The sequence below is a fragment of the Hippoglossus hippoglossus genome, chromosome 6 (assembly GCF_009819705.1).
Source record: "Hippoglossus hippoglossus isolate fHipHip1 chromosome 6, fHipHip1.pri, whole genome shotgun sequence".
In the NCBI taxonomy this organism is placed as follows: Eukaryota; Metazoa; Chordata; class Actinopteri; order Pleuronectiformes; family Pleuronectidae; genus Hippoglossus; species Hippoglossus hippoglossus.
Window position 1 is genome coordinate 21,029,092 of NC_047156.1, and position 245,359 is coordinate 21,274,450.

Below are 245,359 nucleotides of genomic sequence, written 5' to 3' on the forward strand. Positions count from 1 at the left end.
AATACAAATCTGGATCCTGTGATTTTGATTGTGGTTTCATAAGGGGACTGTTGGGCATTGTTACTTGTTCCTAATGATTGAATTAACAAATTCTGGATTCACAGTGTGACAGCAACACACAGACCCACAGCCCACAATCTGACACACAAACATTTCACAACTAATAAGACATTTCTGAAGTGAATTAAAGATTTTTTCAAATATGTAAGACCTTTTTTTCCCTAACACCTGCAGTTCAAGGAAGAGGTAGAAGTGACACAGAAAGAACTAAAGCCTCTGGCAGTGTTGTCTGACCGGGTGGTGGGAGGTAAAAAAGTAGCTCTGGTATGACCTTCCTGTTATTATTTGCTAAGTGGAGACAATTAAAAAAGGCCCCTTTAAAATCTTTAGCCCTCGATTTCCACAATTTGGGTCCAACATGTGAACATACACACACATGACACGTTTGTGTTGACTCTGGACATTATCTCTGGAGGCGACAGCAGAACTTGTGTGCGCATAATCACGAACTATTAGTCATTAGTCCATCCAATAACAGGGGCTGCTGATGGGGAACTATTTTCCACAATGTAAACAAATATAATGTCATATTATTAGAACATTAGCCGTGAGTAGAATGTGTCAGAATGTGAGGAAACATGATAACTGAAGTCAGTCCTGTTACTGGTGTTAGTGGTCTTACCCAGTCCAGTCGTCTCCAGGTCAAAGAAAACCACAGACTGTGACTCCTGCATCACGACACACTTTATAACACCTGCCTCTCACATGCTGTCCATACATAAGGCAGAGGTACTGACAGCTTGTATAAACAGAATGTGTATAGCTTATATACAGCGACGTGACGCTACGTGTGTTTCATCATGAAAACTCTCCCTCCATGTTTTAAACACCAGCGACGGCCCCGACCGGAAATCCCAACATTTTCAAAATAAAAGATTAATTGCAACGCAATGCAGAACCGCAATGACTTACTATCTCAGAAGCATCACATACGATCTCATAATCATCACTGACTTTCTCATAATCATCACTTATTTGCTCATTATCATCAATTACTTTCTCATCATTTCATAATTTCAATCTCATAATTTTGATTTAGCATTCACCAAATTTTTCTTTCATTGGAAGAAATGAGCAATACTGACAAAATAAACCAGTTGAAATTATAATTTAAGTTATTGCTTAAATGGTGAAATAAGTCCATAATATGTATGTTGATGTATCAATCATTATTGGAGCTAAATCTTATTATATATGCATTTACGCACTCACGCGCGCACGCACACGCACACACACACACACACACACACACACACACACACACACACACACACCAAGGGCATGGGTAAATCTCATATGTTGTCATTTAAACCCCTGCAGTACGCAGACATATTCAAACTGAGCATAAAGTGTAGAATAAGAATAAAATTGACCACTTGTCTGTAAATACACTGAGATAATATCAATATAAAAAAATTTGTATAAATCCAGCAAAACATCTGTATACATTTCACTTAAAGACAACATATTTACCTGCTGTGCATGATACTAACTGATGTGCACACTGTGTTTATTCCACAGAGCTTCACTGAAGGTCATCCTGGGAAACTACATTCTACATTTAAAGACTCAGACTCACTTCTTAGTAATGGATGTAAAAAACTATCAGAAGCATAGGAGGCTACTGAATATTTTTGGGTATTTGAAATTATTATTCTGACACAAACACAGAGCGAGTCATTATTACACAAATCAGCATAAAAACCTACAGTTACACAACCTGCAGTACGAGATGAAATTGTCTCTGCTCATTCCTGACAGAGGTTTCCTACATTTCACAGAATGCATTGCAATTTCCCTTGGAAAAAAGACTTTTTTTATGGATCAATGTCATGAACACAACTGGTCAGCAGGTAATAGAAATAATGGCAGTCAGGGAAAAATGTGACCATCAGGGTCCTTAAACAAAACACAGCATGTTCTATGGAGGCGACTGTGGAGTTAACCCCCATGTATGATTGTTGAAATTCAAAAAATACAAACATGACAAGGAAGGTTTAACAGAAATGGTTTAATGACTCTTGTAGAAACACAATCTTGGAATAGGCTCCACACCTGAGAGTATAAAACATGATACTTAGTATCATTTAGTACAAAACTAAAAGAAGAAACAACACACACAAAGTACCTTTGATTTAGAGATGTAATATGCATTATTTGTCTGCCATGACAGAAATCTTACTTGCCTGTCATTTTCTATCAATCAGATTTTTTCGGGGTGTGTTTTTTATAACATTAGGGATGCAGTAAAAAATAAGCTCTTTTGATCAGGATTCCATATCTTGTACAGCTCCTGTAGCATCCTGGCATCCTCCACAGCATTATGAGCGTCGTAGGACCGTCCAAGGAAGTGACTGACCATAAACTGCTGGGAGTGTCTGGGCAGATTAGGATAGAGCCACTTGCTCAGCAGTAAGGTGTCCAAATACCCAGACACCACCTGCTGGAACTCCTGCAGGAGGTGGTTCTGCAGCAGCACTCTGGTGAGAATAGGGGCATCAAAGCCCTTCGCATTGTGGGCCGCCAGCAGTACGGGACGGTGAAAGGATTGAAGGAAGGCTATGAAAGAGGTGAGAGCCTCGTAGACAGGGGTGGTGTACAGAAGATTCCCACGGAGAAACAGGCCCCCATTGCTAACGGTGAAGCCATTAACCCGTGTGGTGTCCTCGCTGATAGCGCGGAAGGGGAGGGTGTAGACGTTAAAGAGCCTCTCTCCACAGACAGCAGACAACTGGATGATGTCACACACGTTGGTGTCTGAAATTAGAGGAGGGTCTGATTAATGGGGGATATAGGAAAAATAAAATATAAATACAAATATTTTTTTTTTCTGCTTGTTGTGGCTGCATTTAGAGTTCTTCTCAAATGTGTGATACAAGTATTACAGGAATACTAATAAAGTATTTCAATAATTATTGATTAATTGAACTACAAAAATAAGCATGGATGCATTTGTTATCAAATTATATGTTGATCTATAAATACATTTTAAAGTAATTAATTTAAAGATTTTAAATGGGTAATAAAGAAAGCATAAAATATTTACGAATGAAATATTAATCATAAAATTATTATTATTACAGACTTGTATTCAAAATCAACATTAAACAGCCAATACGTTTTAGAACCACATAACTTTATTCATGTCTAAATAATGAAATTTGAAAATCTATTTGAAATTGCAGTTTAAAAAAAGAAACAAATCAATGGCTCCACAAACTGAGTTGAGAATATAGATTTTAATCAAACAGTTAAAAGGGCAACCTCCATTCCAATTTTCCGTTTCCCTGCTGATCTTCCGTTCGCTCGCTATTTGATCGGCTGAGTCATTTAGCTTCTCTGTGACACTGAGTCATACTGAGGCAAAACAATGCAAACTAATTTGCCCAGTTTCCTAATGAAGCAAAACATTTTTTAAGATTAGAGATCTGCCCTGTTTTTTTAACTGTCCGCGGACATTGCACTGATGTCATTGTTTCTTTCTTGTTTTGACTTGTTTTGACCTGCTCTATGTGCCTTTGAATTGCCCTGCAAATAAAGGTGTTTGCTGCATTATTAAGCTGAGTACAGGTTTCATTCTTAAGTCAGTCTACCAGTCACTGGGAATCTGTTGCACATGAGAGCGACCTTGATGCACGTGTACCACTGCTACTACCAAAGATTTAAACACTAACACAGTGACATCAGGCACATCTGTATTCTCAGACTAGGTCAAAACAACATCATTTGGACTTCAGAAAAATGCAATCAAAACATGTCTGGGAAACTCAAGATCTTCTTGTTTTGAACTATATTTCCTTTTTTTCATCAAGATTCACGTGACAACTCGAAATCATTGGATCACTGGATGATGCTGTATTCTTAGAAAAATGTTTTACATAGGAAAGTTAGCAGGGTCTCAACAAAACTCCTGCCTAAAGGTGAGGGGCCATATATGCCATATATGCAGATGCCAAGTTAATGATTTACGAGGGTATAAGTTAAAAAAACTGAAGAAATGTTAGGTGTCTGTTAGAGACATAAACCACACATTTGATTTACTTTCCACACTTTTTTTAAAGGGAAGTCAGCTCAATTTTCAGTTTGTCACTCAAAACCGGCTCCTATTAAATATTGCAACAGGCATTATCTGCCTGTTGCACACTAGGGGCGTTGTAGAGTTTCACTCGAAGTTCTGACCAGAATATTCTAGGTCTTTCCATAACTGTTTTTTTTCTTTTTTTTAAGTTGAAGCGACACAAACACCGTTTCAACTTGTATAACAGAATATACATGAGAAGAATAACATTTACCACATAGGACTGTGCTGTAGAAAATATCAATAATTATTGCAATAGAATTTTTATCACCAGCAATATTACAAAGGTTCTATATATATATATATAGAACCTTTGTAATATATATATCTATATCTATATATACACACACACACACACACACACACATCCACAACAGTGGTTGAACATTACAACAATCTGTTGCTCTTATTAGATTATTTTTTTAAAGCTTTGAAAATTACTGAAAACTTCCAGTAAGTGGACTAAGCTTCAAAGATCAAGTATAAACCTCAAACCGGAAAAATGAAAGGTTACTTTAAAAAACACAAAAAATAATGGGCACATATTATAGCACTAAGTGTTCTAATGACATAATGAAAAGGTCATTTTGAGTTTAATAGGTGATATGATGACCGATGAGGAGTAAGAAACTTTTACCTAATCCAGTTGTCTCCAGGTCGAAGAAGACGATGGTAGAGTTGGAAGACATCTGCAGGAGGGACAGAAAAGAACATCAGTGTTGAATACAAATTAACTCACAGTAAGATATCTGTTGAAAGTAGATTTGGAAGCTCCCCGGGTCACAGCAGAGAGCAGGACAGTCAGTCAGCTGAATAAACTCACTTTCTAGAATTATTTCCCTTTGCTCTAGTCGCTGCTTCTCCGTGCCTGTCTTTCGTGAACTGAAACTAACTCCTCTTTTCAGTGAAATGGAATTTACTCCCGTTTTCGTTTGGTTTCGGTCCCCCCCCCCCCCCAGGTGCAGGATGGGAAGTGGAGTCTTTTGGTGGTAACTCGGCAGCAGAGTGGCTAACTTGAAACTATTGGTTTTAAATGAATGTAGTGAAATCAAAAGATAGTGAATGAATAAACACATATTGTTGAGGAATTTTTGACCATCCTCACACATTACTGTATATGCCCCTATAACATAGAGAGTGACAGCAATTCTAGCCATTCATGTATGATGTGCTGTTAGAATGGGTGACACAAGTAGAGGGAGATATACTGGGATGCTGTGGGAGACATCTTCAGACTGGGGGGGGGGGGGGGGGGGGGGGGGTGACAATTGCTCATGTTACTCTGTTGGCGTTTGTATATTGTTCCACCTTCTGGTCTCCGTGATGCATCAAGTCTACATTAAACTCTTCTGCATAAGACATCAGCTGATGCTGGAGTTCTCCTTTCACCAGCTTCCAGAAAACTTCCATAACAATATACAATACAAACTAGGGCTACGATGTAGCACTGAACGGGCCCGAGCACACGCAACTCGGGACCTGTCGCGGTTGGTGGAGAGAGCGATCGGCGAGCGGGCACACGGCTTTGCGTTGCATGCGTTTTGAGGTTGAGGTTGCTTCCCCTCTGCGTGTTGGCTGATCCTGTTGCAATGTTAGCATTGGAGCTGTTTTCCTTCTTCCCAGAGTGAGTCAAGTACTCACTGGTGTTGGACTTTGTTCTTGACATACTGCACCTAAACCAGACGAGTGCTTTGATGTGTTGATCAAAAACATTCTGCAACATTCTATTGAGTTCAGTTGACTTTGATCTTAACTACGTTCTTGACATAACTGCAACTAAACCAGACAAATGCTTTGATGTGTTTTTCAACAACATTCTACAACACTATTCTGTTTTACAAAGTTGTTGACATTATACCATTTCTACTGGAAACACTTTAAAAAGAACAATTACACCCATATCATTCAACATGACTCGTTCGATACCCCCCCCCCACACACACACACAGCACCACATAGATGTACTTGTCCATATAGGTGGATATAAACCTATACTTTAATGTAGTTTTATGTGGGTGATTGTGAAAGGCTGCTTCTATGTACCACAGGCATGGATCATGCACACACTATTCAGGGTCAGGGTAGGGAGGCATCAAGATTGGGTGGGCAGGGGTGTGTTTGGTTTAACATGTCACTGCCAACTGCCTCTAAAATCCCACATGGAGATATAGAGAATCTGTTTTAGCATATAAATGGACGCAGTGGAGCTGTGGTCTGGTTAATTTGATACCGGCTCACTCTGTCTCCTCCCAAATCACGACCCGACATACATGTCATTGGCCAATGCTGCACTTTTTCTGTCTCTCTTGCACCAACAGTTTATATCCGTGTATGTACAAAACTTCCTCTGAGATTGTATTGAATTTGTTAATAACAGTGTAGTTTGGGGATTTAGTTATCTCCACATCCACTTTGTTTGTTTGTTTGTTTGTTTGTTTCTTTAGCTATTGTTTTGTTTGTAATTAAAATCCTGTCCAATTTTCTGCATTAGGCCATAGCTGAAGAAAAAAAAATAGTCAGTTATTTTGCCAAGCCCATTTCAAATTACTCCAGAATACAAAAATATCCGTGGTTCTTGAATTTCCTGCAAAGTTTCATTATTTTTTGAGCATGTCTAGGCCCTGAAAAAGCCCCCCAAAGGGAAATAATAATAATAAGAAAAATCCTTCGAAATTCAATAGGGCCTCCCACCATCGGTGCTCGGGCCATAATAATAAATTATCATTTATCATTCGGTAGTCTCCCCACCTTTCGAACTCAAAGACAAATGTTATCATCTTTGAAATTAAGTCCTTCAGTCAGTCAAACTTTATGAGCTCCACCACAGAGGTTTGTTTGTTTGTTTGCTTTCATGATTACACAAAAACTACTTAACCAATTTCCACAAAGGAACCCTTTCAATTTGGGTGTGAATTCGGATCAGGGGGCAGGATCCAGGGTATATTGTGTGGGGGCGTTTTCCACATGTTTATACCATTGGGAACTGACATTATGTGAACTTGTAGTTGATGTTTCTTTTACCTTTCAGTCATTTTCTAGATGTTAAATTAAGAAAATATTCAGACTAATTACTGCGCCTTTCAAGTCACATTTAACGACAACAATCAGTAACTGATCCAACTTGTAGTAATTAACAGGGTTTCTGCAAATCATATTCATGACTTTTAAAAGACATTTAAAAGTCTGTTTCACAATAAAACTGGACACTTCAGTCAAGACTCTCCAGCACCATATTACAATAATTGCCTCTGCCAAAGAGGTAATGTTTTTATCTGCATTTGAATGTTTTTTTTTAAGCGGGATTACGCAAATACTACTCCAACTTCTTCCCTGAAATCTTATGGAGGAGAGGGGGTGACTTTAAGAAGAACCCATTAAATATTGATGTAGATCGGATCAAGGGTCGGATCCAGAGAACCATTAATTTAGTGAATTTAAATGTGGTTTCATAAGGGGACTGTGGGTCTTGGTGGAGGTATGCACTATAAAAGGTACGGCCCGGTCACACATATGAGAATGTATTGTTTGCAAACCTTCGCCAAATAAAACATTTGCTTCCTGTCGCAAGGCAAATCACCAGATTCGAAGACATTCCCTAAAGCTGGTATTAAGATATCACGTCCAAGAAAAACATTTTGTGAGGCCATGTGACCTTGAACTTTGAACACTGGCTACAAAAATCTAAACAGTTCATCCTTGAGTCCAAAAGAATGTTTGTAACTAATTTGCGTATGGTGATGGAGGGTAATAACAATACATCATTTAAAAATCATCTGTCTAAATGTTTGCTCGAGAAGGATGTTGCACCCAATATGTTTTTTAACGCCTCAAGGATGCACACAATGTTTTTCAGTAAGTAGCAGTGAATGCAAATATAACTTTGTTTATGAAAAAAAATACACAAAAAGTATTATACAAATTTCATTTACGCAAATATTACACAACTCAAGTGTGTTTGGCAGCAGTTTTGCTTTTTTAATAAGCAGATGAAATTTCCCCCATAAAGTCTTTTTTTTTTCTTACAACCATAGACATGTTTGTATAATTAAAAAAGGAAATATAACACAAATTGCACCGTATACATAACCGTGTCCAGAGTGGCGCAGACAATGAGACACAACGCTTTTCTTTTTTTCTGCTTCGTATAGCACAAACATGACAGACCCATCGTGGCCTGATAAAATGTTGCCATGATTAATAGTAGATAATGAACCGTACATAGGATAATATATCCTTTTATAACACCTTATATAACAGATTCTTTTAAATCAATGTACACCCCAAAAGCATGATCATAAATAGTACATACACTGTGTATAAAAGAGGAACAAAAACAACCAGAGAAAGCACAGCATGCCTTCCAGTGACAGGTACATTCACTTTTTTTTCTTTTCTTTTTGTTTTTTGCAGAATGCCATATAGACAGCATGGACATGTCCAAATACCCTCGCTTCAAATACCATCTTCGATATTTGACCAGGAATCAGCTTTGTCTTCTCATCTCACCTTCGAAACAGTTGGTTTTTTAGAGCTAATGTTATAAAAAGACAACACATTGCAAGTCTCCACACCTGCATCTCACACCTGAGATCAGCACAGTCTTCACGGAGACTTCCAGCTTCAAGGAAAAGTCGATTAACACGGATTGTGTTGGTGAGATCGGAACGAGAGTCGCCCACGGGGATCTGATCACAGACGCAGCAAGCGAGGAGGGATATTGCAGCTTTAGTACAGAGACATCATCGCTGTTAAGATACTGAGTATGTCCGTTAAACTGAAGATTACACTGACACTGCATGGACAGAGACAGAGAGAGATTAGGATTATGCAGAAACACAAGGACAGTCTGAGTTAGATGCTACTTCTTTGTCTGCAGGTTAAATGCTACTTTTCACAGCCAGAGCCGGGAGACAGGAGGATGGAAGAGCTACGCTTGTGTTTGAGAAGAAGAAGAACGTATTGCGGACGGCTCAGAGGACGACATGGACGGAGTGAGTATGTGAGTGCAGAAGTTTCCCCCCAAGGTGCAATGAAAATCAGAACCAATATTTGGTAAATCTGGGTTAGTTTTAGTGTGACATGATGGTTTGACAGATTTCCCACCCTTATAGGAATAATAGGGGAAACGTATAAGTGTGTATAGAGACGACTATACATGCACCGAGAGGGAGCTGATACAGTGGCATGAATTATTCATTCATTCAGGCACACACACACACGCACAGTCAGGCGTTCATCTGAACAAAAATAAACCATGAAACAATATTGACAGCAAAAACATGACATCTTTGATATCAGTAACAACACCAATGTATAATACAGCAATAGTATATATTAAAAAAATATTCAAGTCCTGACAAAAGTAACACTGATGCTTCTGAATGAAACAGAAAACAGAGAGCTTGCAGGGACAGGCAGATACAAAACACCCAACACGTAGCACAGACTGACGGCTTTTCCTTCTGTTATTTCTGAAGAGTACAACCCGAGGTCACCCAAAACTGGCTCTGATCACTGTGATATAGGAAAAGAGAAAAAGGCAAAGGGAAGGAAACTGGATGAAACCAGCACAGAAACAAAAAGTGGAACCTGAATTCCAGACACTTCCCTTTGCAAAACGAGAGAAGAGGAAATCAGGCAAATTAACAATGAACGGCCCAGGAGCAGCACTGGAGTTTCGTTCTATGTTCACCTTTTTCCTCTGTAACATAATAATAATAATAATAATAATAATAATAATAATAATAATAATACATAACATAGAGCTGTGACATATTTCTGTACAGTTTCTTCAGATTGACGTAGGAAAAAGTGTGATGGAGAAGCATGCAGCCTCTTGGCTGGTATGTCCTGTGTAAACGTGAAAAGCTTGGTGCTGGTTACAGACAAAATGTCCGCCAGTTCAGTCAGTATGGCTACATTTCTTCGGGGTTGGCTTTACCACCTGACCACATGCTAAAAAAATGAAGACAGGGCACTATCAGATTTGGCTTTGCAGGAGTGTTTTTTTTTTCTGTGTCTCTCCACCCGTCCTTCCCTTATTCTGCTTCTTCTTCTCTCCCTTAACTGACCCCTGGTGCTCCAGCAGGGGTCAAACAGCACTGAGATCAGAGGGTCAAAAACCGTTTCACTTCACTCCCTCTATTCACATTAGTCGTCAGTCTTTGACCATCTTAGTTGTCTTGTCCCTCTGTGTAGTACGTCCAGTCTTCTGTAATTCTCACAGCTTTCTGCTTTGACTGGACCAGGGGAGGAGGGGGGTGAGAACAGAGGAGGGGCAGCAGTCGACATTTGGCATGAACCTTGCCCCATGACCAGCCTCATCCATCCCTGGACTCTCCCTCCTCCCACTTCGCGCACACCCTCCTGTGCTCCAACAGGCGGTGGCCGGCGTTCCTTCCCTCCTTGGCATCACACCATGAACTCGTTGCTGCCATACAGAACCAGCTGCTGTGGCCCCGAGCTGAATTCAGACTCCCTCCGGTGGGTTCCCGAGGGCTCGCGTGGTGAGCTGCGGCTCAGCCGGAGCCTGTGCGGGGTCTTGCCACCTCTGTGACCTGCCTCTGCCTCGCCCAACGGGGTGGTCCCCAAACCGCAGGAGGTGAGCAGCGGCCCGGACGAGGATGAGCGAAACCGGTAGTGAGGGGACGGAGAGCCGGAGGCGTTGGAGGAGAGAGAAGAGGAGGGGTGGTAGGATGAGGAGATCGTGGAGGTGGAGTCTGCTGAGTCCTGGGAATCCGGCTGGCGATGCAGAACTCGTCTGCTCTTTGCCTCCGACTTTCTGGAGCGATAAATGCCGTGCTCTGTGTCGAGAGACAGAACAAGAGAGGGAGAGAGGGATTAGAAAACACACACTCTAACAATGTTGGGAATACACTGTTTAGACACAGATATTCCAATAAAACTGAATAGGTATCAGCAAAAGAGCAAATGTAACAAAAGTGAGCTAAGAACAAATCTGTGCATTTACATGACAGCTAGTCCGTGGTGTAGAGGGTGAAGAGAAAGGGAGAGAGGACTGTCCCCTGTGGAGCCCCGGTGTTGCTGACCACTCTGTCAGACACACAGTGCTGTGGTCTGCCAGTCAGGTAGTTCACAATCCAGGACACACGACGGGGGCATCCACGTGCATCGCTGTGAGTTTCTCGCCCAGTAAAACTGGCCTGATGGTGTTGAAAGCACTGGACAAGTAAAAAAAACATGACCCTCACAGAGCTAGCCGGCTTGTCCCGGTGGGCGTAGACTCGATTCAGCAGGTAGATGATGGTGGGGCTGGTAGGATAACTGGAGGGGATCCAATTCTGGCCTGACCATGGGCCTGAGCTGATCCAGGACGAGTCTCTCCGGGGTCTTCATGATGTGGGACGTCAGTCTGTAGTCCTTGGAGCCACTAGGACACGGCGTCTTTGGCACAGAAACGAGGCAGGACGTCTTCCACAGCTATGGGACCCTCTGAAGACTCAGGCTCATGTTGAAGACACGGTGAAGCACTCCACAGAGCTGGGGGGCACAGGCTTTGAGCGTCTTTTAGCTGTCTTCTAACATGGTGAGGTGTGAAGGACACTTTATGGTTTTCATTCCACACCAGACCCCCCTCATGTTGTTCTGCTGGAGTTTCCCCACCTGCTTCCTCCTGTAGCTGTCTTTGTCTCCTTGATCTGGATTTTTAGGTCCCTCTGAATAGTCCTCAGCTCCTCCCTGTTGTCACCTCTGGAAGCCCTCTTCTTCTCATTAAGGATGGCTTTGATGTCTTTTGTTACCCACGGCTTGTTATTTGGGTAACAGCAGACACTCCTTGTTGGGACAGTACAGTCCACACAGAAGTTTGTGTAATCCGTGATGCACTCTGTAAGCCCATCAATGTCCTGTCCGTGCAGCAAACAGAGTGCACTCCCAGTCAGTCACCTCACAACAGGCCTGCAGTGTCTCATAGGCCTCCTCTGATCATCTCCTCACTGTCTTTGTGATCAAAGAGGCCCATAGCAGGAGGTGAGATGCACCAAGTTGTGATCTGGTTCAGGTTCCTTCCCCTCTGGTTTTGCAGGTGACGTACTGGGTGAATTTTGTGTTTTATCCATGCAAACATGACTGAAGTCACCCAAGATTATTATGAGGGCATTCGGGTGTTCAGTTTGCAGTCCAGATATGGCAGTATGGCAATCCCATGTAGGTGTTTGCATTGTATTTGGTAGTTACGCCTAAAGTATGCATTCCTAAATCACATTGTGTCCTTACGTCTTGCCACTGGTGACATTTAGAAAAGAGTACGAGTTGGTGCCTCTCTTTCTGGGGCATCTGAGTTGGAGTGGGAGTTCCTAAGCGTAGACACTACAATGTACTGTTGGTTTATGGGCTTAATTCTAAGTGACGAGTGGAAACACTGTCTAATACAAAGTAAAAAAGGAAAAATTTCCATACATTCAGAAATACACACACACGCATGCACACAAACATCGAAAAGCACACACAATTACCCGAGGGGTCGGACGTAGCTCCTTTGGTCTCCATGGTAATATTTTCAGAGCTGTCTGCTGTGCCAATGGAGGCTTCAGATTCAGGAGTCTCATCATCAGACACCCGCGGCTCCAAGATCAACATCTCATACGTCAGCTCCTCCCTGCAGAGACACACACAAACCTGAACTTTAGGGCGTTTATCATGGTAAGTGTGTGTGCCCATGTAATCCATATAAAACATATAAAGCAAAGTAAAGACTTGAAAGCAACAGGGGACAAACAGACAAGTATTAACTCAGCGCTACCACATGTTATTGGAGTAGTTTTGTACTATTTACAGAACGGTGCATCTGCTAAAATCTATAGAAAATGGTCTCGTAAGTGATATTGTAATTATTATCTGGCTGGCAGAATTATTGATTGAGATTTGTTTGATTTAATGGATGTTTGTCCAAATATCATGTTCTTTCAACTAAGCTTTGGGTTATGCTTTTCATATCTTGTTGGGGCTTTGGCAGCCTGTGCAAAAGATGTATCCCACTTAAGAGTTTCAAGAAAAAACCCTTTCAGCCTCATCTGATGTGAATAATCCGTGCAGAGAGACGTCATACTTCTCTTTCTGCAGACTCTCAATCTGCTCAGTGAGGATCCGCTCCTCCTGCTGCATCGCCAGCTGCTGCGGCTCGTTCAGCCCAGCCTCTGCTGCATCCTCTCCTCCTTCTCCTTCTACTCCTCCTCCTCCTGCACTGTCTCCATCCAGCTCAGAAGACGCTCGGGGGCTGAGAGGAGGTGAGGGCGTGTGGGTGCTGCTCTGTCGAACACGGCCTATGCTCTGCAGATTCACACACAGAGAGTTACACAGCATGAGAATGTATTCGCCCAGGGTGACCAACAACAATAATCAGTCTGCTGTTGACAGTGACAGTGATGAAGCACAGACAGTGGACTCGCTCTAAGGACAGCTGGTTGTTTTGACCAAATACTAACTACACACACACACCTACACACACACACCCACACACAGGTGGGCATTACCTTAAGTTTAGCTGTGTTAGGCTGCATGTTAATAGGTCGTGAGGCAGAAACAGAAGGCAAAGAGTTGTCAGTGTCGACAGTGGAGCTACAGCCTGAGTGCTGTACGTGCCTGAGCGCTCAACACGAACAAACATCAACCAAACATAAAACTATGACGAGTATAAGGGCCACTTAAAGGAAATAAAGTCATAATATTACGAAAATAAAGTTGTTATTTTAGGTTACGTGGGATTTTACATGGGGAATATTGGAGGATCAGCTGATCAGATTAGCATCTTGCTAAATTATACTTTAGTCCAGATTTCACAAATAACAAAATACTTTATCGTTTGGCTCATCAGCACCACATCATCACAAGTATCAGGACTTTTTAAAGATTGTTTAAGAAACTGTGTCTGTTCTAAAGAAACTGCCTCTTTTGAAGAGGAGGAAATGATTGGTAGTGGTACTATTTCTGTGGGACAAAATATTCTTTGTTGTCTCAATTTGTTAAATTAAGCAAATTCTGGATTCATAAGAATCACTTAAATCACTTGATACTCAATTGTGTTGCTATTTGTAAGTTATTAATAAACTAGCAATGTGTTTTCACTAAATACTTTAAAGTGAAAGCCCAAAGTATTTTTTGCGAAGTAAAAATACATATTTTTCCACCACAACTCACAGATTTGCGTCAGGTCGGTCATAAAAAACAAACATCCCCATACTAGGTGAAATATTAGGGAGGTTTGCTGAAACAGACAGGTTTTAAAATCAGTCTGTGAAAATGCCATCAAATATCCACATTATCCTCACTAAACATTCGGACAGCTCAAGAGTGGAGTACACAGACAGAGTCAGACGGCTAAAAGAGAACGAGTTTACAGACAGAAGTGATGAGTACATTGACTGGACGCTACAGACGGTAGATGAGTGGACGAGGTAAATAGACTGACGGATAGGACGGGACGGACGGTGGGCGGCCACATGGAGTGAGAGGGGGCATACATACCGGGGTGGCAGTGCGGGTAATGCTCATAAACCTAACAGCAATTAGTACTGGTTTCTGGAGGGAGGGGAGGGGAGGGGGTGGAGGAAGGAAGGAAGGACAGATTAGGGTTTGTGGAGCGGTGAAGGTAATTTAATTAGATTCGATGTCCTGATGTTCAGGTAAAACTGAGCTGAATTTGGTTGGTTCACTCCATATCAGTATCCATATCCCAAATAATGGGATTAATAGGAAGTTATGGTATAAAGTAAAGTTGACCCCAGAGGGATGCTCTCTGCTCTCTCCATGTACACGTGGAGCTACCGTTTGTCCCTAGTTTGATTTTTCTTCCAAATAATTTCCTAACATAAAATAATTTCCTTACCAGCAGTAATGTAAGTTATATTACACATTGTACATTGTGTTATTGCACTGTGATGACAGTGTTTCTGCTGCTGCTGTGTTGCATTATAGCTACAATAGTTTTTTTCCTTTTAATTACTCTATTCCTAACTCAGTGCCAACTTGTCTAGTCTTAACTCATATTATTTCCTCTTACCTATATTTCTAATGTATGCATTTAAATGACCAATATGTGCAACACTGCCATCTACTTACGGTTTATGCTCACAGTTGGCAGATTACTGAGTTGCCTGAGGTTAGTTTTTCTTTTGTATACGGAAATTGCTTTTTGTCAATGCATTTTTAGCTGCTCCTGAGAATCCGCTGTAACTTTAAGTGAGTGAGAGGAAGAACGTGTATTAATGATGAAGAGGTTTTATTCAGCCAAGTTAGATAAAAGAGAGGGTTGTTGCACATGTTTAGGCAAATTGTGAAGAATTTTAACATCTGTATTTTACATTTGTGGAACAAATACACAAGAGGATCTGTTGATGAAAGATGTAAATCGACACAGAGGAATGAACTCCTGCCATGGCTGTGACTGTGAAATCCATGGCAGCTGCTCGTAGAGCTGAACACTGTCACTGTTTCAGTGATGAGTGAGAGGAACAAGAACCACCTCAGTTACAGGCGATAAGGATTATTCATGCTATCATAGAAGCTTGTTGTCATGGCGACTGACGGCAGCTGGCGTCTGGTCTTACCATGGATTTCCTGATGTGGGTCAGTCTGCTCTTGGCTTTGCTTTCTGCAAATTCCAGACTGCTGATGTCCTTCAGTCGAGCTCTGTACTTTCTCATCTGCTCGTTGATGATGAGCTCCACACATCTGAGGGAGGAGAGATGTATTAAGTAGAGAATAGAAGGGTGGGCTGCACAAGTTATTAGTAAATAGATCATTAATTATTTCCTCAGTTCTCAGTTGTACACTAGTGATTTACTAAATCACTTTTTAATTGAGTCAACACATAAACCGTGTCTTAATGTCTTAAGTAAATGAGTGGTCCTCATCTTTAAACACAACTCCCTTTAATATTTTTTTACCTCCACCAACAAGGTAATGTTTTCCCCCGTCCATTTGTTTGATGGTTTGTTTGTAAGCAAAATTTCTCAATAACTAACTGATAGATTACTACGATACTTGGTGGAAGGATGCGGTTTGGATCAGAGAAGAACCAAATCGATTTGGGTGCAGATCCGGATCAGGGAATTAGATCTTCACAAAAACAATCAGACAAGTATAAGGTATGTACTCTACTCAGGGCCATTTAGTTGTTGTTTATGTTTCGATTATCTGACATCTAAGGTAAAACTCAATGTTTGAACCTAGTTTTCCATAAATGCCTTTTTATTTTAGGAAGTTATGTGAAAATATCAATAAACAAATTGGCTGAAATAAAGGTAATGTCTTTACTTGTGTGCATAAATTGGCTGAAACTGCAAATAATGTAATTAGAAATTCACTGTAGCATCATAAGCTTTAGAATAGCTTCCAAAAGGGAGGAAATCCATTTAGGACAATGATTTGCAAACATCCTTCTTTGTTTAGTTATTTATGCATGCATTAAGAAGTATGTGAGTTTGTATTCATGCAGTTTAGAGCCCATTGTGCTGATGACACCAATTGTATCTGGTCATTCAGTCACTATTGTCAGAATGTTCTGTAATTTGACTTAAGTTGTGTTACTTTTTGTGAAATGTAATTATTTTTTTATAATTACATTTCTTAAACAGCATTTGAATCAGGTTGCAGGACAGATTTGAGTCGTTTCATGTATTAGCATTCAGTTGGTTCACTGGGCTACGCTGCAGTGTAACCTGCAGTATGGGCATATGGGCCACAATTATGGAGTTTAGATCTTTGCAGGTTTGCAAATATTGTCCCTACAGGCCTCCATACAAGTCTCTTTGAGCCAATCAAAAAAGGACTGCACTTAGCACAAATTAGTAACTATAAAGCATCAATACGTTTATATTTCGAGGGCCTGGATGATTAACTTTGTTATTTTTTTGTAGCATCACACTGTTGAATGAGACCACCAAAACAAAATAATATGGAGCAAAATAATCCACATACAAAAAAAGGGTAAAATAGGATTGCTATATACACTAATTTGATCAGTAAAACTGGCCGGTTGTTCTTATTAAAAGCCCTGTTTGATGGTTGGGACTGTTAATCTGAGGTCAGTGGACGTACGCAGTGGTTTTGCTGATGTCTTGGACGCTCTGGAGAGGGTCGATCGAGTCGGGGCAGCGGAGGATGCAGGGAGCAAACACGATGGCGAGGGCGTTGGCTGACATCCTGTTAGTCTCCTCCTGCAGGGCGACCCTGTAACACACCACAATATAACGTCAGTCAATCCTGATGTTGATCCTTAGAGCAGAGGTCTTCAACAGGGGCTCCGCGAAATTTTTGGTTGATTAGACAATTTCAAATTTTTTTTATTTCAATTTTTTATGTCTTTTAAATGTCTTTAAATACACATGAACATGAATCTGTGAATTATTTTAATAGCTCAGTGTTGTATGCAAGATGTATGTATATAAATGGCAGTGGCACGGCCACCCTGTACCTTGCACATGTTTAAAATAAAAACATGAATATATGAACCTGTGTATTATTTGAATAGCTTAGTATTGAATGTACAATAAGAGGGTAGCTATGTTTATACATGGCACTAGGCCCAGTTTAATATAAAACACAATTTTATACAATATACATAGTAGGGGGTCCCTGCTCCATCTCTCCATCAGTTTGGGGGTCCTTGGCCTGAAAAACGTTGTTGACCCCTGCCTTAGAGAATATAACGCCCATTCCCCAAAAATACTGAGAGGATGGCATGTGACCAAGACGACGAGTTCTACAGTGTTTGATACTGAGTGAGAAAAAGACAAAGGGAACCTGAGACCTCTGCAGCCAAGAGTAAAAAAGCTGAGTGCACAGACATTTGGCTCACAGGGCAAATCATCCTTCAGATCTTGTTTCAAAACCTAATTTTCCGACTCTGGCTTTCTCGTCTGAGGCGCCACTGCTGATGTTGACTCTTTTCTCACATCTCACCTAACCAGATGGAAGATGAGACGCTCCAGTGTGCTCAGGTGTGTCCTGCTGAGCTGGTCGATCACCGAATACACCCCTTGGATTACCTCCCGCTTGTCTGGCTGACCTGAGCAGGAAAAAAAATCACGCACAAATCATGAGCTGGAGGAGCCTCTGGAGAAACATAAAAAAAAAAAAAAAACAGCGTCTGAGGGGACTGAAAAAGAACTCACCCATGGCCCTGAGGAACTCCTCGTACAGTTCAAAGGTCATGAGAGGGCTGGGCAGGTCACGCAGCCACTGTTTGAGAACACTGGCAATGACGTGGATGTTGTAGTCATCCAGGTTCACACTGTTCACGTCTGGAACAGAGAGACACAAGAAAATCAACATTCATTCGTGGTTCTTTCTTGTAGCCGTACAGTATGTTCAAAAAAAGTGATGTGGAGTAAAAGCAGTACTAGTAGAGGTTAAATAAATGCAAGCAGCAGCAGGAGCAGTAGGAGTAGAAGTAGCAGTTGTAGTAGTTGTAGCAGTAGATCTGCAATTGGCTCTAGAAGTAGGAGTAGCAGAATGATAGTGGTAGAGATTGAAGCAGAAGTATACATGGTAGTAGTCCTGGTAGTAATAGTGGTAGTAGCAGTAGTAACAGTAATTTATTGTTTGAACAGCCTGAACAGACTTCAGGTAAATATGAACTACAAGCAGCTGCATGTCATACTTCTACAGAAATGGTGTCATTGTGTGTTCATGTGGTGTCAAATAATCTGAAAAATAAGTTCCCTACTAAGAAAACTCACCCCATCTCCGCAAAATTCGAAAGACATATTAAGGGGTTTTCTAAATGTCCCAAAAACATAAACACAACACATTTTGTTTACAGCGTTCATGTTTTTATCCACATTCCAACATCAAAGCACATGAACACACTGAAGTTGTTCGTTGTGAGAGTAGGACCTTCCGAGGAGCAGGTGAATGCACAGTGAGTCTCACCTGTGTCCAGCCCCAGACGGAGTTCTTTGATCTTATTGGTGGAGCCCGACTTCCTGTAGATCCCCTCTGTGTAGAGGCCGTGCATCTCGATGTAGTTGATGAGCTTCTCCACCAGATGCGGCACCGTCCGCTCCTCGCTGGTCAGACGAGACAACTCCACGCCAAACTGCCGCGATGACAACTCTGGATCGTACTGGATTGTAAGTGAGCACAGGAGCATGTCAGTCCACCCCTGCACCTCCTTTTCATACTGAATGTGACCTAATGATCGTCATGTGTTCTCATTGATGCTGCTCACTACCCATGAAGGCCCATGACAGAGTAGGGAGGTCCCAGAATAGAGCCAGACAAATAGAACTTCTTGCAATTACTGAAATTAAATACATTTTGATGAAGGTGGTCTTGATTGATCAGCCAATATTGAACTTTTTTTTCTTGAAGTTGCGTTGTTTGAGTTTTTATTGTCCAATTTATCTTACACTGAAAACCTATTACACCTCATATCACATTTACAGAAATATTCAGACACCTAATTCAGTACTTTGTGGAAGTTACAGCTTTAAGTCTTTATACACTTTGCATACCTGGATCTGTTTTTAAATAAATTTAAAAAGATTTTCTTTCACTTTGTCATTATGGGTTTCTCTTGTGTGGCAATTTTACATTTAAATAATATAATAATAATTTTTCATTCGGTTTGACAATATTGCATCACAAAGTTAATTAAGAAGTCATAAAACCTGAATCGTCTGGATTATGTTATGTTCTGCGATGTCACCATGAAGATAGTGAACAAAAAGACCTCTACCTACCTTTTTACTGCACTTGGTCGTCATTCTCGTGCAGCACTTCCTGTGGCAGGCGTAGCGACACACTGCAGACAACAAGACAACGCAATCAGACTGATGACATTTCTCCAGCATCCTCACACAACAACCACTGCAACAACAGCAGCAGTCAGTCACGACTCCAAACACTCGGTCAGGTGAATGTAAGAGAGAGAGTTTGGACATGATGTCCGACCTCTCAACGTGCAGATGGAGCTTTGGAACAAGACAGAGTAAAGATTCATGAAAGGAGCAGGAGGTTTAATCAAATTTTGTGTGTGAGTTCTGTGAGTATGAATGTGCAGTGTGTGTGTGTGTGTGTGTGTGTGTGTGTGTGTGTGTGTGTGTGACAAGACTAGGAGGGGCTGTAATGTGCTGTGTGAGTGGAAAAAATAAATACTGGTGGTGTGCGTGTATGTGTGCGTTAGTGCGTGTGTGTCATTGGGCAGACTTCTAGATCTTCTTTTACGCTAAATACATAAAGTGGAAATCAAAATAAATCAAAACTAATAATACATAATAATAATAAAATGTAAATAAAATCATAAAAACTAAAAATCCTTCATACAAATACTTTGTGTCCATAAATGTCTTTACCAAAGAATATGACATCATCATGATTTTTGTGTTGTTGCAATAGCCTTGTGGAGAATTTGGCTTCCACAACATGTAAATCTACACATCTTATTCGAACAATGTCTGACACAATTTGAAACACACACAATGTGATATTTTAAAGTGAAACATTATATATATCATGACTATTTTATAGAATCGTATTTCAACCTCTTTACGTTCTATATTCCATGACTACATCAAACATAGTAAACCACAATTGCAGCTAAAAACCTTAAAAAAAATATTTAGTTTAGAGGCTTGTTGAAGTAACAACAATTATTTGTTGTTACTTCAATTATGTGTTCAGAATGCTGTTTAACACCATAAATGGTTTGATGGGGATAAAAATGTTGAATTTAGTGGCTTGACTCTAATTTGTTCAGTCCAACTCTACCACACAGAAGAAAACCTGGGCCCTTTCAAGGTAAACTGCCAATTAAAAAATCTCTACATTGTGGGACTACTAATAAATACACACATACATAAATGAGGAAGTTGTGTAGTTCTATGAACAGTATATTGCACTTAACCAAGATATTGCACAGTATCTTTTTTTTAATCTTATCTTATCTTAATTTGTGGATCAATCACAGGGCTGTGTTATAAATGTAACAATGCAAAAATAAAATGATACATGTGCTGGTTGCAGGACCAAAAATAAAATGTTGACAACACGCATATCTGTATATGCATCATTAGCGGATATCATTAATGCTTTTAAGTAGTGTGCAAAGTATACAGATCCTGAAGTGACCAGAATATTTTTATGTATCTATATTTCTAAGTTTGTGTGTGTGTGTGTGTGAGTGAGTGAGTGTGTGTGTGTGTGTGTGTGTGTGTGTGTGTGTGTGTGTGTGTGTGTGTGTGTGTTTTTCCAATCCTCACGTTTGCAGACGCAGGCTCGGTCCATCATCCAGATGAGGGAGGAGCAGTACTCGCAGTAGGTGGGGATGCTGTACTGGGTGGACTTGAAGATGTGGCCATTGTGTTCTTCCACCTGCAGGGGGCAGTAGAGTCACTAGTCAGATCAGATGAATTTACAAATTAATTGTATTTATTCCAAACAATTTAATTTAAGTGTTGCTAAACTCACAATGTCAGTTTCCTTCTTCCTCGACTTCTTGCGCTCACGTTTAGGAGCCTGGAAAGATACATTTGTTAATTTGGTTTTGTTTCATATAAATAATAAGAAAATAAATAAACAGTCCTATAATTTATTATTTACAGTGATGGTAAATGATAACTCTAAAACTCTAAGAGATAGATAAACCTGTTCAAATCCCACCAGATGAAGATGTAGCCCTGTATTTGTACATCAATAAAAAGTATTTCCCAGTTTTCTTTTCATCCATCCATCTGGTTTTTTTGGCCTCTTACCCTGCCGATGGTTCCCTCCATGGGCTTGTACTCAGTCATGAATTCATCCAGGAAGACCTTAAAGGTGTTGACCCACACCTTCACCGGTGACTCGCTCCAGTCTCTCTGCTCCAGACGCATGGTCTTCTCCAGGATGTGCTCGAACAAGGCGTAAAGATCCTTGTAACGGATGCTCTTCCCATCATCCATCTGGGTGGGAGGGCAAAGGAAAGGAAAGAAGAAGACAGAAGTTATAGTTTGCATGAAGGTCAGCAAAGCATCAGATACATTTGCCATCCAAGAGTTTTCTTTTATGATTTAGATTTTTCAGTTATCTCACTGATCCTGTTGTGTTTGAAGCAGGTGAGAACAGACAAAGAAAAAAGAGCAGTGAGGACTTACAGCCAGAGCAGTGGAGTACGAGTTGAAGATGTTGATCCTGAACTCCTTCAGCGCCTTCTTGAACACGACATCCACCATGGTGTCCTTCTTACCATCCTCAGAATCCAGGTCAGCGATCTGGAGAGACAAATACATTCCAGGTAAACTGATGATTTCAGATTTTCATCAAAATAACAAGCTGCTACAATTCTCAAACTTTGGAAACAACATCTAGGACTTGATAAGCTCCCTGATTGGATCAGGGTACTCAACGGCACCTACAAACCCACACATTTACTGTTTACATATGTCTTGAGATAATTACCTCCGCCAAGGAGGATATGCTCACACCTCTGTCCATTTGTTTGTTTTTTAGCTGGAAAAGTACAAAAACTACTCAACCAATTTCCATGAACTTCTGTGGAGGGCTGGGACATGAACCAAGTAAGATCCAAATAAATTGGATGTGGATCCAGATCTTCCTTTAAAATTGTGATGTTCGGTTTTTTCCCAGAGAATAATTCATGGTTCTTGATTTTGGGGGCTCACTGCACTGAGAAATTACCAGAAATATTGTCCCTGGTTATCTGGTTCATCCCTGGCCACACTGTAATTGTTTATTCTGGATTTGATGATTGATGCTGGAAGCTCAACAAACCCAATTCTCTTAACCTCCACTGTATTGAGGAGGTGGAAAAATCTGAAAATATGGAAAATTTAAACAAAAACTGTGATTAGCAAATTGTGAGGCACAGACCCTTTAAGAAAAAAAAAAGGAATAAATTATTGTAATAAAAATAAAAGTGAATTTATATTGCGCCTTTCAAAGTACCCAAGGCCACGATGAAGAGTTAGGAAAACAAAAATCAGAATAATCATGATAATCATAACAGATGACCGGAGGAACAGTCCCTATTGTGTGATTGTGTGTGTGTGTGTGTGTGTACTCCTGTATGTGCGTATGCTTGAAGGCTTAGCCTCTCACCTTCTTCATTAGGAAGTCGTTCATGCTGCGGTAGTCGTGGGCCGACGTGAGGATGTGCAGGGCGTCGTTCTGCCACTGGGCGGGCTCCAGGGTGATGCTGCTGATCTTCACACTGCGACGTCGTCTCATTTTAGGAGACAGCTCCTTGTTCTCCTTACTGTCCCGGACCCCTGTTGCAGAAGCCGCCTCCAGGTCCGGACTGTGCGGGAGAGAGGGGCCTTCTGGGGGACAAAGATGGAGGAAAAATAATTTGACGAAAATGTATGTAGTCTTTTAGTGATTCACTCTGTTTTCTGTCTCTCCTCATGACGTCTGGAGAAGGGCCACCAAAACTGTGCAAATTTGTGGTTGTTGCTCTAGAACAATTTGTGTTTGTGTATTTGAGTGTACTGTGTATGTGTGTCTCTGGATCTCAAACCTATAGACAGCAGTTGTTTTTTTACCATGTGTCTCTCCTGCTTCACTCCTGCTCGCCTGCTTCTCTCTTGACAGTTTTTTCTCTCCGTGCTTCGTCTTACTCCAGAATCGCATCTTCCCTCTCATCCTGCTGAAGGACAAACACAGATGATGTTCACCAAAAGAAAAAAATTCTGAAGTAAGTGCAATTCAAACATATCGTGTCACATTGCAAGGTCACATTGATCGTTCAGTGTTTTTATTCCTCCAAGCCAGTGACAGACAGTAGCCAGAGACATTCTTTTTTCAGTCTGTTCCTTTCTTTTTAACACAATATCTCAAGAACAGCCTGAGGTTTTTTAAATTTGGTACAAACAATTACTTGGACTCGTAGATGAACTGGTTAGATTGCAGTGTTCAAAGGTTAAAGGTCATGTTGAGTCTGGAAAAATAATGTTCCATGAACAAAAAACTGTGTGAGACAAATGTATATGTTCAATTTTCTTCTGCTACCATATTGGAGAGGACTGAAGTTATCAGGAGGAGGAGGGTTTTCAGTGTAAATGTATCTTTATCTATTTATTATCTACCTTCCATCGTGACTGGAGGTTTTCCTCAGGACCTCAACCTTGCCCAGGTCTCCTGATGACATGGTCTTATGGATCTTCTTCTGGTCTTTATGAGAAGACTGGAGAGCAGAGAACAACAACCGAGTGAAATACAAATTACAAATCATTTCATTTAGCTGAGGAGGCTCAGGCAGGTTTCAAACTTGTCCAGGATGCTGCAGTTTTGATGATAGCTTTATCAACATTTAGCTGTTTAACACAGACTGGTTGGAGTATGTGAACCACAGCGATACGATGCATTATGAACAGTGACTTTAGAGACTAATGTGTTACTGAAATGCATTACCCCACATCACTACACCTAATATTCTGGTCCTAGTAATTCTACGTAATCTGAAGAGATTGAAGAAATCAGCGACATCACAGAGAATGATGCTGAGTGAGCGAGCGAGACGAACAGAAGTCATGCTCTAGGATCCTGTTAGAAAATGGCATCGTTAGTGAGAGGTTTGAACGACTCCAGCATGCAAATACATAGTGATAATGCTTGTTTGGTTTGTGTTTTTACTGAAGGAAAATATGAAATTAAACTGCAAAATATTGTATCCCTTTAAAAACAGATGCATTCTTGAGACAGAGAGGGAAATGAAGCTGAGAGTTGACAGCTGGGCCGATTTTAAAAACAACAGCTTTCAGAGTGACGTGCTAAACTTTTCACTATGGACCGAGAACGGTGACGGCCTGTTGGAGTGAAGCAAAGAGACATGAGTCTGCTCATCAGCAGTGAAAAGATCCAGTAAAAGTGGAGTTAGCAGTGTTAAAAAGCTCCTCCTCAGCTGCTCGGCCAGGTCCACCTGAGAAGAAGGTGGGAGGGGGGCGGGTGCACGGCGGAGTGGACAGGAAACTTGTTTGGAGGTCATGGGACCTCTGGAAATCCGGTGTTTTACCATCTCTGAGTCACTGTGACAGTCCGTCTCAGGGTGGGCGTGTGGGAGGGACAGGGAGGGGGGAAGCGTGTGGGAGAGGGCGGGGACGTAGTACTCGTCGTCGTCGTCCGACTGGGTTGCCCCCTCAGAGTTACAGCGGGTGAGGAAGTCGGAGCGTGTCCGGGACATTCTAGCTTTCTTTTTGGGGCCTGGACGGCCAACCTGCTACCAGGCAACCACAGGAACATCAGGTCAGCTGCCACTTTGTGTGTGTGTGCGCATGTGTAAATACGTGTGTATTCATGGGCGTGCTCACACACATTTGTGCGTCCTACCTCTCTGTTTCTGGACCCAGCAGATTTGGAGTCGTCTCTGAACATGGCAAGAGATCTTTCCTGGTTCACCAAGTCCTTATCTGACCTGCAACATAGGACTTGATGTTAATACATTTACAATACATAAAGACTCCAACACACACACACACACACACACACACACACACACACACACACACACACACACACACACACACACACACACACACACACACACACACACACACACACACACACACACACACACCCGTGCTAGCAGTGTCTTATCTCTGCCTCCAAGCACTGTGTTCTAAAGGCCTTTTTTTGAATTTCCAGTCAAAAGTGAAGGGTGAAGTTACACTTTAAACAGCCACAATGCACTTTGATAAATAAATGACTTACATCCTTCAGGATGATGGTGGACTTACTTGGAGAATGGTAGTTTGCGTCTGGGTGGAGAGAACACTGTGGCAGACGGTTTCTCCAGCATGTTCACAATCACAGTCTGGGCTGAGCTCTTCTTCTGGGCTTTGGGAGGTTTGGTGTCCAGGATCGTGCTGGGAGCCTCCTGCGCCGGCTGTACCACACTCCTTTCCTGCTGACCAGGGAGAACGGCGGGCTTGGGCTCCAGGACGATCTGGATGTCCACCTCTGAGGAACAAAGCCCTGCTACGTCTTGACTCGACCCAAGAGCAGTTGAAGAGGGGACTTTAAAGGACTTATCCACCCCGTTTACATCTGTTGTAGCCAGGGGAGCAGTCCCAGGAGCCGGCTCGATTTCTGATCCCACCTCCAGGCCTACAATGGGAGTCATTTGAGAAGTGGATGATGCCGCTCCTGTTTGAGGAGCTGTTTCTGGGATTTGGGCTGCCAGCAGCACCTCCTCATCCACAGGGCTTTCCTTCTGCATACTGATTAAAACCACAACTGGCCTTCGAGACGTAGACTCCCTTCTCTCTTTGTAAGATTTGCTGGGGCTTTCGAATTTTGGTTCATGAACTGGACTTTGGTCAGAAGCGATATAAAATGTTGCCCTGGGACCCTCAGACAGAGGTTTTTCATTATGGTTTGAATCTCTCTGCCCCTCTTGTAGTTGTATATCTCGAGCTTGGGATTGGTCTTGGGCTGCAGAGCCTTCAGACTCCATGTCTTCTACGCTGAGGAATTCAAAGCTTCCTTGACTAGCTGGGGATCCTCGGGGAGAATGTCTGTGATGCTCCTCCAGCTGAGAGGTGCCGCTGTCAGGGACTGAGTCCTCCTGAGCAGGACCTCCTACACTAGTGCGGCCCTTCAGAAGCTTCAGGCTGAACTGAGCCTGCTCCAACTCTCTCATCCGTCTGCTCTCTCGTTTCGACCGGTTCTTGTGACTCATCTCATCCATGCTCCTGCTCCGCTCCGAGTCCTCTCCTCTCTCTGTCTCTCCCACACCGGACAGAACAGTCTTGTGGTCTTCAGAGAGTTCTGCAGAGACGTCCTGGACATTACTCTCCTGTCCCGATGTGGTTAGCTCCTCCGTGGTTCCTGCATCCATCTCTGCAGATGAACAGCCACTGAGTCGCTGTCTTTCCTGCTGCTTCTTCAATTCTCTGAACCTGAAGACAGAAAAGTGTCATTAAAATAAACAGGAAACAGAACATTTCATACACCAACAGGGTTTTATAATTAATTCTGAAAACATACACCCACAGTTTTTATTACATCTGCCAAGGAGGTTAGGTAGAAGGATGCATTATGGGTCAGGGAAGAACCCTTTACATTTGGTGTGGATCCGGATCAGGGGGCTGATCCAGTATCTATGAGGTATGTGCTCCACTGAGCGACATTCTGGTTTTTCAAGTTTTTGTCACCACCGTCAGATATGGGTCAACTCCGTCAGATTCATATTTTAATAATATTTCAGTTTGACATTTCATATTTTTTGAGGATATGTTGCTCATATGTGAAAATGTAATCCGTCTCCTAACATGAGAATGTGTTTTTAAATCTTAAAAATATTTGATAGCTGTTTAAGGTACATTTTATTAAACAGTCCAATAAAAATAAAATCTTTATAATGTAAAAATATATACATATTGAAAGTAATTTTCTTGAGGTCCCCCCTAACCCCTAACCCTTTGTTTTTGTTTTTGTTTTATAGGTCTAGCATAAAGTGAGTGAAAATGTATCTGTGTTTTTGGTGTCTGAAGGTGTAACAATTGAAGGAAATAATTGATGGCAAGGCAAAACGCACATTTAGTTAAAAAAGAGAAAAGTTGGGGGGTTGTATCAAAGCCCAGTAGCTTCATACATGGTAGATACAAACATGTAGTTTAATTTGTCTGATCTTCAGGTTTGATTCTTTCAACATTGGATCTTGTTTTGTTCCACTTCTCAAGAATCAGTGCTACATGTCAAAAACTAGATAAGAGAGGGAATTAATGAATAAGTCACAGGAACTTATAGGTTCTGTTTAAACAGGGCGATCCAGATCTTTCCATGCTTCTATGTTTGTTTTCTTTGGACGTATGTTTGTATGTGTGATCTTTCTGTATTAGAAAAGCAATTAAAAATAAAACCAACAAAAGCCACTTGTGCTCGGCCATTCACCTGAGTCGAGCCAGGTATCCTCTGCCCGTCGTCTGCAGCTGCGTCACGGTCCTGTACGCCCGACAGTAGCGGCTCCTCTCTCTGAATCCCCTCCAGGCTGTTTGAACCATTACAGCTGCCAAAGTTCTGTGGTGGCGGCAGTTTCTCCAGCTCCTCTGAATGATGACGGCGGCCTCTCGCCACTGCAGGAACCTCCTGCGCTCCGTGTAGCTCCTCCAGGCTGCCTGCAGACAAACCGCCGCCCCCTCCTCAATACTGGAGTCCATGGTGGATTGTTTGAGGAGGCAGTGTCGCCACCATCGCTGCAGAAGAAAAGAAGAGGAGAGAATTTTTTTCGTTACTGTTAGTGGAAGTACAAGCTGCCTCTAGACAGAAATCCCAGTTTTACAACTTTCACCCGCTCATAGAAATGAGTGATTTTATGCATTTTGGGTAGGAAATATAAATGTTGTTTAAAAGTGTAATTTCCAACTCTCCTACCAAGATCTCACCTCCTGCTGGGGGGGGGGGAGACACACGACACCAACTTTAGGGAAGACCCAAAAAAGTTGAAGTGAAGTTTGTGAAATTTGATATTTTTGTTATTTGTGGAAAGTGATTGTCAGGACATCGTGACGCAGTACGACTGCCTTATCTGGCACCTGCATCTGGTTCAATTTACAGGAAGGTTTTAAAAAAATTGAAACAAGCTCAGGAGACCTTGTGCAATTTTAATTTGACCTTTAAATAGCTTCATTTCTTTCCAATTCAAAAACTTATCTTCATAATCAAACTTTCCAAAATAAAGCAGTTTTTTGTAAAATATTAGTTATTTACGACCTTCGACAGCTGACAGTTTATATGTGCTTCACTAAATTATCCTGCTGCTAAATGCTATCTGTGCTTCACTGGCTCCTGCTCAGCGTTTTACGGTTTCTGGACGGACTGGGTTTATTTTCTTTCAGCCTGACAAAGATTTGGACAGCTCCCCTCCGAGTGCTCGTCCAGAAAAAACATACCAGCAGAGATTTTTTTCCCTCTGTCAGCCCTTCAACCATTTCATTTCTCTCCCTGTGTCTTCTCAACTAGCTTGACTTGACTTAAATTAAATATCTCTATTCTGAATTCTGTATATCCAGATACAGAAAATATAATTGCTCTTTAATGTAATTGTTTAAATTGTTATAAATCATTTTGTCGACAAATATATTCATTCATGCCTGAAGAATACATTTTGGTAATGCCATATTTTATGGGTCCCATGTTTTCCAGCTAATTTACATGAAACTTTCTTCATTATTTCCTAAAGTTAGCAGATATTTAGCTGTTGATCTTTGCATCACTTTGAAACATACATTTCCTGTGCAGCTGAAAACTACAGGCACAGAAACTACAGAATTTCAACCAATCTGCAACTGATCACCAGTCAGATCTAAAATGTGTTGCAGTTAAAAGTCATGAAGAATTTATATTGATCTTTATAGAAACCTGATGGATATAAGTTTTGATGATATAATTATTAGAACTTAGAATTAGTATCAATATAATTGACCTTTCTTGGGGGAAAAAAAGATAATTTACTGGAGCCGTAAATCAAGGCAAGTTTTCTTTTCCAGGTTTTTGCTGCCCACTGTTGTTTCAAGTTTCACTGCAGCAAGGTGAGAAGTTAAACTGCTGCAGAGGTTAGAGCAGTTAAAGCTGGAGCAATATGTAGAAACTAAGTGGTATCTAATCACCACATTTAAAGAGAGTGAAGACCTATTAATCCCTGGATGCCGATGGCTTAGTCTTCCTTATGGACTCCTGAAATGTTGAGTAGAGGAAACTTTGCTGTGCAGAATTGTTCAGTTGATTCATGGAGCACTTACAGTAGTAAACTCAAGCTCACCTGGATGGCAGAAGCTGCTCGTCTCATGTCGACAAAGTGCTTCCGCTCCAGCACGGCCCTGAAGCGGCGCTGCAGCATGACGATTCGCCGCAGCACCTCCTGATGGAGGAGGGTTTGAAGTCGCTGACGCTCCACCTCCCGCAGGAACACCTGCATCATGAAGGAACATTTTAATTTTGCACAGTCTCAAACACAAAGTGTTTCACTCCAACATTTAAGACAGTACAACAAAGAAAAGTGATGAAGTGGTTTCCATTATTCATACCATTGTGTTGCCCACTTGATACCCAGACGGCAGCAGGTGGATCTGTCTGAAAAACTCCCTGATACCTGACTTGGTTGGGTTCGTGCCTCGAGGCAGCAGCACGTGGAAGTGACGCACAAAGTCCTGCAACGTGGTTTAGATACAGTGAGGCCACATTTCATTATATTCATAAATCATAAATAAATAAATGTTTCTAAAATAAAATAAAATATCCTATTCTCAGTAGATTTATAACTGTGAATCTCAACATCTTGTCAAATAACTAAGATGAATCATTATGCCCAAAGTAAGTTAAGGCATACTAAGAGTTTGACTCATGTTTTCAGTGGCACTAAGAGCACTTACACACAGTGCTAAGACCAAATGTACTGTACAAAATCTAAAGCCCAAGAAAGCTGCACAATGATAAGCAAACACAAACATATCAGCACGAGAAATTGCAGAGTACTGTATCTTCATTCATTAGCCATCCTCATCACTGCATGATGACACAATGCTACCATTAAATAATACAGCAACACTGACTTGGCACTGACTGCAGATCTGTTTAATGGTACACTGCAGAAGGACAGGGTTACCTGGAAGGTGTACTTGATGCTGTATCCTGATTGGCGGATGCGGACAGTTTCCAGCATCCCTGTGTATCTGAGTTGTCTGAGCACCAGAGTGTCATTGAAACGCAACGGCAGCTGAGAGAGAGACAGAGAGAGAGAGTCAATTTGAGGAGGAAGAAGAATCAACCATTACTCATTACCAGAAGCTCTGTTCCTCTGCAGCAGAATTTACCTTCTCAGCGTTGGATCGAATACACTTGACGAAATACGGCTCAGACTGATCAAGCGTCTCCATCAGCTTATTGAGGGAAGCCTGCAAACACAAACAACTGATGTCACATCCTCAACCAAATAACAACAATGAAGTTAATTGATGTTATAGGTTAATATGATAAAACGTTTGTCTTGTAAAAAATGAATGTCCTTATTTTAGGAGTGTGTTAAATAACTTCTATGTGTACAATATTCATGAACATTTTTGTATTCTTGCAAATACTGCATTTGCCGTGTCACAGATGTTGTTGTAATCCTCTGATTCTCCAGCAGAGGGCGACAGCAGCACTGACCTGGAACTGTGCACTGATGCTGGGCGGCTTCTTCTTCTTGTGCAGGTGAAGCAGAGACTTGGTGATGCGGTCGTGCAGCGTCACGCTGCTCAGGTAGCGCAGGGACTTGACGTCCAACAAGTGCTGCACATGGAAAAGCGACATATTCAATGGATCAGTTTATTGATGTATTGATTTGTGTATTGATAGAGTTTATAGATAGTGTCTGTAAAAATGCTGCATTGTTTTGCCAGGTCTGTGTCTTACCTTGGGAAGGGCCGGCTTGCTTTTGCAGTTTTTGTTTCTCCTAAAGGTGAGACATGTTTTCTTCATTAGCAGATATTAAATATAAACTTCACGGAATAGTTAACAGTCTGCACATAACTGTCCAATTTAAAAGATAATTACAATGTGACATTCTTTCATTTGACAGACTCTGGGTATCCTTGTGATTTTCTCCTGTGAATTTCCCTTAAACACACTCCCTCTTTCTCTGTCAGCTAAGCGCATATTATAAAAACTCCGGGCTCATATTAAAGATATCAGCACATATATTAGACACTGCAGCTGAGAGTCCACGTGTCCATTAGCTCAGACCCCCAGAGTAATTGGATATTTTAATTATCTGATATACATCCTGTACCTGTGTTGGAATTAGGGCTTCAGCAATTACTCAAGTAACTCGAATAATTAAATTACAAAAAATCCTTAATACAAATTCTCTGTTAATTTCATATAACTATGTACTGCTAAGTGGTCACTGTGTCTTGGTACCAGCTTTGTAGACATGTACTCTTTGTGTGTTTTTTAGCATGCTGATTTATTTGCTTAGTGTTTGGTTTAGGTGAGAATGGTGACCATGGGCATTCAGACGAGCCTCTACCTGTTCTAACAAGGTACAGCATGTCCACATTGACAAAACTATATTTCCCACAGAGTTGCCGGATAAAAGGCAAAGGTAATTTTTTATCCAATTACTCGATTAATCAGTGGAACAGTTGATAGAATACTCTAGTATTAAAATAACCGATAGCTGCAGCTCTAATTGGAATCAATATAAACAGTAAAACACTGGTGTGACGTGTGTGTGTCTCACTCACATTAGGATACCCTGAGCTCTCTCCAGGAGCTTGCTGCTGGTCGAGTTGAGGAAGATCCCGTCCTCCTCCAGGGCGGGACTTCCTGTTGAGGAGAGACGACTCGATCTGGAGCTGCGACCGTTGCAGCCAACGCCATAGCCATCCCTGCAGGAGGGAGAAACCGTTATTTGTCTCACAAGGTCACTTGATTCAATGTTCACATCAAAATCCAGGTTGTCCACGTCCACTAACTCAAGCAGGCAGCAAGACAATCTAGTCTGTCCAGACAGTCTCTTTGATGCATCAGAGATAGTAAATGTTGGATGTCTTAAAACTTTCCACAATATAAAAAAACCTGAGGTTGTAGTCTAGCTATTTAAAGAATGAAGCAGAGTGATAGAAATGTTGCAGAGCATTTTCTGCAGGTCCCTGTTTAAGGCTCAAGTGAATGAATGTTGTCATTCTTCTTGATGTTATGTGTTTATGTAAAAGAAAAAACTAACTCGGTGATATAATCAGTTTCTGATCTTTTAAACTCTAATGTTAATATCAGTCTTGTCTGAAAATCGTTTGTATTGTCTCTGACTCACCAGCTAGCTTTCTCATTCAGGGCGTTGGTGCCTTGAAGATCTGATAGAGGAGTGCGGGGATTCTTTCTTGTGATACCTGGATGGAAGGAGACAAGGAGAGAGAAAAAAAAAGAAATAAAGGAAGAGAAACGATCACTGCATGATGGATTGGTCAAGGCATTATGACCTGGAGAAGCTATTTTAGTAGGTAGTCCAAAGAGGGTCTTAAACTCTGACAACTCAAGTAGGTTTTTTGTTTGTTTGTTTTAGGTCGAGATGGTTACGATTAGGGTTAGGCATTTGGTTGCGATGGTTAGGGTAAGAGGTGAGGGTTTGCATTATGCTAATGAACGCCCTCACTAAGATAGAACGTTGTGTGTGTGTGTGTGTTCTTTACCTCAGTGGTTTTGAAGTGGAACATTAATTCACATGGAGACATTACATATAAAAACAAGCAGCTAATGAGCTGGGTGTTCTCTTGTTAAAGTTTAAACTCACTGCTTTTTCTATGCAATAACTTATTGCTAGAGCACACGCGCACTCACTCACTCACACACTCACACAATTACATTTCTAAATACACTTATTTACTCCTGAGTTAATGCAGCAGCTTAGCTTAGCATAGAAACTGGAAGACTATAAATATAACAAAACCTACATACTACCACCTCTAAATCACACTAAACACTATACCTTATTTCTTGTTAGATTAAAACAGTTAATGCTGTTTTATGAGGGGATATGTGCCAGACTATGTCTTGGCTGGGAGCAGCTACTTCCTGGAGTCTGGCAACTTTGGTGGTATCAATCTCCTCGTCCTACTTTTGGCAGGAAATAATTCCCAAAACTACAACTGTATTTTTTTAAACCAATCCAATGTATTGATCTAACTGGGCAAGTTGTGATTGTTGCTTTGTCTACTGACTGAGTGATTAATCAGTGCAGTGTTACATTTCCATAATGTTGGAGGTTTTCATTTACAAAAAAATCCCTGGATGACTGATATTGATGCTGAAGAGGTTATATACCAATGTGTAGTCCCTATAATAATAATAATAATAGCAGGGTGTCTTTTTTATCAGAATCTACAAGTCTGGTGAATGCCCACATCTTTCTAGCCCCATGTCATCAGTTTGTAAGGATTCCATTTGCATCTCAAAACTGCTCCTCCAGAGCCACAACACACATCATACAGCTGTTTATACAGGCTGAGTCGAACTAACCATGACTAAAACTCTGACGCCAGTGTGTGAAATCAGTGACGTCTCCCTTTAACACAGGAAAATCTCCAGAGAATTCCCTTGAAAATCAGTTTCAATGGCGACAGCTGTTATAATTCAGTGGAGTTATGTGCGTGAAAGCAAACGGCTGCTTTACAAACACAATGACGCACAACATGTATACACGTACTCGGAAGTGTAGGCGCATGGTGACAAACTCAAGCACACAAACACATGGTTATCAGTAATACATGATCGAGAATGAGCATAAAATCGAGATAATCCAGGGGCTTCATTAAACCCTGCTGGTCCACATGGGGCTGATTCATTTGTCTGATCGCTCACCCGTGCTGATAAGTCTGCTTATAAGCTTTGCTCCTCAGTCTGAGCAGCGCACAGAAAGGCCAAGATGTCTGATTACCACTGTCCTATTAACAGCTGTGAACACCAGAAGAGATCTATTATTCAAAACTTGACCACAAATAGCTTTTTCCAACACAAAGTGGAATTCATTTCTTTGATTGGATTGAGCTCCGTGAAAAGCTTCTGATCGGGATTTTAGAAATGGGGAATGGGAGTGTTTTTTTTCAGATATTTATCGACAGGCAACAAATCCATTTTAAAGCCCCTTTTCAAAAAATGCATGTGTGAGGATTTTTACTCACAATGGATTCATGAGCTCAGTCAAAAACACAGATAAATTAATCTTGAAGAAGTATTAAATTGTTTTAAGAGCAGGTGAAAGACAACAGGAAAGTATTTGTTACTACCAGCAAACACAAAGAAGGTCAGTATTCTGATTGATCTTGATCCTAAAAACACACCGCGATCATTTGAAATAAAATGTCATTTAAAAAAACACACACTCACACAATTTTGGATAATACATATCTGACATGCACCCTCACTTGAAAAATAAACTAATCAGGGTGAAGGAGATGTTATAAAAATAGAAAACAATAACCGTTGTGTTTTATTTATTTTAAATAAAAAACTAAAGGTTATTCAAATAAATGTATTTATCCCTGTGACTGAACAGTGATTAAGCAGAAGCACTTTTTTGCTTTCTCTCCGTTTTGTCCTCCACCTCCTGTTTGCAGAAACATATTATGATGTGCTTTCACCTTGAGTGGACCCTGTTAACTAGAAGGTGAAAACGTTTTCCTACCATGATACATGGGGCCATAAATAGTCCAAATAATAATGAGTTTTACTATTCGATGTGGCCAAGGGGCTTGTGATTTTTGGAAGAACTTACTGTATTTCTCATCTTTGCATCTTTGAAGGATCGCAAGGCTCCTCTGGTGAACCGGGTGGTGGAGGAAACTGAAGCTGTCGACAGTTTTGACAACAGTACAGGGAACTGCTGCATCGTTTGCTAAAATAATGAGAGAGGGACAGAGAAAGAAAGAGAGAGAGAGAGAGAGAGAGAGAGAGAGAGAGAGAGAGAGAGAGAGAGAGAGAGAGAGAGAGAGAGAGAGAGAGAGAAAGAGACAAGGAGACTTAATGTTTGAAATTAAGCAACTGCATTTTCATGTAGGACAAATGGATTTAAATTCCATAAACATTAAAAAAGGGAAATAGAATGAGGAGAGATAAGGCAAATGAAGGTGATGGGGGAAGAAAAGCAGCAGATGAGCAGAAACAAAAAGAGGGATGAAGCTGACAAGAGGTAAAGAAAAGACACAAAACCCTCTGAGATAAGTCAGTGGTGACATTTTCAAACACTGCACTCCAACGTTTTTTCCTCATCAACAGTAGTAGCACAACTCCAAACACCTCCCTAAACACACCCTGTTGTTCTTGGCCCTGTTAAAACAGGAATTTGGACCTCACAGTATAGAGCGTAGCTTTCTCTACAGTAATGAATTGTATCTCAGTTAGTTTACAGCAAGAGGGTGTTTAGTGGTTCAGTTCAGATCGTCTATTGGGAAACGCTCACACTAAAGCATTTGATGGGACAAAACAAGAAAAAACAAGTCATTCATATTTCTAACAAAATATAAGAGGAATAATGTGTGTATTTTGTGTTTAAAATCATGGAACAGTAAATAGGGCCAGAGTTCATGAATTATTAACCTTTTTTTATAAATTGAAAAAAAAAGAAAGGTGCCTCTGAAAGTTTCTGGAGCGAAAAGCAGTCTCCTCAAATTAAATTACTTTTTTGTGAAAACACCAAACTATTCCACCAACCATGATATAAAACATAGAGAAAAAGTAAATCCACTCACATTAAAAGTCATGATGAACAGGCGTTGAGCCTTTTTACTTAACTAATGAATGGACTAATTGTTTAAGCACAAAATATAATGAAACAAAGCTGTATAATAATAATAATAATACTAGTAATAATAACAATAATACATATTTGAAGGTTTTTGCCTAATACAATATAATTTTGATGGAATTATTTAAAATGAATAAAAAAAATATTTATCATGTAAAATAAATGCATGAACTGTAATCGAAAATAGTGATTTAATGTAGGAGCCCTTTTCCCTTGGTTGACTGAGGATTTTTCCTGTAGGCTGCTGCCACATCCTGGGTTTATCGACCTTTGCTCACCTGTTTTTTTGTGGGTGTGTCTGCGGCCGGCCTCCCTGAAACCCACAAGGGCTCTGAAGTAAGCTCGCAGCACGGCCCAGCGGAAAGTCGCCACGGGGTCGATTCCCATCAGACCACAGATGAAGGCGTTCTTGCTACTCTTTAGCAAGGCCACGACGTCGGGTCGCATGTGGTCGGTGTTCTTCTCCCTGAAGTCCTGAGTAAAGGGGAGACACGTGCATCCTGTGAAGTTTGTATCATCATAATGAAGTAAAGATGTCTCTTCGTCCTCTCATTGATATCGTGCGTATCACAACATCATAGACAGAAACATCATCCACAGACAGACGGCCACATTTGTTTCACTAATGAGTTACTCAAATCAAGTCAAATCATATAACTCACGTATCATAACAAACAAAAGCTAAACATTTCACAAGGAATAGGAGCGTCTTCTCTTTTTCCCCCCAGTGTTGTGACACAAAAAGCAACAAATAACAAACAGAGCAAGAAAGGAAGAGGGTAAACGCCCCGACTGCTCTCTCTCCTCCACAATGACCAATAACAGATGGAAGTGAATGTCAGGTCATCAGGAAGTTACACAAATGGTCAGACGAGGGCATATCCCTTCAACTCAACATCCATGTTTCCCGAATGTGTCTGTGCTGACTGTTGGATAAATGCCACATGCAAAAGAAAGAAAGAAAAAAGAAGCAGAAGCAGGACCCAGACCTCCTTCATCGGAGAGGTGAAGAAGGAGGGAGGTTTCTGATACTATTCAACGTACAGTTCAGAGGGAGTATAAAATCCACCTTAAAGCTCACCAACTACTTCAATGTAGCCCAGCCCATAACCCCCATGCCCCTTAAAACCACAACTTTTAATTAAAACTGTGCAAGTTTTCCACACTATTTTATAGCACCGACATACTCCAGAAATCTCTGTGTGTATGTGGCTCACCTATCTCGAGAACCGAGAATCGTATCGGCTTCACACTTGGCATGTGTATAGTTAACGGCCAAAGAAAGTGCAGTATTGAATTTGGTGGAATTCGTTCAGTATTAATAACATTTTAATAAACAGGCAACCAGTGCTCTGTAGCAGCGGCAGCTGGGACTCATCAGTGTAAGTGATATTATCGAGCAAGACAACAACAGGCAGGTTTACAGTCGGCACCGCACTAACTCTAATTCCCAAAATGTTGAACTGTTCCTTTAATATCTATGATTGGCACAAGAGATGAGTCTTTCACTTCTTTACATTCAATATTAGGTGAAGAAATGTTTCTCTCCCACACATATGACTGCGGAAACCATCACCTCTTCTTCTGCCCCAGTAACTGGATCTTCGGACCAAAGCTGTGCTATGATAACAAACTCTAAACCCTAGAAGGTCTTCTCTCTCCATGTGATGCCAGTCAGCTGTGTGCTCACCACCGAGCCAACGTCTAACACATTTCACGACTGCGCCTCTCGCTACACTTTTCACACCAAACAACTCCTTGGCTCTCAGTCGATATGGGATACAGTGCCTCTCCACATCCACAACCACTGACTGTTACAGATTTACATTATAGAGTCAAACAACAATACGCTGGGCCCATTCCCGCACATGTGCTTCTTATCAAAACGCAGCTGGGGGGTGAACAGAGAATTAGATTTGGCTGGAAAAATAGGTCGACAGAACAACAGGTAGGTCGGCTACAGAGTCCAAGGGCCGTGTGCTAAAACCGGCTCTGTGAGATTTTTTCGTCAAATCACACCAGTGGTAAATGAAAGAGTTGTGGTTTCAGTTGTGTGTACACATTAATAAATGTCTCTTTATAGAAATAGGATGTCCACCAAAGCGTCCACCACGAGGCTGTTTGCAGTACCACTTGGTGAATCTGTAAATGCAACACACACATTAAACCGATGGACATTCTCACCAGAACTTGTGTCTCACCTTGACTCTGTACTTGACTTTACCAGCGTAGTGTCTGATGATGAAGGCAGGCTCCATGACAGCAGGGAACTCGATGTAGCTGTTTCCTTCATGCTGACGCTTGAACTTGTCCAGCAAGGTCTGATTGGAAGCCTGAGGGAAACTGGACCAACAGGGATTTTTTTAGGCTCAGGTTCAAACCACAAAGAATCAGAATGACATCAGAAGGATTGAAAAATGTATTTAGGACTTAAGACGTTATGCAAAACAACACCAACTATAAAGTCTTTTGATTCATGCAAACTGTTGTATAGAACATATGCCAGTTTTGTTTTGAAATTAAGTGTTTTTTGTTGTGGACCTGCACATCAAGTCTGTACTTGATGTGCAGGTCCACAACAAAAACCACTTACCCAGATCTACATGCCAATATTCTGTCATAGTGCCACCTACTGGCAACAGGAAGGACGCCTCATGTCACAATCATCATTCCATTTACATCAAATTCTCATGGTCTGGTCCACATGCTCAAACAGGCTATACAAAATACAGGCTCTCTACCGCCACAGAGCAGACACGGCAATTGATACACAATGTGCATTTTATCATGTCTGTCGCCAACCAAGAAATTACACCTTACTCATTTGTGCAGTGTCCTATGGTAGCGACAGTAAACGGCTGTGTCAACCAGCATCCTGCCTGCACCCCCGACATGCACAAAGGGGTAGGAGGGGCTGTTCAGCGCTGCTTGTAGCTTTAATTCTTTTATGTGTTTTTACTTGAATTTTTTATTATGGTGAAGTACTTTTGTAATTTTGTCTTGAGCAGTTCTCGATAAATAAATAGAACTTATACAAAACACTTTCTCTACAGTGTCTCCCCAAGAATTATTTAAAATGGGGGAGTTGTCTCTTATGTTACTTAGATTTTCTGATGACCTTCCTTTTTTCAAGAGCACCTTGTGTGAATTACAGGTCCAATTCTCCAGCTCTGTTTCCCAAATCCTCATTTAAATTCAAGCTCTGTCACAACCTCAGTGTTACACCACATGTACGGTGCCTCTGTACTTGCACATTCGTTTTGTTGTTTCCACCTTTGGTGCAAGGTTATTTCACCTATTCACCGTTGACCTCGGCTGCATGGAACATTCCTAAGTGTCTGTTTCATGTCATCAAAACCTCTCCTCCCTACAACTACTGAAACACATTTCTGCCTCAAGTGTATCCACAGGGGGGGGATCATAGCTTGGTGCTGTTACTGTACAAATGAACCCCCCACACTCGCCTCCTATCCTGCAGTAACTTAATCCACTTCTCCAGAGGCCCTGGAGCCCAGTGAGCTCCGCTAACTGTGAATGATGAGATCTCTGAGCGTCTTTCTTTCTTTTCTTGTGTCATCGTTTAGTATGATGATCTTTCCTGTGGCAGCACAAACCCCAAGAGAGTTCCTGCTCCCTCTCATTTTTTTTCTTTAGAGATCTCCTTTGACCCTAATTCTACAAAAGTGGTTTCCCCCCCCCCTCCACACACACACACAAACATACTGTACACACCATTTCTTCCATTCCAGGCGTTATTAGATCCAGATGAACCAGTTATGCTAAGTGGCAAGTATGATGACAGCTAACGCAGATAAATATGGCTGCGTGTGTACTGCTTGATGTGTTTTTACGCAAGGGGAGTGGGAGAGCACTGGAATTGATTTATGGAGGAGAGAGACAAAGAAGCAGCGTGCTGACCTGCAGGAGGAGAGCGTTTCACAATAGATAGAGAAGGGAGAAAAATAATTTAAACAGATTTCAGAGATGCTGATGGAGGAATCGGCATGTTCTTTATGTTAAAGTTTAGTCCTGGTAGAAATCCAAGCTTTGGTATCAACCATACTAATGATCATAAGGAATGCAGAGGGAGAAGTTTGTCTCTTAGATTCACCAGTGAGGTGAAAAAATGCTATTTGTGCATTGGTGATTAAATTGAAACAAAGTTTTCTAAAAGTTTTCTTTCTTACGGTACAATGTCAGGCAGAAATGAAAACTGTGTTTTTAGTTGTCATTCACAGGTGCTGATGTGTAGGAATAAAAAATAAATTGCTACACTCAAGGTCAGACTAAGTTGGTTTCAAGTTGAAGTTTGATTTCATTTGATTTACAAATTCTGTTTAAGTTAAGTAACCAGGTCAGCAAATCATCTTGCGATGGATTTACCCTCAGTCCAACCGTAGGCTCTGGCACAATTACAATGGAGTATTGTGGCCATAATAATAAAAATTCTTGAGATTTCGAGAATAATGTCGTGATATTAGGAGAATATAGTCGTAATTGAGAAGAAAGTCATAATATTAAATATTAAATAGAATAAAAAAATCCCCCTTGAATATCACACAGATCGAACCAATGAGAGCCTTGCAGTCGACCTCTACCCAACATTTCCTGATAATCCTCCCTAAAACGACAAGGTTTTTCGTGACAAATTACAACGTATTTTCATACAAAATTACAAATTTAATGTTAAAATTTCTCAGCCAGGTGACTGCTCTTCCCAACAACTCCTAAATGTGTATTAAGTGTATATAATCCTAATGAGAAATATACAACTCCCATTCAGACCAAGTGTGTGTGGTGAACTGGTGCTTCTTAAAGCATCAGCTGCAGTAGATGGCGTACTTGCACTCCTCATCCAGCAGGTGGAACAGAGCTGTCGGTTTCTTGCTGATGAGATTGATGCAGCCACTGTTGTCGATGTAGTCGATGTTGTGCCAGGTGATGCCCTCTGACCTGTACTCCTCCTGCAGGGGAAACACAGAGAGAGGAGTCAGTTAAGACACCAAACATGAATGAATCAGAACTGCTGTGGAAGCTGTTAGAGTAGGAAAAAAGCCACAGTTGACCCTATTGACTATTTTTAATCTTTCCCTAAATAAGATTGACTCAACAGCATGTGATTTTCACAAACACACATACAACTGGAGCACAAAAGTCTATTGTTTGTCACCAAGCAGTAACACAGGGACAGACAGGAAGTCAAGGGCAAGTTCTAAGTTACAGTGAGAAGAGACGGATGGGACTGATGCCTGGGCTGCTAAATGAGGTTTCTGGTGTATTTACACGCACTGCTCACACATCCAGTGTGGCCCGGACGTTACAGATTCAAAAATGTTCAAGTGAGAACCTCCTGTTAACTTGACAACAAAGCATGATGTGAGCCATGTAAAGAGGATTTATTCTTTCAGGCAACCTGAATCCCCACTATGAACACACCTGGCTGTTTGTTGGTTGTCAGTTAAAACACTGTCAGATGGTAACGTCTATGTGCCCCCGGGGGCCAATGATCACAAGGAACCCACTACCCCTTAGGGAGAAACCAGTGAGAGACACTAGTTGTAATACCCTGCCAGCTGGGATGGAAAGTAAAATAAATAATGTGGAAGGGGTGGTACATGTTTAACGTTCTCCTCTCCCTGGAAAGCTACTGTTTGAAAAAGGTATGTAAGCAGTTCCTGCTCCAGTAGCTTTGCAGGTCACAGTGTGTCTTACTGGTGGCCGGTTAAAAATGAGCATGCACACACAGCAAAGCTCCCTCTGAGGGTCAGCACCAGCAATCCACTGAGCCGAGCTGAACACAAGGAGGGAGGTGCATCAGGCCAATACATAACAAAACTGATTAAAGAATAATAATAATTCTTTAGAATAAGATACTGCTCATTGTTTTATAATGAGAGCCTCTCCAGTTGTTTACAGTAGATGAAAAATACTGAGAGTAATTGGAAACAAAATGATTTATCTCTCTGAGAAGCTTCAGTGTGCTAAAAAAAATGTTATCGCAATCTGCCTCTCAGATGATGTCATATCTTGTGTGCAACACTGTCAAAATGCTCCGCTGAGGATCATAAACATTTTCACTGCCTTTGATAGAAGTGAATATGTTATGCTGTTGGTCACGCTGAAGCAAAGAGGGATTACAAAAAAAACCCATAAGGCCAAACCTCTGGGGGTCACAGCTGTCTACAGAAAATGTTATGGATATCCAGCCAGAATTCATATTCCTTTGTTTTAAACAGCATCAACAGCATTTACAATAGCAACATATGCACATTAGCACATGAGGTCATGATTTCTATCAATACATTTAACAATCAGATAGAAAGGCAGAAAAAAAGAGAGAGGATCTAATGTGTCAGCTTCTGTAACTGAAATATTTCTGGTTCTGGTGTATCCAGCCAAATCGTATGTGTTTCCATTGAGTTTGAAAAGTTGAATTACACCAAAGTTACTGCCGATGTCATACCTCCCCACTTCTGTGGCTGCTGCAGGGTAGAGTATCTTACTCACTATCTTACACCAAGGCAAAAAGGGAGGCCGAGTGCAACACAAGTGTCTCTGACAGCTTCAGACACAGTTGTCATTTTCCCGTCCACATTGTTTAAATAGCCAACACACTTGCACCCACGGGTTTGTTGATCTTACAATGAGGGGCGGTCAGGTGCATTTGTTAGTGCATATTTGCTAATAGGCGGGTGCACAACACGTGTACACACACACACACACACACACACACACACACACACACACACACACACACACACACACACACACACACACACACACACACACACACACACACACACACACACACACACACACACACACACACACACACACACACACACACACACACAGAGAGGCTTTGCTCACATGTTGAGTGAAACCGAGAAGTGTTCTCTAATACGACCTGGTTTCCAGGGAACTTGGTGGAAGGATGTGGTATGGGTCAGGGAAGAACCCATTACATCTTGGTGCAGTGCCGGATCAGGGGCGGATCCAGGATTTTCTTTTTTTCCCCCACTTACTTTAACATTTGAAGACAAGTACAAACAATATGCCCCTGGTGCAGCCACCTTCTATATAGCTGCTAAAGTAGCTAAAGTGGATTTGGACACTTGGACACACCATGAACACCATGTGCTTTACATCATTCAAATACAATTTTTGTTCCATATTAGCCTATGAATGTGTTTATTGAGTTGGGAGGGGAAAAGTGTTGTTCTTTAAATAGTTTTAAAAAGGGACCTCTACAGACAGAGCTATGCGAAGGATTCAGATTCCCAATATACCATATCAAATGTTTCATAGCAAACTGTCTCTGAAGGTTAACGTTAACGAAAACGTTTTTTAAAGACGTGCACTTTGGGATCCTTCTCTGGGAACCATAAATACTCGTTCACAATTTCAGTGCAGACCACATTGCCACCCTTTAGATGTTAGTGTGCCTCAAACAAACGTCTTGCCAGAGTCTGAAACCAGTTCTCCTCCACACCTTCCTAGAAACTGAATCTCACAATTTCTGTGACGTTTCAAAACAAACACTCCGACAGGAGCTCCCATCATGCCATGCAGAGGCCAGGTTTTCAGAGGTGAGACACTTCTTCAAGTTTAAGTTACAAAACAATCTCCATGAACAGGAATGTGTAAAATGACTGGAACTGACCCAGCTGTAGATAGGACTGTGCATGTGTGCATGCCGTTTATAAATGCATGAAATTACTACTATGAGACAGGGGTAAAGAATTCAAAGCAGCAACTAGAGCACTCTTTTATATGTGACTTAGCATAATAAGTGACAAGGCGTTCAGAACATGTGGCATGTTTGGTTTCATTCAGTGCTCAGAGATGATGAGGCAGAACCGAGAACCGGGCTGTGAAAAAGTTTGATACGTTTGCTTTTGTCTAACTCTCCACAGACTGATGACTGACTCAGCTCATCTGGCTCACTTTGTTGTGTCTGAGAGAGAGTTTGTGGCGACATGTTGAGTCGAAGAAAGACAATAAGATGCAGACACAAGGTTAAAGAGAGAGGCGCACAAACACATCAGCGATTTTCCTGCACACACATGCATATTTATGGAAACAGGTCGACCCAGCAGACAGAGCCGCTACAAAGCTTTGACTCAATATGTGAAGCATTCACAGATGCTGGTTCAGTTACGCTCCAGTCAAACAGCACAATGACTGTGAGACTGTCCACCACCTACGAAACAGCTGATTCACATTATTTTAATTTGACCCCTGATCACACTAGCTGCTGCGACTGAGCTGAACAAATTATTTAACATTTGATATGTAAAACAGATAAGACCAGAGTAAGACAACAGCAAGAGCACAACAGTGCAGGTTGTATAACTACGTTGTAGCCGAAAGCCTTAGAGCTCAATTTGGAGCTCAGATTTTTGGAACCTTTGGAATGAGGTGGGACTGGATGTCAGGATTCAACAGGGAATCATGAGCTGGTTCGTTGGTTGGTTTTGTTTCAACTCCATATCATAAACATCAAATCAAAGCTCTATAACTGCTTTCAGGTTTGCACTGAACTCCAGAGATCCTCCAGACTTTCTCCAGAGGTGTGTGTGAACACAAATGTGAGAGCCTCTGCGGACTTTCTCTGTCTGGCCCTCTAGCAGGGGCGGTTCCTGTCATAGGCGGCTGCCTAGGGCGCAAAATGCCGAGAGGGCGCCACAAGAGGCTGATTTATCATGACGTGATACATGCAATGTTAACCAATGCAGTAACGTCACACATTCATCCTCCAACCCCGGGGACACACCGGGCCGCGAAACGCCACGAAAAGCTGTCCGCCTCCTCTCCGCGCCCATGTTAATCAATTGGGCTGTTCACACCGGCAGCGAAGCGCCGGGAAGCGCTGTGTAAAGGCAAACTGAGGAAAAAGTCCGGACCCATCTCTGTAATTCCTGTTGAGGTCATGCCTGAATACGGCTGATGACATCTGTGTGGGGGCAGAAGGTTTAGGCCTTGGCAAATAAATCCCAAACTATCTGCATGGCTAGATATCACTAAGAAGTAACTTGGGTGAATTGACCTTTTAAAGTGTGCAAAGAGAACATAAAGATCCATATGTTAAACAGATATTGGGGCATACAATAGACAGCCACAGATGGACAAAGCCAAGGTCTAAATCCAATCTGTGAGCAATAAAAGCCTCTGAAGAAAGCAGGGAGTTCTGTTACAGTCGATGAGGTTGGTCAGGATTTGTGGCCACCCCTCTGTCCATTAGTCAACTCTGCGTCTGTTCTCTGCTGCGTAATGCAGTGCAGCATTTAACTGGCCTGAGCTGTGTTTGGCTCGACGCCCTGGTGTGGAGGTGTGAGGGAGGTTTGTGTAGTTCTCCATCTCTCCTGCTATCTCTGTATTCCTTCTTTCTTTTTATCTACTGCTGGGATAAACTCAGTCACATTAGGCAACAGGAATCTCCCACTTCTATCTTATGAAAGTAAACCTGGCCGCATGTTTTGATGATATCTCCTGAGTTGAATATGATACAGTCTTTGCCTAAGGTGGTGGCTGCCGTGCATTGTCTCCCTTTCATAAACCACACTCACGCAGGAGAGAAATCAAGCACCATTGGACAAGTACAGTGTAAATAGTCCTCACACAGACTCCTCCATCCAGATGAGGGCTGTAGCTGTAGTGATCCTGTAGTGATCCTGTTTGCTTTGGCTGCTGTTCTGAAGGTAAACACACACTGCTGATAAGACCACCTGATTGGCTGGAGGCAACGGTGACGGGTTCTAAGTTAGACTGACTTAATTAATGTTCATTGATTTTGATTTCTGCTTTGAGTCCTGGAGACCACACAACGTCTTTAACAGCTCAAAAAAACATACTTAAAGGTTATATACGCACAAGAGTTTAAACAATAATATAGCAGCCAACTATTTTCTATGTAAAGATACAGTGGAGTAATAGTGTACTGTGCAGAGAATGAAGTCATCTGAGCCTCTCTGTTCTTCTTTGGTAGCCAGTGTGGGAGTGTACCAGAGACTATGATGTCTTAGCCCGTTTTATATCTTAAAATAACTATTTAAAGGAAACTTATCAGAAACATGAACGTTATTGTTGCTACAACAAATTTCATTATAAATGTACGAGACCAGTTTGTGGCAAAGGAAAAGGATACCACTTGTGCAGGTTGTTAAAGAAAGATTATTATTTTTACATATAGAGCTTCAGCAGTTCCTTCATTCAAACAATTTAGAGTCAAAAGACCCCATGTTAGAAAATCTTGTGTGTAAAGTGAACTGAATATTAAAACCAGACATTCTAAAATGAAACTCAACATTGTTTACATGTACATATTTGTATGTCATATTTATATGTTACACATGAGCACTGGAGGAGCCCAGCAGGTTTAACAGCTACCAGTACATTAACGGGATAGTAGAAACTATGAATATACCTGTATGGTGTTTAAGTGTTTCTCATTAAGCCAACATGGTCAAGAGGTCCAGATTAAATAAGTTGATCTTGCATTTTGTAAACAGCAACAATTCTGAGATCAAGAATCAACTATAAAGGTAAAACTTACTGCGTGGTAATTCTCATTTGATTTGATAGTCTTTCGCAGATTGGGAACGTTTTTAAGGTAACTGATCGCTGGCTGATCTGAGGTCAGCAGTTGAAGACTCAACACAATGCAACAGACAAGGTGTGGAGAGCTTTCTCTCCTTCTGACGTCAAAGTGAGGGCACAGGGGGCCTGTAGCATGAACCGACAACCTTATTCAAACAAACACAAATCAGCAGAGATCTGGCAGTCCTCGATTAGGAGGCTACAGCGAACTGCCTCACAGGGGCTCCTCGAGCTCAACTCCATCTCAACTGTTGTCTTGTCAAACAAACTCACCAGCGGCAGAGAGCCAAAGATTTGGATGACCCCAGTGATTCAAGGATAATAAACGTGAACTCCGCTGATACATTATTGGGCATGGCCCTGTGAGGGCGAGCGTCACATCAGCACTTTGGGCACTTATTAGCTGAACAAAACATTGGAACAAATCTTTAAGAGGTCCGATCAAAACAGAGACATCCATCAAGGAGCACCTGCTGATGCAAAATGACAGACAAGGCTAAAATAAAACTGTTTACAAAACTGCCTGTTTGGAATGCATGGACTGTTTGCCTGGCCTGTGCCTTGTCATTAGTGAGTCCTCCCCAAACTGTTCTACGATGTACTGTCACTTTTTATTGTCTGTGTGCTGGACGTTAATATAAAGTAAAATACAAAATAAAAGCTCTGAAATTCAGCTCGATATAAAGTATTGTTGCAACAAAATGAACATGTGCTTTTACTTTGGAGACAAATTGCTAAGGGTTTAACAGGTCCACCACTTCCAAACTATCTCTAGACGGGTTCCTGAGTAGACCAATCCCCTGTGGAGGTTGCTGGTGATGTCACAATGTTTTTGCTATCAACTGCTGCTGTTGTCCCTGCCCGACCTGTTCCATGTCTGTTGCTCAGTACACCAGTAGTTTCCTCCTTTGTCAGGATATTGTACATGGCTTTAATTCATCTTCCATCTTTTCTCTATTCCAAAATGGCTTTCTATGCTCCTGTAGACAATACACTGGTCTACATGTTTGTTTATCCTGACAACAAGTGTAGTCTTCACAGGTGAATCCCAAGGCTTTAACCAGGAGTAGACATTCAGAGCTATTTAATGTTTAAACAACAGACAAGAAACACCCATCAGTCACAGATTTTAATATTTTTGCTGACTTGTGCTCAAACAGTAGGTGCTATGCCATCTAGATCTAAATATGAGAAAATAAAAGCTGATATTCTGAGCTCTTGTCTCATATTTGTCTTTTCATATCAGACTCCAATAACAGTGTACAACAAAAACAAAGGAATTGGCCACAGAGTGTTTGAACGTACATGTTTACAGTCACAACCTGCAGGAGTACATGCTACAACGTGCAGTGTGTGTGAGTGTGTTTCTTTGTGTGTGTGTGTGTGTGTGTGTGTGTGTGTGTGTGTGTGTGTGTGTGTGTGTGTGTGTGTGTGTGTGTGTGTGTGTGTAAGGCCTGAGGGCTGACTGTCAGAAACAGATAACAAAACCATTAGTGTGGGCAGATCGGCTGTTTGTGATCTCCATCGAGGTTTTAAGGCCCATCACTGCACTCGTTTACTGAAACGTTGTTTTCTTTTTTTCACACTGGTTAGCCCTCAGCTACAGGCCCGCCTTGCTGGGTTGCCACGACCTATCAGGGGTCTGTTAGAGGGAGATGAGAGGTGACAGCTACTGTGACACAGTCCAACTGATAGAGATTCATTATCTCCCCCCAAAAATGCCTCCCTCTCTCTCTTTCCAAGCTCCCTCGCTTGTTCTATGGATTATGAGAAAAAAATAAAACACGCATGCAGAATATTAAGTGGTTTGGCAGTTGGTATCTGAATAAATGAGCATAATGAATACAAAATATAGCTGGTCAGGGATTAGTGGTTCAGTAATAGGCCTTTTGAGTGGAGGGGGTGATGGTGGTGGTTATGATGCAGGAGCTGACGTCTCTCTTATCAGCACATGTGATTGTGAGAGCAATGGGGAAGAAATTAAATGAAAAGAAGACAGAGCAAGGCCATTCAGTCACAATTAGTCCGATTAGTGCGTGTGCTAACTTAACCAAGCTACATAATTACCGCTGTTTGCACTATAATGTCAGGGGGACGTGGCGATCCAGCACAAAGTACTCAAGGGAATGATCAACCTGCAGATTGGTTGCTTGCAAATGGTCTGAAGTCTGGTACTACTGAAGTAAAGAATAAAGTGTTGTCAGTCATAATATGCTTCTCCTCCACATGGTGTGTGGAGCTTACAGCCAAGCACCGAAGTGATGTGTATGTTTCTCATATCCAAAATTGCCATAATCATTGATTATAGGGTTGGCCTCTCAGAATGAAGTTATTGAGGCTTGGTGAAGCTAACATTATGCTAAAATAAGAGATTACAATAAATTAGCGTCAAGTAAATAAGGAAGGTTGGGTAATGTACAGTGGGGCATGTTCCATGCTGACAGAACACAGACCACAGACTCTGGTGGGATGAGGCAAACAAGGCTTTAAGCAGTGGAGGTGGATGGACAGATGATTAGTTCAATGTTTAAAGTACAAATTGAGAGGCGGGCCTACACACACGCACACACACGACATACCAATTGGCGCTAAAGGTATCTATCCAGTAGCAGTACACAGACTTTTGAAACAAGACTGTCGCCCACGCAGTTTCCTGATGGCCCAGACCATGACTATCCTCAACGGTTTAAACTGCCAGCACAGAAGGCCAGTGCTAAGGTGGTTATACCATAGTTGTTCCGAGCCATTCGAACCACCGGCACGTGGTCACGGCCGAGGTCTTGGCTGCCAGGAAACTCTGGTGTCCAGAAGCCCTCCACTTCACGTGACTTCTGTCCCAAAAGTGTGTGTGTAATACAGCCAGGGCCGAAGCAGCAGGAAGGATGTGGACGTCTCTGAATGGTAGACGAAGTGCTGGTTTAGAGGTTTAGTTGCAGCATAGATTTGAAAATGAGTGCAGCTATCCAGATTCACATTTAAAATGTATCGCTGGTGTCAGGGGGAAGCCAACCTTTGATAAGAGGATGTTAGGTATTTCATATATATGTATAAATGTCATGACTAGAAGACGCCCAGGCAGGGGTTAGGGACGTTATGAGTTATTTTCAACTCATAAAGGTAGATTTGTTTTCATAAATTTGGTGTTAAATGGGATATTAAAACCAGTGTTAACAAATTTCTATAGCAGTAATGTAATTTAGTTTACAGCTCAAAACTGTAATGTAAGTGTGCAGTATATCTTCAATGTTGAGATGTTGACCATATTATCTGCCAAGAGAAATCAAAGTGTGTTTGTTACTGCTGTTCACATTCCTCTAGATGCAGGTCATTACCAGTCATTAGTATCTTTTGTTATATTTAGTGAGTAGAATAGAGTAGAAAGTTCAATTTTCAAGTTTCAATTAAAATTCACTATTGATTCCAGAATGCGACATGCTGTCTAAAGTCACACACTTATTTGAAGTTATTTTGTTTAACTTAATTACATGAGAATTAAACAGACATGAGCAGAACAGCAGCGCTTCAACAGCGAAGCACTAAAATTTATTTCTAATTCCCTCCTGAGCTCTAATTTGATTTGATTTTCCAACATCTCTCTCGTATTGTTCCACTGTAATGGAAGTAGGCCTTGGTGCTTGTACTCATTAGCACTGGTTGCACATAAGCAGCTTTCCGGATTGCAGTGAACTCCACAGATACTTTCAGATACAGGTATTTTCTCTGGAGGGGGTGCATGCGCGAACGCAAAAGTCAGAGTGAGAGGCTCTGGGTTATCTGCAGACCTTCTCTGACTGACGTCCTAGTACGGCTGGACAATATGTCTAAAATGTAACGTCAAGGCGATATCAACATGCGCGATATACGCATCGCAAAAGACGGCTCAACTGCGATAAATGGTGTTCCACTTGCCATGTATTCAGGCTCTGCTTGCCAATATATTAGGCCAATCAGATGGAGCCCTAGTGCCCTAGTTAATAAACTAAAGATATTCAGATCATTTACGGGCCTGTCCAGGGTTTTTCCTGCATAGAGAAGTGCGAGCCGCCTCTGTCAAATTTCCTCCCGACAAAATTCTAGTACAGCAGAAACTGCTAGTGATCACATTTGTCCCGGGCCAAATTGATGTCTGTAAACGGTTGATTACTATAAAAGAATTGCGTAGCTTCTTTATTATAATCCCAGAACCTGAGGGAAAGGTAACAACAACAAAATTTTGTAGACAAGGTATGCAGATCCGGAGGAGATGGCAGGGCGCACTCAGTTTGGCTCGATGCGGTTGGCAGTGTGCAACGCGAATGATAGAGACACAGAGAGGAGCAGTAAATTACTGACAGAGCCGCTAAAACTGTAAAACATAACTTTTTTACGGTCCAAACATCGATGAAAACAACCCAAATGATCACTGTAAACGAACTTAGTGGAGCTGGGCATGGCTCCCTGGGTGTCTGCCCCGGACTTGGTGGCGCTGGCCGGGCTGTGGAGCTGTCTCTGGTCCCTGCGTCCATAGCCAGGGAGAATCTTTTCAATAAAACCATTTCGTTGGAATGGAAATAATGCATTTCATTTTCAGTGTCTGCATCGGCTACTCACTGTATAGGGTCTATGTAAGCAGTGGACCCAAAGCAGGAAGACTTTAACACCGTATACTTAAGCATTTGTATATTTATCGCTAGTCAACATTCAACAACTTTATGACATTTTCCAAATATCATGCAGCCCTACCTCCTATTATAAAGTCCATAGCAATTAAGGAGAATTTGATGTGAAAACACAGAAGGGTATCCCCCACTGTATTCCCTGAGAGCAAAAGCGAAGAAATCAAATATATCCAGGTGAAAAGCGCAGCCATACACGTAGAAGACACCTGCGAAGACGTCAAGAGAGTTTATGGAGAAAAGAGCTGATGCTGGTGTCTTATCCCCAAGAAACGTGATCTCCGCAGTGGAATTAATGTATCACTTCCTGCCTCTGCCTGCTGCACCCGACTGCTCCACCTCTCACCCCAATAATGCGGAGGATTTGATGCTGTTGTGAACGCATCTGTGCAGAAAACCTCCTGCTGAGTTGTGAAAGGCAAACTGTGGTTAAACTCTGTAGCCAATTCTCCGGATAATACCTGATTGAGATAAAACTTTAGCATTGAATGAACGTAGGAAAGAAAACATCAAACTAGCAGGATAAAAGAGTAAGGAGCAGAGTCGGGGAGGGAGAGGAAGGCTCTTTGTAAAATGGAGCGTTTCAAGGTGAAAGCAGGTGGTTGTGCTTCAGAGAGGATAAAGTGACGACAATGGAAAGGACTGTGGAGGTGCAGATCATCACACAAAGTGATGGCCAATTTAACCTTATGTTGCAAGTCATGGCCTGTGTTGTTAACAGCAAGACTACTGCTAGAACAAGACTAAAGCTTTCTGCAAACTGCTTAGCTTTGTTCTGATAGGGTTGGGAAAATGGAAGAATAAATCTTCTATCAGCGATTTGCTGGGCCCATAGTTGGTTGTTTTTTGGGGGCGCTTTTTGCGACAATTTGTCGTTTTATTTTGCTAATGTAATGGTCTACCTCCTTGAGAATCCATTCAGTCGGTCCAGCCTGACTCCACTCGCTGACACGCAGACAAACCCACTGACACCGGCTCATCTAAGGTCCATACGCTTCTGAGTGTCCATGCGTTGATGTGATTGTTGCCACTGCCACAATATCAGTACTGATGACCACAAAATGATTGATACTTTTCTTTAATGGGTCAAATGCGTATTCATTCATTCAGCCCATCCTGACTCTGCTCCCTCCCTTTCTCTCTCTCTCTCGCTCTGTCATGCAGAAAAACACCAACACACGCACATCGACACACAAACACATCGGATGCTTCTGTAAGCTCAGCCTGGGTAAAAACAACATCATCGTCTTAATTACTTGCATGCAGCACGAGGAATTATTTGTGGTGCTAGAATGTTGTAAATATGATTTAAAATTCAGAACAAAGATGACAAACTACCACGTTCAGGTCCTTCAGCTTCCAGATTTAAACCTAAAATAACCCAAATAGTTGATTTTGTATTCTTCGTTACAAGGAGCTCTTCCACGCATTCGCTGATACTGCATATCTTCTAACCCTATCTTCTAACTTACTTTTTACAAGGTTTTTAGACTGCAAGTGTAAAAAGACCATCCATGCCTGCTCACCCGACATCAGTTCACTTGTGTGTGAGTATAAACTGTTGCTGTGCACACTTGCACACAATGTAAATCTTCTGCTTCTCAAACCAACTGGGGAGTTATTGTTTCCTCCATTTGAAAAGGAAGCTCTCAGCACCAATTCTTTACTCCATCAAGGAAATCAAACAAAAGCATCGAGGCATTTTTAAGAAAATGTGGCTGCCAAAATAATGTGACGACAGTGCATCAACTGACGTCATCACACACCAAGGCACAGTGCAGCACTTCATGTATGAATGTCTGCGTGTTGATAACATTGTCACACTGGCTGCGAAACACAAAATGCAATGATGTGTTATCAGCTAGTGCACAATAATCATTGTCTGGAAGGAGAAGATAGGAAAGGAAAGGAAAGGGATAAAAGGAAAGTGGATATAGAAATATCACTCTACCTGTTCTAATTTGAAGATGTGCTGGTTGAAGTAGTGCTGGAGTCGCTCGTTGGCGAAGTTGATGCAGAACTGTTCAAAGCTGTTGCTCTCATAATCCTCAAAACCAAAGATGTCGAGGACTCCTATGGACAGGATCTATAAAGAAAACCACAAAGCTCATTTTTTTGTCCATATTTGAAATATGTATGTTGTTATTCATCATAAACATTATGGTGAGTTTTACACTGTAAACATCACTGATCCTTTATCATCATTAATTCTATTTTGTTTCTTATAAAATCTCATCCTTTAGAGCTCCAGTGACACAGTTGACCTCTGGGTGTCAGTAAGATTCATGTCATCATAAATCATTTTAACATGCACCATCTAAAGGAGGCAAAGACAGCCTTTAATTATGAAATGGACTGTTAAAGTGGTGTCCAATTTCATTTACATATATTCAGCAGTGTTTTATTTCTCTCTCAAGGGCTATTTTTTATTCAGGCATTAAAACATACAAAACATGAACACACACTGCGTGCATCCACTGTGATGTGCGCATAAGAACAATGACCTTGACAGAAAGTAAAACCTCATCGACCCCCTGACAAGCACACACAGATGACATCAACACACATGCACGTGTGTCCAGGCACACGCACAGACACACACTGCACAGGGACAGAAAAGGGCCACAGGGAGTAAACTGAGCTGAGGGGAACCTGATGCCATCTGCCCAATATTCCTGTCATGCGCACACACACAAACCACACTCTGCATACACACACGCACAAACACACAATAAATGATCAGTTTTCTAATCCTTACGATGCCCCCACTGGGTATGACTTGCCAGCTGCCACTTCCAACATGCACAGGCAGGCACACACACACACACACACACACACACACACACACACACACACACACACACACACACACACACACACACACACACACACACACACACACACACACACACACACACACACACAGTGGTATTCCATATCACAACACGTCCAGCCTGTCAGCCTCTGGGAGTAAAGGAAGCAAGCCAGACAGACAGACAGACAGACAGACAGACAGACAGACAGACAGACAGACAGACAGACAGACAGACAGCAGGATAGGGAGCCCAGTTTGTACAAATAAACACTAAGAAGGGCAGAAAGAACACAGGGACATGAGTGAGGATGAATGGAAAATGTCTGTTTTTCCATCAGGAGCTAAATATTTCTCTTTTAGTATAACAGACTTTTTTTTTTTTAAGAGCAGACATGTTTCAAAAGCACAATGTTATTGATTATATTATTGTACCAGCTTACAGCCGGATGTCAAACAAATACAACTAAATGCTCTTAGACCTTTTAATATCCTTCATAAAACTAGTTTCTGAATTTTATATCATATTTACAAATGTAATTAATTTGTGGGGAAACAATTCAATATGGACAGAAACCTGTATAAATTCTGTGAGATTTATATTAAAACACTGGAAAATTCATATTTCATATATCAGATGTTTTGGAAATCATTTTAAACTAGGATATAAAATGAAGGGGCCCCTGATCTTGAGTGTTGCTCTCATCATCTCATGCACAGAAAATGTTCAAATGTTTGAAGGTTATGTAAGTGAGAGAAGACTAGAAACTTGAGGTGATTATTTTTATGTTCAGAGTTAAGGTCACTGATGTTTATGATAAATCAATCGTTGCAATTGGTTAAATTTTCCTTTTATGATACAGCTACACTTTTGAAGAGAATTGAAGAGTCTGCCATTCGAGAAAATTGTGTTTGGTCCAACGGAAAGTTCATTTTAACAAACATAGCACAAGACATAATAACACTGTCACTATAAATCATATACTATATTAGCATATAACTATTGAGCTCGTACACTGTATCTTACCATGACAATAATGATGTTTTAACACACTTAATTCACATCTATCGTACCAGGGCACTTATAAATAAATAGTTAAATAAATAGACGAATAGATAAATAAATACATAAATAGAACGTGAGACTGGCACAGTACAATTAACAAATACAAAAACAAACACTGAGTGGGATATGTAGAGCACTGGTACTATGAGAGTCATTCCAACATTTACTTCCCATTACTGACAACAAAGTCTGTCCAAATATGACAGATAAATTAAGTACCCTTTATTTGCGACCCCAGTATTATTGCCAATGTGCTTTTTTTTAATTCAATAACTTGAAGGAGGCAGAGCATGTTCCTTATACATGAAAAAAGCATACTAAAACATATGAAGTTTTCAAAATGTGATGAACAAGGTTTTTCCAGTATGTTACAACGATTTTTGTGAAAACATGAGAGAGCTCCCACCTTTGAACTGTCCTCCAGGTCCTTGTTGTTGAGCAGGGCGTGGTTGGTCCTGAACACAATCCAGTCAAACAGCGCACTGTACAGTGACTTGGCCATGGAGTCCCTCACAGTGCCCGCCTGCATACACGCACACACACACACAGACACACACACACGCACACACAGACAGAGCATGTCAGCTTATTTCTGATCATTAGCATAGAGGTTTCCTTTGTCAAAAACAGGGGCTAATACTTTTTAATTTCTCAGAGGGAAAAGTGTTCTCCGCAGCAGAATGAATGAATGTGTCCTGCCTCTGCCTGCTGCTCCACCCCTCACCTGAATCCACCAGATTTCTGCGTTGTTGCGTCTGAGCGGAGAATCTCCTGCTGCATTGTTCACGTGTGAAAGGCAGAGAAAATCCAGTCCCAATTTTGTGGGCATTCTCCGGAGTTTATGCCTGAAAATGGCTATACAAACCCAGACGAAAACTAAAGCTCCTTGGCGAAGGTAAAAGTTTTAGCTCAAGTAATCTGCCTAGCAGCTAAATGACTGTACTACTGTAATTTAGAGAAGGGATTTGGGAAATACCAGGGATATAACAACATGCACTGTATTTAGAGCATGTGTTAAAGCTCCCACTCTGCTCACAACTGTTTTTATGTTTGGTGGTCTTGCTGTGTGCCGTTCTGTAATACTGTAGGTTTTCCAGTCAGGAGCCAGAGCCCTGTCTGCCTCCAGACGTGCAGATCACGACTTGGACAACTTTTTCATGGATCACTTTTGGATCCATAAAAAAACAACACTGCCAAGACAGGCTATTATGTCTCAACAAGCCAAAGAGCGACTGTGGTCACACAATGAAAGCTTTGCTAAGCTGATATAAGAGTTGAGGGGTTAAACAGAGACTTGGACACAAGAGCACGTTCTTTGGCAGCTGGAGGTGTTATGATTGAATTGGCCCCCATTATGACTGGTTTCTTTTGTCTTGTTCAACATTTTCATAGCAAGAACCCCAAATAGTCTAATCCAATCAGAGGAGATGTAATACAGCAGAGGATGTCAACTTTTGTCAACACAAATCACACCCTTCTTTATAAATACTACTAACCCAATGAAACCACAACAAGCCACCTTTAGATTTTACTAATCTGCCTTACCAAACACATGAATGGTAAATCACAGGTTATATATACAACAACAACCAGTTAAGTTCTGCTGGTTGTCATGAACATTTGTAAATAGAGCATTAGGATCCTAACACTAAAGATGAATCCCTAAACTCTCACTGAAGACCAGCTGCAGGTGTAACATTGCGTCGCACTTCTTCACAAATTCAACCATTTAATACAATAATACAAAAATTAACTTCTTAACTTTTCTCCATGGTGAACGACATGAAGACATGTGTAGCAGACACATTGGACCTGTACAGTTCTACAATTTGTTTGGTGTCTGACATTGTTGTGTCCATTGAAAGCAATCCGTAACAGTAAGACAAACCAATCAGACCTTAGTAGGCCAAATTAAACACAGAGGTGTCATCTTTCTATATAGACAGCTCGGTAACATTTATGAAATATATATGGTCAAGTCAAGTTTATATATATATAGCTTATTACATATGACAAGCATAGACTCAATGTGATTCAAGATCAGAAGTCACAGAAAAAACATGAATTGTAAAAAAATATATAAAATAGGGGGGTACTACTGTCAGGGGTAATGAAAAAACTAAATAAAGCAACAGACCAAAATATCTAGAAGCATGAAGGGGTCAGTCTGATTATGAGGCTGGAGTCAAAAGTCAGGACCTGGTAATAACCTGGTAATTATTAAATTAAATTCAGTGTAATTATGATATTTATTGAACAACAAACACCATTTTATCACCATAAGGAAAGCAACCAGAGGAAGTCAGTGTGACCATTCCTGAAGCAAGAAATAAAAGCAGGCGCATACTCAGTCTACAAGAACATAATGACTGAAAAACAAAATGTCCTAAATCAGTTATATAATGATAAAAAATAAATAAAAAACTCTTTGTGGGACACTGTGAACCTGATCAAGCCCCACTGCGGATGCACTCTCTGCGAAGGACTGTTCCAAACACCGCCTGCTGAGGCCACATGCAGCCAAGAGCCGTGATGAAGCATTTTAAAAGCTGCCTCTCTGCTCTTGCATTATTGATTGTGTATGATATTTTTAGCGAGCAGGCCTGTGACGTCTGTCTTCCCACAAAGTTATGTAAAAATCTTACGAAGAAGACAAGGTTAAAAAAAGAACCACGATTTAAATGCTTCTCCAGGAACCTGGGGGTGGGGGGGGTGGGGGTGGGGGTGGTTTGCAGATCCTTATACAAACACTTGACATGCTCACTGAGCACTTATTGTCGCTGTGTTTGCCATGTAATTCAATTATTCACCACAATGGGACCAGTTGGGAGGGAGGGAGTGTCGCCGGGAGCAAATGGGTCGAAAAATGTTTTTCTGGAGGGCCACCCAAGAATCTGACAAAATGATTAGCAGGACTTCATCAGAGACTTTTGTAAAGTGTAACGGTGTGGGTTGTTAAAGCAGCTCTTCGCTGGTGTTTGTGATTATAAGGTTCTGCTGAGGGGAAGTTGTTTTTCTCTTTCCATCTCTTTCTCTCTTTCTTTCTACTGAAATACCACAGGAGGTGTGAAACATCAGCGTGAGGTCACACAGCACGTGGCCGGCTGGCTTCCTCGCTGCAGGATGTTTTGTGTGTTTCACCACAATATGCCTATTTGCATATGTTTTTAATTAGTATACGTGTGTGTGTGTATTTATATAGTGTATGTTAACTGATACATTTTACAATCCCCCTGCACTGGGTAAGTACCTCTGCTCTCTCCGTGTGACGCTTCAACCGCTTTGAAACAGTTGCTATATGAAGCAGCACCCGCCCCCCCATCACTTCACCTGATCCATGTCTGTCTCTCACACAGGAAGGAGGAAATGATGGTGTCAGATTATCTGGAGCCACATCAAAAACAGGACACCTGATCTTAAAAGACATGGGTTAACGTATATGTGCCTGTCACTGACTTCACACATGCACACGCTTCCAGCCCAGACCTGAAATACATTTCGAGTCCAAACCAGAGCTCAACCACAATGTTTGAGATTATTTGCACCATGGCCGGCTGAAGGATGGAACTGCACCGCCCCCACTGACTGTTTATTACATTTTTAGGAATACTGAAGGTATCGTGGGTCAAAATCCAACCAAATTCTGCACTGCACTTCCCTAGGCCACTGAGAATATACGTGCCATGTGTGAAGCTACTAAATTCGTGAGATAGGGGTTCCACATGCCGACAGACGTTTGTGGAATTAGTAGGCAGGTAAATAATAATGGCCTTGAAGTTGATGCATTGTTATTGTCCTTATCGCTTTCTTCAAATTTAGTGGGAAATAAAAAGTTGTTTTTTCTTTCTCGATCCCAGAATCAGACTTTTTTCTTTAAGCACTGGAACACTGACCTCCCTAAATACACATTCTGTTGCAAGGCTGCTGTTGAAAATGTTCGCATATTTTGCTTTTGAAATCCTTTTTCTGTGCTGAATGTGTGATGTAAGGCCTGTTGAGGGAGTGGAGAAAAGAGAGAAAACCTGTCACAAACATTTACATTTTTGTGTGGATATTGAGAACATGAGCCTTTATGTTTTTCTGCCTATTCTGAGTTGAACAGTGCCAAAACACAATCCTCAAAACAGATGCAGTTAAGTGCGTTACTCAATGGAAATGTCTGTGAACCTGTTTGAAGTGTGATGTATTGACTCGCTGAGCTTGTGAGAAGCAGAAGGACAACATTAACGCCCTGTCCACACTAATGCAGATAACTGCAAAACAAACTGTTTCCTCTGTGTTTAGGCCTCTTGTCCACACGCAAACGCAATTTAAGCCACGAAAAACAGATTTTTACAAACGCCTTCCAAATTGTAGATTCTCAAAAACCCTAGCGTCACTCTAGCACTGGGAGATCTAATCACACACTTGCAGCCCAATGTAACATCATTGCACCACAGCCGTCTGCCTCACCCAATATTACCTGGATCACAGCTTTCTTCTCTGATGTTTAATGGATCATTGATGTAGACTGTATCGCCACCTACTGGCCTGGCATGCTTTTTTTGCTTTTGTATTGGATTTTGCGTTCTCACATGCAGATATTTTGTAAAATGAAGGTCTTGTGGATGGATATTTTTTTTAGTAATAGTGTAGCCAAGGCCTAAGTTTTAAAAAGATCACAGATCCAACCAGATCCGAAATCTAAAAGGTCCAGTGCGTAAGATTTAGGTGAAAGGGATCTGTTGGCAGGAATTGAATATAAAATAATCCTAGTGATGCTTTCACTAGTGTGTTTCATCTAAGTTTTACAAATTGTTGTTTTCTTACCCTAGAATATATATTATATTATTATATTATATTATATTTAAATACTTTATATTTACATCAGGAGCGGGTCCTCTCTACGGATGTCGCCATGTTTTTTACAGTTGCCCAGACTGGACAAACTAAACCTTTTGAGTTTTTATGACAACTGGAGGCTACGTGCAACTTCACCACTAGATGTCACTAAATTATACATACTGAACCTTTAAATGTTACCAAAACTAAATTAAACATTTTACTGGTACTTTAAACTAACTAATAAAAATATATATTTAGAGGCAGGGTAGAGACATTAGCCCACTGAACACAGTTTCCCTTCATGAACAATAATTACTTTTACTCTCACAATCACGCTGGAACAAATCAACCAGGGATCATTCAGTTAATTCAGGTGACCCGAATTCAACAGGTCAGATGCTTCATCCAACTCTCCCCATCTCCACCTCCACTGTGGTTGGAGGTTGAGGATATTTTTTTCAGCCTTCCTCATTCAAGTAGGAAGAAATAATTTCAGAGAAAAAAAGAAACATTCACCAGGTTCTATTTTTTTTCTCCACGTTTATATGAAAACAGGCGTGTTATGGATTCCACAGGAGGCCTCAACTCGCTCCCATGGCCCTCGGTCAGATCAGGCCAGGGCTTAACTATTGCTATTCTTGTGGTGAGTGTGTGTGTGTGTGTGCTGTTGTACTTCTGTCTTTGTGGGGACCAATTTCAATGAGGACATTTGTCAAAAGTAAGGACATTTTGGTCAGTCTTCACTTCTTTATACGACTCATTGGTAGTTAAGTAAAGACATCGAAATAGAAAAGAATGCAATTTAAAGCTACATCAACGAAAGCATGGCCAAAAGTTACTTGAAAATTGCAAATATTTACTGACTTTGTATCTATTCTGTCAGTTAATTGTTATTGTTAGTTTTTTCTTTTAATGGTATTGATTCATTTTTTATCTTGTCTCCTCCGCTAAATGTCACTCTTTCTGGGATTTGAAAGTCGTTTTTTATTTGGATGTGTACCGCTCTGTCTCTGTTTCACTCTCTCCATTAATGTCTCAGTCCTTTCAAGATAAGGCCAGCTCGAAAAGGACAGAAGAGTACTTTCATAACATGACACCAGGAGCTGCAGGACAGGATTTATCATAGCTGCAGACCCCCACCACTCAGGTTTAAGTTTCTAATCAGCCTAACTTATAGAGCTCATGCAGAAAAAAAGTTGATGTACTGTATGTGTTAGAGAGAGAGAGAGAGAGAGAGAGAGAGAGAGAGAGAGAGAGAGAGAGAGAGAGAGAGAGAGATATGTAGGATCTGGTTTCTGGCCTATGTCCTGTATATTCCAGTGGAGGTTGCACATTCCTGAGAAAAGACCACATGACTGTAGGGATGGGGGTGTGGGGGAGCGGGAGCTACCATTGTTGGGCTTAACTAACCCATAGATCAGATGGGGAGGGTGGAGCTGAGTAGAGTAACAGACTATCTAAGTGTAGCATTTCCTTCCTCAGACACAAGACCCTGCAGCAACAAGCAGAGAGACGGAGGGATAAACAGAGCCCACCGAATATTAAGGACAGATATTATGATACACATCACAGGAGCCTCTGCAGAGGCATCCGGGAGGTACATTTCAGCAGACTGTAATTCCACAGGGCTGAGTGGACAGGGTTAAATCGTGTTGCTGCTGCTCGACTCGACAGGAAACAGGAAGCTGCAGAGGAAGAGACCCCTATCAAAAGAGCCTCAGACAGACGAGGTGGAGGCCGGGAGAGTGCCACAACAAACTCCCCAGACAGGCTCCAAAGCTTGTACACACACACAAACACTCGCAGAATCTCCCCTGCAGCTGACGCACTTCGTAACAAAACGTTCAGCTCCACAATGCTTTCCAAAGACAGCTTGGAATTTACTCCAGCCCCACCTCCACAACACACACCATTGTTAGCAAGGAAGACAATTATAATTTTTTTTATTTTTTTATTTTTTAAATGAGCTTCAGTGTAAAACTGGGCATACACTGTGCAACTTTAGTAATGTTGTTAAATTCTATCTCACAGTGTGCGAGTAAATCGTCTGAGACGTGAAGCCAAAACTCACAATTTACGTGCTCACACTGTACGGTCTGATTGTCTGACACGACCTGACTGCTCACACTGACCGTGACGTCGGCTCCTCTGGACCAGCTCCTCCACACTAAGCTTCAGTCTGTTTATTCCCTGTTCTAACGGAATCTAGTCAACAGGAGTTTCCTTTTAAATTAGCAAGGACATCATGTCACGCTGTTGTTCTGACATGTCAGAAATTCATCACATGCCCCTGTACATTGCACGACAAACGATGCACGACGAAGCTGAAAATCAGTCCGACTCTAAAATTTGTCACGCAATTCAGTAAACGCATTTAAATCGGGCTCCAATCACACAGTGTATTGCTGCCTTAAAGCATCATCTAGGTTTTGTATGGTTATACCCATCCTGACACAGAGGAATAACCAGCAGTTGATCATTGGTTGAAGAACACAGTCAGATTAAGTCTGTGTGTGGGATTCAGATGGGTGTCATATCTTGTTGCTGTGTGTGGATGGTGTGTTTACAAAATGGTCACCTCAGCAAGTTTGTAGGGCACGATGAGCCGTTCTCCGACAGTGACAGTTTTCCTGGTTGTCAGCGCTTCGAGCAGCATCTCCTCCTTTACCTGAAGAAAAAAAACAAACAATTGAGACAAGGTCAGGGACGAGAGGGATCAGGGTCACTGGAACCAGAGACACACCCGTGTTAGAGAGTCACCAGCAGCTCATCACGCTGTTGGAGGGATACATACCTATATGTGAGAACCCTGCCGCTACATTTATAAATTATATCTTGTACCTTTATTTTGACAGTTTGATGGCATAACGTGCAGCAACAGTCTGGTACAACCATTGATGAGAGGGCCACACTGCGAGAAGCAGATGTCACTGCACACGTCTCCTCCAGCTACAGGGATTATGGGAGTGGGCCGAACAGCTGCTGCTGAGACCACGTATTTTGTGGGTGTGTGTGTGTGTGTGTGTGAGTGCATGTAAGTCTCTTTGTGCGACTGCGTGAGGTCTTCATAAAGGTGAGGATGTTAATGTTACAGTTAATACCATTATGAATCTGTGTTTGTCAGTTGCCTACTTTGTCAAGGGTTTGACATAAACACAGATCAGGCGACAGAAAGAATGCTCTCTTTGTGTGTGTGTGTGTACGTGTAGTGAGTGGGATGGTGGGGGGGGGGTGGCATAATCAGACTTCATTTCACACTGCCTGGTAATCCGTCCACTAAGAGCAAAGCCTATTCTGCAGCCTGGTGATTGGTCTTTAGCCGCTACATTTTTATGTATTAGTCGCTTGGTAACAGGCTTTCCACTCCGTCTATGATCAAAGCACTAATACCATAATACACACATGTTGTTAAGCTCTGGTTTGAGATCAGTCATTCTGCTCATAAATCAACCTTTTAGTTTTTCGTGTAGAAGTCTTAATCTATATTAGCAAGTACAGTGTTAGTGTTAACAGTGCTGATTTCAAATCTTACAACAAATCAAGTTTGAAAATAAATCATCTGTTTATCTGATTAGAATCTCAACAGCCATTCATCTTATCGCCTTCACACTTGACAAGTGCGTTGTTAAGGGAAGCACTGTCGAATTTGATGTGATTTGGACACATCAATAACATTGGAATACACAGGTGACCAGCGCTCTGTAGCAACAGCAGCTGGGACTCACAACAACACTCACTGTCACAACAACAGCAACAACAACTGATTCTCCAGTGCTGGGTTCTGCCTACTGGGTCGAGCCTTGTGCCGTTGTTGATCACTGCAATGGCCTAGTCACCAAACTATCACCAAACAGCTCTTTGTTAGGGTGTCTTTATAACCAATTAAATTCAAGAGGTTTAAAGACCTTTTTAATACCGCTTGAAATCAAATTTAAGACCAAACTATCAGATTCCACTGCCTTACTCCCCATTGTCCCAATTTTCAAAAAACCTTTGACACAGCGCAGTTTGCTTCATAAGCATTTCCAGGAGTACTAGTCACCCTCGAACTACTTCCCGTTAAACTTGTATTTCCCCATTTCCATAAACTAGCCAGCAGACTGGGCAGTAACTTAACCAGAGAAGGACTAATGACACAGTGCATATCCTGGAAATGATGATTCTTCTTCTTCAGTCTGGCAGAGTGGAAACTCATCCACTTTGAATTTAAGATAACCGAATACTTCTAATCAGTGACAGTTGTTCAGTTTCCAAAGGTTATATAAAGTTATATAAAGTTGATAAAACAAGTCAATTGAGTAAGTATATTTCTACACTGCAGCTCAATGTCTTTTCCCTGAACAGCGGGAAAAAGGGGGAATTTTAAACGGGATATCTCCTTGATTTGATTAACTCAGAATGCTGAAGTCTAATTTTGACTTAAACTTTGGAACATGTTCTTGTATCTTTTACTGTAGAATGTGTGAGGGTTACAAACACTGTGCATTTTGAATACAGCCCAAATATTTATTACATTTCTGCATTTAATGACCAGGAAAGAATTAGGAATTGCTGGCAAAATACAGCACAGGAAACTCCTGCTGAAGAAAACTAAAACAAACCTGACAGGACCTATGACAAAACTTTTTGGCCCATGTCAGGTTGTGATGAATGAACTAAACGTTTGGACTGGACTGGCCTCAGTGTTTTTAGAGTTAAAATACCAAGAAATTCCGACTTTAGTGGGATTTGTGTTCACAGAGAGCTACTCTCTGTGGACTTGTGTCTGGTTTGCACAGGAATTTTTCTGGTTAGGGTCGAGTCACTCAGCTCCGCAGCTCAGAGGATCCAGCGTGTCAGCCGTCCATCAGCCCTTGCGAGCCCTACTTCCTCCTCCAGGTTCACGTCCACAGGAAACAGGAGGTCCAGTCTACTTTTCATTCCTATTCATGCATCAATCCACACTCGTGACGATCAGTTCTCCTTTAGCAGCGCGTCACACGAGTATGCCGCAGTTAGTGTAGTGAGAGCAGCGGTTCACATCACATCCTGTCTAAAATGTTTTACATTACGTTACGTATCAAAGTGAAACACGGACTGATTCCAGCATTGGATATTCATGCAGATTAAACTTTGGCTAAGCTTTGCCACAAAAAACTGCATTAAGCAAACCCAACAGCATATTATAGCCATTTAGTAGTCCTGCTTATTTAAAAGGTCTTAAAATAAAAACATACATCATGAATAAAACATAAAGGTGAAGAAATGTTGATGGAGCTTGTCTGGTCTATATGTGTGTATAATCCTAGCATCAAACAATTACATTTTTGGAATATTTTAATAGTAATTTAAAGGCATTTTAATTGTAAATTGATTGTAAATTTTATGTACCAAAACAATTACTTTATTTTCAATAGACCTCATGAAACTAACTTTGCTAACTCACCTCTATATCATCCTACAAAAACTATCTGATTCAGCAGTAGAGAGGTAACAACACCTGCTGTTTAATTTTGATTCTTTCTTTGTGGTTATTACATGAAGCTGCATTGTTTTCCTTCCCTTTCTTCTTCCTCTTTTAAAAAAATGTTTTATACGTCCCTCTGGACGAAGGGCCGCTGCCCCCACATGACACATATCCAAACAACTTGAACTTAAACAATAACCCCGGAGCATGTGGGCAGCATGTGGCTGCACGTCACTGCCACTCTGGACCTCTGCACAGTCAGAGCGACACCAGTCTGGATGTTACAGGCAGGCTTCACAGTCATAACATCCCCATAGTGCTGTTGACAGGAGTCTCTGGCGCACGTCGGACATTGTTTTGTCAGTGACTCAACAAGCACATCCGGTTAATCGTTGCAGTTTGTAGCAGGGGACTGGGAAGTAACAGCGTCCCTCAGTCCCAAGGTAAATCAGAACAGATTGAGTGTGTGGGTATGTGTGTATGGTCTGTATTTATATAGAGCTTTTCTAGTCCAGATGACAAGTCAAAGCACTTACAGTACAGTTTATTACCATTCACCCATTCACACACACATTCAAATGCATCTATGGGCAGGACTTTCTCTATGATGGGCAATTCGGGGCTCAGATGTAGAAGACTGGGATCAAACCACCGACCTTCTGGTTAGAGGACGACTGCTCTACACCCCCTCAGCCAGTGTGTGTGTGTGTGTGTCACTGTGTGCACATTTATAATGTGTGGCAAGTTAACCCATGTCAGAAGACGCTTTTCCACGTCTCTATTTGTCATGTGGACAATAAAGAGTCCAGAACAGTGAAAAACTTCAGGATAATTGTTGACTCGAATATGGTCAGAAAAAGTATTGGTGGAATATGATGAAGTACATTTACTCACAGTACTGTTTTGCAGCAACTGCCCTTCAATGGAGTATTGACATTTTCTGTGACTTCATGGTGTAACCGCAGTTCTATTTCATTTACTAATTACTTTGAAATTGTATAAATACAACACAACTTCAACCATGTTTATAAGAATAAAACTGTAAAATGATTGCCTACATAGTAATATTCAAGCAATAGTAATCCAGTAACATTCTACTGGGTTCATTCTGCCAGTAATTAGTGACTCAACTTTTTACACTATATATTCTTTTAACTTATTATAGGTTTAAAAACGTGCACGAGTGAAAGTTCTCAATATCTCCTTCTTGACTATTTGTAAAAAAATGTTCAGTTTTTGTTAGTGCAGTGATAAAACACAAGTCAGGTTGTAAAAGCACAATATTAAAATACATTTATATTAGAAGTAGAGCTCATACCTCTGCTAAGGCCCAACAGTCTACTTTTGAAACAACATTTTAATTCACTAGATCCAGATTTTTAATTGGGTCAGTGCACTAAATGTGACTGATTTCTAAAATCAAGATCTGTGAATTATTTTTCGGGAAAAATCAGATGTTGCTTAATTTAATTTGAATTGGACGAAGAGAGGCTAAATGCGGCCGCTGAGCAAACTAATCTGCTTTTAAAGTGTCTGAGCAAGGACATGACTGGACGAGCACTGACCAGACATCCTTCATATCCCCCAAAAAAGTGGTTTACAAAAGTATTTCACCTCAAAATCAAGGAGAAAAAAAGAAGCTGTTCACAAGTCATAGAATAAAAGACATTGTTCGAATCTGATTTGTTTCTGTTGTAATTTGAGTATGATGTATAAAAAAGAGAACACGTTCCTTTGTGGGAAACCTTGCCTACGCAACATGCACGCCAACACAAGGGCTCTGGAAATAGCTTCTACACAAACAGTACTTTGTGGCAGTAGGGGATGGTTGGACGGCTCTTTGGGACCTGAAGCACCTCTCACCTTCTGCCGTCACCACAAGCTGTGTTTGTGTGCTGAGAGCCCGCAGCTTGTCCAAAAGCCTTTTTGTCAAATCGACACATGGGAAGTAAACTTTGGAAATGGGAATCAAGATTTCTCACAGTGTTATTTACAAAGAGTACAAAGCATTGAAAAATAACCTTTGCTCAAATGAGGCGATTTGTTTTTTAAAGTTCAACAAGTCCGTGGAGTTTTAAGCCTCTCCAGTGGGCATGTATAATGGAACAACTTTGGGAGACAAAATAGCAAAGTGAGTATTTAGGAAGAAAAAATAAGCCCTGTGGTGAAACCCTGGTCCCATTTTTTATTATCCTTCAAAGTATTTAGAGTATTGCATGTCAGCATAAAGTCAGCAAGACAAAACGTCTCTCTGGGTTTTCTGACTCAAACATGTCAATGTGATGTTTCAACTGGATTTTCAATGAAACCTGGATTACAACTAAATAAAAGACTACTCCATGAACATATGAAAGATGTAGATTTGGACATTGTCCTGATCCACTTGATCTTAAATACTGTTGAGGTACTGTTGGTTATAAGGTGTAATAAGTCTGCTCACCTCTAGCAGCTCTGAGACGGTGGGCAGGACCTCTGGGTTGCAGATGTCGATAGAATCGTCCCTGTAGGTCTTCTTCTTGTAGCGGATGTTGCCCAGATGGAGGATCGCTGACAGCAGTGAGAAAATCCTGACGAAGAAGAAAGGCATTTATTGGTTATACATTCACATTACTGTGCAACTAACCCACTGCCTCACTGAGCAGGGCTTACAATGGATGAAAAGACAGTGATGTTTCTTTGTTACACCAAACACACACTGGAACAATTTGGTTGAAAGCTGTGTATTTCCCATAAGATGACTGATCCAATAACTACAAATATTGCGGTGGTTTGGCTCTGCCAACCAGTGAAGATTCATACAGACTTTTTTTCCTTTGACATCTGGTGTCTAATCAGTTCATTTTTGAGTCCATGTGAATGTTTGTACCAAATTTGAAGAAATTCCTCCAAGGTTAGGGTTTAGGGGTTAAGGTGTTAACAAGACTTGGACAAATAAACGGAAAAACCCAAGAACAGAAGTACACCTCTTTTATACAAAAATGTGCAGGTATACATAGGTTTTTAAACGTAGGTACACTTTCTAAATAAGGTAATTGACTCCTTTCCCATTGCAAGTAGTGGGGTTATTTTTTTTTTGGAATGATTGGTGATTGTATCCATCCCCATCGCAGACAAAAGTCAGATGATAGTGTTTTTTTTTTACCCGTGGAAAAGGGGCTATAATGACTCTGGCCACTGGCTGTCACCGGTGTGGAGACAGCTTCACTTCCTGACTGATGCCTGTTAACTTAATGACGTCAAAAGTTCAGTTCATCCCTGACACACAACATGATAAAATTCTAAATCTGAAGACAAGAAAAAAAAAAAGTAAACTAGAAATTCAAAATACTTTGAGCCGTTGACAAGTTGTGAGAGGCAGAAATCAAAGAAATGAAGATTTGTTGTAAGAACACCATATGAGGAGTGTGCAGACATCTTGACATTTCTCAGCCTGACTCTCACCCGCTGTGGGACTACGGCTCTGGAATCATTTAAAAGTTGTAAAAATCACGTAGCTCATCTTACTGTTTGCGTGTGGCGGGGAGGAAGCCGACCATCTCCATCGCCAGCTGCAGCCGCTCAAAGTCGTGTTTCAGATCCTCTCCTTCCACGGTGAAGCAGTCCTGCTGGTGTCAGGTGGAAACACACAAAACACAGAGGGGGAGAGGAAGAGAGAGACATCAGAATCACAGAGTAATGAAGGTAGAATGTATCACATTGACGTGACTAAAACCGGTTTGGTTTGGATCCATAAAGACCACTGCAGATGGTGAAGACTGTGAAACTGTTGGATGTAGAGTATTTACTGTACAAGTGTCCTGCAGAAGCTAAAAGAGTGTGTCTGGGTTTAAATGTACAGGGATTCACACATTATTGCAAACTAGTGCAGTATCTGTTCTAAACCTGCCTGTTTGGAATGATGTGTGTTTGGCCTGTGTTGATGCTGCTTTCAGTTTTCTTTCTGAAGATGTAAAAGTGACCTGCAATAGTTGAGCCACACCAAGTATAGACCAACTGCGGAACTAAGTTCACAGAACCCTGAAGCTGCACCCCCGCTGCTGCACATCAGAGGAAATTACAACATCTGATGATGAAATGTATTTGTAAAATATATAATATAGTAATTACAAGTAGTCATTTCTTTACAGGTCATAGTTGATTTAATGTGTTGAATATAATAAGTCCCATGTCTAGGTCATGACCATCAAGTCTTAAGTCAGGTCCAAAACAACTCATGACGGCCCTTTTATCAGATTATATGTCAATTTCATACAAAAAACTGAAATAACAAGTGCTTTTCCGTACATTTGTATTCACGACAAACAAATTTATGAACATTTAAAAACTCTTGATCCTGCGATGAAGTGCTTGTGTGCAACAGAAATGTCAAAAGTCCAAGTACCGTTACTTGAGTCCTCATGAGGAATAATCTTCAGAAGGAAAATGATCCTATATTTAATTTTATGGTTGGTAAGTTGTTATGAAGAACCTTTGATCTTTTTTATTGAAATAATCTTCATGTCTCGTTAGCCATCAATAACTAAATCCAGTGTCTTTCGCCCTTGAAGGACGGTAATTAACCCGACCTGACTGTCACTAACCGACCTGTCTGCTTACATGACCACCATCGTTAGCCGGACATACGCTGCTGATGCAGAGACGATAGCCAGAAGTTAGCGAGCGAGACACGGAAAAGTCGGCTTCTGGCAGTTGTCAGTTAGTGCACGTTCATGTATTTTGGGGGCTTAGCTTTCATACATTTTCTAGAGAATCTCCTGCTGTGAGCGCACATGTGCATTCCTCTATCTGATATCATACAGTGATTGTGAGTTTAAGAATGGATGAGTGCTTCCATGACTTAGATACTGACTGAGTAAGCACAGGTGTAATATGAGAAGTTAGAGAGCGAGGATGTGTACATATAACTCTGTGTGTGTGAGTGTGGGTTTTCTCAGGCCCTCCTCTGGCTGTATTTAGCACATACCACAGGGGCCGGCCAGCGAGAGAAGACACAGGAACCCATAATCCACACTCTGCCATTATCTGCCACTTCTACACTTGAACATTCTACACTCTTCTCTGCCGTCCCCATTGTTTTCCTTTGGCTGAGAGCTTGTCGGTAAGGGCCGAGCCAACAGGAGGTATATTTCTACAGCAAGCATTTCCAATTGCAACAAAGGGGTTTTGAGGCTTCTCGCGCTATGGAACGACCAATTTTCAAATTGCAAGGTATGTTCGGCCTCTGTGCCAATGCAGCACAATGTGATACATTGAAGGAAGTTGAGAAAATAAAGAGATCAATTTTGGCCAGTTGTAAGACAATAGTTTGGTCAAAACCAAAAATCTTAGCTAATGGTAGTGAGGAAAAAACAAACAAAGGATCCTTGAGAACAGTAAAGGGATGATTAAGAAACAATCTGTTCTCAAATAATGTGATATCAGAATTTGAAAAAGTAATTGAGTCAGGAGCCCAGCTGACTGCACACATGGAGCCCTTTAACACATCCCTCATGGATCCAGTTAAAAGTTATGTGCATCCAGTTGAGACTTTCCTGTTACTTACCATGACTTAATCATGATTCTGTGCCAAACACAGCATGCCATCCCGTCACTAGACATTCCACACAACCAGAAACCATAGACACCCAAACAGGCACAAAACACAAACCCACAACCACGAGGCGCAGAACCAAACACCCCACTGCGCACACCAAATGCAAACATCCAGAAAATGTTTGGTCTTTGGGATCTTCACTCAAATACTTCATCTCTTTTAAAATTCACATTTGTTTATTTTCTATTTTCAGCTGCAGACAGTGCATCTGGAATCTGTATAAACTCAGTCACTGTACAAAGTGCTGAGTGTCTCTCCTTACCGCAGTGTGCCCCACGCACATCTACCAAAGGCAGAGGTCAAATGTTAAATAGGCCGAAGGGGTTGGTCAGATGCTCAGACAGCTGTCAAGGGCTGCTGAGCTTTCTGTGTGTGTGTGTGTGTGTGTGTGTGTGTGTGTGTGTGTGTGTGTGTGTGTGTGTGTGTGTGTGTGTGTGTGTGTGTGTGTGTGTGTGTGTGTGTGTGTGTGTGTGTGTGTGTGTGTGTGTGTGTGTAGACGGTGACATCATATCCTTGGACGCTGGGGTCACAGACTGATGAGGTCATTGACTGACCCTTGAGAGAGACAGTGTGTCAGCAAACAGTGGGGGGTTGGGTTGTGTAAGGGAAAAAATGTGACAGAAGAGTCAGGGGAAAACGAAACATGCAGAGCGCTCCAAGTCATTGAGGTTAAAAGAATAGTTCAACATTTTGGGAAATTCATTACCGCTGCCAGGGAGGTAAGGCTTTTATTTTGTATGTTGTTTGAGATATCGCGTTCACGAGAAAGGGACTGACAACACAGGAACATAATGCCTCTGGCCACTGGCTGTTGTGGAGGCATAAAAATTTGACATGATGTAACTGTCTCTGAATAAACACCGGTGGATGGATCTGTCCAGTAGTAACAAGCACTGGTTTCCAAGCAACTGTTTAAATACCAATTTCACATTATGGATTATTGAATTTGGATGATAAATGCTTCAAAATAAATGAGTTCTTTATACTTCGAGTGTTGCTGGAGGTTTGACCTCCTCAGAAGCAGGTCAAGTGAATCCACACTTTATCTTGGCTTTGTTATATAGTCTTGTTATGTTTCTGTTTATATAGGAGTCACACAAACAAGATACTTTGTGTGAATAAAGGAGCTATCCAGGGGCTAGCAGGTGTAATCTTTCATTTCAGAGGCAGACTTGTGGTTCTATTTTCTGAGTTCAGTAAACATTGATATCAATCTTCTCCGGCCAAGTAATTAACACACTGATGTATATGTTACATTAATAATTGCCAGCAAAATGTTTGTCTTTTCAATTTCCACTGAATCTGAAAAGTTTGGATGTTACCAGTTCTCAGAGGAAAGTCATCAAAAGCATTAAAATAATCCATAAAAATCTGTCAAACCTGTCTGGAAGATAATACATTAAAAATAATATCACAATAAATGTCGAAAATTTTTATTTCTGTTAAACTAAGATATATTTTTTACTTCTCAGTGAAGGTTGTGGTTTTAAACTCGTTATGAGAAGAGAATGACAAATGTTTAGTTTTTTTTCCAAAAATCCTGATTTTCCTTACCATAATACTTTCAGTGGGACTATGAGGTGCAGGTTTTTCTGCAGAAATATCACTGTGAATCAAAGCCATGGCAGACTTTCAGAAACCTACAAGAGGGGAGTATACTGAGGGATGGATTCATGGGCCATTATTTCTTTAACTGTATACATGTGAAGGACTAAAGTGCTAAAAGAGTGTCCTCAGAAAGCCTTTCCTGGATCAGAGGAGGATTCAAAACGTAGGAGGCAAAGAGCCAAAGTCAAGAGGGAAATACGCTGAGTCTAAAAGAGTTAGATTTAGACAAATCAACTCTCATGTCAAGTGTTTGCTCATCGGCAAAGTCAAAGAAACATGAGCTTCTATTAGGAGATGCTGAATCCCAAAACCAATCCCACTGACCAAACATTACTTCACGCGATGGCTGGCAAGACAGTGGCAAGCTCAAAGAGCGGTGACACAGCAAACACACACAACACGGAGCAAACACTTAGGAGGGAAGTTGCAGGATGTGAAGCCTTTTGGTCACTAATAAAATGTTCTCATTGAATTAATAGTAAGTAGGATATTAAAATGTGTTCAAAACTAAATTTGCTGTTACTGACTTTCATAATAAAGTTTACTGTTAAAATGTCGTGCCTCAGTACATGCTTGTGGTTAACAGTTAACTTTTGATATAACCAGCCAATATGTTTTCAGTCAGGGAAGACCCCATTCAATTTCTGTGCGAATCTGGATCGGGGGCAGATCCAGGAATTTTTCTTTTCCTTATATTACATTGTGAGAAAGGACGTTTTATTTCTAGCGAATGGATGAAATACAAAATATTAGGGGTTGGTATTGACGAGTGTGTGAAATTTCGTGCAGATCCAAATTAAAATCTGAATCTAGTGGATTTTAATATGTTTTCATGAGGGTGGAAGCTTCCTTCAGCTGCTGTATCATAATAAGTAGAGCTAGAAACCTGTAGCTACTACCGACGTGTAGCTGAGAGACGTAATATGGCCTTAGCTATAAGACTTGCTATAATTTAAGGGGACTGTTGGGCCATGGCTCTCTACTAAGTGCAATTTGAGTTCATATCATTATGGCTAAAGAAGGTTGTTTCCGTTGCTGTCTGTTAGCAGGATTACGTAAAAACTACTGGACTGATTTGATTAAAATTCTCAAAATAGACCTTCTTATTTTTCATAAATAATAATTTTGGTTTAGCTCAAAACACAATCATTTCGATGTCTTCAAAAACTACATTAGATCATAAAGCTAATGTAGTTGTTTTTACAGTGTCTCTGCATTTCCTCTCCTCTCTGACCTTGAATTTATTAATGCTGGGACTGCAAAAACTATAAAAGTAAATTCATATCACCTAAATGATCTACTCTGTATTGTCCACACTGTGTGGTACATACTGTATGTGTCAAATAATAAATGTTATTGTCGTGTTGATGGTAACATCCTGAACCTTCCCTTTAAAGCTGGTTGTTCCCAGATTCGACAGCATCACCCATTTCCCAACAGCAAAGCATCCAAAGCCAAAAATAAGTTTAAAGGGATTCCATTTTCATGTGCCATGGTTTCAAAGAGAAAGGTGGAATGTAAGAACTCTACTTACTTTAGAAAGAAAGTAACAATGTCATCAAACCATAGTAAATTATCTGTTGGTCATTTGTCAGAGTCAAATTCTTCCAAAAGCTCACTTTAAAAGATGTTAATGACTTAAGTAAAAGCGAGTACACACTAGTACAAAATCTATTCATATCAAAATAATTAAATAAGTCAAATCATGACATTAAGGTATCCCTTTAAACACTTGACAGGCAGTTTTTTGTTCATGGAGCACGAGCGGGTGGTCAGTCCAGGCCGCCTCCATCTTCAGTCCATGTCAGTGGAAGCAGACGAGTGTGTGGAGCAGAGAGAGAGAACAAGACTGGCACCACACACCCAGAGTACCACGACACACCCATGAGACACAGACGCACACAGACAACTTGTCATCCACATGATACTGACCAGCTCGCTTTCATAGTAATTGTCCCAGTGGAGTTTGTGCGATTTCTTTGTCATCTGGAAGCAAGGCAGAGCGGGTTAAAGGAGGCAGTGATTATACACAAGAACACGCACATGTTCAAGTGACTGAGAAACATCACACACGCTGTTAAAACGTGAGGAAAATAAGCGCCAATACTCAAACACGCAAACACACACAAACATCTGCAGAGCTGCAATAAATGAATTCATGATCTTATAGAATTATTCAGCCACAGAACATATTTAAATCTATTACTCAAGTATCAGTAGTAAAAACTCCTCCATTACAAATACTACTCACGTACGTAAAAAAGTGTCACTGATGTGAAAGTGGAATTCTACAGTTGTAGCTGGTCAAGTTTATTTAACTTCATTATATTCTCTAATGCTGCATTAACACCGCACATGAAGAACAATTTGAAGACCTGCTAGCTCAGGACCTGCCACCAGTGAGTTTCATTCATTGGATTTGTGCAAAATCACATCAAGCAAATTTTTAGGGAGAATTAACATAAACAGAAAAGTTCAAACTGCAAATGAATGAGATAAAACTCACTGTAGCGCATGATAAAGCCAAACTGAGCTGCTTTCCCCTTGTCCTTAGATATAATGTTATTGTAAAAATATTGATCATAGTTGATTTAAGGATTAAAACGATTAGTACAACACTGAGTTATTGCTCTAATTTCCAGCACAGACACAGCGACAGACTAACACACAGACACAACAACATCCATCTTTGAGATGGAGAAAATCTAAATATGGATTATCATTTTGACACCATTTGTGTAAGGAGCACGTGCCAGAGAGAGAGTGTGTGTGTGTGTCTTTGTTTGTCAGGAACTCAACTACACAAACACACGCACACACACACACACTCAGACAAAAACACGCGACCATCGGCGCCCTCTGCACGAGAGGAAGCTGGTGCCAGATTAACTCCTGAGTCTTGCTGTTGCCATGGAAACAGAGCTGCATAGTAACAGGCAGTCGGCAGAGAAGGAGGCGGGGGTTTGTCGTGGGGATTAAGGAACGACGGAGAAAAAAACTGTTACTTTTTTGGGGAAACCAAAACAGATGAACAAAGAACAATTTCTTTTTCTTCTCGTTTTCGTGGCCTCCCTCGTGTGCTGGCGTAGCCAAGTGGGAATATGAATCCTGCAACACATCTGCTGCCGACTGCAAGAGATACATGGGGGCTTTGGGCATGTACACAACATGTAAACACACCCAGCCACACACAGATGAGACACACACAGATGAAGGGCTGGGGTTATTTGAGCTGATGCAATCAACACTTCACAGTGTGTTGGGAAGTGCTCTACTTATTATTAATGAATAAATAAGAACCAGCAGACAGAGAAGGATGGAGGGGAGACAGAGAAACTGTCAATCATCATCTTCAGAGTCTCCATCTCGCTATAAGGCGTCCTGGCTTTTCAAAAAATAATTCATCATTTTCTTAAGAAAATAAAATGATTGTTATTCATTCAAATCTGCTCTGAATTATTTGAAGCACACAACTAATCTGGACCTCAATGTTTCCTTCACGTAACAAATTAAGGCCTCGTCTACACTACTGCAGATATTACTTTGAACTGATATTTTCCCCTCCGGCCAGACGAGGACAGAAAACTACTAAAAATACTTAAACAAGCATGCCAGGGACAGTATTTGGCGATAAAGTCAACAATCAACGTTTCGTCAAATACCATAGAAGAACATTGCGAGCATGCTCAGTTAGCTTATTCTCCTTTGGCAGTCGATCTTCAAAACAAATAGTAGCTAGTAATCTTTTTATTTTTTTGTACTGGTCACAATATCATCTTGAAGATGAAACACCTTTGACTGCGGGTGAGTTTCTCTCCACTTGTTTTTATGTACATGTAAAAAATAAAGTAAACAGCAAACAATACAAAAAAGGTTTGATGTGTCAACTAAAGCACAATGTGAAACACAGGAAACACATTTAATGAATAAATCTAAACAAAAAAAATTCAATTAAAATATGTGCTACACATGAATGGACACAAAGTTAACGATTCTCATCTTGAGAAACAGATTGACATCATCTGTCTGGTATCACAATAGAGCAAAAATATCTAGATTTGGAATTTGCATAGAAATATTTGGTTAGTTGGTGTGTGTGTGTGCGCGGACCTGGTTGAGGTAGTGGTATTCCTCAGGTTTAAGCAGGTGAAAGGACTTCCTCTCATCTTCACTGGCTCCGGCCAACAGGTAGTAGAACACATGGTAGTTCCTTCAGACACACACAAACAACAAAGTTAGAGGTGATGATTCCACACCACAAAAACACGTTCCCTGTATTGACTTCTTATATGTCCTAAATTCTCTCAGAGGTGAACTGAGGACAGCAGCGTACAGGGACGACGTCAGAGGAGGAGAGTCTGCTGGAAGGTTTGAGGTAGAGTATCTTAAAGTTTAAATCTCTCTACCTGCAGCCGCTTTTACAAACCAAACCTGCATCATGTAACAAATAAGTCCCACCTCTGACCCGGCAGGCTCACCTTTCAGGTCAGACAAACAGCAGTGTGGTGTGTGGGCTGGAGCTGAGGGCCTCTGATTCGCCCTGACAAAAGGCTCGGGCTTTGGCCGATGCACTGAGATGTAATTCTATTACAGCTGGAAACCAGCTTCACTTCTCTGCACAGGGACACTTAATGCTTGATGGAGGGCTGGAAAGTTAGAAAGACCAGGGAGCATATTGAAGAATCCCAGAGTGTAACTGATATGCTGGCGTGGAGATGTGTGTTTTGAACTAAAACGTCTATACTGTACTTAGGAGATGTAGTAGTAGAGATGCTTTAATATAAATAACAAAAAATTGTTATTTGGAAGTTTAAAAAATATATGATATGAAATTATATATTGGGTTATGTTTTTTTTTAACATAAAATGTAATATAAACATCAATATGGATGCCTCAGATTATTTATTTTAAAGAACTGTGACTATATTTTGAGTATATAAATATAAAGCAACTTTAATATGGACAGGAGACATTGCCCAAAACGGCCGATGAGGTGATGAAAGTGTTGATTTTGTGCCAAAAATTGCATGAGAAGTGGAAAAAATGTATTATCTCTATAAGTATGATTATTTTACTCCTTTCATTATACAAGAGCATGGTCTTTCAGTCTGAGAGCAGGACTTATTGATTTCACTTTCAAATTTTGTAACTCACAAGTCTGTCAAAATTCACCAACCAATAGAAAACCAGACGTAGTGTTGAGAAATGAAACTGTCCCGTCCTCTATGTGCATGTGTTAGCTTTACTTCTTCAATCGTCCTGTACGGGTTCATAGTATATACAATAAATGTCATTTTATGCCAAAAGTACATAACATACACTAAAGCCATAGAGGGCGGAAGTGAATGAACCCAGTTAAATTACTGCTGGTAAGGTACTCTTAAAGAAGGAAAGCTAACACATCTCAACATGAAATCAATTCTGCTCTCAACCTGAAAGACTACTGTTGAGTAAAGAGAAACCTGTCTGTTAGCGCAGAGAGCAGAATTAGCTTTTGGCTGCAGGGATGTGGCTGCAGGGATGTGGTCAGAGCTGCAGCTTATATGAAAGATGTCGAGACTATGGCAGCCACACTGCAGGAATAAGCCCCAGTTTTACCAGTTTAAACTGATACAGTGTGTTCACGGCGGCTCAATGTATATTGCCAACGCTAGTCAGGCTGTGTTTGACATGTGTTTGGAGTTTCAGTTTGGCAGTGTGTGACAGCTGATAAAGAAGCAGATGGCTCTGGATGGAAAATGTGTCATGTTGTTATGTTCATAATTTTCCAGAGGAAAAAAAATTCATACAGGCATACCGAGTCTGTAATATTAATACTGATTAAATTCTGCAGTGACAGTTTTTCAGGAGTGAAGCTCTTCCTGTTTACACTGCAGTCATCTAATATGAGTTTTTTGAATAATTGCAAAATATCTGGCACATATTCAGTTCTTGGTAGCCTCTAATTTGGGGAAGAGGCATAAATGAGGGAACCAGTGAACTTACGTCGTCCAGTCAGCGAACAGTTGGACATTGTGTTTTTAATGGTAACGTTAACATGAAGGAGATTTTGTGCTTTTACTTTGTGCTGTTGGTTGATGTTTATTTTAATACTCACTTTCCATTTCTTTCTACTTGTAGAGTGGGCTGTGTTAGCAATGCTGCTTTCGCCCTGGACTCTGGATCATATTAGCTAACCATAACTAATGGATGTCTTCATTTATTAATTCTAAATAAATTAATAATAATAATCATAATAATAATAATAATAATAATAATGGTATAAATGCAAGGTTGTGTGTTACATACAAATTCACCACAAGTTTCAAGGAAGCTGTTTTTGTTATTACTTGCACTTTGTCTATCCTGTTTGCAGGATTACAAAAAAAATACATACAGATCTAGTGAATTTAAATGTGGTTCCACAAGTGTTATAAAACATTCTATTTCACAATGTTTAAGAAAGTGAGAAAAAAAAATTCTGGATCTGCCCCCTGATCCAGATCCACACCAAACTGTAACGTTGTTTTTGTTGGGTCATGCCCCACCCCTCAACAAAACTTTATGGAAATTGGATTAGTAGTTTTTTGTGTTATCCTGCTAACAATCAAACAAACAAACAGTCGAAAACATGACCTTCCTGAAGGGGGTAAATATGTTTGAATCCTGATGAAAGGCTGTCGATGTGTGTGTACAGGTGGTGTAGATCCAAATAAAAATCCTGATCTAGTGGATTTAAATGTAGGACTGTTGGGCCTTGGCGAAGGTTTGCACTCTACTAAATGCTATGCTAGTTTTCTAGTGGACTATTTTCATGGACTAAAAGTCCCATTATCTGACGTTCTCTACTGTCCCATCAAATTGCCGAGTCATAAACCCTGACAGCAACCATGGAAAGCTCAGCTCCTCCTCTCACTTCTATTTATTTTTCCGTCACTGGGGTCATACAGAGGCAACCTGTCACCGAACAGGCTTAAAGATTTAAGATAGTTTGTAGTATATCATCAGCAGCCTCCCCCTCCCACCACCTCACTGTTCCAGGTCTGAGCCGACTGGGAGGTCCAGTCTTGAGTTTCTACCCTATCAATATGGCCGCCAGGGCCTGTCATCAGGATGAAATGGAAACCTGAGTCCGATCAGGGTGAGAGGGATAAGATGACCAGTGGAGGGGTTTACATTGTTTTCTTTTCCCTAACAAAGACATTTTCTGTACTGTTTTTTCTTTACTGTGAGCTGGTGGAGAAAAGAAAAAGGTGTTTCTATTAAAAGAAAGATGATTTTAAAAATGTGTGTGCAGGTGGAGACTCCATGTGGAGAGGTGATTCAAACGTAGCTGGTTTATATACTGTGTTAAAGTGTGGAGAACGGAGTTGCTGTTAACATTAAATAAAGTCCGGTTTCCATAAATGACCGAACACAGACTGATGGCTGAGGAAAGGGCAGAAGGTTATTTCTGATGGGCACCTGATATATCTTCATGTTGCAGAGGAAGTGAAGGCTGCTTCAGGATTGAATTTCTTCGATAGAAAATCCTGACAGCGGAGATATGGATTTGACATTTTATCTTGGAAACTAGTGGGAATATTGATGTCAGTGATTCCAATTTCAGATGGAGATTATTTATGGCAGCATCACATCAGCACAGGTTTCTTAGAGTTTATTATTCTTATTTCTTAGAGAATTTTTATTGAAAAAGTAATTTCATGAGGTAGCAGAATTTTGTAGGTGTCAGGTTGATTTACATCCAAACACATCCCAATTTGGGTCCTCTTAAGATTAACACATGTAAAAAAGCAGGCAGACACTACAAATTAATTTTGACTATGTACTAGAGTCACTGTTGTCACCACTCACCTCTCATTGTGCTCCTGGTACACCAGGCGGGATTTCTCCAGCAGGTACTTCTCCACATAGGCTCTGAAAACACCACACACAGTAAGAAAAGGCTCCGCTCCCTATTAGGTTAACGCATTTCTGTACATGTGAATCATAAGCATATGTGTTTCTCACCCCCTGACAGTGCCACTTTCCTGGTAGTTGACCTGGATGAACTTTCCGAAGCGGCTGGAGTTGTTGTTGTGGGCCGTCTTGGCGTTCCCAAAGGCCTGAGGAGGAAAAAAATGGAAAGAGTCACCTCCGGGTCAACGCGTCAGCATGGACACAGGTGATGATTGGCAGGTACAGCAGCTTGACACTGAACTAAGACTCCAGGTGAAAATGTCTGTGGCACTGACACATGCATGGAAACTGTACATCTGTAATGGTTGTGTAGTTCACATACCATTCTCTTACACTAAAGCTGCTTTCAGACATGGACTGAACGCTGCATATTCCCCTGAACTGATCAAAAGGGACAGTATGTGAGAACACAACTGTCCAGGAAAAGCTCCAGAGGAAAACAAATTTAAAGAATACAAATATATCACGATGAAAAGGAAGTGTCATACACATTGAAGACCCCGAAAAAAGATCTCAACTTGAAGAAACAAAATTGGAGAGTTTGTGGTGATAAGAGCCAATGTTGGTGTCAATGTGCTGTACACAAAAACATGATCTCCTCAGTGGAATTTCTAAATGATGTTCTGCCTCCTGCATGCTTTACTGAGACGCCACCTCTGGCCTAAACGCTCCTGAGATTTTCCTGTTATAAATGCGTGTGACTCTGAGGATCTCCTCATTCTTCATATGTGCATTGACAATCGGGTGCAGAGTTTGTATGAAAACAGCTTTAAATGATTTTCCCAAATAGGACAATCAACAAGCAGTATCTCAGGCACACGTTTTAGTCTACAGGGTTTTAAAATACTGAACATGTGCAGGCATATTTAATGATGGGAACTGAACTCTGGACCAAAGTGAAAAAATGTGTTGGGAGAAGAAGGAAAAGTTCCCAATCTCTCACACATACACACACACGCACACACATACACACGCTCACACACACACACACACTCAGGCACGTCAACCATGCACTAGACTGCCAAATTCCTATGAAGGCAAACACTGCAGAGCTAAAAGCAGACACAGTCACAGCTCACACAGACAAACACTCACACACACACCCCCACACAGGGAGTCCATCATTAGAGGCCCCTGGAGGACTCATTCAACCTCTTATTAGGAGTCTGATACGCTCCATTGGAGAGGAGAGGAGAGGAGAGGAGAGGAGAGGAAAACCTTTGAGGAACTAAGATGCTGCAAGAGAAAGAAAAAGGAGGGAGGAGAGTCATTGAAGACTGAAGGGATGGAAGATCATCTAGGACAGAGTAGATGATGAAAGGAATGAGGAAAGAGTGAAGCAAAGATGAGAAGACAAGTCAAAGATGAGAGGAATGGAAAAAGGAATTCCACATGAGATTAGGAAGAGGGGGATGATTGGAAAAGAGAAGAAGAAGAAGAAGAAGAAGAAGAAGAAGAAGAAGAAGAAGAAATGCAAAGAGGCGTAAAGAGAGGAAAGAAGAGAAATGTGAGACATTAGAGAGGCAGAGAAAAATATTTTCATGTTTCAGCAGTTACAGTTCACAGAAGCAGGCGTGAAGTTTAAAGCTGATGCAGTCAGTATCTGGGAGTTATGATAAATGACTAATAAACAGCAGAGAGAAGGAGAAACCAAGGAGGGAGGGAGAGAATGAAGTGGGTGTCAGGTAATTGATTGTGGCTGCTGGGTAAACACTACAGCTCTGGAATAACACGCTTAATAAAAGCAAAAACCTGCTCCTGAACGAGGCTTTGATGATTGATTCAAAAACATCCTCCCACTACCAACACGGCCAACCTGACACTAATTCATCAGGCCCATCAGACAACAGGCTGAGGACAGAAAAGAGAGGGAGGAGAGGTTGATCTTTCTCTTTTTCTGGGTCTTTCCTCTGCCCATTTTCCATCCCTTCATTATCTCATTCTTCAAATCCATCCATCTTTCTTTCCTCTCCTCCACATCCTTAGGGGTTTTGAAAATAAAGGCTGAGACACATAAGTCAACCACAGAGAGAGAACGAGAGGACTAAATGTGAAGTTCTCCTTCAACTCCCTCCATCCAAAATGTAAATTGAAACTGCTATTCACATGATAATGACAGAGCTGTTATCCTCATATCATTTTTGGATAAATGCAGGAGAAGCCATTCAGTGGGACCATATTTCCACTTTGGAGTTTTTGGAGGAAAATCCACTTCCTGAAATGATTGAACTCATCAAAATGAGTCAGACTAATGGAAACTGTCAATGACAATCAAACCACTGCTGGTAGCACACACAGAGAATAGAGAGGGCCGTGTGTGTGTGTGTGTGTGTGTGTGTGTGTGTGTGTGTGTGTGTGTGTGTGTGTGTGTGTGTGTGTGTGTGTGTACACAGTGTTTAAGCTGATGATCTATGCACCTCTGTATGCATGTGTGCCATGTGTGGATGCAGACAGCATGCCATGTGCAGCTTGTGTATGTGCTTTCTGTGTGCATATCAGCGTGCGTGCGTGTGTGTGTTCCAGGTATTACTCATGTTGTGGGGACCTTCATCTGCTTTTAGTTATTAATCTGTTCAATTTTTGAGTGAATACATATTATAAGGTTATCTTAAAGTTGTGGTTTAGGTTAAGGTTAGAATGTGGTTTAGGTCTATGTTAGAATAGGCAAGGTTAAATCTAGAGAGAGAGAGCGAGAGCGAGAGCGAGATTAATGAGCAGGGCAGCAGTGTCTGGATGATTTAGCGTTGAACTCTGCTTCATGGTCAATGCCTGCTGTGACCACAGCACAGGAAAACACACACACACAGCCAGTATGTGACTCTTTGTGTGCAGAATGTGTGTATGTGAGTGTGAGTGTGTGCGTGTGCTAAACATGTAAATTTGTGTATAGACTCAAAAGTAAAAGAAAAGGATCAGGGTGAGCCTGAATAAAACAAAACATCCAGCGGTTTCAGCTTTATCTTACTCTCCTTTGTCTTTCCCCCACATTTGGACTATACTTTCTAATCAGGACAAAAATGAGACCTTCCTTCCAAGGAGAACAGCACATGGCCCCAAAACAGAGAAGGGTATATTTATGTTCAAGTGACACAGGCCCTGCAGCATGATGGGAGAGTAGGGGGGAGTCAGGTAACAAAACTGTAAAATCTAATGGTTTATATTTCCTGTTTCATATAGTAATACAGTGATTTTTCAAAGATTGAATGCAACCATTCAATAACTATCATTAAAACACTTTTGACACAATGCTTAGATTTTTGTTTGGAAACAAAGGAAACTTAGCTGGAGGTAACATATCAGTTTAACACATTTGCAGTTCCCACAGACTTCAAGGACTACATTTTCATTTGAATTTTAAATCTTACATCACTCAATACAAACTGAATTAACCCCAGCCCTCGGTGCATATATAGCCTGTTGTGCCATATGGAGTCCAGAAATCACCAACCTAAGTGTGTTAAAAACAGCTCACTACTGCATCCATTTACACAAATCAAAGAAACAGCGCTTAACAAGCCATATGTTAGTTTTTATGCTGAATGAGATGTGATGACCCTGAGGCTTAATCATGCTGTGACCGTGTGTGTGTGTGTGTGTGTGTGTGTGTGTGTGTGTGTGTGTGTGTGTGTGTGTGTGTGTGTGTGTGTGTGTGTGTGTGTGTGTGTGTGTCCTTATGTCCAAATGGCAGCATAGGCCTGATACTGACAGTATGCTAATTTATGCGTATGCACTATGTTAGCCCCCGTGGGCTCTTCCACGCTGTCACATTACGTTAGCCAGTTGTTTCCTCTGCCGCTGCACAAAACCCCAGCTCCTCAGAGGAAGCAAACAGTGGTGCTGCTATTTTAAAGAGGATTTAGCATGTTAAGTGTTGAGGGGAGGGGGTAGATCGAAGCCAGCCCGTTAATTAGCATGTCAAGACTCTCCTAAAGGCAGGGGCTAAAATCAGCTCAAATACTAATGCCCATAACCTGGTGCTCTCTCCCTCACTCTCACTTTCCTCCACTTTCTCCCCAGTACAGCTGCAGCATTTCCCTAAACACACTCAGAAACTGTTAGCTGACCTAGTTTATAAAAAACAAGAGTAGCCGTGCCAAAACGACGGCTCTCTTCCATTGGCTCGTTTTTTTGTTTCATGGACTGCTGAGTGGTTAAAATTATTGATGCTGGCTGCAGAGCGCTGGTGCCCAGCTGATGGAGACTGCTTGTTTCAGGAGTTTTTTTTTTTTTTTCTTTATATTTTTTGCCTGCCTGAATATCCAGGTCAGAGGAAGCTGACATTATGTGGGGGACCTGGGTAAGAGTTAAGGTGTTTTCACACCTGAAAGTCCAAGCCAAGGTTCATGTCTTTGTTACATTGTCTACATTTGATCGGGTTAGTTTGAGTTTCACATTGTAATATATGGAGCGCACGAAAATAACCTACGTGTGCTGCTGATTGGTTCGTAGAAAGGTGTCCGTCTGATGTCTGTGTGTTGTCAATTTGCCAATCATCATGTCAATTTGCCAATCATTTGCCAATCATCATCAAATGACCGAAGATCCAGACCAAACCAGGTAAACGTGATCCAGGCGTGTAGAGCTCACATTTTGAGACTGACTGTTCCCTTGTTAGTCAAATCCACAGTTGTCTTAAAATGTATGTTAAGATGGTTAACATACAGCATCGATTGAATGGGGGGAAAAAAATATTTGTCTACGAGAATTTACAAATATACTTAAATTAAATGTAGGCTTTCATGGGAGGAAATTCATATATTTCATGTTATTAGTACCAAATTATTGTTGCTAATTAAAGGGAAAATATTTCCAGAAGATTTTCTAAGATTCAACTTGTGTTTAGTCAGAGCACTTCCAAACAGTATAGGTTACTTAAAATATAAATATGCTGCTAGTAAATTTCACTTAGAAACCCAGCAGGTAGGAGGAAGTGCTTAAGTCTCTTCCACTGATTCATCCTGACAAACCTGAACCAGAAACCAGCACTCTGCATTCACCCTGTGGGCAGCACAGCTATCTGTGTGCACTGTGTCAGTCAAGCTTATGCACAGATTATCTGTACATGATAAACAAACATATTTGGACTTAAATTAATGTTTCAAGCTCGGAAATCCATTTATACTATGTTATTACTGACAAATTCTAAATAGTAATTACATGCCAACGTAAAAGCATAGACTCAACATTACAGCCTTGGTGGGAGACACCCAATTTACTGCCTATTTAACTACTATAATATTACAGAAGTAGCACTCCTTATACACACAAACAGCCACACACCCCACTTCTGACAGCTTGCTTCGTCGCTGCTAAAACAGCTGAAAATCCTCATCCACACAGGCCTCTAGAATCTTTAAGATATTTAAGAAGAACCAATGAGAGGCAGAAAAAGAAGACAAACATTTCTCATTTCTCAGATTAGCAAAAAATCTGAAGTGCTTCCAAAAGAATATTCGGAGGGGATTTACTACAAAGGCTGTTAAAGCCCCATCCTGTAATTTAAACGGTTCCCCTTTCAAAGACGTCCTCCATAGCTGGACAGCTTATCAGCAGTGAACTCTGGGGGTGGCTCCTTTCAGGCCTCTGGGTCATTATTAATGCATACGTCTGCTCCTTAGTGTTTCTCTGCCCGACAAGCATTTTATGAAAACACAGAAAGACACAGTGACAGAGGGCTGCAGGGGCAGACATTTGAATAAATACCCCTCTGACTTAGTTTTTCTGTCCTCTAACATCATCACAATTACAACAGGTAGATCTTAAAAAATGGCCCAGAATCGATGCATTACAAATAGAAATATCATTATTATTCAACAAATAATTTTTCCTTCTCAGAATCTGCGGCCTACATTACCCATAATGCAACTTGACTACCAACAAAGTGTTATGTGAGCGGTGGTTGATGTAGTTACAGAGTTCTGGTAAATTAATTTCTGTCTGCCTGCACACTGGCAGATTTTTGTTTAGCTCCAACTGACAGTGACTCATATGACATCACTTGAGGTCATTTCAACTTCTTCACACAGTCACGCTCTGGACATTTAACTGTGCTTTGTATGGTGCGCCATGGCGCACAAGGAATTTTCAACCGTTTCCTCCACAGTGTGGCCTCAATCAGAGTCAGTGTATGCTGCACGACCTATTCTCTAGTTCCAACACGATATTATTTCGTGCCCACGTAATAGTTTTTCACCCAAATGTCATCAGAATGGCTCCATAGCTTTCCAGACCGGCATTTTACACGTATGGTGTGAGCAGTCAGGCTGTAGCTGACTATCAGATCGTACAGTCTGAGCACATAAATCATGAACTTCGGCTTCACATCGCAGACGATTTACTCGTAGAGTATGAGTTGGAATTCAACAGCCTTTTTTAAAATTGTACAGTGTATCCTTAGCTTAAGGTGATGTGATGACAGCTCACTCAAGTGCAAGACTTGTTCTTTCTACACTGTATATACAAATCACATTGCTGATATACTTTCACAGGACTGTACAGTGTGACATATTAACTATTGTACGAATTCACAGCTGCATCACCTGTGCGATTCAGTGTTTTGTGTGTGTGTGTGTGTGTGTGTGTGTGTGTGTGTGTGTGTGTGTGTGTGTGTGTGTGTGTGTGTGTGTGTGTGTGTGTGTTTTAAACACAACCGCTTATGTGAGTGCACTGTGATCTGAGGGTTTGTGTACTTGCTAGAGTGTGAGGTGATTGTGATCTGTGGAGAGACCATACATCAAACACCAACTCCCACAACTCCTTCTGATCAATCCTTTTTCTTTCTCAGCGTGTTGAGCTAGCTAGCACGGACAGAGAAGTTAAAAATGTCATTACTGATCTATGATGAAAGAAAATAAAGAGATATGTTTGTATCATAAATCAAACATGCAACATGGAGCCATTGTGTGTTGTAGATCTCGGACTCCATGGACCATTTTACTATTATCATTTATCATTAATAAACAAGGGTTCCTCTCAAGTACCATGATCCAAAGCCTTTTCCAGTAATTTAATGTACATGCAGTAAATATTATATAAGTCACAGTATGCAATATAATCACAATCACAGGGACAAATTATGTCGACCTAAAAAAAACAGACAGGGAATGGCTAAAAAACTATGTGGGTGAAGAGATGTCAGGGCCACTCTTGTTGTACCTTTGGGTCCATCTCATCACCTCTGTCCGTCTATGTTTTATTCATGTTTCTCGTTGCATGTGGAGCAGCAGAACTGCCTTAAAAACAGTCTCTCAGAATGATTTCATGCTGTGTGGATTCTCCCTCGGGGTCATCGGAGTCTGTTTTTAGACCCAGAGATGTGTCAGGCTTTACTACTTCCATGTTCACAGAGGCGCTCGCAGCTCAGCAAGATGACATCACATTGCATTCCTTCGCTAACAGATGCAGCATAGCCTCACATGGCAAGCTGTGAAAACAGACCGGACTGTGTGTGTGTGTGTGTGTGTGTGTGCGGGTGTGTTTGTGTGGCTTCAACACCAGCTCTTTGCCTGGGTGTGTGGCCAGGCTCGAAAACACGCACTCGCAGGAGAGCAGGTGGTTGTGAAGAGCGCTGTCCTTCACAGCAGCAGGTTTTAACATTCATAAAATATACATGGCAACATCCTGTGTGTGTGTGTGTGTGTGTGTGTGTGTGTGTGTGTGTGTGTGTGTGTGTATTCAGTTCAGGTGCCCTACCTCCTTAATCCCTTAGAGACACACTCAATAATGAACTGGTAAACTACTATGACATGTAGGTGGACATTCACAAGCTCCATCCACACAACCTCTGTGTTACAAAATATATCTGTCCAGACGGGAACACAAAAACTACAAACGCTCAAACAAGCATGCCAGGTGCCGATAAAGTCTACATAAATGATCAATCAAATACCAGAGAAGAACACTGTGGTCCAAGTACCATGGGGTCAGGCAGATGCCTGTGAATGCCGATAACGTGGTGCAGTCATGCTAAATTTTACTGCAAACTTGTGGCAGTGCTGACCAAATAAAGAGGAACCAGTATGTAGCCGCAGTTGTTTTTGTTTCTGGCACATGGTCATTACACAAAGCAACAGTGGGGATGCATGAAATAGAATAAACTGTTACGTCATCATTCCCCATACTCTCTGTTTTACTTTTACACACAGAAACTCAGAAACCGGAGGTTTTGAAAATCTGCACTTTGGAAGGCGTTTGTAAATAGTAAATAGTAAGATCAGTTGATTTGAGAAATGCACATGTGTAAGTGAGTGTAAGCTCTAAAAAGGACTCTACATAATGTGGACACAGCTAATGAGGTCAAGTCCGTCAGAATGTCCTTTCTTTGCATCACATCTATTTATCTTTCTCTCTGTGCATCCCTGTAACATCTCACTCCCCGGACTATGTGTTTTCTCTCAGTTCCTTTCCTTCAGACACACGGGATGAGCTCTCCTTTCTAGGAAAAGAGGAAGGAAGGGAAGGGGAAGGAGGTGAGAACAGAGGAGGATGAGTACAGTTATGTAATCCTAACAGGTCACACACTGGAGGGGCCTCCTCATAACAGCAGGCGCAGAAAGGTTGGGATGTGTTCGGTTGACAGGGGAACAGAAAAATCTGTCGCATGGTGGTGTGGTGCATTGTATGGATTTGTTTAATCCATACAAACAATAAAGTGTAAAAATTAAGAATAAATATATTGTGGGAGTGGGGCTGGGCGATAAAACGATAGAGATAATTATCGGGATATAACTTTTCCTCGACAGAAATATAAGACATGGTCGATATAACGTCGATAGAAGTCATTACATCCATGTTTTGACAGACAACATGAACAGCCAATGATAATTAGAAAAGCGCAGGGCCGAACCAATCCAGCCACGTCAGGTTAGGTCGACGCACACAGCACCGAGTGTAGGAGCAGCAGCACATGTGCCAATGTTTGGGCTGATGCATCGATGTGGACGACGCAGTGACTGAACATAATCATGTTTTCCGTTACCTTCTTCGTTTCGCGGGTTTCCACCACTGCATAATTATAACCACCGCAGCTTCAAGACCAGGACAGACGCACATTAAATGTCCAGTTGTCCTGTTTCAGAGCCTCTGTTCCTCCTCACTTCCAGATTATGACTCAAAGCCATGTTTTAACATCATTCTTGCAGAAGAAGTGACGCTCCATTTACGCAGGAACATAAATATGAATTCAGCAGGTTTTTACAAAGATCAGTTCTAAGTGTGAGTGATTAGAAAAAAGCAGAGGAGCAGAGTCACTTGTTGACTTGCGCAAAGTAATGCGCCTCAGGGCAGTGGTGATGATTTGATTTCGCGATATACTGTATATCGACTGATGTGAAAAATATTATGGTGACAAGATTTTTTCGCCCTGCCCTATGTGGGAGAGCAAATCAGCAAACACACAAATATCATATCACATGTTGCAGTTATGGTTAAAAAACATTCACTTAATGAGTTTTTTCACACAGTATTAAGCTCTTTATCGCAATAATGGTGAATGCAGAGGGAGTTTACTGTGTTTTGACAGCATCTCTGTTCTAAAAAATATATGCAACTACATTTTTCCCTTAATCGACAATTAAAGTTGACTCGAAAGAAGGCATCAACGGTAAAACTGTCCTTTAAGTTAACTGTACGACTGGCTTCGGTTTCAGCTTTCTGAAGAGCCAGCTTCATCATGGCTCTCCATGTGGGTGTAGTTATTGGCTAATAGTGCCCTGCTATTAGATGACACACTGAGATGGAGTTTCGTTTCATGTGGTGAGCACAGGCAGTTAACGTCCCGGCCAAATGATTGGTGTTTGACATGCTCGGTGACGATCATCCAGTTGAAATATGCACACTGTTTATTGTCGAATTGAACCACAAGGAGGTTTATAACATGGGCAACGAGCTGATTTTGGCCTGTGGATCCACAGAAGGGTAGAACAGACACAGCTGTTAATATATCAAATGCTTATTATGAATATACTGTATGCGGTTGCACCCAAGCAAGTGTTAATATACTTTACAGTGGCGAGAAGTACAGCACTGACTGTAAGTGTGTATCAGTGAAGACATAAAATCGGTTAAAGAACAAATGTGAGAAAATATCCAGTGATCCTCATCCAAGCTCGTATGTCTGAGCCTAATGAGAAAAGAAAAAAGCAGTCCTCATTTGGCTTGGCTACTGTGTAAATACTGACACTTTATTTTGTCTTAAAATTCACGCACATAAAAACCACGCCTGCGTATATGACAGAAATGCATAGAACAGTATCCTGAAGCATTTCTGCTCTGTTTGCACAACAGCAGTTACGAGAGCATAGGGCTGAAAAAAAGTATGAACTCGCCCTTCCCAACGCGCTCACAATGCCGCCTGACATGTCACTCGCTCCTCAAGTTTAATTTTGAGACTTTGGAGGCGGGGACAGTGGCAGATGCTCCCCTCTTTTGATTGGTCTATGATCTTCTAACCACCTTCTGGGCAGCAAAATCATCGAGAATATGTCAGGGAAATGTTGGAGTTGGAGAAAATCGAGGTACATTTAGCCAATTCTCTAATTAACACAAGTAAATAGGGCAAAGGGGTTAGACAGGCTCGTCTAAATCCTGTGCTAACATACTATTCTGTTGCGCTAGCAAAGTAGAAATTGTCCCTAGCGAGAATGGTTTTGCGCTCGCAGATGCTGTTCTATGCACTCATATCATATATGCATGGTTTTTACGCGCCTGAATTTTGAGACTAAATAAATGGAGATTCAGAACAACATATTGTAGCGATTCAGCCGTATCTTCCTGCACCTACACATTCCTATTCATCCAGAAAGAGGCTGGAGTGGCCATCTGTACAGGATGTGCCTGCATGAGTGTCCACTATTAATCATCTGTAGCTCTTCATTCTTGTGTGTTGTGGTTGTCTCAGGGTCGTCCTATCAACAGGGGCCCATTACTCCATTCACTCACATGCAAGCACACAAATCATGTGCAAACACAGGACACACCTCTGCAGTTCCTATTGTCCAGGAAGCCAGAGACACCGAATAATACATGACAAACACACACACACAGACATGGTGGATAAAAGAGGTTGACCCCAACTTAGTGTCTCAACAAAAGAAAATACAGTGATTATTTTATTGATCAGATGAAATAAGATATTAGGAAAATGTGATCAACATATTTCCCTGTTTTCTGATGTAAAAAGACCAAATGAATAATTTAGAAAATAATTAATCCCTAGTTGCAGCTTTAATCACGGACCTTAAACTTAAACTTTGTCTTAATCATTCTTCAAGGTGTTGTCTTGCATCATTTAAAAAGCAAGGAAAAAGATAGAAGATATGAGAGTTGGCTTTCAAACATCTTGCTGGTCTTGAGCCAGATTCAATATTCACACTGCAAACATGCAGCTACACTGCAAACATACAATCTAAAGTGTGCTCCAAGCCCTTGGTCCACGTGGACAGTTTTTGTTTTTAGTGTTGGAGATGAATGGCACGACTGTGATACCTGGCCAAGTTTTTGGTTCAGCAAAACCACTTTGCTTAAGTTCGGGAAAATTACGTCTTTCGTCAAATATGAATCAAGACATCACGTCTCAAGTGTCAGTGAAACTTTGTTCTGTGCTACCAGTGCCTTAATAAAACCAAAACGTTAATAATGACGGAGCTACGATGGGTAGTTGCAATATTACAAAATCACAAATAAAATACAAGTTTTCTGGGCTCAAGCACTTCACCCCTATCGGCACAGTGGTAATAATTAGTGAATTTTTCGGTGAACTATCCCTTTAAGAGCATCTTCTTTTCAGTTTGGTATATTGGCGGGTGGCAACTAACGTCCAAAAAAGAATGTACGGCATATACTTTTGTCTTTCTCTTTCCCTTTTCAGGGGCAGAGGCTAAGATCGAAGAGAAAAAAGTTCCTATGATGTTACATTATAGGGATAATATATATAGATATTAAAGTAAAATTGCTGACACAAGCATTTACACTTCAGAGGTGGAATGATTTGCATAAAAGCAGTAGATAGCGGTAATGGTTGTCTCTCACCAATAAACCAAACGAATAAGAACGAGCATTAATCAAGGGACGATTATAGATACTGCTTCTAATTCTAATATGCAACATAGTTCCGAATATACTGTACTGTGTGAATCATTCAGAGCTGTAAGTTGATACAGGTATATATAGTATTTTGTATTGACAAAGAGGAGAAATTAAAATGGTTGAGCCTAAGGACTCTGAGAGAGGAACTCCAGGGAGAAAAACAGGACCTCCGGGTAGAAAACCAGATCCCCCAGAGATAAATCATCCAAAGAGAAATCCAGATCATTCGGGGAGAAAACCATGACCTCTGGGGAGAAAACCAAATCCTCGAGGAAGAAAAACAGATCCTTGAGGGAGAAAACCAGGACAACCAGGGAGAAAATCAGGACCTCCGGGGAGAAAACTAGGACCTCCAGGAAGAAAACCAGATCCTCGAGGGAGAAAAACAGGACAACCAGGGAGAAAACCAGGACCAACGGGGAGAAAACCAGGACCTCCGGGGAGAAAACCAGGACCTCCAGGAAGAAAACCAGATCCTTGAGGGACAAAACCAGATCTGCCGGGGAGAAAACCAGGACCTCTGGGGAGAAAACCAGGACCACCAGGGAGAAAACCAGGACCTCCAGGGAGAGCGCAAGTACCTCCAGAGAGAGAGCCAGTACCTCGAGGGAGAAAACCAGATCCTGGAGGGAGAAAGCCAGGACCTCCGGCGAGAAAACCAGATCCTCAAGGGAGAAAAGCAGGAACACCAGGGAGAAAAGCAGGAACACCAGGGAGAAAACCAGATCCTCCAGGGAGAAAACCAGGACCTCCAGGGAGAGTGCAAGTACCTCCAGAGAGAAAGCCAGTACCTCGAGGGAGAAAACCAGATCCTTGAGGGAGAATGCCGGGACCTCCGGGGAGAAAACCAGTACCAACGGGGAGAAAACAAGGACCTCCAGGGAGAAAACCAGGACCAACGGGGAGAAAACCAGGACATCCGGGGAGAAAACCAGGACTTCTGGGGAGAAAGCCAGGACCTCCAGGGAGAAAGCCAGTACCTCGAGGGAGAAAACCAGATCATTGAGGGAGAATGCCGGGACCTCCGGGGAGAAAACCAGTACCAACGGGGAGAAAACAAGGACCTCCAGGGAGAAAACCAGGACATCCGGGGAGAAAACCAGGACTTCTGGGGAGAAAGCCAGTACCTCGAGGGAGAAAACCAGATCCTTGAGGGAGAAAACCAGGACCTCCGGGGAGAAAACAAGGACTTCTGGGGAGAAGACCAGGACCTCCGGGGAGAAAGCCAGTACCTCGAGGGAGAAAACCAGATCCTTGAGGGAGAAAACCAGGACCTCTGGGAACAAAACCAGGACCTCCAAGGACAAAACCAGATCCTCCGGGGAGAAAACCATGTCCTCCAAAGAGAAATCCAGATCCTCCAGGGAGAAACACGGGATGTCCTGAGAGAAAACCTGCATCTCCAGAGCGAAAAGCAGGATCTCCTGAGAGAAAACCAGGTCCTCCTGAGAGAAAACCTGGAACTCCGGAGAGAAAACCTGGAACTCCGGAGAGAAAACCTGGAACTCCGGAGAGAAAACCTGACTATTTACTACCACATTTACAAGACATAAATTAACTTTTAGTTGAAGGCTGGCACTAAGGGGCAGTGGTTAGCACAGCAAACTTCTTAGTTTGAATCCAGGTTCTTTCTGTTTGGAGTTTGCATGTTCTACCCATGTCTGCAAGGTTTTCTCTGGGTACTCCGTTTTCCCTGGCCCTTGTAAACCCCAAAAACTACAAGGCGCTGTTTTATTTAATTCTTTATATAACATTATATGTATTGATGCCTTAACAACCAATGTTACAAACAGTTTTTGTCTCATGGACTTGTATATTTTCAAGTGTGTACCACAATTTTTAAACCAACATGACTGACAAGTCCTAATAAATTGTTCCAAAAATTTAAAATGTGTATACATAAATGTATTTTCTTAAATGTATAACAGCCATTATCCTGTTCACCATCCTTTTACATTCATATACACTTCTCTTACTCTTTAATTTTAGTATACTGTCCGCAGACATTGTCATCCATTGTTTTCTTTCTTGTTAGGGAACGAGCACAGTGCGAAGGCCCTATTGCTTTTCGTTTGATTATCCAGTCAAATGAATCGCATCTCTGACGGCTTGAACATACACTAAAACTCACCAAATTTTGCAGGCACGTCAGGCCTGGTGACAATTTACGTATTCTGGAGTAATTGGAAATGGTCTTGTTTAACCGATCTTCACGAAATTCGGTACAGAAGTGTATCACGACCAGATGAAAAAAAGCGCTGAACTATAAGTATTCTAAAATTATCCGGAGGTGCTGTATGTGAGAACACAAATGTCGCAGTGAGTTGCTGTGGTCATTCTCCAAGTTTTTCCTGCCAGCCCTCTAGTGGAAACTCTGGATAGTGACCTAGTGAGTCCACGTGAGAAAACAGCAGGATATTGTCTGGAGGACAATATCAACAAAACACTTAAAGGGCCCATAGGGATTTAATTTGAGGTATTGGTACCTCTAAGATTATATATCAGTGGTTTTAAATCGAAAAAACTGCTGCAATGTGTATTTCCATGTCCTCTCTTCCGCCTCTCTCTGGAGCTGCAGACAGAACAGGCTGTTTTCGCCTGCCTCTTGAGCCCCTCCTCTGATTGGCTGACTGCACTTTGAGTGACACGCGACCAGGCCTATCACCGGTCTCATTCTGGCGCATTCACTTTGGTAAACACAGCTGAAAGTCACGTTGTTATGTTTGCAGCTATAGAAGACCAGCCACATATTTACAGTCGGTTACAACAGGATGTTTCAGAACGGTAAGTTACACCGTCCTCATGTTTGTTCAAGTTTTAGCAGGACAGTCGGCCAATGTAGGAGTAACGTCCCGAGTTACAGTAAGGGGTTCACAACGGAGTTTCAATACGGAGTAACGAGTAACGTTTACGTTACTCCTTACTGAGCACAGCGTCACGGCACGTCAGAAGAAATAAAGCATAACCGCTGGTCTCGAACAGTAACGTTCTTTGGGGGAATGTGCACGGACACATTCTCTTCCTTGCATCCCTCCACACTGCAGTGTTTCTTCAGTGTTGTTTGTTGTGGTTAGCCTGTGGTAGCTAACCAGCTGCTAGCTCAGCAACATCAGTATAGTGATGAGTAGATAATGAGTGAATTTTCATTTCTGAGTGAACTATCCCTTTAAGGAAGGCAACAAAAAAAGAAACATTCAGTCCTCAGCCACGTAATCCAGACAGTGCCAAACTGAATGGGTAGATCAATGAATTGATGAAGAGCATTGTGGAAAGAAGTGGCTGCATCCAAACCTGTGACCATGTGGTTGTTGTCTGTGTGAGAAAACTACAGTGCAAACCCCAGCCAAACACACATCTGTACACAGGTTGGTGGAAAGTTAAGATAGCACGTGGAGTGTCGGGCCACATCTGGATCTCACTGGCAGGGCTGAACACACAGGCCCAATAAAGGCCTCCTTCCACTGCACAGGACTGTCAACAGACCCTCCACCACCATCAGTGAGGAGGTGGAAAGTATAGGAGGGAAGGAGAGGGAGGGAGATAACGAGAGAGGGGGAGTGACAGGTACCATCAGGGAAGTATAAGAAATGGGAGAGGACAAGGGAAGGGGAGGAGGAGATAGACGAGTGGCACACGAGGGAAAGGAGGAGGATGGGGAAGAGAATGACAGAGAAGGCAGAAAGAGACGTTTCCGTATAAGGAAAGTGTCATTTGCACATCAACACACCCCACACTGGACCCACCTCCATTCATGGTAAGAATAGCTCAACAACTTCAAATATCTTGTCGACAATAAACACATCACTGCTACATTAACGAAACCAAGAGCACTGCCTGTCTCCCCCCTCCTGCTGGTGCTCTGCAAAAGTTTAATTCAACCCATGCAGCATCACACATGCGGCCTCCAAACTCATCTGCATCCTTTACAAACATAGTCTCACAGACACGAACAACGAAGCCATCAACACATCTAGCACTCAGCTATCTACTAATTCAGGAAGTCTCTGTCTGTCTGTGGAACACATATCTCAAGAATCGTTCACCTTATCTGCTTCATATTTGACAGGTGTATTGTTAAGGGCCAAAGTAAGTGCCGTGTCAAATTTGGTGTAATTTGGATACGCGATACGTTCAACAGGGACCAGCGCTCGGAAGCAGCGGCGGCTGGGACTCAACGCCAGTGACGTTATTGATCATGACAACTGATTGTACAGTTAGGACTTCTGCATACTGAGTCCTGCAACCAGTCTTTATTTGCCGCGGTTCAATTTCTGCAGGTCACCTTTACAGTTTCAGAAAGAAAACTGCAACCAGTATCACCACATGCCAAAAAAAGGCCCTTTCCAAACAGACAGGTTTATAATGGACACTGCACTAACAGCAAACAACACTGATCGACCTCTCAATTCACCCTCAGCGTTACTGCCATCTGGTCGGACCAACATGACTTCAAAATAAAAAAGGGAGGTTGCTGTAGTAGGAGCTTTAAACTCTAAACAAACTGCCTCCCTTAACTATCCTGTCTCCAGACACTTGCATTCAACCTGCAACAGAACATTTTACGCCTATGTTTATGTCTGAATATGTAGCTGCAGGCAGCTGGTAGCAAAGCATTATGACTGGAAACATGGGGAAACAGTTAGGCTGTCACTGGGGTGGTGAGCCTCAAGGGTCATTGTCTCGAATCGAACCAACACATTGTGGTTGTGTACATTAACACTTATATACACTATATTTATGTGGGGCTCTTTGGTGGAGCCGGCGGCATGCAACAGTGACATCTATTTTTTCTCTTGCTGTTGAATTTAAAAATGTTGGAATAAAAACCTACAGAAACACAGGTCTGAAACTCCACAAGATGAAATGTTAATTACTAAGTCAGTTCTGAACAACTGGCTCAGGAGGAGTGTATGTTTGTGTGCCAGCCATACCTCATAATAGCACTAGTTTCACATTACCTGCCTATAGCAAGTTGTGTATGTGTGTGTTACTGGGAGTGTGCTCGGAGCTGGCCGTGAGCCTGTAACGCAGCGCGGTGTGACTGACAGACAATGTGAGATGGTGTTGGAAAATCCCACGACTGTGTTGAAGTGTTAATCCCTGGAGAGCTTGGAAGAAGATTTACCTTGGACTTTAAAGAGTGTGTGTGACGCCTGTGGCTATATATTCATATTATGCTGATTAATTTATTTGCTTGTTTCGGCTTCAAATATGTATATGTGTTTATTTTTTGTAAATTTAACATCCTTTTGGACAAGAAACAAGAAATAAAACCAATGCAACTGAGTCACAAGAATAATAGATTTAATTATAAATGGAGCTTCCAGAAAATCCATGTTTTTAATGGCTGGCTTTGGTACCCCATCATTTAGTCTGCTATTGCTCTGTGGTATGTTTACAATAATTTTTTAGTGCATACATGCTTGAGCTTTGTTTACTTGTGGGGGGGGGGGGGGGGGGGGGGGGGGGGGGGGTACTGGTTACAACCTCAGGCGTTTCCTCTCTCTCATCTTCTTTTCGTCCTCCAATAAAGTCACTTCATTAACTCTTCAAGAAGCCTCAGTGAGCTCATTGCCACTCTTTCTTTCCTCAACAGCAGCAAACTCTTTAAATACTCTTGTTTAAAAAAGATACACAAGTGAATTTAGGCACTTATGCAACATCTCTGTCAGGGTTAAAAATTCAACACAATTAATGATGAACTCAAACGTGCACTTCAAACGTGTAGAACAAAAATGTTCTTGTTGTGCACCTTTATTCACTATTGGCCTGTTAGTCCTTTTTTAACCCTGTAAATATATATGCCTAAAGGACACAGTTTCCTCAAACAGTGCTCACTAAAGAAGATAACTACTTCCCCTTTTCCCTGCTTGACTTTTCCCGACCACTCCAAATGTTATCACGACCCTCTCAGCGTCACATTTCACTGTAAACCTTGGATTACTTGCTCTCTGTACCCCAAAGAGCTCAGCTAAGTGTGACGAGGAGAGTTAGAGTTAAAATACTGATAAATCATGCAAGGTATGATGAAACACTTTCACAAAGATAGGAAACATAAACGAGGGACACAGCCTTAAAATCTGTTGTACAAAGTTGTACAAAGAAACACAAGGTTTGTTGTGTCTGAAAGGTCAACTAGAAATACTGCCATTAGGTTGTATGCCACCACCAACCAGTGCAGTTTAAGTCTACATAAAGTTTTTTCCAGACTGATATAAAGTCACTGTGACCTTTGACTTTTGACTACTGAGCTGTTGCATTCTCAAGACCAAAATGTGTTTTGTAAGGTCAGAGATACCTTGACTTTTGACCACCAAATTCGAATCAGTTCATCTTTGAGTCTAACTGAATGTTTGTACTAAATTTGAAGACATTCCCTAAAGCGTCCTTGAGATATCAAGTTAACACAGAATGGGACAGATGGACAGAAAACATTATGGCCACTGGCTTTTGCCTGCTCAGAGGCTTAAATATGAGAAAAATATCAAAACTGCTGTTTTTTGTTGTGTAATAATGCCTTGCAGTGCATACTTTGTTTTTCAGATTTGTTTGTATTCAAGAGAAGATTATTAAATAAATATAAATTACAATTTTTTTTAATAACATTTTTGATAAATTCACTATTATATTAATCGAGTAATATAATTTTTTCTTTAGTTTAATCGATAAAAAAGAATCGAAAGGTGCAGCCCTAGGGCCAATAAAGGATTGATAAGGGCACAATTCTCACTTCAGGGACACACGTCCATGATATCATGTAAACATGTGTGGTTCAAGTATTCTGACAGAAATAATGAGGGTGAACACAACAAATTGAATGTTCATTTCAAACTTGAGAGAAGCTGTGGCTTTGTTAAAGTTAAAATGCATTGTTTCAGGTTGAGAGGACGGACATCACAGACAGGGAAGAACATGTGGCTGTGACGCGATGAACGCAAAACTGAAAAAAGGACATACACCTATCTCATGATGAATGTCGATGCCAGTGTTGATGTGACATAAACAAAAACACGAGATCTCCGCAGTGGAATCTATATGTTACTTCCTGCCTCCTACATGCGGCGCCACCGCTCAGTCTGAGCAGAGAATTTCCTGCTGCAAACTCAGGAAAGTTTCTGGACTTCATAGCTGAAAATGGCTTCCACTTCTCGGATTATATTTCATATCTGACCGGTAGGCAGCCTGAAGCACCTCACGGCCGTCAACTCAGACCAGTGCATCATTTTAATCACATGCCGAAAATGCAGGATTAGTATCCACACAAGGTTCAGGTTATTAAGGGTATTAGCCAGATGTGATGATACACAATAAATGCAGTTTCTTTGTTAAATTAATAGTTGTTCCGTTTTTGTTTTTTTTTAACGTACCACAGTAAACCCTAGGCTACATAATGTCCTATTTATCTCAGTGTCTGATTTGCGCTTCGATAAAAATAAAGAAATAGTATTAACTTGTGCATCTGTTGTCCTGGTGCTGCTGCAGAGAGAACATTATCTTAAAAGACTAAATACCAGTGTTGGCAGCATTTAGCTGAGCATCTTGCCATATTCAAATCAAGCCTTTCTCGAGGCAAAAAACACACAGTGTTCAAATTTATGAGATAAACATGGTGGATTTACAGCTTTTTGAGGCCAATGAATCCAGTTTCCAGTTTGGCAATTTGCATATCTACAGTGTCCAAAAACACATGAAATAACTCCAGCTTTAACTGAGAGTAACCTTACGGTTCATAACTCAGTGAACGGCAGGCAGCTCGAGAGCAAAAATGGCAGGACACATGGAATTATGGTCCGACCTCTGAGCTCGTGGATGGGGTATTATGTTACCAAAGTGCCAAGGCAAGGACAAGAGGGGAAGTTAGATCAGTGCTCTGTTCTACCAGTGGATCTGCCAAATTAATTCAATAAAAGGAGAATGGCATTTCCTCCCGCCTAATCTGTGTCTGTCGGGGAAGGAAACATCGAGGGAGACAGCTCTGTTTCCTCTTTGTATCTGAAATTAGCTGGAACAATTCTCAGGAAACTGAGCTGAACTATTTCTTTCTTTCCTTTGCCTCAACCTCAACATGTCTCCTGTCTCTACTTCCAAGCCTTATTATCTTTTTCATCACTCACTTCTCCCCTCCGTCTCTCCATCTCTTTGTGTCTCCTTCTCTGACCTGACGTGTGTCAGACTTCAGAATGATGCTCCAGCAGCAGCAACCTGGCCTATTTTTACATCAGGCTGCAGCCACCGATGCCGCAGAAATGCACGGTGCCAATGTGAACATTACAACAGGCCACTGGAGCACTCACCACATGTGATGCAAAAACAAACACACACATACTATATATGCTCACACAAACAAAACACACACACTGAGTCATGAGTGGAAAACCTCAGGATCCTAACAACAAACTCAGTGCTCATTTAGGGTCAATCCACAGTTAACTGTAAAATAACAGCTTTGCCACAGGATCATCCAAACTGCTGCAAACTAACAGCCCTCTCATGACGGAGCAGCAACGCATCTATGTTTATCCTCACACAGTAAATAAGCAGGAATTTAAAACTAAAATTGAAGAGCATGTACCATGATGAAATCACACAGTCCGCTCTGTCTGTCTAAGTGGTGTGGAGACATTTGTGGACATTTTGCCAATTAGAACCAATGGCAGGTTCCAGTCCAGCTCACCATCAATATCCAACACCTGTGAAAAGGCTCACATTATGTCTAAAATGTCAAAAACATCTAAAGTCGTTTTTCTACTAATACTACGATACAAATACTTTTTCCTTGTACTGTTGCTGTTTAAAGGCTTCTGGAGTACCGTCCTTCTATTTATTATACATATAGGTAATGTAAAACAAATACATTAGCTCAAATAAGCCACAGAGGACAAATATGTAAACGACATACTATTATGCAACAGATTTTTGTCCGTCCATCCATCCATCCATCCATCCATCCATCCATCCATCCATCGTTAACACTGCGTATCATTTGAGGGTTACGGGTGAGTTGGAGCCAATCCACTCGGACATTGGGCGAGATGCAGGGTACACCCTAGACAGGTCACCAGCGAATCAAAGGGCTGACACATAGAGACAAACAACTAATCACAATCACACCTACGTACAATTTAGTCTCCAGTTAATCTAACCCCAATCTTCATGTCTTTGGAGGAAGCTGGAGGAAGCCAGGGAAAAATCACACAGGCACAGAGAGAACATGTAAACTCTCCTGAAAGGTTTACAAGACTAAGAACAAATACCAATAGTTTAAGTTTCAGAGACTGAACACATTTTGCTTAGTGAGTGATGTCCACTGACTCTACACTGCTCATCTTCCGTGACCTCTGCCCTGTGATTGCCGCCATCGTCAACCAGGGCAGTGATTGTTCAGTGTTTAATGGGAGGAAGCGATAAACAGCCCAGACTGCAGCAGATCTGACCTATTAAACTCCCTATAAGGACTTCTGCAGGACTCACAGCTCCAAGGGCACTCACACACATTCTTTATGCCTTTTGTTTACAAGGTGAGCAAGCTGCTAAGGAGGTGAGAGGCGACTGGATGTGGCATGAGAACTGCTTTAACCCCTTGAGGAAGTGTTTGTGCAGCACGGCTTCACATCAGCAGAAATGGCTTTCGAGAAGAGTAAAATCTGTGTTACCAGCCTCAACTCGATTTTAGTAAAACCTCCTGAAACTGGGGCACTGCTCGCTTGAAAGGGACTCTCCCGCTCTTCATTATTAAAATGAGGATTTCATCCTCCTCCTCTCATCTCCTCTTTTCCTTCGCTCTCCTCTTCCTCTGGTACCCCACCCCCATGTGCCATGAGCCCGCGGGGCTGTGGTGGAGTGGGTGGGATGGAGAGAAGAAAAAGGCTCTAGGAGGCTGGGTGCTGCATCAGAGAGCTTTCATCTTCTCTCTGCAGGGCTGTTGCATCATTGGGAACACACAGTGAGCATCTGCCGGGATACAACAGAGACAGGACACCAGGACTGTGCACCACACCCATCACTCCCTGCAGTCAGAACATATACTAATCACAGTATTTTCAGATATACTATGATATATTATATATATATATATTTTTTTTTTTCTTTGCTGGATAATGTGACTCAAAACAATTGAATTTAGATTTGATTTTGTTTTGAACTTTGCTTCCTTACTCTCTGCTTGATAGCAGAAAGATTCCTGATAGAGCTTACCATCATAATGTAACTCAAAACTATCATTCATTTCAAAACCCAAGTTCTTAAGACTTTTCTTCTTGTGATTCCTCAGAAATACAGAGAAACACAACTGGGTGGCTCCACTATGAACAAACTATGTCATCACAGTTACAGGGATGAATCAACTTCTCTTTTCAAAGAAGCACAACATACAAAAAACAGATCAGTGTGGATTAGATTAATTTTAGTGCAAGATTATTATTGATTTTAGGATTGATAAAATAATGATTAAATTGAACTACAACTCATTTAGCTAGTGGATACGATAGCTAACTTCTATGTGTATCCTCCCCATGAAGAGAGAGACAGAGCTGGGATCGGAAAATGAAAAGTAAAGTAGAAAGGATACGGTAAACAACCAATTCATAGGAAGAAAGAACATGAATACAACACACTTTGCTTTGTCATTTGAGTTCAGTGCAGCTTTGCACACAAGAGCATCAAACACAGCACTGGCACGCACACACACACACACACACACACACACACACACACAAAAACACACACACATGTACATTGCAATGACAAAAACTATAGGAACATGTTCTAACTACAACGAGCCACTCCCAGCAGTTTCATTGACCCACCCACTTACACACTGAAAGGCACATCTGCACCGTTCATCCCATCATTCATTTATCTTCATTGAGTTATTTGGAGAGAAGAGGTGGTCGTGGTATGTGTGTGTGTGTGTGTGTGTGTGTGTGTGTGTGTGTGTGTGTGTGTGTGTGTGTGTGTGTTTCTCCACAGGCCTGTTGAAACCTGATGGATGAGGCTTCATGTGTGAAGTGTTTTGTTAACATGCACAAAGATACAAAGATAGTGAATCCAGATAAAAGCTGCTGCAGAGATCATGTGATTTTCTTTAGAACACACAGACACCAGTGTCGGCTCTTATCACCACAAAATCTCTAGACATCTTCGTCTGTGTCTTCGGTGTGTATGACTCCTCTTTTTTACTGGGAGATGTTGTTTATATCTTTTTGTTTTTTCATTTTTGCGTCTATTGCGTTTTAGAAGCTTCATCAAGCTCGCTTGCAGTGAATCCAGCGGGGGATCCCCATGCAGTGTTCTCACATGTGATTCTCCTGACTTTCTACAGGCTTTAGACCAAGAGGCCAGACGGATAAAGTCAGCAGATAATAATATAATAGTACATAATGCTATATTATAATACAAATAATAATAATCTGGAGGCTCTCACTCGGACATTTGCGTTCACACATGCACCTCCTTTGGAAAAAGTGCAGAGAATCTCTGAAGCTCAGTGCATGTCTGGAAGCAGCTATAGAGACTCACAAAGATGCACACAAACAGCAATCTGCCACAGGAGAAAATTAGCAAATATCTGCCATTTTTAGAACACATTTCCAGACACATACCCATGTCAGGTATGTTTTAACAGTCAGGTAGCCTGTTAAAAATATCAAAATGTGGAAACAAAAAACTGAGAACCTGCGATGAACCCTGCGGCCACGCAAATCACTTTCTGTGAACAGATCAGAGATTTCAGACGTGATTCAGTACACTAACCCGTGGTCATAAAAAAAATTTAAATTCAGCTGTCAGATGACTTATTCCATGTTGAGACAACCTTCTTCTACTAAGTGACACAGATTTGTCTCTTAAGCAGGAGTGGCAGGATAAAAAAGCTCAACGCTTGTGCACAGATTCACAGTTGTAATTACTGTAGCTGAGAAGTGAATACAAACGAGTGGGATTTCAGCTGCACAGTTCAACACAACAGGGGTCTCACCACAAAGCCGGAGCTGCCACAAGAAAGAACATCCTTGGTAATGGACTCCACTACAGCACGAATAACTCGAAGCCAAATAACACTTGTGCGTCTAATAAAGCAGGAGGGTTTATCATGTTTAGCACCAGATTCTGCTGCACTGCCTGAGGCATCACACACTCCTCCGGTCATGGTGGGGCAGGTAGCTACTTCATTAGAAAGGGGGAAAAAATATATGTTCAAACTAAAGACTTTAATCTAGAACTACATTCTCATTTTTTAGTTTGAAGCTGAAGTCTCTTCAAGTTAATTTAAAAAGGTCTGAGTGAAAAAGTGTAAAGCTTTATTCACATAATCGCATTAAAGCAGAAAAGCTACTCCCACCATAAAAGAGGTATATATAATTAAAACTGAAGTTATAAGTTCAGTTATATAAAAATAATTCAAGCCAAATGTGAATCTGGCATCCTAAATAGGTCGGTTCTAACCGTGAATGAGAATATTGATAAAGACACAATACTATACTGAATGTTCTGTACATGAAGTATACAGTATGCAGTTTGATGTGCTACATATATCAGATTAAACTTTTTTGGGCACGTCTTCTTTGCCTTATTTTTATAAACTGCTCCGTAATTGTATATTTCAAAGTGTTTCCAGCACAGACAGAGATTCAAATTTCCACATGTGATGCATCAGGGTGGAAAATGTTATTTTATATCAACTCTAAAATCTCTCTCTGAGTTTTGGTCCTCTGTGCATCATCATACGCTGCAGTCATGCACAAAAGCTTCCAATTAAAGGCAAACCTTCTCCAGAAACTCACAAACAAAAGCTGGATTTGTTTTCTCTGCAAAGTTAAAATAACTCCTCAAAGGGTGGATCACCACCGCAGAATACACAGAGGAAAGGCAATGAGTAACATGAGACAGATGCAAATTTAAACAATACGAAAACTTTCTATGAAAGAAATAGTGAGCAACAGAAATTTCACATCGTCTTGAAAGGAGAAATATCACAATTTAAAATAGAAGACCCCTTAATTTTGATCAATGGTGCTTCATTCGATTAAATCCCACGCTTGATTCATGACACTGTAGTTAACAGATTTAAATAGAAAAGATCACTTGCAAAGATCCAGTTTGCTAAATTGCTGCCATCAGCCCAGATGGCCTCGAGTCTAACTAAGACTCCTAATGTTTGTAATCTCATCTGGCTCTGATTGCTGCAACACCATGTAAGCAGGCTCAGATTGAATCAGGCCCATTTGGACGATCAATTTCCTGTCGCAAGCCTTTCACTAAATCTGGTGGGCGGAGTTATGTCGGGTCTGACAGAAAAAAAAGGAGCAACAAGAGGAAGATGTGAAACATGGCTTCCTCTTTCACAGTCAGAGCTCTGCCTTTATATTTAAACAATATCACAATTGGTCAGGGTCCCTGTAAGAGAAGATATCATGGTGCATTCACACAAAGATGAGGCACTACCACTACATGATTATACCATGAAAGACATGAGCTACTGACTGTGCTGTGTGTCAGCACATAATCTTTATGTTTCAGTTTGAAAAGTAACTATCATTTAAAAACTGACATTACAGAAAAAAATTGATACAGAAACCGAGATAATAATCATAGGATGCATAAGTAGCAGTCTGGGACACAAAATCACATTTGTTTGAATTTAAGAAACTTTTTCAAGTAATTTAAGTTTTGACACCGCTGTAGAGCTGCACTGATTAGTCAATTAATCAACTAAAAATGAATACTTGACTGTTTTGATAGTCCATTTATCATTTAGGTGATCTTTTAGAGCAATAATGACAAATATGTGGTGGATTTTAGGTCTTTAATGTAAAAATCACAAAGAATCCTCAACTATGTCTCACAAATAATTTTGAACAATCATGTGACACTTGAACATGAGACAAGGACAGTCTGCGTGACAACTCTGCATTTTCTACATGAGACATTCAAATATTGCTCAAAGACACAGTAAAAATATTGGATATAAATAAGTGACAGGCACAGATGAACAAGTAAAGCAGACTGAGCAAACAGCAGAAATTAATTTTCCAGGCTGCAGAGAGCAAGAAAAGAAAACTTGGCCGCTGATGTTGGGTTGAACCTCGTCCAGGTCAACAACAGTATACGACCACAGAGCATTAGAGTGCACCGTGCACAGCTGTCTGCAGGGATAAATACACACTGTACTGAGATGTACTGAGCTTCCTGACAGAGTAAAGAGGGAATGCCGCAGAGAAAGACAGAGCGAGAAGGAGATGAGGATAATCCAGCAAGCAGATGTGTGGGAGCGCTTCGAAGAGGGCTCGCTGCCCAGAGGATACGCATTATAGGGATGCAAGCGCTAACAGGAACATGGAGGGCCCCGAGGTGGGCTAGGTGGATATAGCCAATACACACCCACGATAGCTAGTCAACGGACGACCCCTTTGAGGTAAAGACGGCGGCTATTGTTAGGCCTCATGCACTGAAAGGAAGACTCATTCTGCTGCTGCTGGAGAAAAGCTGGGATTTAGACGAGCTCTGGAAACGCAATGCACAAAATCTGTCTGCACAGGAAGAGCCTTTGTTCAACATGCTACACAGCGTGTTACTAAAACAGGAGAGGGTTGCTCGCTCAGTCATGTTAAAACTCCAGCATCTGCAAAGGATGAATGAAAGCTAATGTGGCCATTCACTAGAAGGAGGCACTCCATCGTGCACAGGACCACAGTGATAAAACCAGCGTGTCCTTCCTCCGCAGAGACCAATCTTAATACTGCAGAGAGCTTTTGGACGTCTCATTGTGATTTAAACACCAAGGACACACTCCTGTTGCTGGGAGAGCTGGCTGAGAACACGTTCTGACAGGCGTGCACACACACAAACACACACACGCAGAGAGAGAAATTGAGCAGTGGAAGTAGTGCAGAACAGTGTTGTCCTCATTCAAGTGGGAATAAAAACAGCTCCCCTTCAAAACGCTCCTGCCTTGAGCAAAGGTGAAGTAATACGTACTTCCTCTGCCAAACCACTAGCCTCGTCACAGGCATTACGTTTTTCAATTGGTCTTTCAGGTTCAGCGGGTTCAACCACGGCAGCCGTGGTACTAATGTAAGAGAGTAATGGAGAGTAAGTGTGTCCGTATGTCCAGGCTACAAGGAATTTAAAGCTTTACCAAGTAGCTCTCTCCAGTCCCAGGCTCTGTTGTGTCGGATAAAGGTATCGAGCAGCTTCTCAAGCCCAGACACACACTTTACAATACACAGGCCTTTGTACACACAGACTTTTAAATCCAGGGGGGCCGAGGCACTACCTGGAGCCATCTATCAGCCACGGTAGACAGGTCGTCTCCCTCAGGGCCCGGTTAAGAGGAGGGGGGACATCTGGATGGGAACCATCTGGTGAAAGTGGGGAGGTCTTCTCAGCTACTTCTGCAGCAAGCAGGCAAGCCGGCAGGTCTTCTGGCCACACCAACAGAACAAATACAGGCTGTAGTCCGGCCCCTGTGGACCCTCAGTCCCCTGACACGGCACCACACAGCTGGGGTCAGTCTCAAAGCCTGAGCGCACCTTCAGGGGGATTTGACGCAGGGATACATGATCCCAGCTCCCCTATCGACATGTCCAAATCAAGGATGAGCTGCCTTTACTCTTCAAATGACAATAACTTAAACACAAATCAATTACACAATAACACAACATTTTTAGCATAGAAATTATTTTAAGATTATTTCAACATTTACTGAGCATAAGCCAGGAAAGCACTGCAGACCACTCGCCGCTGGCACGTGTCCATCAGCAGCTGCAGGACCTTTCAAAAAATGTCCTTGAACGAGACAAGACCCTAAATCCACTGAATCTGTATGTATCCAAAATTTGGAGATAAATAACGGCGGTTTCCAATGCAGACTATGAGCTTTCTGGAAAATCCCAACGTTTCTTTTCAATTTATGAGTCTGCGTAGAAGTCTGTCCAACTTACATGAGAGTCAAAGATGCTTTTCTTTTCTTCCCCACTCATCCCTCAATGCCAATTTAGTGGTCTTCCTCTATTTATGATGATCCAACAGGAGGTCAAGTATCTTGTGTTTTCTTAGCTTGTACAAGCACATGCAGCCTGATGAGCCGAGGGACGTTCGAACCTTGATGACTTGAAGAGAAACCAGCTGAAGAAGTTTAGATCTTAAAGATGTATTGTGAATATCCTAAAATAACTTAATTTACTTTCATTTCTGTGCTGTGCTTTATAAGATTAACTGTTCACACTGTGACTTCCGTGATCGGGAGTCTTGAAGTCGTTATGAGTTCACACTACATGACTGACTGACGACAGGGGGATCACACAATACACAATCTTTCACCATCACCCGACCGGTCCTCAAACTACATCTAATCTCAAAAACACACAAGTAGGGACATGGTGAATCCATGAAAACGGTGTTAACATGTCCCTCACACACATGGCTATTGCTGTATTTCCCTGATTAAAAAATGCAGTGTAAAATATCAGTGGGGACCTCAATGCTACACGCACCTTCATGCCCTTCACCTGATCCTGCGCTCTGATTGGCTGGAGGAGGCTGGCATTGTCCCTTATAGTTGTCTTATCCAACGTAGCTAAAGTCACATTCTGTTTCTCAGCTGAACATTGCTCTGGTAGTTACAGGTTTCTAGCTCTATTTGTCACCAAATAGCAACAACAACAAAAAACCTACACCCCTATGAAACCACATTTATGACCACTAGATCCAGATTTTAATTTGGATCTGCATGAAATTGAAAACACTCATCCATAACATCCCCTAAATATACTTATTTTTTATTAGTAGTAGTATTCGCACATTATTCCAATAAAATCAACAAAAATGTATTTGTGTTTTCTTTAGTTGTCAAATAGATTCACAGTTCAATCAATCAATCAATCAAATTGTATTTGTATAGCCCATATTCACAAATCACAATTTGTCTCATAGGGCTTTGACATGGTGTGACATCCTCTGCCCTTATCCCTCAACAAGAGTAAGGAAAAACTACTTAAAAACCCTTTTAACAGGGAAAAAAGAACGTAGAAACCTCAGAGAGAGCCACATGTGAGGGATCCCTCTCCCAGGACGGACAGAAGTGCAATGGATGTCAAGTGTAAAGGAGAACATCAAGATAAAGGTTTGTTCTGAGCAGTTCTGAGTTCTCAGCTATGGTATCTGGACTGGTAAGGCCATCCTTCTTTCCTTTATGTCAACAGATTACAGATTGATCTCACCATTATATAGTCAATTTATCATTTAATATACAAAATGTCAAAGAATTATGATCAAGCAAAATATATTAAGACGAGCTCTCAAGTTCGCATGAAATTGCAACACGATTAGAGATGAACATTGACTGATTGACTAATTGGCTGCAGAAAAAGCATCTGAGATCAGATGACTGTACTGACCAGAATACACACAATGGCCACAGGAGCCATATCCTTCCCATCAGCGTGCCAGCTGTCTTCCCGTCTGCACTGTCCCGCTGTACAGTAAGATCTCCTCTGTCACCTGGCTCTAATGGCAGCTCACATTACACACGGCTGCACTTACTGACCATCTGCGGTGCGTTATTAAAGACAAGAAATTATTCTAGTGAGCCGGCTTATAAAGAACTGTCATGATGATACCACCAGCGTGACGTAAGGCTTACGGTCTGTTCTGCTGTATTTCTGAGAAGATGCACACTGTGGTCCAGTGGCTACAAATGCAGCACTGTTGCCAATGGGTCACATGGAAACAGCAGCCGACGAGTCCGTCAAGGTTGTCAATCATGACAATACAGCTGTGTGTGCTCAGTCCCAGTGAGTCAGCTAACTGCCACACACATACACACGCACACGCACGCTACTGTGTCCTTAAAAGAAGAGCCATCGAGTCACAAAGAGTCACTTTCTCCACCACCGCAGTAAAGGTCACGGCCATAAGCTGGCAGTACGTGTACGTATGTATGTGTGTAGATATGTGTGCAAAAGGGTTTAAAATTTACAAAGGTTCAGGATAAAGATGCTCTTTATGACTAAATGCAAGTGGGACTAGGTTGTACGGTTAAAACAGGAAGAAAAGAAAGAAAATATTATTATTGTTGATAATCATGTTCAAGTAAAAACACTAAATATGAGTTTGCTTCAGCTCCTATGTTGTTAGGATTTGTTTCCTTTCTTCGTCTTATGTGCTTTAAACTGAGCAGGTTTGTCGGACAGAACAAGTAACATGAAGACATCAGCTGAGACTCTAGTAAGAATTCTGCACATTTTCACACTTTGTCGATGAAACACTGAATCGATTCAACACAAAAATAACAGAAAGAAAAATGACCTGCACCAGAGAGGTTATTTTATCATCTGCATGCATTGTTTGTTTGTTGTTAGCAGAACACAAACATCTGGACAGATTACCATGAAACGTGGTAGACGGATGCAGATTAGGTTAGGGAAACCCCCCCTGTAACTTTTGGTGCTGATCCAGAACCGATTTTTTACTCACTTACTAACTTTGCGAGATGGGGCGTTTTTGTTTTTTTTTACGTTTTTGTGAATTTCTCAAGGAATATTACAAACAAAAATAATTGTGGATCCACAAAATGATCCAGAGTTTGTGAATCAAAATTAACATTTTTATTAGGGGGGTGATCTTTATTCAGTTACTTTACTGTAACAAATAATCCTTTCAAGTATACAGAATGGATATTTTGTCGTGTTTAGTGTGAGCAGTGTGCAGAACAGTTCTGTGTACATGGTTTATGTATATGATCTTAATACATGATAATGCAATATGGGAATAAAGTAAGTCCTGGCAGAGGTATGTGCTCTTCTCAAGCCTTTACAGTTCATAATTTGAATTATAGCCACTTGTAGCCCTAATAATACAATTTATTTTGGTTGATATAAATCATATTACAGCAAGATTACACCCAAAATACTTCATACTACTATACTATAAACCAGAAATAACTTTTTCAGTCAGGTTTTAATAATAATAATTGGAATTACAAAATTTAGGCAGGAAATATGTTACTAAGATATTAACCAGCCCTAAGTATTAACAGCTTTCCTGCATTTAAACTTCTTCACATGTTTTCGGTAAACTGTTTAAAAAAAGTTTTTTTCCCTTGCAGAGTGTGCTGATAAAAATAGTCTCTTAATCTAATCAGAAATAAAGTGATCTAGTAGCCAGAAGCAGCTGAGCATGTTGGTGCAGCACAGAAAGTAGTGAGACGAAGAGCAGGCCGCATTCAAAATTTATGGAAAATTAAAACAACAAAGTAGAAACGGCAAATCGGAAACAATTAGAGGAAGATTTTGGAGAGATGGCTTCCAGCAGTGGAAAATAATAGCTGAGCATTAATATGGATATCACGTGTTGGGTTATTTGACAGTTTAAGGATGATATTTTGCAAAAAGAACAAGAAAATTAAGTCTAAAGCAAGTGAATCTCTGCTTATGTCAGTGTTACCGAGCTGATTATTTCCTTGTTTGTCATGTTCATGTTCTGCCATGAGCTAGTTGTGCGTATTATCTTGTATTTGTGTACTATTATTTGCTCATGTCTCTTGCAGTGTAGGAGTGAGAGTCGTCCGCACTGGATAAATTAATGACCCCCGCTTGCGGTGCTGTTGACCTTGTGCTCGGCGTTAACCCGATTTGAAGCACAGGGCTGACGGCCACACTGCTCCGTCGGATTCAGCGCACAGGCACGAACAGGAGAGAGGTCCAGAGGTGAAGAAGTGGAAGGAACGAAGAGAATGGCATCACATTTTAGCATCTGCATCCAACTGCATGCTACAAACCATTTTATTTTTACCTCCAAACCTTCAGAAAAAGCGTGTCCTTGGTTTCCCCAAAGAAAAGAGAAGCTTCCTCTGCCTGAATGACTCAGAAAACACACTGCATGCCGACTCAGTTCACATTTAAATGTTGTCAGTCAAACGTGGTGCCCGCAAGACTTAAAATAACTGATTTAAAATATTTATGAAGATTAAAAAAAAAAAAATCACTTGCTTGCAGGTTCCCCTCCCCCTCCATTCATCCAGTTGGCAGTAAGCTTCTTAAGTGAATCCGAAAAGAATGATTTATCTGCGTCTACAGGCAATTTTACAAATGTCCTCAAAATTAAGGTCCAACCACGTCTCCTGCTACTGAGACGTTTCTCATCCTGAGAAGTTTTCACTTTTAATCCACACCTACTTTCTAATGCTGGAAAATGTGTGTGAGTTAAAGTCAAACTCTAGATGACTACAATTCTTTATGTCATTTGTTTGTCTGTGTTTTTAACTAATGTACACAGTCACCAAATTCTTTGTTTTGCACAGCTTTCTTACATTTCTTGTCAAGCATTTTTTAGTTTTAGTTTTTCAAGGTTAGATCCTTTCACATCTCTGAGTTCTCAGCTGTGGTATCTGCATTTAAAAGGTCATATTCTTCCCCCATTTCTGTCAACAGAATAGATTATGGTTACAACTAATGATTATTTCCATTATTGACTGATCTCATGATTATATTCTCAATTTATCGTTTCATAGACAAAATGTCAAAGAATTGTGCCCATCGCCATTTAAGATTCAGATCATAAATCAGTAAAGAGTGAAGTAAAATAAATTAAAACATCACAATGAAAGAGCTGAAGCAAGTAAATGTTTGGCTTTTTACTTTAAAAACTGGAATATCACTCAGTAGAGCGCATACCCCCGCCAAGGCCCAACAATCTCCTTAAATTCAAATCAAGCTGCATCACATTACACACACTCAGATATCAGTTCCCATGGGTATGATTTTATCCATCAAAATCAAAGAGTTAATCACTGGGAGAACAGTTCAAATATTGAAAACCGCCCTATCTCACAATGTTATACAAAAATTCTGGATCCGTCCCATAATGCCTATCCGCACCAAAATAGGAGAATTTCAGTTTTGCAGTTAATTTCAGGAACATCAATAATAGGAGCTTTAAGCAGAATTTCGTGTTTCCATGACCAAATTAACTGAAGTACCACATAATATGTTTTCAATTAATGTAAGCATTGAGGCGCTGGAGATAAGTGTGTTGTCCAAAATCCCAAATTTGGGGTTTATATCTGTACAGATGACATACAACAATGTTTAAAATTCGTAAAGAAAATGCGATATTTGTTAAAAATGTAAAGAATTATACTGCCCAACTATTTATATGAATTTAAATATTCTGACTGCAAATAAAGAAAGAGCACATCCATTTAGAGGACAGATTAGAGTAGATGGAGTCACTTATAGAGATAGTATTTTAAACAGGGAGACAAAAAGGAGCTGGCAGCTTCTAATCACATCGGGGAACCAGCAAATTGACCCATAATTTGAATACTTCTTCCAGTCTGGCATGAATTTGTAATCTATCTAAGCCCCGCTGACCTCATATTTTCAGCCCGACTCTGCCTCAGGGCGAACACTCAACTGCCACAGAGCCTCTGAGCAGCAGCGGCAGCATCTGACCAGAGGGAATGGTTCTGTAATTGGCATTACAACTTGTGAGAGCCAAAGAATTTGACTTGTCCGGCTCTGCAGCCTTGTGCCTTGGCCGGCAGTAAACTTCTTTATACCCCAGAGAGTTTTCATCCCGCAGAAACATGTCAGGCATTCGCAGCAGCCTGTAATACAGCTGGTGTTCTTATGATTCATACGGGGCATTAATGTGGACGTCATGTTCAGCTGTCGGAGAGAGCTGGGAAATAGTATGCAGGAAACCAGTTCATGCGTAAAAATTTGCCATTTTACCGGGGTGTTATCTCTTGTTGTAGTTGTCAGACTAAAAATGAAGATTCCAGGAACTTCAGCAAAGCTTTTTGTACGGACCAAACAAACAAGAAATATCACAGTGATCATTAGTGAGCAGTAGAGGTGCAGTTAATTATCTTTAAATTGAGAGAGTCTGACTCTTTCCCCTTGTTTACAGACTTTATGGCTGGCAACTTTATGTTTACAAATACAGTGTGAGATTTGTAAAATGAGGTCAAAATATCTTGAAACAACTATATGTTGGCAAAATAAGGCAATTTTTTTCCCATCAAATATCTGTTCTTGTGTTGCTCTAATTATGTTTCCTACATCTAGCAAATTATCAACATGAGCACGAGGAACAGACGGCGTCAAACATAGTAGATTGGAGCCAGGAATTGCGTATACTGTTTGGTGTGTTACATCATATCTCCCTTTCACTTATTTGTCTGCACCTTGTTTGTCACACCTTGGTGAGACAGGTGACTGATGGGGAAGTGATAACACAGGACACAGTAACCCCCCCCCCCACACACACACACACACACCACTGTACAGTATATAGTTCCTCAGAGACCAGTGTTCCCCTATCTGTGCTGTTATCAAGAACAAGCCTTTTCAGTTCTCGCAAACCGCTGTCACCTCAGGCATCTGAGTCCTGACAGGTTTTCATTCAGTCACCTCTGTTAAATCATCACCTGCAGAGAAGTGCAACTGTGGCCATGTGACAGTCAGGGTCAACCACAGCTGGGCTGAGGCTACCAGTCATTTTTAACACATATCAATGGTTTCTTATCATGCAACAGATTTCTCACTATATAAAGCAGAAGTACACCGAAGTTTAGGTTTTGTCTGACAATCTTGAATAAAATGAGGTTTTAACTAAGGCCAGAGGCTATTTATTCTTTACGTGACGAAACTGCAAACATAAAAGCAGCTGCACTCGTAGCTTTCTATCCCCAGAACAGCGAGGAGGTCTAAAAGGTGATTCATGTTTTCCAGATGACAAACCATATATTCAACTGTCCGTCCAACAGCCTCATTTCACTGTACAGACCTCCACATGGGACCCACATGGTGTCAACATGCACAGCTGCGTGCTGACATGACATTCCCATACGTCCTGACAGGAAGCTGAACAAAATGGCATCCAGGAAACAACAAAGTGTTTGGTATACGGCTCACAGATTCATCAGGCTGAGGAAAACATTGTGCCCTTGAATCCATCTGACATGGTTTGCCAGACGTGAAATTCCCAATGAATTTCCATAATCCATTATTGATTTATAATCCAGGACGGATTAGGGTGACATTCCATTACTTTTTTCCTCCCCCATCAATGCAGATTTTGGACACCACAGAAATAAATCCCATTTCTAGATCAAATAATATATATAAGAGTCATATGTGGTAAATCCAGGGCTAAATATAGGTTCCCCTGCATGCGGAGGCATTCCAGTTTCAGAGGGACATTTCTATAATCCATTTCATGCCTCGTCTCATAAACTGACATTCCACCGCCAGAGAAATAACCTGCTGACTTCTCCTCAGATTTCATCAGGCTTTTGTCACTTCCTCTCTACAACCAGGGTGTCTAATTCACAACATATGAATTATAGTCAGCTTGGCCTGAGCTTGTTGCAATAACACATGCAGAGACACCATAGTTACTTATATTTGTCAACGAACACAAGAGAAACAGGACAACTATAGGGAGCTACTAAATCCTGAATGGAGGAGTCACTGTGGCTTCAGCACTACAACAAGTCTTCTCCTCGGCCTTTAGAGGGTTACTTTTTGTCAGAAAATAAATGTGGACATACTGTAAATCAGAAACATTAAGTTCCCTTCCTGCCCATCAATTAGGCATTTGTGTTTGCTCTAACTGAGGACAGACTACAAACTATGGACCAGGAACTAAATCAATACACAAGTTTCCCTGGAACAAACTGCAGGTAGTTAACTAGAGAGGCACTCAGAGTGCATACTACTGCAAAGCCCCAGTAGTCTCATTAAATTAAATCAAGCTGAATCAAATTTCACACACTCATAGATATCAAGGCCCGAAACATGATCTTGAATTTTTTTAAGATCCATAAATTATACATTGAATCTGATGGAAAATGTTGACAAATCTTTCAATGTTAAAGAAAGTGATAAAAAACAAGAAACAAATCCTGGTCCCTGATACGATCCTCACCAAATTTGAAAGGGTTCTTCCTTGACCCATATTCAATCCTCCCACCATATTTTCGTGGAAATAGTTTTTGCATTATCTTGCTAACTAACAGACAGACAAGCATATTTCAACAAACAAACGGACAGGGGTAAAAAGATAGTCTCATTGGAGGTAATAAAACGGTTCCTAGGAAGATTCCAACATGGAAAAATGGCTATTAGACTCAAATGGGCTGGTCATAAAGTAATACTGGACAATCAGTTAGAAGTTACTCAAGTAGCAAATGCTACAACAGCAATAAATGGTTCAAAGTCTTCATTTGTATCACTTTAGCTGGTTTTATCCCTCCCCAAGCAACATTCACCAAAGATTTTGAGACAAGCCTCTATCTGAATTTGAGGGATAATGTTTACCAAGCCGTAGATGCTGTGAGTTTCTTACCTCTAACACTGGCCCAGCTCCCAGGATGATCTGCTCCACCCCGCTGGCGAACCCCTTCTGGCTGAGGGCCGTCAGGTGATGAATGAGGAAGTTGGTGCTCTGGGTCTTCCCAGACCCACTTTCACCAGAAATGACAATGCATTGGTTCTTTCTTCGCTGCAGCATTGCATGATATGCCACATCCGCTACAGCGTAAATGTGGGGCTCCAGCTTCCCCAGAGCATGGTTGTCGTACAATTTGACATATTTAGGATTGTAGATTGGCAGGAACTGGAACGGGTTAATCACAATAAGAATACTCCCAATGTAAGTGTAGATCTTCTCCTGGCGGAAACGCGCACGAAGGCTTTCCAAAATGGCGCGCTCAGTTAGCTCTGGGAGAGAGCACAGGTCGGAGGGAGGGTTGCTCCCTGCAGGCTGGGGGAGGAAACCCCTTTCCACCATGTGCCGGCGCTCCTCAGTCACCCTCAGCCACATCTGCAGGCTGCCCCCATAGTGAATAGATCCATCTAGGTTCTTCTCCCGCAGGAGGAAGCGGTAGTCTTCGCCACTGCCCAGACCGCTGCGATTCTCCAGTGCACTTCGTGGCCACAACATCATCCGCTGGACAGGGCAGTCACAGGGGTTCAGGATCCATTCCTCCCCACCAAACTCCTTCACCTCAGCCAACACGTAGCATTTGGTACGCTCCAGGTGCAACCGCTCGATGAGGCACTCGATGGCTTCAGCAGCTGTGGTATTCTTGCGGGCGCTGACGGGGCAATAGATGGTGCCCTCAGCCAGGGTGCCTGGGTAGACGCGCAGGCTGAACTCCTGGTCCTCCAGGCGCCGCCGCATGCTGCCACTAGCGGTGGCCATGGCGTAGCTGCAGCCGCCATCTTGTAAGCTCATGGTGGCACAGCCGATCCCATCAGCAAACCGCTCTCTCGGCCTAGAGGAGTGACTCAGGACATCTCAACTGGAGGAGCACAGAAAGAGAAATGGAGAGAGAGATGGGAAAAAAGGGGGAGACAGAAAGATGGAAAATGGTTAAACATTGAAGCAAAACTACAGAACAACAAGGGTTCAAAGGAGGAATTAGTGGTTTCAAACATCAGCCCATGTCACCACAGCCCTGGGCTTTTCCAGTACATCGAGTTAGAACAGGGTCAGTAGAGTCACAGCGATTTTCATCTGTCCCATGACAGAGCAGGACGACTCAATGGCCTTCCTGTTTCTGATCGTAAAGGGAGCCACTATCACAATCGCCACAATAGAGGAGCATGAGAAGGAGTCAAAGAGGGAGACATGACCTGATAGCTATTTAAAACAATGAGGAACAGTAGCTGCTTCATGAATTTAAAGGCTACCGGCCACAGCTTATCAGCGCCACATACCCTCTGTGTATGTGTGCGTGTGTGCACTCATGTGATAATCCAAGGACTCCAGCAGTGTGCCAAGATTAACAGCTGCCACCTCCCACACAAAAGTAGCTGTAATGAGAGTACAATGGAGTAATTCAGCACTTCCCTGTTGATAGTGGACACAGCACTCCATTTCTGTCTGTCACACACACACACACACAACAAAGCTTCAAATGTGAAGTGGTAAAAAAATGTTTAATATGTTGATGCCTGAGACAGAAATCAAGCTGTCGAAACTGTATCTATTGAATTTTCTCTCTCCAGCTTTTTTACCTGACAAAAACCCCAAACCATGAGTAGTATCAATAACTTTATGATACAAATATATATATATATTGATGAACCCTATTCAAAGTGATATTACAATCATGTCACAAAGCCGTGTGCAATGACAAAGGCATTTTTCACTTAATTTTTATTTTTTATTTTATAGTATTAACAACATAGTACAATAATAACTGTTTTATTGGATTTTTCATTGTTATAAAGATAAGTCCTACATTTTGCAGCAGAAGAAGCTTCCATACAAAAATCTAGTAAACATATTCAAGTTGTTATCTCATTTTAGGATGAATTCCTCAAATAACTTTTCAATGCAAAAATATATATATTTTTTATATTTGATGTCAAAGCTATTTATAAATATATCTAGGGCTGGACAATATGGACATAAAAATGTTCGGTATGTGGTATCAAATTTTCAGTTGATATTGATAAATGATAAATGTCACATTATTATTTCTTTTGGGTTTGAAGACCCATTTTTGTCCCTGAGTGAAGGTTGTGATTTTAAACTCTTCTTTATGGGCAGAGAATGACAATATTATAAATATTATAAATATTAAATTTTACAAATCTGAGGTAGATCAATTCTGTGTTACACCCCCTCACTGTGCCTGCAGAAAGCATAAGCAATAAGATTTAAATGATAATAATCGTTATATATTGAATATATATTTTATATATTGCTATTGATCGGAATTTTACTAAGATAATTATTGATATTGTTTTATTGCCCTGCAACTGTAGCTCGGACGTTTACATGGCTTGTTGTCTGTGTTATGGGAATTGAAGCATTTTCAACTCTATTAGCCACAGCTATGAATACAAAAAAATGTAAAAGACTGATAGTTTTGTTTTGCAGGTGACCAGTCTCCATGAAAATACAAAACGCAAAAACCAGATGATGACCAACTGTGGATTTTGGGCAGAGATGAATCAATATCAGTGTGTATGTGGAAGGCCAGAAGAGGAGAGGATGAAAAGCTAAAGACGCCCAAAATGTAAAACACAGAAGCTTAACTCTATAATAAAGGATAAACTGCCAGTTGCCCTTTCACCTTCTGTTCTAGACTTCTTTTCACTGATATTTCTTTTCTGAGTCAGTGCATCTCATATTTAGCTGTTTTTTTACAGGGCTTCTTTATGTTTCTGTCTCTTTCTTACGGAATATTTATTGCCAACACAGACATAAACAAACGCATCATTACACTTCTACTATTTCCTTTTTACTCCATCAGATCAAATCTATTCCAATATTGTTTGTATGGCTGTTTATGGGGAACTAAAGAGCTAAGGGAGGCAATGGCATTAAGAAAAAAAGATTCTAAAGCAAACACACATCTTCACATGTTGCTCTTAAATCCTGCCTCCCTCTAATTTTCTGTTTGTCTTCAAATGGTACCTCACCGAAGTGCATCTGCTGTATAGACAGAGAAAGAGAGAGAAAGGGAAAGGGAAAGGACGAGGCAGCCAGTTGTCCTTTGAGCGCCCCAGACAGACCCTCCTCTCCCTCCTGCTGTCTGCAGCGATCCTGTCGGCCACATCAGCCTGCAGGAGCACACCACCATCACACAGAGCCAGGGAGAGAGAGAGGGAAGAGACAGCTGGGTGTGTGTAAGAAACAAAGACGGGAACTGTGCCGGATGAAAGACGGAGCAGAGGCAGAGACGGCAGAGTCCACAAACAGACAGAGATGACAGAGAGTACAGAAGATTCCAAAAACTGCTTCCCCCTTCTACTGAAGCAGTCACTGATTGGGAAACTAATGAGCTGTTCAAACGAGTAGAAGGTCAGAGTTTCACGTCTGTTATGTAGAAATGTAAATGCAGCCAGGTTTCATGGTCGATACGTGCTGTCTGGTGGTTTCCTTTCAGGCGTTTGTTGCATGAATGAAAATGAAAAAAAGATTTTATGTATATACACTGCAGAAAATTGTGCAGAATATAGTTACACTATCAGAAAATGAATACAAGGTTCTACTTGGATTGTCTCTGTAGCTGCTGCTCTCGGCTGTCAGTCTACTTCACTGAGTCATTAGGCTGGAGAGTAGTGAATTACAGCAGTAACCGACATGTCCTCGACGTGTCACTGCTCAAACGTTAGCCGCTAGGGGCAGAAGACAAGCTGCAGTGAAGGAGTGACAGATACAGATATCTACAGAATGAATGTGAGAAAAGTAACTCGACACTGAACAGGATACGACCAAAAACAAAGAATAAATGGTACTCAGTAGAGCACATAGCTCCAATAAGGCCCATCAGTTCCCTTTAATTCAATCAAGAAGCACCAAATTTCACACACTAAGACATCAGTTCCATAAATGTGCTTGAATTTTCTCATCAAGATCCACAAATTATTCTCCGAGAAAATTAAAATTAAAAAATAAATAAATAACGTCCATCTCACAATATCAAAGAAAGTGTGATGGCCATACCACGTACTTTTATCAGGTTTCATGAAAATCTGTTCGTTTTTTTGTGTGTAATCTTACTTACAAACCAACTCCTCCTTGGCAGAGGTATAAAAAATAATATACTGGTTGTAATTCTCAATTTAAACCCTAAACCAGGAGGTAGTCAGGATACAGATGGAATTCAAGAGGAGAAATTAAATAAAAAACTCAGTAGAGTTTATACTTCTGCCAAGGATCAACAATACGTCTCTTCCCTTATGAAACCACTTTTAAATTCACTAGATCCAGATCTGTATTTGGATCTGGACCAAATTTCACACACTCATACACTTAACATGCCAGATTTATTTCATCAAGATCTATGAATTATTCTCTGAGAAATTAATTAAAATGTTGAAGAAAAAAAAGCCCTGCCTGGCATGTTAAAGAAAGAGAAAAAATATATATGTTATATCCGTCCCTTGATCTGTCCCTTACGTCTTCCTTGACCTATACCACATCCTACCACCAAGTTTCACTCTGACACGTCCTGTAGTTTTTGCATGATCCTGCTAACTAACAGACAGTTCACAAAACTGCTGCCTTTGACTTTTATAATCAAAAGCTGGTTTTGAATTAGCAGGAAACAATCCAATCCAGTCAATGATACATTATGAATATGTGCCTTTGTTGCCCTCCTTTTATCACTGATTGATCGAGAGCAGCAGCTTTTCTAAGCAGCTCAGGCCTCAAAGGTTACTAGGAAATCTATTCTAGTCAGAAAGTAAAAACAAATCACTCAAGCTGAAAATATCCCCACCTACACTATTAAAATTGTATCTGCATAAAATATAAAAGATGTCACAGTACAAATACAGTGCAGTCTAGTAAATACCATTCAAAAAACCCACAGATGTCACCAAAATAAAAGGATATTGCGGATTACCAGTTTATAGGATAGCATGGCAAGTCAAATCCCTACTTCTGGGAATGAGTTTTTTGTTTTTTTAACCCAAAATGGATATACAGCAACTTTAATTCTTCCTTGGCTGCATTGTTGCCTAGAAAGCTATAAACCTGAGTTTAAATTACACTATTTTAATAAATTCTTCTGAAGAAGAGCAGAAAATCTCTGGACAGCAAATCTCCTGAGTAGTTTGGAGAAAGTGATCGTCTGTGCCTGCTTTCAGAGTTGATAAAACAGCATCAGAGTGAGCATCACGAAGTGCTGACAGGTTGTGTTGAATCCTCCAGGCGATCAGGACTGATGGATCATCCTCAGAGGTCAAAGATCAGAGTGAGGAGCCAAGGTCACATACCAGCTGAGGCTGTAACAAATCACATCAGTTGGAGCTATGACACTGTCCTAATTTTCTTTTCTTTTCTGGGAGATCTGGCATTTCCTTGAACAGCTGCATGAAGTGAAGCCCTTCAGGAAGTAAGTGGGCAGCCATGAGACATGTCGAGCACAATGGATGGAAGTGACCTTAATACTCTATGTTCAGCATTTACTGCAAAACACGATAGAGGTTCAATGATGACGGATGAACCTGAAAAGGGATGTTAGTCAGATACAGTGATGAGGAGAGGAGATGATAGAAGAAGAGAGAGTTAAGAGGAGGTGGTGGTGAAGCGGAGGAGCCTGAACGTCTTCTACTCTCTTGTTTTGACACGGCTGAATGTGAAGCGCTGACATTATGTCGAGATAAACTGATGACGTGGAGAAATGAGCGTGTGTTTTTAAACTGAGAGAGGCTGAAAGAGGAGAGGATGTCTAAATGAGAGTGTTCCCCCGTCATCGGACTGGTGGACAGGTTCAGTGCCAGGTCATGGCCGTTCAGAGCTGTCACTCAGGTGGAGGGGGGGAAACTGCCGATGTTAGAAAACAGAGCTCCTTCTGAATATACGTTCGCTCATGGAGATGCTCTTTAAATCAAGCCGATTAATTTATTTTATCAGCTAATAGTTTAAGCAGGATAATACAAAGGGGAAGAATGGGTGGGTGGCACTGGGCATCTGTATCTACTGTGTACAACAAAATATAAATTTAAGAATATCTTTTTGTAGATAAAATTAATTTATCAAACATATTAAGATCAAGCCTTGACCAGAAGGACAAACTGTCTATTTCCATAGAGCTTTAGTTTGAAACTGCCTTTTCTCCTGTAATAAGATAAAAGTAATCATCCACTAAAGCTTTCGAGAAAACACTTCTCTCCTCCATGACGTCTCCAGTGAGGTTTAATGTGTCCATTAGCTGCTTTATTGGAATATTATTAAGTGCATTCTTCTTTTCTGAGTGTTCAGATAAAAGCATGAAATATAACCAGCATTAGTCTTTATGGACTTTGGACTCAGGCTGATTGTTAATAACAATCCATCAAATACTGGTAAGATGTGTTATCATTTCCACTGAGGTGAAGGTGAAGATTTTTCTTGCATCTAATGTATCTGGTGACTCATCGTGAGTAACAAAAAACTGTTTCCAACTAAATCCACAATGAATTGAGGAATTGAGTTTAGTTCAGAATTGGCCAAGTATTAGTTCAAATGTGGACATTTTGAAATAGGAATAGACAAGAACCTTAAATCTTTAGGATTCATAAGAGAATTTTAAAAGAACTGTTGTTTACAAACTGCTAAATCAAACCAATCAATCAAATTGTATTTGTAAAGCCCATATTCACAAATTACAATTTTCCTCATTCCTACGCAACTGATGCAATTTGGCTTCTGCTGATGAAACAGCTTACTGTGTTTTAGATGTCTTTTAATCTGCTGTGTATAATAACACTGTTCTACCTCATATTTTGTACTTCAATTTGTTCAAGATGTAAGAAGGTAAAATCACACTGTTTAATTCAATGTAATCACAACTGCTACAGAGCCTCTCCTTTGTGTGATGCATCATTACAGCTGCTGCATGCTCTAGATATCATGAAGGTTGCTGACTTTAATTTTCTCATTCATCTTTAAGTAGATTATCATCAACCTGGTTAACCCTACTACAGGCACCTACGTTCATAAAAAACAAAAACAAGGAGTTCACAAGGGCAAATTCAAAAATACCTTCAGTTGTAATGATGGCAATAACCTTAATTTAATTTTCTTTCTTGGCTTAAGACTGTTGCAGCTCCAGATGTTGGTCTTGTTGATGGCCAAGGAACTATCGCTGAACTTTACAAATGCAAGGGAAACACAAAACACAGTTTTAGTCCAATGTTTTGTTCCTGAGGGTTAGAGTGAATGTGGTTTAGTGAACACTTATGAGTTCTCTCCAGGTACTCTGACTTCCTCCCACAGTCCAAAGACATGCAGTTTAGGTTGACTGGAGACTCTGAATCGCCTGTAGATGTGTGACTGTGAATAGTTGTTTGTCTCTGCAATACGCTGGTGCCCTGTCCAGGGTGTACCCCGCCCCTCGGCCAATGTCAGCTGGGATTGGCTAAAGCCCCTGCACAACCCTCAAAGGATAAGCGGTATAGAGGATGGATGGATGGACGGACAGACTCTTAACTGGGCCTTTCTCTTCTATTTACTTGGGTGGAGATGTACTGTATGTTTTTTCATCTTTCACACTACTACTACATCTTTGGCACAGAAATAGAATAAAAGCTGATATTTTACTGCAGCAAACAAACATGCAGTAAATTACTGTGCTTCAAAAAACGAACACGAAGAAGAGTTCAAGGGCTGTTTAAGATCATCTTAAAGTGCAGAGCGGTGCCTGAGACGGGCCCGTGTCCAGGATATTAAAAGCAGATGAGAAGCTCAGCTGGTCGCGCAGGTCTACAGAGTCTGGCTGGTGAACAGCAACACCCCCTCCTCTCCCACAGTCGCTTCTCACCGGTATAAGAGCAATAAACACCAAACCTCAGCATTCCTCAACACGGCTCATACACACACACAAGTTCACTTAACATCAGCACAAGAGTTGTGTTTTCTACTTCTTGTACTTCAATTAAAACCCCGGATCACCCCATTGGTAGCATATGAACTACCTGGTTAAGTTACAGCTTGTTTAATTTAGTTGAAAAAGCTATTATTTCACGATTACAAGCTTATTTTAACATTTTATTATTTTATTTACGCACCAACTGCAGGAAGTTGAGACAGCAATAAACAATAGAAGAAAAAGAAGTGGAAGCTGCTCACAGGATTGCTTGTAGTCTTTGCTTTCAACGATATCAACAGGAGGATGCTGGCAGTAACATAATGATATTACAGTCGCAGCCCAATTAATGAAATTAACGGGTTCATTAGTTTTCTCCAGTTACACAAAAAGACTACGACCCGCCACAGTGACAACATGCCGACGTCATACACAGACCAGGCAACAAACCAATCATGGTCAAGTATATGTACAGCCCGTGAAGGTGATGGCGACAGGATGTACGTATGTCATACAAAATTTGTGTCTGTTTTCTAAATTACAATGCGAAAGCAAAACCAACCTGATCAAATGTAAACAATGTAACAAAGACATAACCTTGGTACCTTTCAGGAAAACGCCCATAAATAATCAAAATAGACACTTGTAAATTCCTGCATTTTCAAAATAAAAAATAACAACAGTAAAGCGGCCCATCTTTAACTTTAACTGAAATCGTTTTCTGGCCTTCTTGGGTTCATGAGACATTTTTGAATATGCTGAATTAATACTAAATATCATTCTTATCTTGCTACAGTTCCTGATTTTCATATTGACATTTTTAGGGGGAGAAATGTATATCTGCTAAAACAAAGTAGTGTCTCACATCATTTGAGGAAAATGTGCATGGAGGATGTACAGTATTAGCAATGTGCCCCGAAGCAAAGTAAACAAGCCCTTTACAACTGCTCCCATTGCACTTCATAAAGGTGTATAATGATTCATGGGGCGGTGGTAGCAACACGACTTCACACAACAACTGACCAGATGTGCAGAGGTGAGAAGGTAAACAAAATTCAAATCTATAATACTGCAAAATAACAATGTAAGTGACCTGGATGTACGGTATGTCCAGTTCTTTGAATCTCTGCATGTAGCTCATAATATGTGCCACAAAGTAAATGACAACATGTCAAAATTATGTGGGCTGATCATTAACATCAAATGGGTGTAATGTTATGGAGGTGATATCGACAGCTAACTTCAGAGGTCAACCCCAATCAAGCCCTGTACTGTGAGTACCTACAGCACGAGTCACGTTAACCCCTTCAATCAAATATAAATCCACCTACAGACGAGGTGTTGGTTTAAGACCGAGCTGCTACTGCAGCATTTACTATACAGGGCTCAAATTACACTGTGACGTCCATGTGGGGAGAGCAAGAGAGAGAATGAAAGGATAAAGAAAACTGACGACTTACTGGGAAATTTAGGCCTGTTCACTGTTTCCTAACTAATTTCTTTCACAGTTCACTTATCATTGCCTGGAAAAATCCCTTTTGGAGTGTTGATAAGATGAGAGAGAGAGAGGCTGCTGAAACAAACGTGCTCCTGCCAGTTGTCGAGAATCACTGAAATGAAACCATATTAACGAGCAATAATTACACACAAGAACGCAAAAAACAACACACAAAAGCAGCTCATAAGCCATAAGACATAGAAAACACCCGGGATGTGTCCTGATCAATAAACAGCAGATAAAGTCAGTCCCAGATTTTAATTAGAACTACTAGGTTTCTTTTATTATTCACAGTAGCATTAAAGATGTCAATGGTTATTTATCAGGTCTCTATGGAGGATTTAACACACACAGGTTAACTTTGTGTGTGAATGTGACGCAGAGTGTATACAGAAAATGTGTTCAGGAAACTTTCCCTGGAAACTTAACGGTTAAAATAAAAAAAGTAAATGAAAAATGAATGCTGTGTGTGTGTTTGCGTGTGTGTGTGTGTGTTTGCGTGTGTGTGTGTGTGTCTGTGTGAATTCCTGAATTCCAGCGGGCCAGCAGAGCTCACAGGAACTGAGCCCACACAGACACAAACATCTGCCAGAAAATCTGTCAGAAAAACCTGCGTGCACACAGAGACAGAGTGCCGAGTCATTCAGTGCAGCTCTCTGAAGCACGTGTGTGAAAACGAAAAGGAAAAAATGCACGCTCCAAAAAACCACTCAGGGCGGTCAGGTTTTTTTTTTTTTTTTTCATCATGCTCTGGAACTTAGCTTGGACCAGACACTGCAACACAACGAAACAGGAAGTAGTTGAAATGATATGAAGGCCTCATGTCACATCTCTCCATCATTGCAGTGCTGCTTGTAATGAAAGGAATGAAAACAAGCAGAAGAAGAGAAAAGAGAGAGGAGAGGATGAAATGTCAATACAATGTGTGTGTCTGTGTGTCTGTGTGTGTGTGTCTGTGTGTGTGTGTGTGTGTGTGTGTGTGTGTGTGTGTGTGTGTGTGTGTGTGTGTACCAGAGGGAGAGCAGTACATGTTGAGATGATGTCATCCCCCAAATGGAGAAGGTTACAGAGAATGGAGATGTGGTTCTGCGTCATGTCTTTAACTCACCACACAGACACACTAATAGAGCATCACTGTCACAGCTGGGAGCTGTATTGATTGAATACCCCCTCCTCACTACAGTCAGACATAATTTGAGTATCTGTTGCCATGGTTACAGACTGACTGAAGTAGATTTGAGCCATATATCTCATATCCTCTTAAAGTGATATTATTGTGTTTTTCTTTCAATATCTTCACTCAGGTAACTTAAGTACATTTTTTGGGGATTTGTTTTGTACTTAAGTACAAAACAAAATATTGATATGAACGGTCGGACTGAACAAACCAAATGAGCTGAAGAGACTGAAAAGAAGGGGAACAGACTAGGGTGCTAGTTGCGACTTGAGCGACACTTTCTCCAAATTAGCTGCTGTGTTTTTATAAAGAAAAACATTTATTCAACAATTAATTCATTAGTTGACTGGCAACTATTTTTGTATAATAATAATGTAATCTGCATGGTTTTGTGATTTACTGTGATTCTGTTGATGATAAAATGTTATTTGGAGCAGAAGTTTACAAGATCTTTCAAATCATATAAAATGGTTGTATCTGGTCAGTGATATTTTAAATATATATACTGCTAATGTATTTATTCATAAATAATTTTATAAGCATTTTTAAAATATATCAATATAAGCCAGACTAATGGCTCATATTAACTCATACTAATGGCTGAGTTTTATCTGGCTCTATGCTCGTTCTTTCTCAGGATGCAGCTAACAAACCCCCAGGAGAAACACATTTACTCTATAAGTGATGAGCAGCGAGTCATTATTGATCCAAGCCTGTGCGCAGAGAGGAAATGTCGACCCCCCCCCCCTGCAGGGTGGTGGGGTATGTCCTGCAGGCCTTTTAACTGATGTTTAGTTTGACCGACAGATACTGCGTCTGGGTGGTTTGCCAGACCAATGATCTGATTGATGAGTTAAGGATAATGACTTTTTATTTATTAGAAAAAGTTATATTAATTAAAAAAAATGTTGCAGCACCAGGCATAAAGTGTCTTGATTATTCATGGTCTAACAGGTCCATTGGCGCTCTGAAGGATACAAGTGCATTTGCTGTTAAACAACATGGGACTGGAAAATGCATCTGCAACTGTAGACACAAGCCAGGTATAATACAGGGCTGTCAGCCTCAGGATGCACCACAGAGCTGGAAGTTGAAAACCTCTCGGACAGAGGCCTCCACCAGTGGGGCACACTCCAGGTCGACCAAGGTTTTATCATCTATTTTATGTATTTATTTGGTTTTTGTCTTTTATGTTTTGTTTACATCCTTGCGTTGTCTTAAAGCTAGGGTTGGTAATCCTGGAAAAGCTCCCAAAATGCAACTGCCCCCTCCCATCAGCCCTCTCGTCAGTGCTACGCCCCCGAAACCCATGAACGCACACTGACTAACTATTGGTAGAAAACAACTTTTCCTTGACTCACTCGCTAACTTCTGACTATCGTCTCTGCTTCAGCGGTGGATGTCTCTCCAGCTGAAGACTCCAGTCAGGTGCAGGGACAGACAGGTACACTGACCAATCATTTCATGAATCAATAAAATGACCGGTCATGTTGATTACGGTCCTGTGAGGGCTACAGACTTTGTTATTTTTTTTCAGATGACTTTATCTATTGATGGTTTTCAGGACGTGAAGAGGATTTCAACAAATAAGTGTTTCAGAAACACAACCCTACCTTTAATATTAAAGTTGCTATACAAATAGCAATTAAAGGTTCCATACAAATTGTGATTATCCTCATCCTCTGTAGATTATTAATGTGTGTAAAGAATTGCAACCAAAGAATTTAACCAAAGAAGTGGACTGAACAAAACTGCCATTCCTAAAGCCATACCACTAGTGTGGCAAAAAAAAAAACATGTCTGCTGGACCAAGAACAAGAACAAAACCACAAATGTGGCAATGTAAAAACATGACCTTAAATAATCTGATCAGACGATGAATTGAACATGTGCTTTTGCAACAAAACCTGAAACTTAAACCAAGCTTATGTATCAATTATACCACAGCCTCCTGCTCTTCCTGCTCTCGTCTTGCTTTTGTTATGAAGAATACAAGTAGAATGGACAAGCTCCGCACTCTATTCTCTCCCACAACCAGAATCCAGCCAACAGAAACACCCCCTGAGTGTGTTTGCATTAAAACAGCTTTGCTCTGGACTTCTGCATCAGAACAAGAAAGGATCTACCCACAGCTTTGGCTCCCGACGTACAGTCAGCTGAGCACTTTCCAGTAGAGTTATTGCTGAGGTACTACTGGACACCGCAGAGCTGTGGAAAATGAAAGAGTAGAACTTAATAAGGCGAGCAGGCACAACAGACAAGCTTCAAAACACACAGGACTCAACTTAAGAGAGGAAACCTGGGTCTGAAACGTCAACGGACCGACCACAGACCATCAGCTGTGCGCCAATGGCCGCTGCACAGACGCCAAATATTAACAGACCTACTTTCCAAACAATGCTACAAAAACCCATCTACCTCACCAGGGTCACTGTGTCGCTAATAGCTCCATCAACCTCATTGATCCTCTAGTTTCCACCTCTGTTTCCCGCAGGCCCCACATTTCAGTGCTGGGATTTGTGTCTGTTGGACTGAAATCAATATCAGCCTCTCTGTTTTGTGCATTAGATGTCCACATTTTTCATTTTCAAATAATCAATGCTCGGATCAACTCGGATGTTTATTTCCACTGCAGAGCTCTGGATGTCTAGCGAACAGGGCAGGTTAGGCTGAATCATCATCAGATCATTTTGAGGACAATGTGAGAGGATTTCTGAACATGCAGAACAACAGATCTTACTTAATAATGCATAAGCTGCCCCGGTCTGAGATGTAAAATGTCACGACCAATTAAATTACTACAAAGGTTGCAATTCTCTTTTAACCTTTGATTCAAAACGGCTATTTTTTCCCTTCCGCTACCCTCCAGCACTACCCAGATGTCTGAGTAATGCTTGCAGACTGACAGTTCGTCATGTACAATTTCTGTACTGTAATGAATGGCAGGGCAAAGGCTTTTGGGAAGATCAAAGAGAAGCAAATCTGGCCTTTATACTGGCCCGCACAGTGCTGGACCATGAAAAACCAAACATGTCACGAGCGACATGAAGCCTGCATGTTGTTTGCATGGCAAACAGGGGGATTGCTCTTTTTGATGCAGATGCAAAATCTGGCCTCCTGAAACCGTACAGGCTTTCATCATGTGTAATGAACAGAATGAGAAACCATAACACACAGCAGAGTGTGACAGGTAAAGTGACTGTTTACCCAGAACACTGGGCCACTTCCTCTCTGCAGGCCTGTCACGTTAGCTTCACATCAACAACATGCCACGCCTTGTATGCGGATGGGCGAAACAGGTCAGCATCTAATGCATGCATTTGTGTGTACCAGTGCAGTGTCTGTTCTAAACCTGCCTGTTTGGAATGGGCTGTTTTGGTTTGGCCTGTGGTGATGCTGGGTGCAGCTTTCTTTCTGAAACTGTAAAAGTGACTTGCAGTAGTTGAGCCGCAGCAAGTAAAGACCGACTCCTCCACCACTGCTACACAAAGAGACTCAGACAGACAGATTTTAGGTATTAGTAGAGACAGGTTAAATTATGAAAATGTGTTTGTGTGTATGTGTGTGTGTGTGTGTGTGTGTGTGTGTGAAAATACATAAAAGCAGTTGCCATCTTTGTGAACAGAGCTGGATGGTTTTAAAATGAAGAGGTCTGCAGCGTAAAAGTAGCCTAAAACACGACACTGGGCACTACATCGTCAGAAAAAGGCAAAGACAAGCACAAACACGGGTGCCACAAGAATTCCCAGAGCCATGTCTCTCAAACAAGTGATGGTATTCGACAATCAGCAGAGGGAATGTCAAACTGCATGTCTGTGGCCAAAATTTTGGGGCACTGCCTTAGACAGTGGCTCTTGAAGTTTCTGCAGTTACTGGAATCTGAAATGACATGAAGTCTGCTGGGGCACAAGTCTCAAACATAACAGACTAAACCAAGACTGAAAAAGTCTGTAAGCAATGTGCAGGTGGTCAGGCAATGGCAGGTGTGTGTGGTCATTGAAAGTAATCCTTGGCTTTGTAGAATCGTCCACTATCAATCTCCCGAAAATTACATCATACTCCTTTCAGACATCAGAAAACTGCAGTTGCTGCGTTGCTTTCCAGTAAACTACACTCCTTGTCTTGATCACAGTGAATCGAATTGCTGACATATAACACTGTGCAGCATTTTTATAGTCCTCAGATGACTATATGTGCCTCTGGCTACACACACACACACCTTAAAAACAGTTGTTTTTAGGATATATTTAAGTTTAGTTTTAGTTCCTTCAGAGTCACAGTGATAATGACAAGATCAATTCTGTAAAAACTAGTGAAGAAATACAGTACATGAAGCCATTAGGCATGCTTAGGTACAGAAATGAAATCTAAGGCGGCCTTGCTAGAAAACAACAGACGAAGAAGACAAGAGGCTCCAGGGTCGACTTGTGTCACTATGACTCATGAGCCCAACCATGGCAACGTGGTGTTGAGGAGTAGCATCATTCAAGTGACAGGAAGAGGAACCATCATGTCCTCCACCCTCAGACCAAACGGACAGAGGGAAGAGCAAACACGGAGGTCGACCCACTCGCAGCGAATCACTGACTTCAGTTAGAAAAATCTGGTACAAAGAACATTTTATCATGGAAGATGGATATTATACATTTTACAGAAGGGAGGAGAGAGTTATGAATCAGTTCTCAGATATATCATGAGGGCGGTGGTGACTGTTTACCCTCGTACAGTAAACTGGGTAACACAAATAAGCTACGTGAAAGACCCGTTTCAAATACATTCACTGAGAGACCGTAGGAATTTCTGAAGCCCCATGTTTAGTATTATTGTTGTCTGGGCCTTAATCCAACCTGAGGCAGAGTTCATGTTAGTAAAAAAGGAGTGCGGGTGGGGGGGTTATGCAAAACTCTGAGAACACTGGCCAAATATAAGAAGAATTTGCCCCAACCAGATGTCTGAGCTCTGACAAGCTGTGTTTACAGGCTCGTAATCACTTCACTCCAACGCAGAGGTGGAGAAGATCTCCAGCCTTGACCTCTGACTCTCTTTGCACAAGGCGACAACCTGTCCGACCAGGTCCTGTAGCACCTTTTTTCAACACAGTTGCAAGAAGAAAAAAAAGTGAAAGCGATGACTGTACGTGGTTAAGTGGTAGTACAGTTTCTCAGAAATGTCCGTTTGACATTCTCTGAGGAAAAGCCTGTATTGTTTGCCTCACCCCACCTATTGTGTGTACCAGACTGTGTGTATTCACCCAGGCTGGACACAATAACAATACAGGGGCTTTGCGTCTGTACATTGGCAGCCACTCACATCATCTTGCTGCCTGTTTTTTTCACTCTCTCGCTCTCGATAGTAGAGGTTTATCATGGTTCTCAGTTTTCATTGAACCACATGAGTGAACCTCCCTCCCACCCTCAAATCCAAAAGGAAATGAGTCTCCAATTAGCTAAAGAGGAAGATGTTTCAAGGTCCTCTTTTTTTTCTGGTGTGACGTGACATGACAAAGAGGCCTGGGGAAAATTCAGCATTTTCACTTCCACCACGGAGTTCTCAACCACAGAGCTTCTGTGTTGAGTTTGCCTCTTTTAGGTGAATCATTTCCTGAGAAGATCAGTTTAAAAACACGGACATGCAGACGAGTAGCACGTCCTCTTCATACACTTCAGTTTCTCGCCTGACTCTGGTTTTTCAAAGCTTTCAGCACAGCAGATATAGAATCATGAGAAACCTGTAAGTCTGAATTATCTACAAGCCTTGTTGACAGGCTGCATTGCTGTCAGAAAGGCTGGGGAGGGGACAAAAGCGGAAGCAGAGGAGACAACTGTGGAGTGGCTGAGGAGTGGTGCAACGCCAGCTAATGACCAGGCTCTGTACGCTGCACAGCTGGTTTAACCCTTCATTACAGTAACATGGAAATGAGACGACCTTTGGAAAGAAAGACCAACTGAGGCTTTACTTCAGGCGTTAGAGACGAGGGTCTGCTGAGGTGTAATGGGCGAGGGTCAGGCCATAAATCAAAGCTTACTAAAAGCTTTCGAAGCACCCAAAATTTTAATATACTCCTGCTCACTATATTTGTTTTTGAAGTTTACTCGGCTAGATTAGAGATTAACAAAAAACACCTCATCAATTTATCACTTGATGTATTCTACAAAATGTCAGAAAACTGTGAAAAATGTCTATCCTAAGTTTTCAAAGCCCAAGGAGACATCTTCAAATGTCTTCTTTTGTACGATCAACAGCACAAAAACCACAGCAATTCAATTCTCTGTAAAATAAAAAGAGAACATCTGCAATTTACGGTTCCAAATTAGTTAAAACGATTGATGGATTATCAAAATATTTAGCCAATTATCATGACAAACCAACTGATTAATTGACTAATCATTGCAGCTCTAAATCAGACCACAAACAGCTTTTTGTAAAAACAAAAAGGTTTGTTTGGGTGCATCATATTGTGTAAGACCCTAACTCTGACACAGGACTGTGAAATACCATCCAGGAAGATCATTTTGTGTAATAGATCCAGCAGTTTGAAGGCTTATGCCGGCTTATACCATTTTCTGTGGAAAGTTATCACTGCAGCAATAATTCCATCTTTCAGAGTGATGACTATCAGGTTAACAGTAGAAAAACAAATAAGGAATGTTAGGTGGCATGCATTTGAATGCAACCGCAACATCATGCCAGATAATGCTGAATTGTTTTCCAGCAAAAGCTGAAGCCATGTTCAACTATTCTGATGGAGAACTTTGTGCACAACGATGCAACAGAGGTCCCTCGCTGGAATTAGGATAAAGATACTGTAATGATATTGGTCCACCCTGCTGGGTTTTTCATTCAGTGTTATCGTCTGTCTGAATACAGTCTAACTCCACAAACAAGTCAAAATTACCCCAGTTATAATGTCCTCCCTCTTTTTACCTATACTGGGAGCAAGGGTGTTGTTATCTCTAAATGCTGGCGTGAGTGTTAAAATGTCTTGTTATGGGACGACAGAAAACGAGGAGCTGCTAGCGATTCTCATCTTCTCTTTGCAGCCATGTGATTGTGTTATTAACTGAAGACCTAAACTGGCACTGAACGCTCCACTGCGCCCCATCATTGAAAAATGGATGACACGCTAAGAGACGGCTCTGGTGCTCAGTTCGCACCCTGGAGGCTAAGACGGGAAACACAAAAGGCTCTTTGGCGAAGATGAGTCCAAATAGGGTCATAAATCAAGGTCTTACCTCAACGAGATCAGCAGCAGTGGTTACGGTTACTCACTCCAACCCCAAACAATCTCATGCACAGAAATGAACTGTTACTGTAGGACTGTATTTACTGAATGTTGAGAGTCCTGTCGGAGGCAGAAACCAAAGTGTAGGGGAATCGTACAATGTAACGTTACAATGCTTAAAGGCCCAGTCACGTGTTTTAAGGTTAAGTTGCGTTTCTCCAAATCACTTAATTTCACCTCTGTTTTCTCATTAGGAGATAATCACACTGATTATTTACTAGATAAAGAGGGTTGAATTGTTCACTATATCTATATATTAACTGTATTGACCATTCATACCATTTCCAGTACTTATGTTTCTGCAGGCTACTGCTTCAGCTTCTTATTTTCTATAAAGATAAGAAAGTAATTAATCCTCTAATCAAACATCCTTCCTGAAGCTTTTCCAAAATGTTAAATTATTGCTTTAACATGTGAAAAGAACAACTTCTTTTGTTAAGTTGAAAAACACCCAGAAATATATGATTATGATTAATGAATAAAATAAATTGCAGCTGAAGTAGTCATCAAATGTGCACTAGTAAGAAAAAACAAAACAATACCCAGCCGTGAAGATCGGCCATTAAAGAAGCGCAACTGAGATGAAGTTATAAACCCTTGAAAAACATCTCACTCTGCGTCTCCTGAAACCAGACGCCTGGCCCAATGATTATCCCTGGTGCTGTGGTTACCATGGCAACAGCCCTGGCTCACTCACTCTCTCTGCCCTCCAAATCCAATCCTGTACAGATTAGATATGAGCATCATACAGAGGAGCTGAATCCTCTGAGGATTAAATCACAGAAACAGAGACGGAGTGACAAACTCATGGTCATATAAACTCTCTATATACTGAAGTTGACCCTCCACACAACTCACAGGATGTTTTTAAAACCCTGTCGCCTCTGTTTTCTGTCAGGGAAGAAAAAAGAATAAAAATGACTGGCAAAGGCCAAAGAATAAACGGAGAGAAGGAAAAATGTGGTGTCAAATTCCACATATGTGTTTGTCAAATCCCACCAGATGATGTCAGAGTAGCTCTAATACATATTTAATGCTGTAATGAGGCCTCATGGCCAACAGCTATTCCTGACTGGGACGTTAACATTTAGACGCTTCACATTCATGGCGACATTTTAAAGAGAGAAGATCTGCAAAAATGACGGCTGTACCATCGGCCACCACGCCGAGTCTTACAAAGAGGCCCCGAGGGAAGACATGAGCCCCATACGAGAGTGTGTGTGGGTGTGTGTTTGTGTAGAGATATCAATGACGTGGATTAGGTACACTCCATTTAGTCCGAAGAATGCAGCCATTAGGCCAAACACATCTCTCACAAGGATGAGCCTCAGGGCGCATTTAAAAAAACAGGGTGTTACGGAAGGCTCTCGCACACAAACAGCTTTATTCTATGGATTGCCACATACATGACGATGCAGAAATGAATAATACAAAGGCCATGAGCGCTGGGAACAAGAAAGACGAGCATATCCTCATCAATAAATCACGTATAGAAGGGATAAGGTAATGGAGAGGAAGACTTGGCCACCACCAGGGCTTTCACAGTCAACTGCATGATCTGCTCATGTGCAACATGCTGCATACACAGTCAGGTACAGAGTGTATAGAACAGTAAGCTGAAGGACAACATGTTCTTCACTGAATTTCTGCATCACTCCGAGAAACTGCATCAACTTATATATTTTCTGCTCGTCCGTTATCATTAGCTAAGTGGATTTATTCTCTCCTCAACCAACCAAGAGCTGAGTGACTAACAGAGATGGAGCTCTCTCCACTCCCTTTAAAGATCAACCACAAACTCTAACCATGTTGCACACGTGTTTATAGAAACAGTGAGTCACCCTACATTATAATGTGCAGCTGAATAAAATGTGATGAAACTTTTAATCAGCAAAAGTTCAATCCTTTTTACCCTCCATGCCTTCCCTTCATCCATTCATCCATCCATCCCTCCATCCATCCATCCCTCCATCCAACAACCCTAATCCTGTTCAGGGTTGGCATTAGTGGGTACATGGCATGAGCATCCACGCGTGCATTTCTCCTTTATCCACCCTGCACTGTTGAAGTAGCATAAATTACATTTTGATTATTTTATTAGATTTTGTTGACTGACTTATAAATCAATTGTCTGATTGAGTCCCTAATATTTCCACTGCATAAAAAATATGTGCTTCACATCTGTGAGGCAAAGATGCATGAAACAACAAGTCTGTTAAAACGAAACAAAAGAAATACACATATTCAACATATTCTCATATCACGATCAGATATCACGATTTAGAAGATGGCTAATTTTACATGTATTTTCTTTATTCTGTTGCCTTTACTTTCTTCAATGTTTCCTGACTATTTTGGCATTCAATCATTTTGTTGTGACCCAACGTTTCCATCCTTGTCAATAGCTGCTACGTTCTGCTGCGCTCCATCTATACGTTCTACTGTTAATGTTGTCACTTGTGTTCAATATTGTTTATTGAAAATTTTGTTTAATCTTTCTGTTCAAATTTCTTGACTGTGTCTAATTAATAGGAACGACCCAGTTTCCCAACAAGGATCATTAAAGTTTCATCTGAAAACACACACACGTCCAACCCATTGCTGGCAAGACATCAGTACGCAGAACTGGCAACATACACATGCGCGCGCGCGCACACACACACACACACACATACACATACACACATTTTGAAAACAAAAGGCACATCTAATCACACACACACACACACACACACACACACACACACACACACACACACACACACACACACACACACACACACACACACACACACACACACACACACACACACACACACACACACACACACACACACACACACACACACACAGTCCACAAGGAGATCTCGACATGTAGCGCAGACACCGTCTCCCCTCCCCCCCTCTCTTTCCACCATCCAGCCACCAAATCCACTTAGAGGCCTGTGTGTGTGTGTGTGTGTGTGTGTGTGTGTGTGTGTGTGTGTGTGTGTGTGTGTGTGTGTGTGTGTGTGTGTGTGTGTGTGTCTCACTGATTGTTTTCTCTAGGGCGGCAGCTGCTCTGTCTCGACCACCTAATCAACTGTCAGTCAGGCAGAGATGGACTGAGGAGGACTGAGTTGTAGATTTCCTTCAGTAATGAACAGATCCAGGTTCTCAGGATCGTTCCGTTTAAACACAAGCGTAGTGAATTTCAAATTAGAAACCATTGTATCTAGACTAAAACATGTCTTTTGTCATTGAGCAATTTTTACATTTTCCAGTTCTTGAAATGTGGCCTTGGTTTTTGCTACTTCAGTCTCCACACGACCCTGATACATCTCACATTGTTTGAAAGCTACAAGTCTCCAGATTTTATCCAAGCAAAGCATTTCAGGATCCTCATCACACTGAAGGTTCTACTGCAGACATCACATTCCCTTTTTATGCAAACATATAACAAAAGTTAATTTCTGATGTCTGACATTTTTGTTTTACAAACTTAAAGAGTTAGATTTCAAGTGTGACCAGGGTTATAACTGTAATCAGCGGAGTTAAAGAACAGTAACCTTTTTATTTTGGGCTCTTGTGTTTGTGGGTGTGTCAGAGACAGATTAAAAGATCTAGAAATGTTTGCCCTGTTTTTAGTCTAAACTGTATGTTACCTGATGAGGTTTAAGTGATGCTTAAGATGAGCAAGTTTTGCTGATATGACCTTGTGTTTCCTAAAAAGGCCACAGGTACACACAGGAAGTGACACATGTGGTTAAGTAATGATGCTTGATTCACACCTAGAGTAAAAAAACAACAAACGAAAGATATTAGAAACTGACAAACAAAAGTCTGCACCGGGGCTGACACTCATTGCCACAAGCCAACACTACGTAGTAATGACACTGCATTGAATACAACAAACACACACACAAATTCTCTAAGATTGACAACGTGGATTGAGAGGATCTGTAAACAAATTTATGAATCATGATGATCACGACTCAGATTAAAGCTTAAAGATAAACGTATACCATATATATTTAGAAAACAGACAATGAAATTTAGGCTCAAAACTTTTGATAATCTACTAATCGTCTAAATCATTTATCAAATGTAATCAACAAAGTTTCCGTTTCTCTAATTACGAGATTTTTTTGTTTCACTGTATATCAAGTTTTCTGAGCTTTGGACTGTTACTTTGTCAAAACAAGACGAACAAAATAATAAAAGCAGATAATCTTGTTGAAGCTCTACCTGTGATGAATACTAACACTTGTAGTGACATATATATTGAGATTGTGTTTCTATCTGCTTTCATACATGCACAACTCAGTCAGCAGTATTTTCCAGAGAAGCCGATGTGAGTTTCTAACACTTGACAGACGCAAAACTTAAAACACAAAACAAATAAAAACATCTCAGGATGAAAAGGCAGTGCCATACTCGTAGAAAGAGCTTCTGTTGACAAGGGCCGATGCCAGCCTCTGCCTGCTGCTCCACCCCTCACCTGAGCACTCTGGATATTTCTGTGTTTTTGTGAACGCGTCTGAGCGGAGAATCTCCTGCTGCGTCGTGCATGTGTGAAAGGCAAACTCTGGAGAAAGTCCAGACCTGTTCTGCGGACATCCTCTGGAGTTCATGTCTGGAAAACGGAGTGTGCTCCCTGTTATACATCAGTATAATATCAATATGAATACTCAGTGGTGGGTAAAATAACAAGCAACACAACCACAAAACAATTCCGTATGTAAATAATCCTGACTCTCATTTGTGTTTGCAAAGACCGAATGATGTTTTTCATCCAGTTTGAGTTTACAGATGTGTCCGATGACAGTGAGTGTGATGATTCAAATACCCTTCATTCACACCCATTTCACACCCTGCTCAGACTAAATTAAAACCCCACTGTGCTCACCTTGACCTAAGATTTTACACACACAAACACACGGAGATGAGCACACACGCACACAGTCACCAATCCACCTTCACCCCTCGTTTGTACACACTCTCTGGTGAGACTTTTCAGCGCCGTGACAACAGCCAACCACATCCCAGCTACTCAGAAACCACAAGCCAATTGCCGACTTCCCTTCGTTCAGCTCTGTCCAATGAGAGTGCTCTGTCTGCATCTTGTTTTACATGAGCAGCTTTCATCATTGTTCCAGATGAGAATGTATTGCTGCTGCTGCTCTGCTCTCTAATAGCAAGGAGCTTCTGCTGCCTCAGAGGAAACGAGAGCTTTTCATTAACAACACAGCTGGAAAGATGACTGATGAAAACAGAACATACAGTTCATTAACTGAAGGCCCTTATTTAATAAATTGTATTGTAAATTTCTATATACAATACAAGTTACCAATTATTTTCTCAATAAATTGATAAAGCAAAGGTAAAAACAGCTCACAAATTCACAATCTCCCAATCTTGACATTTTATAATGTTATAAGATGTCTTGTACAACTACCAGACCAAAACCCACAGTTTGAAAATTTACTTATTTATTTAAAAAAATATTTAAATACAATCCAAATATTTCAATCGTTGTATTGGAGCCTGATTAAAAGACGGTCTCCACTAATATTGCATCTTGAAATATTACAATAGAGTCATCTTTCTAAAGTCAGCTGTCATTTACAGATCAGTAAAACAACATTAACATGACCAAATACATCCGATTTCTTAAGGAAAATTAGAAGAAAACTGTACCGCTGCAGCCAAACGTGGGTTTTTATTTTTCTGCAAAGAAAAATATCAAGAATCTTTCTTACATGCTGCTGAGTTAAATAAAAGAGGAAAAACACCTTTCTGGAACAGTGACCCTCATTGATACCAACTCACCGGGTGAGTCTGGCTCCTAGCAACTGCTGCGTGTGAGGGAAGGCTTAAGAGGAATGAATGAGTGAATGAATGGATGGATGGATGAATGAGTGACTGTATGATCTGCAGTGGAGGAAAGAGTAATAAGTGCCAGGCTTTGAACGTTCTTTCTGAACACACAGCGGCTGCAGATCTTTAATGTTACAGTTTGTGTCTATGGAACACAGGAAGCATCTAATGAGGATCCCTAATGAAGTATTAAGGACAATGCTGACTGTTGCTGAGCTGCTTTAAGGCTGCAACTAATGATTACTGTTTACATGAATTAATCTGTTCATTATTTTACAAATTCATTGATTATTTCATCATTTAAGGTGAAGTCTTTATGTGTCTTTGATCGACCATCAGCCTAAAATAAACAATTTAATTTATATTTTTCATATTTGAGAAGCAGAAAAGGGGTTAGTATTAGGACTATCATGTTTGCTGATAAATATCTTAAATTGAATATCAAATTGTTGGCAATCATTGGATTAATCAACTGAATGTTTCTGCTCTAAAATGCTTTAAAAACTGATTTCTGTGTTTTTGTAGATACTAACTGTTATAGTACAGCATGTACTCATTCATTTAGTTTATTCATTTGTCTATAAATCTCAGAAAATATATTATATATATTAGATTTATTCTGAACAACAGTCCAAAGTCAAAGAAAAACTGAAAATCTTCACATTTGAGAGGCTGGAAAGAGATTTTTGTTATTACCATAATATTATCATTAAAACCTGAAGGAAGAAGCAGAAAGAGATATAAGCATGTGTGAGTCTTTAGATAAGATAAATACATTCATAAATCAGTCATGAACATAATTGTTAGTTGAAGCTGTACAAGCTGTAGAGAAAACAGCTGATAATGAAAGCAATAGAGAACAATGACTGTGTGACACGCCACATGACTCCATTTTAAACTAAGTGTTTCAACCACGTGTGCACGGCTCCTCTGAGGGAGCACGGACACAACCTCATAACCACCAGTAAACTGAGTGCTTTACACAACACAAGACATCGAAGGGAAACGACAAGAGAGGATATCTGCAAGGTCCGAAACCTGCAGCGTTCGATCTGCACAAAATGTGCCTTTGAGCCACTGAACCACCGTCTCGTACCTGCTATATTCGTATTGTGGCGTCCCAGTTTAGAGTTGAGCACCAAAGTAGGCCAGACGACAGGACAGAGCAACTTTGAGACAACCTTGGCAGAATGACTAAGCTTTTAGGGCCAGAGAGGAAAAAAGGGGAAGCACGGAGGAAGAGCAGGAGAGACATAAAGGAGAGCCTGGACAAAGAGAAGAGAATGAAAAAAGAAAATGTACTTGCTGATATTTTTCAGTGCAGATGTCAGTACTATATTTGATATGTTGAACTGAGGCTTAAAGCTTTATTTTTATCATTAATTCGTCTTTGAATCATTTTCTAATTTAATCCTTTGGTCTGTAAATCAGCTGGAAACAGTGAAACATACACCTCACAAGAAAACATCAAATGTCTTGTTTTGTCCAACCAGCAGTGCAAAATCCAAATATATTCTATTTACTATAATTTAAAACCAAATAAATCGGAAAACTCTTACATTTAAGATCTTGTTGCATGAAAAATGGAAACAAAAGCCAGTTGCTGACTAGTTTGACCTTGACTTTGCATAACATGGAGTGTCAGGTTGCCAGGTGGTTATTAGGAAGCACATAACTGTTAAATCCTTGGCTCAGTTGTGGCCGGGGCTTTGTTGCATGTCAACCCCCCTTTTCACAATTTGTTTAAACATTTGGCAGTTTTAAACTTACTTTCAATACTATGAGCACATTCAAGTTGGTGCAGAGAAAGTAGTAAGGCTTAATGCGCACCTACACTGACCAATGAGCTGATGTATTAGAGCAGGGGAGGACAACAGAGAGAGATCAGACTTCATTTGGTGCCACACCCAAGTCCTCTGGTCGCAGCATGCTTTGTTCTGGCTATGGCCACTGCTGCCTCTCTCTGTCTCTCTTTCTCGCACACAAACTTACACGCACACACAGACACACACACACACACGCACACGCACACGCACACACGCACACGCACACACGCACTGCCAACAGCATATTGGAACAAAGCAGTGGTAGAGAGTAGGTCACAAGCTTGTCTTGCCTGTCTTTCACATTGTGCATGTACGGTATTCAAATTCCTCTCGTGTGTGTTTCTGCAGCCAGCGCTCCTCAGAAGGCCGTCATTTGGCTACGACTCCCAACCCGCAGCCAGTCCACGCTTACAGAAACCAGACGCTGCTCGCAAACTAACTGACAGTGCATACGGCACAAATATGAGACAAGCACTTATTAAAGACAGTAATTCAGCTCTCAGGGAAGTGACACGAGCGCCGAATAATGCAGTCTCGCGGGTCTGCAGGCACCCTGTCAAAAACAGCTGCACCGCAGATGTTAGTGAGATGTGACATTATCGGCTGCCTCGGAACCTCAAAATGACACGGTGCTAATTGCAGAGAGGCAAGAGTTTTTCTTGCGCCCGATCAACTCTCAGGCGTTTTTTTCACAGGCTGGCTGGCTTCAGGCGAGTGTGGCTGGCTGCGCTAGAACTGTCAATCTGAAAAACGGCTCCATCAGTCTGCTGCTAACAGTGAGACAAACAATGCCAGCGTCAGCATGAGCAGCAGAGATGAAACACAGGCCGAGAGCTTGCACTGACCACCTGAACCTACTGAGAGACTGTCAGGCTGCTTTCACACATGAAGTGAACTCCAGATCATCTCCTGACATTCTCCAGAGGGGAGAACGCAAATGATCGAGTGAGAGGCTCCAGAATTTCTTTGGAGTTTTTGTAGTAACCCTAACCCTACCCAATGAGTGAGCCGCTGTGAGAACACAGGCGGAGAATTCACCACGAGCAAGTGGTCATGTTGATGAGGTTTCTAACACACAACAAACAAAAGAATAAAAAAACTATACAAATATCTCAGGATGAAAAAGCTGTGGCATACACGTAGACACTGACTAAGATGACAACAAAAACTTTTGGTGATAAGGGCCAAATAAAATCTCCGCAGCAGAAATAAAACGTTACGTCCTGCCTGCTGCATCACCGCTGAACACTCAAGATTTTGTTGTTGTTTTGAAAGCAGACAATCTCCTGCTGCGTTGTTTAAGTGTGAAAAGCAAAACTCCGGAGAAGGTCCGGACACAATTTTGCAGAAATTCTCCGGAGTTGGAACTGGAATCATTTTGGCAATAGTCACTGAATTTTTTCATCATATTTTTGTCACTAACCAACGCACATTTTAACCGACTGTAGCAACACAACATTTCACAATGGAATAAATAGAATTTGAATATGTTGCAATACTCGTGCACTACATCCTCAGAGCCTCCTGCTAGATTTCTGTGGGTTCCTCAGACTGATGACCAGCTGCAACCCTCCCGGCTTGGCTTCTGGCAGCACTCAGCTGCTCAACTCATGGTCTAAATACAAAAAAGCAGTATCCGGAGTTGGTAAACAAAATGATTAATGTGATAGTTTATTGATCGTTGCAGGGACATTCTTTAGGCTTGCTCCAGTGTGTGGGACTTCTGGCTGCAAGGTCAGATGCAACACTGTGACCTCGAGGCTTTCAGGGATTCAGAGAACTGATCAAAGAGCCTTTAAAGGAGTTGACTGCTGGCGTAATATGGACAGAGGTCATATGGATCATGTGGATGGGCTCTGTGAACACCATACCACCCAGAAGGGGACAGAAAAAGAGATAAACCAGGAAGGCGTAAAGGAAAATTCTAATTCCATTCCATTTTGGGCATAATACATATTCATTATGATAGTATTGCACTCATCAAGATGATTACATTAGTTGTGTATGCAAAGTTAACCTGTGCAATGAGGGATTATCACTTCAAAGCAGCTTCAATCAATACTTTTATTGAGTAATGTGAGAAAAAGTGAGAAAATGACAGGTAATCATCATCTGACCTAAAATTTCTTCTCAGTTTTGGGGAGTTTTAGCTCATTGTTTTGGTTTCACCGACCCGCAGCTTTATTGTTTTGGTTCACCACTCTAATCAGTGTTGTTGCCAGATGCCCCAGCTGCTTTCAGCAAAAAGCACAAAAAACACAACCTGCTCATCACTGAACAGCAGACAGGCGCAGTTAGCGACTAGCTGGGGAACATGATGCAGCAATTATCATCCAAAGAGCCAGATATTTCCTGGACTGGACCCACATTTATCAGCTGAGCAGAAACTCAACTCCAAACTATAGTGCAGAAGTGAAGAATCTGTGTCTGCTGGATGTGTAATTAAGAGACTGTTCGCGAGAGGTTTGTGCATCAACATCAACTTAAAAGATGACGAGATGTCAGCACCGTATAGAAAAATAAGTTTAGAAAATGTTTTTTAAAAAGTCCATTAGAAACACCATCAAATTACATTATAAGTTATTCTACAATTTTTTTTATACAGACACAATTACAAATATTCAGCTTTATGTATTTATTGTATTTTTACATAGTTGTCAATGTAATTTTATATAAAATGAGTTAATGGACATAAAAAAGAAGAACATTTGAAAAACAAAATGGTGACATTGTTTGTGTGTGCCGCAGCAGTGCATGTGTCAGAAAACTGTCCGGTTGGAGCAGAGAGTGAGTTGGGTTCAACACATCCCATTCCCAGAAGTACAAATTAATATGAGACCAGAGACGACTTTGCATCCCTACATGTGAAAACACTGTTTATTAAAAGTATATTATATTAATAACTTTGCTCTGCATCATGCTCACATAATTAATAGAAATGAGGGGAAAACCTACAAAGTTGGATGGACACACAACACATAGAAGCCAGCAGAGTCATATGACAGCCAGAGGCATTGTTCTAATGAGCAGAGAGATGGTCTGACTGTACAATGCACTATTTGTAAGGAATCCTTCAACATGTATTAATGCCTAAACTCCTTCTCTTAATCCTCCCTGTTCCCTGTCAAACTCTCTCTCTCTCCCCAGCTCTCCATCTGTAACCAGCCGAGCAGGACGGAGGAGAGCGAGGAGACGCTGCTGGCTGCTCTTTGCCCGGCAGCAGTGCCAGGGGGGCAGATCCGTGGCCTCACTAGCCGCTGCCTGTTGCAAGGAACACAACTAAAGCGCTCAAATTCTCCTCGTCAAAGTAACTTCAGCAAAAAAACCTGCACGAGGAGAGCAAACTTTAAATGGTGTTAATGCCTAAAGCAGTGACAGCCATAGTACGAAGTTAAATGAATAATACAAAGTAGGGATGCACCGATATGGAAATTCTTGGCCGATACCGATACCGATATTTAAAACAACAATCTAGCCGATAGCCGATACCGATACCGATATTTGTTTATTACTTGCATGTGGCCTTCTTGGTGTGTAACGCCGGGTTTACACCGGGCGCTGAAGCGCCGCCCCGCGCCGCGCAGCGTTATTCTCAAGCGCGCAGCCGCCTGGCTGTTCACACCGGACCCGCATTTCTCCGCGTCGGTCAGCCCGTGATTCTCCGCTTGTTGTTGTATGTAACCCGTTCAATGTCGGGTGTCGGGGGTAAATGACGTATTCTCCAAGCAAGCCTTTAGCCCCCCCCCCTCTCTCTCTTTTTATCTATATGACTGCTTGTGTGGCTGTAGTGGATGGGCAGAGGGGGACATTTAATTATGTGATTGGGAAAATTGGGAAAATTAAAACTCCAGGACAACAGAAGGGGAATACAAAGTATGGGATGCATATTTGATCATTTATATCATATCAAATATGTCATTTATATCGTTTAAAATCATTTTTCAGTCTGTTTCCTGGCGCGATACGCTCGCTCGCACGCCGAAACCATCGGTGAAGGGCGCTGGCGCGGCGCGGCGCATCGCAGCCCATGTGAACGCACAAAGGTTTAACAGGGGGGGGGGGGGGGGGGGGGGGGGGGGGGGGGGGGGGGGGGATGGGAGGCGCCTGGCTTTCCTTGGCGCTGCGCTGCGCGGCGCTTCAGCGCCCGGTGTAAACCCGGCGTCAGTGTACCATAATCTGGATGCCAGATTGGCAGGCTGCAGAAAACATACCAATGAATATCGGCCAATGTTATCGGTGAAAGTCAAGTTTATTACCGATACGCCGATAGCAGTAAACGAGGCGAATATCGGCTGCTACCGATATACGGCCGATACATCGGTGCACCACTAATACAAAGAGATGTGAGGAGCGATAATGGTCGCAGAAATTCAACGAGGTCTTGGCTTTGATGGCAACAAACAGCAGCGTGCTGCTAAGAATCAAGCCATGCTGGAATCAAAAGGACGTTCTGCTATCACGCTAACAATCCGCAGCACTGACACATATTGTACCACAGCGACTCGTTTGAATAAGTGTGAGGAAAACGTGATGTTAATATCGTCAGACAGCTGCACAAGATTCCTCGCCGGCTGTCTTTTTCTTCTTTTGGACATAGGTTCTTTGAGTGTCATTTTCTTAAGAGCGTGTAGAACCGAACAAGGAAAATGTGTTTATGGATTAACCTGAACTTAAAAAAGGAGAAAAGGTGCCTCAGTGATTCTGCACTCAATATGGTGGACTTCACTTAAACACTTAAAGGCTTTGTCCATCTGTGACAAATCACTTTCAGTCATCATGTCACATGAGTGTCACAAAGGTCAGCGGGTCACCAGGCAGCCTAAACTGGCAGCATGAACTTAATAAATTTAACCAGACAGCTGCACAAAAGAGAGGTAGGATATCTCACCGCATGCCATTTTTTATTTTGGACATTTGACTGTTTTTCACTTTAGAAAATGTAAACCGGCAGAAGAGAGGTGTGTTTGTGAGTTAAACTCTGCTATGGAGGAAGGCTTTCAAAGAAAAAATGTCACATTAACACTTAAAGACTCTAATTTATCTATCTATCTATCTATCTATCTATCTATCTATCAATCAATCAATCAGAGCATCAACACTGTGACAAATCACTTTCAGTGTCAGTCACAGAGGTCAGCAGCTCACCTGGTGGCCTCAACTAGCAGCATTAACAGCAGAAGTGTGTCAGTGGTCACGTTTCCACTGAATAATCCATTTGACTGTCAATATCCAGAAGGTGTGTAGAATCCTCTACAGATGTTAAATGTGCAGCTGTGTGCATGTGCATGTGCATGTGTGGCAAAGTGTGTTTATCAGGAACAAATCTTAACCTATGTGAAAATCTCATCAGCTGTGGCTAATGGGAAGTGACCGTCCTTCTTACACGTCATAATCTAAAAGCTGCCAGCCGTGCATTTCTGTGGGCACTCCACCCCAATTAGGGTTGAGTATTGTTTTATTCTTTCCAATACGGTGCTAAATCGATACTTTGAAAGCAGTATTAGAGCCAGAACCAATACTTTTTTTCATTTAAAAAAAGGAAAAAATGAAGGTTGACGATAAAAACGTTTTTTTTTTATTGTTAAGTCTAAGGCTAACAAAAATCCCCATATAAGTAAAACCTAACACAACTACAATAATTTAACACTAAATAGCAGTTTCAGTTCTTAATACAACAAAATATTCCAAACTTCAATCGTCTCCACTGCCGAGTTCAGTGACGCTTTCAAATGTATCCCCTAAGTTTGTTGTGTTCCTCTCTTTACACGTCCTGGTGTCGGAATTCTTTCACATTAAACACAGCCACACTTTCAACCGTGTAGCGTGAGGCATTTTGTTGTTGTGCCGACTTGAGGTATGGCTACTAGCTGACTGTAGGCTAACGTTACTTGCTGCCACCAGGTTTAAGTGTAATGTTAACAAGGCACGTGTGGTGATGTTTATGTTGCCTGTCAGCAGGGAAACTATTTCAGTGCACAGCTCAGGCACCGTAATCTGCATTGTGATTCAGTCCGGCCGTGTAGGAACCAAGCCCTCAATGCAAAACCAACAATGCATTAGTGTCAATGATATCTCAAGTCAGCTGGATACTGTTGTATTTCTTTAGAGTTCCTCAAATGTTTACACACATGTCCTATATACTCCAGTGAGTATTTACTGCAGCAGGATGAATTGAAAGGATGTGTTCGCCAGTTCAGCAATGAGACTTTTTTGTGTATTAGGAATGAGGTACCAGAGAAGAATGAGAGATAATAGATCAGCCATTGAAAACAGACAATACTTGTTTGTGGAAGGAATAGGTTGGTTTTAGCTTTTTTTCATGCATTTTCTGATGATGATAATAATATATTGAATATAATCATCCATATCCTTTAAATGAATAGAATTCTGTAACTGAAAAATTATTAGTTAATGTCCATCAAAATCAAAGAGTGGTCGCCAAACTGAAAACGCACGAGGACATGACATTTACTCTGCGGACAGAGGCCTCAATATGACATAATGCACTGCAGAACTACATTATAAAACATAATAATGTGTTATTCATCCAGCCATGAAAAAGAGCTAAACTGGGCTACTGTCAAACTTTAACCTTGTGTAGATTTCCTCACTAACAAAGGCCAGTGACAACAATGGAAACCTGACTACTTTTACTGTAGTATCTTCTCCTCTAGTCTGTGTCAAGACAAAGACAGATGCTATTTGAGGTGCGCCCCCCCCCACACACACACACACATTACCACCACCATTGTAAAAGGCTCTATAAATATACCTGCTTGGAGATGCATATAGCCGCACTGACATGGTAACATTGACCTCATCCTGGTATTGTCTTACATGAAGCCTTGAGCTCAGCTGCAGCAGCGGGTCTGAACGTGATTCGACTGCTCCAGCAAGGACATTGGGATCCAGTGGCGATCAGCTTCCTACAACACAACTGTTTGGTGTAAACCCATCAGCTCAAAACAGAAATGCAGGTCAGTGGGTTTGAGGACTCGAATGATTTTCAGTGGTTTACAGTAGACGGGCTCTTTAGCTCCTCCTTAAACCTTCTGATGAGCTTATCTCCATGATCTAATACATCAACATCATCACAGTCTGCGGACCATGATAAATCTTCAAGAAACGTCAGTTAGTATGAAACAAGGTCACATATGGGCCAGCTAATACTGTACAGTTTTACAAGTCCTTGATGTTCTCATTCACAGATAAATCAGTAATCCTCAGGTGACACTCAGTATTATTGTGTATTCAGGCTTGACACGTTTCATTCACTGCTGTTTCTACCCCTAGGAATGATGTTGATGTTAATGTGCAACAGAAAATACATCACAGCCACATTAAACTAGACTACCTCTGCCAGAAGGTCTCCTTTGGAAACGCCAATTAAATTCACTAGATCCAGATTACCATTTTAGATATGCACCAGATTGCACAAACTCAATAAATATCAGTCCCTTAAACATGTCTGATTTTTTTCATCGAGACCCATGAATTATTCATTGAGGAATCAATAAAAATGTGCTACCACAAAATGCTAAAGACAATAAGAAAAGAAAATCCTGGATCCACACCAATATATATGGGTTCTCCCTTGATCCATACCGCATTCTTCCACCAAGTTTTGTGGAAATCCATTCAGTAGCTTTTGCGTAACCCTGCTAAATAACCAACAAACAAATGCAGATAACCTGATAAACAGAGACTAAACGTGTCCAAAAACTCTTTGGATAGAAACTTGTGTCTGTGAAAGTCCAAGTCCTCCCATCCCTCCCTGTCCAACCAGCTCCCAGCACTTCAGTCACTCTGAAAAAAAAAAAAAAAAACGTTGCCTCTGAACATAACCCAGCCTGCCATTACATTTGTCAGCACAATGTAATTTAGAGAATCGCTTGGTACTCAGAGACAGGGCTGACTCTTTCAACTAAGGGTGCGTTCACGTCTAACATGTCTGCAGAGGTTCAAACAAACCAACTGCAGAGCAGAGGCTCCCTCTGCTTTCACATGAACTCTGCTGCCATTCATTTGTGGTGTGAAAACAAAGCAGATCAACCACAGGATGTTGTAAAACCAGATATGTGATTTTAGCATGAATCCAAAAGCTAAACATCTGTCTGTTGATTGTGAACTGTCTTATCTTATGGCGGCCTATGTATTTATTCAGGATCACTTAGCAGCCATATGCCTGTCACTGTGAGGGCAAAGATTAAAACATCAACAGCACATGTGGGAGATTATCATTTAAAAAGTGAGGAAGCTTAGCTTTTCCTAACTAAACCCCAATAATATCACAATACTGGAATGGCACTTAATACAGCGTATACCTCCGCTTAGGCCAAACAGTCCCCCATACAATCAAGTTGCACCAGATTTCACAAACTCATAGTTATCATATTGATCCATTAATTTTGCTGGGGAAATTGTGAAATATAAAAAATAACCATATCTCACAGTGTTAAAGAAATGTCCTGGATCCACATCTGCACGAAAATGTAATGGGTTCTTCCCTGACCCATAGCACATTCTTTTCGTTTCATGGAAATCCATTGTCTTGTTTTTGTGTAATCTTGCTTACAAACAAACCAACCGTCAAACAAACGGACGAGGATGAAATTGTTTGATTTTTGAGGTAATAAAATGACTCTTTTCGACCTGTTTATATGTATTCATCACGCAGACTGCACATAAAGATGGACGACATGTCTCTTCCCCAAAAGAGAAGCCAAAGCATCTCAATCGCCACCTGGTGGCTGCAGCATTTGAGGTCACAAATCTCACCCCCTCCATGTTAGTAGATGGGACATGGACCAAAGTTACAAGTCAAATAAATTCTAATCAAAGATGGTTTCTATCATTGTAGGTAGTTTTTAATCACACTGTTAATTTTTCCAAGTAAGTTTGGTTTTAACTAGTTACTTGATGCTGTTAAAACAAGGTGAAACGTCATGATTGACAGCTGAGACTGACTGGTCGAGCGTATGTATTAGAGGGACCATGTTACCGCGGGTCCATCCCCCAATCACTACTGCACAGACTAAATATGCGCAAGATGGCAGCATTCTTATCTGGGAAAATGTTGCTACATTTGTGGATAGTTGGAGGAAGTGGAGATGCGTCATCCATCTTTAATTACAGTCTATGGTTCATCATTTACAGACTATGTGTTGATTTTGTCTTGGTCCAGACTGAGGACACCAAACTGCAGGTAAGAGCTTCAACGAATGAGTTATCACACCCTGTCATCTGCTCAGTCATTAGACTACATGAGACAACCAATGAGAAACTACCTTCTTGAAAGTGAAGTACATTTAAATCATTTTCACACCCAGTTCTCAAGTCTTTAAATTTGATTTTCCAATCAGATCTCAGTGGAAAGGCTTCATACATGAAAGCAGCCTTGTTTCTCCTCTTGACTCACTGTGTTCATAAATACTGAATGAACAGCTGACGGCAGACCTGTCACAAAGTGTCTTGAGAACGGGAACTAGATGTTGAGATGAACATGCCATGATGTTGAAGGAGCAGCTACAACCGGAGAGATGCTAAGGAAAACGTCCACTCTGTAAGTATCTATAGAGGTGTAGACTAAAAGGATAAGAGGCCTCTACTGTTGCTTTGAGCTTTGATCACTGTGGTGATGTTTGTATTGACTGTGACTGGGCAGAAACAGTCACAGGCTCTTCTTCTGCCGTGACGTCTTTACCTGTCACATGTTTAAAAGCGAGGAATTTCTGAGCGGCTTTTAAGCTGCTCCGCTGCGTTCACGGGTACATTCGCTGGGCGGCTGGAGCTGTCAAAGCAATGTTTTCAGTCATGCTCTCAAGGGCTTTGCCACTTACGTAATAAGCTGAATGAAATGTTAATGTCAGCAAAGTTGACATGGCAATAAGGGAATTCTGTTCTAACTGAACTGGCAGCAGGAAGGGGGGCCGAGTCAGATGAATGGACTGCAGACCACCTCAACAAGGTGAGACGCTCTCCTAGGAACTGTCTTGGCATTTCAAAATAATGCACCTGTACTGACTCTGCCACAGGTCGGCAGGGACTCGTCACATGCACGCTCAGTTCTTTGCTGCTGCTGCTCGACATGAGCCCTTCAGAGCCAGAGGAGGAGGTGGAGGAGGAGGAGGGTGGGTCTCCTCTTGAAGCTTCTCGGCTTGTGGACAGAGACCTTAGGGGCAGTGGTGGTCTGGTCTGGTCTGACTGAGGTCATGTTTTAACACGTCAGCTGGACTGAAAACAGCCTCATTTCAGCTCCAGCTGAAGCCTGCCTAACAAACCCACGTAGTTTGTTGCTGCTATTTTTTAGCTCTAAGCTGAGTAAGGATCAGAAGTAAGAAATATTTAAATTAATAAATCATCTGCCGAATATTTTCTATCACTGTTTTAAAAAAAAAAAAAAATGTTTATATATATTCCCAAAACCAAACATGACATTTTCAAAGATGTCCTGTCTTATCCCAATAAGTCCCACAAGTCGACCGTTTCTCCAGACAAAACAAAAGCAGTGATCATTTTTGTAGGTGTTATAGATCCAGACGACATTTTGACTCATCTAACCCCCTAAACCCATAGCTGATGCTTTTTGGTCAATGTGTGCTCTTGTTCTCCACACAGACTGTTTACCTGAGAGCAACCAAAGCCTGATTAAACGTGATCTAGAAATGGAAACCAGAAAACTTCCAGCCCCCAAATCTTGTCCATCATCTACCCATTCTGTACATTCACAAGCAGAATCTGTTTTTCTTGACAAATCTTATCCAAACTAGCAATCCAAAACTCGAAAAAGGAAAAAAGCATTACAGAAGATGGAATCAAAAAATCCTCCATCCTTTCTTAAATAATTGATAAAACAATAAAATAAATATCAAATTAACTGATTCATTTTCTGTTGATTAAATAATCACTTAAACAAATAAACATATATGGTCACTGGTTTTGGTCTGATTTTGCTCCATCATAACCTCTATCACTTCTTCCTGCTGAATTTCCAGTTTATTTAATCAGATTCATAATATTACAGCACTTTAATTTGTAAAACAGTGGCTTGAAGTTTTAAAGCTTAAAAAAAATAAAGGTGGCATCTCTTTATATTCCCTGTGTTATTGCAGCTGACGTGTTCTTTTCACTCGTAGAGGAAGGTTCATTTACGTCTTGACAACTAACAATTACATTCATCATAAGTCCATCTGTTGATTATGTATCAACAGATCAGTTCATTGTGAAACCATGACAGTCCACAACCCAGATTTACTTTGACATGAGAAGACCAGCGAATATGAACATCTGAGAGGCTCAAACTGTTTATTTCCCCAGTCAATCACTTACTGATTAATCAGCTCTGGTTTCAGCTCTAGTCGGGGTAGCTGCACGTTTCCTGTTTCTGACAACAGGCCTTTCATTCTCTTCTGACACTGGTGAGTTTGTGCTCATCAACAGGGTGTCATATGCTTCGCGATCAGCAGGCCACACACCAATGTGGGGATTGCAGCAGGAGCAGCAGCAGCAGCAGCGTGATGTAAGCAGCATCACACATGACGAACAAACATGTCACAACAATCCATCACAAAAACCCTGCAGCTTTTACAGCATCAGCTTCATCCCCACCACCACCATCATCATCATCATCATCATCAGACAGATCCACTCAGAGCTCCAAAAATGAACCAAACCATCTCTGCATGCATCGAGCTCTATGCACATTTACACCAGTGCGTCACATTTATTTCTCCACACACACACACACACACACACACACACACACACACACACACACACACACACACAGAGAGAGAGAGACACAGACACACACACACTGCAGACCAGATGTGGCGTCCAGCATTACCTTCACTGGGCAGCCTCTGTCTGCAGCTGCACATTTACGCATTATGTAAGAAAACAGCGTGACATTCATCCGAGGCGGCGGCGGCGGCAGCAGGGGTGATGTGAGGGGGGGGGAGAGGGCCTGGGAGCCCGGGAGCCCCTGGGTGCGTACTGCTGGAAGGTGTCCCTGACCGTGACTATTCATGACTGTCCCCGTCACACACGTAATGCGCTGAAGTGTAAAATGTGGGCAGGGAGGCTGCAGCTGATGTGCTGACACTGAGGCGGACACACCGGAGCCGTGACATCCACCGCTCCGTGTAGCTGACGGTAACCCCCCCCCCCCCCCCCCGGGCTGTGAGCGCTCACTGACTGGGGAGAAAGAGCTTACCTCCACCGCTGTGCCTCCAGTCCTCCGCTCCGTTAACCTCCGCTCTTCGGTTTTTTTCTCCGACGAGGAAGAGCGGGCGAGCCGTGCGCCTCCTGTCCGCAAACCCGGGCTGCTGTCCCCGCAGGAAGACGCCGCACCACGTATCCGTCCGCTGGAGAAAGAAGCAGCTCCCGGAGCAGCGAGGATATGATCCCGGTTTCTCTGCTCCTCTGTCGGAGTCCTCACCGCGTCTGTGTTCACTCCTCCCGTCACCTCGCCCTCCTCCCAGCGCGCCTCTCCCCCTCTCTACACGCCGAGCCGTGCGTGCACTCGCACCGCGCGTCCACGTAGGCCCGAGGGTGGGAGCGAGCCGACAGAGGTTTAATAAGAGAAGAAGAGTGTTGGAGGAGGGAGGGGCTCAAGAGGAGTCTGCGTGTCCACTGTCTGTCCACTGTCTGTCCACTGTCTGTTTTAACTGTGTGTCCACTGTCTGTTTTCACTGTGTCCACTGTCTGTCCACTGTCTGTTTTAACCGTGTGTCCACTGTCTGTTTTCACTGTGTCCACTGTCTGTCCACTGTCTGTTTTCACTGTGTCCACTGTATGTCCACTGTGTGTTTTCACTGTATGTCCACTGTGTGTCCACTGTCTGTTTTCACTACGTGTCCACTGTCTGTCCACTGTCTGTTTTAACTGTGTGTCCACTGTATGTCCACTGTGTGTTTTCAATGTATGTCCACTGTCTGTTTTCACTGTATGTCCACTGCGTGTTTTCACTGTGTGTCCACTTTCTGTCCACTGAGTGTTTTCACTGTGTGTCCACTTTCTGTCCACTGTGTGTTTTCACTGTATGTCCACTGTGTGTTTTCAATGTATGTCCACTGAGTGTTTTCACTGTGTGTCCACTTTCTGTCCACTGTGTGTTTTCACTGTATGTCCACTGTGTGTCAACTGTCTGTCCACTGTGTGTTTTTACTGTATGTCCACTGTCTGTTTTCACTGTCTGTCCACTGTATGTTCACTGTGTGTCCACTGTGTGTCTAATGTATGTCCACTGAGTGTGCACTGTGTGTTTTCACTGTGTGTCCACTTTATGTCCACACTGTATGTCCACTGTGTGTTCACTGTACATGTATGTCCACTGTGTGTCTAATGTGTGTCCACTGTATGTCCACTGAGTTTATAATGTGTATCCACTGTGTGTCCACTGATTGTGCACTGTACGTTTCACTGCATGTCCACTGCATGTCCACTGTATGTCCACTGTGTGTGATGAGGCTCAATGAAGGAGGAATGACTCAATGTGGATTTCAGTTCAGGAACAAGAGAGACCAGGAGGTGTCACTCAGCACATGACTGATAGGAGTGTGGGGTGTGGCCAAAAATGTCCAAACATGAGAGAGATCCTGTGGTAATCTTCAGTTTTCATAAAAACTCAAAGGGTGTTTAATTTGTCCATTCTGGGCTACTACAAGAAACATGGCGGCGTACATAGAGAGGACCCCCCCTGATGTAAATTTCAATATAAAGCGCTCATTCTAGGGTAAATAAAACAACAATTTGTATAGTTTAGATGAAACACATTCATGAAAACATCACTAGGATTATTTTATATTAAATTTCAGTCAATAGATCCCTTTCACCTAAATCTTACACACTGGATCTTTAAAATGGTTCTCACAAAGATATATGTACAGGAACACACACACTAACACACACACAGTCTGTCATGTCTCCAGGACTTCAGAGGACATTGATAAACTTAACCTTAGCACTTGCTTAATGACGAAATCCCTAATAAATGATCTGTGAGGTTTTCTGCGGAATTTAGTTTTTTCAATCATGTGCATTTTTTACTTCCATTATACAGGATTCTGTTATTTGTGTAGACATAAGAATATTTACTTCTACCTTTAAATTCATCACAGAGCAACACTATATACAGATAATCTGCTCAATAAGTCACCAGAAAGGAAAATAAGAGGATCCAAATTCCAATCTGACTTGATATATTTATTTTTACTGTATAATTTTCCATATCAAGATGCAATCCAAATTGTACAGAAAATGTATTTTATGTTGTTGTAGACTATACTTTTTATTTGGAAAAATCGAACAGATTTTCTAATGTGATAAAAATAAACACACACACACACACACATTCATATCGACTGCTATCAACATAGAAACATCAAATCTTACCAATTGCCACCTATAAAGAAGAATGAAAAAAGATGAATCACTTGTAGGATTTCTTTTCAGTCTCCTTGTGCACAATTATTTTTTAATTTTGAACATTGTTATTCGAAAGTAGCCTCTATATAGAGAAGGACATGGGAAATTAGGGTGAGTGCTTTTCTTTTGGTTTTCTGTAAACGCTTCTCAGGGATGGTAAACCTCAGCTAATTGCTTTTGGGATGGCGTGAGAATAAAAATGTGTAAAAGTTGCTACGCTGAACACGACTGTAATGTTGATTTCATTAGCACTGCTGTCAGAGAGATGTTACCAAGACATAATAAATGTGTGTGTGTGTGGAGTTAATTAATGATACTGAGTGTTTGAAGTTGATTCATCTTCTAATGAAATTCTGGAGTATTTCTGTGACTTAATTGCAAGAATGAGTAACAGGTTTTTTTCTCGCCGGGGCTCATGTGAGTCAGTTCTCTTCTCTCACAACACTCATCCTCGTCATTTCTCTTTCGTTATCATCATGGGGGTGTTCAGTGAAACTCAACTCTTTTTGAGGTGTATAGAAATAACATATACAGAATCTTCACTGAATCTAATTAGAGAAGATTTAGCAGCAGATCTCAGATGAAGTGCCTCAGGACTGCTTACTCTTGTAATAGAATAATACCTCTGCTGGCAGGGGACTGACACGCTTTACCTAGGAGTGTGTGTGAGGGAAGAAACAGATCGCACACACTCCTCTGGCGGGTTTGAAAACATCCCACCTGTTTTTCACAGGATCGGTTTCCAGCCCGGTGACACATTTACCAGCCAGACATTTTGAAAAGGAAATCCTCCCTTCGGCCCTGAGAGTAGGAATCCAACTCCGTGTCGAGGGGCCCTCAGCGAGCGTATTCAAACCAGTGTCAGTGTCCGAAGTGACAGGAACTTCACGTAAAATAACAGAGACGGTAGCTGAGGGCAGAGGGAGGGCTGATGGAGACAAAGGCATAGAAAGGTTTGTGTCAACCAGAAAAGTGAGATCAGATGAAGAAAAAAAAAGTTTGCTCAAAATCATGGCCAGCAGCAGAGGGGGGGTCTAGGTATTTTAGAGAAGCATTTGGACATTTTTGACTGTAAAGTAAGAATCCGTGTTCAGCTACAATTACCACCTCACAGTTGTGTGCCTCCACCAACCAGTCAAGCTGCAGTTTATCTCTATGTCTGTCCAGACTTAGACGTAAAACATGTAGCGAAGCCTTTGAAAGAATTTTATAAAGGGTATTAAATGCATCATATCATAATAAGTGCATGAATTCTTGAGCTATTCCCAAAGACATGTGCTGTGAGGGCCCAGCCTTGAACTTTGGGGACTTAAAGCATTGAACCCGTTGGGGTCAAGGCTGGCTACTCAAGGTGACCGGGCTTTCTCTGTCAGGGCTCCAAGGCTCTGGAACTCCCTGCCTGATGAGATAAGGCTCGCCAACTCACTACCAATCTTTAAATCACGGCTCAGAACTTATTTTTACAGAAAAGCATTTCTAACATGCGACTTGTAATTATTTTCATTACAACAATCAGTCTTATAGAGTTCAAGTGTGATGTTCCTGATCTCTCTCTCCCCTTCTCCCACCCCCCCCACCCCCATCTCTCGCTCTTTTCTATTCCCTCTTTGCCACCCACCTCCTCTCTTCCCCATTTTTCTCCACTCACCCCAACCGGTCGAGGCCGCCCACATTGAGTCTGGTTCTGCCAGAGGTTTCTCCCAGTTAATAAGGGAAACAATCGATTCTTCATTTTGCCATGGACTTTCCACGTGAAGCACTTTGTAACCTCGTTTAGATAAGTGCTATACAAATAAAGTTATTATTATTGACCACCGAACTCTGATCAGGTCGCCCTTAAGTCCAACTGAAGGTTTGTGTCAGAGGGAATGAAATTGCCTCCGGACATTCCTGAGCATGTTCACAAAGCGGTGATCTGATCAGCTCGCGTTTGAGTTAAGTAAAAGCTCCTTGGTGTAGAGGCATAAAAATGGATGGATTTATTTGCAAGTTCATCTTTTGTAAAATTAAGTGTTTATCTTTTAAAAGGAAAAGTTTGACATTTTAGAAAATGCCTACATTCACTTTTTTGCCAAGAGTTACATGAGAAAGTCAATATGAAGCTACCGCTAACAGCCAGTAAGCTTAGCTGACACAGGTAGAATATCTCTATGGGCACAGCGAGACCACTAGTCTTATTTAAATTGCACAAAAATGATGTGCATAAACCACAATGTGCTGTTTTCAGTCTTTATGCTAAGCTATGCTAACTGACTGCTAGGCATATATACATAATAATGGTCAGACTGGTGTTTTTTCAGTGTTATCTCAACTTATTTTTTGCAATAAAGAAAGGAAGCATATATGAAATATTATATGAATAAGTCGACAGAATGCTTAATCAAATGATGCAACTGTGAAAGAATCCAATGAATTGAGAAAACCAAGTTTATTTTTTATGAGATGCAAATTCATCATGCTTCTTTTCACAATATATGATGTTTGTTTTCTCTTTAAATTTAATCATGGAAGGTTTAATTTTAAGTCTGTCCAGGGTCGGAGGTAAAATCACGTCCTCAGTAATTTTTCTGGGACTTTGAGGGATTTAGAAACCCTGGTTGTCTGTACATTAGGGGGATTTTAGTATATTCAAAAATTCCAAAAGGTCTTTTAGGTCAGCAACATAAATAGATAACGTAAATAATGAAGGAGTCATTATTTTTACACCATTTTAATTTAAAAATAAATAATTTGGTTAATGACCTAATGGTGAAACTGTACTCCAGTTGCTTAACTCCCTAATGAGCATGACATCAGTGATATTAGACATCTCGCTGAGCTGTTTCTTGCCATGTAAAAATATGACAAATATTTTCCATAGGATTGAGAAGATCACCTGGTTCAGATGACACACTGTCTGATACCTGTCGCAGTCCCTGCTGTGATTCCTCAGATGTGCCAACATTTCAAAATCCACTGCTAATTATGCTTCGTGCCACAGTTTCACAAGTATGTCTGACAATGTGATGCTGAATCGATTCTGTGACTCATGGAAACATGAGCAAAAACAAAACCGAGGTAAAAAGATAAAGAGTCACTTGGCACAACCTGTCTGGTAAAGTCTCTTTAATGTGGGAAATAACACACAGGGGTAAACTCATACCTTCCTGGAATAGTAAGGTTAATGAGCCATTAATCACTGGCGATACCGTAAAGGACTAATCTGTGGCCACAGAGGAAAAGACCTGAACACCTGAGTGAAATGACGAAATTCCCCATTTCTCTTCTATTCATATGTGCAATCTCTTCCAGTATGTGCAATCATTTTCATGTCTGCTTACCTCTATATCTATTTGTTCAATATGTGTAATTTAATACTATTGCGTTCAATACCCTATCGTCTGTTTGTACCACAGTTATCTATGTATTCTTTTACTTTTTACTTAAGATAGCTTTGGCATTCTCAATTGCGTTCGTGAGCTGGATACAATGTACTTCCCTTCTACTGAGCATTTGTCTTGTGTGTGGTCTGAAAGACAATAAGGTGAATCTTGATTTTTTTTTTCTCTTATGCACCTTTTTGAAAGCTGTATAACAATTTCAATTCAACTTTTTTTTTTTGCTACTACCATCTGATGAGGAAGAGGCATTCCTCTTTCTCGTTCTGTCCGTTTCATTTCACATTTCTCTATTGGCTTCCAGTTTAGGAACTAGAGTATTGTACAGTGTAAAGATTTAGAAGTATTGATCACATTCTGTGTAATTTGACCTTTGACAAGAAGCTGATGAAAAGTACTGAGGCTCTACAGAGAGTTTGACTGTAAGACTGTAAATGTTTGGTTTATCTGGGGATCCTCCTGCTCACGGTGTCTGGGGATCCTCTCCCATATTTCACCTGGGTGCTCGGCATCTTTTTCCACTGCACTGAGTTTTATAGGGACCAATAAAAATCTCTTTGGAGCAGAACACAAGGGGATAAATAATGATTACAACAACATACGTCCCTTTAGTGGAATCAAAAAGTTAAGGCCAAAGGAGTTTGGATACTTCACATCCATGAGTCCGCTTTAAGTCTGGATGTCAAAACAACGTGGGTATTAGATTGCTCCTGAGAGGTCATAGAGTATGTCGATTCATATACATTTATTAAAGTTTTACAAGGTAACACACACACACACACACACACACACACACACACACACACACACACTCAGAAATCCCAGCACACCCTTTGCTTTCTGTCACTCAGGTAACTCCTCACAACGAGCCTGGGGGCATCTCACAGACTTGTCAGACGGTTTATTGTGCAAGCAAGTGATTTATTTTATCAAAACACGAGAGGAATCAAAATAAACACACACAGAGTGTCTGTCCTCAGGTCGTTTTTGAATGCTTCGTGTCAGCTTTGAAAGATCTGAATCGGACAGTAACAGTCGATCTATTAGCCATGATCCGTGTTGTTATGGGGCTATTTTGGAAACTGTATATCCTCCAGCAGCGAGAGCATCCCTTAGGATGTATGTTTTGGGCTCAGCTCAACTGTTTAAAATTACACTCTGCAGTGAGAACAATGTAAAAATTGTGTTACAGGCCCTAAAAATACAAATATGCTGAATGAGATATAAATCATGTCCAGGAGGACCTGAGAACCACAGCAGACACCGGGCCAGCAAAACAAATCCAAACACAGTGTGCTCCTCGTCTCTGGATAAACAGTTAAACACTGCGCAGTTATGGGTTGTTATTGAGGTGTTGCAGCTGCAGCTCTCCACTTTCCTGCACCAATCCTCAGAGAACAATGTAAGGATGTGATTATTTTTGATAATATCAAGGTAAGCTGCCAGGCTTCGGCAGCCCTGGGCTCTATTACTGAGAGGAAAACCTCAGTCAAGAAGCAAGTTGTGCTCCACAATGCTACAGTGCTGTGCTATCACTGAACCAATGTGCAGATCTCAACATGTGATTTGATATTCTCAAATTTTGATAAGTAATTTATCTTTTTTCAAAATCAATCTCACGTCAAAGTCCATTTAGTAGCCGTTAACGTCTTTGTTCTGCATGCTCCACTATCTTTTCAGTCTCTGAGTTTCACTTTAGTTTTGTCAGTTCATCTTGACACCGTTGAGTTCAGCACTCCATCACTTTGTTTAGAACTGGGTTAAACCAAAGTAAATTAATAAATAAAACAAAAGCAAAGCAATCTTTATGAATAAAAATCAACCACACACATATACTGCCATAATCTGACTAGAGAGGTCAGAGGTCAGCTGCAGGGCAGATTTATTGGACTGATCAGTTGTTTGGACAAAGTCTGCACTGAAGCCGACTCTCAATGTTTTAGATCTCACCACCAGGCAGAGTGAACAGCAACGAGCTCCACAGTAGATCCAGCAAACTGGCCTCGTTTTAAACACACTTCCAAAGAGAGAGCGCTCTCTGGCGGTCAGAGTAGTTTGTTACATACATGCATAGATCTCAAATATGACAAAAAACAAACAAACACCAGACACTGTGAACGCGTGTTTTACAGTTTGGTGGATTGAATCCTTTTATCGGATCTGTACTTGCATGACCAGATCTATTTTACTAGGTTTAACTAAATATTAATATTTTTTTACACAGAACCATAACTTACATTGGAACTGAATCACGAAGGGGAATCTCACCGTGGCCAATTCGAACAGGAGGAATGATCACAGCCTTTCAATGAGCAGTACATATGGAAACTTGACTATTATAAAACAGATTTCACAACTTGTGAACCAATCACCCAACATACTTGTATGTGTTTAATGTCTTTAAGAATGTCACATAAGAGCAGACACAGAATGGAGAAGTCAAGTCTTTTCCTTTTTCATAATATGAAAATACCTTGACAGTAAGAAGTCAAACGTTTATAAACTCTCAGGTATAAGAACCACAACTAACATTTATTAGAACCACAATGATTTGACTTGTTGAGCAAAATGTCTAAAAGGATGGAAAGTTAGTAATAAAACCTGGTGTTAAACATCAATAAGCAGTTTATATTCCAGAAGTCCTGCAGCAACACATATTAATATTATATAAATAAATAGTCTGTGGTTCCTCAATTTTTTAATTATATGTTAGTTAAATAACAAAAAAAAGTTTAATTAATGATAAAAAAAGAATCAATAAATAAAATATGATAAATACTAACAGGGCAGTAACTGTTATCCTGGGTGACAGAAAATAATTCTTCATAGTAAAACCAAAAAGCTAACTCTTTGCTTTTAGTGAGGATTATTAACGTATCCTACAAATTAAGCTGATTTATAAAAGTATTACACTTTGGAGAGGACTTTGAAAAACCAGGCAGTGAAGTGTAAAGAACAGCTTCATATCTTGTGGCCAAGCTGCATTAAGACGTGGCAACAAGAATATAAGAATATTTTCCACCAGTCAGGAAAGATGCTCCGTTGTGTTCAGAAAGTGTTCAATAAAGCTTTTTCAACTTTTGAGTCGCGCAATAAAATCGTCTACACCTCTTGCGTGTGTGTGTGACGTCATCACAAGGCGCCCTACAGAAAGCATTTAAAGCGGTGAGTAAACATTTTGTCAGTTTCTCATTTAACGTGGTGACTTCTTCTTGTTTCTAGTGTGGTGCGTTCACTAAAAGACTCTATGAGCTTCATGTGTAGACGCTAAAGCCGCTGTTTGTGTTGAATTATATCACGAGTCTCTAAACCAATGTAAACACAGACAAGATGGTAATAATCATAATCATGATCATGATCATAATCATAATCATAATCATCATTATGATTATTATTATAATAGGTAGGTAAGTAGATACTAACCTCGGTGTGTAGTTGTGTGTTGGACCTTATCAAGTCTTAGTTTAGTCTCTTTCACTTTCACTGACTCAACCAGCAGATCTGCAGGCTGCGCTAGTATTGCACAAATGATTGATAATGCTAATTAATCACAATAAAATACTTTAAAGTATTTATAATACAAGTATTTTAGTATATTTGACTGATGTATTGATTAACACATCACACTGTAGAAATAGGCAGCTTATCATGTAGATCTAGTTCAAACTGATGTGATAATGTGACAACAGTTCTCCAATAAATCCTCTGTCATGAAGAATACACTCTTCTGTTTTCTTCCAACTGTGTTAAATGGTGTTAATTAAACTTTATCATAAGGATGCAACAAAAACGGAACATTACAACCTTCATGAAAGAGGATTAGTTTCAGCACTGTTGGATCAGATTGCTTTAGTTGTAAAGCTTTAAAGCTAGTTCTAAAGTTTTAAAGTTAGTGGTACCTGATGATGACTGTAGTTGTTGATACATTGAGTTTAAATCCCAAGGTTTCAGGAAATGCAATGTTTTTAGGGCTACAGCTGATTATATAATTTTCCCTTTCACATTATCATCCTGCTGATTTCTGAGCTACTTGTCAGGAAATGGCAAAAGAAAGCCCATCAGTTTAACAGACTCTTTTTTTGTCACTAAAAGCCCAATTATGTGTAATTTTGAATTGTGTAAAATGGTCAAATCAAAGAAATTGGAGGAACAAGCGGACATTTTTTGCCTTAGAGTCCAGCAATTGATTATTTCACTACTTGCTGATTAATATTCTGTCAATAAGCAAATCAATTATTTAAATGCTACAGTATATTCAGCTTTACAATATTTCCCTCTCAAATACGGTTCTAGACATTGTGAAGTCAAATACAAATGAATCAAGAGTGTACTTCAGCACAGTATTTGGGTAAATGTACTTGTTTACTTCACTGCCGTCCTCATGAAGACAATAAAAATGATCTGTTTATGTTTGTTTTTTGCAGCAGTGGAGTTTGACTGCAGCCTTCAAGAATGGTGAGTTCACTCAGCAGTTAGATGTTGATGAAAGCAAACTTAAATTCACTAGATCAAGATTTTTAATTGGATCTGCACCAAATTGCACACACTCATGAATCGCAGTCCCCTAAATGTGCCTGATTTGTTTCACCAATGGGGAACATTTTGAAAAAACGCCATATCTCGCAATGCTAAAACAAATCCGCCCCTGATGCAGATCTGCACCAAAATTGAACGTGTATTTCCCTGGTTGATACCCAACCTCTTCACAAATTATAATGGAAATCAGTTGAGTGGGTTTTGTGTAATCCTGCTAACAAACAAACCCTTGCAGACAAAAACATAACCTCCTTGGCGGTGGAATAAACAACAGTATGTTTTGGCTCTAGATTGCAGTTTTATCCCTTCTCCATCTCACTGTGACAGATGTCAAACTGAACATTTACTATCACTCAACAGATACTGTACCACGCAACAAAGACACTTTACACTTCTGTTTCCATGGAGCCATGAGGTCAAACAAACCACATGCCATCATCTTCTAGTGAACTTCCATCACATTAGTGCGTTTTTTATGAGCAAAAAGAAAAGGAAAAACACCAAAGTTCAGAGAAATTTGCCTCAAAGCTGAGAAGCCCTGACTGTGAAAACACTGAAGATGATTTTTAATCATTAAGGCCAAATGTTTTAGTTGAATTTCTTTGCCATCTGTAGGAGAAAGCAGATTTATTTTACCCTTGTATCTTGGATCTTGATTACTCAAAGTTCATTAGTCTGTATTAAATAGGTCCTGATTATCTTTCCTCTCTATTCTGTCTCTGTAGTCTCGTCGATATGATTCCAGAACCACCATCTTCTCACCTGAAGGTAAAACATGTCATTTTAGTTTTTATTTTATTTCCCCGTAATTCTTAAAAGGTGTCTTGGTTCTTGAATTTCTCGCCTGCCAGTGCGTCCTGTCCCTGTGTCCTCACCCTGATCACACTGTGTGTCCACTACAGGGCGTCTGTACCAGGTTGAGTACGCCATGGAAGCCATTGGCCACGCCGGCAGCTGCCTGGGAATTTTAGCCAACGATGGCGTGTTGCTGGCCGCTGAGAGGAGGAACATCCACAAGCTGCTGGATGATGTGTTTTTGTCAGAGAAAATCTACAAGCTGAATGAGTGAGGGACCTTTTCTCGCTTCTTACGGTTGTGTTTTAGTGTCATTAGTTAGCAGTGTGCAAATATTTATAGTGAACAGTTCTATAAAAGAATGCATTTAGGTATTTATGGCTAATACAAACTTGCATTACTAAATGAATAATGACCTATTTGTATAACTCCTTACATCAGCTTTTGACTAAATGGTTAGATCAGCTTATCACATAAAAGTCACTGTCTTTGCTCTGATCCAACATCTTTCCATTACCTGGCAGAGACATGGCGTGCAGTGTGGCGGGAATCACATCAGATGCCAATGTACTGACCAATGAGCTGAGGCTTATAGCTCAGAGGTGAGCGCTGACTCAAGTATTAACCATGTTCACAGTACATGACTCGCTGTTGGGAGTCTTGCAGTCGTTGTGAGTTCATACTGCACGAGTGACTGACCTGGGGGGGGGGGGGGGGGGGGTGTCACACACCACGATATTTCACCAGGAGAAATTGTCATCTACTGTGTCTGGACTCCAAACCACATTTGATCTGGAAAACACACAGGAGAAGTGACGCGGTGAGTCCGCCTGCCCCTCCGGCTCCTCTGTGTCATCCTGCTACAGAATGACACATCAGAGAGCAGCTCGGGTCGCATTTTCCTGTCAGACCGTATCCAAACATGAGAGAAAACTAACCAAACATTTGGAAGGGGGGGGTGAGGTGAAGGGTATTAAGCTGCAACATCACCACTAGATCCTACACACTCCTACACACTGAACCTTCAAGGGAATGCCATCGCAATGTCTTTGTGTTGTTGTCTGCAGAGAACAAACACAGTAAAGCATATTGAATCTAAACTGTCCTCCAGAAGGACATAAAACTAATATTATAATGTCATTAAATGTGTATGTTACAGGTACCTGCTGCAGTACCAGGAGCCAATCCCCTGCGAGCAGCTGGTCACAGCTTTATGTGACATCAAACAGGCCTACACCCAGTTTGGAGGTAGGGAGCAGCAGCACACCGTTAAAGCAGGCTCACAGTCAGTCTGTGGTTTATCTGTAGAAACCACTGCAACTCAAACATCAGGAGCCATTTGTCGTCTCCCTGAGTCCTGAAGTTTTTTAGTTTTGCACTTGGCACGTGATTCAAAATATAAACCATTAGGATTAGTTTTAACTGTTTGAAAAAGAGTTTGCATCTTTCACTGTGAACGCTTGAAATCAAAGTCCCATAACAGTTTGTACATGAATAACTGGAGTTTTGTAATTGAACTTTATGCTACATCTAAAACAGCTCATTGAAATTTAAATTATGTAAACATGCTTGGTGACTGCTGTTATATGAAAATATTGTCATATGGATTTCAGTGAAGTTCCAGAAATCAAAACTAGGAACACCTCACGTTGTGTTTGTGTGCATGTTCTCTCAGGAAAGCGTCCGTTTGGAGTCTCGCTGCTCTACATGAGCTGGGACAAACATTACGGCTTCCAGCTCTACCAGAGTGACCCAAGTGGAAACTACGGAGGCTGGAAAGCCACCTGCATTGGAAACAACAGCGCTGTGAGTCTCACTGTGTTGTGTGTTCAGCTTGTGTTCAGCTTGTATTCAGCTTGTGTTCTGCGAAATCAACTAGAATGGCACTCATTGGAGCGCATAACACGCCAAAGCCCAACAATCCCCATAACTTCAATCAAGTTGCACCAAATTTCACACACTCATGGATATCAGCTCCCTAAATATGCTTGACTTTTTCTTGCTCCAAATCAATTATTCCCTGGGAAACGAAAGTATTAAAAAGCTCCTGGACCCGCCCCCTGATCTGGATCCGTATAAAATTGAATGGGTTCTATTCTGACTCATATCACATCTGTCTACCAAGTTTCTTGGAAATCCATCTTGTAGTTTTTGTTCTTGCTTACAAGCAAACAAACCAGCAAACAAATGTACAGGGGTGAAAACATAACCTGTTGGTGGAGGTAAAAAGGTTGAAACATGAAGGAGGCCAGGAGGGGGGGACAGGAAGTCTGAACATTCAGATTTACAGTTTGTAGAAAAATACCAGATGTGTTCAGACATGAAGGAAACTGATACTCCATATATTGACACCAGGGGGCAGAGCTGCACTGAATCTCTGAACACAGTGGCCATGACAAAGACTGGACGATCTCAATAAACAAACATGCTGTGGCCTATTTAATGCTAATTGTGTAAGTCCTGATTCATGGTGGCTTCTGATAATCTCAGTGGGTTTCCACAGGGCTGCACGCAAAGCATTGTGGGTAACAGAGCCCCTTCAGAGCATTGTGTAAACACCTTTGTCCACAAGGCCTTACGTAAGATGAGTACAGGCACGTTTGGCCTCTGTGTCTCTGGCGAGGTAACACAAACCAGTTCCCGACAGTGTTAGTGTTGTACTCCGCACAGTGAGATGCCCTGGAGATGATACAAGGTTTGTCAGACAGAGACGAGTCCAAAAAAGAGGAGTGGCTGAGGGTTAAATTCAGTCTTCACTGATGTAAACCGATGTCCAGGCCTTTTCTTCAGGTCTTCTACCATGATATTCTGGCATTTTGGTAGATTTTTACTTTCTTTGTCTTCTCTGCTCACTCCCAGGCAGCCGTCTCCATGCTGAAGCAGGACTACAAGGAGGGAGAGATGAGTCTCTCCTCAGCCCTCGCCCTCGCCGTCAAGGTCCTCAATAAAACTATGGATGTCAGCAAGCTGTCTGCAGAGAAAGGTGCAGATCTGGGTTGTTAGATAGACAGATGTTTGTTTGGTCCTTGGCAGTTTATATCACAATCACATCTCATTATCAAGGTTTTCTGTCATGAAATAGCCACAAATGCCCCTGGAGACAGATTCCTGACTGTGTGTGTGTGTGTGTGTGTGTGTGTGTGTGTGTGTGTGTGTGTGTGTGTGTGTGTGTGTGTGTGTGTGTGTGTGTGTGTGTGTGTGTGTGTGTGTGTGTGTGTGTGTGTGTGTGTGTGTGTGTGTGTGTGTGTGTGTGTGTGTTATTTCAGTGGAGATCGCCACCCTGACCCGCGAAAACGGCAAGACCTGCATCAAGGTGCTGAAGCTGAAGGAGGTGGACGAGCTGATCAAGAAGCACGAGGTGGAGGAGGCCAAAGCTGAGAAAGACAAGAAAGAGAAGGAACAGAAAGAAAAGTAGTGACGCCCGTCCGAACTTTCCATTTTTTGTGAGAGAATAAATGTGAGCTTGTGTCTGTAAAAAAAAGTTTTCAGATGTGTCGGCATGTTTTGTTTATAAAAATAAAATAGAAAAATAAAAAAATGACTTTTGGCTTCTTTTTTTTAATATTAATATTAATTGTTTTTATTGCTTCACATATAACTACATGACACATGTTCTATATTGTAGTTTCTTTACATAAAATTACAAGTTATTATAATTACTCATTTATTTTCAATCTAAAACTATACAACTAAAATGGGTTTAGCTGGGGCTCAGGAGTTGGTCGGTGTTCGATCCCCGGCACCTCCAGTCTGTTTTCTGAAGTGTCCTTGGGCAAGATACTGAACCTAAAGGCTGTGTGTGAATGGTTTGTGATAGAAAAGGTGCTGCATATAGAAGCGCTGTATAAGTGTGAGTGTGAATGGGTGAAAAACGACTGTAAAGTGCTCTGAGTGGTCGCTAAGACTAGAGAAGCTCTATATAAATACTCAATTTACCACATACAACTAAACTGGGAAACACTGCTGAGTAAAGAAAATCTCCATTTAAAAAAAATAAAAAAAACTCCTGCAGCTTTTTTGCAGATTAAGAGCTGAGTGAGTGTAGCACAGAGCAGATGGTCATTATGTATTCTGCATGAATTGTGTAATGCATACTTGAAACTGTTATGAAATACGAAACCATGAATACACAATGATAAATATGTGCATTTTAAGTGTGACCGCTGGGTGTTTTCCAGTCTTTACTGTGAAACAGGAAGTTTAAACTGTGCATCAGGTGTTCACTGAGATCATCCTGAGCTCAGTAATGTCAGTAATGTAACTCCATGTTTTGGTCCTTGTATGGTAATAACATTAATTTAAAGGTCCAGTGTGTAAGATTTAGGTGAACGGGATCTATTGGCAGAAGTTGAATATAAATAATCCTAGTGATGTTTTTATAGCGTTTCATCTAAATTGTCCAATTTTTTGTTTTCTTTACCCTAGAACGAGCCCCTTATATTTAAATACTTTATATTTACATCAGGAGCGGGTTCTCTCTACGGAGGCTGCCATGCTTTTTTACAGTAGCCCAAACTGGACAAACTAAACACCTTTTGAATTTTACTGACAACTGATTATTTTTCATGATTTGAAGGGGAGGGTGAGGTGAGGGGTATACAGCTGCAACATGCAACTTGCAACACTAGATGTCACTAAATCCTACACACTGAAACTTTAAAGCAGCTACAATCAATCATTTTATATGACAGTGTCAAATGATGATGTGAACAAATTTGGATTGGGTCATTCATGGTCATGGAATGTTTTTGTTCATATATGGAGCATCAAGAAGCTCAAGAGTCAGATATCTCCCTCAGGAGCTGGTTGAGACCAAAAACAGAGATAAAAGAAAGTGAATCGTGGACTGGATGAATGAAGTGGACACATACATGACTAGAAATAAGTGATCCTGTTGCTCCGTAAGAGCAGTCTCTAGTCCTGTCACATGATCTTTATCAGCTGATGGATTTTGCAAAGTATGAAACTAAATTTTTGTGCCGACATCAGGGAAAATTCCTTAAGGTGAATTTTATTTTTACATAATTCCACAAGTAATGCTTTGGATTGCTTTTATTTATTTATTGTTGTTTTTTATCACTGTGAATACATTTTTGCAATTAGTTCTTTGTAAACCCAGTTTTAAATATAATTAAAGTAATGATTTCGAAAGCCTCCATAACAACAGCTAAATGGACATCATGGCTGTTTGAGAAGCTGTAGCTACAGTGAGCACATGAATACAGAGTAGAACCACAGAGTAGAACCACAGAGCAGTATAGATTTTCTTTGGAGCATGATGTTCATGCTTCAGTGTAACAGCGTCTCTTCAGAGAGGATTAGCTGTTTTGAACTCTCCTCACCGCTCGCTCAGGACGGAGATGTGAGGTCATTTATAGGCAGTTTTCTGAGAAGCGGCATGCTGCTGAGTACGGCTGATGTGGTAACTGCTTATCAGCCTCAGTCTGAGGTGCGTTTATGTAAAGTCAGCATAAGATTAAGGCCAGGGGACTATCTGCCTCTTGTCTTTTAGTCCCGGGGGGATTAGTTACACAGCTTGAGTGCCTGACTTTAGACTTTCAATCCACTGTTGTGACACAAGTGCTGCCTGTAGGGGGCCAGCGGAAATACATGATGCCCCAAGCAGCAGTTGGGCCCCTTAGATATGCCGATTAATTTACTTTAACTGAAGTGAGAACTAAAAAGATCAATAAATTTCGAACGTCTTCCCAGAATCCCCCCCTACATCTGCTGGATTCTGCCTCTGCTCAAAGGCTGATGGGGCAGTTGTTGAACTGGCTCCTTCTGGTCGGGCTGTGGAATCTGTCCCAGCTTTTAAATCCTGTATTAAACACATTTCTGTAGATTTTGTTTTTATAGGTAAACAGATTTTACTCCTTAATACATCTGTGCTGTGTTACCACTAGATTTCATATCTGTCTTAAATTGTTCTTACTTTATGGATTCATTTATATGCAACTGTCTCTGTGTTGTCGGTGGGATTGTATTTTATGCTGGAAAGAACTTTGGTTGCCTTGTTTGAAAAAAACTATACAATTATTATTATTGTTATTATTATTAATAATAACAATAATCTTTGATGTGTTGCCACCAGAGAATTGCACCCAAAGCGCAAAAACAGAACATTGGAAGTAACATAAAAACAAAAAAAGGGTAAGAATGCCTAAAATAGAAAAAAAACTAAAACACCAAAAAGAGGAAAACAAATTTTCAGATAACACAATAAAACAGGAAATGTTTAATAAAACAACAGTATTTCAGATAATACACTGGAAAAACAAATTTAGAATAACTTCACAATACTGAAATATTATCATATATTAATTTTTGATAATATTTCAGAAAATATTGTGACTTTTGTTTCTTGTTAAGCACGTAACATTGTAACAAGTGCTATATAAAGAAAACTTTGTTATTAGATGACACCATATTATGCTGTATATGTTATGTTACATTAAATTATATCAAGTAGAACATTTCCCTGAGTGGAGCTCGGTGGAGCAGTATTGTTATTGAGTGAGTCCTTGTGATACAGTTTCCTCAGTTGATGCAGCGACATGTAAAATTGTCAGCAGTGTTTGTGAACAACAATAGCAAATGACTTCTTTGGAAGGAATGTATCGAACACATTTGGTAGATGTACACAGTGAGATTTGGTGAGAACTATACTTTTTTGTGTGCAAGAAAACACAGTACGTGAGTGTTTATAGTGTCAGTCGTCTGTATTCTGCATCATGTATTCATGTGAAATTTCTATTAGTGTGGCCTTGTTTTGTTTTCTTCTGTCGTCTCAATAATCAGATTGGTGCTGCATTAGAGAGGCTCATATAGCACAGATGAGTCCATGGTTGTCCAGGCACTGAAAATAGACGTGTAGATCAACTGACTGTGGAGCTTGTTGCAGTGTCTGGCTGGAGGCCAGCAGTGAGCTGTTAATATGCTGCGAACTGAGCTGGGTGGAGATTAACGCCTGAGTCAGCAGTCGACTGAAACAACGACAGGTCCCCCAACTACTGTTCCTGACAAGAAAAAAACCCTGTTTAGTTTCTTCAAATCAAAGTCTTGGTTACTGCTTCTACCCTGGTGTTGTTTTAAACCAGAGTTAGTTTGGCTGCCACACAGTTTTACTTGTATAACATCTGATGTTTTCATCTGAGTTTGTGTATTTGTCAGTAAGATTTTTGCAAAAATGACTCAACCAAATTCCATGGAATTTTGTGGAGAGCTCGGGCAAGCCAAAAAGAAGAACCTATTAAAATTTGGTGTGGATCTAGGAATCCAGGAATTCTTCTTCTCTTTCTTTATTATTGCGAGATAGGGTGCAACATTTTCATTGATTTCTCAGTGAACTGATATCAATAATTGGGGGCTGCTATCAGGGAGTAAAAAGTTCTTAAACCAATATATCGGCTGATATATACCTAAAAACAATTGGCAATGCTAAGAACTCATTATCAAATCTTTAAACAAAAATGTAAGACTTTTTTTACAGGATATTTTACAGTGTAACAATAAACTTTTAAAGATAAATATAATTTAAAAAAAAACAAATGCAACCAAATACAAAGAACTTGATCCAAGAAAATAGTTTTTTTTATATTACATTACATTTCATTTAGCTGACGCTTTTATCCAAAGCGACTTACAATAAGTGCATTCAACCATGAGGGTACAAACCCAGAACAACAAGAATCATGTGAGTACAATGAGTCTTTAAAAAAAAGCCAAACAAATGCCACATGTAAGTGCTATATACAAGTGCAACTAAACTGAATTATTATTATTTATTTTCAGCCGGTCTGCCGATTGGCCGATGCAGAGCGGACAGCTGGGGTGTAAGGTTTGACCATGTCCTGGATGCAGACTGGACCCGATCTGTTCGCAGCACGCTACGCAAGTACTAATGACTTGAAGCAGACAACCACTGGTAACCAGTGAAGGGAGCTGAGGAGCAGTCTAGTGTGAGTGAATTTAGGTTGAAGACCAGTCGAGCTGCTGCATTCTGGATGAGCTGCAGAGGTCACATGGCACTAGCAGGTAGACCTGCCAGGAGGGAGTTACAGTAGTCTAGGCATGAGGTGACCAGAGCCTGGACATGAACCTGCGCCACCTTCTGAGTGAGAAGGGGACGTATTCTCCTGATGTTGTGCAGCATGTATCTACCCGAGCGGGTTGTTGCACCTAGGTTCCTAGCGGTCTGGGTGGGGGCTACAACAGAGTTGTCGATGGTGATAGTAAGGTTAAGGGTGGGAGAGCCTTTCCCTGGAAGGAAAAGTAGTTCGGTCTTCTCATAATTGATTTTGTGCGGACATCCAGAGATTTGTGCTGGTACCTGTGTCAGATTGGGGAAAAGAGAAAATTAATTGGGTGACATCTGCATAGCTGTGGTAGGAAAAGCCATGTGAGTGAACGACAGAGCTGAGAGAGTTGGTGTACAGAGAGAAAAGGAGGGGACCCAGGACAGAACCTTGAGGGATTCCAGTAGTGAGATGACAAGGTTCTGACACAGATCCTCTCCAAGTTACCCGGTAGGTACAGTCTTTGAGGTAGGATGAGAGCAGGGAGTGTTGAGTGCCCTTCTAATTGTAGGTATTTGAACATTTGGTTTCTGTTTCTAGCCACATCTCGTTTCCCATGTTCCTGCAGTGTGCCAAAGCCTGTTCTTCATCTCCTGGCAGCCTCAAGGCAAGAAAACATGCGATACATGATACAACTAAATGCTAACCTTTAAAGAGGGACAACAACAAACACAACCATACATATCAACTTTTATTGTTTTCTCCCCCCCCAAGACAAAAAATTCCAGAGTACACAAGAGTGGATTGTCATTGAGCAGCTGCTAACTAATCACTGAAAACAAAAATAAACCCCTAACTACCACAATAAACATTTGGGAAATATACACACATAAAAATAGACCTCTGAGAAAATTCAAATATTGACATTTCCTAACAGCTTATTGTCAGGGCTCGATCAGTAGCAATGAAGACTGGTATGAAGTAAACATGCAGAAGAAGTTAAGTAAAGTGAGGCCCTCACTCCAACATGAACACATCCATCATGTTTCTCTGACGTGTGAAGTATGGCTGGCATGGGGAATGTAGGTCAATATTGCTTTACATACCACACTAGGTTTCAAATCAATTTAAAAGCAAGATGCTTTAAAACCTACGGCAGAAAGAATGGAGTCTTTGGCATTTTGTTCAGTCTAATAAAAGCCACAAAGATTTAAAAAAAAAAAAACACCTTGTGTTTTAACTCTAATTGCATATACGTTCAATCACCTGAAGTGCTCTGGTTGTGATCTACGATGAGCTTATTTCCTCTCACAGCCTGGATGTGAACCATCATGGGGTTAATAAAAAATAGATAAACACATTCCTCAATAAGACTCAAGAGTAAAAAACCTCAACATTGCACTCTCCTCTTTTTCAGGCACAAAAAGCCCTGTTTCGAATCAAGCTTTCCATCGGTAGTTACTACTGAGCCACTCTACAGGGCTGAATGAAACTGAAACAACCACAGTTAGTCATTACAGTCACGTCACAGAGATCAAAATCTGTTTGACATCATGAAAACACAGCATAATTAATAGCATGAGTCATTTCCAGAGTCATCTTGTTAATACGTGGACAATAGTCTTAAATACGTGTTCAGACTATTGTCTTCATCTGTTTAATAACAGAACATTGGTGTTAAGATCTATGGAAAATTGTTTTTTGAAAGATTGAATTTCAGCTCTGTGACTCGACCGTAGACAGAAGACAAACCCGGGGCTACAGCTTCACTAGATTTAAACATTATGTGCACATTTAAACTGAAAAATAACAGCAAGTGGAGCTTTAACGTGACCGTCTCACATCAACAATTATTCAGCTTAATGTGTGTGAGAAAATTTAACCTGAAAGCGTTTCTGTGTGTGAAAGTGTAACAACAGCAAGGCTCTCCAGTGTGTAAATAACTCACACAGGAACAATTGCAGAAGAGCAGGCTTTATCACATGTTGTGACATTCAACACACACACACACACAAACTGCATCTTAGCTTCAACACACATGGAGAGATTTGCAGTGTTACTTCCACATTTGTGGCGAGATGGTTTTGGACAGATGAAAAAATAAAAAAATAAAACACGTGCGCGACAGGTGCTGGAATGACGTCTTGACATATTTAAGTGTAAAGAAAAGTTTACATGTGCTTCAATGTTAATTGTAACAGATCAGGCGTTCACCCATCTATATTATAATGCTAAACAACATTTTATTATCAAACCCTTAATTCCCTCTCTTTACTCCGACTAATATAGTTTGCATGATATACAGCACGCAAAGACAAACCAAAGTCTTATCTTATAAAAAGGTAGAAAGCTGTCAGACGAGAGATATGCTGAATTTTAATGTAAAACACCACCTCATCCTGAATTTCTAACAGTTCTTTGTCTTGTCAGTGGCAGCACAAACAAATAATGTGGCCAACAAAGGAACCACCAAGCACAAAAAAAGAAAACCCAAATCCCACAGTGCATGTGACAACTTAGTTCAACCTTCACCATTCCTGCAGTTATCCTCAGGGAAAGGGGCAAAGAGGAGGCGAGGGCATGGGCGTCACATGGAAATCATACTTCTCAACACCCCCTTAAATCGCAAGTCTGTAAAAGAAAAAGGTGAAACCTCCCAGTGAGCGATGAAGGATCTCTGAGGTGGAGGCCTGGGTTTGTGTCAGAGCAAGAGAGATGAGGTGGTTGATTGTTGATTGTTCAAGCGAGCAAAGGGTAGAGGGGCATGATTCTTTTTTGGGGGGAGGGGGAGCAGGGTGGGCGAGGGAGGTGTCGGGAGAAAATGTGGCGGTCACTCCTCATCTGAGCTGCTGTTGTCCAGAGAGTAAGCCATGAAGGCCAGATCGGGCCGGGCTGGTACCATGGGGTTGCCCGGCTTCACCATCTCAAAGCCCATGTAGTGGAAGGTCTTGATGATGGACACTGATGAGGAAACAAGAAAAAGAGTCTTCAGTGATTTGACGAGGATTACATGAACAAAAGAAACAGTCTGACACATGCACGATAGAATTGATTGCAGATCCACTCTGGTCCTGTTTTATTTCTTCGCACAACTCACATTTACTGGTCTGTTTTGTTGGTTTGTTTGATTGTGAACAAGATTACACAAAAACTACTGAACATATTTCCAGGAAACTCTGTAAAGGGATGGAATATGGGTCAGGGAGAAACCAATAAAACGTTGGTGCAGATCCAGGTTCCCCCCCCCCCACACTTTCTTTAACAATGCTAGATAGGTAGTTTTTCAGAGAATAATTCATAGATTTTGGTAAAAAGACAACACATTTGTTCATTGTGTCAAAATAGAGAATCCTATAATGCTTTGTACAGATATTATCAGGAGCTTATACTTTTACATTTAGGGTAAAACTTAGTCAAACAACAGGATACAGACTTATTAACTGAGGATTAAAAGTGTTATAAAAAGAGGTCAGTGAGAAGCAAACCGTGCCTTTAAAAAGATATGGTATTTAAAAAGAACAGGAGCTCTTACATCGATCCTCTCTGTTTTTATGGAACCACAGGAACACATAGTTAACTTTGAGCTTCTCTTCCGCAAACTCGAGCAGAGCCGTTAGCCTGAGGACGACAGGAACACAGAGAGAGACAGAGTCAGTCGGTGAGCAAGGGGAGAGTGAGACTGGCAATGACGCACACAAAGTTTTTTTGTGTGTCCTCTTTACATAACATTGCAACTTTACATAATAATGCAGTGGCAGCTGTGGAGCCGGCTGCTCGTCGGACTGGCTCTGCGACGACAGCTGGCAAGGTTACCCTGTCCTGGCATCGATTACTGCCATACAATAAAACCAGCCCATGAAAAATAAACCTATTAGCAGCTTAATGAAATGGTGGCACACTGGTAGCTTTTAAATACCAGATGATAGTCTTTAATTAACATTCGACCCACATGGTGCTGATTTCCAGTAAATTGCTCTCGTGGACATGGCGGAGTTGTTATTAACAATCTTATTAATTCCTGATACTGTTGGCAAACAATTAATCTTATCATAAGTAACAGTTGATTTCTGTGAAGCTCATCCTGACCTGCAGTCAAGCCAGGATGAAACTAGAGGTGCAGCAGTAACATTAAGGATTACTACACAGGGAAATCGCACTTTTAAGTATCAAATCGGTGGCATTTATTTAATCCCAAAATATGCCCACCTAAAAACCACACCTGGGTATGTGATACAAGTGGACAGTATCAGTGCAAGCCAGCATTTCTGCTCGGCATGCAAAACTCCTGAGATGAGCGGGAACTTCCCCTAAGCACTCACATCAACTCAACACCATCCGACACCACTCGTCAAGTTCAATTTTTAGACTTTGGTGGCTGATTCCCCCCCCCTCCGTCGATTGGTCACTTTGAACATATCTCTGATCTTCGAACTCCCTTCCCCTTAATTTCTTTGTAACAATTGTAAACTTTGTTGATCAACTGCTGTTGACACAAAAAGCCCCTGTTACACGTGTGCACTATTTACTTGTGTTAGGGTTGGGCTGGGCAAATAACTGAAAATTTATGGACTGACCTAATTTTACTCTACCCAGTGCGTGCATTCACAAACTGTGGGGTTTCTGCTACGTTCTGAATCACACTGCTGCATGTCCTCCCTCCTCACTCCCCCGCTGTCCTGCACTCAAATTGCATGTTAACAATAAACACCAACTCTAATCAGAAGTTATCACGACATGTTGGTGACAGGACTGGAGGTATACTTTTTTTCGGTGTAAAGTTCAGGAGACACATATTTAAACAGTTTTTAAACAAGTCTAACCTTTTGTGCACACACAAGACGAAACATAAAAGGCGCACAGACAGGACATCAGGGTTAAAGTGACCGGCACGATCCAGATTCATGATTTGTGTGAAGCACGACAGGGACGAGGAGACACACACGTGCAGGAGTGTGTCCCATAGGAGAGAAGTGTTTCCCGCAGTGTTTTAACTTCATTTTGCAGAAGAAGCGACGCCCATTTATCCAGGAACATAAATATGAATTCAGCAGGTTTTTATAAAGATCAGTTTGTGTGAGGGATTAGAAAAGAGCAATGGAACAGAGTCACTTGTTGACCGACACTGAGTGATCCGCCCATTTGGGGGGTGGTGGGTGGGTGTTATAAAATAATCGTTAATTAATCGTAATCAAGGTAAAGTTTGAACTAATCGTGATATTGACTTGAAGTCATATCGCCCAGCCGTAGTTAAGGGCATTATAATAATGCTCTGTCGGGAGTATGGTTTCTGTGCTCGCGGATACTGATACTGTGCATTCGTATACACAGGCATGGTTTTTATGAGAACACATTTTAAGACGGCATGAATGCCATAAAAATCTCCCTTGTGAGAGGTGGTTATAAAAGTGTTTGTAAAAAGACAGCAGCTGTACTGAGATAAACAAAGTCACAATAAAATACAAATAAATATCCAAACATCCATAGAATCCATAGCTCCTGCCACATAATATAAAAGAGTGTTTAAGCGACCCTATATATCTCTCAATACTTCCTTACCCCTCCTTGCTCCCCTCGGCCAGCGGCCCGGAAGGAATCTCCAGGAAAAGGCTGTCCTCAGATAGAGCTGTATCCCAGGAGGCCGAGCGGCGCTCACTCAGCTGGTAGTGGAAGTGGAGAAGAGAGGGGTTCCCACTCACCGTAGCTCCCTGTGTCACTGTCAACTTCTCATCCTGCATTCACACGGGGAGGATGCATTTTGTCACAACTCAGAACACAGACATGTTGTCTTCTAGAACAAAACAATAATATACTTAGTATAAACATAATAGTGAAGTGAAACATGAGAAGAGGAAGTGGTTACATTAGATTATCATGAAGAAGAGTGTCATGTCTGCAGCAGGCAGAGCTGGCACTGTAACTAATCAGTGGTTTAACTCAACACTTCTGCTTTTTTTTAACCTGCTCAGTTGCAGATTTGCAGATATAGTATTTTGGCACATGATTCTTATGCACGAGTGTTGGTGGTTAAATGTAATGTGTAGTCTGTTAGTTTGGTGTAATCTTTTTACTCTCTGCAGAAGTTTTTACAAATATTCGATAATTGGGGTGATTGCTGCTGTTGGGCCATGGTTTTGTGTGAAACCACACTTCGGCCTACATGTGCCATCAAAGCCGGAAGCAGCATGTCCCTCCAGGACTCCGTCTCCCAGGGGCCATTAAAAACCAGAGCAAGGAACTCAATGTCCCAGAGGGCATCAACTTCACACAGAGGGGTGGAAACCCCCCCCCCAGGGACACAGGTTTCAACTCCCATTGGTCACTCTGGACCCCATGACCTGTGAGGTCACCGGGCCAATATAAGCTAAGTTCTCCAGCTTCTCGTTCTGTCTCTAAACTCCCTCCAAGGAGAGAAGGCTGTTGAGCCAGGATCTCTCTCTCTTTCTAAACCCCTCTAAGGAGAGAAGGCTGTTGAGCCTCTTCTGCCTCTTCCTACGATCCTTCCACAGGAGGGAAGGCTGTGGAGCCTCTTCTCCAGCTCACATCTTCTCTTCCCATCCAACTCTTCGAGAGGAGCACAAAGGTGCAGCTTCCAGCTCATCTCACCAAGGAAACCTCCTCGCCCTCCAAGCTCTACCAACGTCCTAGCAGCGACTCGATGTCCTGCTTGCAAACTTCAGCCAACAACTGAGCTACACCGCTCAACCGAAACCAGCAAGACGACACAAAACTGCGAACTGCACAGCAACTTCCTTTTTCCCCTTTCCACGGACTGGTAACACAACTGGGCTTAATAATTATGCTAGGCTAAGCAAGACTGTTTATTCGATTCTGTGTGAGGTTTATAAGTTTGATTTGTGGTGTTGTGATATTTTGGGTACAAGTTATTGAGAAAGTAATGTTAGTCTGTTATGCTCTTCACAGTCTTTCGTTGCATCCAATCTAGTAACTTCCTCTAATTTGGCACAGACACAGACACACGCATAACTCTTCACCTCATTATCTCTACAGGTCGTAAACATTCCAATAGGTGGGGGAAGGGTGTTATCTCTTTGGCCAGCGACCATCTTGAAAGCACGCTGACTCACACAGACACACACACATGTATACACACATACCTATCTTTGTTTAGCAATTATACCGTTAGTAATTTGTGTTTTTATACTTTATTATATTCATAATAAATGTTTTTCTTTCACAAATGTTTTCTTATTAATGTTGCATAAGTGAATTTCGCCAACCTCTACACTGTCAAGAACCCCATATCTTTCAACTTAGCTAACTATCTATATGGTAATTTTGGTTATAGTTATTAATTTAATTGTTAATCAGAGTTCCAAATTTGTAGTTAGAACCTTAATCAATGAGACTTAATCAATAAATTGGCTATCTTTTCCCTTCCTTTGAAGGGTGGTGCCCGAGGTAACTTTAATCAATTAAAGTTATTATTTAATATTAATAATAAAATATTAATATTTAATATTTTATTTTGATAACCAAATTTATTGAATGCCGAAAGGCACACCATTTTATGGTATCACGTTTGATGCATTATGGCACAACACTGCCAAATGTCTGTCTCTACTAGATCTCTATGAGTGCAAATAATGAAGCAACTGTGTAAGTCAAATTAATTTGCAATTCCACGAGTGGACTCATCTCGAAGACGATCAGGAGAAACAGGAAGCATCCAAGCTACATTTCAAGTGGCATAGCAAAGATATCAGTGTCTGAATATTAATGTCAATGTGATATTTCAGTATCTACTTTGTAATGAATCTTTGATTGAAATTCAGTCGGCTACTTTCACACACACACACACACACACACACACACACACACATACACACACACACACACACACAAAACAGTATTGCCTGTGATTATTCAGAATCTGTAAAGGGACAAGATTTTGGAGCTAGAAGCCTTCTGGTTTCCATTACTAGTTTGACCAATCGCATGAGGTTTTGGTAGCCTGCAGGTAAACCATCTGTGTGGAGAGCAAAAGAGAAGATTGACTGAAATACAATGGCTATCAGCTTTTGAATTGATCTGCATTCATATGCAGAAAACTGATAGAGATTAGCCAAAATGTAAACTGAATTTGGTTAACAAATTATCACCATTGATGCTGCCTCCAACTCCATTCTTACAAATTGCTAGTCTTTAAACTGTGTCCAGTGAACATAAGATGGAGACTGGGCCCATTTATTAACTGTCTACATCAGATGTTAGCCCCAGAAGCTAATTTATCATCACACTTGGAATTTTATGCCCAAACATGTTCTCCATTGTGGCTGTCCTTTGACTTAACTTGTGGGAGGAAAAATATTTTTATTGTTAAATGTTAGCATATAGGGCTGCAACATAACAAATTATGAAAAAATAAAGGGTCTGAATACTCTCTGAATGTGTTGAATGTCATTAATGGAAGAGTTTGTCCTCCCAGATCTCTGATAAACCAGCGATAACGTTAGAGAGCGTTCAGCACGCTGAGAACAGATGACAAGTAATATGACAGTTGTGACTGATCTGTCTGATCCTAAATCTCTAATCCCTCAGGGACAGTCAGTCACATGTCTGGGGTACATTTTGACAGACAGACACACAAGAGCAGAACACAGCAGTCTAAGTGTAGATGTTTAGGAAATACTAAAATGTGTATAGATTAATATATATAATACAATTTGAGGAGACAGTGAATGAAAGAACTTGTGTTTGAAATCCACTGCAGGTACAGATGATGAGGGGAGTCGGATTAAATGATTTTTAAGCTTTTTAAAAAAGCTCCTTTGCAGAATGAGGACAACTCATTAGCAAGGTGTTCTGCTGTGAGTCAGAGTGGCCCCTGCGGGATGAAACACTCAACACAATTATTACCTAGTGCTCACAGCCAAAAAGAACAACCTGTGCCGACTCGATCACAACCCTTTGAAGGTTTTTTCCATTCATAAAATTTATAAATAAACATCCTAAACTGTACGATCTGAAGAAATAATTTAGATTATCAAACTCTTTAAAATAAGTGTAAATGGAAGGCATGACCAGTGTGTGTGTGTGTGTTTAAATAAATATATATTCTGTTTGTGTGTGATGTCGAGGACGGTCACCTTGTGTAGAAGCACGCCGAGACAGTGATCCCTTACAGTCCCTCGCCCACCCGGGATCTTTAGTTGTGGGTGAGGGGCATCAGGAGCACCACAGAGGCCCCGGAGCCTGAGGGTTTGAGCTGGGTAACCGAGACCCCGCTAACCAGGAACTGCAGGGGAAAAGATGGAAGCGGTTAGTGTTTGAGATATTTGTGTCACTGAATCTCATCCTCTGTCCTGTAACTGCATCTTGAAGAGAAACTACATCCTGAATGTTCCACACACAGCATTCCAATAATCTTAAAAATAAACATCATCATCATCTCAACAACACGGCCAGGGCAGCATCCCTACACTCTGCAATGAAATGTTAACAACGGTGACAACACTGTGAATGTACATTACGTCAAACACACCAATAAAATACACATTTTAATCCCAACCTTTGCCTGTTTGTATGAAGAATCTGTCAACAAGAACCCACAATTTAGAAGACCTTTACTGTACATGTACATGCAGACTTCTGGAGTTCATTGTACATGGTAAGGCAAATAAAGACCAAACACGACATTAGAGGAACATTTGAGTATAAAAAACTGGCCTCACAAGTTAACAGTGACATTTCCAGAGAAGCATAAAGCTAGGGTTAGTAATCCTGGAAAAACTAGCAAGAGCAGGCTATACTACAAAATGCAACCGACACCAGCCCCTCCGTCAAAGCTACGCCCCCAAACAAATGAACGAGCACTGACTGAAAACTAACATCTAGTTATCGTCTCTGCTTCAGCGGTGTGTGTCTCTCGGGCTGAAGATTCCAGTCATGTGCAGTAAGATATAGAGATAAGGCGTTTTTCAATATTTTAGCAGATTTTCAAGGGAATAATAAAACGTGATGTAAAAAAATCTGTCACATGTAAGTAAGGAACTGATATTTATGAGATCTTGATTGATTGAATTTAAGGGGACTATTGGGCCATGGTGGAGATATGTGCCTTCTAATTTTGTTTTTTAACCAAGCTTTGCAAATGTCTAATAAATGCTCTAAGAGTTTATTGAGACTTCAAGAATGCATCAGTGTATTTTGTTGGGGGGAAAAAAAACTATGTGTGGTTCCTAGAAAATTCCAGAGGGCATATTTATCTCAAGCAGAAAGAAATGAAACTGAAACACATTTCTGATGTAAACCTCAAAGTGTGTTGCCTCACACACTCACTGCCGACAGTCAACTTCATCCCTAGTCTGGTTGGTAATACATGAGTTTGGTATAATTATCCAACCCTGTGATCACAATTCTAACTAGACGGGTGCTCAGAGACTGCATACCTCTGCAGAGGCCCTATCTCACTGAGTCAAAGAAAAGGAAAACAAAACTTCCAAGACCTGCCTGTTAAAGATCGACTCCAAAATTGAACGGGGTTGTTCCTTGGGTCATACCTCACCCCTCCTCAAAATTTCTGGTTTGGTAGTTTTGAGTAGACAGCAATGAAAATATCTTCAACCATGTTTTAGGCCACTGACTCCCCCAAAAAGCCTTCAGAGGCTTGTGTGTTTATAACACAGACTAAATTAAAGCCAATGATTTATAACCTGCATTCAAAGAGTTCCTGACGGGTTATGCATGTGGTGTAAGGAGCGGATCATAAACAAGCACATGATCTGTAAACACCTCTGCAAATAGCTTGCAGGGCTTTTAGGAACACGCATCTTCAGCCGTTTTGAGTTACAGTCAAGTATCATGACATGATGGCGACCGGCTGATGCTGCCAGACAGGCTGCTGACACAGACATGGACATTTTGACAGACTTTGTTCTTTTGATGAGAAAATACCCTCCTCTGCCTGGATCATCTTTTGCCTCTGGAGATACTACTGTTCCTTTAATGAAACCTGAAACTTTGCCACATTCTCCTGTCTGAAATGGCATGAGCAGAGACAACAATGTTTGTGAGCAAACACCTGACATATTCTGAGTCATACTCCAGAGAACAACAGGGACAAGTAACTACAAGTTTCTGTGAGAGGGAGAAGACTGTGTACTCATGCTCCCCTGCCAATAGGATAGGTAACTTGGGCGACCTGATCAGCAAGACAGTGAGCAAAGGAAAACAAAGGTCATTGTGCCGGATCTGTTCCCTTCAGAACAGCAAGCGCACACAACCTGTCCCTACATTCTTAGTTCCTTACTGCGCAGAGACATGTGAACTGATGCATTTTAAAGTGAAACAAAACACTGACTATTCCTTAGCTTGTCTTTTAATTTTTGTGACTGAATTTTTCCTGTGCAGCAATAGGAGTTGTAACAACGAGTTGATAAACCAATCAAAAAGAATATTGGCAACTATTCTGATAATCAATCAATAGTTTTAAATATTTTAAAGCAAAACGGTTCAATTGTTTCTCAGTTTGAACTAATTCTTGTACAAAACAAACCATTTGATAACAATCACCTCATCTGCTGGGATGTCAAGATGTGCTTTTTTCTTAATTTGCAGATGCTGCTACAAGATCTACCAGAACCTCCTCTAAACACAGTAGTTTGTAATGAGGTGCATGTTGGCAGTGCACCATTAAACTCTCTGAACAACTGGTTTCTCTTCTCTTATGCCACAGAAACAAAACTGAAAGCGACGCGAGGTGGGAGACAGATGGAGGAAGAGCCTTGCCAAGATGTCAAGACCAGCTTCTCTTTTTCCATCTTCCCTTTCAGAGACAGAGGAGCCTGCCCTTGATGGAAATGCCAGCTTGTTTTGAAAGGTAACACTCTTGTCCTCTGACATTTCAGCTACACTGAAAGCAACCTGCCCCACCCTCTTGTCCCATGATGCCACTCCAGCTGGTGAGCCACAGCCTTAAGCCCCCCCCCCCCAACAGTTAGGAGGTCACCTAAAAACAGAAGTTTTTTTTTTTTTTTTTTTTTTTTTTTTTTTTTTTTTTAAAGAGGGCAGATTCAATGGGTGAAATTGATTCAAGGCCAAGCAGCACACTTACAATTAATATGCCAGTGAGGATTTAATCATGTGTGTGTGTGTGTGTTGCAGAGAGAGTTTAAGATGCCAAGTGCGTCATTGTCCGGGTTCTGGTAGTAGAGGCAATGCCGTGTGGGTTTTTTGTAGGGATGAACTCTTCCACTGCCGGTTTGCTCTTCCTGGGCTGCGAATTGTTTTGAGAAGGGATTCAGGTGAATTGTTTGAGGGGGTGAACGGCCAGTTTGGCCGACTCTGCTGAGGCAGACTTTGGCTGACAGCCCAGAAACACATGATTCAACCAAAACAGGAAGCATTCTGACAGGCCCTCGGACAAAAGCAAAACACACCAAACCAATTTCCAACAGTGTAATTACCAAGGTAATAATGGAAAACATTCAACTGCAGACCTGGTTGTCACCGCAAACCAGCCAATTGGCTCCAAAAGAAAAAAGCGTAGTGAAAATGATTTAGGCTGGAGACATAAACAAATTGCTGCATGCAGGAAAATAAACAGGGGAGTCCTCGGTCCTCCTCCGTCCTCTGGAAGTTTGGCTGAGCAGCGTTTCGGAAAAGATGCCGAGACAGAAACAGGAAAGGCACACGTGCTCTGAAACCTGAGTGCGGATGGACACGTCCCCGTCCCTGACCTCTGGACACTGCTGCTCTAATACATTGAAGATGACAAAAACAACTAAACTGTACCACACAACTACAACATTAAGTAGGAAAATTTAAAAAACACTACACCTTTTTATGCAGGACTAAAATTGTCACTGGGGTTCATCTAGGTAAATGTTTGAACACAATGTCATAGCAATCAATCCAATAGTTGATGAGATATTGCTACTCCTAAAGCCACACCGCTTTAGATTAAGCCAGGCCAGAAAGCAAAATTGGCTGATTTCACATTTAACATTTACCTAAAAAATATGAAAATGAAACTGTGATATTTGCTGTGCTTAACACAGTGTCTGGTAGTATCTTTAAGGATCTTTACTTAAAGATTACTTACTTAATAAACAGTATTTTAGAAGTACTGAGTACTCATGGGAATTATAGTCTACATCTAATTTAGAGGAAATGAATGAGCTAACAAAAATAACATTGCTCTTAGTTAATCATGCTATTATATTTTTTATGTAACCGAGGCATTGCGATAATAAAAAATGCTGTTCTCATGATTGTGGCGACAATCATTGTTTATGGGTGTGCCTCTGACGGGTAGGCTAGACCCACACTGCAGGATTGATTGTGTGTTGGTTCATGATTCATCATTATGAGCATGCAGACATTGTTGTAGAACTTGAGTTGCTGCTCAGGTCGTTTCAGGTCTGTGTAGCCAAAATAAACATTGAATAGGAAAACAGTGGCCACACACTGGCAGGAAAAATGTGCTGACAATGGCACCAGGGCAGAAACACCAAATTAACATTATCGATTAAACTCTAGATTTATTTTCATGTAATTGTATTAACAAGACTAAGTACACAGAAGCTCAAACTGGAGAATCATTTGTCATGAACAAGCCAACATTGTGATCGACATCACTTACGTCGACGAGTCCCAGGCGCCACTGCTACAGAGCGCTGGTTGCCGGTTTATTCAAAGTTTATGAATATTGAACGTAAAAGTTGTCTAAATTGCACCAAATTCCACACTGCTATTCCTTGGACCCTCAACACACAGATCATGTATGAAGCCAGAAAGTTTAACGGTTCTCGCGTTGTGTGAGCCACATACAGACAGATTACTGGAATTAGTAGATAGTTTAATACAATTTTGTTGAATTATTTTAGAAAATTTGGCATTGTTTCCCCAAGTATCCAAATATTTGCTGATTTATTTGATAAATTGTTCAACTAATCACATCAGTCCTTGTCATCAATCATTAAATCAAAAAAATCAACAGATGAACTGGAAATGAAAAGAAAAGCACCTGCGCTCTGAATGGATAATGTCTGTATCTGAAATGTCTGTAATTTCTTTAAGTGTTTCTTGAGCAATCTTTCATTCAAACTTGTGTGTTACTCAACAATCACTTGTTTGTGCATGCTAACAGACTGTATTACAGCCTTGCCTGTGGCCAACTTAAATAGCTGACAATTCCAGATGCCTGCTGAAACTGGCTGACACTGGTATCGTTTTTGGTTTTAGTTTCGGGAAAATTAACCAGTGTTCTGACCAAGAAACTTCCAGCGACCACAGCCATCACTGACAAGATCAGTCTGACTAAAGTCACTTTAAGGGCCACTGTAGTTACTGTCAAGTAGCCTGGGATAGATAATCCAACTGTTACTGACTGAACACATACCAACACTATCTCTCTCTCTCTCTCTCTCTCTCTCTCACACTCACAAACATACACACACAGAGACATGGACACACACACACACACAAAAACAGATTCCATTGATGCTTGAGAAGTGGACCAGCACAGGAGGGGCTTATGCAACCAGGCTGATGTAGGCCAGTTGATGCCTTCAGCTGACAGGACCATAACAAGTCAGAGAGCTAATATAGTCACTGCTCTGGCTTAAAGCATCAATGGATCTCTCCCTCTCCTGTTATCTCCTCTCGCCCCGTTGGATGATAAACCCGCAGAAACAAAAACAAGACTTCTACCTGTTTGTGTGCAGAGACAGTCAAACAGAACACCACAGGCCGCAGTTTTAACTATGGTGTTGCTCTTCAAAATATCCATCTGCAGGTCTACCTTGGGTTGTTCCTCATTTTAAAAAAGATATCACATGCTAAATACATATTCATAACTACAGCTTCGAATCCCAATAAGACTATGATGGTGATGCAATAGGAGAACATCCATTGCAAAAGAAAACACAGCAGTACACTGTCACAACAGTGTCACTATTGGGATAAACAGGCACACTGTGAAAATGGTAGAAAATAGTAAAGTAAAGGCACTGATATGCCACTGCTTTGTTCATAGTATATAGCACACAATAAATTATAAGTAGGTCAGCAACTAAATTTTACTTTCATTATCAACTGTTGATCTTAATTAATAGTTTAGTCTGTAAAAAAATGCGATTAAGGCGGGGTGATACGACTAATAATAAATCATCGTGATCTATCAGTATAGACTGAATAAAAAAAATTCAGTCTATACTGATAGATCACGATGAATGCAGCATCATTATTTGTTTTAAGTTTAAAGGCTGATTTTTCCAAGACAAGACTGTGGTTCTGAACTCTTCTTTATGGGCAGAGAATAACCAACGCTTGCCCAATACATACAACTTTATGAATTACCATGAAACTTTGTGGAAGGACTTCGTGTCAGGCTTTCATCATTTTCGTCTGGACTGCACTTTGTTTGTGATCTTTATTTTATTTTTTTTTTATAAGCATTTTATAAGAATATATAAGCATTATATATTCTGTGTGGATCCAAGAATCTATGACATTGCGAGATGGGGCGTTATGCAACATTTTCGCTGATTTCCCAGAGAATAATTCATGGATCTTGCGTAGGACCCCGCGAATTAGGCTAGGCCACATCTCCCCCTCGTATATCAAAGCGATCAGTGAGGGTAGTGTACGTCTTAGCCATGAGCTCTGTGGTAGCGGTGTGCTACTGTGTGAAGCAGCTTAGCAGCACCTGCTGAGGCCATGCATTTAAGGAGCATCTGTAAAACTACAGAAAATATCCTGGGTTACACCATTATTATTAATTATTATTATTATTATCATCATCCAGAGTCATGGACTAATTGAAGCACGTTTAAGCCTGCCTCCTCCTCACATCTGCTTTCTGTCACAATTATTCAAATGCCTCCACCAGTTCACTGCTTTCACGGATTCATTGTGTTTATGTCATTCTGGATTTATTATAGCTGCAACAACCCAAAAAAAACACCATTTTCAAGCATAGCAATTGGATCTTTATTAAATAGGGCAATTTTTATGACTATGGGTAGAGCGAGAATTTTAGCTTGAACCATGAAAGTAATAAAAGGCTGATTTGCTGATTAAGATCAACACTATTTCTTTTTCGCCATCTGTCTGACAGAAGTCCTGTGTGTCCGTCTGTGCACACTTAAGATTAATAACCATAGAAGCATAAAGGCTGGCATTGGTATAAGCAACACAGCTACAACAAATAACATTCACAATACAGTGTGTGAATGATCAAGCATTGACAATGGTCAATAATATTGGTCGAACAACGGCGGTGTGGGCCCCCAAAATCAAATTGAGCTTAGGGCCCCGTAAAGGCTCGGGCCGGCTCTGATCCAACGTGTGAAAAACACAAGACACGACTAAACCGGGCTGTGGTTTCTGTCATTTCAAAGTTTGTTGTGATCACGTGTGCCAGCAGATTCTCTTACTCTCCGGAGATGGTCCTAACTGTGCCTGTTGCATCACTTCATAACAACGTTTAGCTCCTTGTCTCGCCCCAGCATGAAGACATGATCACACCAGGGACAGTGTTTTCGCATTGACATGTCCCCGAACATGTTGTCCCAGTCCGTGTGTTTACAGCCTGTTTCTTTTCTCGGTTGTCTTCCTGCTACGAGCTTCCTACAAGAGACTCGGACTTTGTTCCGCAGCCCAGCACTTCGTTCACTGGGCTCACACCAGCAGGAACACACGGACCGCGACCCTAACTAATACCAAGGTGAGCCAACTAACCAGCGGAACTAACTAGCAGTGTGCGGGATGTTTCCAGAAGAGAAGCAGCTCCTACCTTTCCTCGGTGTTCAGCATGATAGCTTCGAGGAAATTCGGCTCTTTATGTCGTTTCTGATAAACGCGGCAGCTACAGTTCATCAAAGGGTCCACAGGGAAGTTCACCATCCGTCACTTCACAACAACCCCGTCACAGTGAACGCGTCTGAAGAGGCTGTTTTCGGGGGAGAGAGGCCTGAGAGAGACACGGAGGAGCGGGAGAGTCACACTGCGGCGGAGCGAGGCAGGACGGGCTGTTTATAGCTGCAGCCGAGCATCATGGGTAAATACGTCACACGCAGAGAGGTTTTATGTTAACAAGGAAGACAGATTTATGTCATACATTCTGGTTCACTGCGACAAAATGAACATTCATTTTTAATATCTCCCCAAACTTTTTAGAGAGTGAAAACAAATGTAAACGTTGCAAAGATGAACCAGAGTCTTTGACATTTATTGGATCCATCCACTGACTTTTTGGACTTTACCCGGGTGATGATTTTTATTGTGTCAATCTAATCATAGTGTTACATTTGAGTGTAACATTTTATAACGTTTTTTAAAGATGAGAATTATAACATTGACTTCAGTGTTAACCTAATGATTGTGTATGGTAAGTTTCACATCCATAAAAGCACAATGGCAAACCATTTTTGACAAGTTATATATACCAAACAGCATTTTCTGAATCAATGTATTATGTACTGTTTTATTTTTTTCTAACTAATATTTATTCATCTGCATGTCTATATTTAACTGTACTGTTTCTTTAGATGATTATTGTCTGTCGAGCACAAGTTTGCAAATAAAGTTGTTAAAAAAGAAAGATAACCCTTGACTTGTTGTTGTATGTTATATTTAGATATTTTCTTTCTTTCTTCTGTTTTGATCATTTATTTAACTTGTTTGCTTTCATTTTTTTGACTGATTTATAATTCAATTTGATTCATATTTAAATTTGACTATCTCGAATAGGGAAATTGGACTGCATTGTTTATTCATGGGTGATTGTCTACACATTCTTTATGTTATGTGCATTGGCAAATAAAGTGACTCAAAATAGACAGACAGATAAACAAACTGACATAAAACAGATATATATTAAAAGACATGTATTCAATGCACTAGAAAAGTTAATGTTGCACTTTTACTTTTCCTTAAGTACATGTTTGTCTATTTATTTTTACTATTTATTTTACTGTTTTTACTATTTATTTGTAAATTTATTTGTGCAGCAAACACACCTGGGCCTTTACTACGAAGGCTGATTTGTGCCTATCAGGGCAACTTCAGGGTTAGTTCAGGGTTTCCGGTCAAATGTCGCTTGTTCACTTTTTATTGGGATAAATAGTCATGGTAACTTATGCTGAACGGCTGACTTGCTCCGGAACAGGTTTAGTTGGACATAATAGATCAAGCAGTATAAAAGCTCCGCTCAATGACCAATCAATTCCTATGAAACATTACATCAGCCTTCTTAGAGGATCCTGTGGAGCTGGTATGGATTGTTAGTCTCTGAGGAGGACAAGGGTCTTCAGAGTCCCACAAAATCCCTTTACCTCCTCCGATGAGTGTCTTTATGAAAGATATAGATCCTCTTCAGAGGGAATGATAAACTTTTGGAAACAGCTGGAGCCGAACATAACCAACCTGACACGTAGCAGCAGTGTGCTCACAGTACCACAGACTGTCTGCATTGATCTATGTTTCTTTATTAGAGGAGTTACTGATATTGATGAACTTGGTGTGTTAGCAGCGAGATAACCAGACATAGTTTTATACTTTTATCCTTCCCTTTAAGTAGGTTTGTCCAGTGAAATTAAACATTTATTTGGAAAGGGGTAGTTTACAGATTTACCATGTGACATCCCCCATCCCTCCCTCCCCTCTCTCCCTCTCTCTGAGACAGTCAGCCCTCACCAAAATGAAACTACTGTTGCGTGCTGAGCACTCTCCTTAAAGGGAAGTTTAAAACAATGTCTGGTTGGTTAAGTCAATCCCCTCCTTTTACACACCCACTACATTTCAATCTCTCCCTCAGGCGCATCCTGTCCCCAGAATGCCAAATGTGCACAGTAACGTTCCCTACGCCATGGCGAACAAAGATAGGTCCATATGTTTTTATTGACTACTAATTGCAGAAGTTTCCACCACAGTGTGTCCTCAGAGTCACTGCTGACAGTGTGCGTCAAAGTAAAGTTCATTATAGAGGCTACATCATGTGATTAAATGAAATGTTTCATCTCTCATCAAGAGGCTTCTTCAGTTCAGTTCCACAGGTCTTGTTAGGAAAGAACAGATTCATATCTCGTGGCCCCGAGTTATTTATCTCTTTCCCACACGTTATTATGTCGTAGCCACGAAATATATTTTTTCCCAAATGTCCCCAGGGGCTCCGTAACTTACACATTCACACAATCAGAAATGTATTACCAGCTGTCCTTTTAAGAGACCTATTAAGAGACCTATTACAACCCAAAAATGAGAGACTCAGAGGTACTCAGATATTGTATCACAGTAAAACATACCACTACAGAAGACAAACTTGCAAACCAATCAAACTTGGGTTGGTTCTGGGCTGAACATGAGAGATGGGGTGAGGAGGAACAGCTGGAGAGGGATGTCTGGGATACTCTACTTGGCCGGCGTCCTCTGAGACCTGAGGCCAGATAAGCAGTTATCCTCTTTCTCATTTTCCTGCCACTATCATAATAAAGACAAAAATACAAAAAAGAAAGATAATGCCACAGAGAACAACACCGAGGACGGAGTGGCTGGGATTCGTCTTTGAGAAGTGAGGGCCCTGGAGCCGACTGGATTTCAGACACCCTTCTCTCACTGGCTATGTCAGAAAAACAGCCAGCCCCCTCCCAAAATCTACTCCAGGACATTGTGAGATTGCTAAATTTGACTTCTTATCCCTCTGAAGAAAACCTGGGTAGGGATCAAAGTGAACAAGTCAAAGATGTAAAAACAAACTGAATTCACCTCCAGGAAACAAACACCAAGCCCTGTTCTGCCTCTGAAGCGTCTCAAGCTGTCCCACGCTGTGCTCACCTTTTGACCCAGACTCTTGAATCTGAACATAGGCACAGTTATGTAAGGAGGAATGGAAAAGGGCCCATGTGCTCAGCAGATTATCAGATTAGTAACAAGATAGCAGGCAAGCTACTTGATCTTGGCACATCACAGCAATGATGTTGGCGGTTCAGCCTGCCTGGGTGAGCAGGGGACGTGGGGGTCAGTGCAACCTGCCAGCCGCCATGGAACGGCACCTCCATGATGTAATGATGACTGAAATCCACGGAGGGACTCTGAGTCCTGTAACTGACACCAGCACTGTCCAGACTGCATTATGGTAAGTTTAATAGTATGATAGCCGCATGCATATAGTCTCATTATCTATCTCTGGAGCTTCCTCTCAACTCAGTATACATCTCTCAAATAATTAGTATATTAGTAATGTTTATCTTCATAGAAATATTTAGACAGAGGAATCTACCATGCTTGAAATGCTGTATTATTTGTAAACGTAATACATGACTAGAATTATCGCCTCATGGTTATATTTTTCTGCACCAACCAGTTGAGGAGCAGGAAATATGATCACCTTGAGTTATAGCTGTTGAATAAAGGCCAGATAAAGTCTGTATGATGTCACAGTGAAGCTGACCTTTGAACGTTTGTATACAAACCATACTCACTCCCTTATTTTACCAAATCAGACATTTGCATTAAAGTTTGTCATATTCGCTGTATTAAATGTTAAATTGTGCCCAATGACGGGTTATTTGAGGTCACATGACAACTTCCCATTAGTAATGCCAAATAACCTTGATCGCCTCCTGGAGGCTGGCTGCATGTTTAAATATTTCTCATCACATTACTGTTTGTTCACATGCTCATTCTTACAGCAGAGACTAAACTCGAGATCGGTCGAGCGCATCTATCCGTGGAACCTCAATACCGTGGCTCCACTCCACAATCACTAGTTTCTTAATTGGTTGGATTCTATGGGCAGAACATGTAGATGGAGGCAGGAGAAGTTTTAAAGGTTTTAATGTAAAATTTGAGATTTGAGAATATGAACAGGTTGACAGATGAATGAGTGTGAGTCTTTACAATAGTCCAATGTGTAGAGGACAGATCTCACAGACAGAGTAAACAGGTAGTGGAGCAGGGAGGCATCCAAACGAATCTGACACCCTGGTTAGGTCAGTGTGGCAGATGTAAGGAATGCAGCCGATGCTCAGCGCAGGAAGACAGGTACTAGTAACAGAGACCGAACAGGCAGGGGAACAATCTTCAAAGCTGTAACTCCTCTACCACTGACAGTGATGGTCTAGTAAAGTATTGTGGTTTGAACCTGTTTTATATGCTAACTCTGGCTTGTTGTGTTGAGCAGGTGACGGAGTGGAAGAGCAGGAACCTGAAGGGCCACTCCCAGCCACCTTCCAACACAAACATGAGGCCAAACACGACTACTGCTGATAACACTCACAGAAAGGTAGATTGAAGGTAGCAGGAAACATGAGGGAACAATGGCTACATTCCCAACAACTGGTAATACAGTAGTAGTGAAGTATAAAACAAAGTAAAAGAAATACCTCAAACGAGTACAAGGTACTGTATCAGAGTAAATATAGGCAGTGTCCAAAATAAACATGCAACAATGAGGTGCTATCAAAAGAATAAATTAAACTTAAGGGTGTGTGTGGATTGGATTTGAGAGGGGAGATGTCGTTCACTGAGGAGATGTTGGATATCTACAGAGAAGACGACAAAATAAAAAGTTTATTTCATTCCCCAGTTAGGCTGACTAACCCCACACTGACTAACTGGGTGATTAACACAAAATGTGTGATCATAATTATTGAACTCATTCAAAAGTTCCCACTTGACTTGACTTAGATGTTTTCTTCAGTCACACTGAGATTACAAACAAATACTGAGACCAAGGTCAAATTCTTGGCCTCATTAGTTGTGATGCAAAGCAATGTGCTGACATGTTGTTTACCCACTGCCCTACTTGTTTTCCTCTCATATACTGACGGATTGCTGCGGCTCCCACATGACAAGCTTAAGAACAATGTGACCTATATCTTGGAAATGTGGCAAAATAGTGAAGGTGAAAGACACAAAGCGTTCTAATGCACTTTCATCTGTAGTTGATGAAAGTGAGAGTTGCTCAGTAAGAATTTAGATTAGTTTAGATTAGTTCACTACAACGTCATCACTTCATCAAATGTTTCTAATGACAAAGAGTAAAGAGTACAGTCGCTCATAAAGACAGTTTACACAAATTACTGGATTAACACTTGAATGTGGACAGAGATTTCACACAAACTTGAGGTTTGACTGTTAGTATAATAATTTGTAATTTAAAATAAATTTTAAAATAATTTATTAAAAAAATGAAATGCTTGAAAACATTTTATTTTCTTCAGAACAAAATTGACTTTAATTATTTCTTTCAATAAATTATGTTTTATTCAACTGTTTTATTAGCTTTGTTCAATAACATTTGTCGTTTATGATCAGTGTTTCTACCTATTGTAAGTTTTCTTCTAGTATATTTGGGCTTATTACTAAGTTATGATTTAAAATTCAAAACTAGAATGACCCTCAATAGAGCACATACCTCTGCCAGGGCTCAAAAGTCCCCTTAAATTAAAACAAGCTAAAGCTAAGGCCCCATTACGTTTCTCAGCTACACGTTGGTGGTAGTTACAGGTTTCTAGTCCTATTTGTTACTTTACAGAGGCTGAACAAATCCTACACCCCTTACGAGCAGATGGCACCTAGAGCTCTGATTAGTTCATGTCCCGCAGCGTTTCAGCCAATCATGATGCTGTATCGAGCACTCCTTAGTGATGTGACATAAAACCGTAACTAGAATGGCTCTCACTACATTGCTTGTTTTACAGTTTGCAGCAGGTGCAGAGCAGCAGGAGCATATAAAAAGCAATTTGAGCCATTGGTTGAATCTCAGGTGAACATTCAACATCTTAGTTTCCAGGACAAACTGTCCCTTGGCTGCCTCTTGTGAACATCAGCGCAGCATCAGTCGCACATGAGACGCTGGCTGAAAAACAAAACGTTTCTCCAGTTTCAACCTGTCACATCGATGCTGTTTGAGAGCGACACCACTGACCTGGTATTTCCCTGCTCACTCCGAAAACAAAAGGCAGATCGTGTGAACGGCACGGGACACTCTATCTCTGCTGTGAAGATGAAATATTCAGAAGGGGCTCAGTGGGGAATGAGCGCTGAAAACTGTAGCCAGAGGAGCGTCCACCAGCTGTTGCCAGATGTTGAAGTTTGGTAATCGAAAAGGCCTAATCAGAAGTAAAAGGTATATCTCCCATGGAAAGATATTTAATAGAGGGGATGGGTTGGATTGTTTATCATTTAGATAATAGCCGTTTTGTGCACGCATTATCAGGTGTTACTCTTTTTTTTAAGTGCAAGCTTTTTCAGTAAGTGAAGGGAAAGGCACTCAATAAAAATGACATTCCCACTGCAGCCTAGAGCTTATTTGCTTGACTTCAATTCCAATGATTTTTCTTTCTAAAATCAGATCTGTCAAATCTGAAATAAACACCTTGAGCCTCCTTTGACATTAACGTCATGGCCTCAGTATTTTTCCAGGGACTTGGGGGTTTGAGTGACCTTAAGAGTAGGTCACACATTTTAAGGATATTTTTAGACTTTGTGTTCTTAGATTTAACCATTTTAGGCCCAACAATATAAGACTGTTGCAGTGGTGTAGAAAACTGTAATCCTTCCTGAAGAGAGATGCTGTTTTCTATCTTTGAATCTGTAGAAGAGATGTAAATAACCAGGAAATAACGTAGTAAAACATTAATGTAACCCCATTGAAAAAAGTATCAAACGTAATGTTTGATTGAATGCTGCCCATTACTGATTATCCTAATATACACTAAAATGCATGTGTTTAGATGTTATTCAGTGATTTGGGCATTTGGGAGAATATGAAGAGGTGAAGGGAGCCCATCCATCCATCCATCCAACTATCCATCCATCCATCCATCCATCCATCCACTCCTGCGGCATATCCCGAGTCAGTTGGCAGCAAATTAAGGACGGTATTTCTCTTCTCAGAGATGTCAACAGCTCTCATCCCTTCCCCCTGGAGGACCCAGAGGCGTTACTGGGCCAGATGAGATATATAGTCACTGTCGTGTATTCTGGGTCTACCCAGGGGTATTCTGTCAGTCGGACTGGTTCGCAAAACCTCCAATGGAAGTAAGGCACTCTGGAAGCATCCTGATCAGATGTCTGAGCGAACTAACTGGCTCCTTTCATAGAGAAAGAGCAGTGGCTGCACTCAGAGCTCCCTCCAGACGTCTGAACTCCTCACCCTAATTCTCTATCACAAGATGCAGCCTGATATGGAGGAAAGTCATTTTGGCCACTAATATTCACTATGTCTCAAAGCTCATGACCATTTTACCCTGAGATACTCATTTGAAAAAACAACTTACTCCCAACACAAAGGGACCAATCCACCTTTTAGCAGAAAACCATGACCTGGATTGGAGGTTGTTGACTCTCAACCCAGCTACTTCACACTCAGCTGCACTGTTGCATTGCATAATGAAGAAGTCACGTTGAGCCTGCTGTCTGGCAGGTGTAAACTCACCTGCCAGGCAGCAGGAGTTTCTGTTGTGTGGGCGGGGTAACACATATGAGAATGTGAATCATGGATTCCTCCCCTCTCAGACATCTGTCAGTCACATTGTATGCGTTTAAATGACTGGCAACCATCTGCATTTACTTTCAAGGGATATCTTTGAAAAAGGAAGGACATCTTCTTTCAATTTCCAATGGCATAAACACAATGTTTCTTTTTACTGCAGGTTGTCTCCTGTTTCTTCTCACTTTTTTCTGCTGTTGCACAACAGCTGAGATGTAAAGCTACACAACGATATCGCTGACTTGGAAATACTTGGAAAGTTATTGGCTGACTTGAACAACACATTTTTTGTGTTATTACAATATGTCATGAATGCAGCATAAGACATTTCTGAAGTTTGAATTAACTCATTAGTTTGAAACAAGCCAAGACATTAATGATGGATTCATGAAGCGACGTGCACGCCTACACTGAAAAAAGAAAAATGTTTCACAGAGATTTACGTACCTTTTTTCTTTGTTTTAAAAATACAGTTCAAAATATGAACCATGACATAGAAGATGGAATCCGTAAATTAATATATCAGGAAATTATAGATTTCTTTTAAAGGGGCATTCGATTGCTAAATGGTCTTGAATGTTAAATTATGCTGAATTATTTTTAAAAACACATCCTATTGCTATTGGCCGCCTGCAGGTGCACATGTCAAGTCAGATCAGATTTTGAGAAAACATCTTATCCTGGCAGAAAACTAAAAATGATCACATTTCCATGTATTGTTATTGTAAAAAAATCTATGTGTTACATAGGGAGGAAAAACATCCAAAGTAGGACACTGACTTCAGAGTACACTTGTCTTCAGGTTTCATGCTTGTAGCTGAACTGTCTCTGTTACGAAGCACAAGAAAGAAGAAAATAATGAGAAGTGCTAATGTTTCTGCTTTTGTATGTGAGTGTGTGTATGTGTGTGCTTGGACACACAGAACCCTGCAAGAGAGCAAAGTCAATGCACAAACTCTTGGTCCAATAAAAGTTCCCATTGTTCCTCACATTGTGTGTGAAGAGAGGCTGATTAACTTGTGTAGTCGCAGCAAACACAAAGACTCTAAAGTTCATGTGAAAAAAAGAAAAGAATATCTGGAGACACTAACTGTGAGTTTGGATGAGAATCTCTCTGTGGTCAAACCTTCACTGGAATTTGTGATCGTATAATAGTAATTATTGTAGGTGTGGTCCTCGGTGAAGTCAGGCGTCCACAGGAAGTGGAGGTTGTCCACTTTTGTTCTTTAGATGATGATTTGAGGATGTTTACATGTACTTTGGCAAGTCCCTCGGCAGATGTTGTGTGTTGATCTACAGGGTGGGGATGGATCCTTGAGGCTTTTCTCTCCATAACAGAGTAAATCATCACTCTGCTCCACCTGATCAGTGTTGAGCAGGAACCCCAGCACTTACAGTTGCTAAATAACTGTCATGCATTATAGTCTTCTGATTACTTACAATGAGTAGTGTGAGGGATTGCAATATGAATCACAGCAATTTACGGTACACTTACAAATCCCAAAACTATGTTACTTCAATTGGCTTGTTTACTGTCAGTTCCAAAGACGTCTTATTCACATCTTGTCTGTTCTTACCATGAATTATTCCCTGGGAAATCAGTGAACATGTCAGAAACGTTCTATCTCCCATAGAAAGAACCTGGATCTGCCACCTGATCCAGATCTGGACAAAGATTCTCTCCTGGCCCAAACCGTATTCTTCCACCAAGATTCATGGTAAACCGTCCCGTAGTTTTTCCTTAATCATGCTTAAAAACAATCAAATGGACAGGGGTGAGAATATAACTTTCTTGGCAGAGAAAATCTGAGAGTGATGATTCCCATCTTAAATCCCCATTTTACCATAAGTCTTGGTGTTCTGCGCACCCAGACTTGATGTAGTTTGTAAATATTGTAAATATTTTTAGACATTGATTTTTATGCATATTAAAAAAGAAATCAAAAGACATTTGGTTAAAAAAAATCTCACCGATGTGCTTCGTGGACAAATTGAAAAAAAGCAATCTTGCATTCTTCTCCCTTGCATTCAGTTAAATCAGGATGAATGATTATCAAAAATTGTTTTTAAAAATGTTTGTACTCTGCCTTTAAAGGCCAGATTCAATCTGTACTAGGAGGAGATATAGCTTCAGATCCTCTTGCTCCCACATGTCACCTTGTTTTTCTTGGGAGGCTGCCCTCACGTGACGCAAGTCACTCTGACCATGAGCTGTTCTCTCTCTGCAGTCACCTTCCTATAAGCTGATTGTCTCAGTGTAATGCAGCGCTGCAAGGACGTCTCAGTGTTTCCAGGTAGAGCTGTCAGCGTGCCCTGCAGCTGATCTGATCTTCTCACTCACATCATCTCGACTCTCAGCACATTAATTAATGAACGTCTGCAGCAATAATCTGTTACTTTTAGGTGACTCTACATTATAAATCCCAAACAATGACACTTCTGGAAAGAGGTACAGTTACTTCAAGATTAGAACCAGCTCATTTAAAAAACTAATTTGTTCCCATGGCAATAACTCAATTGAACAAGATGAAGAAGCGATGGGGAGTTTGGGGAAAGATGTGGACTGGGGCAATGTTTCCCAAATTGAGGGCCTTGGAGGTATTGTGGGTTGGTTTTAGATGGGACATAACAAATTATAACATTTAGCAAATTCATTAAAATATGTATTCTTTGTTCTGGGAAAAAGATCATTCAAAATATATTAAAATATGTCTAATAAAGTATGATTTATAATATTATTATTCACATTCTAATGTGGGTATAATCTATTTGTGAACAAAAAGTAGGGCTGAATGATAAGGACCAAAATGATAACCACGATTATTTATGATGATTATTTATTGGTTCTAAGGAGAATTTTTTTTCTAATAATAGCAACACCTTCACTTTAATGTTATGCTAAATTCCTGCTAAAGTACAAATCTAGGTGTGGGCCCCAGAGGTGTTGTTGAATTTGAAGGGGGCCTCAAGCAGTTTGGGAAGCTCTGGACTATAGGAAATATGTAATACATGGAAGAATAGAACACAAAAATACAACCACCTATTTTATGATTCCAAACTGCTATACAGTTATGTCATTTTAATTGTCTGCTTAAACTGTGATGATATTTATGATGGCTGCTACAGAACATACATACAATGTTTTTTTGTGCTGTGTAATAAATTGCCTCTCAGAGTCAAGTTTTCAAAGTCTAAAACTACACATATCGAAGAGAGAGACATGCTGCATGAAATATTATACAGTTAAAAGAACACATACAGCAAAATATAACAGTATAGTATTTGTCCAACATTTCTGAGGGTGGCAGGTACATCAGTACATCTGATGTCCTGGCCATTACCCTTCAGTACTGAAGCAATTTGGATGAGATTGGGTGGCTGCGGCGCAGGAGGTAGAGCGGTCGTCGATATGTGTGACTGGTGTGTGTGATGGAAAAAGTGCAGCATAAAGTAGCTGTATTAATGGGCGAATGTGACTTCTACTGTAAAGCGCTTTTAATAGTTAATAAGACTGGAAAAACACTGTAAACTGCTATTTAAACACTATATAAACACCATTTAAATACACTTTATTTCACCTTCCATTGATAATTGGAGTCATGGCGGGATCCAAGTCATAATCTTTGAGGGAACAACACAATCCAGGTGGTGGCTCAGTGTCAGATGGTGCAGTTTCATTGGTGGAGATCAACAAGGTCGTAAGTAAAGAGATGAAAAAACTAAATTAAAGATGTGATATTTAACATGTAATGACCCATTGACACATTATTGTACACCCAGTGATTCAACTAAATGTAGGAAAGTGCTGACAGATGTGACGATACACTAATCTCGGGTTTGAGGGGACACTGGACAACATGAGTCTCCTACCGGTTAGTGCACAGATTTCAGAAACCTCTGCTGGTCTCTCAGCAGCAGCATTACTGGTGAGCCTGCAGGATTGTGGTCGTCCTGAGGCGGGCGATGGAATCTGCAGGAAATGTGTGAGTGGGTAATCTCTCAGTGGGCTGCATATCTGGCTGGATTCAAGTGCTCTTTCTAAAAGAAGCCCATGTTGCCCCTCAGCTCTGTATTACATAAGACCTGCTGTCCCATTTTGACCCATCATCTATGTACTCTAATGATGACAATTTTCAATAAAAATATCGTAATAATTATCGTAGAAAAAAGATATTGCAATAAACTACAGCCAGTTACTTTCAGATTAAAGTTATTTCTCCCCCCCAAACACGCATCAAAATAACTTGAAATCCCAGTACCACTTCCATGGCTGAAGGCATAACAGTAAGATAAATATTTAACATTCTTACACAACCCTGTCAATTGGCCAGTCAGCACAACCCAGCGCTGCCGCCATTACCCAGCTACGGCGCGAGAGGAGCAGGAATGCAGCACTTTTATTGACTCTGGAGCACTTAGCTGTGTCCCCATACCATGGTTTTATCATTTCATCATGTCCCCAGAAATATGCATCCAGGCCGGGAGGAAGTGACTTCAATTAGCCAAGTGCGCTGCAGCGAGCTAACAGGGCACTAAGGCCACCTGGTCTGCAGCGAGCGAAGCAGAAGGCTGTTATCCCCTGTGATTTTACTTATTAACTACACTCTCATTTCAATCCTGCAGCTGAGGGATAGATATAGGAAATAAGATGAAGTAAAGCCTCAGGACAATTTAGTAAATGCAGTGTGATGACAGTAAGCAAATAGGCTGTACTGGGGATCAAATGCATGCAAGCGTACAAAAGAGGTATTTTTTAAACTACACGTTTTTCTTCAACGTATGCCGGGGTACAACAACAAAAATGAGAAGCTGTCAGGGGGAATTAGTCCAAATATTTAATAATAAATGATTTTGAATGATTTAAAAAGACATTTCTCCTTGATTCATATCCTATCAGTGATTACTGTGAAGCCATTAGAAGCAGACTCCCAACCTTTGTGACCCATGGAAATGAAACAATAACTATAGTTGTGGCCTCTTGTCACAGGTTGTTTATGTGAACACATGCAAACAAAGACGCTCATGACTCATGACTTGATGGTTATTGTGAACAGGTAAATGCTCACGGCTGTGTGTTAATGTAAGCCAACATGCTCCCAGTAATAATGTTAACAAGCTGATGAAAAGCAGGTTTACAATGTTTGTAATGTTCACCATGGAAATCTCATGACAAACTTTATTTAGCACTTTTCTTTACACAGTTACAGTAGAACATGTCAAATATTCAGAAAAACTCTCCAATAAAAAAGAGATTTGAAGACACGAAGGATGTTGCCTGTCTGATCTGAATAGATAAAGATAAGATAAACAGTTTGGGGGCTCAAACAGCAAAGGCCTGGTCACCCACCAGTCCTGATCAGGGAATAACCAGGTTAACCATGGTTGACTATTTATACCTCTTTACACCAAAATAAAAAAAACCAAATCAACCCGCTAAAAAACACAATCGACTCCTTTCCCATTGCCAGTTAAGGAACTTGTGTAATGTGTGTAATAAATGTCTTTGTAATTCATCCAGTATTTGTCAAGAAACCTGCTAATAGCTTTAGAGCAAAAGTCAGGAGACCACCAAAGTCAGTAGCGTTCATCCTCTGAGGACCATGAATATCTGTACAAATCTACATGATAAACTGTCAGGATCGAGGTAGTGGACTGAGACACAGAACAATGTTCCCAACCCCAGAGAAACAAACCTAGAGGAAGAAAGATCAAAGAGAATTTACAAAATAGAAACTTATTAAATAGAATCTTCTCAGTCTTGTTCATCATTTAGTGGCTCCTCGGATTTCTCACTAACCGAGGGGGCCCAACCCCCCCAGGCTGGGAACCATGACAGGAAGCACTGCGTTGCTCTTTAACCCTGGTCTAAACATTTGTGTCATAACTCAGCTTCATAGAGGACAAAGTCACTTTCACGTAATTCACATTTAAGACAATGGAGAGCCCAGCAGAGTCTGCACTGAATTAGCACACACTCTCGTCGTACCGTCTTCCTGTCCAGAGCTGTGAGCAAGCAGTAACTCTGCAGGAAGGGCAGGAGATCGTGGGAACCGACGTGTGTCACCGCGACCCGGGCCATGTCCCGAAAAAAAGCTCCTTCCAGAAAACATCACGACAAACTCTGCGTGCTGCAACAGAGGGGGGAAAGAAACGAGAGGGGAAGCTGGAGAACAATGAAGAAATAGATGTGACATTGCTGCTCGGCTGGGTGGGAACCCAAGAGTCTGTTGTACTGGAGTCCGAGCCCAGCTCTCTGAAACTCATTGACAAAAAACTAGCCTCAGTTCCCACGGTGACCTTTCCCACGCTGCTGCTCATATTGTATATTTGTACTTCTCTTGTTGAACTGTTTCCTCTCTGACTTGCAGACTGCGTGTTTTTCTTTCCTTATCTTTGTGCTCTGGCTGTTGTTATTTTGAAATTGATCTCGAGGCCTTTTAACTGCAGAGGTTTAAATGAAGTTCGCTGCTTTCATGTCCATCCAAATAGGTTTGTCGGATCTGCTCACTGGTATTTGTACATTTTATAATTGTATTAGTACATGATAATGCACACTTAAATATGTTCTTAGAGCTCAGAACTAACTTTTATGACTATCCTTTGTTGAAACACAATAACGGTGGTTTTAATGTCATATTTATTACAAAAATTACAATAAAATCTACATTTAGTGGTTGTACATGGCTCAAAATGCTCAAAACTACCCCTACTGTCATTGAGCTTGCAGGGTCAATGCTTACATAGAGTCAACCATTTCAGACGTCTCTACATCATGATGTAACTGCACTATTTACTCCTTTTTGTGTAATATTTGTTGCTTTCATCAAAATACTGATCCTATTTTAGTTCTGAAACATCATAATTGACATTTGTGACTTGCCGAGATATCACGATGTAAGACTACTCGTCTTTGTGAGAGCTCTGCATTCAGTTGTGACGTGTTAAGACAAACTCTTACCAACAAAATGTTGTTCAAGTATCAAAAGTGAAGTCGTTATACAGCAGAGCGAGGTCTCGATGTTGAGAACACCAAGATAAAGGAGCTTTATTGTCATCTCTCAACACTGACGCAAGACTTGCCAGGGGGCTTTGGTGAGAAAATGTTGAACTTATGAAGAATTTGCCCGAGGACAAAACAGTCCCGAGTGAAAACCTGATTCTACCTTGGGAGCCTCCCTAACACTCACAGTTTGTATTTCAACATCACTTCTGGTAAATGGTTTGTATTTCCACAGAGCTTTTCTAGTCTTGATGACCACTCGAAGAGCTTTACAGTACCGTTTTTGCCATCCACCCATTCCCAGACACATTCATACAGTGCAGCTATGGGCAGCACGTTTTCTATGAGCGATTTGGGGTTCAGCATTTTGAGCATCCCTCTCACTGAGGGGGATTGGGATCAACTCACCGACCTTCATTCATTCATTCAAGTTCATTTCAGTTCCACTGTCATAATAATGTTTGCATTTGTGTGTTTTGTAGAAAGACACTTTGTAGAGGAACTTTGTTTTGGCTTAACTTAAACCTAATTGATATTACATTACATTACATGTCATTAGCTGACGCTTTTATCCAATTAGGGACTTCCAATTAGTGCATTTAACATCTATGAGGGGCCAATTGGGGTTTAGCATCTTGCCCAAGGACACTACGACATGGGCTGGGATTTGAGCTGGCTGGCCTCTCTATCCCTCAGCCAAAGCCGCCCCTCTATAAATATATATACATATAAATAAATATAAATATAAATACATACTCTGTAATACAATTTTTTTTGCAAGTTTCAGTATAACTCTTAACGTAACTTGAATGGATTCTGTCCATTTTCACTTCAACCAAGGAGGTTTTTCACCCCTGTCTATTTGTTTGTTTGTTTGTTTGTTTGCAACTGATTTCCATGAAACTTGGTGGGAGCAGGAGGTATGGGCCAAGGAAGAACCTATCAAATATTAGTGTACATCTGGATCAGGGGGTGGATCCAGGAATTTGTTTTCCCTTTCTTTAACATTGTGAGATAGGAGTTTTTCAACATTTCTGTTAATTTCTTAAAGGAGCTGTCTACTAAATGATCTTTATTTAAAAGAGATCTGACATGTTTCAGCGACTGACTGACTGTGCAATTGTGGTGCAGATTACAATAAATAAACAGATCCAGTGAATTTAAATGTGGTTTCATATTTCAATTGTTGGACCTAGGTGGAGCACATTATTAAGTCATTCTTGAGATGAATTTGATTGTTTTACAACTGTGGTAAATGTATCTGCTCAGAGCAACTCATGAAGTCCATGTAGCTCTCTGAGATGGAATTGTATTTGATACATTGAACTGAACTCATTACATTGAATATCTTTCTAAAGCATTAAAAGGCCCCTGGAGCACAATGAGCTCCATCAGGAATATGAAACCACAGAGACTCTACCGGAAGGAGCTACAGACCAAAAAGAGCTCTGGTCAACAAGGTGATGGCTTCATTCTTCTGCTGCAGGGGCTGGAGAGACGGCAGAGGAAAACAATCTCTGTCCCCTCTTTACCAAACAGAGAGACAGTGTGTCAAAAGAACCAGAGCAAACACAACCTTAGATGCATTACAACAATGTAGAACAATGTAGACGAGTCTCTCAGTGTCCTGGAGATCCCCAGCCAATGTTCACACTTTATCCACGTGAGCTGAGACCTGAACATCACAGTTTATAGAAGTAGAGTGAAACAATGCTTCAACAAAGTACACAGATATACACAAACCAGCTGTATAAACATCTGTCTAAAAATATAACATACATGCAGCTATCTTGCAAAAACAAATACAAAAAAACTAAAATCTCAAATGAGAAGATATCAGAAAATATTCAGCATACATCATTTATATGGGCTAGAATAGTATTACACTTTATATGGTTGTGTTTAGGCACAATAGATAAGAGACACAATGGCTGTGGTTCAGGAGGTAGAGCGGGTCGTCCACTAACCATAGGGTTAGTGGTTCGATCCCAATCCACCCATTGCACGACCCCCAGTAAATACTTACAGTATGAATTCTCAGGCAAGGTAAATAACAGACACACTAATAACTAGAGGCAGAGCAAACGGACAGGAGAGAGGGAGAACAAAAAAGACAGTGTTGCAGCTAAATCCAATACAATTGAAGTAACTGGGGAGCAATTCTTAACATAAAAATACAACATAAAAAAACATAAAATGCCTCAATTTAGGCTTTAAAATGGTTTAAATTACACTGTTTAGAGTCGTATTTGAATGTCTTGGCTTATGGACACTTGGATGACACCACAAGATCAGTATGGAGGCATTTTCTGTTTTTTTCTGTTGTATTTTTCTGTTTGAAGAAGCAGTCCCCCAGTTACTTCAAATGTATTGTATTTGGCTACAATGCTGTTTACCCCTGAAATGAGTCAGAGACTCAGACGTCATTATCAAACAGTTCTTCTTTATGCAAACTTTAAAATCAAATATGCAAATGCTGTGATGGTAGGGGCCCAGTCTGTGGGCTGATAAGAGTCACCAGCAGGTAAGCAGGCAAACAGGCAGAGCAGAGCAAAGGCCCAGAGCCAGAGGGCAATCAGAAGTCAGGCATGGGCAGGTCATCACATGAAGGAGAGGCTGGAAAGTTACAACATGATTGACAGTCTGGCTGTAGTCTGAATATGAATTCTGATTGAGTGAGTAGGTGGAATCCAGATGATTGGTAACGGCAGGAAATGTTATGGGGAGGTGGGCGTGGATCTGTAAAGACATATAAAAGTCAGTAGAAATGGAAAAGGTGGGCAGAAATTAACGAGTGAACAGGACAGAAAGGGAAAATTATAGTAAAGAAGTTATAAGTATAGCTTTTGCTATGTTTCTGGGCCCCTGGTTGATCGAATGTTATATTTTTGTTTTGTGTTTCCTAGATCAAAGTGCAGACACAAAGACCAGCAGAGGCAGCGCAGTGATTTATTCCAATAGTGTAATTCAAAAGCTTTGCTGGATTGAGAGTCCATCGACACAGGAAAACAACTGGTAACCGGAGTCAAGGTCAAAAACACAAAACCACTGAAGAAATTCAAAACCCGACCTGAACAGACACTGTGCGGACAAACTGACACAGAGGACTGGGACTAAATACTCAAGAGGGGTAGAGATAACCGAGCACCGGCGTCACATTGGATAAGAATACAGGCCAGTTTTGATTATCTGGGGGGCTTCCACATCTCCATACTAGAAACTGACACCATGAGACTGGTGAGAGAAATAATCAAAACAATAAAGTCTTAAAACCAAAACAAGGAGGTAGAGCTAAAAAGATGCTAAAAATTGAGGGGGAACTGCAGAGTATGTGGATCTGCAACACCTTTCATATTTCATATCTGACCTGTTGTTTGTATGAAAAAAGATAGATGATGTGGAGCTAATGAAGACGTCTTATTTTTATTTTATTGCACCGGGACTTTTACATAAGGTAAAAAAGGTTCTGAGGCTTTTTCTTGACTTTGTAAAACTTCTTATTCTGAGTAATTACATTCTGGAGGTAATCCATATGTCCAATACACCTTCTTGTATCTGCCACATTCAAACTTTGAAAGTGACGAGGCAAACATAAAACACGGCCTGCTGGAGCCTGACAGGAGGGCAGGATGTGGACGCTCGGCCCTCCAGTGTGACAGAAAACCTCCACGCTCCGTGTTGTGATTCTCCCCAGTGTTCTTTTAATCTCGTTGACAAAGCCCCTCGCAGGAAGCTATGCCAGATATGTCCGGCCCGCCAATGCTTTTCCAGCAAAGCCGGTAAGTGAAGAATAACACTGTTTCACTGGACAATCCCCAATCGCCACAAACAAGGACAAACCGAACAACAGAGGGTTTAACCAAGACCACAGTTGTGCCAACTCCAGGGAATTCTTTCCATATTTTCCTCCTGGTGAGTCACTCAATGCCTGAGTGAACCTGGGCAAAACAAGGACGGCAGAGCGCACAGACCCACTTTCTCTGGCTCATCACAAATGCTTTTCTTGGCTGGATTGTTGTTAAGCAATCCTGACACAGATTTTCCATGAATCATTCATGAAAGAATTAACTTCATAAAGAATAAAACTGAAGAATTTAAAGTTGTTCAGGACAAGTACGAGGCCCTTTCAGACACAATATTCACTTTTACAACTTCAAATTACTCCCAAACTATAATCACACCTCATCAGAGCTAAATCAAATTATTTCATCTAATTGAATAAGAAATACACCAATGACACACTAGTCAAAACATTTCTACACCCATCAATAATTTAACCATGTCTGAAAATAAAGATGAGCTTTCCACTTGGTCAACAAGAGGCATCAATGAGCCCATTCCACATTAAAAACAAAGGTAACAAGTGTCAGAAACGTCCATCCAGTGCTATAAATGAAGTGTTTTACATTTTACAAGAGAGAAGACTTCAAGGATAAGAAACTGGTTGGCTTTGTAAATGTCCGTCTACATGGGTGTGGAGGTCGTCTCTTCCATTTAGCAGCTGCCTACAGATTCATTTTTACAGAATGAAGGGTGCATTCATCTTCATCATCAATAAACTCTCAGCAAGAAAGTGAATCAATTTTTATTTTTGACAAAATTTCCAAATGATCAATCTTGTGCAAATCAACTCTTGTCAAAGTCAAACCTCGAGTCCATGATTGTGGGTCAAAACATTTTTCATGGCCACAGTCAGTCCTTCTTTTATTATTATGATTATTATGATTATGATCATGATTATGATTATGATTATTATTGTTATTATTATTGCAGTATTCTGCAATGTAATTCTGCTGCTTTTTGAATCTGGTCTTCGGACAGTCAAGTATTAATAACGACAACAGACTCAAATCAGGCCTAAACCTGATTTAAGCTTGACTCAAGAAAAAGTGTACAGCTCTGCCAACAAATAAATATCAATACAAAAACATCTTCACAACATCAGCTCAGTTTGTTCCACAAAGACACGTGAAAAGAGAATAACTCAACTGCCCTGGTTTATATGCCTCCACGTCTGTCCCATCCTTATGAACGTGTTGAGGGAATGTCTTCAAATTTGGTAAAAACGTTTACTTGGGCTCAGAGAAGGACTGATTTGATTTTTGTGGTCTGAGGTCAAAGGTTGACCTCATGCTCTTGTGAACATGATATATCAAGGAAACCCATGTGGGAATTTCATTACATCTGGCACAAACGGTCACATGGACTCAAGAATTTCAAGGTCAATGTTCTGGCCTCTTGAACCTGATATCTCAAGTCTGTCTATCGTGAATATCAAAAAAAAATTGACCAGTTGTAACTTGCACTCAAAGATCAACTGATTAGATTTCAGTGGTCAGATCTGAGACCTCATGAGTCTGGAAAAAAGAAGGAGTTGGACTGAAACTGCACTGGTTAGTGGAGGCCTACACCCACAGTGTGTTATTTCTAGTTTCAATAAGGCCCAGTGTTACAAGCAAAATAAGACCTTTTTCCTGTGAATGTTGAAACTGGGGACGTACATTTCAGATTACTCCCACAGATGAGTTGACAGAGGTGGACGAGGTCAGTCATATTTAGGAATCACATTCCCTCACCCAGCGCTGTTCCCATGGCCTCTATGTTTCCAGACACTGCTTCTAAAAATGGCTCCATGGGAATAAATGTTGCAAATTTTTGTTCCTGATTATTTATCAGCGATAGATGGTATTTGCAGTATGTTATTAACTTGGCTAACAAAAAAAAACATGTAATCCACAGTGTACTACTAATAATAAATCAGCAAGCACATCAGAAAGGTTTCAGTTTGAACATGCCTGGAGCTCCAGATGAGAGTGGTTTTGACGAATATGTCAAATAGATCAGATAATCACATCAACATGAGCTGTGTCGTCCTGCTGCAGTAACACCTGCCCACTGAGCAGAAGAATAACAATAACACACAAAACATGTTGGTTCTTCTCAGTGCTCAAACCTTCTTTCCCCGGAGACGATGTGTGATAGAAGTGGAACAAACAAGTGAAGGCAGTGAGTATCCAAACCAGTTATGGCGAGATGAAGAACCACAGAAATGCACAATGCCTCATTTTTATTGCACTAAAATCACATGTGAAGCCACAAACACTGGACGGCCTCTGATCTGCTGTGAAGCTGATATCTCTGGTGCTAGGGCGCCCCCTGCCGGGCAGATTGAGACCTTCGTTTAGTCTGTTTATTACAGTAGTGTCACAGAGTTATTAAGAGTGTCTTCTGCACAATAGTAAACAGGAGGTTTATGAGGTGGTTGTTTTAGTTACTATTCAAACATCAGGATTATGTATTGGTCACACACACAGTACAAGTGTTTTGAGAATGGTTTACATGATTATCGCCGTTTACTCTGGACTCAAACATCTAATTTCTACTGATGCCTTCACCGTCACAGTGGATCCTATGATGACTGTTTTTTGTCTGGTATACACAGACAGCTGATGATACCTGAGTCAGCTGCATCTGCCAGTGAAGACAGTGAGATGTTTATCCCTGTATAAATTCGGATCAGAGGGCAGGGCAAGGAGGTTATTCGTCAGATAGTTGGCAGGATTACCAAATACTAGAACAGATTACCATGACACTTAGTGAAAGGACATGGTATTTTATTTGGGGGGGGGGGGGGGGGGGTGATGCAGATCATAGGGCAGATCCAGGATTTTGTCTGTAACATACTTTGGTCAAAATACCACAAGGATCATTTAAAACAGCACCCTTTTTACCCTGTATAAAACAGCCCTCCACAGAGTGACCTGTTTTGAGTGCCTGTTCCTTTAAATGCTAATGAGCCAGCTCCCCCCTCCCCCCTCTCCCCCTTATGATTTTAAACGATATAAATTACATATTTTATATGATATAAATTATCAAATATGCATCCCATACTTTGTATTCCCCTTCTGTTGTCCTGGAGTTTTAATTTTCCCAATCACATAATTAAATGTCCCCCTCTGCCCATCCACTACAAGCACACAAGTAGACAGACAGAGAGAGAAAGAGAGGGGGGGGGGGGGGGGCTATGAAGACCATCATTTACCCCCGAACCCCGACATTCAACGGGTACAACAACAAGCGGAGAAAGCTGAATCGCGGGCTGACCTTATATATACAGTCTATGGGGCTGACCAGCGGAGAAATGCACGTCCCGTGTGAACAGCCAGGCGGCTGCGTGCTGGAGAACGGCGCTGCGCTGCCTCGCTGCGCTGCCTCGCTGCGGCGCTTCCGCGTCCGGTGTTAACCCGGCGTAACTACTGTAACCCGGCGTACAGTAGTGCTGAACACTGCGGAAGTCTTCCACACAGCCAGCAGTGTGGAAGACTTCCGCAGTGTTACAGTAGTGCTGAACACTGCGGAAGTCTTCCACACTGCTGGCTGTGTGGCGCTGACACAAATTCCAGCTCACGCATGGGAGAGCGAGCGGTCGCGCCCGAGCAGCTGCTGCAGCCTCCCAGTCCCAACGATCCAGACAAATGCCACATGTGAGTGAATCGCGGGCTGACCAGCGGAGATATGCTCGTCCCGTGTGAACAGCCCGGCTGCGTGCTTGGGAACGGCGCTGCGCTGCCTCCAGTGTAAACCCGGCGTAACTTGTGTCGGGGGACGGGGGGGTGGGGGGTGGGCCAAGACCATGTAGGGAGACTTCCAGTACCTTGTTACGACACAAAACCCAGGAAGCGCAATCGAGTCGCTCAAGCATGACGTTTCTGACTTAGAGGAACTATAACAAAACGTGCGAGCGTTTTTTCCCCAGAGTTTTTGGGTTGGTAGACATGCCAGATACCCACATTAACCTGTAGAAGCACTAACAAAGTGGAATTTGCATGCTATGTCCCCTTTAAAATATTGAATATTTTATTGAAGAATATTTCATGGTTTTTGATGAAAAAAAACACAATTAGCCATGTTTAAGTGATATTTATGAGTGTCTGCAATTTTAGTGCAGATCTTAAAAATCAGAATCTAGAGAATTTAAATGTGACTGTTGGGCCTTGGTGGAGGTATGGGCTTCACTGAGTGGCAGTCTAGTTTGTGACTTATTGATTTGCATGAAATTCACCCACTTTTCTTTTGTGAAGCTTTTAAAATTCTGTTTCTGAAATAAAGTATCTATAATAAATTGTATGGCAGATAAGATTTGTATGGATACAGAAAGTTGCCATGCATCTCAATGGACATTTCTTTGTGTTTAATAACTCATGTTTAAAAGTATTGAATGCAGATTTATTTCAGGAGTCCAGCCATTTACCAAAAACATCCCAGTCATTTATTTCTACACGACTTTCTACCTCTTATAAAAATCTGTCAACTCCATCTGATCTCTTTGCTTTTAGTGCAGCTGAGTGTAAACGCCTGAACTTGTGCACATTTCAGGGATATGTGAATAAAAACAGACACCAAAAATTAACAAAACTTGTAATCTTTATTGAAGATTTCTTTTAGAAAAAAATAAAATAAAACCTCAATGAACAGTTAAGTGCACCTTGGAATGCTCGTTGGTGAATGGACCCCATTTGATTGCTTGATTTTAATGCTCTTCCGGTGCGTTAAGATGGCGGCCACTGACACAGAATGATCCGAAGCCATTTCTCCAGGACCACAGGGCTGTTAGTGATTAATCAGAGTGGCCTGCACGATTTGCCCTAAAATCCCCCCTAAGTCCTGTTCTCCCCTGAGCTGCTCCCCTCAGCGGCGCTCTACTCCTTGGGCACTGCGAACGGCTTCTCCACCTCGATTGTGCCGCAGTCGTGGACGATAATGTCTTTCAGAGGCTTATCACGACCATCTGTCTTTGTGGCCTCGATCGTCCTCACCAAATCCTGGATAGAAAAAAAAGAAAAAAAAAGGAGAATGTTAGAAGGGTTCACTCAGATCAAAAGCTTATTCAATAAGATGGGAATTTTAACACAACAGGTTTATTCACCATCAAAATTAGACAAAGTGTCGAGCTCAGGCAAATTTATGTCTTGTGATAATTTTAAAGTTGACTTTTTTGTACATACAATTTACATCCAAGAATAAGCTGCAATGGTGGGCTGCTTTATCCATGACATTGACAACCTCACTGGTGGAAGTACTAAGATCCTTTAGTTGCCTAAAAGTAGCTATACAACAATCTGACAACACACAACTTAAGATCCTTTTAAGTACGATCAGTAAATTGTATATAAAACTTAAAGGGTAAGAGCATCATTGCTCTCGTGGTAGAGAATGGCCCCCTCTTAGTTAAATATTTCAATTATTACTGATGCATTAATGTACAAGAATCCTTTTATTGTTGTAGCTGACTAAAGTGGAGCGAGTGTTAACTACTTTACATGTTGCAGGCTGCTCAAACTCAGTGTAGCCAATGAGATTTATATTCATGATACGATTCTGAGTCCGTTTGCACTTTTCAGTGTCAAAGTAGGTTGTTATGACATGCAAAGGAATTTAAGTTAGAGACAATTGACAAGTGACGATTTCAATCAAAGCTACTCAAAGTCAAAAAGACGATGCCGTACATCAAACAGTTTCCTGAAAGCTTGTGCAGCTGAACCACCTTTGTTCAAACTATAAAAAGGAGTTTTAGCTCTGGAAATATTTTGTACATCAAAGAAACAACGGCTTTCCTATGATTTCTAATCGTGGTGCACTTGACGAGGGCATCGAGAAGGAACTGGTGTTTATTTTTTTCTGAAACCCTCTTTGCCATTTTTGCTATCTAATCAGTTACTGTAGATATGCAGACAACAAACTAGATGCAACATCTTTCTGAGAACAGCCAACTGCACCCTTCAGATCTGTTTTTTCCAGACACCAACATGGGACTCTCTTTCAACCCAAGTACTTAATATGATCGCCTTCAGACCAGACACTCACCATGCCCTCCAGAATTTTTCCAAAGACGACATGTTTGCCGTCCAGCCACGGAGTCGTAACTGTGGTGATGAAGAACTGGGAGCCGTTGGTGTCTTTGCCAGCGTTGGCCATGCTGAGCCATCCGGGGCCGTAGTGCTTCAGCTTGAAGTTCTCATCGGGGAAACGATCTCCATAGACGCTCTTGCCTTCGAGGAGGAATCAATATTTATGTCATTTAGAAAATCTGTTCCAGGATGTTTGGTTCTCGTTGCTTTCACTCTCTGTGACCGTTGCATCATTCTGTTTACTTAATTGCTGCCAAATGTTTACCTTCACTTCATTTGATGACATTTCGTTTCAAATACTGAACCTGAACTCTTAATATGGGCATCTGACTATCAGCACAGTGACACTTGTGAAACAGCTCCTAGCAGAAAATTCAACTCTTCCTAGTAAAATAATTTTCTCTGCAATTAGGTCATAAATATATATAAAACGATAGACACGTCCATTCAGGAAAGCTTAGATGCTCAGAGGATCGTTGGAGATCTTCTAACGTGAATAGAAATAATAGATACATAGAAAGTGTTGAAGTACACAATTGGAATTGGACATTTTCAAGACAGCTTTGAAAGAACTGCTTCTGATAAAAAAATGAAGCCAGTGTGTTCAGGAAGGCACCGATGTAATAAATATGAAAGTACATTTTTGCAGGAAAAAAAGAAAAGTCAAGTTGTAAATAAAGTTCTTTATGTGTTAGTGGCCATCTTACCTCCAGTGCCGTCTCCTCTGGTGAAGTCTCCGCCCTGGATCATAAAGTCCTTGATGACCCTGTGGAATTTGCTGCCCTTGTAACCGAATCCTTTCTGTTTAAACAGAACAAAAATAAAAACAATAAAGAAAACTTGACAAATCTTAAACAGGAGCAGCTGCCAGTATTTGATATTTTACACCATGTAGGTCAAATGACTTTAATGATTCAAAGGTGAGTCTCCGGGACATAGTGATGTGTCATTCAGGTAAATTAATGTGTGTAAATGGTTCTTTCCCATCACAGTTGATGCACAGTCATGTCAGTCGAGGATGACACCGTTTGGGAGCACGTTACATTCCAAACTGTGTGTCAATTTCTCACTGTGATGGAAATAAAGAGCAAACAACGAAATTGTCTTTGTATATTTATTAAGAAAAAGAGTTTTCGCAAAAGGAATCGACCCAGAGCTCTGCACAGCTCACTGTCAGAGAGTCGATAAGAAATAAAGTCATTATTACCGACTTATGACAGAAATGACCTTAGATGAAGTAGGTGGCTTCACTACACGTCATAGGGAGGGAAGGAACACCACATGAGCGCTTATTGGAATTAAAAATTTGCACCAAAGAGGTATTTAAGACCAGCTGAAAAAGAAAGGTAATGTGGGGGTGAAATTCACACTCACCTCTCCTGTTGCCAGCATGATAAAGTTGTCAGCAGTTTTGGGAACAGTTTTCCCAAACACGCCGATGACAATTCTTCCTGCATCTTCATCTCCGATTTTAATGTCGAAGTACACCTGGAAAAGATGGAAAGATAAGAAGTCAGTTTATACTCCAGTGAGGAAGAAAATTCCTTTACTACTTTTTGTAGCAATATTGTTATTTTGTATCAAAATGGATGGCTTGGCATAATTGTACGGCAGATGAGGAGTTATTTTAGAGACATTACCCACATCATAATACAATGTCATTCATCAATAAGTGCCATCCTCTTTTTCTTTTAAATGGAGAGTTTGACTGAAGCTTTATCAGTGTAATTGTTTTCATCATCGTTCAAGTTGTCCACTAGTTAGTTGATGAACCCTTTTCTCTGTGAAGTCAGACTGACGTGAGGAATGTCCATTGTAGCTGGCGTCTTCAAATGTCTTTTATCAAACCTACAAGTCAAAACCCACAGATGCTAAATTAACTGAGTCTGACAGAGAGAAGCAGCAACTTGTCCCATTTGAGGGGCTTGAACAAATAACTAAAAAGAAAATCTGCATATCGCCAGTTAATTCTCTTAGTTTAATCGCCTAACTGTTGAAGCTCTAATCCTCTGGTGCAAGGTTATCCAGGAGTTAAGCGCCTCTTATAACCTAAACACCAAAACGCTTTTCTCTTCAGAGCTCTTCTGCAAATCCAAACTATAATGTCTTTAAATCCTGTATCCTACACAAGAGCTGCTCTTCTTCAACAGACATGCATGTGCAATAGATGAGATTTGGCCTCGTGAGTCTTTCTCAGATTATTTCAGGTGCTGAGACGGAGGTGGTCAGATCTAGAAACAAAAAGCCTCGGGGTCAGTTCACAGCTTCAGGATCACTGTAGACGTGGACGCGGCTGCTGCTGCTGCACCCACTGTGTTAACCTGCAGGGGCCCCGAGCTGCAGCCCAGTGGCTTCCACAGCAGGAGACTGGTGTGTGTTAGCTCGACTCCTGCAGCGGAGATCAGAGCTTAAAAAAGGGACGTGGAGCAGATTTAAATGGAAGCGTCCGCACAGAGCAGACAGAGCAGGAAACTGTAGCTAGCTCCACTGGGCTAACCCCCGTCGTCCATTTAGCTGTATTCACCCTGCAGCAGAGGCTAGCCCGCTAATGTGTGATGGTTACAATGTCAGTGGAGAGGTTTAACAGCAGCCACAGGTAGCTCAGTAGCACAGAGGAGCCTGAATGTCAGCAGCTACATGCTAACCAAGACAGTGACGTGGCTCTGAAGGCAGCTCGCGTCCAGCGGTTCGCTGTGATTTCCCGGTGATGGCCCCCCCCCTTACCTTCGCGGTTACTTTGGGGCCTTTCTTCTTCTCGTCCGCGGACGAGCCATTGGGGAAGGCGAGGAAAATGAGCGACCCCACGATGATCGTGACGGCGACGAGTAACTTCATCCTTCTCTCGCAGAGCCTAACCATCAACAAGAAGAGTACGAGCGGCCCGAGAGGACGGCCTGAGTTTTTCTGTTAGCTTTTATAAGAGCCGGGACAGTGAGGGGGGGGCAGGGATGCAGGTCCTGGGTGGAGACTGAAGCCGCGGCCGCTCCGCCCTCGCGGCTTCCGTACAGCGCTGCGTGAGAGCCGCTGACGCACCGACCTCTGATTGGTGCACGTCCCCGCAGCGTCTCAGCCAATCAGCTGCAGCCGCGTACCGGCGCCGTGTATTACAGGTCTCATCAGGGAAGTGACAGAAAAACTCCAACCGTCGGAATGCAGGCCCGGAGCCACACTGCTCAGGTGGGGGAGGGGGAGGGGGTTTTCAACCAACAGGGTTTTCAACCAAGCTGAGATATAATAATAATAATAATAATAATAATAATAATAATAATAATAATAATAATACAACATGCATAGACTTGCGGTACCAAGCTTGTTTTACGGGAAGGGAAGCACACAAGCAGGTGATATGTGTTCCAGTGAGGAATCTGTGAAGTGACAACACTGCAGTGAAACACAACACTGAAGATAATTTGTAATGATCCATGTCATTGATTTAAAATACGTTGAAAAACAAGTTCAACAGCCCAGTTTGCTTTAGTAGATGAACAAACTGTGAACACCTGGAGACCTGAGTGTGATCGATCCGTCCGTTTTATGAATCGATATCGTATCATTCAAATGAAGATCAATTTTAATCAGACAATAGTTTAAACCCAGCCCTGTGTCCAACCAGCAATTAGCAAATCAGGAAATTCTGATGGGGCGATTGAAATAAACGTGATTGGCATATTCATACGGCACAGAATAAAGTTGACCAATTGGGTGGGCAGAGTAGAAATTTGCCCACTTCTAGATCCGGGCCCGCTAGAAAAAGACTCTAAAGAGAAGAATGGCAAAACATTTCAAATGACTTCTATACAACAACTTTAAGAAAAAGTTACAAAACTGTTCAAATTTTCAATGAACTTTTTAGTTTTTAGTTAACTGCACCAAATTGCGCACACTCATGAATATAACTCCCCTTAACATAATGCTAATCATTTCTACTCAATCAATCAAATTATATTTGTATGGCCCATATTCACAAATCACAATTTGTCTCATAGGGCTTAACAAGGTGTGACATCCTCCGTCCTTAACGCTCAACAAGAGTAAGGAAAAACTACCACAACCTGAAACCTCAGAGGATCCCTCTCCCAGGACGGACAGAAGTGCAATAGATGCCACGTGTAACCGAGAACATTATTTACAACATTGATTAGAGGAAACAGTTTGTAACATAATGGAAAGTAAATCAATTGAGGAGTTATTGTCAATAATGGTAGAGTATGTTGAAAATACTAGATCAGCTGCCACCAGAATCCACAGTCCATCATCAGGATCTACCATCGTGATCCACCATCAGCTGCCACTCGATCATAATCCACTACCGCCACTATTCACCATCAGCTGCCAATACGATCACGATCCACCATCATGATCCACGTAGCTGAAGTCCTGGAAGTGCAAACGATAACAAACAACAAGTTAATTTGCCATGATGTTCCCCCTGCATCCTGCCTACTAGGTAGATGATTTAAATGTAAACCATGAAAAAGAATATATCTGAGACATTCTTTTAAATGTTTGTTGTCTAAGAGTTAGCAGAAGACTGACAATCCATACTGTATAAATGCTTGGGAGACTCAACGCTCCGATCGGCTACAAATATTTTGTGGAACCTGTTTCACCACATTTGCAACGTTAGAGCTGCATCTTCCAACTTTACAAAATTGTATCTCACAAAAACTCCTGGGTCTCATGATTAATGCAACGCTCGGTAAAAATATATATCTTGAAAGTGTAATGTATTGGTGCATTATCATGAGCAAATTCTCAATCAATCGAATCACCGCAAGATGTGCAAACATTGAACTGGGGTGTTTTGGGGCTCCTGAGGTTTTAAGATCCTGGGGCAGCTGCAGGCTTTGCCTGAAGAAATGCTAAAATACTCAAAACTATTTCTCAGAGCACAAGTTTTTAAAATAGTCACCCATTGTTTTTTCATTCAAGAACTCAATGATTCAAATAATAATTTCAGCATTAACTACAAATATATTCCATATTCTGCAGCGACACAATCACAAACAAGACCAACTCTACTGTTTATACATATTTTAATGACTACTACAAGTAAATGACACTTGTCGACAGTTATAATTGTTAAAAACATGAGACGAACTATGAAGTGAGTAAAGTTGAATAGATTGTACTTGCTAAAAATAAATGGGGAGTGGGTGGTGGGGAGGGTTAAGGTTACATTCACCTTTGCAGGCACACCTGCCACTTCCTACTAGTGCAAAGAATTTAATCCGCTGAATGCCATACATCTCTCTGTTGTATTTTTGCATTAAGACTATTATTATTGCATGCCTTCAGTGGCAAGTTGAGGTATACAAAACACATTGTTCTGACAGTTACATACTGTACTTCTGACATGATTAAGGAAATAAAAAAACAAAAAACAAACCACGTAACAGCAATTTTCTTATATGCTTGGATTTAAATCAGGTTTGTTACATTGGAAGCGTTTATGAGTTCCTAGCCAATCGTGTTACGTTATCACATTTTTAGACATGAGAAAACAATACATGACAAGAAAGAATCTGTACAAACAACAGTAACCCTGATAACATGTGTCCTACACCACAATTTCAAGTTTTATTCTCCCTTTAACTTACTGCCAACTGAATCTGATTGTAAACTGAGCTTTACTGCATAAAAGTGTGTGACATTTCAGTATATTATTTGAAAATGAATATAACAACTCTGCATCAGAAATGTACAAACAACAGAGATGATAACTGTCGTCTGTACTTTGTGGAGTTTCCAAAATGAAGCATCTTTAAAGTGGGCGTGTTTGGACAAAAAACTGAGAAAACCCAAAAGCTGTCTCACTCACTAGTATTAGTTCATCCTCTCAGGAAAAGTAACAAAAACATCAAGTGTGTGTGTGGACAAGTCCGACACCCGTGGGAGAAAGAATGTTTCTATTTGACGTGGATGCACCAAAAGTTGACGAGATACAAAGAACATCAAGAATACCACTTCGATTCTACCGTATAGTAAGATGCTCTTCAGTTTAGAGTTCTATTATTTAAGTGTGTGTTTATATGTATCTGAGGGAGAACTCATGTGAAAAATTCATTTGCTTGGCTCTGAAATAGAAATAAAACATTTTAACAATAACTTTATATTTTCCCAAGGCACAGCGTACTGAAGATATGCAGGTAAATGTAAATTAGGTGCGAGCCGACAAAACTCTTTGGAGTTTGTGAAGATGGCTTTTATCTGAGCCATGTGCAAAGAGTCCGGCCACCTCACAGCCCAGTCAGATCCAGTTCTGTTGGGTTCTGCCTCAGTTTCTACATCAGCCAGTGGGTGTAAGAGGAGGGAGGACAGAGGAGACTAAAGCAGACTGGAGGAGTCATCAGGCAGGATTTAAATTGTCACCATTCAGCACATTGGGAAGGACGACACTGAACCTGGCTCAGGACACAGAGGTTTGAACTGGTTCAGAAACATGACTCCAACCCAACAACTACAGCTGCAGCTGCAGGGGGAACTTCACTGGGTCTTCTTAGCACATCCCATCAACATTTTCCAGACAGTGTCACATTGAAGCAAACCTCAGAAGGGCTGCTGGGTTTTTAACTCTGAGTAAACTAGTCCCTCTGCTGAGATAGCATCCCCGAGCCCAACTGTCCGAAGCGGCTGTTTGCAGACCAGTACTGGTGTGAGGTGGAAAGTGACGTTTCCGCGACGCCACACCACAACAGGCTCTGCTGGGTTCAGGGACAACTTCTCTCGCGGCTCAAAGTGCGAGCTGTGAAACTCTAGCGGGGCTTTTAGCTCCACTTTGCTAATATCAACTGACTGGAGCCCGCAGGCCTGACTGCTGGCCACTCGTGCTCCAGCCATCACAGCTGCCGCCTCATTCGCCCAGTATCCCTCCACTGTAACCAGGATGTGGTAAGCCAGTGTGTGGAAGTGAATGCGAGTGAGGTCGGCCTCCGACGATGGGTCGGTGCGGCCGTGCTGCTCCAGGATCCAGAGGAGGATGTCGCTGACCTGCCCCACATCAGGGATGCCTTTCCAGGCCTCCATGTCTGCATGAGGCCCCTCGCCGGCCTGAGAGAGGAAGAGCAGCTCCTGCTCGTTCAGCCCGATGGAGCTGACAATGGGCATAACCTGCTAACATGAAACAGGCAAAAAACTAAATGTTAAATATACAGACCTCTTAAGGGATTAGTGAAATTTGAATCTTTTCTGTGACAGGGACTCAGTGAACTGTTTTCCACATGTACCTCCTGCATGATGCTGTTCATGTAGTCTTTGTCGGTCATGCTTGCCAGCTCCAGGTGGATGGGAATTTCTTTACGGATGTCAGATATGGCCGACACAGCCTGGAAAGAGGAAGCAATTTGAGTCACTGCTGTATGAGCATGCAGACATATTGTATGATATATATGATATACATACAATAAAAGTATGCATGTTTTAAAAAGGGCCACAGCAGAGAATTTTTCTCTTTAGTGCAAAATCAAGCCTGTTTCACTAACAAGGCTGGTTACCATGATCATACTAATCTAATGTTTCTTAGTTTTCGTGCTATGGAATTGGATGATTTACGATAATATAATATTCAATACAGAAGAGTAAATATGATCTGAGAGGTGGTTGAAGTAGTTTGTTGCTTAAAGAGCTAAAAAAAGGAGACACGTTTCTATTGTTGTGGTTAAAGTGTGGAACAGTGTCAATATAAATTTAAATTGACAACACAATAAATTCATATTGGTTGTTGTTGTTTGATGTGTTGCTTTCTTTTCTGTTTTCCCATTTTTGAGGGTGGAGACGTTTTACTTCAGTATTAAAGGAGGTTCGTTTAGAGCGAAGGCGGGTGACTAATAATTTACTCAAAACAGACAGTTTGTACTGTCCATGTTGTTGTTTGTATTATGTGTGCACATTATATTAAAGTTAAAGTTTTTTCGTTAATATTCACTACCATAAACTAGAAGAACAGATGAATGATCCTTCATCTTCACTTTTCACAGAATTATCCAACATCTATGAAAAAATTTTTTTGCTGCGATACAGCAATTGAAGTTTAATCTATTGTGAAAATAAAATGAGCAGAGATTCTGAAAAGTGACCTCTTTCAGCCGCTCCTCCCAAAGCTCTCTGCCCTGACCCTCCATCATGTGGAGCCCCGACAGGACCACCAACTCTGGCTCAAACTCCTCCAGACTCTCCACAAACGTCTCCAGTGAGCTCATCTCCCCGTTGGACACGTCATGAGAGAAGATGAAGCGGTTGGCTTGAGACGCCCGAGTTGAACCCCATTGTTCACCTACAGACAGAGAACAAGACCAGACACAACTGTTGTATTACAGGCATAACAGGGATCTAACAGGGATCAAGGTAAAAACAACAGATACTGTAGGCGGTGCAGGGTGCTCTCTCGCTCTACCTGCTTTATATTCCAGAATAAGGTGATATTCATCCATCTCCTGAAGAGAATCTGGTGGAACGATAATCTGCTCATCCAGCATCTCATGAAGTTTAGGACCGACTGGACCGCATAACAAAACCTGGGGTGTGAAAAATATTGACACTCAACCACGATCACACACTCAACAAATCTAGTTCACTGGTATTGAACTGCGGCTCTCCAACTGAGCAGTCATGTAGTGGACTCATTCTATTTTTCAATTGGTTTTGTATAACATGGGGATTTAGACAGAAGTGTCTTTCGGAATTTTTGTATCAATACAATCATATTTCTTAACCCAGGTATTCTGAATTGTGTTATAATTCTGTGTCCACGTGGTTGCAAAGGCAACTTTTTAATCACATAAAACTTGTTCTCCTGTGATATGCTTCACATTTTTCGAGTGGGGGGGGGGTTTCTGCACTACCGGAGACTGCACTTCCAGGACCACATTTCAGATCTAACATAACATTTTTCATTACACTGCCACCTAATGTTGCAAGACAGAAATTGCTAGTATTTAAGTGGAATAAACTTTCAAAACTTGGGTTTTAGAAATGCAGTACCGAGACTGCAGCTTCTGGTATTGCAGGAATATAATATAGCATTTTTCTCATGTTCATTATTTCTTTAGTTCAATAGTCTATGGATTTCTGCAAAGAGAGGCACTCAAACATTACTCTTTACTGCTAAACTACCTGACACTGGTTCAACTGGCCACCTTAGATCAGTGATGGTTATTTAAAAAGGGTCACTCAAATATTTAATAGTTCATTAATTTAGGTTAAGTGCAAGAGTTTGTGACAGAAGTAGAATCATACCATCAGGTCAGGGTAGGTGGCGAGCTTCTGACCAATGAGGGCAGCATTCCCTCCCACATACAGCTGAAAAAAGACAAAAGTAAAGTTAATCAGAAAGAGGGTAATTTACAAAGTGATTAACTAAAATGAAAATAATTTAGTCTTTTGAGAAAGTTTAGGGAGTAAGGTCGCCTTGCCTTTGCACCGGGGTATTCTGCTGCTGCTCGTGCGATCCACTGAAAGACCTCCTTATCGCTGAAGAAGCGCTCAGCGGCTGCTCCACGCCCCATGTAATGGATGAAGGCCTCCTTCAAGTCCTCTTTGGAGTGTAAGACTTCATGATCCAGGCCGGTGCCAGGGTCCACAGCCAGAGCCTGCAGTAGTCCCACTCCAGAGACAACCACATCCACACAAGCATTTACCCTGAACAGGGGAGGACACCATCAAAGTTATGGAGAAACACTAACTATGAGTTATTAATAAGATAACAAATTATTCAATTTAGACTAGAATTATTAATAATCCAAGATATAGAATATACCGAATATAGGTTTTTAAGGAAGATACAGACAAATGAGTAAAAAAGTCACATTGTCTGCTTGTTTTAACTGGATATTCTCCAGGTTCACCAGTTTAAATTCAAGAACTTTTAAATATCATATAAGCCAGTAAGAATATTTAGGCTGAAAATTATTTTTATACATTTACATGACTTTTTTCTCATTTTTCCAAGCTGTAGGTCACAATACCTCCTAACTATACACCGAATACAAAAAATAGATGGGCAGCAGAAAACTGATGGATTAGTTAATAAAAACTATTTCTTTACACATATACATTTTACATAACACCAGACATTTGAAACAATGAGATTTTAGTTATTGCTAACATCTAACACAGAAACATTTATAAGTCACTCTATTAACTGCAGCAGGCTAAACCCTCTCGGTAATGTGCCCCAGCTACATATTCTGATTCACTTTGAAATATTCTACATTTTAAGTTATTTCTCCCTTTACTTTTCTCATTGGTAGAAACAAACTGTGGGCAGTCCTTCAGTTCCAGCTAATCATCACCTTCCACCTATTTAAAAAAAAATGCTGATGTGGGTGTTGGCTGCTCTACAGCAGCCTAAAGGCTATAGGTTATAGGTGGACAGTAATATAATTCACTGGGGGAGCCCTGTCTTGGACCACGCCCTCTAAGCTGGGACTGACTCTTGATAATAAATTCCTTCTGACTAGCAGAGCTGACTGCCTGCAGCCTATCAACATGCCACAGTGTTCAGAGGAGCTGCAGGGGCACTGACGTGGGAATGAATACCAACTTCAGGTGACTGCTTTGAGGCTAAAGAAAGATATTTCCTAGGCCCTGTTCAGACCTGGTATTAAAAGTGGGCAGTGTTAAGTTCATCCACTGTTTCACATTATCTAGACAAGTAAAACGTAAGCCGAGCTCTACCACCCTGATATCTTCCAAAAAACCCACTAATGAGGGTCATATTTATTATTTTTGCAATTTCAGTTAAAGGCTCAATGTACGAGCATAAATATACACAAAGAAAGGCAGTTATGCAACTTTTATCTATCCAAAGCACAATATTCACATTAATAACAGTTCATATTGATATACAACATCTGTTCCATGCACAATATTTAGCTTCTCAGTTCAACAATATGTTCTGCAGAGGAGCTGCTACTTCAGCACAATGTTTATGCATAGGCTTAGCCTTGAATATGGCCATAAATATGACTATTTCCTTTTATTATAGTAGTCATGTGTACTCAAATAAATACCAGTACTATACACTATGAAGCTGTGCATCTTCCGCTCCTGACAATATTTCACAATAAAAAAACATTTTAAACAAAAGAATGGATTCCGTCACCAGAAACGCTGCAGTGCTTTTATTTTGACACACGCATACAGAAAGTGTTGCAACCATTTGTTTGTGACATAAATCCATCCGATAAACATTAAACCTCAGGTGAAAGATAATTTTCTCAGTTTATTCTGCAGTCAACCACAATGCTTCAAAGTAAAAGCACTCCAGCGAATCCATTCATTTGATCTAACAGGACTTTGATTGTTATCGCAAGACCGGAAGATGCACGCTTCATACCGTAGAGTCCTGGTGTTTAGTTTAGTACATAATCCGACTTGTATTGAGTTTGGGTTAGAGTGATTAGATCTTAGGATGCATTGACGATGCATGTACTTCATGCTGACCACTTGTGATGGGATGACTCAGAATAGATGTTGATATCAGGTCTAAACAGGATCTGTGTAAACATGTAGCTCGGTTACTCACCCTACGGCCACTTTGCTCCACTGGCGTGTTGGTAAAGTAATGAGAGTTTCCCAGGCAGCAGAGATCACCTGCTCCTCACTCTTCTGGCTGCTCAGAGTGTGAGATGATGACCAAAACACCGGCAGGTTGATGTACTGCAGAATCTGCTCTGGCAGCTCCGAGCTGCCTTGGTAGAAATATCCAACAGCCAATGCCAGCAGGGCCGCTGCTGAAGCCTTCCTCCACATGATGCTCCCACACACTCCTGCAACACAGGAAAACAGTTAAAAGCCTGTCTGCACAACTGTCTCCGAAATGTCTCCAGAGTTTCAATGGTCAGATGCATTCACAACGACACAGAGATCATCGGAGTATATAAGTGAGGGATAACACATTATCTGGGGTTTTTACAATGGGCCTGGCATGAGATACTCTGGAGAAAATCCAGAGGCTCTCACTCAGACATTTGCTTTCTCACACACAGCCCCTTTGAAGAATGTCAGGAGAGTATGCAGAGTTCATTGCATGTCTGAAAGCAGCTTTAAGATAAACTATTTTTAGAGACTAGAAGAACCTGCTTCAAATGGTCTGGGCCCCACATACAGTAGCCCTGATCTCAACATCATGGAGTCAGTGTGGGATTACATGAAGAGACAGTCAACAGGACTGTTGAGGACTTACATACCTGCCATGTACCCTGAAAAACTATTACTAAGGTAAACTGTTGCAGTCGCAAAAATCAGCATTGAACCATCTAAAGAATCAGATCCAGAACACATCTGCTTTGATTCGAACAAAGGAAAAAACAGAGCACAGTGGTTCTCAAATCACTGGTGGCTACTAGAGGCTCTAAGAATGTACTTTTACTGCTTGTCCATCAACCTGACGTTGAGACCTCACAAGTCATCTGGTTCAGATCTGCTCTGGTTCCTAAAGTTGGCTCTAAAAATGGTGACGCCGCTCTTATCTTTCATGCTGCTCACATCTGGAACAAACCACCTGAAGATGTCAGACCAGAGACAATTATTCTATAAAATTTTAAAGCTACACATTTTTGTCCTTTTTAATGTTGCTTTCTATATTATTGGATACATTTCACTATTTTTTTCTCTAATCGAATTCTCTTCATATATTTTTGCAATATGTAAAGCACTTTAATTTGTTTTGTGTATAAAATATGTTAGATAAATACATGTACCATGTTTTTTTAGCTGTTTACTGCACTTAGTAAGGAGTTAAAATGATTTTCAAAAGCTTGTGGCTTCTTCAGTTTGTATTTGCACCAAATATCAGAGGTTGCCAACGCTGGGGTCTGCACCACAACAACGGGTCACAGGATAATTCTGAGGGGTCACGCGATTTAAAATGCACGCCTGCCACGTTAAACGGTTGGTTTGTTCAGACTTTCACTGAGTTTTAAGTGAATTGCTGGACATATTTTATCTCTCCAAGCACATAAGAGGTATTCAAAATAGCTCACTCAGATATACACATCAGGGAAGACTTTGCTTTAATTCAAGGGGTCACAAGCCAAGACAGTTGGGAGTCTAGACTATAAATGACAAATAAAGGAAATGAGCTTTATTCTGCACTCATGGAGCACTTTAATAGGAACACCTGTACAACTATTTGGCATCAACAGCATGAATCCATGGACCCAACCTGCCTTTAGTCAACAGCTGCTGGTGGTGTTATAGTGTGTGGAAGATTTTCTTGGCACAGTTTGGGCCACTCATTATCTACTCATCACTATGCCGACGGAGGGGTGGGTGAAGTGTTTGAGCACACAAAACACTTTCGGAGTCTCAGGGGTAAACAGTGTTGCAGCTAAATCCAATACAATTGAAGTAAATGGGACTCCTTCTTCAGACGTAAAAAAACCCAAAAAATAACATAAAATGTCTCCATGCTGCTCCTGTGGTGTCATCCAAGTGTCCGTAAGCCCCGACATTCAGTATGGAGGCATTTTATGTTATTTTCTGTTTGTTTGTTTTACATTTGAAGAAGTGGTCACCATTTACTTCAATTGTATTGGATTTGGCTGTGTTTGTGGACTCAAACACTTCACCCATCCCCTCCATCTGCATTTTGAGTGAACTATCGCTTTAATACCAATGACTCATTTGAGTACAGCCTATGAATATTATGGTTGACCATGTCCACAAGTAACTCATCATTGAATGGCTACTTCCAGTGGGATAAAACAACGTGCAAGTAGTACTGAAAGTGTTTTGAGAGCCAGGGAGGCCTCGCCCATTGTGAACTTTGTGTTCCTGATCAAGTGTCACCCAGTTTGTTTTACAGTACAATTTACAGCATGCGAGCCACCCCCCCCCCCCCCCCTCTGCAGATAATCCTGTTTTAATTCTGTCTTTAACTCAGTAGCTGATCTCCACATTTACACCTGCACTGACGAACAGGTCCACTTCACTGTTTATGTCACAGCAGACTGAGGAAAACATGAGAATGTTACTTTAAACTACGTCTGCAGAGTGGCAGCCCTGCAGAGAGCCTGACACTGAGAGAAGATACACAGAATATACACATTAAGATAAGCAGCTGTCAATGAGTCGGTAACATAATGAAAAGCAAAAGGACAGAGCAGCGTTGACATTAAGTTTCAATGGGACAGGAGAAAGAAGCCTGATCCACTCGAGCAGTGCTACAGCTGAGTTCCTGCTAACGTGGAAACTCACTCAGTCAGTTAGCTCACATGCTAACACCAGCACGCAGCGTCTATCTGTGGCTTCAGTTAATCAAAGCTAATCTGACAGTAGCTTTAGCCTGCTCGGCTCAGCCAGCTCATTGAGAGGAGGACTCTTTTACACACTACACCTCAGTTTCATTCACAGCGGCTCGGACAGACCAAGAGGCTTCACAGGTGCGTGTTAGCGGGACGTACCGACAAAGTGACTGCGGGCTTCGGGTTTGTCCGTGAGGAGGAAGAGGAGAGTCCGGCAATACGCGACACTTCACACACACAGCATTAGTTTGGTGGAGGCTGCCGGTGCTGGGAGGAAGAGGAGGAGGAGCAGGAGGAGGAGAAGAGCTGCTGCTGCTGAGACTCACTGAGCTCAGGCTGTGCAAGTCATTGAAGAGCTGAGAACAAACACACACACACACACAGCTGAGAGCCACACCGGCTTCCGTCCACCGCTATGCGCATGCGCACCAGACATGCTCATAGATACAGTACGTCAAGTGAGTTTTTTTCACAACTTTATTTAGAACATTTTGTACAACTCCAGAAGGAAAAAGGATTTAGAACTACAGGGCTAAAGAAACAAGTAAATAGATCTAAATAAATGAATAAACTAAATGTACTTAAAGTCTAAGGCCTTTTCATAGTATTAGCAAACAGTCCAAAAGTCCTCAAACACATCTCCGCATACACAGGAGTTTCAGATCCTCTTTCTATTGAGAATCACTCAACACATGTCAGGCTCCTGTAACTGTCAACACTGACACACTTAAATACAACACAGCCATGTCAAGGATAGGTCCTGTCATTTTCTACAAGTCAGAAAAAGAAGTCAATACGTTCTGCTGTTATTATTAGGACCTGTCATGTTTTACTAGTCAGAAGAAGTCGGTATGTTCTGCTGTGGAAAAGGCCTGTTTATCCCCCCACCCCCAGCTAATTGAGGGGATAAACTCCTCTTGCAAGAAAATACACTTTATTTAATTTATCTATTTGTTATTATGGTTTAAAATAGAATAGCACTCAGTAGAGCGCACACCTACGCCAAGGTCAAACAGTCCCTTTATGAAACCACATTTAAATTCAGTAGATCCAGAGTTGTATTTGGATCTGCACCAAATTCCAAACAGTCAGAATTATCAGTCCCCTAAACAGTCATTTCATCAATATCTATGAATTATTGTCTGAGAAATGCAAAAAAAAATGCTAAAAAACAACCGAAATCTCTCAATGATAAAGAGAGAAATTGAATGGGTTCGTCCTTATTAACAAACAGACAAACAAACAAACAAACAGAAACAGAAGAAAACAGTACAATAATACAATTGTTTTAAAAGAGACAATATGTGCACAAAGAGAACACACTTTTAACTACATATTAGAGCTGACTACTTGGAATATCAATAAGTGAATGATAGAGAAATACTATCATTACAGTCATTTCTTCAAGCAAGAATGCCAATAATGGTTATAGTTCTCAGTGTAAGGATTTGATGTAAATTGAATATTTTCAGGTTTTGGACCACGGCTCAGACAAACAAGACATTTGTTGATGTGATTGGCATTTATTTGTATTGTTTTATAGACCCAATTATGTATTGATTATTCAAGAAAATAATATTTTTCTGTCTTAATTTTGTTCCCTGTATCTCTAAGCTGGACTTATCATGAACCAAACAGGAGGTAAATCACACCAGTAAACCACAATCAAATAACATAATTAAAGACTCAAACTATTTCTTCCTGCCTTGTCCTTCAGGCACATGAGCTTTCATGCCCTGCCTGAACTGCTTGTTGCAGCTTGTAAACTATTTCACCTGGGGCAGTTTCGGCCTTGCTCATCCCTCCCCACCCCACTAGTCTGTAAATCTCAGATGTCATGTACTTAAATTCAATTGATCTTAGTTGAATTCACACTGTTCGTGTTTCCAAACTATGGATTAACCATGTTATAACAATGGTTTTCTGAGGAAACATTTGTGTGTTCAAAGAATAAATTGTTACACAATTTTTGCATAAACTCCTGAATTGTTTCCCTTTCAAGGACGCGATATCTTTGAGTCTCACTGTGAGCACATCTAAAAGGCCCAGTAAACTTCTATTCTCAATGAGCTTCTTACGATATGGATCCTGTATGGATTCATTCTTTTCTGCTAGAGTTTCAATAGTTTGTTATTTCACATTAAAAGCTTCTGCCCGTGCTGGGTTGTCTCTCACGAAAAAAACAAAAAATTGGATCGGGACGTTTCAGATCCAGTCATATTTGCAGCTTTCAATTTCTCAGACGGAATAATGTTCTCTTGTTCGACAATGTGTTTGATTCTTTATTATAGATTGCACATAAATAAAACGATTTTCTTAAAAGGTATGTTCATATATCCCAACTCCATAAAACCCATGATTACACGTTTAAGACTGATTGATTTTGACCTAACACCTAAACAGTACAGCCTTACTTAATGCAACCTTTTTCTTTTCACCATACCCTGCTTCTATATTTGAAAATTGAATTGAAAAAAAAAAAAAAACACAGAAGAAAAGTAAACTGTGCCCCATAAACTTCAATTAAGACTACAACTTTATTTTAAAATTAAATTCACATCTGTACAGTATCAGTAAGATGCACAAAAGACCTTGTGTGCATTTCAAATCTGCTCTGTTTGCTTATTGCTTCACAGCCTGATTAAAATCAGTTTGTGTGTGACCTTCATGGCTAAACTAATGTACACACACACACACACACACACACACACACACACACACACACACACACACACACACACACACACACACACACACACACACACACACACACACACACACACACACACACACACACACACACACACACAGAGAGAGAGAGAGAGAGACAATCTACTGTGCGAGTCTGACTTCTTCTTCAGCCCAGTTTTCAAGAGGAATTCTGGTCGTCCTCTTAAATATGAGATCCCCAAACAGCTGAAGACACAATGGGTTGAGCATCACCACAACAACAAAGGCTGGGTGATGGCTTTCGGTCCCACTGGAGCCAAACAAAACTGGTCCTGCTGGTTGAAAACGGAGGCCTATTCAGTTATCTGTCGAAACTCTCCTTAACCGCAACGTAACAGTAATAATCTCAGGCCTCTATAGAAGCAGTGGGGTCAGGCTCTGTGAAAGTGGGGGCAGTGAAGCTGACCCGGACATCCCGTGGGTAAAAACCATGAAGAACTCCATCCACAACAATGTCTGGAAGATCTGCAAGACAGAGCTCTGGGTTTATACTGTGTGGACAAGGACATTGTCAGAGGTAAACATTCAGTCGCTGTCTCTCAGTGTTAACATGTTCGATAATGACTCAAGATGGTGTGAAGTCCTACCTGATGTGCGGTCGGAGAGATAAGGATCCTCAAAAAAACCACACACTCGCTGATGTGGTAACGAGTAACTGAGGAGACACAAACAGAATATTATAGATTATACTCCAGTAACTGTAAAGTTATGTATACTAATATTAACTTTTACCCTACAAGCACTTCAAATTGTGGTGTACTTTGGATGCTAGAAGAAGAAAGTGGCTTGATGCTGGCACAGATGTTTTTATGATATACAGAGGAACAGGACAGAGCAAGAAATGGACTGTGTCAAGATTTACTTAAAATAATAGTAATAGAAGTTGCTAGTAAGTAGTTTTTATTATAGATTCACATTATGATTTCATTATTATACATCCATTTCACACCTCTTGGAATTTAAAATGTTTCAAACTGTAAGATACTGAACAGTAAGTAAGATCTTTAACTACAATCAAACCAATCAATTTATGTGCACATGTTAAGTGGAGTCTCTGAGGTCGGCTCATCAGTGCCAGTGAAGATGAAGGCAGACTCTCCATTTGGAGTCTTTGCCCCTAAACTTAAATATACGTTACCCTTCACTATTAGATCACTAACCTCATTTGGCATTTTCTTAAATAATTCTCAAAACAAATTTAGATTTCCTGATGTTTTTGATTTTTCTGAATTTTTGTAATGGTCTGATTCTTTGTAATAAAGGTTTACGTGAAGCCCTGTAAGATTAGTTTTAATCCTGTTGCAGAGACGAGAAAGTACACAGCACAGCAATGTACTGTTACCACACAATTAGAGAGAAGTTGGAAATACAAATATTGTACCTGTAATCCCGACTTTCCAGATCATCGAGTGATCTGAAATTAGAGCAAAAGACTGTCAAAAACAGCTCACTAGTTCACAACTCTAAAAGGCCGATTACAGAGGCTGCTTTATGATAATTGGTACAGAAAGTGGCTTAGTTTTGGTTAGAAATTTCTTAAGAAAGAGTAAAATACAACTTACCAAGATACAGAAACCTATTGTACATTTCTCTTTAAAATTTGTGTTATGTCCTGTACATTTATAGATATTCAATGAAGCACTATGGAGACATGTAGCCCAAACAGAAGCGATGATTTAAAACTCTAACATTGCATTTTCGAGATTAGATTCTACGTCAAAACCTGAAAAAGACAAATGTTTGGCCGCCACTTGAAGACACACCAGGACACACATGTACCATTAAAAGTCAACATCTTTCCTTCTCCTGCTCTTTAGCTACTTTACAGGATATTGTGGGTTAGAGCCGGTGCTGCTGCTCTGCTGTGAGAAAATGTTTTGGAAGTTTTATTATGTTGCTGCATTGCCCTCAATCCAAAAATAGAGGATTTAAATATAGAAACGTGTCCAACACCTCTGGGCGAAGATAGAGGAGTCTGAAGTGAAGGACTTACTCCATACTGCTGATCTTGTTTCCTGTATGAAAGTGTCGGACATGGAGGAAGTCCAGCAGCACCTGTGGCACGTCTTCATTTTGATAGATGATGTCCTGGGAAAATGAGAGAAATTTAAAAATAAGCTTTTGGATAAAAAGTCAAGTCTTCTCAAAGGTTTATGAGTAAATATTATCAGTGAGTGATGATTCTGATTAAAGTCAAATATTATAAAATATTTAGTTGGTACACAAACATTACAACTGAGCCCAGCCAAGTTTAAGTTCCTTTTTAAATAAAAAGAATTTCATGCATTTTCTAGGAATTCCTAAGAAGATATTCCTGATTTTTTTTTTGTGGAAAATGTGCAAATTATTTATTTTGCAGGTCCGGTCTGTGGAAATTAGGTTTGTAAGTATAACTGATGTGTCGCAGAAGAATTCTATAACGTTTAAGGTCAATCAATATATTTTAAAACATATAACTGAGGAATATCCAAAGTAATTTTCTAATCCCTCACCCCCCACCCCCTTTCCAAGCATGTAGGAGAAACTACAGAGTCCTCGAAGTAAAGAAATACAAGTGTGTGCAGCCCTCTCTGGAGCCAGTGTGTGGTTTGTCCCTTTTGGGCTGCTGTAGAAAGATAGCACACTCAGAACCCATTGTCTATGTAGATTTCCAGGACATATGCTGGAATATATGGGGCTTGTAAAAATAAAGCATGACTAAACATTGTAAAAAACCTTCCTGACCTTCTGAAGCCAGACTCCAGCTGCTAACTCTGCAGATTTGAATAAAAACTTGATCACACATAACTGCATTTACATGAGTTAGCCATTGATATACATGAAGTCGCTTGCTCACTTAACATTATGTAACTTCGGCCACTAGGGGTCTCTCAATCAAAACAATAACACTCAGTTTGATGATGTCGTGAAGCAGCGTGGGATCATGGGAGTGGTTGTCTTCACCACCATTGCAGAAGAAAATCTACCTGACGCCATTCAGGCACAAATCATGTTCACAGATTAGGTAACGTATTAAAGTTTAGGTTAAGAAAAAAACGGTGGGTTTTTCTTTTCGTCATAGACATTTGAAGTTATAGCAGAGATGGACAGAGCCAGGGGTTAAGTGGATATTACACAATTAAAAGGCGACCAAAATGAAATGTCCTGTTACCTTGAATAGTGTCAACAAAATATATAACAAAGGTCTAGTCATTTTCTGAGATTTTCATAAAGAATTGAAACATATTATATCTTTAAATGAAGTCAAAAACACTGTAATCTACATGACATCACAAAGCCACACTGCAGCAGTGCAGAGGCTCCTTGCACCTGAAGGAGATCCCACCTGACTGCATGGACACGTGGATGTTTTACCTGGACGTAATCTTCCAGCTCCTGCCTCCTCTGCTCCACAGGTTTGGTCCTCAGGTGAGGGTTCCTCTTGCTCGGGAAGTCCGGAGTCTGAATGATCTTCTTGAGCTGCGGAAAACCACAAGGACAAGAACCTTCAAATCAAATGGTTGAAATGATTAAATTACGTTACAGCTTATTTGTCCATTCTGCATGTTGTCACATACACCAGTGATTTTTTTCATTTTTTTTTTACATTGACTCCCAAAATACTTTGCGCCTCCTTCCTAAAACAACAGAGTTATTTACTGTAAATCCAAATCATGGTGGTTGCAATATTTGGGGGAGGAATATGAACATCATCAAAATTCTGAACACTCCATATCTTGTTTAAATCCCCACCACCTATATTTACAAATGTAGGAGGCAAAATAAAGCTTCCTTAGGATTTTAAATCCACTAAATCAATGTAAACCTTTCCTTTTTTATGCAACATCTAATACATACATTAGAATCATTCAGAAACACTGTGTTAACTGTTGCATGTACATACTTTTCTGTGCAGAGTCTGGAATTCGCTGCTTCTTCTGAGCACATAATGTTTCCTCTCATTAAACAAGACTTCCACTCTGAAGAGCTGCAAACAGGACACAGAAAATGAAAACAATAACTATTTATGAAGACAATATTTGACATTTAAGTCAAGAGTTTAAGTCCTTTCAAAAACATACAGGTTTCTTTGATTTGGTCTAATATATTCAGAGTGCAGAGACCAATGAGGAATTATAACTTAAACAGATAAACAAAGCTTTAAACTGCTCTTCACAATGTGTAGAAGAAGGTGAATCAGGTAAAACTGAATATAAACTAACAATCTCAACGAATACTCTGGTACAGATCTCTCTTTAAACATAACATTAAAAAGTTTGTTTCTCAGTTTACCATGTAAGGAAGTGAATTTAAATGAATGGTTCAAGAATAAGGACTAAAACAATGTTGGAGTAAAAAAAACACATCTTGAGTTGTAACGATCATTACAGTCATATTTTGATTCTCATTATTAACAGTTTTATTATGTTATTCTTTAAAAGTTTGCATCATCATACAGTAACATAATGTCTCCAGCAGGAGGAGACACAGAGCTTCAGATTTCAGGTTTGTTTTTACCAGGAACAACACAATCAGATCACACTACACAGAACCATCTCCACAGACAGTAGGGGTGTAACGGTAAATGTATCTGAACCAAAATAATTCGGTATGGGCATTTTGGAGATTGTTGGACCTTGGCGGAGGTGTGAATTCGCCATTCTAGTGTTGACCATGAACACATATATATAAAATAAACCTTTCTTGTAATAAAAGCATGGCAACAGGGCATCTCCAAGTAAAGAGAGGGTTGGGGTTTAAAAGACCTTTTCACAGCAGAACATTTTGACTTTTCATACTACACTGCTCAAAGAAATGAGAGGGACTTAATCATCAGAGTATAGCACTAAGTCATTTAAACTTCAGGGATATCAATCTGTCCATTTAGGAAGCACAAGTGATCGTGAATCAATTTCACGCATGACCGGTATCTGCTCCTTTGTGCAAGCAGGAACAGGAGGAGCACTGCCCGAGTCTTAAAAAATGACCTCCAGCAGGCTGGTGTGCATGTCTCTGACCAAACTGTCAGAAACAGACTGCATGAGGGCGGCATGAGGGCCCGACGACCTCCAGTGGGACCTGTGCTCACCGCACTGTTCAGCTCGATTGGCTTTTGCCGGAGAACACCAGAATTGGCAGGTCAGCCGGTTCACAGCAGGTTCACACTGAGCAGAGTGCCACAAGTGACAGGCTTGAAAGAGTCTGGAGAAGCTGTGGGCAATGTTGTGCTGCCTATAACATCATCAAGCATGACCGGTTTGGCAGTGGGTCAGTGATGTTCTGGGGAGGCATGTTCTTGGTGGATCGCACAAACCTCCATGTCATAGCCAACAGTACCCTGACTGCTGTTAGGTACTGGGATGAAATCCTCAGAGTGATCCTCAGACCTTACGCTGGTGCAGTGGGCCCTGGGTTCCTCCTGGTGCAGGACAATGCCCGGCTTCATGTGGCCAGAGAGATTAGGCAGTTCCTGGATGACTAAGGCATTTGTGCTATTGAGTGGTCCTCACGTTCCCCTGACCTAAATCCAATTGAGCACCTATGGGACTTTATGTATCGGTGCATCCGCAACGCCAAGTACTGCCACAGACTGTGCAGGAGCTCACTGATGCCCTGATCCAGGTCTGGGAGGAGATCCCCCAGGACAACATCCGCCGACTCATCAGGAGCATGCCCAGATGTTGCCAGGAGTGCATACAGGCACATGGGGGCCATACACATTACCGAGTCACATTATGAGTTGCTGTGATAAAAGTCACACAAGTTGGATCAGCCTCCGATTTCAATTTTTTACTTTGATTTCGGTGTGGTTTTGAATCCAGCCCTCAATGGGTTGATGATTTTGGTTTCCATTGACCATTGTAACGTCATTTTGTTCTCAACAAATGATACAATGTACAGTAAAGATTTTCAACTTGAATAATTCGTTCATCAAGAACTGATGTGTGATTTAAGTGTTCCCTTAATTTTTTTGAGCAGTGTAGAAAAATCACAGGTCCTCGCATCAACATGGCTCTGTTTGTATTTAAGTGTCTCAGTAATCACAATAAAAGGAGCCTGAAAGTGAAGCTGCATTTATTTCCTTATTTACACTTGTTTACTTCCTTTTTTCCTGCTGTCACGTGTCAAATGATCAATTTATGTGCAATTTCGTGCAGATCCACATTAAAATCTGGATCTAGTGAATTAAGATGTGGTCTCATAAGGAGACTGTTGGGCCTTGGTATGAACTCTACTGAGTGACATTCTAGTTGACTCATGTTGCAGCTCTAACATGCATCTGTAAAAGGATCTGGTAATAAAATAGTAGGCCCGTACAACATAATAATATTATTTTATTCTATTTGTATAGTTCTAAATAAGAACATACATTATTCAATTCAAATCAAATATATTTGTATAGCGTCAAATCATAAAATACATTATCTCAAGGCACTTTTATGCTAAAAAATGATGGAGAAACCGAACAGTTCCCACAAAGAGTGAGCACATTAGTGACTGTGGAGAGAAGTGATCCCTTTAACAGGAAACTTCTTCTGGCAGAACCAGAATCAATGTGGACCATCGTCAGCCTGGACTGGTTGGGGTGAGCGGAGAAGAATGAGCGAGGGGAGTGCAGTGGTGGAAAAGAGAGACCAGGAAATGATATTTAAGCTTTGGCAGACTGGTTGTTGTTATGGAAATAATAAGTGCAGACTGTCAACTCCATTTTGTTCCTGTACCTTTTACATAAGCAGAATTCTTGGTGTAACACTTGCGGCTACTTTTAAATTTGTAGTGACTTAATTCCAGCTACTATTTCTTAGTGAATAATAACAACAAATTGTAAAAAATAACAACACATTTTTATGACATGGCACCTTTCTAGACACCTAGATAAATAAAAGTAATATAGTTAAAAAATAAAATAGTTAAAGTAAAACCCAGCTTTAAAATCAGTTAAAATGGTAAAAAGTTAAAGGTTAAAATCAAGTTAAGAGTCAAAGACACCTGAGAGACTACAAGTTAAACCAGAGGTTAAAGTTTGGTTGACTGATATAAACAGACGTGAACTTGATTCCATTTCATGTAACTTTTGTTGAAGCAAAGTCTTTTTGATTCTGTTGTTGTGTTGGTAGCTTTACGGGATCCGACTATTTCCTGCAGCTCGGTAGAGAAATCAGGGCTGAGCGGACTTTCACTGTTCCAGCAGGTAACCTGGCTCACCTGGCGGCTCGGCTCACCTTCAACTAAACACAATCACACTGTGTTGATTTAACCAGCGAAGACACACAAGTGTGAGGATACAACACGTCAGAGTGTTTGTTTATTATAACCATCCTGTGGATAAACATTTAACCTGACGACTTTCTGACGCGTCCTCACCTTCTTGGACTTTCCCGACTCATCCACTTCCTTTTCCATCGATGGTATCAACACTTCGATCATCGGGAAATCTTCCTGATACACCATCTGACTCGATCGGCTTTTTTCTCTGATTCTCTACAGACGATCACAAGCCGAGAGGTGAACTTCACACGGTTTGATCCAAGTCCGAGAACTAGAGAGGAAGAAATAGATCGTGTCGACAGTTCAGTCGTCTGTCGCTTCTCTGGTCTGTTTCCTCCTGAGCTCCACCTCCTCACTAATTGGACAAACCCCCCACACAGACACACAGACAGCATCAGAGAGGGACAGACAGACAGCATCAGAGACAGACAGACAGACAGCATCAGAGAGAGAGAGAGAAAGACAGCGAGAGAGAGACAGACAGACAGCATCAGAGAGAGAGAGAGAGAGAGACAGACAGACAGCATCAGAGAGAGACAGAGAGAGAGAGAGAGAGAGAGAGAGAGAGACAGCATCAGAGAGAGAGAGAGAGAGAGAGAGAGAGAGAGAGAGAGAGACAGCATCAGAGAGAGAGAGAGAGAGAGAGAGACCATAAACTGCAGTCCAAAGGTTAGAAAAAGACACTTTTCAGCAGAGTTCAGGGTTTGTGTGTCTGCAGCTGTGACAGGTGGAGAGCGGGTCGTCTCAGTCTGATGGTCTAATGTCACTGGTGGTTTCAACTCCATTAGATTTTACATCACAAAATAAATGGCACTTTATATAGAAACCCGACAGTTTCCACAACAAACAAGCGTGTGAACAGAAACCACTAATTTGCATTTATTATGTTGGTTGATTTCTCAAGTATTATGATTGAAACATAGTCCCTCTGTCGGCTGAGCCTGTTTTCTTTCAGTATGCTCAGCATTCCTGACAATCGTCTGTCTCTGTGTGTAAGAGCAACAAGAATTTCATTGTTTGACATTCCCAGGTGAAAATAAAACTTGATTAGCCGAGTTTGTTATAACAATGTGGTGGCTGTGTGCATCTGAGTGTGCCCATTATCCTGTGGGAACAAGATATCATCTTTTGGGACTTCAGGGACTCTGTAAATCCCCTAAACTGTAAGAAACCCTTAGCTGAACCAGACTCGGTGTGGGAAGCCACCGGCCTCGACTGGTTGGACTGAACGGAGACAAATGTGGGAGCGGAGGGTGGAAAAGAGGGGAGAGAAGACAGACAGAGAGCATCACTGTAAGATGTTTTTTTTATATTTTTCTTTTTTCTTTTGGTTTTTCGTTTCAATGTTTCAACTTTGGACCATAAAGGGTTTTAACTTTGAACAACATACATGTTGTCAGGATTTAAAAAATACTCAGCCCCAACAAAGTGACACCTCATGAACATTTGGAAGAATTCATTCATTTAGATTTTCAGGAGTTCAGGAACTTAGGAGGCAGGGATTGAACCACCCTCCTGTAAAGTGGACGATACGCTCTACCTCCTGAGCCACAGCCACCCCTAATATACATCATAATGCTCTCCTTTTAGCTTTGTTTTGGTCTCCACCGAAAAACATGCACTGAAGTCCTAACATTTTCCAGAGGTGCTGTGTGTGAGAACTCAAATGCCCCAGAGATTTTATGGAACTTTTCCTACCAGCACCCCCTGGAAAATGCCTGGAAATGTCAGAGTGAGCCCATCTGTCAATACAGGAGCAAAACTTCCAGAAAAAATTGCAGTGAGTGCGTGGGTGTGTTGATGACGTTTCTAACACGCGACCGATGCTAAATCGAAGAATCCAAATCTCACAGGATGAAAAAGATGTGTCATACATGTAGATATGCACAACATCTTGCTCACAGAGCAACCAACAGACAGGGGTGAAAACATAACCTCCATGGGTTATGGGATAAAAAACTCAAGGTTCACTTCTCAGCGTTTGCCACAATATTACAGCAGTAATAAACCCTAATCACATTTGACCTGCAATAATTAGGTGTCTAAAAATATGAATTACTCTATTGAAAGCTATGCATTTATATGAGCGTAGCAATCAGATGTGGGTAAACTGAGTAAAAAGTGATTAAACTCAAGGCCAGTGGGTCTAAAACATTTCACTTTCAAATCCCATGTTCACTTTCCATTGCACTGAAAACTCAAAGTAAATCAACATATCTCACGGGATAAAAAAACGGATGTAAACCCAGACACACAACACCAAACTGTTCTTGCTTCCTCTCAGAGCCACAGAGTGAGTGAAGGGAGACATTATCGGAGTGCCTCGCTGCAGAACAATGCCCTGCTACGTTTCCTCTTTCGCTCCTCACATCCCATGTACACAACATTTTCCACACGCTGATCTAAACCAGAATCACATGCTCCGTCTGTGACCTGTCATCATGGGATTCACATCTTCCCCCTTGCCTGTTTGTTGCTCGGCACAGGGGAGCTTACTTCAGCAACTTTATTGTGAGGAAATGTGACCTGAAAGAGTCATAGATCACAGCAGGGGTAGAAATACAACAGTGATTTGTTGTTTCGCCTGCTTGTTACATCATGGACATGTTTTACTCCAGCTCGTGTGAATCCTTCACACACAGTCAGCAGATACAGGCCTGACACATTAACGAGAAGGAAGTTAGTCTTGGTTGTGTGGCTGTAACAAAAGTCACATTAACACGTGTTGATTGTATTTTAAACATAAATCTGCCTCTGCGAAATATTCGAAAAAGTTTATATTTCAGCTGATTCATTGAGAGCTTACAGGTTTTAAAGGCTGATTGAATGAATATGACTTGCCATTAAAGTGAAATTTAAAATGCAAGAACGTTAATGTCATTGTGCAAGCACACCATCCAATCAAATTGTATACGGAGGAGCACTTCTGCTCACTAACTCTTTTGCCTGCCAGTCTCTCTGTGTGGCAGTAATCCTCAATGTTTCATCTCCTTACTTTCACGCCCACCTGTACACCAGCTTCCAATATCCCAGAACACACAGGCCGCTTTTCCTCTATGTTGGAAATATGCTGCAAGAATTTTCAGAATCATTTACGAGATTCACATGACACTGAATTTGAACTTTCTCACACAGTCATTTTGGTAATATGTCATTACTAATGAGATGAAGACACAAGCTAAAAGTGGTCATCTATTGATCTCAAAGCAAATGGTGAAAAACAAACATCACGTATTTGAACATCTGGAGTCTGGAAGTTGTTGTGAATGAGTTTTACTGTCACGCCTGTGTGCTGGCATGTGGACACCCTGCTGTGAAACTCCTCTGAGTGGAGGCAGCTCTCCGCTCCATCACTGATGGACATACCAGCCGGTCTGGGGAGCGTGATGCCATTTGTCCGAGCCGCTGCGTGAATGAAAGAAAACACTGTCATCCAGAATAATTGCGTTAGCTGATGCATTCTTGAGCTCATGCACACAGTTCGACTGAGCTACAGCTACAAATTAAAACCTATTTGATGAATGTTGTTGCTCCACCATCTTGTCTTTCTGCTGCTCTGTGATATTCTATGATGTCTTGTTTCGTCTACTCATCACCCTGCATGGATTTCATTTCTGGATTAGTCTAGGACAACATCTACTTTTGTCACTTTTTTATTTCCTGTAAAAATGTGTAGCATATTACTTTTGGCAGATTATGGTGAACACAGCAGTAGCAGTCCATCAGTGTGTTAAAACTCAAAAACATATGGTTGGAGTACTCACACTGATGAAGCATTAAGCAGCGTTCATTCTAAAACTATGCTTGTGGGAACATCCATAAATTTCAATCTTTGCCGATAGGGGTCGCCCCAGTTCTTGGAAATAAAGTTTGCAAGTAGAGGTCGACTTAGTTCTTCACAGTTTGGTCAAGTCTTCAGTTCTCAAGTAAATTTTAAGCTGCTTACTTTGAGTGAACTTAACAAAAAGAACAAATAAATCTCTTGGGTGATTAGTCAGAATATACCTTTTTTAACTTCATTCGCCTTTGCATCTTTTTTTCACTTCAGTTTTTCATTTTTTTCATTTTTACTGATATATATATATATATAATAGTTAAACTGGTGCTATATTTCTTTATGTTCTGTCAAATTCACATGCTCTCTCAGACTCTCGTTATATATCTATTGTTTTTGTATTGTATTTGTTCATCTGCTTTATCTGTTCTCTTAATTTGGTAATAAAGACATACTACACTACAATGAAAACTGAATACAATATTTATTAAAATGTATTTTTACGCGTTTCTGCAATTTCCAAAGATTTCAATGCAGAGAAAATCCAACTGGTCTTACACAACACTATTTATAGGACTTGTACAGACTGTACTGTACGGTGATAAACTCTGTTAAAGTAAAGTATTCTGTCCAAATAAGACGTCACGTCCTGAGAAAAGAGTTTTTGGTTCATACAGAGAGAATATTTAACCATCAGTTACTCAAACGAAGTAAAATAAATAATAATGGATTTTATTGAATATATAAACTAAACAAACATGACTGAAATGTTGAAATATCTCTCTTTTGTCTCTCTTCTCTTTTGGTGTACTGGGTGCTTTATGTATTGTATGTAAGTTTGTGTTATTGTGTAAAAGCTCAAATTAATTATCACAACAATGAACTGTATTCTATAAAGCGTTTTATATGTTTGTTTGTACAGAATCTGAAATATAACCAGTAAGTTAAAATAGCAATATTTCCCTCTGAAATCTAGAGTGGATGTATGAAAAAGTATAAAATGGAAATACTCAGTGGTGTCAGTGTATTTAGTTTTTCTCCAGCACCGTGAGAATGAGGATGTATTATGTATAATGCTTATCATTTGAGGGTCACAAGGGGGCTGGAGCCAATCCCAGCTGACATTAGGCAGGAGGCGGGTTACACCCTGGACAGGTCGCCAGTGTATCACAGGGCTGACGTACAGAGACAAACAACCAGTGTCTTGAAGCACTCAGGAAACATTTTACAAAAGTACCAACACGCCACACAAATATTGTATCTATATTTTTTTATTTGTATAATAAATAAACCTGTAATACTTCAGGGCCACATTTCACAACCACACACAGGGTATGATGAACCATACTTTGGATATTTGAAAACCAATGCGGAGAAAACGTTTTCATTGGATTTGTTTTTATACATTAAAACTTATATTCCGTCCTCTTTACATTCTTCAGAATGGCTGTGCTGCCGTGACTATAAATCTCAGTTTCCGAATAAACAATTCAACTGTTCAATGTTTTGCTGGACTGTACTCTCTTGGTAAAAAAACTAAACATAACACAACAGTCAAGAAACAATTAATTAATAAATAGAAACACAAACAATCTGTTGACGATGAGAAAAATATGCGCAGCCACTACATAAGGGCCGACGACAAAAAAAGAAACCGCACGACCTGTGATGTGAAATCTAAATGTCAACAAAGGCATGAGGAGTGTCACCTGACACTTAACCTGAACATCTCAGACATTATCATCCGCACATCAGGAAGGTATTTTAACAGATTCTCAAAAACGTATAACCTCAAAGGGAAATCATCTTTCAGTTGTTAAAGTTTATTTAAGAGTTGGACTAAAATGCAGAATGAAGCTATGTAGTAGCTACAGTGA

At 41.0% G+C, this 245,359-nt stretch overlaps 7 protein-coding genes and 1 long non-coding RNA gene across 20 annotated transcripts; 1 reads left to right on the forward strand and 7 right to left on the reverse strand.

Annotated features, from left to right (window-relative positions):
• Positions 1 to 2,105: 2,105 nt before the first annotated feature.
• On the reverse strand, positions 2,106 to 5,081 carry LOC117763693 (DNA polymerase III PolC-type-like). The gene is made up of 3 exons (XM_034589048.1): positions 4,962 to 5,081; positions 4,776 to 4,827; positions 2,106 to 2,817 (listed from the first exon to the last, which is right to left on the reverse strand). The coding sequence occupies exons 2-3, from the start codon at positions 4,825 to 4,827 to the stop codon at positions 2,288 to 2,290; spliced, it is 582 nt and encodes a 193-aa protein (XP_034444939.1). The 5' UTR covers positions 4,962 to 5,081; the 3' UTR covers positions 2,106 to 2,287.
• A 3,007-nt stretch (positions 5,082 to 8,088) lies between these two features.
• LOC117763641 (unconventional myosin-IXAa-like) lies at positions 8,089 to 155,496 on the reverse strand. Of its 12 annotated transcripts, none has more exons than XM_034588916.1 (45): positions 155,177 to 155,496; positions 117,352 to 118,309; positions 80,968 to 81,062; positions 80,812 to 80,874; positions 77,088 to 77,187; positions 74,910 to 74,963; positions 69,281 to 69,381; positions 68,217 to 68,343; positions 62,909 to 62,998; positions 55,913 to 56,029; positions 53,580 to 53,714; positions 41,217 to 41,338; positions 38,576 to 38,717; positions 36,653 to 36,848; positions 35,346 to 35,465; positions 32,889 to 32,964; positions 32,320 to 32,463; positions 31,487 to 31,526; positions 31,241 to 31,363; positions 30,907 to 30,987; positions 30,699 to 30,809; positions 30,121 to 30,243; positions 29,856 to 30,005; positions 27,989 to 28,290; positions 25,831 to 26,994; positions 25,424 to 25,508; positions 25,110 to 25,310; positions 24,184 to 24,281; positions 23,641 to 23,744; positions 23,198 to 23,415; positions 22,234 to 22,350; positions 21,853 to 22,041; positions 21,569 to 21,616; positions 21,361 to 21,472; positions 19,843 to 19,904; positions 19,031 to 19,223; positions 18,271 to 18,399; positions 18,059 to 18,164; positions 17,195 to 17,326; positions 15,703 to 15,826; positions 14,621 to 14,674; positions 13,630 to 13,650; positions 13,206 to 13,426; positions 12,613 to 12,755; positions 8,089 to 10,941 (listed from the first exon to the last, which is right to left on the reverse strand). In XM_034588916.1, exons 2-45 carry the CDS (start codon positions 118,240 to 118,242, stop codon positions 10,550 to 10,552), a joined length of 7,416 nt encoding a protein of 2,471 aa, XP_034444807.1. In that variant the 5' UTR covers positions 118,243 to 118,309; positions 155,177 to 155,496; the 3' UTR covers positions 8,089 to 10,549. The 12 variants fall into 12 exon arrangements, with proteins under 12 accessions (XP_034444807.1, XP_034444817.1, XP_034444806.1 ...); XM_034588926.1 differs by having other exon boundaries at positions 23,198 to 23,418; positions 23,641 to 23,741; positions 69,281 to 69,378; positions 155,177 to 155,495; XM_034588915.1 differs by having other exon boundaries at positions 23,198 to 23,418; positions 69,281 to 69,378; positions 155,177 to 155,495.
• Positions 155,497 to 163,860: 8,364 nt separating this feature from the next.
• On the forward strand, positions 163,861 to 169,635 carry psma4 (proteasome 20S subunit alpha 4). The gene is made up of 9 exons (XM_034589040.1): positions 163,861 to 163,931; positions 165,191 to 165,221; positions 166,028 to 166,070; positions 166,205 to 166,367; positions 166,622 to 166,699; positions 167,257 to 167,345; positions 167,773 to 167,903; positions 168,957 to 169,080; positions 169,364 to 169,635. Exons 2-9 carry the CDS (start codon positions 165,219 to 165,221, stop codon positions 169,510 to 169,512), a joined length of 780 nt encoding a protein of 259 aa, XP_034444931.1. The 5' UTR covers positions 163,861 to 163,931; positions 165,191 to 165,218; the 3' UTR covers positions 169,513 to 169,635.
• Positions 169,636 to 174,857: 5,222 nt separating this feature from the next.
• Positions 174,858 to 176,041, reverse strand: LOC117763705. The gene is made up of 2 exons (XR_004614201.1): positions 174,976 to 176,041; positions 174,858 to 174,936 (listed from the first exon to the last, which is right to left on the reverse strand). It is a non-coding gene; the product is annotated as an uncharacterized LOC117763705 (long non-coding RNA).
• An 858-nt stretch (positions 176,042 to 176,899) lies between these two features.
• Positions 176,900 to 191,094, reverse strand: oaz2a (ornithine decarboxylase antizyme 2a). Its single transcript, XM_034589043.1, is given in 6 exon segments — positions 176,900 to 177,076; positions 177,648 to 177,733; positions 179,672 to 179,844; positions 183,223 to 183,303; positions 183,305 to 183,371; positions 190,875 to 191,094. Coding segments are annotated over 6 exon segments (648 nt in total). The 5' UTR covers positions 190,985 to 191,094; the 3' UTR covers positions 176,900 to 176,945.
• A 22,886-nt stretch (positions 191,095 to 213,980) lies between these two features.
• Positions 213,981 to 218,465, reverse strand: ppib (peptidylprolyl isomerase B (cyclophilin B)). Its single transcript, XM_034589045.1, has 5 exons — positions 218,208 to 218,465; positions 216,858 to 216,971; positions 216,191 to 216,284; positions 215,440 to 215,624; positions 213,981 to 214,397 (listed from the first exon to the last, which is right to left on the reverse strand). Exons 1-5 carry the CDS (start codon positions 218,340 to 218,342, stop codon positions 214,275 to 214,277), a joined length of 651 nt encoding a protein of 216 aa, XP_034444936.1. The 5' UTR covers positions 218,343 to 218,465; the 3' UTR covers positions 213,981 to 214,274.
• A 2,035-nt stretch (positions 218,466 to 220,500) lies between these two features.
• On the reverse strand, positions 220,501 to 230,169 carry adpgk (ADP-dependent glucokinase). 2 transcript variants are annotated; one of them, XM_034588993.1, is made up of 8 exons: positions 229,889 to 230,099; positions 227,008 to 227,251; positions 224,894 to 225,119; positions 224,718 to 224,780; positions 223,876 to 223,996; positions 223,559 to 223,755; positions 222,710 to 222,808; positions 220,501 to 222,596 (listed from the first exon to the last, which is right to left on the reverse strand). In XM_034588993.1, exons 2-8 carry the CDS (start codon positions 227,232 to 227,234, stop codon positions 222,033 to 222,035), a joined length of 1,497 nt encoding a protein of 498 aa, XP_034444884.1. In that variant the 5' UTR covers positions 227,235 to 227,251; positions 229,889 to 230,099; the 3' UTR covers positions 220,501 to 222,032. The 2 variants fall into 2 exon arrangements, with proteins under 2 accessions (XP_034444884.1, XP_034444886.1); XM_034588995.1 differs by having other exon boundaries at positions 220,504 to 222,593; positions 229,889 to 230,169.
• A 1,829-nt stretch (positions 230,170 to 231,998) lies between these two features.
• On the reverse strand, positions 231,999 to 240,072 carry snx22 (sorting nexin 22). The gene is made up of 7 exons (XM_034589047.1): positions 239,804 to 240,072; positions 236,343 to 236,426; positions 235,814 to 235,918; positions 234,453 to 234,547; positions 233,841 to 233,873; positions 233,047 to 233,114; positions 231,999 to 232,924 (listed from the first exon to the last, which is right to left on the reverse strand). The coding sequence occupies exons 1-7, from the start codon at positions 239,888 to 239,890 to the stop codon at positions 232,806 to 232,808; spliced, it is 591 nt and encodes a 196-aa protein (XP_034444938.1). The 5' UTR covers positions 239,891 to 240,072; the 3' UTR covers positions 231,999 to 232,805.
• Positions 240,073 to 245,359: the final 5,287 nt, after the last annotated feature.

Coding starts and splice junctions, on each gene's coding strand:
- adpgk (XM_034588993.1), bottom strand. CDS start 227,234: ATGTGGAGGAAGGCTTCAGCAGCGGCCCTGCTGGCATTGGCTGTTGGA. Junction 224,781..224,893: donor CAGAATACCCCGGTGCAAAG/GCAAGGCGACCT, acceptor GTCTTTTTTCAG/CTGTATGTGGGAGGGAATGC. Junction 223,997..224,717: donor CCACCTACCCTGACCTGATG/GTATGATTCTAC, acceptor TTCACACCCCAG/GTTTTGTTATGCGGTCCAGT.
- snx22 (XM_034589047.1), bottom strand. CDS start 239,890: ATGGTGTATCAGGAAGATTTCCCGATGATCGAAGTGTTGATACCATCG. Junction 233,115..233,840: donor CTGGAAAGTCGGGATTACAG/GTACAATATTTG, acceptor GTGTCTCCTCAG/TTACTCGTTACCACATCAGC. Junction 232,925..233,046: donor TCTCTCCGACCGCACATCAG/GTAGGACTTCAC, acceptor TCTGTCTTGCAG/ATCTTCCAGACATTGTTGTG.
- LOC117763641 (XM_034588914.1), bottom strand. CDS start 118,242: ATGAGCTTACAAGATGGCGGCTGCAGCTACGCCATGGCCACCGCTAGT. Junction 62,999..68,216: donor CCGTCTCAGAGCTGCTAGAG/GTGAGCAGACTT, acceptor TTTTTTCTTCAG/GTAAAGGAGGAGATGCTGCT. Junction 30,006..30,120: donor ATCAAGTGGGCAACACAATG/GTATGAATAATG, acceptor TTCATGATGCAG/GTGTTCCTGCGGGAGGTGGA.
- psma4 (XM_034589040.1), top strand. Junction 166,368..166,621: donor AAAATCTACAAGCTGAATGA/GTGAGGGACCTT, acceptor ATTACCTGGCAG/AGACATGGCGTGCAGTGTGG. Junction 166,700..167,256: donor CTGAGGCTTATAGCTCAGAG/GTGAGCGCTGAC, acceptor TGTATGTTACAG/GTACCTGCTGCAGTACCAGG.
- ppib (XM_034589045.1), bottom strand. CDS start 218,342: ATGGTTAGGCTCTGCGAGAGAAGGATGAAGTTACTCGTCGCCGTCACG. Junction 216,285..216,857: donor TCATGCTGGCAACAGGAGAG/GTGAGTGTGAAT, acceptor CTGTTTAAACAG/AAAGGATTCGGTTACAAGGG. Junction 215,625..216,190: donor CAGAGGAGACGGCACTGGAG/GTAAGATGGCCA, acceptor TCCTCCTCGAAG/GCAAGAGCGTCTATGGAGAT.
- LOC117763693 (XM_034589048.1), bottom strand. CDS start 4,827: ATGTCTTCCAACTCTACCATCGTCTTCTTCGACCTGGAGACAACTGGA. Junction 2,818..4,775: donor CCTGGAGACAACTGGATTAG/GTAAAAGTTTCT, acceptor CTCTAATTTCAG/ACACCAACGTGTGTGACATC.